Source organism: Corvus cornix, chromosome 1 (genome assembly GCF_000738735.6).
Source record: "Corvus cornix cornix isolate S_Up_H32 chromosome 1, ASM73873v5, whole genome shotgun sequence".
In the NCBI taxonomy this organism is placed as follows: Eukaryota; Metazoa; Chordata; class Aves; order Passeriformes; family Corvidae; genus Corvus; species Corvus cornix.
In genome coordinates, this window is record NC_046332.1 from 29,576,806 (window position 1) to 29,859,170 (window position 282,365).

The 282,365-nt window shown below is 46.0% G+C and overlaps 13 protein-coding genes across 22 annotated transcripts; 6 read left to right on the forward strand and 7 right to left on the reverse strand.

Moving 5' to 3' along the window:
• Positions 1 to 1,361: 1,361 nt before the first annotated feature.
• On the forward strand, positions 1,362 to 21,727 carry NRIP2 (nuclear receptor interacting protein 2). Its single transcript, XM_010400942.3, has 7 exons — positions 1,362 to 1,602; positions 1,730 to 2,273; positions 6,897 to 7,073; positions 11,906 to 11,988; positions 12,424 to 12,551; positions 14,890 to 14,942; positions 15,732 to 21,727. Exons 2-7 carry the CDS (start codon positions 2,043 to 2,045, stop codon positions 15,822 to 15,824), a joined length of 765 nt encoding a protein of 254 aa, XP_010399244.1. The 5' UTR covers positions 1,362 to 1,602; positions 1,730 to 2,042; the 3' UTR covers positions 15,825 to 21,727.
• ITFG2 (integrin alpha FG-GAP repeat containing 2) lies at positions 20,584 to 32,895 on the reverse strand. The gene is made up of 12 exons (XM_039561297.1): positions 32,760 to 32,895; positions 31,372 to 31,467; positions 30,893 to 30,934; positions 29,874 to 30,051; positions 29,446 to 29,585; positions 28,880 to 29,028; positions 27,688 to 27,782; positions 25,842 to 25,892; positions 25,296 to 25,387; positions 24,669 to 24,786; positions 23,924 to 24,097; positions 20,584 to 23,762 (listed from the first exon to the last, which is right to left on the reverse strand). The coding sequence occupies exons 1-12, from the start codon at positions 32,853 to 32,855 to the stop codon at positions 23,620 to 23,622; spliced, it is 1,374 nt and encodes a 457-aa protein (XP_039417231.1). The 5' UTR covers positions 32,856 to 32,895; the 3' UTR covers positions 20,584 to 23,619.
• A 3,868-nt stretch (positions 32,896 to 36,763) lies between these two features.
• FKBP4 (FKBP prolyl isomerase 4) lies at positions 36,764 to 53,351 on the reverse strand. Its single transcript, XM_039561328.1, is given in 11 exon segments — positions 36,764 to 37,057; positions 40,150 to 40,389; positions 40,933 to 41,118; positions 41,799 to 41,882; positions 42,229 to 42,319; positions 43,365 to 43,521; positions 44,086 to 44,206; positions 48,068 to 48,210; positions 49,416 to 49,560; positions 53,069 to 53,110; positions 53,112 to 53,351. Coding segments are annotated over 11 exon segments (1,350 nt in total). The 5' UTR covers positions 53,154 to 53,351; the 3' UTR covers positions 36,764 to 36,958.
• Positions 53,352 to 53,414: 63 nt separating this feature from the next.
• TCAF2 (TRPM8 channel associated factor 2) lies at positions 53,415 to 76,537 on the forward strand. Of its 2 annotated transcripts, XM_019286716.2 has the most exons (9): positions 53,415 to 53,713; positions 61,628 to 61,751; positions 62,500 to 63,187; positions 65,651 to 66,621; positions 68,514 to 68,608; positions 69,624 to 69,837; positions 71,293 to 71,532; positions 73,388 to 73,725; positions 75,289 to 76,537. In XM_019286716.2, the coding sequence occupies exons 3-9, from the start codon at positions 62,532 to 62,534 to the stop codon at positions 75,532 to 75,534; spliced, it is 2,760 nt and encodes a 919-aa protein (XP_019142261.2). In that variant the 5' UTR covers positions 53,415 to 53,713; positions 61,628 to 61,751; positions 62,500 to 62,531; the 3' UTR covers positions 75,535 to 76,537. The 2 variants fall into 2 exon arrangements, with proteins under 2 accessions (XP_019142261.2, XP_019142260.2); XM_019286715.2 differs by lacking the exon at positions 53,415 to 53,713 and having other exon boundaries at positions 60,590 to 61,751; positions 62,554 to 63,187.
• Positions 76,538 to 76,934: 397 nt separating this feature from the next.
• Positions 76,935 to 92,946, reverse strand: LOC104690330 (C-type lectin domain family 6 member A-like). Of its 3 annotated transcripts, none has more exons than XM_039561376.1 (7): positions 88,990 to 92,946; positions 87,986 to 88,081; positions 87,441 to 87,533; positions 86,235 to 86,386; positions 85,891 to 86,021; positions 82,295 to 82,497; positions 76,935 to 80,011 (listed from the first exon to the last, which is right to left on the reverse strand). In XM_039561376.1, exons 1-6 carry the CDS (start codon positions 89,024 to 89,026, stop codon positions 82,455 to 82,457), a joined length of 552 nt encoding a protein of 183 aa, XP_039417310.1. In that variant the 5' UTR covers positions 89,027 to 92,946; the 3' UTR covers positions 76,935 to 80,011; positions 82,295 to 82,454. The 3 variants fall into 3 exon arrangements, with proteins under 3 accessions (XP_039417310.1, XP_039417309.1, XP_039417303.1); XM_039561375.1 differs by having other exon boundaries at positions 82,295 to 83,670; XM_039561369.1 differs by having other exon boundaries at positions 82,295 to 85,637.
• A 297-nt stretch (positions 92,947 to 93,243) lies between these two features.
• Positions 93,244 to 111,507, reverse strand: LOC104690259 (C-type lectin domain family 4 member D-like). 3 transcript variants are annotated; one of them, XM_019286719.3, is made up of 6 exons: positions 101,255 to 111,507; positions 98,346 to 98,462; positions 95,376 to 95,468; positions 94,898 to 95,049; positions 94,557 to 94,660; positions 93,244 to 93,855 (listed from the first exon to the last, which is right to left on the reverse strand). In XM_019286719.3, the coding sequence occupies exons 1-6, from the start codon at positions 101,319 to 101,321 to the stop codon at positions 93,708 to 93,710; spliced, it is 681 nt and encodes a 226-aa protein (XP_019142264.2). In that variant the 5' UTR covers positions 101,322 to 111,507; the 3' UTR covers positions 93,244 to 93,707. The 3 variants fall into 3 exon arrangements, with proteins under 3 accessions (XP_019142264.2, XP_010399247.2, XP_010399249.2); XM_010400945.4 differs by having other exon boundaries at positions 94,557 to 94,678; positions 101,255 to 111,505; XM_010400947.4 differs by lacking the exon at positions 101,255 to 111,507 and adding an exon at positions 96,443 to 96,562 and having other exon boundaries at positions 94,557 to 94,678; positions 98,346 to 101,240.
• Positions 111,508 to 111,692: 185 nt separating this feature from the next.
• Positions 111,693 to 118,542, reverse strand: NECAP1 (NECAP endocytosis associated 1). The gene is made up of 8 exons (XM_039561339.1): positions 118,344 to 118,542; positions 116,869 to 116,969; positions 116,614 to 116,718; positions 116,151 to 116,232; positions 115,642 to 115,750; positions 115,370 to 115,556; positions 114,077 to 114,170; positions 111,693 to 113,961 (listed from the first exon to the last, which is right to left on the reverse strand). The coding sequence occupies exons 1-8, from the start codon at positions 118,439 to 118,441 to the stop codon at positions 113,913 to 113,915; spliced, it is 825 nt and encodes a 274-aa protein (XP_039417273.1). The 5' UTR covers positions 118,442 to 118,542; the 3' UTR covers positions 111,693 to 113,912.
• Positions 118,543 to 121,467: 2,925 nt separating this feature from the next.
• C3AR1 (complement C3a receptor 1) lies at positions 121,468 to 126,403 on the forward strand. 2 transcript variants are annotated; one of them, XM_019286695.3, is made up of 2 exons: positions 121,468 to 123,077; positions 125,001 to 126,403. In XM_019286695.3, the coding sequence occupies exon 2, from the start codon at positions 125,045 to 125,047 to the stop codon at positions 125,999 to 126,001; it is 957 nt and encodes a 318-aa protein (XP_019142240.3). In that variant the 5' UTR covers positions 121,468 to 123,077; positions 125,001 to 125,044; the 3' UTR covers positions 126,002 to 126,403. The 2 variants fall into 2 exon arrangements, with proteins under 2 accessions (XP_019142240.3, XP_010399250.3); XM_010400948.4 differs by having other exon boundaries at positions 121,469 to 123,077; positions 124,888 to 126,403.
• Positions 126,404 to 127,425: 1,022 nt separating this feature from the next.
• FOXJ2 (forkhead box J2) lies at positions 127,426 to 154,819 on the reverse strand. Of its 4 annotated transcripts, none has more exons than XM_019286767.3 (12): positions 154,675 to 154,819; positions 153,394 to 153,518; positions 138,503 to 138,855; positions 137,913 to 137,987; positions 135,941 to 136,009; positions 135,452 to 135,592; positions 134,805 to 135,003; positions 132,620 to 132,946; positions 132,118 to 132,219; positions 131,452 to 131,652; positions 130,612 to 130,710; positions 127,426 to 130,031 (listed from the first exon to the last, which is right to left on the reverse strand). In XM_019286767.3, exons 3-12 carry the CDS (start codon positions 138,833 to 138,835, stop codon positions 129,943 to 129,945), a joined length of 1,635 nt encoding a protein of 544 aa, XP_019142312.1. In that variant the 5' UTR covers positions 138,836 to 138,855; positions 153,394 to 153,518; positions 154,675 to 154,819; the 3' UTR covers positions 127,426 to 129,942. The 4 variants fall into 4 exon arrangements, with proteins under 4 accessions (XP_019142312.1, XP_019142311.1, XP_010399252.1 ...); XM_019286766.3 differs by lacking the exon at positions 154,675 to 154,819 and adding an exon at positions 154,467 to 154,640; XM_010400950.4 differs by lacking the exon at positions 154,675 to 154,819 and having other exon boundaries at positions 134,805 to 135,000; positions 153,394 to 154,640.
• A 34,892-nt stretch (positions 154,820 to 189,711) lies between these two features.
• LOC104690332 (solute carrier family 2, facilitated glucose transporter member 3) lies at positions 189,712 to 200,676 on the forward strand. Its single transcript, XM_039561414.1, has 10 exons — positions 189,712 to 189,860; positions 192,771 to 192,866; positions 194,137 to 194,297; positions 194,572 to 194,812; positions 194,986 to 195,148; positions 195,780 to 195,967; positions 196,321 to 196,425; positions 196,847 to 196,948; positions 197,182 to 197,385; positions 197,906 to 200,676. Exons 1-10 carry the CDS (start codon positions 189,846 to 189,848, stop codon positions 198,116 to 198,118), a joined length of 1,488 nt encoding a protein of 495 aa, XP_039417348.1. The 5' UTR covers positions 189,712 to 189,845; the 3' UTR covers positions 198,119 to 200,676.
• A 20,527-nt stretch (positions 200,677 to 221,203) lies between these two features.
• On the forward strand, positions 221,204 to 227,514 carry LOC104690262 (homeobox protein NANOG-like). The gene is made up of 4 exons (XM_010400951.4): positions 221,204 to 221,384; positions 224,482 to 224,756; positions 226,087 to 226,176; positions 226,543 to 227,514. Exons 1-4 carry the CDS (start codon positions 221,204 to 221,206, stop codon positions 226,903 to 226,905), a joined length of 909 nt encoding a protein of 302 aa, XP_010399253.2. The 3' UTR covers positions 226,906 to 227,514.
• Positions 227,515 to 232,970: 5,456 nt separating this feature from the next.
• LOC104690333 (homeobox protein NANOG-like) lies at positions 232,971 to 235,969 on the reverse strand. The gene is made up of 4 exons (XM_039562319.1): positions 235,771 to 235,969; positions 235,079 to 235,341; positions 234,258 to 234,347; positions 232,971 to 233,889 (listed from the first exon to the last, which is right to left on the reverse strand). Exons 1-4 carry the CDS (start codon positions 235,967 to 235,969, stop codon positions 233,467 to 233,469), a joined length of 975 nt encoding a protein of 324 aa, XP_039418253.1. The 3' UTR covers positions 232,971 to 233,466.
• A 26,335-nt stretch (positions 235,970 to 262,304) lies between these two features.
• LOC104690334 (C->U-editing enzyme APOBEC-1-like) lies at positions 262,305 to 269,849 on the forward strand. The gene is made up of 4 exons (XM_039562095.1): positions 262,305 to 262,522; positions 266,122 to 266,543; positions 267,079 to 267,191; positions 268,716 to 269,849. The coding sequence occupies exons 1-4, from the start codon at positions 262,500 to 262,502 to the stop codon at positions 268,728 to 268,730; spliced, it is 573 nt and encodes a 190-aa protein (XP_039418029.1). The 5' UTR covers positions 262,305 to 262,499; the 3' UTR covers positions 268,731 to 269,849.
• Positions 269,850 to 282,365: the final 12,516 nt, after the last annotated feature.

Below are 282,365 nucleotides of genomic sequence, written 5' to 3' on the forward strand. Positions count from 1 at the left end.
AGGGTCCCTTCTGAGGCTTTAAGGAAATTGGCAGTGCCATTGCTACCAGCAGAAGCAGACCTGCCTTGCTGTGGCTGGCCTGCTGAGGTATCCACAGTCAGCAGGAGCAGAAACACCTCTTGGCCCTGTGTGAGAGTAGAGGTGCATGATTCAGTACTGGTTTACACGGATGGTTAAAGGACCTGATGACAAGACTCAGAGGATGCTCAGTGGGGCCACAAGAGTTCAAAAGCGCATGTAAACAGAGTCATAGCAAACCACAGGCAAGAAAACAAGATGGTGGGAACACAGCTTCCCTGGGAATATCCATTATTTAAATTCTCTTCTTAATTTTACTCACAGATAGATAAGGACAGCTCAAAACACTTCTGCTAAGCCCTTGATGTCACTCTGCCCTCACTGTGGTATTGAAGGTTGGTGCCTTGGAGTGTAAGCAGTTAGAATGTATTTCTACTCCCAGTCCCGACAAATCTAGTCCTGTGATTTGGTGCTGTGGAAACCATAACACCTTGTATTGGATTTGCTTCTTAATATTGCATACTCACTTTTTTATACACTATCTAGAACTCAGAAATAATTGGTATCAGTAATATTGGAATGTTACATACTACTAAGATAGAAAACAAAAGGAGCAACAGAAAATGCCCTTTTGCTGTACCTTTCACAGCCAGTTGCAGCTATTCCCTCTATGTTGCACGTGAAAGCTCTTTCACCCCTTGCTGGCTTTCCTGGAAACATAATACTGTCCTTAGCTTCACAGCTGAGTAAAATTTGGGTTCCTCCTCTGTACATGATCTCAGGTGCTTAACAGGGCACTGCATTAACCAGAGGAAAGGGGTCAAAATGAGACAGCATCAGTTCAAGCTAAAATCTGTAGTTTCAAGCAGGAGAATACAGAGACAGAAAGTTGGAAAAGGGAGCTCTACCATGCCCTGTCTCCCCTGAGAGAAGGGAATTCTGCTCTGGTCCAGACATCCCACACTGCAGCAGTGTCAGCACTCTTTTGGTATAAACAGAGAGCCAAGTCCGCTGGTATCAACAAGCCAGTGATTTTAGGCTTCTGCAAAATTGAAGGAGATTGCTCTCGATAGAATGGGGTGAAAATGAGGGCAGAGTTGGGCCCAATACATTTGCCTTGGCTGGAAGCAGAAACCAGACCTTCAGCATTTCATTCAAGCTGCACAGAAAAATCCTTCAGTGCAGCCTATTGCAAAGGCATGAGACTCTGCAGAAATGAGACTGGGCATGCCTGCCGGGAGCCTTGAGGAGGATGCTCTCTCCCATTTACCAAGGCACTGCATCATCTTCCAGGCGGACCCGGGCTGCTGCCAGTATTTACAGAGGCACGGAGATGCGTCAAAGCCCCCTGGCAGGGGCGCGGGAGCGCGCAGGCTGCCGCCGGGAGATGCAGCGTGTCCCGGTGGAGCCGGGGACAGGCGGGCGCACACACACAGACACACAGACACACAGACAGACACACAGACACAGACACAGACACACACACACACAGACACAGACACACACACACACACAGACACACACACACACAGACACACAGACACACACACAGACACGCGCGCTGCGTGCGCGCAGCCCGCCGAGGTAAGGCCAGCCCCCAGCAGCGGGGCCATCCTTCTGCTGCTGGATTTTTCCAGCCGGAGCATCCTGCCGGCTCTGCCGTGATTTATGGAAAGCGGGTTCTGACGCGGGGCTTTTTCTATTACGACAGGGACCCACGGACTGGAGGAGGCAAAGCTGCAGTCAGGGTAGGAGAAGTGAGGGAGAGGAAGAGGCGGGAGCAGAGGGACACGGAGGAGTGGAGAGGACAGAGGGAGAAACGGGCACGGAGACTCTTCAGAGATGCGTGAGTTATAACTAAGAGAGCAGGAGGAAAGGCAGAGAAAAGAAGAGGAGAGCCGTGGGGAAGGGAAAGGGAAAGGAGATCAGAGACTGAGTCAGCTTCCAGAGGGCAAACACCAGGAGACGAGTTCAGGGAACACCCCAGCGTACCGAGAAGGACCTGTTCTGTCTGAATCTTCACCATGAGCACAAGGAAGAGCTGCCCCCTGCCACTGGGGCAAGGAGACCAGGAAGAAAAGCAGAGCGAGGGATCTCCCGACCTGGAGCGACAGGAGTGTGAGACGGAGCTGAGGAACAAAGCTATTCTGCAACAGAAGAGGCGCCTCAAACAGGCCACCCAGTTTGTGCACAAGGACTCTGCTGATCTGCTGCCCCTGGATGGCTTGACAAGGCTTGGCACCTCCAAGGATCTGGTGAGTCCAGTGGGACCCCGTGTGGGAGGGAGTCCTCCTAATAGCCTTCATTTCAGCTGGGAGCTGCTGTCAGGCTTTGTGAAAGGATCATAGGTTCAGCAAAAACGAAACTTTCCTTCAGGATCATCTAGGAGCAGGTCAGGGTGAGGGGAAAGAATTAATCACTCATTTGCTTGCATCCATCTTCTCATGCTTCCCCGTAGGAGCCAAACTCCTTGCAGAGGCAGGCAGACATGGACTGGAAGGACCATCCAAAATCCAAACTTCCATTCACCCAGTAGCAACATATGTTCATGTGACATATAAGTTTCCATGTGGGACATCTCGAGAAGGCCCCATGTATTTCTGCATGATCCAGCTCAAAGTCCAGCTCCTCAGGAGCAGGACTCAGCAGGGAGGGAAGTACAATTCATGACACTGTGAGAGACTTATGTTTGACCTTGTCACCTTTTTGCAATTTTCTCTCTCCCCCCACTCTCTGGGTTTGTGGAGGGGCAAGCAAAGGGCAGGACTTCTATCCAGGCACACAGGCAGATGCAGTGCCTGGCACTTGTGGGTGACTCCTTTGGGGAGGAGGCACGGGAGCGAGGCCTGTGGGCATCTCCTTGTGGTGACGTGGAGCAGGAAGCATCAGGGAGGGAGGTCTGTTCCAGGAGCCTTGGCAGTCTGTGGTCTGGAAGGGCTTCCCCAAGGCTGGAAGCAGATTCCCACAGGATCTATTGCCGGCTCAACTGCACACATATTCTCCTTGCTCTGGTAGTTTTGCAATCCAACTTCTCTCCACTGTAAACTATTCAAGGATGTGGAGGTATAAACCATTTTCCCAAAAGAGGGCTGAGGTCTGGTTGTGATGGGGGCACTTGTTCCATCTGTGGCAGTGGGGGTCATAAAAGATCTTGCCCCTCCCTGCAGTCTGTGCTTCCCTCTGGATCCTCAGACAATTGCAGCAACACCACAGATGCTCTCTCGTGTGTGCCTCTGACATTTCCCAGCTCCCGAGGCACACAGTGGCACAGGGCCACACGCGTGTGGGACCGGCAGGTCCCTGGCACTGAATGGGAGCTGATCCTCCTTGCTGGAACCTTGGGGTGCAGCGGCTCTGCCCTGCACAGAGGAGGGGTCAGCGCCACGTTCCCGTGCTGGCACATCCTGCTGCTCCCGCCACCCTCCCCGCAGCTGCCTCAGCTGCCTCGGCAGCCCCTGGCTCGGCAGGGCCAAGGGCGGCTCCTCCAAGTCACCCTGAGCTGCCGCCTCACGTTCTGCAGCCGCACTCATGGCTGTCAGCAGGGACGGGTGTGCAGTGTCCCTCCGACCCTGCCACAGTCACGGCTGGAGTGCGAGAGGGGCGTCATGTCAGAGCTGTCCTAGCCAGGAGCAGGGACTCTCCTCCCGCGGGGAAGGAGCTCTGGCCACAGCGGAGAGCTCCGCTCAGGCTGGCAGCACGGGCAGGCCGCTGCCGGCCCTCGGGGCCTGCAGCACTGCAGCTCAAACTCGCCTCAGGAGCACAGCCCGGCATCACCCTGGGCCCGTCCCTCGGCAGGGTATGGAGAGGAGCCACTTCTGAGTCTCTCGGTGCGCGTCCACTGACCCCAGCCGCAAAGGCCGGGAGAAACCTGTCTACCAGCTTTGCTTTGGGATTGACTCCTGTCACACCATGCCTCAAAGCGACAACTGGCACCCTGAGGCCCCAAGGGGCTCCTTGAACAAGACAGTCCTTGTCCAAATCACTTGCCACAAGCAGCTCTCTCCTGGTGGAATTAACCATTCCAGGCAGAATTCCTGGTGTGCAGGCAGCGCTTGGTCACTGCAACCCACTGCAAACTTCATGTTTGGTCCACAGCAGAACGTCTGAAACATTTTTACCATGGACCTAGGGAGCAGTGAATAAAGCATGACAGGTTTTTTTCTGACATGGACAGTTTGCTCTGGTGTTAGAGGGCACCAAATAAAGTGTGGCCCCTGTGCAAAGTTCACACACATAGTGCCATTCCTGGGGTCAAGTGTGAACATCAGTTTCTGCTTTAACTTGGAGCAAAAGAAGAACCAGACCTTAGATTTCCCAGAGGGATTCAGCAATTCCTGCAACTCAAAGGGCCACTGTGATACTGCTGTGATGTTTTGGGGGCTGCAAATCAGAGTCCAAAATATGCTCTTGGCTTACTTATCTAGGCACTTCTCCAGCCCTGTGAAAACCCCACTTCTGTTTCCCAAATTGATCTGGCTCCCTCTTGGAGGACAGGAATACAAACCAGGAATGTACTGAAAATGAAGCAGCAGTAGGAAGTGCTAGAGAGTTTGATTTGGAGAGAGTAAAACAGCCCAGACTCCTATAGCACTTACACCGGGAGGAAAGTTTAATTAATTCCCCAAAAAAAGGTCTCCATTGACAGTGCCAGAGACTTCAGCTGTGGCAGCTCCATGTCCTAAAATTAGAGCAAGGCCCCATATAATTTGAAACAAAATACCTGCTTTCTTTTACAGTCACGGGCTGTTACTTTTTGCCACTCTTTTCTGTGTATTCTGGGTGTGCATTCAGCTTATGCAATGCATCCAGCAGTGCCTAGGATTTGATGGGCCCATCATGTCTCCAATAATGAGTAATTACACATTTCCGTGGAGACATCATGTTTCCAGCTTTGCAACAAAAAGCACGATCAGTTTTGGGGTTTTTTTAATGGCAAAATAGAAAATGCTAAATGGGCTAAAATATTCTGGAAGTACCAAGAAGGTCTGAAGATCTGTCTTCCCACCTCCAAAAAATCAAGATCCCCAGCTCATACAATGTCACTAATCATAGCAAGGCCTGGAGATTTCACATTGGAGAACCTGAACCTTCCCTAAGTTGCACTGGGAATCTTCTTTGATCCCTCTAAGTGCCCTGAGATGGCATCCTTTCTAGCTCCCACAACACCCACAACATCCTCCCTCACCATCCTCTAAATCTAATGGTTTCTAACCAGTCCAAGAGCGACAACAGTCTCCACTTCTGTTTCACTGGTGAGAGAGAAGACAGGCAGGGCCCTAGGAGTCTGCTATTGAATCAGATGCCTCCAAAATCCCAAAGCTCAGCTAACCCCCACCAGCACTTGGCCTCTTCCCAGCCTGAGTGACAAGAAGGGGACAGAGGTGGCTGCTGCAAAGGGCCCGCTCGTTCTGTGGGAAAGGTTGCAGGGATAGGGAAAGGTCCTTTGCATGCCAGATGGTAAGAGGCAGGAGGGAGGATGGGAATTTGGAGACCTGCTGTTTGTTCCCTGCCCTTTTCCCATGGCCCAGATGTTAGCTGGCAGCCAAACTGGCACTGTGCTCAGAGTATTTAGGGAGCTAAGTACAACGACCAGCTGTGCTGTGGGCCAGCACAGTAGGCTGGGAAAAGACCAGGAGCAGAGGGATATTTTTACCCCACTTTTTCAACTGCTGCAGTGTTTCTCATGCAGCACGTGAATGATCTCCCACCCCTTGAGTGGCAGGAAACAAAAGGCATGAGGGACTTGGCATCTTGCAAAGAGCAATGCTGAGTGTGACCAAAGAGCCAGTGACAGCTGTCCTGCTCCAACCATTGGGCAAATCTGACAAGTCAGGGTGCTTCAAACTGCAGTTTGCACACTTCCTTGGCCTCAGCTCTTTGGCCATGCATGAAGCAAGTCCAAAACACAAGTAACCTGTGGGGTTAATGCAGCTCAGCTCATTGGCAGGTCTGGTCTAGCTCAGGTGTTTGGCCTGCCCATTGACAAGATCCTGCATCAAACTGCTGCACCACCTGGGAGATGACTTTTAATTTTTTCTGTTTTTTTTTAAAGAAAGATAAAAACAACAGTTTAAGCTGTAGCACATTAACCCCTTTAGATTATTTGCCTTTCTTCAAATAGGCAGCTGTTATTGGGAGTGCCATGGCCAGCTCAGACCAGCTGCTCTCCTGCAGAAGGGCCATGGGGCTGAGCACATGGAGAAAGGACAAAGCTACCTCCAACAGACACCTGTTTCATTGGTGTTGCCCACTGTTGATTCAGTAGCTGTGCAGGGACTGGATGGATCAATATTGGGCAAAAGCTAGAGCATCTGATGGTGGGGAGCAGAGATGGACTCCAAGAAACATTAAAAGCTTGTTTTAGTTTCCTCTTCAGGGGGAGCTTCCTGCTTCACTACAAATAATTGCTCGTACACCTGAAATATCTGCAGTCCTGCCTTCTTGCCCACATGTACATCACACACACGCTGCATTCCTCCTGCCCTCCCACATTAGAAAGTGTGAATGTGCCTGGTGGGATGCCAGCACGCCCAGCAGGCAGTGTATTGCAGTACCTGAACAGGGATGAGATGCTCCAGTGCATGTTCAGCCGAAGGAACAGATATGAGTGGGGAAAGCATGCATCAGGCATGTTCTTCTCCTCCAATAATTGCATCCCAGAGACCTGCCTGTCACAGACATCCCAACACTTTAACACCAAATTAGCGGCTACAGAAAAAAATCTTGTGATTTAAAGAAAATTGTTTTGGATAAGCATGTCTTTCATCAGGATGATCAGTTGGGTCAAGCATTTGCAACGTGCATCCCTGAGCTGGCAAATGTCCTTGTCCTTAGCTCCATACTTAGCCGGGATTTCTCTTTCTTTGTGATGGAGACAGCAGCCTCATAGCGTGGTCCAGCGGCGCCTCTTGGAAGGCAACCTGAACAAGCTGCGGGGCGAGGCCAGGGGTCAGTCTGCACGGGTTCAATCTCCGCTGGCAAAAGACCAGGATGAAAAGATGGAAAAGGGAGAGGACAGGAGAAAAGAGACTTCAGCCCTGCTAATACAGTGCCAGGTAAGGCAATGACACGGTGCTGCTGATTTCACAGTGATGGCAAGTGCTCAGAGTTCCAGCTGTGCCCCTCCCAAGGGCCATGCTGAGTTATAAATTGCAAAGCCAGCTTTCCAGCCAAAGAGAAGAGATTTCATGCATGGCCTCTCTTAGAGTTAGGGTGCAGGTTTTCCAAAAGCCAGAGGAAAGCCTTTCTGCTACATGCTTTCTAGTTGCCCATATTTGAAGATAAATTACCTTAATCACATCTCCTTCCTTTGAAGGCCAGCTTTCCCACGATATGAGGTATTTTATAATTGCCTATAGAAGCAAGGAATGTCTCCTTATCACTTGAAGACAGGTGCCTCTAGTTGATTTACACTTAACTAGCTCCAGTCTAGTCTGATTCTCTCAGGTGTCACAGGACCTCCTCAGAAAGTGTGCTCCAAATTAGCACAGCTGTGTCTCTTGATGGAAGCAGTATTTTTAGCTCCCTTTTCTTCTTCTACCCTCCTATACAGCAGAGCACACTACTCGCTAGCCCCTGCAGTTAGAGAAAGCACATCCAAAAGCGGTGGCCCATGAAAGATGGTCAGAGCTTCACAGTAATATGCAGATATGAGACTCACCAAGATACAGACCTGTTGTACAAAACCCATTTTAAAGCTGGTTTTAGTTCAGTTACCTGTCCTAAAGAACATCTCCCATATCAGAGTGTAAAGGCTACACTTCCAAGAAAAACATATATACCTTTGAAAATTCATTTGGCACAATAAATTATCATATGAATACAGCCTGGTAGCAAGCTTCTGAAAGGCTTAGATCAGCTTTCTGAGTACCAAGCAAAGCCACTCTCAGGTTTGTTTTGCAGCCTTTACTGCTGCAGTTAGCCATTGCTTACCCTGTGTTTTAGACTTTAATATAGCTGGGTTAACATAACCACACTTGGGGACAGACTGGTAGGATGAATGGCTCTCAGTGTAATTTCTCCAATTACTTGGAGCCTGGTTTTGAGCAAATAAAGGTGTTTCTTTTTCTTTAATGACCTCTCCTTATTGTTCTGCAAGAGGAAATTCAGTGATAAAGGGTGGGGGTTTTGCCAGGCATGCACACTGAACAAGGACAGGCATGTACAGGTATTGTATCCCAGGGGCAGTAGCTAAGTCAGCGTTACAGTCCACTGGTCATTCCCTTTTGTGTTTCCAGTGGACTGAACCCCAGCTGTCACCCACGTTTTATTTTCTCTCACAGAGGAAGGTTAATGAGCATTGCAAGCAAGGAAATAGGTCTAATGCTGCACGTAACATTCCCTGAATTCTGCACAGGCATTTCTCTCTTTTTCTGCTCTTCTTAGGAGCCAGTCACTGTTTGTTACATTTGATCTTCTTACATTGAAGGAAGGGAAGCTCTCCTCTCCTTCTTTTTGTCTTGCTGCTTTTGATGTTTGCATTTGTGAACTTCAAAAAGCCTCTCCTGTCAGTAACAGATCTGTGGCAGCAAACAAGACTCAGGCTGCCAGTTCATTGGAACCGGAGAGGTGAGCTGGTACCTTTTGGAGATCTGCTTGATTATGGTGCAGTTTTGATTAGAAAAGGAGCACAGCCCCAGAGAAGTCTTTTTTCCCCTGACTCCTGAGAAAAGCTAATCTACCATTTACACACAGACAAGTATGCTGAAAATCTCAAAGTGGTAACAAATGCATCACCTGACTTGTAACTGAACTTGACTAAAGAATAAAGCCAAATATATGTAGACTTCAGTGATACAGGGAGATTCAGGCAGTAAGTGTTTTCACTCTAACAGGTTTTGGTTGCCCTATGCCTAAGGCCTTTTTAAATCTCAGAGATCATAGACAGATCTAGTCTGTAATAGTTGTACTGCAGTCACTCACTCATTAATTTGCTTAGGTGGGCTGCCCAGATGGTACTTCAGCAGAATTGCCCCTTTTTGTGACAGTTTTTGAAAAGCACTTTGGAAAGCTAGTCGTGACTGGCATCTGCAACATAAAATCAAGCTGTTATTTTTTGTGGTGGGGCTTGTGTCTTGTTGACTTAGAAATAGATATTGAAAGATTTCACTACTATCAAAGGCCACTTTTCTTCTATGCCAAAGCAACCTGGAATTGATCAGCCTTTTGTTTGCTAAAGCAGCTTCTTGACTTCAGAACTGACATCATTTCAGAAAACACAGCTCTTTATAAATGGTGATCCTTACTGATTCCCCTTCCCCTCCTTCTTGGAAATCCCGATAATTGACATTTAGATAAAAGAATAATACTGACTGGTAGTAACAGACTGAAAATTCTGGACCAGAGATGAGAGTGGGTAAAGTGATGAAAAGTCTTTCTAGTCCAAGAAGCCTTGCAGTGCTTATGAGCTGCCTGCACTGTATTTGTGGTATGCTGGACCAAGGACTTTCCTCAGGCTCCTGGTGAATTCTCTAGGGAAATGGTTAGTGGCATAGGGCTGTTTACACTGAATGAGATTAAATGTTGTTTTCTACAGAATAATCACTGTCCTGTTATATCCTATCAAGTCTCTAACTTGCAGATTTCCCAGCCTGCTCTGAAACAAAATTCAATAATCTGCCTAGTGATACAGCTTAGGCTTATTATGACAGCAGCTCATGCATCTCGAGTCTGCCTGCTCCCAAGTGATTCCTTTGCCATTGCTAGCCACACTCCAGGTTGTGTTTCTGAGTAGAGAGGATGTGGAGGCAGATGTTTGGCATGCACCTGCACTCTGTGCTTTATCTTGCCTCTCTGCTTAGTCTGGCCACAGCCCTTTCAGGCAGGGCTGATGTGTCAGGGAGGACCAGGCAGCACAGACACTGCAGAGCTCCAAAATCAGAAGGCGGGGGGGGGGGTTTGGCATAGAATCCCAACATGGTTTAGGCTGAAAGGGACCCTGTTGGTATTGTGTCTGCAGCATTCCAGTATTTCCCACAGGAGTTGTTTTCTTCTCTGTCTTTATAACTACTCACAGATAGCACATTTTTGAAAATGAAATCTTGGAAATATTGGATGTAGCTCTCTGTGATGATTAATAATCATAAACAGACTTAGTTAAGAAATCATAAAATTAAGACATTTTTCTTGACCCTGCTGGTGCTGCACTGAGTCCCTCATTGCCGCGCTGATCTGCTTAAGGTGTTCAAGCATTTAAACTTGTCAGGAATGAGTATAAGAGCAGAGAAGCAGTGGCAGGTCTGTTGCTGCTTCTGAGTGGTTCATGTCACAAAGTGCCATAGTGGATGGAAGAGAAGGAATCACAGGAATACCACAAATGATCATAGGAAGACAATAAGTCTCCCAAAAAGAAAATTTTGTGGGTGGGGTTTTTTGGTGGGGTTTTTTTTGGATGGTGGTGTGTAGATACAAAAATGCTGCTAGCAAGGATTTTCTTGCTATTTTCTAAGTCCGTGAGAGACTTTTCTCTCTCACAGAAGAGGTAGCAGAGAATGTAAACAACCAAGCCACCTGCAACCTTGAAAAATCTTGTTTATGGTATAGTAGAAAAATATTTTGACAATGGACGTTTTAGGATTTTAGCCAATCACCCCCAAGGGGTGGCTGGTCCTTTGTCCAATTAGACTATGAAGAAAAAAGTCTATAAAAGAGTTTGTAAAATAATTAAATAAATCAATTTTGCTGCACAATTCCTGCCTGCTGGATCTTCTCTCCTCCTCCTCCCCATGGCTGCGGGGCACGGTGATATACCCTAGGACGCAGGCCTGCGGTAATAGTGGTGTGAGACAGAGCCTTGAAGAATTAGGCCATCAGGAATAGGTATGATTAGGCACCCTAGGTAGAGGAAAGATGTATTTTGTATATGACAGCTACTCCATATTTTTGCAGTTCCTTTACTAAGTCCTGTTCCTCCTTTTTTTTTTTTTTTTTCCCTGAGCCTAATTCTTATCGATGTCCTTGACAACCCTATGTTTTCAGACCCCCAAAATGAATGTAACCTGCTGTTACTTCATCACCTCTGGCCTGCCATTAAGGACCTCTCTGCAGAGGGGACAGAAAACAGATGGCAACCACATCTCCTTTTCCCTTTTATGTTCAAAGGGGTAAAGAAATGAAGTGAGCAAGGCACTGGGAACTATTCCAGTAAAATCATGCACAGGTGACTTGGGCACAGGGCACAGTCTCCCTCTTTGCTAAATGACACCAGCTGTGACTATTGTAGTATCATGTCTTGTATCCTTAGAGAGCTATATAGAAACATGATGTAAGCCCTACACAAAATAGTCATATCTTGATTAGGTTGTGTCTTGGATTCAGGAGTCACATGGATTTGTCAGTTATCTCGGGAACTGCCTTAAATTCAAGCTCATCTCAGGTGTGTTTGTTCTGGGGGCTCCTGTTTCTCCCTCAGACTTCTCCCTCTGGCAGCTTTTCTACTGAGAACAAATGTGTAGCCCTGGGACATTGTTCCCTGCAACACCAGAAGAAATGGAGAGATGAAACCCAGAAAAACTGTAGCACTTGCTTGTATTCCTTTACAAGCTTTTGTCATATCACTTATTGCTCTGCTAACAAAGTCCATGTGGGTTTTACGAACAAATTGTCTAATCATCTCTTGATTGGAATACTATAAAGTCACTAAAAACAAGTAAGTGTCTGGGCAATCAAATACACATGAAAGAAGACAAATTCAAAAAGAAGTGTTTGAGAGAGGCTTGCAGAGCACTGGGGAAACCACCATTGTCTGGGATGAACCTCCTGCCTTCTGACTACTGCCTAAAACACCACATCTTTGGCTATGTTGCTCAGAAAGACCAAGTCACACTGTTGGAGGAGTGAATAAGCTGATTGTGAGCTTACAGTAATTTTCTGTTGTTGTTTTTTCTAGTGCCAAGGTCAGGTATTGAAAGCGACTGTTAACACTGGGTGTCTACCAAACCTCATCTCCAAGAGGTGTTTAAACCAGCTGGGGTAAGTCTTTGCACAGTATAAAAGAAGGGATGGCTAAAAGAAAACCTATGGCAAGAACCCAGGCTCTCTGGATTGCCAGCCCCAGTGATAATTACTGGCAGTTTTGCATGTGCACATGGCTGTTCAGGAGAAGAGGCAGAGGGTGGGCTGCAGGGCAAGGCATTAGAGCACTGGCAAAGCTGTGTGCAGACCCCAGACTCTGAGGCAGAGCTCTGTGTCATTCTGTCTGTGTGTACTGCAAGGGAAAGCTGTCCAGCTGGTGGCTGGTGGTGAGGTTTTGCTTGCTGAATCTGCCTCCAGACATACTGCATGGAAGGGGTTCCCCCTCTTGTGGGCCTGTTCCCAACGAGACTATGAGGAACTGCCATCAGTGAGAAGTCCTGGTTTTCCTCCTCTTCCTCCACTTGAGGCAATAACACCTCTTGTGTCCCACAGGCTGGAAGAAGTGTCTGCCATGGACTGTGGAGACCTCTCTCTTCCCATCCCCAGCGTTGTTGGCCGAGTAGAACATATGGAATTGCAATTTGGCCAGGAGACAGTGCTGTGTTCAGCACTGGTTGTAGGTGAGAGAGCCAGCCCCTCCTCTCCCTTGTTTCTCCTGTGTCCCTCTTGCCCTGCCAAGGGCATTTAAAGGACCTTTGGAAAAAGCAGAACATGGTGGAAGGTTGGTGATGTGGCCACCTCCGCTGCAGGCCAACATCACCATACACAGTGAATGCCCTCAATGTAACCAAAGGCAAAGGGCATAGGAAGAGTACAGAGAAGACAGAAGACATTGAAAGTGGAGAGAAATTAGATGGTTTTTCCTTCTTAACAAAGGATGTGAAAAATCCTCATTTCAATTCTAAAACGGACCTTTCATAAATTCTGCAGATGACTTGATTAATCCCCTGGTGCCTTATGTTCTCCTATGAAATGGGCACTTGTATCTCTGGCTGGCTGGAAGTCATCTGAGAAAGTACCAGAGGGTACAGCTTATTTCCTAGAGTGTTTCTCTGTGTGCTCCTCTGCCTCTGCTGCAGGGAGCACCCTGAAAGAACCAGGTAGCCCCAGAGTGCTGAGTCTCCTTCAGTGTCCTGAAGCAGGACCCTTTGAAGGAAGGAGCCATAGGAGACAAGTCCACAGACACTGAGGCAGGCTCAGAAAACAGCAGAAAGGCTGCATGTTCTGCATTTACATCAAGCTGTGCATATGCTGAAAACAACCTGGTTGTCTTTCCCCCCCGCCTGTTCTTTCTCCCTATTAGTCTTCCAGCTTTACCTTCTTTGCTTTAATCTGTTTCCCCATCTTCAATGAGTCCTGTTCATCTTCCAAGGCCTCCCTTGTTCCCTCTCTTCATGTACATTCTTCCCACATTCTAAGTCATCTAGAAAGAGCTTCCTCCTCTTACACACTCTGGCTTGCTCTTCTTTCCTGGTTTCCACTCTGCTTGTTCTTGCCCTTCATGGGGAATCTGTGCTAGTACCGGCACAGGTGAGTTTACCACATAGCTACTACCCATTTTGTTGGGATGTGGAAATGGCTGCCTGGAAGGAGCAGAATTGCTACACCTGTGTCTTACATCTCCCTGTGCACACAGTGCTCTCACTTATGTGATTATGAATAAATTATAAATTACAGCCACTGGTTACAGGGCAAGCAGGCCTTCAGGAGACATGGGAAGTGTTAGTGACATTACAAGCTGCTGCTGATTCCTGAAGACTCCAGAACCTGGGAATTCCTCCTTAGCTGCCATGGAAGTCCAGATTGGTGACTCTAAGACCTCTCACAAGCATGCCCTCTCCTCTTCAGTTGCTGGCTTACAAACCTAAGGCCCTGGTGACCCCAGCCAGAGCTGGTACCCAGAGCTCTTGCATGCTGAGCTCTCCAGTACTGTCACCAAAACCCACAAGTTCTGTGACCTATACTCCCCTCCAGTTACTGGAACTCAGGCCTTGCAGCACACATCACAATCCCTCCAGTTGCTGGCACCCAAGTGTAAAAGCCCTACAGCCCGTGCTCCCTTCCCCCGTTACTGGCACCCAGATTTCTCTTGCACACTGGTGTTGTCACCCATGAGCTATGTCCCCTTCTCCAGTTGCTGGCACACACCTGTGAGCCCTGGGCCTATAGTCCCTTCAGTTCCAGGCACCTCTCTTGCCAGTCCCTCAAGTTGCTGACATCTGGAGCTATTTGCCCTTTAACCCCATGCATCTTCCATGTTTGCTGACACTGAAGACTTGCAGCAGTTACAAGCAGGATAGACAAGTTACACAGGGAAAAAAAAAACTTAATAAAATTATTCAGTAAGATTGGATAGATTGCAGCCATTAGGTGCAGGCTTTGGTCAGACAAGTGAACTGACCAACAGCCTGCTTGCATGTGACTGGCCCCCTTATCCCCTCTCCTCTCCATTTTTCCATGCTTGTTCTCTCCTGATTCACCCCGATGCTTGCCTTCTCCTGCCTTTGGCCCTTCCCTTACACAGCCCAAAGTTTTATGGGATCTCACAAGCCCCTTCTGATATCTCATATTAAGTTTTAAACAGTCACATAAACCCTCTCAAATTTCCCTCACAGTAGTCATGATAATCATGGTTTCCTTCTCTTATCAGCTGCAAAGTTCATTTTGACCATCTTCAGGACTGTGCCTAAATAGCTCCTTTAAAGGCTCATCAGTGAGTGGCAGAAGAGTGCTGATTTATTATTGTCACTGTTACCATCTGCTTGTTAATGTTCGTGTGTTTAACTCATCCTTTTCCTTGTTATTTGTTATCTGCTTTGTACTGAAGAGACCATAACCATAAAAATTTATGAATCAGATGTTCTTGTATTTCATATCCTTTTACAGGAGAAACACACTTTCTTTAATGAGGCAGTATTACATAATCTAAAGCCTGATCAGTCTCTTCTCTCTTCTCAGATGATGAAATGCTGGAGTTTTGCATTGGCCTCCAGACTCTGTGGTCTCTCAAGGTAAGGAACAGCTCCTTGCTTATTGCAAGGCTCCTCTCAGGAAGCTCTCCAAGACCTGGTTGTTGTATGCATCAGAAATACTTAATGTCCACGTCTCTCAGGGCAATTCCGCCTGACTGGATGCTGTATGCTCTGAGACACTGATTCCTTTCCAGTCCTTCTTAAAGGTTTTAAGAAAGAAAACACTCAATAGGATATTATCACATCTCCCATTCCCTGTATTCCTGACCATGGAAGTTGCAAATGGCAAGAGGAAACTGGAGACAAGAAAAGGCACGAGTTAGACCCATGTTGCCCCTTGAAGGCAGATGTGAACAAGCTCTGCCCTTGCTTTGAGACAAATGAAGCCATGTGATCACATTCAGTGTCCAACACTCACTGGCCATGAGTGTAAAGAGTCCTTTCCTTTTGTCAGCTTGGCTCAGAGTCAGTGCTCTGCTGAGCCTGCCTCCTGGGTGGCTCAGGCTACGGCTGCAGCAAGCTGGCTCCTGCCTGTCACACATTTGTGGCCACATGCCAGACTCACAAAACAGGAAAAGCAATGGGTTGAATGGCTGAGTGATGTGAGGGCATCAGCTTAGAGGGGGTCATAGGAAGAAGAGAGCCCTGTGACAGGTTTGGAGATGAATCCCATTGAAAGGAACTGGAGCAAGGAGGCAGCATGTGGGACAGGGGAGGAAAACTGTGTCTACAAACCCAAGGAGGTGTTACAGATTCTCCCCAGTCATAGACATCATGAGATTTGGTATCTGAAATGTCCAGCAAATAACTGTCTCTCTCCTTCTTTAGTGTTGCATCGACTTGGAGGAAGGAGTCCTGAGATTTAGAGCACTGAGTCAGGAGCTGCCTTTTTTACACGCCTCTGAAGAGCCTGGTCAGTGACTGGCTGCATTCCCCATGTCTGAAGACTTGCTGCCATGAGACAGAGATGAGGGTGAGGCTCCCATGCCCCTAACCTTGCTGAGTTCTAGGCTGAGGCATTCAATGGGGAGTGAGAAAAAGGGGAGCGGGTGCTGGAAGCTGTTGTCACTGGGAGTGCCTCAACTTGAGATACCCCTCCTTTCAGTGGACCCTCTTGCTTGTCCTGATGTGCCGAATGGGCATTTTGTTCTTGTTCTGCTATTTGGCCCTAGTCACTCCAACTTCTGGTTCTGTAATAAATTTATGCTACCCCTTTAATGACTTTACAATACACTCTGTTCACCAGAGAGTCTCTGTGAAGGATCTCCAGTCGTTCTGTTGACAGGAGAACCGCGTTTTCTCCGAAGACCTCCAAAGATTGCTCTGAATGTTTCCCTTCTTGTTGCCTCAATGCCAGCATACACCACTCCTGTTTCTTGGTTGGAAGGGCTCTGTTCCCCTTGCCTGCACTCTGGGAATCTGGATTTTGCTGCTTTTCTCTCGCTCAGAGCAGAACAGAAGTATTTTTTTGGAAAACTTTGCAGCAAGAACAGTTTGAGTTCTCAGTTCTAAGAAACCTTTGCAGAAATATTGAGTGTAGATGCCTAAAGCACTGACAGGGGCTTGGGCTTTGCCACTGCATTCCTGGGCACCAAGCTGTATTATATGAATGACAATGCTTACCATCTCTTGGTGTTATACCCTGTAACCAGACTTGCACACCCTGTTCTTCTGGCCAGGCCACTCCTCTCTGCACTCCAGCTGCTAGAGCTGCATCCCTGTTCCCTCAGCTGCATCCCTGTTCCCTCTTCTGCTTCATCAGAGATCCTGCCACTAAGTTTAAACATTGCAATGAACTACAGCACCAAGTCTTCTGCTCTGTCAGCTTTCTTTTAACTTGATATCCAGTGATTAAACATAGACACATCATCAGCCTCGAGTCCTGGCATCACACAGCCCATCAACTTTGCTTCTCTTGCACAAAATGAGAACTTGTAGTATCAGCTCAGGTTAGAGAACTGTGAACTCATCTGGAATGTTAAAGGTGTTTAAGTCATGTAACAATTGGGTTTATTTAATTTCTTTTTTATTTTTTTAATTTCCATCCTAAAGCTTAGCTGTATTAAAAATACCGTCTATTCTTAACTAGCTCTAGGAAAGATGCACTAGATCAGGGCTTGTTCCATGCCTCATGGCTACTGATTCACTGTCCAAACTCTGCACAATGTACCTTTATCCACCCTCAAAATGTCATGACAACCCCATTTTGCCTATTTTCCTGGATTAAACACCACTGAATCTCTTCCTTTTGTATCAAATTGCTCATTGTCTCTGTTGTGCTTCTCAAAAAATGTTTGTACACATTTTTGCCCTTTTTTTTTGTTAGTTCTTTTCTCTACAGCTGTACACTGTAGTTTAACATGTGCTAAGGACAGCAGAGTACAGCCTGGCTGATACGATTTGGGATTCACTCACCAGTGATAGTTGGTGTGACTGGCATCTGCTCCTCCTACAAGGAGCATCAGACTTTTACTGTTAGTCATCATATCTTGCAGCTTCTGATCTGTTCCTTGACTTCTTTACCACTGTTCTACTTGTGCATCTGACTACTTCTGGCTGCACAAACTGCTTTCCATGAATCTCTCGAGTGACACCAACGGCTCTCTCATTTAGTCAGGAAACACGCCTACTCGATGAGCCTGTCTTCCAAAGCACCAGTAATTCCCCCTGGGTTTGTATCACTTGCATGACTGACTGGCTTCTCAAACCCACGGGTCCGGACAGTTCACACTTGTACTAAACCATCCTGTGTTCTAGCTGCAGTCTGTGTGGTACCTGGGCCAATTCTGCAGACAAGATCTTGTTTGTGATAGATGAAACACCTGTTTCTCGGTGCACCAACTCACCCAGTTTCCAACTCTCACTGCCCTCTAAAAACAGCATGTGGAACAAGGGCAAATAATCTATACATAAAGACACCATGTCCGTTATAAACCTTATTAATCATTAACTTTTATGATCTATTAAAAAAACCTCTCTAAACCATAACCCAAAAGATGACTTTAACCCTAACCCAAACAATAAACCCTAGAAATTAACCTAAATCTAACCCGTACGGCACTAAATCCTAACTCTAAACTTAACTCCTAAAAAAAACTCTAAAATTTAATGCTAATCCTAACCCCTAAATCAAACCAACACCCTCTAACTATAAAACTTAACACTAAATATAAGCCCCTAAATTTAACCCTGTAACCCCAACACTATCTGATTCTAGACCCAAAACATAAAGACACTAACTATAAACCCTAATCCCAAAACCTAACCATAATCCCCAACTCTAAACTCTAACCATTAACCTAACCCCAGCCCCTAAACCTAAACTCCAAGGCCTAAACCTAACCCCTAACTCTAAACCCCAAACCATACAACAAAACCTAACCCCTAACCCTACACCTAACCTCAACCACCTAACCCTATCTGTGGCTTTTGTTGTTCCCACAAGGGGCCCTGCTGCCCTCCAGAGTGCCCTAGGGCTTTTGCTGAGTTTTGCCTGGCCCTGCAAGGAGCTCTGCTGCCTTCCAGTGTGTCCCAGGGCTTTTGCCAGGCTTTGTGAGACCCATATGGGGCCCTGCTTCCCTGTGGAGCACTACACGGCTTTTGCTGGGCTTTGCTGGTGCCCATAAGTGCATGGGAAGGAGAGGGCCACCAACAGCTCTAAGTCCTGGCCACTTGTGAGAGCGGTGCCTGGTGTCAGTTTTGCAGCTGGGCTGTGGCTAGGGCAAGGGTGTAGGTGAGTAGGAGCCTTCAGACTGAAACCAACAGGAATCCTTCCAATGATTTAAAAAGAATGTTGGATGGGATCCTACAGAAAACTGCCATGACTTCGAGTTGACAATTCTGTTTTGACTGCTGCCTGTCACTTGCAGCCCTGCAGACACCTGCACACTAGCTGCTGCTGGAATTCACCAGGTGCTGTCCTACCTGTCTGTCTTGGAATAACTGCTTTTGCTCACATTCAGAACATCCTCCAATCCTTCTGAAGCCTTTCTGTTGTTCACATGCCTCATATCCTAAATCACTAACAGTTCAGGCTCCTCTGTGAATTAATGTGCTACAATAGGTGAAAATCTCCAGTCCTATCTATTCCCCTCTTCTCTGCTTAACAACTCCTTCTTTGCATCCTCCTTTCCTTCTGCTCACACTGGTAAGTGACAAATTTCCTTCAAAAAGGAATTCTTCCCTTTTTAGATAATCCTTTTAACACTTGCCTGTACCCTGGTTGCTAATAACTTGGACGTTGTGCCACAATCTTGTCAGCCTTTCCTCTTTGCTGCAAACAACTGCATGTATAAATTCTCAGTCACAAAGAGGATGTTTCCAAGAAAGCATTGAATTAGTGTGAGTTCTTTTCTCAGCTCTGAAATCAGCTCCAGGGCAGAAGACATGCTCTTCACCTTCCTCCTGTCCATGTCAGTTGAACACACAGATCCACGCAGTAGAAGTCTCTTTCAACAGTTATCTTGGAATCTCCCCATCAAGCTTTGCTGCAGGTAGAGCTTCCAGAAAAAAACCCCATTTATATGACTAAATGAGAACTGCAGGTCATGATGCCACAGCAGACACCTCACTTTAACCCATTCACTAAATCACAGTCCAATCCTACAGGGTCAGTACCTGCTTTCCTCATCAACACAGCTCCTGATGAGTTCTCATCTCCCCAGGTTACTTGGCATAAAGTGACTGCACTTAACACACGTATTCTGAATTTTAGCCCAAAGACATTTTTCTTTCCCCAAAGCACTTTTGTGTCATTACATCTGAATCACAGCCTCCATTGTGAAAGAAAGAAGTCTTGGCTTTAAAACAGGTGAATGTAAAACAGGACTTAACAACATCTCAAAGAAGCCAACTCAACTCCCATCTACAAACATAGTAATTTTTAAGTCTTCCAACACTGGGGAGCACAGTAAAGAATTTTTGAGTGGCCTGGCAAGGCTGAAGACTGTCTTAATTGTAGCTTCTCTTGGAAAAGCCTGTTATACAGACAGACTTCCCTACTCCCAATTCCAGTCATCTCTATTGCTTTTGGGGGATAAAGGGAACAAAGGAATAATCTAAAAGTCTTTTTCACTGAAGATCAAAAAATGCTAACACTTTCATACAGAAAGTAGAAGTTCAGTACAGACTGCCAGCTCAGAGCAGGACACAGGCACATCCTGCATGTGTCCAACACTGGCTTCCTCATGATGAGGCCTGTCCTTTCAATATAAACAATGGCATGTTATTATTTTAGGGATAATCTCTTTGAACCACCTTGGTGGTCAGTTCCTATCAGGGCTGCTTTCTAATACAGCGGGCACAGCAGTTGTGGAAAAGCCTGCAGGGAAACATCTGCCACAGCAAACCTCCGGAATAGAGTGCAATACACCCAGGGGTAGGGAGAGGACTTTTGTCCTTCCTGAGAACATGCACTCTGCCAAAGCCATAATCAGGACCACTTCCAGGAGCTTGGGGTCACTTGGTTTTGAACAGAATGGGAGCTACAGCCATCCATATTCCCAGAGGTGTGCTCCTTCTTTCACTACCAGCAGGTGAGCTATGGAATTGAAGACCACCGAGCCGCATGCATATGTTTGCATTCAATCCTCCTTTCAAGAGATTCCACTGGCACATGCCAGGATACACCTGAAGAGTTATAGAAATAACTAAAGTATAGCAGAAAGATCACAAAAATGAGGGCAGGGATGGACAGCGGGTTTATTGTCTCAGGAAAATAAGGCAACCCTCTCCCTTAATTTTTTTGCTATTAAATTGAGCATCAGAACCAAAGCCATGAATCATTTATCTGCAAATACCCCCAGTGCCTGAGAATACTGTCAGACTCCTCATGTGCTGTGTGCTGGCACTGGGACATACAAAGGTGTCCTGCAAATCCTGCCCTGCTGAAAAGTTTCACAGCACCAGCAGGTTATGCCAATATGCCAGAGTAGGATACAGCAAACAACGTTTTCTGCTGTGTGGGAAGGAACCACTTCTAATTCCAACTCTGTGGCTTGTGTCTGCTGGCAAGGACAAACACACTATTAGTTACAAAGAAAGTAAAATGTAACTCCATCAGTCCAGAGACAGAGCCTTAAGTGGCTCCTTTCCTGAGAGGATGGACACTCACAGAAAACTTGTTGCCAGTGAAAGTAGCCTGAAGCACTGACTTGAGGAAGTATTTGGCACTAAGGAGTTCAAGGCAGGAAAAAGTAAGGAAAGCCATCTTTTGGCCAAGGAATGGTACAGATGTTCAATGAATTCTTCTGTAGACACTTTTCATTCCCTCTTGTGTGCAAGGGGCACAGGAGCAAAATGCATCTGCAAGTTATGATGTGCTGCACGCAATATAAAACTGTCAGGGGAAGCCCTCAAATGCTAGTATTTTTCCTCTCCAATGGTTTTTAAGAGCTGAAGTTTTGGGGAACAGATGTTTTTGTAGTGTCTGTATTTTCTCACCTCTGCTTTTCATAGTGTGCATTGCCTGGGCTTGCACAGCACACAACAATGTTATCCTCAGCAAAAGAGGGTTAGGGTGCACAAAGGGCCCTGCCCAACATTTGCCATGCTTTTGCCCTACTTTCTTTTAAAGATGGTTCTTAGAAAAACATCATCTCTCCCTCAGTAACCCTTTCCCATCCTTTCTCAACAATTAATAGCCCAACAGTGGATCAGTTTGACCTTCCTTTCTTGGAAATCATTTGACCTGTACAGCAAAGTTTGTTTTGCAAAAAACAGTTCCAGCCATATGCACCCATTTGTACACCCCTTGTGCTTGTGTTGCTAATAAAGGTTTATATTTGGTGTTGCTAATAAAGGTTTATATTTGGCATGGACAGACAGCACTGAGTTGTTCTGTTAAACAAGTATAGGCCATCCTGTTTCCCTGCTAGGCCCTATCTGCCAGAAGCAATGGTGATGATTCCTGTTGGGATGGGTGGCTGCACATCTCAGTATCACAAGAGCTGACAATTTGTTGAGGTTACAGTCTAGGTCTGACAAGCTTCAGGACAACTCCTTGCTTTAGCCCACAAAGAGATGGTCCCTGTGGTATTGGCCCTCCACAGCTCACAGACTCAAGCCTTGCTGCTCTTAACACCACTGTTAATAAGCTCTATTATGACTTGAAAGCTCCTGCCTGAAGGGTCCAGTTTTACATAAGCACTTAAGTATGACAGGGGAACATTTAAAAATGCTTCTCAGCAAGGCCATTAAACTGGAGAGAAACTTCCACTGCAGTTAAGAGTCAGAAGATACAGCAGCCTGAGAAGCAGGCTAGCAGGTACAGAGCAGGTCACACCATTTCACTGCTCCACGCTTCAACTTTCACTGCTACCAAACACAGAGGACAGCACTGTCCTGTGAAAAGCCTATATAAATCTACAGAGGGAAACTGCAAGTAACAGCTAAGGTTAACTATGCAAAGATCCTGCCCTTCTACCACACAGGGCTGCTTCAACAGCAGTCACTTTGACCCAAGGGCAAGACACTCCTTTTCTCTATACAAAGCACTTTCTCCCACTTAGGGCTGCCCTTGGGTATTTTGCAGAGTAAAGCACAGCAGGTTTTCAACTGCCTGCAGGATTTTCAAAAGCTGCCACTTGCTCCAGATCACTGAATTGTATCTGCTGTGACTCAGGCTGCTGTACAGGCAAAGGGACAGCTCCATCCATTACACGCATCCAATAAAACATCACACAAGCAAGAGGGGATAACTGATGCAAGCCAGCAGGTAAGCCTGCTGCCCCTTTCCTAATAAGCTGAGTTAGGTGAGGGACAAGCTAAGAGAGGGAAAAGCACAATAACAACAGCATATGGACAGGTTCATGCTTGGGCTTTTGCAAATGAGCTGCCCTTTTCCAGACTCCTCATGCCAGCCAGTGGAACATCACCTCCAGCCCACCTCTTTCAGTTGTGCAGGACTCAAAGCATGACACTCTCCACAACAAGAGGCAAGAGTGGCATGTCCACTACTTATTGTGGGATGGCCAAGCTCTCATAGCACCACAGATCCACAGTTAAGTCAGGCTGGTCTTACTGACTACTTCACAGCTGCTTTGTTAAGTCACAGCCTTCTTTGGGATCACCCTGCCCAAGAAGATGGAAACAAGCAATGACTCTTGACTAGAGCTGAGTTTGCTGGAGCTGGTACCTCTCTAAAACTTTACTAGTGCAAGTTGTACATGTCTCCAGCTCCTCAGAACAGGATTTGTGAGAAACTGCTTGGCAGAAGAGCAGCAGCAAAGCAAAGACCAACAATGCATGGCTCTAAATACACCTAAGTGGGAGAGAATGCCTGTGCCTGCTCCCTAACTCAATTCCATCTGCAATTCCTGCATTGTGATCCTGCTAAGAACTCCAAAGTATTCACTGGAGCAGTTGTAAGACTAGGTTAAAATGGAGACTTAGCTCAGCTGTTCTCTCCATCTGTGACCTCAGTGCTCCTTCACAGTGACCAGTGGAGCACTTTAGTTAGCCAGGAATACGGAAACTGGCAAAAGAAGGCCTATGTGCAGGATCCTTGGCCCTTCCTGTTCTCATAGTTCCCTCAGCTAAAGGCAAACCAGCCCACCACATTCAGGCAACCCAAGAACATCCCTTCACAGCCTGTAGACCCTTTCCTGTTGGGAAGTTTTGACAAGACAGGGAAAGAACAGTCATCTTCATCAGATGCCCAATTCCATCTGCAGAAGAGCTTGTGCTTGCATTAAAGATGGCAGCTTCATGTCACTTGTTATAAGGGATCCTGGATGCCACTGCAGTGGGCAGAAGAATCTGTTCCTGCAGGGTCCTGTGAGGGGCTGCTGAGATGGTATTTCTCAGGAAAATAGAGTGTTTTGTGAATCAGGTTTTTGACAGCAGAAACATCGCTTCTGTCTAAGGAAAAGAGAGGAAAAACAGTTGTTAGGCATTCTCATCAAGCAGTATGAAAGCCTCTTCCTTAAGAAATACCTGGAACTCTGGTTCCCAGAACTTCATCTGCCAGCAGCCCCTTCCTCTCTTTCTTTCTGTACATCCTCTGCTCTTTCTGCCCTCACCTATACCCAGCTGCTGCAGGAGATTTCCAAACTCCGGGTCACAATCCAGGATTTTCAACAGGTTGGTGGACTCCATTCTCTCCAGCTGCACATCCCAGTAGATGTAGATCTTCTGGCTGAAGCTGACATAAACAAGGCAGGGACTGTTGCTCCCCTCTTTGCATGCATAGAGGCCTGCAGAAAGCAGAAGTGTGGAGATCTGACTACTTCCAAAAGGATAGAGAAAGCAAGCAACTGACATTTCATGACAAGGTACCAAAGCTGCTAACTGAAAACAGCAAGCACCTGGGCAGAGATATGGGCTTGGTATACAAAGTCCCTTTGAGAAAATCCAAGAAGCTGCCCTGAACTGCATGAAGCTTGGGGATTTGCAAGCTGCTTCTTGCAGGTCTGAGAGAAGGGACTGAGCAGAGCCAAAGCTCGGGCTCATTATCTCCACTTTAGAACAGCTTAGAAGTCTGCATATTAAAAAAGCGGTGGGCAAGACAAGAGACCACTGCAGCACTTCCAAAAAGGACAAGAAAAAAACCCCAAACTACTAAAGACAAACCTTAGCATCACTTCCTCTCACCCTTACTTTTCCCAGATGCCACCAGAGGAAAGACTAGCTGGGCCTTCTGCAGTATGCACACAGGGAAATTATTCCCCACTGCAGGCAGACAAAGGATTCTCGGTCTCCCCGATGGGGGTAGTAGCTTTGAGGGGAAAATGCTGTGAGGGCTGCCTTTGCAGTCAGGCTTCCCACCTGCACAGAAGGCACTGACATTCTCATCTGCTTGGAATCTGGCCACAGTCCGGTTGTGGTCAATGATGTACGTCTGACCGTCCCATGCACAGGCAATCACCTCCTCGTGCCCATTGCCCTGCAGGAACCAGAAGACTGCGTATTACACAGACATCACCTACTCCCAGGGACAGCCAAGAATCTTTCTTGCTTGTTCAGAGACAGAACACTAATGTCTAAGTGTCACTTCTGGACACCTCATCCAGACATTTTGCACTTGGAGCTCATCTCTCTTCTCTGTGGCAATCCTTAGGTACTGTAAGAGCTTGTAGACAATCAGGATATTAGCAGTGAGCAAAACCATTCAGCTCTGCAGTAAGATTGAAGAACAGCTGGGGACAAAAGTTTATGAATGGATAAAAGGATGCTGTGTCTAACAGACAGACAGCTCAACCTCTTGCAGCTGGGCAGACTGACCTGAGTGCAGAATGTACTGCCACAGTCAGAACATTCTGTGTCATCCTGAGATAATCCCAGCCTTTTCCAGCTGAGTCATACTCCCTCTGCCCTTCCTAAATTCATATTCACACACACAAAGCCATGCTGAGTTTTTGTCTTCATCTCTCCTAGCCTTATTCAGATACTCACTGTAACATCCAGCTTTTCCAGAGCAAAGAGCTGGTGATCAACCTGAACAGACCAGAGCAGCTTGTCTGCTCCCTCCATGAGTTTCAGTGTTCCTGAAGAAAGAAAAAAGCAACTATCTTGAAAACAGTAAAAGGGAGCAAGATGTTTGGTAATGCTAGGCCCTACTCCTTCAACACTTAGGGTTGCTGAGAGTTGGCTCCCAATAGCACAGGCCTGGTCTTGGCCGCTAAATCCATACTGGACACTTGACCCCACCTACCACATTCCTATTACTGTGGCAGTACTGGGCAGGGGGCATTGGCCATGAGAAAGTGGAACATTAACAAGCATCTATCCTCAGAGTGCCCTCCATGCCTTCATATAAAATAGGTCAGCAGAAGGAGTCTTTGAATCAAATTCTCTTGCCTGACCCTTGAAGGGTTTCCGAAGCCTAGCTTCCCTTTCTTTTAAAAATCAAAAGCACTGAGCCCCTGGTTCCCTGCTTTGAATTGGTGATAGACCTTGGCTGCCCCACAGGTCTCCCTCCAGGACAGTGGCAGGACTTACCATCCAGAGTACAGAGGGCAAAGAGACCTGAGCCACTATTCTCACTGGAGCCTGTAAGTGCAAAAGAAAATTACTGGAGTTGATGCCATTTTATAAACATCATCCCCGCCCTCTCCTGAAAACAATTAAAAAGATCCAAAGCAAGCTGATCCATGCTGCCTCTTTTCCTTGTCCAGCTGTGTGCAGGACAACACTGACAAATGTCACTAGTTAAAGCTGAAGAGGAGAGTCCCCTGACCACTGGGCTGCTTCAGCCCTTCAGCAAACTCTCTACCTAGCTACCAAAAAAAGAAAAGACATGCAAGGCCAAGTTTTAAAAATATGACACTCAGAAAGAGAGGACTAGAGCTGTATTCAACTAAAGCTGCATTTAATCCTTTCAGTAACAATGTAGGAGAGACACTGGCTCCCTGAGGAAGAGCCCAGGAAACCTGGCAGTCAGGGGCAAGCCAGCAGAGCTGAAAGCAAGCAGGCAGTTTCCCCAGAGTAGGTTAACAATGTGAGCCTACCTCCAGTGCCCACAGACAGCTCCAAGTCACAACCCCCTGCACATTCCCGGGTTACAAATCACCCCGTTTCTGTAGATCAGCCTAAAGCAAAGTCCGCTGGTTGAGTGCTTAACTGCCCCTAGTGACATGCACCCAGACAGGCTCTGATCCAAGAGATCTGCTGTGTCCCTCTTGGAAACTGGTCAGCATGGCAGTCTTCAGCTCTTTATTGATGGTCCAACATCAGTGGGCTTTTTTACAGCCTGCTCTTCATCCCTTGTTCTGTGTGCCTCCATTTTTCACAGACATCTCTCAATACATGCAAGGCTTCATATGCAGTGAAGTAATTGATTTCATGCTCTGTTGACCATGTTGCTCACAGCAGCATCAGAGATGCTGGAAACATGACAAGCTTAGGAACTGGGCAGGAAAGGTCCTCTAAGGAAGGGGAAGAGGCTGGGGTTCAGTGGATTGCTCTTCTCCAAAAACTCTAATTACATTGGACAGGCTGAATCATTCTCCGACAGCACTGCAGGGGGCAATACTTGGGCACAGCAAATGCAAGAGAAAGTGATCGCCACTGGGAGTTTTCTGCCTTCTATTATGCCCACACACCCCAAGGGTGAGTGAAAGGTGCTTACTCTCCATAGGTACCAAAGGAGGATTCAGCAGGAGCACCAGGCACAGGTCAGAGCACAAGGAGTTACAGGAGGGAAGCAGTGGCAGCAGGCAACCAAAGTCTGGACACTAGAGCAGTGTGTCAGGGCTGACAGAAGCTGGCAGCTGTGCAGATTTTAGATACAAGAGCTGAACACAACACAGTGGAAGAAGACAGAGGACAATGATACAGATGAAATATGGAAGCAGCTCTGGAGAGGCTGGGGCCTCACAGGAGAAGGAGGAGCAGCACATAGCTACCAGGAATTGAGATTCAAATGCTGGAAACCAAGAACGAAGATGAGGCTGTGGGAGAGGAGAGATGCATCTAGGAAATGAGAAGGAGGCATCAGCTGCCGCCATGCAGAAACAAGGATCAAGGACATCTGTAGGAGCATGGCACAGCAGCCATTCAAACTGACTAAATGCAGGTCAGCAGAGGCTGCAGAGAAACTCTTGTGCTGAGTGAAGGATAAGGGCTACCTAGGAAAGGACAAAGGCTGTAAAAAGCTCATGTGCAAATATCCAACTGTCTTTCTTTGGGAGCCGGCTAAGAGAAGCCAAGATCCCTCTGTTCCTGCAGCTGCCTCTCACTGCTATTTTTCTACCACAGGAAATCTGATTTCATCCTGGACTGACATACTGAAAAACCATCAGGGGCAGCTGCTGGGCTGGAGATTCCCAAGCTGCTGATCTCTCACCTCGGGCAATGCTACCAATCAGATGAGTGGAGACATTCTTGTTGTGAATCCGTCCAGATGTTTGATGTAGAATCACATCTCGAACAGGGGCCTCACTGGGGAAAGGAGAAATACAACAGCGAAAAATTAGGGAACCACGCCTGGGACTGTCTCAGAACAATCTCAGGAGCAGAGTATTCCAAAGCTCTACAAATCCAGGCACTGATAGAGTTTGTGAACAGGTTTATCCCTTTAATGATAAAGGAAAAAAATGCATGCCAGCCCAGGTAGTAAAGAAACTAATCATCAACGTTAAAAAAAAAAAAAACAAAATGATTTGATGCATCAAAAAAAAAAAAAAAAAAAAGGAAAGAGCTCAAAAAAAACCCAGTAAGGCCTGTATTCCAGTGAAGGAAAAAAAAAAGACCATTTTGTCTTTACTGTCATATAAGCCTGGCTGCTTTTCACTCACAAAGTGTTCTGCCTAGGGTTGAACAGGTTGGTGAGAGACCACATCTGGGCCTGACTTCTGGTTAGCAGGTACCATTCCACTAAGTTCTCTAAGACATCAAGGAGACTTGCCTAGCTCCTCTCCTGCTGCAGCTTTTTGTGTCTGCCTTGAAGTCTCACAGAACACCACAGAAGCACCCAAATTCCCCACCAGGGTTCTTCCAGCACCAAGACAGTAACAAGCACCTCACTGCTCATCCTGATTGCTCTGGTTGTGATTTACAGCACTGGCTGCCAGGGGTCTCATTAGGAAAACCTCTAATTGCCTCACCTGCAGAAAACAGGTGAATGAGCCCAGTTTTATCCTGGGTTTCAGATGAATTTGGTTTGGCCCAGACTCTCAGTTGTTACCCTGCAATCTGATGACCTTCCTTTGGAGATCTAGGTCACTCATTTCCCTACCTTAGCTCCCAGAACCAGCCCCCGCAGTGAGCTGGTTTTGCCACTCTCCTTGCCCAATTCAAGAAGAGAGAGGGATACAAGGAAAGCAGCACTATTCATCTTTGCGACAGACACATGAAGAGTGTTCATGGAAGCTTGGGTACAGGCAGGCTTAAGTGATGAGCTACCAGCAGCACAGCAGGCCACTGAAGCAAGGACAGTGACAGTACCTCCCACCTCACAACAGTGGTGTGGTGGCAGTCCCCTGGAACACACAGCCACAGTGGCACCTGCTCACGTACCCCTGCAGGAACAGCCTCACCTGCTCGCGGCAGATCCATCCCTTCCCGCGGCTGCATCCCGCTGCTCCGTGTCCCAGGTGCACAGCAGGATGGCGTAGCCACAGCCGGGCTGTGACACCATCAGCTCTGGTGAGCCACCAGGGCCTGGGTTCACAGACAGGCTGTCCACCTACAGCGGCAGAGGAAAAGCAAGGATAGAGTCAAGAACTCTGAAAGGTTTACAGTGCTCCTCTAAACTAAGTCTGAATATGGCAAATCTTCTGAGAGAGCTGAGCAGCAGCTGAACAAATTCAGCTGGAAGCAAAATGTCCAAGTTCACTAAAAGGTTGGTTCCCTACCAAAAGCCACTTTAAAACACCACTGGTAATTTCCACTAACGCTCTCTTACCGGGCAAGAGCAACTGTTTCCCAGACCAACCCACCAGCTGCTCTGCATGTACAGAAAAACCACTGGGCAAATCTTTCAAGCCATCAACATGACAATAGTTTTGTTCATAGGACTGAGATTCTGTGCTTCTTCTCTTGAAAAAGCCACCTCTTGAAGACTGTGTGGCAAGTACTGCTCTGAACATCCTTTTTTCCTTACCTGACCTTCTAGAAGCCATTTCTTCAACAGGATCAATTGCCCAGAGACATGGTCTGAATTCTCTGATGAGTCCTCCCAGCGGAAGGCACGGACCACCCTGTCAGTGTAACCCACCACCAACTCACACTTCCCATCTCCATCTGTAGGGAAGAGAGAGAGACAGAGGGACTCTCTCAAGCCCTAAGAGCCCAAACATGCAGAAACCACTCTGCTGGCTTCTACAGTTAGCATCCCTGAGGATCCCAACCCTGTAATGAAAACTTGCACTTCAGAAACATTCATGAAGTGCTTGTTTCTCTCCTTCATGACTTGGCTATGGTTTGTTGGAGTATCTGTTTCAGCAAGACAGTAATTTCCTTCTGCAAGTGCCCCCAACATCACACACTAACTCCTTCACCTTGCATTCCCACACCAGCTTTGTGGCTCACCAATGTCATTGATGAGCATGACCTTGGTGTTGGCAGGAATGTGCTGCTTGAACACTGGCTTCTGCTCTTCTGCCCCTGCCATCTCATGGTGGCCTGAAGCATCTGGGTGTTTTGAATTCAGAGAGGTCAGGTCAAAAAGATGAAACCAGCCTTCTGCACTCACCGCCACCACGAAATTCTGTGAGGGAAGAGAAAAACCTTTTGATTCTTCCTCTTTTAGAAAGTGCAGAAGCTGTCCCACAGCAGGGCAAAGGAAGACACAAGGGTAGATCAATCAAGAACAATGCCTGCTACACAGGGAACAGGAGGTTTTTGGCCAGCACACAAACTACTCTGCTACTGGCAGGGTCCAAGCTTCTTGTTCATCTTTGTCAGACTGTGGTATCAAGCTGATATGTGTGCAACCCTCAAACAGTGCGTGGCTTTCTCAATGCCCACGTCAGCTCTGCTCCCCACTGAAGCAAACACAGCTACACTATTTCGGGCAGGGTGCCTAAACTGGGACCTTTGGACTCATTGGTCCTGGCTAAACCCCCAGAAACAGCAATCCAACAAAAGGAGTCATAGTAGACCCAGTGGAATTTGCTTGGGAGTCCAGACTATTCTGTGTCTCAGTCTTGTTCAGATGACCTTAAATGCACACAGCCAAGTGGCAGAAAGACCACGGCCCACAGCAGACATCAGCACAAGAAGGGCAAAAGCCACAGAGCAAAAGGAGCAACCCTCAAACCACCAAAGCCTTGTGGTGCTCTCACAAGGGCAGACAGAAATCAAAAGTGCTCTCTGAAGATAGGATGGATTTCCTTGATCTCTAAAACCCACATAAGGCTCACAGAAAGATACCAGTTACATATAAACAGAAGAACAGTTTAAAACAGTAGTGCTAAAACTCAGAGCAAAGATCCTGGAGACAAAGCACCAGCAATCTGTCCTTCTCCGCACTCAGCACATGACCTTAATCTCCTACACAGCTCCCACATGCCCTACAGACACAGCTGGGAAGGTTTGGCTCCTCTCACCTTTCCTTTATTGCACACATCTCCCACACCGACACATGTGAGCTGCAAAACAAAACAAGGCCATCCATGAGAGAAGGCAACCCAACCCAGCACCCTGGGATAAACCTCTGCCCTACCCCCTCCCCTCTCACATAAAGCATCTCTTGAACTCCAAACAGCCTTTTGAAGGACAAACAGAGCAGAGTCAAGAGACAGAAACACAACTGGTCAGAGCCCTGGGGCAAAACCCACAGTGCTCAGAGCAGGGTAAAGGTGGGACAGAAGGCCAGTTTCTATGTTTGTCCATTGATTTCCTCATCACTTACAGCCCATGGGGCTGTGGGCAAAAGCAGGGTCTTGAATAATTACATGTAAGACATCAGAACCAGTTCTGGCTGCCATTCCTCTCTAGCCTACATATTCCTAGGCAAAGGACGAGGATAGCTGGCTGCACATACACCAAAAGGCCCAACCATTTAGAAATTTTGTCAAGAACTGACCATTCCTTGGCAAGATCGCACAGCCCAGGGCTTGCTGTCATCATTCTTGTAAACATAGAGTTTTCCACCGGTGTCTCCCACCACGAGTTCATTCAGCTGTACAAGAAAAGTAGGAAGAAATCCACAATTACATTAACAGTATTCCTTCAACAGCAATAATCTCAGAATTCATATATAAAAATCACTCTCTGGGAAGAAGCAGCAAAACAAAACAAATTAAAGAGACAATCTTGAATCAAAATGGAAGGCCTGGGAAAATATACAAGCCCTAATTTTATTCTTGCAGGTAAAAGAGATGGAGAATGGCTCATTAGAGCAACATCCCATTACCCACTGCTTCTCCACTCACTGTTTCAGAGTCGTGACACTGACTGTTTTAACATCCTGCTCAGCTAATCATCATCACTCCATCTTCCATCCTTCAATCTAGATTGACTTGAATCACCTAAGGAAGATGATGGCAATGACAAAAATACAATCATCCAGGAACAGGATGACAGTGCAAGAACACTTTCAACAGATTTACACAGGATGTTCAATCTCACTGCTGAAGGGGTAAGGGGTATTTCAGAACGGTGATTATTTCTTTGAAGATTTCTAAAAATCACCAACCACCCATGCTGATGAGCCTACTCCCATCATCCCATCTCCTGCATCATGCCTCTGTATTTAAATGGTGTGCATATCATAACTCCCTGCACACCTTACCCTATACAACATAACTATTAATGGGGAAATCCCTTTAATCACCTATTGCATTGCTAGCCACTACACCCCTCAGGATAAGGCTGTAAAAAACCTTGACTGTTGAGGAGAAGAAACATTTCACATATAGCTGGTTAAGCTAACCTCTTCCTAGTTACAGGCAAATCAAAACCATCCATTTTTGGGGCTGATAGCAACACTCGCAATGCACATCCATCCATCACACGGGTCAAGAGACACCGAGAACTGGCTCTACCCTGTTTGTGATCCGCTTTGCCCAGCAAAGCACCCCTACATCCCCACCACTGTGACAGGTGAGTGTCTGTCTCCCTTTGGGAGCAGAAATTGGCTCTGCACCACCCAGGCCACACCAGGGGTGACCAGCACCCGTAATGGCGAGGGAAGCCCGAACCAGCTGCAGCCCGGCAAACATTCCCTTTGCAGGGGAACTCCGGGGAGGCTCTGACCAAAGCCCTGCGTCCCTCACACCGCTTAGGCGCCCGCCAAGCCCCGTGTGTCACCCCGGGGGCTGGAAGCCCCGCCAGCTCCTCCTGGCACCTGCCCTGAGGCCGCCCCAGCCGCTCGGTGCTTCCCCCCAGCCCCGTCTCCGAGGCGGCCCCGCGGGCACCCCCAGCCGGGCCCGCTGCCCCGCGGCCGCCCCGCCCCGGGCTCCGGGCTCGGACCGTGTCGTTGTCGGCGTCCCCCAGGCAGATGGCGTGCGGGAAGAGGCTGCCGGCGAAGTCCAGCGCCACGCACTGCACGTAGCTGACGGAGCGCATCCCGCCGGGCCCGCAGCGCAGGGAACGCCGGGAGCGCGGGGCGGCGCCGGCAGGAAGGCGGCGGCTGCCCCCGGAGCGGGCGGCTGCGGCAACAGCGCCCGCCCTAAAGGAGTCACACACGGAGAGACAGGCGGGGGCGGCTTACAGAGTCAGTACTGTAACTGTTTATTTTAAGCATTGGCTTTTTCTCTATAAGGACATACATAACGAAGTTCATAGCTGAGGTTTACATGCATGACCGCACTTATAAACACCAGTTTGCCACCTTCTGCCGGCAACCAGACCCATTTATAAAGACAGCATGGAGCATCCTTTCAGCTGCCTGAATAGGGCATGTTTAGGGTCCTTAAGAGATTTACATTCTCAAACATTTCATAGCTTATGTAGTAACAACGAGGGCACGGTGGTACTTTCAAGACCGCTCACACTTAACAACAGATGCACCATTGACTAGATTTTTTTAGATGTGCCACAGAAATCATCTCACTTTTTGCTTTCAGAAACATGTACAACTATCATGCCCGTGGGAGATTTTTGAAAACTGTTGTTCAACAATTAGGAATTTAGCATTAGGGCTTGGCCCTATGCTTTAGCAGCAAAAACAATTTCAGCCACAGAGGCTTGTATTTCCAGTAATAATTAGCAACAAATCAAGGTATTTACTCGCCGAAGAAAAAGTACTCTGGCTTGGCATTCCTGCCCCCCTCCTTAAATGTTTTTCTAGGTCTATAGATCCCTGCTTGTAACTCCAATTGACATTCACACAGTGTTGTTTCCCAACAACACTGAGAGAGGTGGTGCTTTGGTACAAGCTTTTCACATCCATGGGGCTGTTATTAGTCAGAGCTCATGAATATCACCTTCATTACCTGGCACCCCCTAAGGCTTTATTAAGCAAATGAAATCAGCGTTTCCTTAAAAGAAGTGACCTCCCTAAGTCCTTCATCCTGCCTCTCTCCTATCCCCCACCCCCCTCACCCCGTGGTGAGGTTCCGAGCACTGCTACCCTGTGCAGAGTGCTGCAGCTCGCAGCCTTCTAACCAAGCTGCAACCTAGCAGCAGGTGGTGAATTTGGTATCTGGGGCCCAGGGGCAGGGCAGCACTCCAAACAGCCCTCACACCACTTTGGTGACAGCTCCAGGGCCCAAGCTGGGGTGGCACTGCTGCAGGACAGGTACTGGCACTCCCCCAGCCTAGAAGAACCCCACGAGTAAGTGCTTACACAGTACTTCTGTTTCAGCAAAGGAGATCAGGAATTCACGTTGTATTACATGTTAAAACAGGGATACTCTCTGCAATATACACACAATTCCAGCCCATGGCATGCCATGCAAAGACATCTTTTTCACCATAAAAAAGTCCATTTATTTTGATCTGAGAGGAACAGATTTTCTACTTTCCTTCTGGAGAGCAGGCAAAACGATGCCCCTTCTGCCCCTGTCTCAGAACAGGACACTGGCAATGCTGAATTTAACACCACATGATAGGATAAACAACAGTTGAGTTTGAATACTATGTTCCATGCCTTCAGACAAACAAAAAAGCCCACCCCAACCAAAAGCCCCCACAAAATTCAAAAGCACACCCACCCCCAAACAAGACACACAAACTGCAGAAAGAAGCAGAATACTGAGTAATAGCTTTCTTGTGAGATCTGGGTAAGCAGATATTAGAATCACTCAGGAGTCTGTAGTTCATTAGAAGTATTTGCAATATGTAAGCCATTACCACTTACTTTCTCTTCAAAGCCAGTCACTTTCAGGTATATTGGGTTTTTTTCCCCGGTCCAGTTTTACAATGTGGTGGGTAAAGAGGAAGGTTGCAATATGAACATATAATAAGCCCTATGTATAGGTTACAGACTTGCTTTTTGCAGTTTCCAGCAACATGTTTTTTCCCTTTTGCAAATATATGGGTAAATACTATATCAAATATTGTGGGAATTTTCTGTGGTAACAAACAAACAACACAGAAAAATAATCAGGACACTGTGGCTATGTGGACAAGAAAACACTGAATGACCAAAGGACAGTAAATTATCTCAATTCCATGCAAATTCCAATAAAAACCCACGAAAAGTTCTGTTTTCTTGAGTTTAATTGGAGCTTTATTACTTAAGCTGTGACTTCCCAGTCTTCACCTTCAGCAATTTGCAAAGAGGAGGCATACAAGAAAGGTTACAATACTTAATGGAAGGGACTCCCTACTGAACAGGGGGGAAAGAGAGCAATCCCAGGGCAGAAGAACTGGGAGCACCAATTTGTTCTCAAGTCTCATGTGAGGACTCCTGGAAAAAGCTGATTACTTGAAGGAAATCAAGGAAATAAATTTAGAAAGCAGAACCTGGGATTAAAGTAAGCTGGAACCAGAAAGAAACAAACACCAATGACAGAATGGGAACTACCAACCTGTCAGCCTCAGCTCTGTGCCAGGGAATATCCTGGATGCTATGCTAAGGCACATGGAGGACAGGGAGGTGACTGGGGACAGCCAGCATGGCTTCACCAAGGGCAAATCCTGTCTGACCAGCCTAGCGGCCTTCAGTGATGGAGTGACTCCACCAGCGGACAAGGAAAGGGCTACAGGTGTCATTTACTGCATTTCTGAAAATTTCTGTCTTAGACACAGCTCCTCACATCCTCCTCTCTAAATTGGAGAGAGATGGATTCAGTGGGTGGACTGTTTGATGGATAAGAAATTGGTTGGATGGTCACATCTACAGGGTAATGGTCAACAGCTCAGAGTCCTGATGGACACCAGTGACAAGTGGTGTCCCTCAGGGGTCCATACTGGGACCAGGGTTACTATCATCTTCATTAATGACGCGGATGGGTGCACCCTCAGCAAAGCAGATGACACTAAGCTGAGTGGTACAGCTGACACACCTGAAGGACAGGATGCCAGCCAGAGGGACCTGGACAAACTTGAGAAGTGGGCCCATGTGAAACTCATGAGGCTTTAATAAGGCCAAGTACAAGGTGCTGCACCTGGGTTGGGACAACCCCTGGTTATCAATAAAGGCTGGGAGAGGAACAGATCCAGAGCAGCCCTGCCAAGAAGGATTTGGGGGTGCTGTTGGAGGAGAGGCTGGACATGAGCTGGTAATGTGCACTCACAGCCCAGAAGGCCAATTGTAACCTGGGCTGCATCAAAAGCAGCGTGGGCAGCGGGGAGGGATGGGATTTTGATCCTCTACTCTGCTATTGTGAGACCCCACCTGGAACACTGCACCCAGCTCTGGGGTCCCCAGCACAAGAAGGACATTGACCTGTTGCAGCAAGTCCAGAGGAGGCCCACCAAGATGATTAGAGGGATGAAGCACCTCTCCTTATGAGAAAAGGCTGAGAGAACAGGGATCGTTCAGCTTGGAAAAAAGAAGGCTTCAGAGTGACCAGTGGCCTTCCAGTACCTGAAGGGAGCCTACAAGAAACATGGAGAGATACTATTTACAAGGGCAAGTAGTGACAGCACAAGGGGGAATGGCTTCAAACTGAAAGAGGGCAGGTTAAGATTAGGTATTAGGAAGAAATTCTTTACTGTGAGGGTGGTGAGGCACTGGAACAGGCTGCCCAGAGTAGATGTAGATGCTCCATCCCTAGAAGTGTCCAAGGCCAGGCTGGATGGAACTCGGAGCAACGTGGTCTAGTGAAGGGTGTCCCGGCACTGGAACAGGCTGCCCAGAGAAGCTGTGGCTGCCCCATCCCTGGAAGTGTCCAAGGCCAGGCCGGATGGAACTCTGAGCAACCTGGTCTAGTGAAGGGTGTCCCTGTCCATGGCAGGGGGGTTGGAACTAGATCTTTGAGGTCCCTTCCAACTCAAGCCATTCTATGATTCTATGAAAATGCAAATAAACCAAGCAGAGTAAATCCAGACAGAACCCAAACAGTAACAGAGACTGAATGAATAAATAAAAGTCACTAGGATTAAACCAGATTTATGCTGCCACTCAGCTTCTTGAACAGCCACATAAAGCTGTAACTGACTGTGGCGTGGTGGCTTCAGCCTCTGCTCCCTTGAAGCCACAATCCAACCAGGTAGAAAAATAAAGGTCTAATTCACTGGAAATTCTTTCATTTACAAAACTAATGGAATAGGGTTTGTTTTTATGCTTCTGCTTCAACTTCTGATTTATCTTCAACTCCATTCTGCGCATCTTTCATTTCTGCATCTTCAGTGTGGCTTGTCTGAAGAGTAGCAGATGACTAAATGGAGAGACAAAGAAAATACATTAATTTGTTATACAAAACTGCTAGCACAAACATTGTTTGATTCGTATCATTTGCAAAGCTTCTCTACGCTGCAAGACTGAATTAAGATATTAGGATCTTCAGCCAAGAGAAACCAAAAATTTTCACGCATCTAAGTAACCAGAAGCAGTGAGGAGGCCAAAATATAATACTGGTATGAGATGGTTGTGGTTCTTAATGAGGCCTGCACAAACTTGCCACGCAACCATTTCTCAGAAGTCTTTTAACTGAAATTTATTCAGAAAACTTCTGCAAGAACTGCTTTTGCCCTGCTTCAGTATCAGTGTGATTCATTTCCAGCCATTCCCATGGCTGACCCCAACCCAACTTGTACGAGGCACACTTGCACTCAGCGTAAGAAGAAATATCTTTGTTGGACAACTAGTTTTGTGAAGAGACACTTCAACTCAACAACAGTGATTTGGACATCCTGTGCAAGAGCTTAGCTGGAAGAAAATATGATCAGGCAATGTGGCTGCTCTAAAGCCCTCTCCTTTGGGCATCTTCCTCATAAAAAGGTGTGGAAGGCAGAGGTCCAAGGTCAGCTTTTACAATAGGACATAACCAGCACATCCTGGCCTTGGAATAATTTTCAAACACAGTAAAGGAAGGTAAAAATGTCTTGGCTTGCTCATCTCAAAACCTAGTGCAATGAAATCACTATTCCACCTGTCAGCCCAGCATCTTGAATCATCTGTTCTATGATGATCTTAGATGAGAACCAGACAAAAAACAAGCAAAGTCTTAAGCATGCAATGCTGGGAAAGGGGAATAGGAGGGGCAGAATCCTTAAAAATCTTACACCAACTTGGCTGCACCACAAAACTACACTTAAAAGAATATTAATGCATCAAAGGTCAGTTTTTCATCCTTAGAAGCATTCTGTAAAGCACACAAAAGCTAAGTCTTCTCGCCACAGAAAATCTGTTAGCTAGCAATCCTGGGCTTAGGATAAGGTGACCCTGACCTTCAAAAATTCACACTTCACTTATGTGAACTTTCAAATTAATGAAATGAACTACTGATGCAAGAGTGCCTGTTGAATTTAACAGCCTGTGTCAGGAACATCAGAACTGGTCTGAGCTACCTTCTTAGCAATCAGAAGACATTTAGTAAGCAAACTCTCTTCTCCAGAACTTTGAACTTCTACTACACCACCATTAACAAATACTGCTAGAGTAAAGCAACATTATAAATGCAGTAAGAGGAAAACAAGTTTTTCTTGCAAAAAAACTACCTCAAGACTGGCCCAGAGAGTAAGCATCCTTTACAGTTAATAGTTCCATCAATCCCATTTCATATAAAACCATATCCTTTTAAAGTAGGCCAAATGGCTCAGAGAAAAAAAATCCAACACATTGCACATTCCCAAGATCATCTAACTTGTTGGGAACCATTTACCAGACCAGTGGCATTCAGGCCTGTATCAGCAATAGCATGTCCAGCAGGACCAGGGCAGTGGTTGTCCTCCTGTACTTGGCAATGGTGAGGCCACACCTCGAATCCAGTGCTAGATGCCAAACAATAACCTTTCATTTACATTTGGTTGGAGTCCAACCCAAAGAATTCTACAACTTTAAAATGATTCCCAAACAGTCTGCATGCAAAGACTACGAGTCTGTCTTTTGCTGAGAATATTACTCTACCACTTATCTGTCTTAGGAACTGAAGAAAGCATGAAAGCTTTACTTTTAGTGGGTATAGCTTTTTTCAGCAATCCACTCTTCCTCTCTTCACAAATCTTGCTGTGTCCCACACCTAGTGGAGGAAGCTGGATCCCCAGCAGCTGTGCTAGCCGAAAGGAACCTTCACAACAGAGCCTGACAGCTGGCAATTAAATCTTGCCTTTTCTAAAGTGAAGATGCCTAACAGTGAAATAATTCTAGTTTAGTTGCTGTATCTTTATCTTCCTGAGATTTTTTATTAAAGCCTACCGAAATTAAGGTACTGCATGGCTTTACATCACCATGTCTAGAAGGAGAGAATACTTTCTTTCAAGGTCCAGTACTCAAGGACTGTTGACATCAGGCTGCTTTAGCCAAAAAAATAAGAGACAGAGTAAAGTATTTCATGTAGGAAATTGTCAGCTGACAGTCTGAAATGGCTGAACTGTCAGGATACACTCTGAGGACACTGTGCCTCTGGAAAGGCTCAATGACATAGTTAACCAAAGGAGATTAATGTACCAATATCCGACAATTTTTTATATTCTCCATGCATATTCTGGAAAGGTGAAAATAACCTCACAAGATACAAGGTTCTGTACTCCCCAGCGTTACAGAGGAAATTTGAGGCTGATATAAATCCTATATTTATCTGAGAAGGTACAGGTCTATCTTGTCCTTCTAGACCATCAGATTTAAGGAAAAGAGAAGGTTTTCTTAGGATATGTGATTCTCACCAGTAACCTGGAATGTTTCTTGCTAGCCAATACAATCTTGTTATAACCTGTATTCACATACTGCCATTATTAACTGAACTAGTATTTACTAAAATTCTAGTGAAAGCTTATTAGCAAAACCATCCACACACAGCAGAATAATGACACTTCATAATCAATCTGTGGCATCTGAAACGGAGACCATCAATCACATCTTAATGTCTCCATGAGAAGCAAGATGGTGCTGAGCACCCTCTGTATGACAGACACAAGTTCTCACTAGATGGGCCCCCCAGGCACCAGAACAGCCGGTTCTTCACAACAGGTTCTAGAAGAATAGGTGCTTTTTTCAGTTCTGGAACGTTATTATGTTTGCATCTCATCACTGCAACTCTGCTTTCTGATTAACACTGCTCTGCTGCAAATTCAGTTGAAACAGGCAAAAGCTTTCTGTGCAATGGTTGGTACTGCTGGTTTTCCTGTTCAAACAAGATGGCCTAAGAATTTTGACTGTTGGCATTTTGAGTTCCATCCCTGCTCCCCAAAGCAGTCTACTTGAGTGTTCTCCAGCTATAATTATTGGTACTAAGTAAGCTGAGTACCTAAACCACTGTTCCTTGTCTAACACGACACCACCTCCTGTAATCTCTGGAGTAGTGTTTCTTACCTTTAGGTCTTTGTCTGCAAGCCTTTGGAACATGTTGGCGTACATCTTTTTCTCCTTCTCATGCTGCTCCCGTATTTTTTGCTGACAAGTCACCAGTTGCACTTTGGCAGCTTTGTTACTTGGATAAAGTTGTATCACTTTCTGGAAATCTGCTCGGGCCAGCTCAAAGTCATTGACAGCCAAGTGTGCTTCTCCACGCCGGAAGAGGCCTTTTTCATTGTTGCTATCCAATTCTAGTGCCTGCATTCAAAAAAACCCCAAAGCCAAACCACAGTCAGTAATTACTTTTCTTTTATAAAAATGATATGCAGTCAGAACACCAGAGACTGCTAGGAACTGCACCTTCTGATGTAGACCTATGAGTCTTGTCAGGGCTTACTAATAAAGTGAGTGGAATGCAGTAGAGGTAAGTACAAAGAGAAATGAATATAGTAGGCTATTTGACAAGAGAACCAGCAAGTCTGAGATTTAGTCAGGCACTAATCCTGCTCTTTGAAAGACCTCTGCAAACATGACTACCTTCACCACATCTCAAGTGTTTCTAATTTCTAAATACTTGAATATTCTCAATGTAGCAGCAAGTTAGTAAAAGATGTTCAAAGGGCACTAATTATGAAAATAATTTGTTGGATATTTTTAGCATACTAAAAATTCTGTACTACCCAAATGCCAGCTGGTAACAAAGACCAAACACCACACGGCCTGTTGTCCCTAAAATTTTTAAAGCAAGAGATAAACTGTCAGACTGCTTGTGCAGCTTAAGAATAAACAAACTCCTACTACCTTGTTGCAGTTCTCCAAAGCCTGGGAGTATTCCTTTAGCTTGAGATGGCACATAGCTAGATTAAGGTGGGCAGCGAGCCTCAAGCTTTTGGCTTTTGATTCCTCCTCCTCGGAGAGTCCAGACTCATGCTCCAGCCATGACACAATCTTCTTGTACTGTAATGCTGCCCGCTTGTACTTCCCCTCCTGCAAACAAGGCAGTTCAATTATCACACAGCTCATCACAGTACCTTTTATCTCCTTCTTGTCCCTTTCGCCTACTTTGAGCAACAGATCTAAAAAACCCATTTGATCAAAAAGTAATTTCTATCATCAAAAATATCCTATTTCTGAGAGCCATTCCTGCACAGGATCAGCAAATCTTTAGGAATACTTAACTGGTTCCCCACTAGAACTAGGGGTATATGCCAGCATTGATGCTTCACTGAACTCCTACATTATACTCAACTTCTGATGCAAAAATAAGGGAAGATGGGGCATTTTCAAAATGCAATACAAAGGTAATAGGAAACCCTTCCTTTAGCTGATTAAATTGCTTTAAACAGCTTCTCCACACATCTCTACCCAAATGAACGTTGTTCATTCACAGCACTGTCCCACAGCAGGAACTGAAATACTGTACACCCCCCAGTGTTATCTGTAGATACAGCAGACAGCTCTAACAGAGAGCTCCCTGCAGAGTTAGTTCTTCAGATAATACACCTGAATTTCTTCTTCTTTTTAAGACACATTCCCCTCCAGTTCTCCCCATAAAATCTCACAGAATACCATGACCACCGCTCAGAAATGACAGAAGCTGTAATCATCATTATCAACTCATGACATGGACTAAGAAATGCTGCTATTACTTGGGGACTATAACTTACCTTGAAGTACTGAGTGCCTCTCTCCTTCACAATGCAGCTCTGTTCCAACTTCTCATCTGTGTTCATTTCCCAAGACTCCTTAGCCTACCCAAATAGGAACAGTTCAAGTCAATTTCAATACAACTTCTAGGGAAATCAAGTGGCTATGTTATTTCCCACTAACAGTATGATAGAGGTACGCTTGGCAAAGCAGAGCTTTGCACTGCTACTGGAAACCAGCCTAGAGCACGAGAGACGGCAACAGACAGGGATACAGGAAGAATAAGGACCATTTCAGCCAAGAGCTCCCAGCATGTCACCAATACCTCTGGCAACAGTGGCCTCCCTGTTTCACGTCACCGTTCAAGGATTCCATTGTCATCATTTAAACTGCACTCCCACTACTTCCCCCACCCCCGGATCTCTTTGGGATTTCATCTCTTGTCCCCACCTTTTCAAAGCTTTTGAGCTTCACTTCATACTGCAGCTCTGCATCTGGAGGGATCTTAAACTTCTCATTCCCAGCACTTCCAAAACCATAGCTGTAAAATGGGGATGGGGAGGGAGAAACAAACATTATAAAGAATACAGTTCAAAACTATCCATTCAGCTATATTTGCTATATAGGAAGACGGAGACAAAAACCCCATGCAAATTTGGGATGTGCATAAATTATTATTACAAGACAGACTTGAAATATTCTAGGTACAATTCTAAAATTAGCAAGTAGAAGGTAGAAGAAAGTAAGAGAAACCTAGTGTTGACTTCATTAGTCTCTTAGCAGTTCCTATTTTATTATTCCTTTAGTTTACTTGAAAGAAAAGCAAGTAATCCCTCCATCAAGAAAAAAAAGCCAAACCAAAACAACCAACTTCCAAGTTATACCTATCATGTTTTATATTCATGGTCTGAAACTGTTGCCTTCCGAGCACCTGTATTTTAGTTCTATTCTTAGAAAAGCAAAGACAATAAATACCAAGATTAAAGTGAGCAGCTGCACACTTTACACACTGTTAATCAGCTGATGAACAGGAAATGCCTGCAGAAAGGTACTGCAGTGCAACTCCAGTAAGAAGCTGCATATTAGCAGGAAAACCATCTAGACCAAATTGCTTTGCTTTTCTGCTGCCACCAGGCTCAGTTCCAGTTAAAAAAAAAACTCAATAAAAACTGAAATAAATTAAAGTTTGATGAAAACAATCTGCGCAAGTCCACTTGTTTCAGATGTGTTCTCACTGTAAAGAGAAAATTCTGCCTATATCCAAGTCTACAAATGCACTATTTTACAGTAAGCAGTCATAAAGAGGGATCACAAAAATCTAAGTCAGAGAGCAACAACATTTTAAAAAAATATTCAGAGGTCAATGTTACAGAGACTTAACTAATTTTTTTCTGGAGTGCTACTGCTACATTATGAAGTGGCCAAGCAATCTTAGCTTGATACTTCTCATCTGTCAGTTTTTTGGGACTGATCCAAGTTTTTACCACAGCACTGAAAGAAGCTGAAAGGCATTATGACAAAACATTTCTTTTTTGCCAGATGATTAGAATAAACCCTTCCAGTATCGAACACCAGAAACAGCATACCTGGGTTTGAGATAGAACACAGATTCCTCTGATTTCTCCATTTTTTGAATTGCTTTCTCCAGACCATGAGGAATATCGAAGTTTTCACCTTCTCCAATCTCAAACCGCAATTCCCGCTTGTCAAAAACACGATCTCCGTATCGGCCTTCAAACTGGACTGGTAACAAAAACCAGAACAAGGGAGAGAGAAATCAGAAGGCATCAGTGGGCAGGTATCCAGGAGCACACAGGGAGTTCTATACAGGCAGGCAGCACATACGAACTGCCAAAGCCCCCCTCTAGACAGTCTTTTTCTTTTAGCAGCTACCTATGGCATGGTGGTTACAGGCAGCAAACAGAACTTCTGCTATTAAATTTAACAACCTCTCTTCTTCTGTTGTTCATTTAAGTGTTTGTTTTTTCCACTCCGACAACAAGTGCCAGAATGACTTCGCCTCTTGTTCCTCAGCACATGGAAACACTTTACGAGACTCAATCACCTTTTGTGATCAGATAAGCACTTCAACAGATTCAGTATCACCAGAAAACACAGTTCTGCTGGAAAATGTAAACCTTGCTAGAAATTTGAGAAGGAAAGCTTACTCTAGGTTTTTAAGTTACTTGGTGTAGAAAAGAGAAGCCACGTATTCCTCTCCTTCAGGACATGCAGCTGCAGATTGTGAAAAGGTTCTGCCATCCCACATGGCAAACCCATTTCCTATTTGGGTAACAACACACTTACTCTCTACAAGTGCATCCTCATTGGGCTTGGAGTAGCCCTCCCCTTTTTTACGGATTCTTCGGATGATGCCACCATCTTCTTCATCAGTGAGGTCCTCCCCCTTGAACTCAAAAAGTTCTATCTGTGGATGGAAGAAAAGCCTTGCATTTATTCTCATTACACCAATTTAGTAACTCACAGAATTTGCTCTCCAGAGATCTTTGACACTTTAATCTATACTTGCTGCTGCAATGAATTGTTTAGGATTTTTAAGAGCTAGTGTTAATGTAGGAGATAGGTATCCAGTCTGAATCTCTGAATCTTCACATGCTCTCCCAAGTAAGTGTACATCAGTTTCAAGTGCGATTACCATGATGACATAGAAAAACAGTCTCGTTTCAAAAGATATTTGTTGTTGCTGCTATGAAGTGAAGAAAAAAAAAAATTCATATCCTATGTTTGAGTAAAACAATAGTGAAAACAGCACAAAAAAGCAAGCCATTATAATCAGCACTGTTTAGACTACTTCATTTGAAAAAAAAAAAAAAAACAAAATTCAGGGCTAATGCTGTGGAGGTTCCTGACGCTGACGCTGGACTTAAGATACCTGGAATGCAAAAGGAATTTAGTATCTACCAGTACTTCCACTTTTTATTTTAATTGATACCTGGCAACAAATAATATTCTGGTCTTTCTTTTCAGTCAGTCTGAAACAAGTCATTCCTGAACAGTGATGATCATACAGGTGTGTCCTTCCCCTCTTTTTTTTTCCCCAGCCTGAACAATACTATTCTATGGAATAATCTATCTATTTATATTGCTCAGCAAAAGCAATCACGAGGAAGAAAAAAACAAAACCACCACCAGATTAAAAAAAAAAAGAACTTGCAGACCACAGGACATGCATTATTTCATGTCATAGAGAAATGCTGATGTGATGACACAGGTAGAAAATCTCTTAATGCAAGTTTTAGAGGGTCTTTTGCAAGGCAATTTGTACAAAATTTTGGTATGGTGATAAGCACTTGCAAAAGAACCCTACCGATATTGTGTTAAGTAACAAAAAGTAAACCTAGGTAAAACTAAAAAAGTGGAAACTTGGAAGGCTTTAGCTGCTTGAGAGTCATACTAGCCAGGAAGTAATTTAACCTAACAAAACTGCGGAAAATTTTCTGGATCTAAACTCTGACCCACACCCCCAAATCAGGACACACCCAGCACTGCTTACTTGTTGCAGCCAGTGAGCCCCAGGCTATTTTGTCAGTGAAGCACAAAACCATCACAGGCAGCGTTGGTGCTTTTCTTTCTCCCCTTTTCCCTTCAACATTACTGCCTAGGCAGGCATTAGGGGACATCATGAATGAAACACTACTTTTATCTAAAAACATACCCAGAAAATGGAGAGGCCAGACTGGCAGCTTTCAGAAAAGCCCAGCGGGAAGTGAATAGCCTGGGGGACTACACCGCATGGACCCAGTAGTAGCCTGATGGAACAAATCCCATCTTTCAGTTCCTGCTTTTATTTATCCCAATGCCAGGTTTTACCTCTTGTTGCAGGACAATGAAAGCTTCTCTGCTTTCTGCTGTCCACGTGCATCCTCTGTAGTAGTGCTAAGCCCTTAAGAATGCTCTCCCCTGTGCTGCCAAGGTAGAAGGCCTTGAGCTTTTAGCTTGTATTTCAATCATCAGCTCAGCCCTGATTACACCTGGTGTCACTTGCATAGGAGCACACAGCACTCCAACAAATGTAGTTTGATCCAATGTAAGTAAGCCATGAGTAATTTCAGATTTCTAGGTAAGAAAATGCTGTTTGTGAACCGCTCTAAATGATACTACTTTTCAGAAATAATGGTACTAATTTTGATGTACTCAAAGTGAGTAAGTTGTCATCCCTTAGAGGACCTGCTACCTGCTAGCAATATTTTTTTAATCCTTCCACACATAATATATCTTTAATCCTATTATTCAGAAGCCCATGGAAAAAAAAAAAAAAAAAAAAAGAAATGCAAATACACTATCCAAATGTAAAGCAAATAGAACATCCAATTATGTGAAGGCCTGGCCTGGCACCTGGCCTGTACCAGCAAGAGTGTGGCCAGCAGGACCAGAGCAGTGATTGTCCCCCATATTGGGCACTGGTGACACCATTCCTCAAATCCTGTGTTCAGTTTTGGGCCTTTCAATCCAGGAAGGACGTTGAGGTGCTGGAGCATGTCCAGAGAAGGGCAACAGAGCTGGGGAAGGTTCTGAAGCACAAGTCCTATGAGGAGCTGCTGAGGGATCTGGGGGTGTTTAGCCTGGAGAGAGAGAGGGTCTGGGGGAGAACCATCTCATTTTCTACAAATCCCTGAAAGGAGGGTGTAGCCAGATGGGGTCAGTCCCTTCTTCCAAGTAACAGGTCACAGAACAAGAAGAAATGGCCTCAAGGTGCACCAGGGGAGGTTTAGAATGGATATTAGCATTAGAAGAGGCTGCCCAGGGAAGTGGTTGAGTCATCCTCCTGGAGGTATTTAGGTGTAGATGTGGCACTTGGGTTAATGGTTTAGTGATGGACTTGGCAGCATCAGATTTATGATTGGACTCGATGGTCCTGAAAGTCTTTTCCTACTTAAATGATTCTATGTATAATTTACCCTTCTTAACAGACACTCACTGTTTCCAACAAAATCTAAACAGACTTTCAGTCTTTATTCCATGAGCTATTTTTACCTTCCTCAGATATTAGATAAAACATTCACTTTCAGAGCAATCATCAGTTTTAAAACTTTCCTTATGCCCCTAACTGTAGGATTCCAGGATTCCATTCCATTGATTAAGTGCTTTAGAGCAAAGTAATTTTAAAAATCACACTTAAAAAGAAGAGTCTGCCTTCTCCCAGGTAGAATTTATTTTGAAGCAATTGTTGGCAAATTGAACTGTTTCAACAGTAAGAAAAATATATCCTCTCCAAACACTGTTGAGACTGTCAGGGTGTGCTCCAGAAAAAGCTTTAATGTCGTCCTCCACGGAAAAATCAAACACAAGTCTCAGCATTCCGAGAAACCATTCTCACTTCTGAAATAACACACAAGAGACAGCTGCTATTTCCATCCCCTTTTGGGAAGGAGGGGGAAGATGTGGGGAGAAATGACTTTAAGATCAGTAGGAGACAAATTTTCTCCTCTCCTGGTGAGGTTGAGAGACACCAAGGATAACTGGGGCTCCATGCTCCCAAAGACATGCATCTCATCCCCAGGAGACCAGCTGGCCATGCGAGCTGTCAAACTGGGTTACCCAGCTGCCAAACTCAAGACTGCTGAGTCTGTCACAGGGACAAGGTGAGTGCACAGGACTTCAGCTATGGTGGCAAGATTGATCAGTGTAGCCTGGATGCACAGAGAGGCTTTGGTAATGAACCAGCAACCTGAATCCAAACTGGTTTCGTGGTGCTTTAAGGCTGACTAAAACACTCAGCCCTAAAGAAAAGAGTTCATAATTGCAGGGCTGCTGAAACATTGTATTCCAGCAGTTTACATGGGGCAATTACCTCTTTCCTCCCTGAAATAGCTTGTAAGAGATTACATTAATGTTGTAGAGAAAACACAAGTAAGTATGAAAAACTTATTGCTGAGGGCATTAATTGCTCTTTCTGTTGTTGAAAACTTCACAACATTTAACGTATCATTACTCTGTGTTATGAAGTGAAATAAAGATTTTGTTTTCTTAACTACTTCAGTGTGTCACTGAAATAGTCTGCCCTCCCAACCTGCGCTTTCCCACTGCAAATCACTCCGTAACTGCAAAATTACAACTGAATACTGAAGATCATTCAAGTGTTTTAGAAACTCAAAAAGAAGGGAACCCAAGCCATTACAGAGCAGTAGCAGCCAGACTAAAACTTTGTCCACACTACTCAAAACTGACCATATCATCTTCCTTAAAAAACCTAACAATCCTGTTTTGAAGGGATATTGCATTACACATTTTTTCAAGCATACAGTTTTAGTGACCATCTCTCACTTACCTCAAATATCAGTGTAGCATTGGGAGGTATCTTTGGGGGGCTCCCAGCTGAGCCATAGGCATATTCTGGCTTACACGTAATCCGACAGATTTCACCAATCTTCATAGTGGCCACAGCAATGTCCCATGCTTTGATCACCTCACCTGTACAAGCCAAACGCAATCACACATGAAAAGCATGCTCAGCTGAAACTAAGCATCATCACTTTTGGTATACAAAAGCTAAGGCAGCAGAAATACTGAAGACCTTGTGCTCACTCTCATTTATGTAAATCAGTTTTAAGTCTAATCAAGTTCTAGAGTTTCCCAGGGACCCACATTTGGCACAAACATTTCTTCATTCTAGATGTAACAACCCTTTTCGCAGAATAACAGAACAGAGACACGGGCTGAAGTGCTTGGCACAGTTTCAAGTGTGAGGAAATAACAATAAACTCTTCCGAGAGGAAGGCCTTAGGGTGAGAGATTGCCTGCTCCTGTTTTGAAAACAATCCAAAACGGCCTTTTCTGTCTGTACTTTATCAGCTGGCAAAAACCAGCACCAGTGGTAACTAAAAGTTACACACTTTTGTAACAGAAAAGGGGAGGGAAGTAGCAGTATTCCTTCTAAAGGGAAGAAAAGTTGTAACAAAATCCTCTCTCTATTGCTGTTCCTTTCCACTCACCAAGCAGCCTTTCTATTAGTCTTGTATTAATACTTAATATCATCTCAAATTGCAGTACAATTAATTTACCTCTTTTTAAAAAATGAGGTATTATCTATTTTTTTAAAAAGCAGAAGGTAAGGAACTGCCAGGGAAGAATACAAGATTGAGTAATAAGATTTGCTGGAACAATTATGCTTAGATTTTTGCATTCAAAAAATGAAAGATTTTGGCAATGAAGAAATGCACTGCTCAAAGATTAATATTTGGGTTAATTTGACAACTTTGTGGAAAAGAGAGTATGTTTCATCACAAGACAGCTGACAGCTGCCTCTTTGCACCCTGTCCCAGTATTCAGTCACAATTAAGGCTTTCCCAAACCAAGGTCTGCCCCCAGAAAAGCCCCAACCAACAAAATGCATATTCTGGCTATTTAACTACTCTTTATCTCTACATTTCAGGGGAGATTTGCTCCCCTGGAGTGCTTTGTCTGAAGCCTGTGAATTCTTCAGCAGTCCTCTCAAGCAGCTACACAGTTTTCTCATTCAGAAAAATCTCCAAGACGTTCTGACTGGGTCATTCTAAGAGAATAAACTCTGAAAACAAGATTAAGCAGCAACTCTGAAAAGCAAAGGAGCCACACACACAAGGAAATACCATCTTAATTATCACCAAAACTGATCAACACCAAACACAAGATATTACCTTTCCCCAAGTCAAAAGAGAATTTGTCTCTTCTGTCCAGACTGGAGTCAAATTTTGTGCCATCGAGAAGCCATCCTGTGTAATGGACAGTCACTTTATCACCTATCATCGGATACTCTGTCCCACTGCCTTCTCTCTTGACAACCTGAGAAAAACAGCAATCAGCATTAAGATCACGGAAATAAAGTCTGCCCATTGGACACAAATTGCAGATACCTAGATGCTATGTGTTATCATTTGCAGTAGATGAAGGATTTGCAGGTTTCCTTCAGTCACCTGGAAATGGACTGGCTGTTCTTTCTGCAGATTAGCAGTGCTGCAAATGCAGAACCTCAAGATGGCTGTGCTGTGATACAGGAGTTAAACAGGCAACAGTTGGCACCAGCTTACAGATCTCTGCATCCATCCTCAGCCGTGTCACTTACCTTGCCTCCACAAGATTTTAAATGTTCTTGAAACTTATACTGGCTAAGTATTAGGCAGGTTTTTTTTTTTCTTTATTCAAGTATTTGCCTCATCATCTACCGTCACACCCGAGCTTCGTGTTCTAGGCAAAGCACTTAAACAAGAGAACAAGGTGGTACTTTCCATGCAAAGTCGATTCCAATATGTAACCAGGCATCATTCAAACTAAACCAGGCAGTTTAATGAAGGTTAGCAGAGTCTCACCCCAAGCAGGTTAGTTCTATCAGCCTAGAGAGTAACACTTGAAAATTATTGTACCACAATAATTTTGTCTCCCCACAATTCTGACATGGATGGACAGCACCCCACCTCACATACAGTTGCAAGGATTTGATTTTCTTCTCAGGGGGTTTCCCAGCCTGCCCAGCAAGACAAGTATTAAATAAACCTACACTATTCAGAAAGCAAGATGGGACAATCTCTCTGGTGTTCATTTGAAGTTTCTATAGAGAATAATAGTGACATATCTCATAGGCAAGGATGTAAGGCCTTGCCCATAACAAGAATTCTGAAGTTCACATTTGAATTTTCCCAAATACAGGTTGAAACTACCTAGCTCGGAGCCAAAGTTCTGCATTACCTTAGCCAGGCAAAAGGAGAGCAGTGCAGGACCCTATTTGCTTGCATCATGGAGACCTGGGAAACATTCTGTTATACAAGATAAACATCTCTTCAAGGGCACTTACAAGGCATCCCTCCTTTAAATGTCGTGTTTCTATATCAATCATGTTTTTCACTGAAGGACGCAGACCTTTGGGAGTCTCCTTCACAAATTCCAGTTTCCTGCAACCCACCACTGTCAATCTCCCACCTGGCCTCCCACCATCCCTGCAACTGACTATACAACTGGAATGCCAGTACCCTCCATCCAAAGCCAAAGCTTCATCATCAACAGCTTCTGTCAGACTCTTAACAAGCTGAAAGCACCTCACTGAAAGCATAAAACACCAGAAAAAACCAACAAACAAACCAAACCTAGAAAAAATCCTGCTTGCTGTTTCCTAAGGAGAGGATGCTCAGCATGGAAAGGGATGCCTGACCTCACACAGCACACCATCCCTTTACCCCAACCAGCACCACAGCAGTTATTAGCATTACAAAACTCATCTACTGATGTCTCCCCAAGAAGGCAAAAGTTCAAGCAACCACTTATAGAGATAAGGAAACAGAAGTATGAGAAAAACACATGAATCAGGTAAGCAACCTAACCTACACCATACTTAGATATATATCCATATAAAGCAGACACAAACTAGCACTTTAAAGGAGCCAGTCTGATGTAATTTTGAGAAATTAACTGCATTTAATGGAAATTTACTAAAGTTCAGCAAATGCCATATTCTCGAGGTGTCATACCAAGGTATTCTAGGTAATAAATACCTCATTTTCATTATTTATACCGTTTATTCTTTTGCATTTGTTCTGTTTTGAAGAGACAAGTTTCACTTCTGAATATGGTAATCCTATTTTCTGTAAGGTTTACATTTTCTTTTCAGATGGAGAAGTAGAATCTTTCAGTTCATATAGGATTTCAAATGGTTTATTTCTAAACTTAAATACTTGCTCTAGGAATTGTGCAAGCACATTCAGCAATATCAGGTAAAAAACTGTGGATACTATTCTAATATAATGCTAACAAGCAAATAAACACACTCCTGGAATCACTGCAACAATACTAGTACAAAATTGGTGTAGGTTAGTTCAGAGCTAGACCCTGATTTCAATAGATGCATTTCAGACTCCAGCAATTTCAAGAAAAATAAATCCATGAAGGCTGGACTTCACAACCTCTACAGTATTTTGCTTATCAAGTCACAGTCTCAATTTTTGTGATTTTCACAAACTCTGTTCGTTTGCTAGTATTTTCTACTCCCCTCCTTTAAAAAAAATTAAGTAAAAAAAAAAACCACCTCAAAAAACACCTGCTGATTCTCTATCCTCAAAAAGTAGGTACTGCATGAATTAGGCAGACCCTCACTGCCTTCTACCACGCTCAAGGGATCTGGGCAGCCATGCACATGAGAATTCTGACCTGATACTGTACTATGTGCAAAACCCAGAAATTCTCACCTAAGCATGCTAGCAGGAAACACGGGAAAGCAGGAATACAGAAGGCAACATCTTCAATCTGCTCCCTGATAACCCTCCTGAACGGGAGACAGCGCCTCCGTAGTGAACCCAGAATGCACAACCAGAAGGCTCTGAAGGTTAAACCCAGAATTTTGCCTTTTCTATGGCTCCCCTTTCTCCTTCTGAACACCGTAACTCCGAATTTTTACTGCGGCTGAATAATGATTCTAAATAATCAAGTTTTTAGCAGAGCCCACGGAAGTTTCTAGAGATATGGAAATAGGCAACGTCTGACAGAGGAAGTTCGCGCAACTCCCCCTCACGGTATAAATCCTGCTGCTGCCCTTATCGCCTGCCTTCCCAGTACAAAGGAAGAGCAGCCGCGCCGCCTCGGCCGCGCCAGGGACCTGCCGGGCCCGCCCGCCAAGCGGCACCGAGGGGCGGCCACGCCGCTCCGGCCGCCGGACCGCGCACCCCCGGGGCCGCCCGCGCTCGGAGCCTGAGGGGCGGCGCGGCCGGGCACAGCGGGCACGGACACCGAGCGCACGTGCGCTGCCGGGGCTCCATCCTTTAATTCCCGGCCCCCGGACACGTGCTGGGGGGCGGGGATGGATCTCGGACCCCAAAACCCGCGCTTGCGAGCCAGACCGAGAGCGCCGGCCCGCCTCGCCCCCCCGCAATCCATTCCCCCCCCCCCCCCCCCCCCCCAAACCGCGGGAAAAGCCGAACGCCAGTCGAGAAGCGCCTTTCCCCTACGCAGCCCCCCCCCCCATGACCCCGCGCTCTCCCGGCGGGCAGCCCGGGCTCTGGCTCGCCTCAGGCGGGAGGAGCGGGGGAGCCCCCCGGGCGGCCGGGCAGCGCTTGCGCAGCCGGGGCGCGCTCCCGCGCTCCCCGCTGCTTGTTGTTCAATCGCCCGCCGCTGCGCCAGCCCTGCCTGCATGCCCGGGGACCGCCTCGTCCCCTTTCCCCGCGGGGGGCACACAATGGGGCCGGTGGGGCTAGGGGCGCCCGGGGAGCTAAGAGGAATGTTCCCCTTCTTTCCGTCCCCGCTCCCCCCCGGCGCGGGGACCCCTCCGAGCTAGCGCGGAGGCTGGGGATGGGGAGCAGTCGCTCGGTACCTTGAGGACGCCTTCATCCTGCTTGGGAGTGATGTCCACCCCCTTCCAGGGGAGCCCCGTCCGCTTTCATCTCCTCCGCCGTCATGCCGCCTGTCGCTGCCACCTCTGCGCAGGGAAGGGCCGCCTCGCGGGTCGTGCTGCGGTGGGCACCGGGATGGGGCTGGGATAGCGCCTGGCTGCGCCTCCGGCTCCGGGCAGCGCGGGTGGGGGCGGGCGCCGCACGCCTCCTTCCCTGCTGCTCTCGCCGCAGCACCGGCCCCTGGTCGCCGAGGGAGGAGGAGGAGGAAGGGGAGGGGAGAGGGAGGGACCGAGAAGTTTCTAGAGCGGCCGCCGGGCTGCCGCAAAGCGCCCGGCCGTGCCAGGGGCCGGGGTGAAAGTGTGCGTCGCCCCCGGGGGCGGAGAGGCCGGCGGGGCGGGGGTGAGGCAATCGCCTGGCCGCGTTACGCTTCCGGGGCGGTGGGGACGAAGGAAAATAAGAGGAGGCGGAAGAGGAAGAAGAGCTTATTTCTGACAGGAGGGGAGGGCGCGCTTTTACAGCGCTGAGCTTGCAGGGCAGGTGCGCCCACCTCTCGCTGGTGATGCAGGGGAGCCCGGCCCGGCAGCGAGGAGGAGCTGCTGCGTCCTGCCCTGAGGAAGCTTTACATTGTAAGCTGCATTTAAAATAAAACTAACCCTCCTGCCCCCTCAGTTTTAGCAGCCCTGTGCAGATGCATGGCTTGTATTCTTTTTGCCCACCACGCGATACTGGGTGGTCCCAGGAAAGGTGGTACAAGTGGGCACAGTAGCATCGTGCCGGCAGAGAGCATGCAGCCCGGGGAGCTCGGGCATCCCTTGGTTGGGGTCTCATTAGGAGCCATGTCCTTGAAAACGATTTGTTACCCAGGACCAGGAAAGGTAAAGACGTGGTTAGGGCACGGAGTTTAAGCTCTGTGGCTTGCCTGTCTGTATCCGTCCGGATAAAGTAGCACCGTTTTGTGCATCAACCTGCTGCTGGAGTATTTAGGAATGCATAAAGAAAAGTAGGTGCTCTCTCTGAATATGAAGAACATTGGTGCAAATATGTAGGAATTAGCAGACCAGTCTAATTCTGGGCTACTCAACATCTGTACATGCTTCACAGGTGGTATGACACTTCCGCAAAATCCAGCGATGTAAAATCAGACTAGAACCTTATCCATCCTCTTCGCCATAAATAACGAAAGCAGGAGTGTTAAAAGGGCTCAACTTTCCACTGCAAGCCTTTAAGATCCGCCCCCCGGCCACGCAGCGTTCCCCCCTCCTCGCACAGCGCGGCACCTTTCCCGGCCCTTCTTGAACTTTCCTCTCCAACCCGCTCCCTCGGCTTTTCCCGGTAGGTACTGGGCTCGGGGCTGGAGCAGCGCAGCCCCGCCCGCCGCTCCTGAGCGGCGCCGGGGCTGCGCAGCCGCGGCCGTGCCGCGCACCCGCGGAGCGCCGGGCAATGGGAGCAGCGCGGAGCCGCCCGCTTCTGGTGCGCCCGCCGCGCTTGCATATCCAGCGTGATGCTTGAGCCGTCAGTCACCAAAGCGGTGACGGAAGGTGAAAGGCAGCAGGCTCGCAGTGCCCCGGAGCTGCCGTTCCAAGCCGCGTTGCCGTCTCGCGGCACCGGGCAATGCAAATCCCTGGAGTGTGAGCTTGCTCTCTGAGGATACAGGTTGCGTCTGACCTGACTGTGCAACCCAGAGCTGCTCTGTGCCGGCATAAAGCTGTGTCTGTGCCTGATGCACAACGACTCCAGCAGCCTGAGGTGGGCTCTGCCGGTGCCACAAGAAAGTAGTAGCAAAAGAGACTAGAAGAACCTGTAGTTACTCTAGCAGGAGGGGGTAAACGGCAAAATCTACAGGTTTCCCCTGAGAAAAAACATGCTTTTCAACCCTACGCAAACCTACACTTTAGTATACTTTCAAACTGACTCAGAGGGAGAAGGCAGAGAAGGAAAGGATTGTGGTTTCTGTGTGCATTTGGTCTAGAAGCTTCTTGCTGCTCTCGATTTGCAGTTTAACATGGATGAGTTATTTGGCTGCAGATTAGATCTGTAGGAGGTACAAAGCTGGTTCTGTGCATAGACTGTAGACCCTGATACACTGAGGAACACAGAGAGAAGCATCTGAGTTGGTTCTGGTCCAGCAGGTCTAGCAGGTCTTGTTGGGGGAGGCACAGCAAAAATATAGAAGATAATTCTTCATGTAATGAATTTGTACAGTGCTAAATTTACAATCTCCAGTCAGCATTAGCACACAAGTTCTCTTATGCTCTCAATTCATCTGACATCTTTTTTTCATCTGCATTTTCTAATAATAAACCAACTATATGTTGGTTTAAAATAAACATTTGCAGGTCATTCTGTCTTACGTTTGGCAATGAAGTTTCTGTTTGGGACTGGTACCTTTCCAGCCGCACGTTTTCTACTTCATAATCTAGCATTTAAAAATTGCAGTGTGTGTAACTGGTCTCAAATTATCTACAACTGCCAAGCATGCTAGAACCAAGTCTAATAAAGTAATAAGTAGTAGAAAGGAAAGGAGATCTTTTAGTGGAGATCATTTACAGATGTTACACAGCTCATATTTCCAGCCATCACACTGTTTTCAACACAGCAGTGCAAGCCCTTACGTAAGTAATTTAAATACTGCAAGCAATGTTCCTTAGTAACTTTTCAAAGACTGCTTAGATACTGTTTGAGGGCCTCCCTGAAGGGCTGTATGTGCAGGGCTTTATGGAAAAGGGGACAGAGACAGCAGCAAAAAGACAGTGAGTGTTTGGGGTGATATCGATGCCATAGTGCTTTCAGTAGGGTGTGGATGGAGGGAAGGCAGGTCGGAACGGTCTCTTTTCTAAGCCCCTTTTAAGGCCTGCTTGTAGTACCACAGCATTGTAAAGGAGCCTCATGTCAGGCGTGTTCTCAGAAGATACATTGCAGACACAAAGGAAAGATTTCAGATGGGTACGCTTAGGTGAAGAGAAAATGAAAATTTTGGCAATAGTGCTCAGGCACAGTGAAAGACAAGTGAGATGATTGCCTAAGGCAGCAGAGAACATCCTGAGCAGTAAAATGTCCTGAAAAAACAACAAGTTCCAGCAAGAGTCTAGAACCACCTCCCAGGACATGAAGCCAACCTAAAGCTGGTCATCGACATGCTAGATTTAGGAATAGGTTTATGTATAGACTTGCTAAAGATAACAAGGCTTGAACTTAAAACGTAAAAGATAGTATAGGGCAACACAGCTCAACTTTATCGACAGATCCTACACAGGCAAGGGCAGGACTCGAGGTGGCCTAAAGCCCATCAAGATGGGAGAACCTTTGGGGTGCTGTCAGAGGGTTGACGCCATGGCTGGAGTCAGTGTGATGTATGGGATGACCAAAGCCTCACCATGACACGCTGTGGCCTGGAAGTTCACTTGCCCAGCTGTGTTGATCGTGCTGGCACCGCAGACTCCCTGGAACTGGGAAAAGAAGTGAGGAATGCATGTCTGTACAAGCTCAAAGATGACATTTCAAGATAACAGCAAACAGAATAACCAAAAAAGGAACAACCCTGACTATTCATTTGTGATTGGAACAGGAACTGAAACCACGCTCATCAAGAGCCCTGGGTTCACGCTTGATTGGCTTGAAAAGGCTGAGCACAGGGTGTAAGAAAGGAATAAAGGCAGAGGCCACACACTGTGTGTTGGCTGGGATTGGCCACCAGCTGGCAGGTGGACTGACAGCCAGACATCAGCAGGGACACCCCTGATGCCAGCTGCCACGGAATACAAAATTCAACCCAGCGTGGCTTGAGTGTGGTGAAAACCTTCCTGGGGAAACTGATACTGAAAAGATAGCTCAAACACCATGGGCAAGAGTGATCATTTATGCACCCATGTTATTTGAAGTAAGGCTTTAAAACACTGATTGATTGCAACAAAGGGCCAAGTAAACTAGTTTGTTTGGTTTTTTCACTTGGCATACATTTCTTCTGAGAGACTGTTTGGTTACTGTCAAAATCCCAAGGAAACCCCAGGCTCATCTGCTGGTGTGTCACACTTATACTGAGCTGGAAAAATACATGGCTCAATAGATCAGGGATAGCTTTAATGATTTCTCCTTGCTGCATTATAAAAAATAACAGTGAAAAGAAGGAAGCAATGCTCAGTTGATGGAATTGCACATTTTTTTGTTGCAATAAGCAGCGCTACCATTGAAGTCCGCAGTAGGGCACAAACCTTCATCAGTCTAACCCTACACTCTTATTTTGTGTGACATGTCAGTGATAGATTTTTAAGCTGCCCATCACCTGAGTTATGCCCTGCCTGTTCTTCAGTCTCAGCTTCACTGAGCTATCCCAGTATCCCTGCTTTCCCTTGCTCCCCAACAGGATATAGCAAATTAAGTTCTGTGCCATCCTTTTAGTTTAGGAGGGATAAAGCTGTTGTTTTTCCATATTCATTACCACATCACTGCAGGCTGCAGTAGATTGGCATGGCCCACACACATTTTCTGCTCCTTTTCGAATGAAAGCAGTGGCGTTACACTCATCCCCTGCTTTAAAACCGAGCAACATTTACAGTGGAGTGATCTGAGCTGTTACATAGCAGGCATGCAAATGAGACTCAACCCTTCCAGCGCCGGGCTGGAAAAGGGCTCTGTGTCTGCATTTCCCGGGGATTTCCGAGATGCTCTGCTCCCTGTTCACCAACAGATGTCAACACTTTCCTAAAACTACGGGCCGTAGGACTTGCAATTAGGCAAGGTCTAATTTTTAAAAAATTATTAGCTAGTAAGGTTATGATTTCTTCCGTGCTTCTGTACATGGATTTCTGTTATTTGGTGATTTCATTTATGTGATATGTGCTGTCCTTTTTAGATCCCAGGTATAGATTTTCAAAAATAGTAAAATTAATTATAATTCAGATGTTATTTACCTTTCAAAATGCAAAATTAATTTTAAAATACCTGGTCATGTTTCATCAGCTGCTTTCATTTTTTTCTTTCCTTGCCTTGAAAGCAATTAAGATTACTGGTCTTGTAATGTATGTTTAGACATTAAGATTTTCTATTTCTTTGCATCCCATTAGCCAGTGAGTGTACCCTAATGTGTCCATGGTAACACCACCAGAAAGGATGGGCAATTCATGTTGGTTTTTTCCTTTTAAAACACAAAAACATTTTACTAGGCTTGAAAATTGTAATGTTTTGAAACCTATTGCTGTGAAGTGCCACATGAAAATAATGCCAATAACAGTAATTACACGTGGCAATTGCCTGATTGATTCTGCTGCACTTTTACTAAAAAAACCCCTTTTTTTTTAAGGCTTTATCAATTTTCTGTCTATTTCCTAATAACTCTTAGGACTGTCATTGTTAAAAATAAATAAATACCTAGAATAGCTTCCTTTGGTAATTGCTATCTTGATCTAATTTTGGAGTTCTCATTAATTTGCAACCTAATCTACTTTTTCTTTGGCTCTATTTCCCTTAGACATATTTAACTTTGTTTTTTTTACTTCTATTATGTAACTCTGGAAAGGTTTTCATAATGTATTTTCCCCTAATTTTGTATTTCCCATGCAAGCTTTCTTGCTTGGCTTCCCCCCACCTCTCCATCCCTTTTCTCCTGCTGTGTCAGAGGAAGTTCAGATTGGATGTTAGGACCATTACAGTGTCGCACTACTGTCACCATAAAAAATGTCTTCCTTATAGCCAAATCTACGAAATCCAAATCTACCCTCTTTCAGTTTAAAACCTTGTTGCTGATGAACAGACATAATGAAAATAAGTATTTTTGTCTCTTCAGCAAATGCCAAACATCAGCATTCCTCTCCTTGCTCAATTTGTTGATAAACATGGGAAGAAGCAAGAGTCCACCAATTCCTTACTGCCTACAGACTTTGCGGCATTCTTGATTCTTAGTTACTGTGCAGACAGCTAGATTGCAAATCTGAAAGAGAGGAAACACTGGGAAACCCATGGGCCCACCCTAATGAGGAAGAACAGCCAAATCCCTAGAAATGGTGTGTCTCACTCACTTAGGCTGCCTGTGTTCCTAACAGATGAGACACCTCAGTGCCTCTTTTGTCCTGTCCCTCACAGATACTGCACTGTCCCATAATTTTTACTCATGGAGGTCCTCCCATGTTTTATAGAGACCTTAAAGACTCACCTGAAAGTGACTGACCACTTAACACACAAAATCTATTCCTATATTCACCCTTAGAGCTCCCCCAGCTCATCTGTCTCACAGATATTCTTCCTGAGTGAACCAAGGGGTATTCCTTCCTTTGTATCGTATCTCTTTTGCCTGTGTGTGATGTCTTTTGGACAGCAGATGATGGAATCTTAAGTCTGCATTTAATGAAACCAAATTACCTTCCCATCACATTTTTGTCCCTTTTCCAGAGACAGAAGAAAGGCTAGGAGAGTACTAGTCATCTGGCAGGGTTTATAAATGTTTGCTCCAATACCTACTCTCAGTATTCTCAGCTCTGCAGGGAGTGGGAATCCTCTGGAGGTGAGAGGTGAAAGGGGTAGGAGGGAAGACGAGGAATTGAGAATCTTTGTCTTGAGACACTGTCATGGAGAATTTTTACTTCCACATTAAGAGGGAAGGCAGCTAGGAGCAAGATCTTCCTCTTCCTTCTGTGTGTGCCCAGGTCTAGTGGTTGTTTCCTCCTAATTGATGTGAGAGACAGCAAGCTCAGTCTTCTGCAGCTTCCTTCAATTCTTGTTAGACAGGTATGTTCTCTGTCCCTGCTGTTTTCTCCATTCTCTCTCTAGAAAGAGGAGATAATCTGTAGTTGTGTCTGGTCTGGGTCTGATGTGTGCACTTCTTTCCTTTTCTCCACTCTGAAATGCTTAATACAGTTGAAATGGAGAAATTGTGATTACATAGGAATTGGGTATTCTGTTACATGGCCGCAGTTGCTTTCAGCCAAGAGAGTTAAAATCCTTTCCAAAACAGCCACACCTTGTTCTGGATAAATGCCAGGGTGCAGCAGTGCTCCTAGGCTGAGAGCATAGGATGTTAGCTTTCAGATCCTGTGATAAGAAGAAAGGTGGGGGCTAAGAACTTTGCTGAGCTTACATCAAACCTCATCCTGTGGGTCGTCCCCATGTAGAATAACTGAGCATCCCAAGCACAAATACAGGCTGGGTGGAGAATTGAGAGCAGCCCTGCCAAGGAGGACTTGAGGGTGTTGGTTTGACCAGAAGTTCAGCATGGCCCAGCAATGTGTGCTGGCAGAGCAGAAGGCCAACTGTGCCCTGGGCTGCATCCAAAGCAGCGTGGTCAGCAGGACAAGGGAGGGGATTCTGCCCCTCTGCTCTTGTGAGGTCCCACCTGGGGTAATGCATCCAGCTCTGGGGTTCCTAGTACAAAGAAAACACAGACCTCTTGGAACAAGTCCGAAGGAGGCCATCGAGATGATCAGAGGGCTGCAGCACCTCTCCTATGGAGACAGACTCAGAGAGTTGGGGTTGTTCAGCCTGGAGAAGGCTCCAGGGACACCTTAGAGGGACACCTCAGTAGAGAATTTCTTCCTAACGTCTAACCTAAACCTGCCCTCTTTCAAGCCATTCCCCTTTGTCCTGTGATTACATGCCCTCACAAAAACTCCCTTTCCAGCTCTCTTGTAGCCCCTTTTAGGTACTGAGGATGGTAAGACACTGGCACGAGTTGCCCAGAGGAGCTGTGGATGTCCCATCCCTGGAGGAATTCAAGGCCAGGTTTGATGGGGCTTTGAGCACCTGTTCTAGTGGAAGGTATCCCTGCCCATGGCAAAAGGTTTGAAACTGTATGTTCTTTGAAGTCCCTTCCAACCCAAACCATTCAGTAGTTCTGTGATTCTATCATTTAATATGAGCTGCTGAAACTATCCACCTGCTTTTCCTCTCCCCTGCACCATGATCAGTGTGTCAGTGTAGGTACATCGGTATCGAATCCACAGAAGCCACCAAAAAACCTTCCGTATTTTCTGAGGCTGTGTTACTTTGCTGCGTGATTCATAGTAAAACACCCTAAAGCACTTAGACCTGTAGGGCTTCTGCAAACCCAGGGACACAAAGCTGGGACTCAGACTAAGCCAGCAATCAAGCACTAGGTTACTGGGCAGTGTAGTTTTTATCCTATGTTAATCAGCAGCTTTGACTCATCAATCATATGCAAAACAATAGTGGACTCCCGTGACAGTTTTGGTGAAAAACAGAGCTTCTGGGCATATCCAGAGGATGAGCAATATTGTCATTCTTGATCAGGTTGCCGTTTCTAAGCACCCTGAGGCTTGTGACAAATCCAGATCAAGGATGCAGCTTCTCCAGGACTTGCCATTTTCGTGTGTTTGTATGACAAAGATTTGCTTTCAGGGTAGCCAAACATGAAGTGTGCGTGAAGCCTGGTGCTGGCACGGGATGCTGCCAGGGAAAGGTCCACGCCCCTTCAGAGCAGTTCCTTCCCTTGCCGTGGGTGTTGTGCTCAAAGTCACTCTTCTAAATCCTGAATGACACAAACTGGGTGGGACTGGGTCATACTGCCATACCTCAAAGCCTTCCTGTTTGCACAGCCACAGCCGCCCCAGCTCAGCAGAAGACAGGTTTGGGAAAAAGCTGAGCCAAACTTTCAAACTGAAGGAGCCTTAACAACAGAGTACGTGTCACTCACAGACCTCAAAGGGCTTGGCAATCAAGGTCAGTACACTCTCCTTACTTCACAGGTGGGAAAACAGATGAAACAAAGCTATGGGACAGGGAAATTATTTTCTTGAGATTGTGAAGCAGTTTGGATCAGGGAACTAGGGCATGAATCTCCTGGGCCCGGACCTGCTCTCCCGGGTACTGTGCACCTTAAACTCACAGTTATTGCAGGGGAGCTGGTAATCTCCATCATTTTTGCTGACTCTCCTCCCTCTCACAGCACCTCCTAATACGAAGCACAGGCTTATAGTGCCTAAATAGAGGTAGAAAAGTGCAACTTTGGGATACAATGTTGCAGCAACAGCATGTAGCTCTGTATGTATCCAATTAGGAGCTAAAATGTGAACTTCGTGTTTGAATTATGTTGTGCATTGTGTTGATACAGTCTTTTTATTTTCTCGCTGTTCCTGCGTAAACCACCTCTGCCATACAAGTTCCTAGTAGACTTCCTGGAGCCTCTGGCACTTCCCCTGTTCAAATAAATTGCTAATGGGAAAGTGAATACCTTTATTTCCCTGTTTTCCTCCATGGTGCATAGCAGAATTCGTTGAAACAGTCACTTTGTCTCCGTAATTGTGGTATACTTGTCGCTTCTATTTAAATGTGTAAACAGTGTGATAAAGCTAAACAAGCAAACAAACAAACCAAATCCCTGAAAAAATTGTATCCACAAATCTGACTCCTGTTTGTTTTGAGTTCCTACTTGACAACAAAAAAAAATTGCTCTATGGGGTTGTTACAGCTGTTCCTTGTTGCTGAGCTTTACTGGAATGGATGTTGGCCTTCTCTCCACCAGGCAGGAGTGTCCTGGAGATGAATCCCTGTGCCACCTATGAGCGGTTAGTGGATGGTGTCGGGCCGTGGGACTTCACTGGAGGTTTTGTTCCCTGTGAGCTGCTCCTTGTTGGAGAGGATGCCTACCCTGTGCTCCTGAGCGCTAAGAAGCAGGTCCTGATTGCTGTTTCGCACTATGGGAAGGGCCACATGGTGGTCGTTTCCCACGAAGGAATCCTGAAGGACCCTAAGTTCTCCCAGTTCCTCAGAAATGCTGTGGAGTGGCTCAAGCCTTGCCCAGAGGCCCTGGTTGGGGTTCATCCTAAGCTGGATTCCCTGTCCCAGGTGCTGCTCGGGGCTGGCACCCGAGTGCAGGCAGGGGCAGAGCCCAGCCCCTCCATGGGGGTGTTCTGTATGGATGCCTATGACAGCTCCCAAGCCAAAGGCATTGTGGAATTTGTAAAAGGGGGTGGAGGGCTGCTCGTTGGAGGCCAAGCCTGGTACTGGGCGAGTCGACACGGCAAGGAGAAGGTGCTGTTCGAATTCCCTGGGAACCAGGTGACCAGTGTGGCTGGCGTGTACTTCACAGGGAACGCTGTGGAAAAAGGTGTCTTCAAAGTCGCCAAGAAGATTCCCAAGATCCCATTAGTTGTCCCGTGAGTATCTGAATTGCCCTCTCTTTAAACCTCTGATCAGGTTATGCAGGTGAGTTGTTTGTACAAGATTTGGGAGGTGAGAGGTGAGGGTGATGGTGAGTGCTGCTTCTTTAATAGCCAGGATGGAATTGTTGCCTTCCAGGCTAAAGGGGACCTTCCCATTCTTTGCAACTGGAAAGAATGCTGTCTTCAGCTGCTTCCAGGTCAGCTGGGCCAGGCCCAGGGAAACCATTCAAGGGGAAGGAAATGAGGGGAGCCATCTTTTAGAGCAGCCTGCCTGATCAAATGTACCTGAGTGAAATGCAGCAAAACAGGAACAGGAGGAGAAACTCCTCTCCTGCTCCCCACACATCTCTACATTTAGAGCAACTTTCCCACAGCTGAAAACCAGGTTGGAGATGAAGCAGCAGGCCAGCTCTTGGGGCCAGGCTCTGGCTGACAGCTGCTAAACCTGTTTAGCCTGTTCCTTGCAGGTAAGACCCTGGAGCTGGTCAGAGCTGAGGCTGGGTGCCTCCTCCCTTCTCAGCTTCTGACATAGGCTGTGGGCAGGAAATCTCAGTGTCCTGGTTTGTTTGGGATTCCAGCCTGGCCCTTTGGGTCCAAGATTATCAGGTGTAAAACTCAGGGCTGTTACAACTCATATTGTACAGCTGACCAGACACTGGAGTCCTGGATGTTGCCCTGGCTACATTCCTCCCCTTGCCAATGGCTATGCCAGGCTCTTTCTCCTGCCACTTTCTGCTGAGTTACACAAGACACAGCAGGTTCTCCAAGGAGCCTTAGTGCTGCTGCACTTCCTCTATGTGGCAGCTTCATTTCACTGCAGTGAAAGCCACAGCAATTACAGTAAATCTCCCTACCAGTCTTTCCTTCACAGCCTTTTCCTTGTGGATATAGAGCACTAAATTTCTAGTATTTTCAAACAATTAATGGAATTTGATACTTTTTGTTGTTCACCAGTAAAGGTCATAGAGATCTCTGCTGTTGAATTCAGTGAAATGCTTAGGACACAGCTAACAAATCAGGTTGCTTAATTAAAATTTGCTGGTTGCTTCTTGTTACCACCTGCACTGCACAGGCATGTTCCCACTGCTTCACGCACAGGGCATGGAAGAGGGAGAGGGGAGACGAGTTCAGAAGAGAAAAATTACATCACAATTAACAAGACTGCAAATGATAACTAAGGGTGAATTACAACCTTGTTTGATTGTTTTTGTGGGGATTTTGTTTGAATCTGAAACAACAGAGAAATTTAGATTTCAGATTTCTGTGTAACACAACAGCTCTGTACATCTGGGTCTTCCTGCCAGATTTGTGTGCAGAGAATCAGACTTCAGTCTGAGGCAGGGGCTGTGCCATATGCCTGGGCACATGCTCTGTGTGACAAAAGGTCTCAATAAAGTAATAATCAAAGAAGAGCTGCAGATTTAATTCCTGTCCTGCGGGCATGAAGAAGGGCAGCATCATTTATTCTCACTGAGTTGGCTGCAATGGCCGTGTAACAACAGATACTTCACAGGTGCTGAGGGAAAAGTGTTTGGCAGAACCAAGCGAAAATGTATACAGAGCAAATAAGAGTAATTCAGCATGTCTTTCTCCACAGTGACATATAGGAGTTATATGGAAATAGCAGAGATAAGAGAGCCTTGCACAGCCTAATTTCTTTTTATTGTGGAGACCAACAATGTGAGCTAACTGAGGTGTATGTGTTAAGGCTCTAATTCAACTTCTAGTCACTCACTCTTTGTGTAGCCGTGTGTCTGCCTGTCCGTGTAGCCCATCTGTCCTAGCACTCCTTTCTTCGGTTCTCAACAGTGGCAGAGCTTGGGAAAAGACACAGAAATGTTTTGGGCTTGCCTAGCTTGTAAAGGCTAGGGTGGGGCAAGTAGAGAAAGTTTCTCTTAAAGGAGGTAAGCCAATTCCCACATTATGTCCAGTTTAAACCTGCAGTTTTAAAAATATGAAGGGTCTGATTTTTGAGTTTCTACAGTGTGTTTAGATTTTCAAGTGGCTCTTCAAAGTCAGAGGTCTAGAAGCTTCCTTTTGACCTATTCATTCCTTTTTTTAAATGAGGGCTGAAATACCTACAGATTTGCTTGGCTGTAAAAACTGAGGCTTTAAAAGGAGAAAAATGAGGTATTGATGAATATTTTTTTTTTTTAATGGAAGAACTGACAGCATGATGTACTGGGATGGAGGAGAAAGAAGAGGCAAGGATGGCCACTGAGAATAGCTCAGTTGGTTAGAGCACAGTGCTAATAATGTCAAGGAGGTGGCTTTGATCCCTGTATGGGGCACTCGTTTAAGAGTTGGACTCAGTGATCCTTCTAGAATCTAGATCCTTCACTCAGAATATTCTGTGAAATCAAGAAAAGAGCTCCTTAAGTTTCAGCTATGACACCAATTATTTTGTGCCAAGGATTCTGGGCAGGGGGCTAACCTGGACCTCTCTTGGTTCTGCAGGCACCAGGCCAACCTGTGCCTTGATGCCGAGTCTCTCCTGCGCGGTGTGTCGGAGCTGGATTTGACGACGGGGGGCATCCCCTCCACCTTGCTGGTGCACGGAGCCCTCTCCTTCCCGCTGTGCCTGGACAGGTCCCACCGCTGCCTCTTGGCTGCCGCACACTACGGCCGCGGCCGCGTGCTGCTGGCGACCCACGAGAGCCAACTCTTCTCCCCAAAGCTGGCCAGATTCCTGCTCAATGCTGTCTCCTGGCTGGATGCCGGGAGGAAGGGGCTGGTGGGGGTGGATCCCCGCCTGAAGACGCTGTGCGGCCTCCTGTCTCAGGCAGAGGTGAAGTCGCAGGTGTCCCAGCTGGCAGGCGGCTTCAGCGTGTACTGCTGCTCTTCTTACAGCGACGGAGATGCCGAGAGGATCCACGCGTTCGTGGCAGAGGGAGGTGGCCTGCTCATGGGGGGCCAGGCCTGGTACTGGGCTTCCCAGAACTGTGGCAAAGCCGCTGTGGCAAAATATCCTGGCAACAGGATCCTGAACCGCTTTGGGCTGAGCATCCTGGGGCAGAGAGGCCAGGCAGCCAAGTACCCGCCCGTGGGCCCGGGGGAGCACTACCATTTCCGCAGGGCGCTCCTGCTCTTCAGCACGCAGCTGCAGGAGCGCCGGGAGCTCACGGAGCCCCTGAAGGGCTGGCTGCCCCGGCTGGCACAGGACTGCGCTGCCTTCCTGCACATCCCAGCCCACGACTGCCCGGCGTATGCTTCGCTCCACCGCATCCTGACCAAAGTGCTCAAGAGGAGTGGGATCCCGCAGGTCAGCAGGCACTGCCCGGTCAAGAGCAACTCCAAAGAGGCAGTGCTTCTCTGCATGGCGACCGAGCTGTCCCTCACCATGACAGACTGCGGGGTCCTGCTGCAGAAATCTGCTGCTGGGGTCTGTGCCCTCCCTGTCACTGTGGAAATTGATGGCACAAACCCAGGTGAGGAGTTATCTCTCTTCCTATCAAGGCATCCTGTTGCTGGGAGCAAGCAGTGGGGTGCCTGCCCTCAGTGTGCCTGTGTCTGTGGACGCCTGAACGTGGGCACAGATGTGCAATTTCATCGTGGGCTTGAGAGGAGGCTGACCTCAGTGCAGTGGCAAACAGGCTCCTTTTGTGGCCAGCCCTGATGTCAGCACCCTGAAACATCCCATGGAAGTCCTGCTTCCTCCCTGTTGGTGCACAGGCACTGGCTGGAGAACCCCTAACAAGTGCCACAGGGCACCTGCACAGCACAATGGCTTTGGCAGGAAAGCTTCTCTGAGAAACCTTGGACTCCACACTGCAGGTTGCTGTTCCTGTAGTTGCGCTGATACAGCTGTCTATGGAGCCATCCTACAAAGAGGTGGGAGTTAGAAACAAAAGGTTTATTTGTTATCTAGGTAATTTCAGCCTGAGTTATAGCACAGTCCCACAGCTCAGTGTATTAGCACAACAGAAGGAAGATTTGGTTTTGAGGGTGAAAGACGCTGGAAGTATGGTGGGAATTTCTTGGGTTGACACCATCACTGAAGCCAAGGTATTGAGTAAATACACCATTAATGATTTATCTAAGCTTAGGCCTTGCACCTGTATCAGCTTGCTGAGATTCCTGCTCACAACTGATATGTTTAAACTCTGGGTTAAATTCCACTAGTAAGGTTTATCCCCTGGACAGATTTTTTTGGTATTAGAATATGATTTAGAGGAGTTGTTTCCGAATTGTTCTAATGAGCTAAAGGAGGCTGTTCTGGAATGGCAATGTCTGAGTGCAGTGGCGGTGCAGAGAGAAAAGTTGTAGAATAACTTCTCACTGGTTTTAACACTAATGAGTCAGGACAAAAGCAGAAAATACTCAGAATTTGTGTCATTTCACATAAACAAAAAAGAAAGAAAAGCTAGCAAACCCTGCACACCATTTCAAAACTCCCTTTCATGCAAATTCAGCAAAACTGAGATGAACTGGTAAAACACTGTGATATAGTCTAACTTGCATTTTTCCTTGGATTGGGTTGGGCTTGACAAAACTGGTCCTGCTTTCTTGGATGACAGGAAAGGTTGTAAGCTGGGTGCTTAATGACAGTTCAGCTTTTTAGGACTTCTGGTGTTTGGTTTGAAATACGCCTAAGTAAACTTTGTGTCAGAACTAGGGAGTGGAATCTGCCTGATCAGTACAATAGAGATGGATCCATTTTGCACTGTAAATTCTGTAAATTGCAAGTGTTTAAAGACATTCATGCTGAGGAGACTTGCATTTCTGTGGGAAGACTGTTTAGAAACATGCTGAATTCTAGTGGCACCCTTCTTACAGGTACACCTAGCACAGAATCATCTTTTGAGGCTTTCTCATCACTTCAGTCAGCTAGAAATGACAATTCTTGTGGGCTCCAGTTTGTGCTGGACTAGTCACTAAGGAAAAATGTGATGCCACTGTTAGTCTGTTATTTGGGAAATGTTTTATGACCATTACAACTTCAGCCATGTTTAATACCACCACAGTTGGCACCTCTCAAGAGGGCTTTAGGATAAGAGGATCTGAGTGTAGGAGGTGTTGAGGTTTTCGCTTCTTTTTTTCCCCTTATTTTTGAAGGATAGTAGTAAACACATTTAAGCTTTGCATTTCCAGAAGTTTAAATCTGGGTGGGCTTGCTTGCTAATGGTGTGATGATTTTGTTCATTTCTTTGAAACTGTTTTTGATAGGTTGGGTAAATGCGAGATGGTTCTGTGAGTGCAGAGCAAGGGAAAAGGAAAGGATGGAAGATTATTCTTCTGTTGCAACTTGAAATCTCCAGGATCACTGATGGTCTGGACAAGGAAGTGCTTGACCGTTCAGGACTGTTCTCTTACGTTTTAGGAAAGACAGCCTGGAGGAGCACAGGACTCTACCTCCCCGAAGGGCACACAGCAGTTATAACCTGCCCTTGCCTGGTGGTCGGTGCTGGTCTGAAGGTAAGCTCGCTCTGCCTGGCATTGCTTTACACCCTGTGTATTTGTTGGTTGAGCGCTCAAATATAGCACGGGGGAGGGTTTTCTCCTTAATGGCTTTCTCCTTAATACCTTTCCCGCCCTCTCCTACTGCTGCCACCCTGTGGCACTTTAAATGCTTTGGCATCATTTTTTCACCTTGTGTCCTCACACTTTGCTTTTGCATTCCTCCTGTTCTGTGTGCTGGTGGGATAATTGAGTGTGGCTGCTGCTTGAGGGCTGCTGTTTTTTGTTCTGTTACAGTACAAAAAAACCTGATCAAGGTGATTTTCAGGTCCGAAATAAGTACTTGTGCCCTTCTATGAACCAAACTTGATTCCATCTCTCCAGATCTCTCATAAATTCCTTTGATGGTGCTGTCACTACTGCTCATGTAGATGTATCCAGATGAGATAGGCACTATTACTTGGGATCCTGTTCTCTGCAGAATACAGCAGAGGTAAATGTTTATCTGCTTGGATATTTTTTGCAGCGACCTTTCTGCAGCTGAAATGCAAAGTTAACTCAGGTGCTTCTGTCTGATCCTGAAGCCATATGCAGTCTGTTTCACTGTGAGAGCTCTAAGGAAGAGGCACGATAAAAGAAGCCAGTTGTGACCACATCTCTCCAACTCGTGTTATAGGAAGTGACTTTGATGCTGGTGAAGGGTGGAGGAATGATCAATGCAAGTGCTGTGCAGTGGAAGAAGTCACTGCAGTACCCTGACCTGCTGGTGAAGGATGTAGTTGAGCCAGGAATACTAGAAGTACAGATGTAAGACTGTCTGAGACAGGGCTAGCATTAACTTCTTTTTTACTGTGTTTACTGCTTCTGGTCACCACAGGCTGAAAACTTGAACTAGGCTGGAGTCAGAAGGCTGCTTCTGTGTGCATGCTCTGTAGGGACAGTGCTGCAGTGGAGAGCTCAGGGTGCTGAGGTCAGCCTGCCAGGCCACACTGGCACACCTTTGACCAGCTGTTCCTACACTTCTGCTTGCCAGGTGCAGGTTGGGTGTCACACAGATGACCTCTCTCAAGCCAAGGAGCTGAAACGGGCACCAGTGGTAATACGAACCTGTGATATTGCCTGCCAGAAACAATCCATTTCCTGCCTCTGGGGTGGCCTCATTTACATCGTGGTACCAGCAAAGAGTGTCCTGGGGAATGTGCCCATCACGGTGGAAGGGGCAGTCAGAGCTCCTTTCTTCAAGCTTGGTAGGTTTGTTTACCTTGGTGCTTTTTGCCCGAGGGCTGCTCACAGATGCCATTGTCCCAGTGACTGAAAGTAAAGATTGTGCTGTGCTTAGGAAGGTCTTAGAAATACTTGGATTTAGGAATACCCAGATTTATTTTCCTTGCTATGTTGTCCTCTGGGATTCCCATTTTTCTACTCATTTTTAAGAAGGGTAGAAGGGAGGTCCCCAGGAGCCACCAACCTGTCAGCCCCAGCTCTGTGCCTGGGAAGATCATGGAACAGATCCTCCTAGATTATATGCTAAGGCACATAAGGACAGGGAGGTGATTTGGGACAACCAGCATGGCTTCACCAAGGGCAAGAAAGATGGGGACAAACCCTTTAGCAGGACCTGTTGCAACAGGACAAGGGGCAGTGGTTTTAAACTAAAAGAGGATCAATTCAGACTACGTATAAATAAGAAGCTTTTCCACCATGAGGATGGTGGAACACTGAAACAACTTGCCCAAAGAGGTGATGGATGCTTCATTCCTGGAAACATTCAAGGTCAAATTGGGCAAGACTCTGAGCAACTTGATCTAGTTGAAGATGTCCCTGCTCATAGCAAGTGGGTTGAAGCAGGTGACCTTTAAGATCTCTTCCATCCAAACTATTGTACAGTTCTATGAATCTCTGCTTCTGGGTAAGTCACTTAGTCACTCTGAGCCTGCTATGTGGCTGGGAGTAGGTGAAAGAGCTTTCACAAAATGGGCATGGTTTGTCCACACCAACATTTCTTGGAGGCTGGAGTTGTTATTTGTGATGGAAACCGTTGTGCTTGGGAGAGGGAGACTGATCTCTGCCCCGGCAAAGCATTCTTTGTGCTTTGCCTGCACTACTGTGCCCCCGTATGGACATTTCTAGGCCCTACAAGACATCTCTGCTGAATGTCCCGTGTTTCCAGCAGTCTTCTCTCTTCTCTTCTCTTTTCTTTTCTCTTCTCTTCTCTTCTCTTCTCTTCTCTTCTCTTCTCTTCTCTTCTCTTCTCTTCTCTTCTCTTCTCTTCTCTTCTCTTCTCTTCTCTTCTCTTCTCTTCTCTTCTCTTCTCTTCTCTTCTCTTCTCTTCTCTTCCAAACTGAACAGAACCAGGGTTGTTATGTGAAACAGCGAATCTCTGCTGGACAAAAAGAAATTAGATACTGGAGAAACTTGATGCTTCTTGTTCTCTGATACAAACCAGGGATCTGTTCTCGCTATGCTGTTCTGTTATATGCCACTCCTTTTCTATTTCCTACCTATTAAAGAGCCTGAAGAGGCTTCCCAAGAACAGATTGAGGAATGGCTGTTTAACAGCCACCACCCTCAGTCACGCAACTACCACATATTGTTTTCCAAGAAATTTTCATGGCCATGGTCTCTTTCTCCGACCTTGACCTCTGTGAGCATACTCCAAAGTCAGAATCGTGCTTAACTCGTTTTCTGTTTTGTTGCTGTAGGGGAGACCTGTGAAAGGCAGTGGGAGGCCTGTATCCGGCACTACCCTGCTCCCTGGGCAGAGCTGGCTGTGGAGAATCTCATCCTGACAGTGCCATCTGACAGCATCCACCACATGGAGGACCCACGGCCGCTGCTGACCCTGTGGAACGAGATCATGGTGGCGATAAGCAAGTTGGCAGCCATACCAGCAAAATTCCCAAGGCCAGAGAGGATTGTAACAGATGTCCAGATCTCATGTGGTAGGTACATTGCCATATGGCCTTCTCCAGGGCTAAGAGGCAAGTGGCCTCTAGCAGCAGTGTCTGTTCCTTCAAGGTTATTTTGCTAAAACCAGACTTGGAACATATGTGAGGTGTTAAATGACTGTGACCCTTGCATAATTGTGAGCTACTCCATCAGGGTGGAAACGTGGTAAGGCAGGGCTTGAAAAACATACTGACCTTTCTGTATGCTGCTCTCAAAATTGGTGCTGTCTCCTCAGCTGTTCTCCTGTCGGGGTGTGTTATGATGCAGAGCTGCTGACTGCAGTGGCTTTAGCTCACATGTAGTTACTCATTCTCCCTCCTGAATGCACTGCAGAGCCAGTACAGCTGGGAAGCAGTGACCCGATTTCTATTTTTTCTCTGGCTCAGCCGCAGGACTGTTCACAGGACAGTTAAACCTCTGGGTGCCAACTTGCTGGAGGTGGGCTCACAAAGGCTATTGTGGGCAAAGCTTAGCCTGAAAAGATGTGTGCCTGAGATGACAGCAGTGGGGAAGTAGATATGGTATTGCTGTCAAAGGCCAGGAGTGTGTATTTTTGCAGCTGACGTTCCCCCACTCCAGCTTTTCCAGTTATGAACTGAATGCCTTCGATCTAGAATCAAATTATATGGTAAACATGGAGCTTTGCAATAAAAATTTTGCTCAGTTTTTTTCCAAAATAAACAATTTAAATTCTTCATCCCACAATGAGACAAGGGCTTGGCATGAGCCCTGATGCCCTAAACTTTTGCTAAGCAACAATGGAAAGAATTTGTGGCACATCTTGGGAGTGTTAGGTTCTGCTATGCTGAGCAAATGCCAGTTAAAAATATCATTGTCTACAGACATAAAATTTCTTCTGGCTTGGGTGGACTAAATGGTTTCACTCACATTTCTGGATCTGAACTTTTTGGGTGCTAGTGATTGCTAATTGCATATATCCCTCTTATTAAAAAAGAGGAAGCTCAAGATCTTCACTAGTTCCTGCAGAAAACAGTTCCAGGCCGTTCATGTTCATGTTCACTAGTTCCTGCAGGAAGAGGATTGCCATTCCTGTTCACTCACGAGGCTGCCTCTGTGTGAAGGGCTGCTTATCCCCTGCTGCAACAGGTGTTGAATTTGGGGGCATTGCTCTTGCATGAAGTTCTTGGAATCTTCAAGAAGGAGGACCAATTAGGGAAGAAGACACCAAGGAGACATAAGTAAAAGCCCTTTCAGTGCAAGTTTCTTGCCTAGCAACCTGCTGGGAAGTTGTTTATGGAATAGCTATCCTGCAAGGTTACAAACAGGCTTAGGTATGATGGGCTTTGCAGCTGTTAGGCATGACAAACTGTGTTTTCCATGTGTCTCATTCACACCACTGCCACTGGAGTGCAGGCCTGCAGTATTCCCACTCTGCACAGGAGCACTCAAGGACTGCCATGGTGCTGAATCACATTATTGCATGGTTGTGTTGGTGTCAACTATACTCAGCCTGTGAGAGTCCAGGTGTGTTCTGGGCAATGGCCAGGCTTTTTTCCTCATCCTAAAACCTCAACTTCAGTCCAACCATGAGTGTACATTTATGTATATAAAGGGAAAGCAGGTGAAGCTGTGCTTAACTGATGGTTCAGTCCTGCCTTTACTTGTTGGACTGTTGTTAGGGTGACTATTTGTTAGGGTGAAATTTGATATGTTTCCTTATGTCACACTAGGAAAAGTTGGTCATTCATGGTAGTAAAAAAAGTGTTATTTGTGAGAGGGAGGAAAGGCACTAGAGAAATGAAAAAAATAGGAAATAAATAATAACTTATGTCTCAGAAGCACTGAGGTGAGCACTTACTGGCACGTGTTGTTACCTGTCTCCTGCAGGCTGGATGCATTCTGGCTACCCCATCATGGGCCACCTGGATTCAACGAAGGAGATGTTAGATGTGAAGCATATGAAAACTACTGGTCTTTGGGGTCCCATCCATGAGCTGGGACACAATCAACAGCAGCAGGCATGGGAGTTTCCTCCTCACACCACAGAGGCCACATGCAACCTCTGGTCTGTCTATGTTCATGAGGAGGTGCTGGGCATTCCCAGGCATCAGGCCCACCAGGCACTCAGGCCACAGTGTCGGAAGGAAAGGATAAAAGACTATCTGAAGAAAGGTGCTCAGCTGAAGGACTGGAATGTGTGGACTGCTCTGGAGACATACCTGCAGGTAACAGGGAAAAGTGTGTGTGTGTTCTCAGTGCAGTCACTGAAGCCTGTGTCAGAGGGATGTCTGCAGCCTGGTGGCTGTAGCTGTGAAGCCTTGTAAGTGTTTCATTACTGTCAGGGTTTATCTTGGGCCCAGAAAGCACCTGAGAGGTAAACAGGCAGAGTGCCTAAAGCTGATGTCTCCTGAAAACCTTCCTTTGCCAGACTTGGGCTTAGCCACTCAGGGAGATAGCTTAGTGCTATGTGCTAATCTTGCTCCCTGGAAGAGAAACAGGAACTGCTGCTTGTTATGCAACATGGGAAAAGGAGGATCAAACTTGAGCACAGCTCTTTAATCCAGGGCAGATTTCCTGTGGGATAGCGGGCTAGTTGTCAAAAAACCTTGGCACTGTAAAGTGTCTAGAAGAGCCAGGCTTTGAACAGTCTCCTGGTGAGTTACATGGCCTTTTACAAAACACACGAAGAGGAGGGTGTTCATATTGTTCAGTGCACTGGGTGGAGCCAGTGTAGTCCATCAAGTGACAAGAGGATGGGCTCAGCTTATCCTCCTGCACAAGGAACTGGATCCCTCACTATGGTCGAGACTCTAAAACATGAACCCTGTCCTAGATTAAAGTGCATTCTCTCGGGAAGCATGCAAGAGAGATTTCCCGCTTTCCCTTAATCCTCCTAGAAACGATTAGCCTAATGGAGAGAGCACTCAACCTGATTTTAACTGGGACTGCAAAGCAGATGTCCATTATGATAGCTTGAGCTACTGACTGTTGTGAGGTGAGTATCCCTCAGCTCCCTTGTCTGAGAGCTCTCACACTTCATATGAGCAAAAGAGTATTTACCGGAGGAGTATTGATCCTGCTTTTTCCACATCCTGGAGAGGCACCTGGATCATCAAGCTGAAGAGTCAACCTCTGGGGGTTTTTTTGGTGAAATGAGTAACAAAATATTTATACAGAGTGAAACAGTTTTAAGAGGAGAATTTTTCCCACAATACCTTACCAGTTTGGCCACTGCCTCACTGCCTCACCCACACTTATAGGCTGGGATCTCCCATCTCCTATCTGGTTCCTAACAGGACTGCTGGAATAAATGTGACATGAAAGAACAATTCTAATTCTGCAACAGCAGTTTTTCTGTAAGAATTCCTTTTGTTCTTATTCTTAGCCAAAGCATGCCCTGTTCATAATCTCTCCTTCCTGTTTTCTCAATACTCTTTGTTCTCCTGTGCTCCTTCTTTCTAGCTATTCTGTCAGTGCCCCCTCTGATGCTTTTTCACTGTCCCCAGAGCAGCAGCTTATATAATAGGTTGCTGACACTTCTGGCTACTCCCAATGTATCTTTGATCTCTGTTTGTTTTGGGAGGCCAGTGTAATGGGGAGGTATTTTTCTGTACTTTAGTACTGTTAGTTATGTTCTGAAGCCTGAAAGTTGGATGCTTTCATCTAAATTTACATTCGTTCTAAAAGACACTGCAGAGGCCTGTGGAATTTTCTACTGTGTGTAACACAGGAATAATGCCAGTGAAATGATAACTTAATTGTTTTTACACTGCATTCTTTTCCATCAGTTGCAGGAAGGGTTTGGTTGGGACCCCTTCACCCACCTCTTCTCAGACTACCAGAAAATGTCCTCCATCCCAAAAGACAACACTTCTAAGATGAACTTGTGGGCACAGAAGTTTTCTCAGCAGGTGAATAAGAATTTGGCTCCATTCTTTACAGCCTGGGGATGGCCTATCAAGAAAGAGTTGTCTGTGGAACTGTCCTCTCTACCGAGCTGGGAACAGGACCCAATGAGATCCTATAGACCATAAAGGAAAACTACCTAAATCTTGGTTCTCATACTAGCTATGGCCTATCTTTTTCTCCTTGTGTGCTACATGATAGCTCACTATGTGCTTGGATTTATGCTGGATTCTTCAGCTTCCTGCTGCCAGTGGAGGCCAACCCCAACAGAAATTCAACAGGGATCAGCAGATCAGCAACCACCTAAGCTATATTCTGAAGGGTTAAATAATCAATGAGCTTTGTTCTGGGTTCTTCACCTCAGGAGGAATGTAATTCTGAGTCAATTCAGTTCCTACAGAACCTTTCTCTGATGTAATGGAAGTTTTCACGGTGGACCAGTCACTGGACCAGTTTCAAGGACTTTACCATGAGAGTATAGATCTTTAAAGCAAATAGGAGCCTCCACAATGTTGTATTCTTAAGTTATAATCTCAGTAGCATGAGATTTTCACTATTATAATAATAGTGAAATATAATAAAATCTCAAATTTTTAATTCCTCTAATTATGCAGAACTTCCACACCTATCGTGAAAGTGGCCTTATAATGCTTATATACAGGTTATATAATGCATAGTTGATGCTGAAATGCTGTAGGTTTCTTCCTACATTCTATGTCTGTGTGACCCAACAACTGTATTTATGTGAACAAGTCAGTTTTAAGTTGTAGCTGTCCCTCAACCATAGCCTGACATCCAGATATATGCTGATGAAGGTGGGAGAGCGGAAACAGGGAGGGGATTTGATTATAGTCAGTAATGGTTTAACTTGTGGACTCATCAAAGGTTAAAATACAGGCACTGACCTGACAGCCTGAGGGAGCAGAGGGAAGGGAGGCAACAGTTCATCAAGACAGAGGACCAGCCTTTTCCAAGGTGCAACAGAAGTTCATGTTACTCCCATCTCTTTCATAATTGCACAGCTATTATGGAGTGTGGAAAGCACATTAACACTTAGCCTAAGAGCTCACTAGTCCCAGCCTATTCCTTATGTATCATTAATAAATTTTAAAAGTCACTGTAGACTTGCAACTTTTGTATGTGGTCTTATTTTCATGTCTCCGTGCCCAGTAAAAAAAGGCCTAAATAGAACTGACCTGAATAGAAGTGGCCTTGGTGGTAAAGTTGGTCAAAGTTGAAAAAAACCACCATGGAAGTCTCTAGTCTGTGGTGTGGCCTCATATATGTCATAGTGCCAAAGGACGGCACATTAGGCCAAATATCAGTCACAATTAAAGAGTCTGTGCAGCCTCCGTTCTTCAGGCTTGGTAAGTGGTCCCAAAATCCAGCTGAGAATAGCAGGAGGATGAAGAGGCATGTCCGTATTTATGACTTACCCATATTTTCCTGGGTTTTTGTGGGTTTTCTTTTTGTGGTCATGTGTGTAGAAAATGTCAAAATATGTAATGTCCTGGGAAAGTCTTTGCATTAAGCTTCACATTTCTTAGCTCAGAAAGTATTTTGATAAGACCTTCAATTAGGAATTAATCTCTTTCCATGTTCCCAGTATAAGCATGTCTGAGACACCTTTAAAGTGGGTTGATATTAAAAACTGAATATCATCAACATGCAGCAACAGCAGATGTGGGGTCACCAAAGATGACTGGAGCACTTGCCAGCATCCCAGGATCTCCCTGTGATTCAGTTAAAACACAGTTACATCCAGATTAATTTATTATTTCTGAGGCCATGCAAAGGGGTTTACCTGTGGTGATTCTCCTCTTTCTTCACATTTAAAAGTTCTCTTTGAGTTGGCTGCCTTTTTTCACCTGAATGCTGAATTAGGGGGAACTGACATCTCTGCCTGGTGCTGAGCCATCTGTCAGTACAGCCCCCTGGGCTGAGCTGGCCACAGGAACGTCATCCTGACAGTACCAGCTGCTGATGTACACCACACTGGCAACCCAGAGTCTGCTTCCCATCTGCAACAAGATGATCAATGCAATTGCCAGGCCAGCAGCCATCCCAGCAACTTTTCTAAGACCAGAAAGGATGGTGGCAGATGTCCAGATATCTCATGGCAAGTAGAATAACTGGGACATTTTGTCTTTATCTGTGATGGATATTTGTAAGGGAAATACACAAGGCAGTAACGTTATCACGAGACCACGCAGATCCTCAAATCAGCAGATAATTCCAACATATTCAAGCAGACTTCTGGAGAGAGTAAGGATCTTCTGAGAGTGTCAAGACCTTGTATGTGAAAGTAACATATTCTGCTGCTGAATTTGTCACTGTAAAATCCAGTGGAGGGAGGCTGGCCATCAAATGACGTGTGTACCGTATCATGTTCATCTCATTACTGTGGGAGTGAATTTATGCTAATTGCAGCAGAAAGAAGGGAAACACAGGTAGTTGGTTTAGGCAGGACAAAGGAGACTTTGAAACTTGAATTAAGGCATGCAACAGACACATGGGCAGCCTACTATGTAATAAGACCCTGATGTCAGCAGGCATAAGATTGCTTCCATCAGTGGGTGTCGGCGACTGAAGCATGGACCCAGACGGGCAGGGAATCTGAATGGTTTATTCAAAGGAGTGAGCTGGTTTTATACACTTTTCTAAGGCACTGTATTTCCTTGTATGGTGTGACCTATCCCGTGTTACCACATCAGCAACACACTTTCTCAATGTTCTTCTATGGGATCATCACTCACTGTTCACCTGTGTATCAGCTCCTGGCAGGCTCCTCTCCATAAGGGTCTGCTGTGTGACTCCTCCTTCCCCCAGGGTCCGGCAGAGACAGGCCTCTCTGTGCCACCATGTGCTCCTTTGTGCTGCCATGTGCCTCTGCAGGCAGGTTTTACAGCTCACAACCCAATTCTATCTTATAATTCCCCATAAGTGGAGAAGTGAGGGCAGTGGTAGGGGGAAGAGTTGGTTGTAAGCAGCATTTTGCTGTCTGTCATTTAGGAAACGTGCTGTTTAAAGACAATTCACTAAGCCAGTGGAACTGAAGTTTGTTATGAGTGATAAGGAAGCTCCTAAAGGCCAAGTCTCAGAATTATTTTCAATTAATCTTTGTTGAAGTATTGCACTTTTGTCAGTAGGATTAGCAGGTACTTTCAGCTCTACTTGACTGCAGCACTAGAGGTGTTTTCTACCACTTGAATTGATAAATTCGTCAGCTGCCCAGGCTACCACTCAATAATTCACAGCTCCAGCAGCTTGACTCACGTGGTGTATCTGCTGTCAGTCAGGCAGAGCTGATTCAAGAGAGGCTGGCTCACGTGTAAACACTGGCACGGGTTGCCCGGAGCCAGAGGTAGCAACATTCAAGATCGGGTTGGATGGCACTCTGAGCAACCTGATCTGACGAAGATGTCCCTGCTCAATGTAGGGGAGTTGAACTCGATGACACTGAAGGTCCCTTTCAACCCAAATCATTCCATGATTCCATGAAAGATGGGTGCTGTGTTTCCATGCTGCATTTGCTCCTCCAAGCATGTCTTTATGACAGAAGGATTTTATTAATCAATCACTACATCTGGCCTTGTATGGCTCTGAAACTAACAGGGAAGTTGTAATCTGTCAGTGGCTCTGCAACAGTTGTGTTGAGATTACATATCAGTTGCTTCTGGATTGATTTATGTGGCTCCTTCTCTTAAGGTAAGCAGCCCTCTGCACAAACACAGCTGATCCTCTGCACAGATCCAGGCAGCACTGTCCACCAGAGGCCACGCTGGAACCCAACATATAAAGCTCTCCCAGATTCTGTCAGACCTGCTGAAGTAAGTGGAGTGTAGCACCATTTCAAAGATGTGAATGGCTCTGTATCCCCCTTGCACTCCTTTGGAGCTATAAGGAACCAGTTCAGCCTGTTTAATTGTCACTGAAGGAAAAAGAACCAAAGATATCAAAATCCTATTAAAAGCTACTGGAACATGACTTTTAAAGCTGGTTGTGGTTGTCAGCAGTGCTGAGGAAGATATTTAGGAGTATAGTAAGTTTGTTTGTCATTGCTGAAAAAAGAGATTTTTTGCAAACAGCATGAAAACCAGCAGAATTGGGACTGAAGAGATGACAATTACAGTGAAGAAGTAGTGGTGGCTATCAGCAGCAAATTCTACCCAAATCTGAAGTGAACTGTGGAATAATATGCAATAGTAAAGAGCTACTTTACTAAAACAAACTGACAAGAATCTGCCTTCTCAAAAACCAACAAAATAAAAGAAATCCCAGTTCAAGATTTGCTTTGTGGTGCAGCAGACACTGTCAGGGCACAGTGGAGGCAGCTGCTCCCCACGGGTCAGGTGGCCAGGAGCCAGCTGCCCTAACACAGCCAGCAGGACAGCTGGGGACCAGCCACAACACCTGAGTGAGGCAAGCAGGGCACACGTGGCACAACAGCCAGGGTCCAGATTGCTAGACAAGTCTCCAGGGATGAGGAAGGTCTGAGGTCAAGCATGGAAATCGATCCTCGGGTCAGGGTTGGGTCTGGTGATGGTAACCAAGGTCAGGCATAGTCCAGTGGTTGCCAGGCAGGCCTATTGTGATGAGGCACATCTGAAATCAATTGAGGAAGTCAGACCATGAATCTGCAGGCAAATTAAGCTTGCAACACATTTACAAATTTATTATTTTAATCCAGGGAAGCTTCTTTCCTTTCCTCACTTTCTGCAGCCCCTGGATCCCTACCCCAGATTATCTCACTCCGTTGACTATTAGTCTCCAGCAACTGTGTACATGTACCAGCTCACAGGATTCCACAACTCAACATGAGTCAGTCCTGATCTGTCTCCAAGTAGCACACTTCAGCAGGAGAACCAGAGCTGCAGGGAAAAGTTTTTGAAGCAGTCCTCAGAAAATGTGCTTGTTTTGAGTAATAGGTGATCTCAGCACAGTGCAAGGCTCATTGGTCTGTGGAATGTACTGGTTTGGGATGTAATAGTGAACCACAGCCTTTGGACAGTACCAAAGATGACTTCTGATCACTGAAAATTGTTATTTTTCTTTTTCTTTCTGGTTTTTTTTTTCCTAATAATACATTTAAGCCAGTCTTTCAGTTTTGTGGTGCAATACTTCATTCAGTAGCAACCAGTGTTCATTGACAGTACAAACATCACCTGTGCAGAGTCTCTAGGCAGGGATCCTGCAGTTTGTGCTGTGAGAAGAGAGTCTTATGTATTGTAAGTATGCTGAGATATTTTAAATATGCATACTTATGATCATGGAGAGGTGGGTTGATATTTTTTATCAATCTTATTTTGAACAATTGCAACAACTGGGAAAAAAAAGTAGGGATCAAGCCTTTGAGCACAGCCCTCCCCTTTGGGATGAAGAGTACTTATGTAACTATTTGATGTTTGGTTTTCTGTAAATATTAGACAGATGAGCTTCTTTAATAATCTGATGTTGTTAAAGGGCTACTTTGGTTCTTCAGTATGGTTTTAAAATTTTTGGGATAGCTACACTTCACAAAAAAAAAAAAAAAGAAAAATGCCCTGTAAAAAGATCAGTAATTGAATTGAATAAAAGATTTTAAGAATGCAGGTAGAATAATTCTAAACTTGCATACATGTATTTTGTACTGTGATGCTTACGATTCATAGTTGCGAGAGGCCTTTGGATAGAAAGCCTGCACTGAGATATTTTCTAAAAACCAAAATGTGCCTGAGCTCCCAGATGATGATGACTCAAAAAAGAATCTGTGGGCAGAAACCTTTTCTCATCTGGTCAGGAGGAATTTGACTCCTTTCTTTAAGGCCTGGGGATATCCAGTCCAGGAGAACCCTTCCCAGCAGCTGGCTGTGATTTTTTTTCCCAGCTGGTCAGATAGTCCCATGAAGCAATGTATCTCCTAAGCAGGTCTTGACTCATGAAAATGTGATTGTCTGTCATAAAGCCAGTGCTCTGCAGTAGTTTTAAATGGTGTCTGAATGGTGTGGTGTCCTAATGAATCTGAGAAGTACCTCTGCATTGTACACGTGATAGAAGAGCTCATTCTTGGCTCCCTCCCAAGACTGCCTTTTTCTGTGTGGGTTCTACTACTTCCTTTCCAAAAGGAGTAGTTTTAACCACAGAAGGGGAAGCATTCTCTCTCTTATTACCAATGAAACCAAGCAACCCCTTCCCATTTTTTACTTTGTTTCTTTATCTCCAAAACATTCTCTGTTCCAGACCTACTCTGATTTCAGGTATGCAAAGTTTGTTAATTATAATCATTAGGAGAAGAGTTGGAAAGGGGGGGAAATGTCACTTTAAAAACAGAGATGTTAGGACATAATAAAGCTGGAAATAAATGGAAGAACTCAGGTCAAATTATGGCTACATCATCATTTAAAGGAAAACCTTGATGGACAGCACAGGAAAGGCCTTGATCTGTGTTTAATGCTCTGAAAGAGGTTGCCTTCATGCTCTGATTTCAGAGTTGGCAACTGTGTAGTGAGAAACAGCTGCTTTAGCTCATGTCAGAAGTAAGAGTGTTCAGGCAGCGAACTTACCTTCTTGATCCTTAGCTAGAGTAAATTTGCAGGCATCTCATGAGTGTAAAATTGTGGCAACTCAGTCTGCATGAGAATCTAGGACAGCAGGTGCCTCACCTTACAGGATTGAATGTCATGGCAGAAAAGCAGCACTGGAGTGTGTTTACAGTGGTCTGTTTTGATCTCCAATCTAAATAACCAGATCAATGTCCTGTTCTTAAATGCTACACTGAATTTCCCCTATGTTAAAACACGGACTATAGCACAAGCCAGTTTTTATGGTGCATTTCAAGATCCTGAGAGGAGAAATTCCTTGTCTTATGGCTGTGTTTTCTTTTTCTAGTGAATGTTGCAGAATTCTTACCTTGTTGTAAGGCCACTGATGCACCACAAGGGACTGCAGTGACAGTCACAGGCTCTCTGCATCTCCTCCTGGTCATATGAATGTAGATCACAGGGACACTGAGAGAGTGCAAGTGACTTGCTGTGAGCAGGAGATAGTGCTGAAGTGCTGGACCTCATGATCAGCTGAGGCCTTTCCAGGAAACCAGCAGATTGTCCAAAAGCCTGTCAAGATAAATGATTTATAATTAAGCAGCAGGATGTGAAAAAGTTTGTTCAGGTATGTAAACTGATTGCATATAAAATAAAAAAGTGTTTATATTTCCTTGTAACCAGGTACAGACATAAAGGCTAAAATCATAGGATTTGTCTTAGACCATGTGAGATAAACAATGGATAACCAGAATGAACAGGACAACTGAAGTGGGGGTTGTGGATCCTTTGGATAAAAAGAACCTTTCAAGGCCAGCAGTACCTGTTAGTTTTCCCAGTTAGTATTAATACCTTACACAAGACTGCTTAGGAAATAATTTCAGAAACACTAAATTTTAAAAGGCAGAACATGATGTGTGTCCAGTGCCAGAACTTCTTTAAATGCCATTTCTCTCTTTTATTTCTCCCAGACAACATTGTATGCTCTTCATCTGTGGTCTACAAGAAAAGGTAAAAGGAAACAAAATTTAAAAGGAAAAAAAAAAGAAGTAAAGGGGGAATCAGTATGAGGGACAGCAGGCATGCAAAGAAAATAAAGAAGTGGAGAAATGGATGTTGTAAGGGAACATGAAAGAATCTGAGGTGGGATAAAACAGAAAAAGACAAAGAGTAGGGGAGTAATTCTCTGCTTTGTCTGAAAAAAGAACAGACACCTTGGAGGAAAACTTCATATGAAAGTCCTTATAAAAAGACAGTGGGTGTCATGAAAAGCACATACATTTCACTTTATTTCATCTCTTGGCTTGGCAAGGGTCATCATTTATTAGAGAAAGTCAGGTATATCCTATAAGGGAAGATTCAGCTGTCAGAGCTCAACACAAAGAGAGCAGCATGCTCAGCGTACAGATGTAATTAATAGGTCTGGCCATAAGTATCAACACTGGATGTCCTTCTGACATGGCTCTAATGATGTTTTTCCAGCTGAAGACAGCATCTCAAAGACTGGGCATCATGAGCTTTCTGGAGAAAACCAGGAGCTAGCTCAGGTTTGAACCACAAGATAATTTTGTTGCAGCAGTCAGAGTACCTGCACTCTATGGTGTGTGTACTCTCAGAAATGAATGTCACTGTGGCTGCTTTCGTCAGGCCCGAGTTCCTTTCCAAAGCAGAATTTAATGTGCCAAGGAGTGGTGAACATCCAGGTCTTGTTCTGAGAGGCAGCTGGGATGTGGCCAATATGTCCACCTGAAAACAAGGACTGCAGGAGTCATCATGAGGAATGCCATTCTGATAAACTTTTTGTGCTTCCCACCCAACCTCTGGGTTCAGTACACAGGATTGTCCTTCTGAAGCTTTCTGAAAGTGCTGTACCTGACTGTCTGTCTTCACCTCTGCCTCTTGCTATAACATCTACTGCCTCCTGAATCAAAACAGACTTGAGGGGTAAAGACTGATTCTTATCTGTTGGAGATAGGCACCTCCTTCAGCCAAATCCATACTGAAGAGGGGGTCAGGAACCTCCCTTCAGCAATTCTGCAGGCAAACCCAGCATCATCTCCCAAGATCCCGCTTTTGTCATGACACCTCAAGAAACTCTTTGTCTTCCAAATTTGGGGCATGGAGATTGTTTCTAACAAGTTGTATTTTCTTGCAAACCAATCTCTTGGTATGAGTTTTGCTCTGCCCCATACAACCTTCCAGGAGCCAGAACTGCATCTGCCTCTAAAATCTCTTGTAAAACATTGGTCATTCTCTGTGTGTCTTATCTGCCTCTTTTTCTTCCTCAAAACCCTGTTGCTGTAATTTCCAGAACTGATCTGAGGGAAATAAAAAAGAGAAGTCTATTGCAATGTTTGGGTTTGCTGTCGTGTTGGACAAGACAAAATAGTTTTCTGCATTGTGAAAGTATGCAGCAACTTTGGAAACTAGGAGGCAACGATTTGCAACAGCCAAGCTTTTGGTCCAATGGCTAAACCAGAAACCTGAAAAACACATTTCTTCAGGTAGAAGTGACAAAAATTTATACTCAGATTTTTTATGGAAAAAAAATCACCCAGAACTGGTTTTTCAGGCTGTATTTTTAGTCCCAAACTGGAAACGCCCAGCTCTTCAAAGAGTATGGATATCATTGACGAAAGGGAGCAACATGCAGACTAGAGTTTGGGAAATTTTAGGGAAGCAGAGCATTGCTCAAGACTTCTGTGTATCTGATTTGCAGTGGTGCCTCTGATAGGGGTCTTCCACCCTTTTCTCACATTAGAAATTTCTCCGTGGGGGACTCTGGTTTTTATCCTTCTGGCTACATTTAATTGCTTTCTCTCTTTTTCATTGCCATGCCTCATCCTGTCATATCTCAGCAGAATCTCCAAAATCTTCTTTCTGCTGCATCGTGGGCAAACAGTGGCTGGCACTGAATACTACACAGCCTGCTCTGTTTCTGTCTTCACAAGTAATTCTCCAAAGTGTTCAGGGCCTTCTTCCTCCCATGCTCTACAGATGAACACTACGTTGTTCCTGCTCCTGGCCAGTCCAGCACACTCAGAAATATTCTCATCTACAGATGCCAAACACACAGAAAAGTTAAAACCTCTGTGTTGAGAGGCTGGGTTGTGGGAATGTGGGACACGTCACTCAGAAGACATCCTCATGCAAAGAGCAGAATTAACATTTATTACATTTAAAAAAAAAAACTTATCAACACACAGTGTGCTGAAGGAGAAGGAAACATTAAAACCATTAATAATTTTTCCATTCAGAGGAGGAACAAGGGCACTCCAGTGAATGCTGTTCTTTCAAATTCTGCTCTGGTGATTTGAAGGATGAGTATCCTTTCATGAAACAGTGATGGCTTTTTCCACATCATTGAGATATTGACTGGACCAGGAGTCAAGGAAAGTGCTGAAGAATTAGCTCTGAAGGAGGAGAGTGGACCAGCAGGACCTTGACATCAGCCTGAGCTATTTCACCCAGGACTGATCTCCAGCTTGTAAAGGGATGCAGGGGCACAAGCTGGGAACTGAGGTCCTTTGGAGCTCAGATTTTATGTCCTTCCTCAGAGAAGTTCGACTGCCCGTTCACAAATTCGATAGCAATTTGTGAAGCAAAGGACGTTATTCCAGTTACTGAAAGTGTTGGGGTCCATGTTTCCCTTGACATGAATTGCAGCACATTTTTCTGCAAAGAGTAAATTGGGCTCCCCAGGCTTCCAAAACCTGTAAAAGAAAGTTCCTTGATTGGAAATGCCCTAGCATGCATGACAGTGGATGTGGAGTCACCTCAAACAGTTGTGGAAAAGGAACGTTACTGCGACAGAAATCAGGAGCCATAGTTTTGACTAGAAAACTAGTTAAGCTTTCTGACTTGCAAAGCAGTTGAAGACAGAAATACCTGCCTTACACAATGTATTGGTCACTTGGACTGCAGGCATGAATTACAGGGCCCTCCTCACTCCACCAGGATACTCACGTGGCTGTCTTTTCATACGGAGTCTGATCCACCCACTGCCACTGCCCATTTTTGTGAGCAGATAAGCCTATGTAGTATTTTGTTTCATAGACGTTAGTAACTGTTTCTTTTGCCAAGTTGAAGAGGAAATCCTGGAAAAAAGCACAGTGTCCATGAGGGGCAGGACTGAGCACAGGGAGGCATCAGGAGTCCACCCTGCTGGTGGCAGAGGGGAGCTGGTGCTGCAGGGGTGCAGCCAGGACCTTCCCCCTCCCCTGCAGGACAAGGAGGGGCTCCGAGTGCCCTCCAGGGCCCAGCACGGTGTCTCTGGCTGCTGGGTCCCTCTCTCAGCCCTGTGCACCCACCTGCTCTGCCTTGCTGTTGATCACCACCAGCTGGGAGCCCATCCCAGTGCAGTTCTGCTCACTCTCAGCCCATGACGTCTTATCAGCGGACAGGAAATAGCAGCTTCTTTGAAACCTTCTCCAGCCCTTTGGGCAGCACATCCAGCCTTCCACTGTTGGGCAAAAAAATCCTGCTTTTGAACAAAATGTGCTGTCCTTTATGACTGTGAGTTCAATGTAGGGTCCCAGGTGTTAGGAGTGGGGTTTGAACCCCATCTTTAGTCTGGACAGAGATAAATGCTCTCTTCTGCACCCCACAAGTAAAGCTGCCAGCAGTCTGGCAGGCTCCTGTCACAAGGCCCCTGCCTGAAGGGGCCCCTTCCCTTTCTCTGTCTCTCCTGCCATTTCCATGCAACATCTCTTTGTTGAGAGATGTGGCTTCTGCCTTGCCCTTCTTGAGGAAGCAAGATGGGAAGTAGTTGGCTTGGAAATGCTTCCATCAGAGAAGTGTGGTCCAAGCTCTCAGCTCATGCAGACTGAGAGACTTACAGCAAACTGCTCTGACAGCCTTGCTGCCACCACAGGCAGTTCCTTACACAGCCAGGTTATCCAAGAGATCTGCCTTATGGCCAGGAAGTCACGTGGTGGAATAAAAAGCCGCCACAGATATATCCTCACAAAACATGAAGTTGCATGTGGGCAGATCTCTGACCTGAGTTTGGGAACTTGCACTACAGGCATTCCAGCACTCCACATTACCCTAACTTCATGTGTGATTGCAGCTCAGTTCTCCAGCTATTCCTAACTACTTAACATCATCCTCCCTCCTCTGTCCCTCACACTGAGCATGGTGCTTGTGTGAACAGGCAGTGAGCCGGCACAGGGAGTGGAGCTGGATTGAACCAGCCTGTATAAAAACACTTTTATCTAGATCAGTAGACCAGACTTGCATTAGAGGGGTTGTGTGAGGGGAAGAGTAGGAAGGTTGGTCAAATGCAGGTGTGGAACGACCCACCCTCTTCCACTGGCCTGGAATATGTTTCCATAGCATCCTAAGTAAAAATGTACAATACAGTGTCTTCTTCCCTCAATTCCCCAGATTCCTTCCTTAAAACAATCCACTTGTGACTGACAATGATATTCCCAACCTCAAAGGTTGAGGGGAAAACCAGACTAAATTTTGGTGAAGTTCTTTGCATTGCTTATGAGGCTCTCAGCATCACTCACTTTTGTCTGCAGAACTGCTGGGGACACAGTACCACTCTGTAGAGTTCTGGAGGAGAGTCTTGTACCGGCCGTAGCTTCCATCAAGTAAAGCCACTGAGAACAGAGGAAAGAGAAGGAAAGAGCTATTATCATCATTTCCACCTCATGCATGAGCAACAAGTGCTATCCATCACCTTCTGCTTATAGCCCCTAGAGAGACTCTGTGACGTTAACAAGCGATGAAATCTGGATTGAACAAGGATGTGAGGAGAGCAGACCATTTCTCCCACTACCAGTCACTCCTTCCCTTGGATGAGCTTCTCTCACCTCTGCTGGTGAGAGAATCACTTTCTCAGCTGACAAAGCTGGATTAGAAATCCTCTGAGGATGGGATAAGGAAAGGGACAAAGAAGTCGTGGGAAAAGCTAATGATAGTGGAGAGACCTGGGTTTTGGTGAAGGCCATTTGCCTGCTGGCAGAGGGACTAGGAAATGGGTTTTCCACCTGACAAAAGGCAGTCACCTGAGCCCTTCATCCCGAGGGAATTAAGAGACCCTGGAACCCACCAAGGCAGATGGTCACCAAGGCAGCTTTGATGACAAGGGCAAAAGTAAGGAAGACCCAGATGTTCAGCCAGGAGCAGCTTCTCTCTTCTGCTGGGGCTGAAAAACACAAAGCAGGAGTGGGAATATCCCAGCCCAGAGTCAGGGGCAGGATAACCCAGGTGGCTCCGTAGCCCAACACCCTGCTGGTCCCTTGTTCCAAGGACAGGGGAGCCCCACAGGTGCTGGAAGCAGGTGCTGCTGCCTGTCACTAGCAGTGGGTCAGACCCACAGAGCAGAGAAACACAGGGGTTGCCCTGAGGCTGCTTTTTATTTCCCTGTTTATCACAAGCCCTGTCTGTATTCTGCCCAAACCTCACTCCCCCTTTGTCCTGTCAGACCTCCTTTCTCCTCAACGCATCTTCCTCCTTGCCCTCTGTTACCCCTGTCTGTCACTGATTGCTCTTTCTGGACCTCCCTCCTCTTCCTCTCTCTTTAGAGCTTCTTTCTCTCACTACCTGTATTTTGGCTCTGTACCGGGAGCCCCTTTCTGCAGTGGCACACTGCCCCAAAGGAGTGAGTGCCCAGCTCAGCGTGGGCACAGCCAGACACACAGAAGGCATTGTTTCCACAGGGGGGAAAGGCACTTGGGAACTCTTGGGAGAGCCTTGGCTGGGTTGTCCTTCAGAGATGGGAGCACGGATTGTGCTCAGCTTGATGCAGACAGCTTTACCAGGGGAATCAGAGAAGGATTGCACCCTTCAGTCCCATTGTTTACAGACAAACCACTGAAGGGAGTAGCAGACCATGGTCTGCCTGGACTTCCATTCCCCCTGGCTCTAGGAAAAAGGCCATTCTGCCAGCCTGGGCACTGCCCAGTTCCCTCATCTGCTGCTTTGCTCTTGTCCTAAGCCCCATCTCCTGGTAGGAGGCCGGCCACCGTACCATGCCCAGCATCCACCCCAGCCCTGCCTTTCCCCCAATTCCTTTGACAGGAGGACAGAAAGGAAGGAAGGTTTGGGGGTTACCTGCAGTTCCAGGACTGACTCTCCCTTGGTGATTCATCCTCTCTACCACAGGATCACTCTTCTCCAAGGGTGCTCATTACCACTTTGGCTGCAAACACAGCCTTCCTCCTGCACAGAGCACCTCCCACACTGCTGAGGAGCCTTCGTGGGCTCTAATCTGGTGTGGAGAAAAAGCCATATCCTGGGTGTACCCCAGAGCACATGGAAAGTGGGGAACTTCCGTCATTTCTCTGCCAGGATATTTCAAAATATGCTGGTTGCAACACAGAAACTGACCAAGGAAAAGGAAAACAGATGAAGGGGAGCATCACTGCAGCTCAAACCATCTCCCTTTGCACAGCCTCAGGCAGTTTCACAGGACATGCATGGCCTTCCCTCTCTGGTGCTTGCTCTTTCCTGCTGAGGGACCCTGGGTGTGAAAACACATACCCTGGCAGGTACATTTGGCATTTGCTAGCAAAGGGCTAAACCCACTGAGCACAGCCTGCCAAAGGGAGCCAAAAATGACAGGAAAGCATATCTGTGACTCAGTCTGGGCAGTGCCCATGTGCATCCTGAGCCCAGAAATCCAGAGCACAACAAAGAACTTGCCAACGCTGTCTTTAACTAATTCCTCTGGAAGGGAGGACGGAGCTTGGGGCAGAAGGGTTCCTTATGACCTGGCATTGTGGGGCAGGAGGATCACTAGGCAGTGCCAGACTCCCTGTGCATGACAGATCATGAAGTTTTCCTCAGCTGTGACTGCACAAGCTGCAGACACACGTGGAATGGACTGAGATGGGAACACAGCCTTTGCTCTAGTTCCATCAGCTGGTTTCTCCCTGTGCAGAGGCATGCAAGGGTGCAGAGACATGGGAATGGGAGAGCTCATGGCAATAGCACAGGCATTTTGGCTGAAGCATCAGCAGATCAGGGCACAGAACTGCTTACAAGTGAGGACAAGGCTGAACTCTCTGGAGAAGAAATCCTCTGATTCTGTTGTTCTGAGCACCACAGGCTGCAGGCAGGGTCAGACCCTACATTTCTAAACACGGTCATGTAACCAATGTTCACAAGCTCTCACCCCACATAAAAACACATGCACATGACTTGTGCAACCTCCAGTCTCCCACCACCAGCCCGGGAAGTGCAGCTGCAAGAACACATCCCCTTTGTGGAAGCAGGGGTTCCCCAGTCCCACACGCTTCCCGCTGCAGATGGAGGGTTCGTGTGTAGCCACACCTCTTGCAGCAGCCTGTGAAGCACAGCTGAAAGCACAAGGTCCCGCTGTGCCACTGTTGGACCGTGGCTCTGTGCCTGCTGCAGCCCTCACTGCCATGAGCGAGGTCACCCACGGCACTCAGCTGCCAGGGAGCTTCTTACACACAGAGGTGGCCAAGGTGCAGAGCACCCTGAGCTCGATGGCCACTTCCTTCCCACTTCTCTGTCCTCTCTCTCTTACAATGTTCTTGCTTCTTCTCAACTTTGTTTTCAGCCTGTTTCCTCTCTGTCTCAGAAGCCTGGCCCTCATGTCCTGGTTACTGTTATGCTGGTCATCATGGTCTCTAACAGCCAGAATTTTGGGCCAAATGCCTCCTCAAATAGTTGCAGGTATTCAATTCACACAGCTCTTTGCATTCACACTCCTATTTTATTGCTTGCTGCTGTCCAGGCCACCTGACCACCATGAAGTGGGATGGGTAAGGCTCAAGAGGGTTCCAAGTATGAAGGACAGCAAGTGTGCTCGTGTTCAGAAATGAACGTGGTGGAGGAAGTTCTCTCTTTCTCAGTGGTTGGTGGCAGTTTCTCCACCAATGTGAATCCCCTGGGCAGTCCTGTTTCCAGTTTTCTTGAATTCCAAATGATTTGAAGGAAAAGGCTGACCTGAAACAGGGACCTAAGGGCAAGCAGCCTGGGAGGAAATGCTAACAAAGCAAAAGGCAGAAAACATGGGAGAAGTGCTTCCAGCAGGGACAATGGAGGAAGAGAGGATTAATCCCAGGGGGAGTTGTTCCCACTGTGCCTGCTTGCTTTGCCCTCTCACAGGCTGAAAAGCAGCCCCACAGCCCTGAGCCCCAGCCGGGTGGGAGCGGGGCAGCTCACAGAGCGGCTGTCAGCCTCAGCAGCTTGTGCTGCTGTTTTGGAGCTTTGTTCTCAGCAGTAAAGTACAAGCAGTCCCAGAGGACTCTGCAGCATCCTTATCACGCAGCTTCCTGAGACAGCTTATGGGGAACCCAAGGATGAGATGGGCTCTGCTGGATCTCACACTCACCAATGAGGCTGAACTGTTGGGGATGTAGAGGCTGAGGTCCAGCTTGTCTGCGGTGATTCTGACATGTTGGTGAGTCAATCCTTGCAGGGAACATGAGGTCCAGGACATGGCCTCTCAGATGGACAGAGAGGTGGACTCTCAGAGGTGGACTCTTCCAGATCTTGATTCATCCCAAACTCCCAGGATGAATCACCCTTGTTTTCCTCCTGCTCTGTACCCACAGGCATCACTCCTACATGGAATCCTGCCTTCTTCCTACAGCCGAGGTGAGAGGGCCTCATCCAGACCTGACAGCGGCTGCTGCTCACTGCAGGCTGACCCCAGGAGTGGACACCCAGCCGAGGGACCTGCTGGTCAGCTCTGTCCTTCAAGGGCTGTGCACCTTCAGCTGGCTTCACCACTGCAGGCCTAACCCTCCTGTTCTGGGATGGCTCTTGTCTGGAGGAGGGACAACAGGAAATCTGCTCCTTGTCCTGCTCGTGGGCTAGGAGTTATCACAGAGGGAGGCCTAAAGGGGAGTCCTGCATGGCAAAAGCCAGAAGCTCGTGGGAATGGTGCTAAAGACCCCAGACAAGGCAGGCCTTTGCAGCCAGTGCCAAGCCCAGCAGTCCAGGCTGGTGTTGGGAGGAGCTGTGCCACTGCAGAGCATGGTTTCTGGGCTGCAGATGGAGAGGCCCTCACTTGCAGGGCTACACTGGATATGTGTAAACAGGCATTTTTTCTGCTAGCAGGCTTTCATCCTGCTGCAGCCAGGCAGGGCAACAGGACAAGGCAGCTGTTTGAGCTGGGGTCAGTGCTTTCTGCCTGGCCTGATTTGTGTGGGGTTTTTTTATGTATACATCCTGTTTCTTCCCTATGTCCCTAGATAAGTACATACTGTCCCTACACGTTGTGTCTCACTGCTGCCTGGAGCTGTGCATGTGGACCTGCAGCCACCATGCACTGCTGTTCATACAACTGCTCCCACTGGATTAGGAAGCCAAATCTCCTGGGCACCTTGTCTCCAGGGCGAATTCCCCTCTCTCTCTGGGACACAGAGAAAGGATTCACTTTCATGGGTAGGACTGAGGCGCACAGACAGGAGCTGCACATCCAGTTGCACTCCCTGTGGGGAGCTGGCACTGTTTGGTTAGGGAGGCTTAGGCACAGGATGTTTCCTGAGGAAAGAGAAGTGAGGACACAGGAGGCAGGAAGTGGGAAGGGGTGGAGTAAAGGGAGATCCATGGTGTCCAGCAGGACACGAAGGCAATTCAATAAGCAATGAAGTTCTGGATGGGATGTCATGTGCAGCAGGAGCCCTGCCTCTTCAGCCTCTTCTGCAGCATGATCTGGCCTGGGCAGGCATGCCCTTACAGGCACCACTGAGGATTTGGCTGTCCAGGAATGCTGCTGCCTCAGGTGAGCCTGGAATCAGCTCTGAGTCAGGAAGAGGACTTCTTCCTCCAGGTGGCTCTGAAGGCCCAGTGTGGATTGTTTCTCCCATGGCAGCAAGTCCAAAGGGAGGGCCACAAAGATGAAGGCAATGAGGACAGAGACAGAGGGCTGGAGCACAAGCTAAAAGAATTGGGATTGTTCAGCCTGGGAAAGAGAAGATTCCAAAGTGGTCTTATAGCAGCCTTCCAGGAGGCTTCCAAGAAGGCCGGAGAGGGACTTTTTACAAGGGCATGTAGTGATAAAGCCAGGGGGAATGGCTTTAAACTGAAAGGGGGCAGGTTTACAGCAGGTATGAGGAAGAAATTCTTTTCTGTAAGGGTTGTGAGGAATTGGCACAGGTTGCCCAGAGAAGCTGTGCATATCCCATCCCTGGAAGTGCTCAAGGCCAGGCTGGATGGGGCTTTGAGAAACCTGCTCTAGGGGAAGGGGTCCCTGATCAAAACCTAGAGGTTGAAAACTGATGTTCCTTAAAGGCTCCATCCAACCCAAACCATTCCATGATTCTAGGACTATACCCCCACAGCTTAGAGATGGGGGGAAAAAGAGATTCAGAGACATGGCACAGAGCATTTTTCCATTGGTCTGATATTGTATTTCCTCTTGTACAAGAATTCAGAATTTGTTCAGCAAAACCAGGACAACTGGAGTAAATTCTGTGTGACTCAACAAAAGCAAACACCTCTGCTCAAGGAGACAAAGGAAATTGCATCTCTGGACATCTGCCTTCCATTCCTGTGGCTTCCTCCTGGAGAAGTCCATCTCTTTCCAGCCAGTGGCTGCTGGACCCACTCAGAGAGAAGAGGACACAAGAACACAGGACCTGCTTTGATGAGCCTGAGCCTTCCTGTGTTCCCTGAGCCACTACGTGCACTGGGGATGCTGGACAAAGCTCATTTCACTTCCACACATGTGGTCCCACCCAGCACAGTGTAGATGTTTCAGGGCTCCCCACCCCTCCCAGCACAGCCCAGTGCTCTTCCCAGCTCGCTGCTCAGCTCCCAGATTTACTCAGGACAGGGATAGGATATTTCAATCACACAGTTACTGCTGCAGCTTCGCAAATTCGATGATGCAAAAAATCTGATCTGACATCATTCCAGTTGTTGGGAGATAGTCCAGGAACATGCATTACAGTGCAGTTCTCATCTGTGGCGTTACTTGGTTCTCCTTCCCGCCAGAACCTGGGACAGAGACAGGCTTGTTACTGCCAGCATCCACTGTAAAGCACTGTGGAAAAGGCCACAGCACAATGCAGGACTTGAAGGGAAGAGACAGAAGTTGCCTGTGCTGATTCATGGACAGAAGCAGTGCCCTTCCTCCCACTCCATATCCCACTGGCACCAGTGTCATGAGGAAACCTGCCTCCTTCCTACAGCCTTCCAGCACAACAGGGCCCTGCCCCACCCTGCTGCTGGGGAACTGCCCACCACCACTCACCCCATGCACTTCCTACCCAGCAGAGGCCCATGTTGGCCTCCAGGACAAGTTTGTTCTCCAGAAGACACAGCAAGGATAGTCCCAATGCTCTCTCGCTGTGCCCCATCTCTCCCTGCATTTCAGCACAGGCCATTCCTGTGCATGTAAACGCAGTGCAGCTCAGGCAAGCCTGGTCATCTCTGAAGGGTTCTTGCTGCTGGCAAGATGCAGCTTTTTCTATGCCTAATGCATTGATTTCCAGGTCACAGGCAGTTCATTCATAACCAATAACCAGCACAGACGAGCCCATGTGAACCTGGTGTCCTCTTCTGCTGCACCTTTGATCTCTCACAAGGAAGCATGGTGAGAACCCCTCTCTCATGCACCAGCAAAACCTCTCACATCTCCCCTGCTTTCTTTCCCTACCAGGAGTCACACCAAACACTCTTCATCCAGAGATACTCACGCTGCTGTCACATTATATGGAGTCTTGTCCACCCACTGCCACTGTCCCACCTTCTCCGCAAACAGACCGATGTGGAAATTCTCTCTTTTTGGATTTCGTTTTATCTGCTCAGAGAGGAAATCCTGGCAATCAGAGAGAGTGCAATGTCCATGAGGGGCAGGACTGAGCACAGGGAGGCATCAGGAGTCCACCCTGCTGGTGGCAGAGGGGAGCTGGTGCTGCAGGGGTGCAGCCAGGACCTTCCCCCTCCCCTGCAGGACAAGGAGGGGCTCCGAGTGCCCTCCAGGGCCCAGCACGGTGTCTCTGGCTGCTGGGTCCCTCTCGCAGCTCTGTGCACCCACCTGCTCTGCCTTGCTGTTGATCACCACCAGCTGGGAGCCCATCCCAGTGCAGTTCTGCTCACTCTCAGCCCATGTCATCTTATCAGTGGACAGGAAATAGCAGCTTCTTTGAAACCTTCTCCAGCCCTTTGGGCAGCACATCCAGCCTCGGTCTGCACAGGGAGAGGACACAGAGATGAAGGCTACTAACAAGAGATGGTGATTGCAAAGATCCAAGTCTTCCAGGCACAGTGCTCATGTACTCCTTGCTGACTTTTCCTGAGAGAAAGAGCTTGAAAAAACAGGGATCGTACAGACATTTCTTCCCATTGCTTTGGGGTATGACCAGTGAGCTTTGTGTACCCAAAGCCGTTGGTGGTCCTTGTAAGGGGATCTCAGGTCTCGACAAAGTTCTTCTGGTGATGTGCTTTGACCTGTCCTGCTACAGCCTCCTTTAGGCCTTTAGCCCCAAGGAACAGGGGACATTGCAAGTACTGACCTGTGCCTTGTGGCAGCGCTGAGTTGCACTCCCACTCTGAGAACTGCTGCTGCAGGGCTGTGGGCTGGTCACTGCTGTGGCAGAAGGGAACCACTGCAAAGGGAGAGGAAAGGCAGCAGGATTATCCCTTCCTCCCAGCTCCTCACACAGCATCTCTGGCCTTCGCTCTCCTTCCATCATTTCCCCACCAAGCATTGTCCCACCTGTCACCTCTTCAGGCCCAAACAAGTGCCACAGCTGCTTTCCCAGCCAGAAAGACACCTTCTTCCAAGTCAGACAGCAGAAGGACCCCTGGAAGCACATCTCCCAGAGGACGTGCCACACACAGCAGCACTGATCCCACCCAACCACAGCCACTCTACCATGCACATACCTACAGCCCAGCTGCCAGTCTACCAAGCAGCCCTTCAGTGTCACACTTTGTCTCTTCCCAAACTACACATCAACAGTCATTTGGAGGAGTGACCCATCAGCTGGGCCTGTTCCATCAGCAACAGACAGTCCAGCTGAAGGTAATCACATACAGCTGGAGCTGCTGAAACCGGGCTGGAGCAAAAACTCCTAGCATTTACTAACCCCCAGTGTGTGGGGAATAATGCACTGTTGGTGACAGGCCACATCCACAAGCCCAAGGACTCATTAGTAACTCAAACACTCAGGAGTATTGATTAGGAGCTGATCAGGGTGTGCTTAGCAATACAGATGTCTGTTTTTATCAATCATTTCATTTAGAAATATTTTTACTTGTGAGCAGGACAATCATCGTGGTCCCAGTGCCTGCTTAGTGAATTGCTGTAATGGAAGAAGGCTCAGAGGAGATGGGCAAGGGCGATGCCTGGCTGAGCACCCCCGTTGCCAATAAAGGTGACATTATTGCTACACAAGGAGACTGAGAGGAGAGTTGGCTTTTGGTTTAGTGCAGCTGATGGAATTGAGCAGCTGTGGAACTGTTCATCCCTGCAGGGACCAACAAGGAGCAGTGTCTTCCTCAGCCAAACCAGCACAGGGCCAGTGTATACCTTAAGTCCAAAATAGTGTAAGAAACTGAATGACTAACAAAAACATACCTGAAGAAAGCAATGGGCCCTGAGCTGGCCTTAACTCCCCTATTTTGTCTTGGTATTTGGGGACACTCAGTGTCTTGATGTCCAGCATACTCCAGAACTATGTCCAGTTTTTGGCCCATCCTAATAAGAAGGATATTGAGTTGTTGGAGCATGTCCAGAGAAGGGTAATCGAGGTGGGGAAGGGTCTGGAGCTGAGGGAGCTGGGGGTGTTTATCCTGAAGAAAAGGAGGCTCAGGTGTGACCTTATCACTCTCTATAACTCCCTGAAAGGAGGTTGAAGCCACGTGAGGGTCAGCCTCTTCTCCCAGGTAACAACCAACAGGATGAGATGAAATGGTCTGAAGTTGTGCCAGGGAAGATTTGGATATTAGTAAAAGCTTCTTCACTGAAAGGTGGCCAGGCATTGGAACAGGCTGCTCAGAGAAGTGGTGGAGTCACCATTCCTGGTAGTGTTCAAAAGACGTGTAGATATGGTGCTTGGAGACATGGTTTAGTGGTGGGCTTGGCAGTGGTTGGTTAACGGTTTAACTACATGATCCAAGCTGTCTTTTCCAAAATTAATGGTTCTATGATCCCATGCTTGTATGACCAGCAATTAAAATCATGTTTGTATTGTGATCCATCTGTGCATTGCAATGGCCACTCTCTGCTACGTGCAATTTGTACTGGTGTTTCATTTAAATGCTCTATCGCTCTGCTAAACCAAAATCCTACGTAGCATCAATTAACTTGGATAAGTAAATTTTCATTAAAAAAATTAAACCTTCCATGTGTATCAGAAGGTACGAGATTCTAACATCCCAGCCTAAAACTCCCCAACCATTTAGCTGAGTACTGTGAAAGGTTATACATTTGGGAACAAAGCAATACAAACTTCTGGGACGCAGACCCTAATGGCAGCAAAAGGAAAAGCAGTGATTTATTGTAAATAGATGCCTCTTCCAGAATCCATCATGGTTACTGGCAATTTGTGCAAACATGCCACGAATTATCTTTAATAGAAAATGTGTATTGAAACAGTGATCACAATCTGCACAAACAGCATGTCCAGGAATAACTTCCATTGAATTATTCTGCAATCAATCCTAAAAAGTTGTGAGAGTTAATTAACTGCACTGTGCAGTTAATCCTGGAGATGCCAGGACTGTGAGAAAACATTTTTTCCACTAGAACACAAAGCATATCCGAGCACTTAGAGAGCCTAAGTGCAGATTCAGCTGCCTGTATAGACACTTGTGCTTCTGTCTCCACTTTTTCCCATCTGCCAAATGTAACTGAGTTCTTGTTGTGGGGAATGAAGGTAGAGAATTGTTCCACAGTTCCAAAAAGGCCATGCAAGATTGGAACGCACAATCTGGGCACACTGACAAGCCCTCAGGGTAAACAGTGGAAGATCTGGGGGACGTACGCAGACATACAAAGTTAGGGCAGGAAAACCTGAGACCTTACACAAAGCCCAGACAGCCATTCTGAAGTTCTGAAAACTGTCAAGCTTTAAGTAGAGCAATAGACCAGAGACTTCCAGAAGCCCCCTCCCACCTAACTCTTTCTGTCATTCTAAGAAAGAGGATGGGTGTAGCAGAACCACCTGGCACAGTGCTGGGGTAGCCCTAGCTCCCACATACCAGCTGGCCATAACATCTGGTTTGGCTGGCCTGCAAGAGAGAGGTTTGTGTCATGTTGCAGCCGTGCCCTTAAATTCCCAATGTTTAAGTAGTCAGGAAAGATTTTGTTCCTAAACAGACCTTACAAATATTCAACATTTGGGTTTTCCGCGCCCAGGTGTTGGTGCTAGTAAAAGGCCCCTCTGGTTGGAAGATATTCCCCTCTGGGCTCAGATTTCTCTGCTTTTCTCCCAGCACTCCCCCAGACCTCTCCCTTGTAACCTCCTGCACATACTCACCGAAGAGGATGACAACAAGGGCAATGCACACCAAGAAGAGCAGCAGTGAGATCAGCCATGGCAGCCAGAGTGGGTATTTCTGAGGATGGTGCTCAGGCTTCTTCGTCTCAGGAGGTACTAAAAGTGAAGGAACACACCAAACAAAACACCACAGTCAACTATGGGTCCGTCAGTCCACACCCCAAGGATATACTACTCAAGGGAGAGCTCCTCAAAAGAAAGCAAAAGAAGTTTCACTTCTGATGTGTGAAGTTACATGGTTTGGGAGAAGGGCAGACTGGGACAGAGCAGGGAATGTCTGTGGTTTCTGGAGAAAGTCAGATTCAGTGATGTGTTCCCAACCCAGCCAGTGAGCCAACAAGGCTAATTGTTGGTGTTTGGGGGTGAGCCTTTCACAGAGCCTCAAAATCTGCAGTGAAACAATGTCTTTCTAGATTGAGCCCAAAGCTGCCAAATGCATCATTGCTCAAACCATGATACTTGAGACATACATGGGAAGATTTCATCTCCACAGACTTCTTCCCAGAAAACTTTTTCTGCCTGCTTCAGTTCCTTCTTAGTTTTTTTACTTCCTATGCAGAAGGCTGGTGTAATCTGAGTGAGGATGGGAGACAAAAAATGTGCAAGGCTATGATGGCACATCATCATTGGGAGATTAAAAGATGTATTTTTCCCTTCCATCTCTGCTTTCCAAGTCAGGCTTCAGAGATTTGCTGGAATAAAACTAGGTTGTGCTAGGCTGGATATTTGGGGAGAACAGAGGGCTGTATCCAGCAGCTTGAGTAAAGTACTCAGATTACGACTTGCCAGGACCTGTCTTTTGTCTAGAGGGTTTTTGCCAGTACTGAGGAGGTTTGGGAGCAGGCAGGAGAGCGGATCACAGGGAAGGAGAAGCAAACACGAGTTAGGGGATTGTTCTAGCTTGTGGCAGGTACACAAGCCAGGGCAAACAGGAGGATAAAGAGACACCAGCACTCACTTCAGGACAGGAGTAAAGAAGTTTTGAGAGAGACTGATATTAACAATAAGATTTAGAGAGCCTTCATTCGTTGTTCAGTATGAAACTCCCAGGTCTGTCAGCAGCAGTTTGTACCTGCCAGACATGCCTAGTAAGCAAGACTGTCAGAAACCTGCTCTTTGTGGAAGCCTTCTGACTACTTCCCAAAGGCTTGAGAGAGACTGCTACAGCAGGGCAAAAGGCATCATCTTTCATTATCTGGAGAGAAAACAAGAGTAGATAGACAAGATCCAGGTTTCCCTGGTCAAATCATGTTTTTCTAGCCAGAGCTTTTGCCTTGGGGAAAACAAGGAACTGGCTCATGATCCGGAGTCCAGCCACCTACTGCAGACAATAGCTCTAACCAGTCCAAACGATTTTTTTGATATGCAGCACATCCAGAGATTGACTCTTCAACCCGTGCCCAGTCAGACCTGAGCATCCCACACTCACAGCCAGGTGGCACAGGGAGCACTGCCTGCTGTGCACCTCAGCAACACAACTGAAGTGCAGTAATCTTGTGCACACTCAGTGGTTTGAGCTCCCTGCAAAATGCTTTCCACAGCTGGTCTGTGCTCTGTAATGTGTCCAGCATGATCCCAGCACAACAGACTTGATGTCTTTGGAATAATCATTTGGAACACAATGGGGAACTTCCACCACCCCCACCTCACCACAGCGGAAATGCTGACTACATCCAGAACCAACTAATCTTGGTGCACTGAAAACAGTGAGCTTTCAAGTCAGACAGGACTATGTACACTCTTTATTTCCATGATTCATGCCTCAGAGCAAGCAAGGAATAACCTGGAGCTGCTGCCTGCTCTGTTTGGGATTGTAGAACTGAGGTAAAGCTGTAAATAGGCAAGCTAATACCCTTAGGCAGCAGTAATTATTTATTTCATTTTTAACAAATTGTTATTCATTGATTTATGCACACATACTTTTACTGTCCTGGAACCTGCTGTTGTGTAGGGTCCTGTATGTCAGGGCAGAAGTGGCAGAAGCAGTGAGTCTTACATAGAACATCTCTGTGGGTTCCTACTTGTGGCATAATGACTACAGAGTACATACTAATCAGAATATGCCTTAAATTTGCACAAAATCTAGTAAAAGAACCATTTTACCACTGTGGTTTTTAATAGGAAAAAAAATTGTTTGCTTGCTGTGTTAACTGTTTTTCAGGAGTGGAAGACATCAATTAGAGAGTTGGATCTCCCTCCAGATCTTAAATAATTCTTCTTCTATGTATACAACAGTGTTCAAGTTTTGGGTCTCTCTTCCCCAAGGACCATTTCTCAATCAGCCATGGACAATGGGGTTATGTTTCTGCAGCCAGTACCACTTGTCATGAAGCTGCAGAGTACAACTGACTTTACTGTAAGCAGGCATGTCAATTCTCTGCTCCTACGCTCTCCACAAGCAGCAATCTGCAGTCTCACTCAGAGGCAAGAGCAGCCAGGGCTTGGGCTTATTTGCTGCCATTTGCTGCTTTGGAAGTCCTTCCACCTTTATGACAGACCAGATTGTTTGTAATAAACCAGTCTCTACTGTTGGTACTCAGCATGGTCCAAAAACGTCTCTTTCAAGACTACATAACATGTAGGGGACTGAGGGAGCCCAAATACATTCCTTAATGAATGCCCACTTGAACATTCTGCTCTACTGTTTGTGCTCCTGGTAGTCATCCTTGTTCATGTTGCAACTACAATTCACCTTTCCTCTTGGAGACGTTTCTCAAGACTCCTATTTCAAAACTCCTTCAGTCTCCTGATCATTTAGCTCCTTTTTCTCACCAATCCACCAAGATCAGGTAGGAACCAGAGTCATAGAAGGAAAAATCTCCATTCCCTTGTCTTCAACCCCACTCCCTCCAGCTCCCTTTCTCCCAAATAACCCATTCATTCCTTACCTTTGACCACTGGAGCTGGTGATTCATTTCTGAACTTCACCTCGGCATAGGTGATTTCTGATGCCATTTAATCACAGTGTGACCCTTTCCTTAGTTTTGCCACATAAAAGGTGGTCCTTTTAGGTCCTTGTTTCCAGAGGGTGACACCAATAGGTTACTGAGCCTTTCCCATCTGTTTCCTCACCCTCTGCCCATCAAAGAAGGCTCTGATGAACACTGGAAGCACTGGCGATAACCTGAGAATTTCTGGGAGCTCAGAAATGCTCCAAAGAGACTTTCAGTTTCTTAGCCCACGAAATCAGTCCTGGCACTATGGAAGCTCTCGAGACATAAAAGAAAAATGAGAACCAACTAAAAAGGAAGTTGTACTCCTTCCCCATATCAGATTCTCAGCTGATAGGCTTCCTTTTCAAGACATTTATAGGGTTGGGTTTTTTTCCTCTTTTTAACTTTTTACTTAATTATCTCCCCTTCCCATATTTTCATGCCTTTCTTTGTCTGTTAGTAAGTCTACCACTGCTCTCATGCTTGCAGCTATCATGGGTCCTAGCCCAGTTTAACCTACAGTCCAGTACAAAATGCATTCTGCCCTACTTGTCCCTTGTGGTTAAGCTGGATTTGCTACGTCAAATGTCGCAGCTAGGTCTCACTCTTCCAAGTCAGTCCCAGTTGGAACCTAGCACTAGACCAAATCTCAGACTGGGAAATGTTCCTGTAGAAGTGAGACTGGGGAGTTGCAGCCTTAGACAGAGCAATAAAAATAATCAGAAGGTTGATATATCCAAGAAGAAACAGAAGGATCAGGCTGGGGTCAGGGAGGAGAACAAAGAAAGTGGAACTTTTAAAAAAAATTATGTTGATGGTCCGAGAGATTATTGGGAAGAGTACACACAGAAAGTTTTCTATTAAAACCTGATTCACAGCCTGTGGAAGTTCAGAGCAGTGCTTGCTTCAGGCTCCACTTCAGAGGCTGAAAAGGGATAGTTTACATTTTTCTTCTGCTTTTCCAACACTGTTTTTTATTTATCTCCCTTATCTACTTTCTGGTAAAGACCTCTGATATTACCTTGGCGAAAGTGTCAGTGTTTAGTCTGATTTCAAGCTGAAGCAGATCTTGAAAGGAGACAAGGGAAATGGCTGCTGAGGTACATTCTAAATCAGACTTCTGAGAACAGATGCCTATAAGTCAGGCAGGGTAAGAAGGGTTCAATCAGCAGATAGGACTCAGGTTTGGGTAGAAGGGACCTTCAAAGACTATCTTCTCCAGCCCACCTGCCATGGGCAAGGACATCTTTCACTACATCAGGCCACTCAAAGCCCCTTCCAACCTGGCCCTAAACATTTTCAATTAAGGGGAATCTGCAACTTCTCTGGGCAACCTGTTCCAGTGTCTCAGCGCCGTCATTGTAAAGAATTTCTGCCTTATATCTAATCCAGATCTGTTTTTTTCAGTTTAAACCCATTACCCCTTATCCTACCACTACAGGTGCTGTTAAAAGGCCTCTCTCCATCTTTCTTATAAGCCCCCTCTAAGTACCAAAAAGCCACAATGAGGTCTGCAAAACAACCAGAAGGATGAAGCTGGTTAGTTTGGGTAGCTGGAATTCCCTTAAGGCAGAGCAGAATGAGCTGCTCACAGGACATCCACAGAGCACAGAGGGTACACAGGGCAGAGCTGGAGTTGAGATAGGGCACTAGAAGGAAGAAGGTGCACCAGACAACAGAGGAGAACAGCATGGCAGAAGATAAAGGGAATCTGAACACAGATTATGGAGAACTGCCCCTATACAGAGTGGGGCATATGGAACTTTACCAAGGACCCTCCTCGTGTCTTATGTGTCCTGAGCTAACTTCTCCTTTATGTATTGTGTGCAAAGAGGGAGACTTTTACACAAGAATAACAACAGCTGCAGGAGAGAAGCCTGCCTCAAGAGGATGCATGCTGCCTGCTTCTTTTTCCAACATCCTTCCAGCACTATCCTTTGTCTTCAGGCTTGGCCCTCTCACTGGAATTAAGCCTCCCTAAGTATCTGCTGAAATCTACTTAAGCCCTCAAATTTCTTGTTGAGAATTTAGAGCAATCCTCTGCATGCTTCCTCCTGTCCCCACCCAACCAAGCCACAGCAGACTGAGTCTCATGGGGAAAAAGCTTATTTCCTGGCAGGGTTTCAAGACTTCCACTGTGAAGAAACAGGAAACACCATCAGCAGACAGAGAAGGAAGTTACAGAGCTTCATGAGTTTTTTCCATTGAAACACATCTCCAAACATAGCTGAGGTATTTCAAATGCAAATTCAGGCTCTAGCTGCTCCTTTTATTAGATTACATTAGGCTGCACTCAAACATCAGGAGACAGCTCAATTCTTCTTTCTCAGCCATCAGAGCTGTTGCTTGCTGTCAAAATTCAACCCTGAATCATACTTCCATAGGATGCAGTGCTGAGCCAATGTGTAATAACAGCCAGGTGATATTCCTGAGTGAAAAATTTGTCCTTTGAACTTTGTATGCACTGATGGCATGTAAAAGAGTGGGAGATATGAACAATTGGACCCTGCAGTTAGTTGTGGTGCTGAAAAAATAATTAAAAAAAAAATCTTGCCTGAAAACCCCCAAAACTCACACTTTGCTGCCTTGCAGTCCCACTGCTGTTCCTCAGTTACTCCCTTCCCCCTCCTCCTGTGTTCTGCTCACTCCCTTGTCCTTCCACAATAGCTGTGTTTCCCCACAGATGTCTTCCAGCTCAGCCCTACCCCACACTGCCAGGTGCCTCCCATGCTCTCAGCTCCCACGTGCCTCACAAGCCCCAGCTCCTTCCTGGGACTCCCACAGTCCTGCTTTCCCTCCTTACTTGTGCTCCAGCTGCTGGTTGCTCTGCAAGCTCCATGGGCACCATTTGTCCCAAAGAAAAGGCAGCAGAGGCACCAACGCTCTTTCTCCCCTACGTGTCAATGAGGTTGGAATAAGGTAGTATCTGCAAGCCTCTCACCCCACAGCCAGCATCATCCTATTTAGCAAGCAGGTCCATGTAAGCAGAGGAAACAGTGCCATTGCACACGCATTACTTCTTTTGAAAATCCAGCTGAACCGTTTGAGTTAAATTCAAATTTATCAGCAAAGAGTAGAACTCAAATCCTAAGGCTGTGACCCCACACATTCCAAAAGAAATCCCATTTTTAAATTGAGCACAGCTGTGGTGGAAGCTGCAGGGAAGTGAGACACTTCTTACAAGCCAGTTTGAATAGAGAGGGGCAGCTGAAGGAATTGAGCTGAAGGCTTGTGAGTCATCACAAGTGACATGGAGGTTACACAGGGACATCACATTGGCCCCCCAAATACCTAGACCCTGTTTAGAAGATTTGACAAGAGGCAACATGAAGCTGACATGACTAAAACGTCTACCCAAAGAGATTATCAGTATGCATTTTTCAACAAGCTGACCTTGCATCCAAATGAGGAAAATTGAAAAGAGCGTGACCTCCAGTAAGTGCAAAACCATAACAAAGCAAAGGTGTCAGAACTTCCTTGAACCCTTTACATTTGATATATTGCCTTGAGGGCAACTGAAGAGCAGGGTATAAAATAAGCAGTCAGAGAGAACAAGGATATCAAAACAAAGCTAAATTAATTGTTTGTCACAATGGAATAAATTGGTGAAATTCACACACGAGAACCCTTGTTTTGTAGGGGACTAAACCAAAGGATCTGTCCAAAATAAAAGTGATTGTGCAAAAGGTATGGAATTAGCAGGTCTGGGCAAGATGGTCCCAGGGATTCTCAGGAAATTCAAAGGTGAAACAGTTGCTGATAGCAGAGGGTGGCCTTTTGCCTTAACCTATCTTTTAATCAACAAATCCCAGGCAGGCAGGGAACATATCAAAGAAGGGGAAGGGGAGAAGTCTGAGGGAGATTTAGGAGATTAAAAGTTTGACATCTCTAGTGGCCAGGTTAATATAACAAAAGAATGAATTAATGGACGTGTATTAGTATGATGTACTTTGGGGAGAGTCCATATAACTCTTGTAAGGAAATGCCTGCCTCTTGCCGGTCTTTGCCTACAGTCCTGGCACCACCTGCTCTTATGGCCCTTCTAGCTAGCACAGTCTTCCAAGTCACTTAGATAAAAGCCTAAACCAAATCCAGGCTTTATGTCCCTGCACCCAGGTGAGAAGAGCATTAGAAGTGAATATATGCCACCTTCTTGGTCTTCCCTCTCCATACCACCTTGCTCCTCCTCAGGGATTAAGGCTATGGAGCAGAGCAGCAAAGGGAAGAGCATAAAAAGGCACTGGAACACAGAGAGTGGGAACCCAAGGCAGTTGATAAGGGGTGTCAGATACCACATCAAAGGGATTCAGGCAGCAAGAGCTTCTTGAGAGCTCCTGAGGGATTTGGCTGGTTAGAGAGCACCTAGCCGTAAGTGATCCCGTTGTGTACCCTGCTGCATGGAACTGCTTAGGGCAGGGAGGGGCAGGATGCTGCAGTTTGTACTGCTCCAGGGGACAGCGCGGGAGCACAGCAGCCTTCCGGGATCTGAGAGAAAGGCACCCTATGCCCTTCTCAGCCAAGGCTGACACTGGCCAGAGCTGCAGGGAGAAGACACCCCTTCTAGAAGGCAGTAAACCCCTCTAATGATAGAAGGCGAACCAGGGTTCCATACAGGTTGCTAGGAGACCAAGGAAAAAATGGCTTATATGGAGATGTGAAAGCACAGGAAGAAGGCATTTGAGCATCCAGGCATGAAGAGGAAACAGGAAAGCAGTGAATGGACAATGGGAAATGGGAGTGAGAGCAATGAGTGGGGTGGATTAAACAGAAGGCAGTACTGTGAAGCCACACAAGTTTCTGGCAGGTGGCAGCACTTCACCACAGGCAGGCCTGAGTCAGCAGAAACACACGGAATCCTGAGCAGAACCACCCAGAGCATCACGAATACATTGCCAGAGATCAGCAGCTCCCCAAAATGCTGTGGTTACAGTTCCATGCAGAACACAGGGGAACGAAAGAAAAGTAGGAGAGATGAAAAGAAATGTTCCTCCCCAAAACGGTTTGTGCATTTCTCCCCTGGCCACATCCCTGCCAAGTTTTAGTGAGGGCTGAGGGTTTCAAGCAGAAGAGATCATGTCCTGAAGTTACCTGAGCTGAGAGAGCTCAAACTCAGTGAGAATCGGGAAGGGAAAGTCGTGTGCTCACTGTAGTGTGATGACAGGTTACCAAAATCCTTCGGGTATAAGGGAAGGAATAAGAGAAGGAAGAATGTGATCCAGAGAATCTTTAAAGAGACAAGAAACCCCAACTTGCCTCTTAACATACGTAGCATTAACAGAGGATTTTCTTCAGAAGAGCAAAGACATGTTTTATTTATTTCCCCTAATTAACAGATTACCAAATCAAAGCCGACAGAGGGCACATTCAGATGCAATTACCTCAGAGCTTTGGTTTATGCCATTACTGGGAACATTGCACCTTTGCCTCCTTCCTTTTTTGGATCTGAGTCACAAGTCTCAAGGCTATAAATTGTTGGAGATCAGATCCAGATACTGCAGTTGCTTGCCACAGTACCACATCTGACTTCAAACCTGGGCCAGATCCAAGTCCTGGTCAGACCCTAGTGGGCTGTTTACAGAGGTGGGGCTGTGAAGTTTATCTTCTTAGAGTGAGCACATGGAAGTCACATGAACAAGTTGTCGCCACATAACACCTCCCCACAGAAGCAATTCTTCATGCTTCATTTCCAGTTCTGTCTAAGGATCACACAGATCTCCACAGCCTTGTATTCAGTTTGGCTACTCTCTGCCCTTGAACTCCCTCTCTTGAAGGGGGAATGGGGGGAGTGGAAAGAAAAGCACAGAAATAGAAAACAACTACAGTCACCACCCAAGTATGGGGGCTGTCACATAAGGTCACCCAGACCCATACTGTAACCTCAGGACCACTCTCATTGGAACTTAAACTGTTTCCCTCCACATCCCCTCATCCTCTCCATGTATGCGAAGGGAATGCAGTAAAAGGTGTTGGGGAGAGCCACACTGATTAGGGTGTCCCAGCAGGTGATACTGGAATAGCAGCACAAACCTCCCTGGCACTGCAGAGCTCCCTCACCCCCTCCCGTCCTGAAGGACGGATTTATCAGGAAGACTGCAAGCGGCCTGTGCTGCCCCTTACCTTGTAGCCAAGGTGGCCCTGCAGGCCATTTGCAGCCTCCCAGCCTCATGATGGCCAGCAGTGAGGTGAGGGGACACCACCTGCCTCCAGAGCAGCCATCCCATGTGTCCAGTCAGGATAGGACAAAGCAAAATCCATCTGTAAACAGCCATGGAAAGCTGAACTAAACCCAGGGAGTACAGTCAGCTCAACCAAACACTCCTTGGCACCTCATTAATGAAACATGATGGAGAAGTTTTAATTCCAAGGCAGGGAGGCCTCAAGCTTTGGGGTTCAACTGAATGCAGGAGCCTCCTCATGACACAGATGTCAACACAGTCAGATGGGGAAGGGTAAATTTTTCTTTTGAAGAGCACACTGTCCAGGTGCCTGTGTCACCCATTTTTACCAACCCAGGACACTGAAGTCAGCACAGCAAAGCAAAGGGTGGGCAAATGGCATTCCAGATGCCAGCCTCCAGCACAGAGCTGGCACTGACCCAGAGGGCAAAGGGCCCCTGCTGCTGACTCCCTGCCAGCTGGGACTGACGAAGAGGGCAAAGTGCTTCTCAATGACTCACGCTGGCCTGCAGCACCACAGCCCACAACTCTTTGACTCTGCCTCCAGATCACAGTTATTTGCCTATTTAGTATTTTAAGACTGGACAGGACAGTCTCAGCACACCATCCTGGTCCTCGCAGAGCCTCTGCCCTTTCTGAGGTGAAGGATGACTGTCAGATCTCAGCATTCCTCTTCACTGACCAATCCCCCATGTCAGACAACTCACCACACTGCTGGCCCAGCAAGAGACCCACCTCACCACAGGTGAGCACAAAAGCTGTGCTAGGAAATACTTCAGACTGGAGGTATCTCATTCAAACCTTGCTCAAATCAGAACTACTTCTGGAGCTAGACTGGGCTACCCAGGGCAGGTTATCTGCTCATAGTAACCCTGTTTCTGCATGGGATGTATGCTTAAGGGCTTTTCCTGGTTTTCTACCCAAAAAGGGTCATTTCCATGGTAGTGACTTCAGCTTTAGGTACTGGTGACAGCAGCCCCTAACTCTGGGCCAGACATACAGCTGTATCTATAGCCACTTAGCATATATTCTCCAAAGAAATTGCTCTACTACCCCTTATCTCTCACTGGAATCCAGCTCCTTGTCCCTGCCAGCTAACCAAAAGGATTGTTTGTGTAGCACTACTGACATAGCATCTCACACATCTTTGAACAGTTTGCTTAACATCATAAACACGGACTCATGGAAAAGTGCTTAGCCATCACTTTTAAAAAGACTAGGAGGAGTTCCATTCCTTTGGGCCAGACTTTAAAGACAGCAGACATCCATACCTGTATGCACACCGACCACAAGAGGGGATGTGTGCCTGCCCTGGGTCAGCTCAGTTCCAAGCCCTACATTACGGTGTCTGTGCATAAGGGCACTGAAGCACAGAGGGCAGTAGGACAGCACGACACGGCTACATTTGGAAGCATCACTGCCATCATTGCCAAGCTATCAAACTACAAATCGCCAGCTGCGATTTCATTTCAGAGAGCACCCCACCAGTGCTAGCCAGGTCTCAGGTTATGTCTGCCTGCATCCCACCTGCCACCCTCTCGACTGCTGGGCACCCAGCCGGCCCCTGGAGACGGCGGCTGAGCCCAGGGATTGCGGGAAAGCCCGCAACAAAGGGTTTCGGCAGCAGATGGCAGCACACGGTCACGGGTGAGACTGAGTTTAACACTGGTCCCGGGCGTCACCAGCCTAGCCAGACTCGCGGATCAGGCTTGGGAGGGCAGGGAGCGCCACACCTCTGTACATGCCTAACACACTAGGCTCAACACAAAGGCTGCAAGTTACAGGCGGCTCCCTCCTTTAGGCAGTGTCTCTTCAGACTGCTTCAAGGCTTGAAAAGCCAGTCGACTAAGCAAGGCAGCTGCCTCTGCCTCAACACGCAGGAGCTGCCATCCTGCAATGCCTGGGAAAGAAAAGGGAGAGCAGGCCACTGGAAGTTACCTGTCTGGCCTGCCCCAAACAAAAGTGATGCAAGAAATCCACCACAGGATCCCAGCAGTGACTGGAAAACATAGCTCTGGTCAGGAGCCACTACACGGTCCAGCTGTTGCTCTCTGATCTTCCTATGCTCAGCTTCAAGGAACGTCCATCAGAGCCCCAGCTCTGGGTGGGGACATACAGCTATAGGTAATGGCAGGTGGCAAAATTAAGCTATCATCCTGCAATGTGCTTTCCCTGACCATTACCACGGACAGAGCTATTACCTTGGAAGAAAGAGACCAGTAACAGTCTCCAGAGTGAGAATCTATTGTTCACATAATGTAACGAGCACTCAACAGACTACCTAGACCTTGAGGCATTACAATCTGTGTTAACCACTTGGGCCACGGTGCTCTGCTTACCTACGTTAACAGCCCAGTTGCTCTTCCTCCTAGAACCTTGTAGGTTTATGCTGATTTAACAGGATGAGTTCAGATTCAGATCTTTTTACCTCATGATCAAAGGTCAGGAAGACCTTGGGGCTTTTGGTTTCCTGTTTGGTTTTTTTTTTATTTCCTCCAATGTACAACCCTTCCTCTCCATTTCTTCAGGAGTCCACACACAGCATCAAGGTTTTGTGAAATCTGGCAGGTTTGTGTCTGCAATCTGCACTGTGTGGCTGTGGCAAGAGCAGTTGCTGCATGGCTGTGAGACATGAAGTCACAGAATGTAGAATACAATTAATGGGAGAAGGGGTGGAGAAACACATCCCACCTCAACTACAGCTCCCACAGAAGAACTGACAACCAAAAACCAGATAAAACTGGGATCTTCCCTTTGACATTAGTTTCCTGATTCTATGTGCTACAGTCTGTCTCCCAATTGGAAGAAAGGGAAGAAGACTTGCACAAGACCCACTAAGCTGTGCATTCTAGCAGGCCTTGCTGTGAGGAAAGGTATGATCTCCACACAGGACTAAGCTCTCCCTCATGAACTATTTCCCAGTCTTCTGTGCTTCTTTATGCACAAACAGAAGTATATCCCAGCACTTCCCTTAGGTGAACCTCATCTGAAAATCCTCCTGCTCTGGAGAAAGACTTTTTTAGGTTTTTCAACTCTTTTTGCTGCAAGTACCTACTGAAAGGTCTGAGAAGCTCCACCATAGCTTATGGGTAAAATGCTTCATCTTCTCCTTGCCAGGACTTATACAACATACCCATCCTATTCATCAAAATAGGGTCTTGCTCCTAAAGCTGAAAAAATGTCTTTTTTTTCCCAGCCACTACAGATACTAGAATGGTTTACAATTCAAACAGCTGATTTAAAAGGTTAAGACTTCTCATCTTTACCCAGGCCACAAGACTTCTGCTGTACTTTCAACACAGCCATATGCACAGCTTTGCTGTCTGGCAGAGGAACATGGAGCAAGCATGCTGTGCAAGATGGCTGCAAGCAGCTTGACAGAACAATGTCAGATCCCTGAGCATATTCTCCACTTCCTGGGGGATTGGCTGCCTGGACCGAGGTCCAGCTTAAGTAATAGAGGTCTTTGGCTTTGAGAAACCTCAGCAACATTGTCCTTATCATAGCCAAGTCTCTCACCTTTGGTCCCTGCCTGAGCTAGCACAGCCATGCCTGGCCATGTCCCTGTCTGGCCACATACCCTGCTGATCTAAATCCTAATCCTGACCTGCTCTGATCTTTGTGCTTAGGTACATCAGGACTACTCCTTTGCTGGTGAGGCCACTGCCCCTGCCTGCCCTGCTATGACTCAGCTTCCTGCTTCCTCTCTTTCCAAGCAGCCTCTCCTTGCTGCCCCTAACAAAGGGCCCACTCAGCTCACCTTGCCCATCTCTGCAGTAGGCAGAGACTGTTTCCCATCTACCAGCACGGAAAGAATTGTTTCTGAAAATATCCACAGGCTGTAAAAGCCTTTAATGTCTGAAATGCTAAATATCAGGGCAACCAAGTTTTCTCACTTGCTTGTTTTATCCATACTCTTATCAAGGCCCCACAGTCAGGCCTGTTTCCATGTTGTTGATTCATGTTTGCTATTGTGTGAGTTTTTTTATCCCATTTGGAACAGCCATGTCATTTTTGTGTCCTTCTTCCACACTCCTACCTCTTTGCCCAGACAGAGCCTGAACCCATCACTCCTGAAGTTGCTCTTGTCCAGTCTGCACGCCACAACACAAATGCAGGGTAAGTACGCTGTGAGGATCTTGCTGGAGACATGAAGACCTTCAACCTAGAGGCTTCCAAAGCAAAAACAATTTTGACAACTTAGAAGACTCATGACATTCTTTTCCCCAGTATTACTTGTTTAATTACCATTTGCACCAGTACATCTTATGCTTTATATACATATATCTTTAATTTTTGCTTCTTCAGCTTTTCAAATACATAATATATTATCTCCAGAATACTAAGACAATACAGAAGAGGCTCCTAGTTAGTTGTTAATTGGTGCCATGAACTTCCTTGGTTGGGGAATTGATACATAGTTGAAATGACAGGACCTCACAAGGATGTGAGCAAACAAAAAGACAAAGAAAACAAAATGCCAACCCAGCAGAGTCTGTGACTTCGCTTGCAGACTACAGCCATCCACAAATTCAGGAGGCAGGGAGCTGAAGTACAGTGAGACCGCAGGAGTGACTATGAAGGCAGGGGAGGGCTGGCAGGGGGAAACACCAAGAGAGCCAGGGAATCAGGGTTAAATGACTACTTAAAATACATCCAAGAGCAGTTTGGTCCCCACTTCTGCAAGTGGAACTGCAGCAGCTTTAGAGCTATTTCAAGAATGTTGCTCCCCAGAGGGATGATCTAAGTGAAACTGTCTCCAAAATGCCCTCAAGTGTAGCCAGACAAAAATGACAAGAGACCTTTGTCAGTACAAGGTGCATATGTCTAACTACTCTTTTAAAAAAAAGCCTCACCAGAAAATTTTTGCCCAAACGGAAAAATTTCCTTGCTAAGGTGTGCTAGAGACACAGAAGTGTTGCTGTGTTGAGTGTTCAGAACAGGAAGAAGCCTTCCAGCAAAGCACCAAAGCCCTAGTGTTCCAGTAAGTGGGTACAGCTGTCCAAGAGTCACTGAGACCACCTTCCCAGCTAGTGTTTTGGCTTCTGAGCCAGCATGAAGGGTAGCAATTCAGCATTGTGAGGTTTCTGGCCTGCCCTGTGAGTTCGCCCAGAGTAATCAACACTTACACCCCAGATCACATCCACAGCTGCTGAAGTACTGTCCACACTGAAGGGCCTCAGAAAACTCTCCCAAAGAAAAAGGTAGAAAGTCATGGCCTTTTACCTCTAACTCCCTTAACCACATAAGAAATAGAGGGGGCTTGGACACATTAAAAAAAAAAAAAAATCTAAGTCCCAATAACCAGCTCACATCCCTGAAAGTTGGATTGAAAGAAAAGTCATAATAAGGAACACAGGTGGGAGAATTTTGCTCCCACAGATCTCAGGATTGAGCCTACTATGTATTTCTTGAGTTGAAAAGGGGAAGGAGACTGTCCCTTCATCAGAGAATAATCTGTTTTCCCACCATAATTCTTACTGTGGATATGCAATACTTGTAACACAGTGCCAAGTCACAAAACAAGGCCAGGGCTCAGGATAGTGATGCAGGAACATGAAATGCTGAGTGGTGGCAATCACCTGGTTGTCATCTAGTGCAAGTAACTACCAAATTGTAAAACCACGCTTTTTTTTTCTTAAAGCTATTTCCAGTTAAAACAGCTCAGTGACAGTGAGGCCTTTGCTTGGGGAGAAAGGAGTTAAAATGAGTGAAGTTCCTCCAGTGAACCTGCAAGCCAAATCAGGAGCCTCGAGGTGGGGTGCCCACCTGAACTACAGCGCAAAGGCAGCAGGTCTACTCAAGGACTTGCATGACTCCTCCCACAGGAGCATGAGGAAATCCAGCACTACCAAGGATTGCACCAAGGACAGAAGAGTAGTGTGTGCATTGGGGAGGGTCACTCCTCACCACAAATGTCAATAATCCAAGAGGGTTTTGTGTTGAGGCAAGACCTATCTCCTTAGAGGTTCCATTTAGCAGGTGTAGCCAAATGCAGCTGTCCTCAGCACCGCAAGCTGCAGGGACTGCAGTCACTACTGAAAGCAGCCACAAAAAGCAACAGCCTAGCCATAGAAAATTTAAAGGACAAGGAACCCAGAGGCACCTACCCAGCCTCCTCCTGTACCCACTTTCTTCAAGATTGTTGCTTTCCCTGTATGGAAACACAGGGAAAAAGAGCTAGGATGTACCATATATATAATGGCCAAGTGGATGGAGGAGATAATGCTACCTCTTTCCTCCCTGCCCATCTTGGGAGGAGTCAGTATGTTCTCTTTAGGTTCAGTGGGATCAAAAATACTAAGTTTAAGTGAAGGTCTGATCTAAAAATGAAGGATTGTCCCAATTTGATTGAAGACTAGAGAGGTTTGTGCCCCCTCTGATCCCATTTGGTGCCTCTAGGTCATCAGTTTGTCCCATTCCACTGCTTTGATCATTCAGAACTGGACCCAGTTGGACTGCTGAGGAGCCTGATTGGGAACAGCACTGAAATAAAAAAAGGAGAATGAAATGAGCAGATCCAGTAAGACTTCTTGACTTACGGTTCTTCCCACGCCCATCAGGACACTACCCTTCTTGTGTTCCATTCATCACAGTTTACCTGGATGCAGTGCTGAAGTCTCCCCAGAGGTCTGTAGTAGCTGATACTGGTGCCTTGGATGCAGCTGCAGGAGCATCTAAGTCTAAAAGAATATCTAAGGCAGAAGAGAGAGAGAAAAAAATACATCAGGCTTATCAAGAAAACCCCACAGGCATTTAAACTGTCACCTTAAACAAACTCCTGGATGCAGGGGCAGAAAATCTTTGAAGGGACTCCAGTTTTCCCTCCAGGAGTTAGACTTTCTGAGGGGTTTGTTGTAACAGCTTGTCCTTTTGCTCAATGTGTACAGAACCTCCAGCTGACACTCCAAGGGTACGTTGTCTTCAGGAACTTTTCAGTCTCCACTCAGCACACCACATGACAGATTTTTCACTTTATTTATATGTCTCTCCCAGCAGACATAAGGCTCAGACTCAACCCAAGCTCAGCAGTCGTAACAGCTGCCAAACAGGCACCACCTTAACAGTACAAACCATGCACTGGGACCACATGAGCCTACTCAGAAGCTCGTGGTTTCTTCTCACTCAAACCTGTGGACAGCACTGCTGAAGTCTCTGCCTTCACAAAGGCATCATCAGCTCTCCAGACACCTCTGCATGGTCACACTTTTAGCACAGCATCCAGAAGATTGAAGCAACCTCTTTGTTACAGAATCACAGGATGACTTAAGTTGGAAGGGACCTTCAAAGATCATCTCATCTAATCCCACTGCCATGCCATGAGCAGGGACATCTTGCACTAAATCAGGTTTCTCAAAGCCCCATCCAAACTGGTCTTCAACACTTTCAGTGAAGGGGTACCCACAGCTTCTCTGGACAACCTGTTCCAGGGTTTCACCACCCTCATGGTAAATAACTTTTTCTTTATATCCAATCTAAATTTACCCTCTTTCAGTTTAAGCCTTTACCCCTTGCCCTGTCACTACAGGCCCTGGTAAAAAGTCTTTCTTCATCTTTCTTACAAGCTCCCTTCATACAGTGAAAGGTCTCCCCAGAGCCTTGTCCTCTCCAGGCTAAACAACCTCAACACTCTCAGCCTTTCTTCAAAGGAGAGGTGTTCCAGCCTTCTGACCATTCCCATGGCCCTCCTCTGAATTCCCATGGCCCTCCTCTGGACCCAGTATAACAGGTCCACATCCTTCTTGCACTGGGGACACCGCAGCTGCCAAAGAGAGAAAAACCCTTGGCACACACCATGTCTCAGAGGGCACTGCTGGCACTCGGTTGAACACGGGCTTGCTGAAGCAGCACCTGCCAGTGTCTGAGAGACTGCTGGCTCAGGGCTAAGGTTTACCTGCACTGCTTGCATTACTGGATTTCTGCACAGGTGGTGGTGTGACGTGGTTGGCAATGGCTGTGGAAGAAGGGGGAGGTATAGGAGGGGCTGCTATTTTGCCTCCCGGTGGGGGTGGCAGCAGACTTAGGCCCCCTGATCCAGACACACGGGGCTTGGCTGCTCCTCCTTTCTTTGACATCATGTTCTGTATTAAAAATAAAAAAGAAGTATAAAGAAGAGTTTCCATTGGCATATCCAAAGAAAGAAGCAGGGTAAACTGGTCTGCTTACCCCAATGTTTAGTTTGATGGTCTGCCCTTCCTTAAACCCTAAGTCTAATTTGGGACGTGTGTCAGCTTCCTGGGACTCCTTGGAGATTTCAGTCTCCTGCTTCACCCACCTAAAAAGAAAAGAGGAAGACATGAGACCCTGTGGCAAAAATGAACAGTGTTTTAGAAAAATGTGTGGTTTCTCTCTCCATCCCACCAAAACACCTTGCCCTGTCAAACCAGCTACCTCCCTACCCTGGTGTAGCACAGCACAAAGCTGGGAGCGCCACAAACCCATGAGGCTGTTTAACACTGCTCCTGGAGCATCACAGGACCTAAGCTTAAGACTTACAGCAGAACCCTGCAGGGGCTCTCAGTTTGCATGACAGCTGGCAGCACACTCAAGTGTCCCTTGCCAGAGTAGGGCTTCAGGGCCACCGCAAGGAAACCTCTGCTAAATGAGCATGCACCACCACCCACCATGTTCTACAGACGAGAGGAAAAACAGCATTCCAGAAAAGCAAAACTCACTTGAAGTGATCCTGCAAAGAGACGTTGAAGTCAAAGGCATCACCCCGATCCGTGAAGCCAATGCCTATAAAAGCACTTCGTCCTAGCAAGGAGACAGGAGGAGTCACTCGAGGTACCCTGCAACTGGGCTACAAATCATTCTGCTTGTCCGCTCTACCTCTCTCTGACACACCTGCAGCTGGAAGCCAGCAGCTCACAGCAGTTCATTGTCCCTAGCTTTCAGGATGCACCCTTCTCCACATGGGGCATGCTTGGAAACCAAATGCTCCTTCCCAGCCCAGCCCCCAGACTCTGTGCAATGCAGAGAACCTCCTCTGTTTACCTTGCCCTCACACCCCTCCACACACACCACCTGGCCCTTTCAGCACTCCCAGCACCATTTCCATCCTCCTGGCACACTCCCAGCTCCACCTGGATATCCTCCACCCATAGCACTTGGCAAATACATTGGCCCCCAACTCACCAGTCCCATCCTGAATTCGAATGACAAAGTAGCGGCTGGAATCTGCCACGGTCTCCACTGCAATGCCAGGGTATTGATCTATAGGAGCCTGGGCAAAAAGTTCTCCTGCAGACAAAGAATCAGGTGTTAAGGAGAGCAACTGCTTGCTAAAGCGTGGCCAGGGCTGCCATGCACAGCTCTGGGCAGGCTTAGAAACACCGGCTCACGGGCAGCAATCACAGTCACAGCCTTGCCAAGGCACAGCCTTTCCCTTACCTGAAACTTTATCCTCCAGTTTTATGTAAGCAGTTTTGCCTTTGGAGGTGACACGAAGCCGCCCTGTCCAGTCTGGATGGTCCAGTTTCCAGTCAGATGCCCTGAGAAGAAGAGCAGCTGATCACTGACCGTAATCGGCCTCTCCAATTCTGCCCAGCCATCTCAGCAGAAGTCTCTGCTCCCAAACCCTCAACACCTTGAGTTGCCTCATTCCACTTCCAAAACAAGACATGGGGTCTCAGCTCCTCTCTTGTTGCTGCCAGTTGACACACGACTGTGACTGGCATCTCTGGGTAAAGGGAAAGAGACACAGCCCAGAGAACATCAATTCCTCACCTTTATAAGCTTGCAAAAGAGGGAAGACAGAAGCCCAGAAGGTCACTTGAACAGGAAATCCACAAGCAACTAATAAGTGACTTGTGAGCACCAGGAGGACCCCAAAAATTAGTTAGTAACACGCTGAAAAGCCACTCCATTATTCTACCCTATTGTTGTAAAAAACCACTGAGTACTTCTGAACCCAGAGGCAGCTGACTTACACCAGGTAAAACGCACACACAGACATTTTGACTGACCCATCCCACTCTTTGCCACAGAGTCTTGTGAAGGAAAAAAAAGAAAAAAAAGGAAAGAGAGAAAAAACCCAACCTACAGAATCACAGAATATTCTGAGTTGGAAGGGACCCACAAGGATCACTGAGTTCAACTCCTGGCCCTGAACAGAACACCCCATAAATGACATCATGTGCCTGAGAGCATTGTCCAAACGCTTCTTGAACTGTGGCAGGCTTGGTCCTGTAAAATCTACAGGATTTTACAACTGGAAACAAATATCCCCGGCCAGGTACAACATCCGCCTACAGTCTGTCAGGTTCAGGGAGTACACAAACCCCCTTCTCCGGCAGGCCTGTGGGCACAGCTTACACAGTCACACTCTGCTGCTTTTGGCTGACCAGAGAAGGCATTTCTAACTGCTGGTCCTGCAGCCTCTTCTTAAAAATCACCTCTAATTCCTCCTGCCTTCCTCCCCGCCACTGCGAGAGCTACCAAGCCAAATCCAACGTGCCGTTATATCACATCAGCGTCACATTCCAGGGAACCCAGCAAACCGGGAGCAGACGTCAGCTCTGCCTGGAAGAGCAGGTTGCACCCTCACCTCCTGCCCCTGATTAACAGGGCAGCCCCTGCTCCTCCACAGCACGCAGCGGAGGTTCCTCTACTTTCAGGCGCTGACCACCTGCCCACAGGAGGCAATTCCCGCCGGCGGCTCCCCCAAAGCTCGGCTGGAGGGGGCTCAGGGCATGGCCAGACCTGCTCGCGGTCACAGGACACGGCTTTGCCAAGGAGCGAGGCCGGGGCACGGCACGGCACAGCCCGGCCCCCGGCTGCACTACCCGTCCTGCCAGCCCTGCGGGCAAGGGCTGGGCCAGGCCGGGCCGAACCGGGGCGATCGCGGGCGCCGCACGCTCCCTCACCTGTACCCGCGGTTGGAGGTGCGCGGCGGGATGCGGTAGACGTTGACATCGGGCTTGACGCAGAGAACGGACTCATACTCCAGCTCGGCCGCCGCCATGTCGGCCGCGAAGCCCTTCGAGGAGCGAGCGGCGGGAGCCTAGTGACCAGGGGCGCTACCCACGCCCATCTTTGATGAGGGCAGACACCGCCTGAGGGCGCCGGCGCGGCCGGGCGAGACGCGGGCCACGTCGGGGAAGCGGAGGAAGCCATCTTGGATCCTGGCAGCGCGGAGCGGGGGCGGGAGGGCGCCATCTTGGAGCCGCCTCTGACACAGCAGCGGCGTCCGGCGCCATCTTGGGGCCTGGCAGGTCCCGCGGCGGGGCGGGCGCGGCCATGTTTGTGTGGGGCAGCGGGAGGTGCCGGGCGGGATGGCGGGAGGAGCGCGGCTGGCGGTGCCGCCACACGGTACCGACCTGCTCGTCTGGAGCCCCCGGGGGCTGCTCCCCTGCCGCCCTGGGCCAAACCTGGGGGTTTAAGTAACAATGTTTTTTCTGTAGTGCGGGGATTAGGTGGCTTTTTGGTAAAAGAGCAAACCAAAAAGGAAATGCGACACAAAGCACGACAGGTTTTGCTGCTGGAAGTGACGGAAATGCCAGCTATGCAAAGCTTAATTTCAGGAGTGGGTCTTCCCCCAAAATGTGGCCAAAGTCAGGGTGTAGATATTAGTTTATTTATCAAGAATGATAAGGCTGGCAGCATCTGAACCACTCTTTTAATGGTGCTTCTCAGTGGAGACTGGTGTTGAAGTTTACAGCTGTGCAGCATCCTGTGACTGAGTCTCTAAAAGTATCAATGTTTACTCTGAAAAGTGGAAGAAAAGGCATAAGAAAAGTTACAAAATTACATAGAGCCGTGTCTGAGCATTCCGTGTCAAGCACTGGAAGGGGCTGCCTAGGGGGGTGGTGGAGTCACCATCTTTGGAGGTGTCAAGGCAAAAATAATCACTGAAACATCACTAAGTTTGAGGAATTACTCTTTTTTTTTTTCTTTCTTTTTCTTTTTTTCTTTCTTTTTTTTCCCCCCTCCCAATAGGGAATAGCATTAGTTAATGCAGAGAGAGCCATTTCCATCCATGGCTGTCTAATCATCATTCTCTATATTTTTTCTTGTTCTATAACTTTGAGATCAAGGACCAGTACAGCATTCAGAATCCAAGAAGCAGCTTACATTTACCTTTTGAATAGAGTTGCTTGTTGACCTAATTTTTCATTAGAACTTCCTACAGTGACTGCTAAGTTCTTTCATTGAGCACTAATAACTTACCGGGAGTACACCCCTCCATGTGCATAGTTACGGTTGCTTTTCCAAATTCAATGATTCACAATCAGCGGTATTAAATTTCACCTACCTCTTTACAGTGCTGTCATTCAGCGTGCCACAGTCCTCCTACAGTCGCTCTAGAAGGAGAGCATCTCGGATGAGGGAGTGGCAAAGGGCCAACTATTATAAGGAATGTGAGGAAAGACTCACAAGCAGCACCAGAATGCTAGGAATACATCTCCCATTCAATTCCATTGAGACTTAACCAGCAGAGGACATAACATTCTTCTGCCTGGTTCAAACAAGCATCTCTGGACCAAAAAAATACAAAACACTGCCAATAACCACTGAAGTTTAAATTTTTATTTATTTATTACTTTTTTTTTTTTTTTTAAGGATTCAGCAGAGGGGTTGAAATCTTGAAATAGAACATCCTTAAAATCAGATTATGAAAGCAATGAAGGATCCATATTCTTCCCACACAGAAATCTTCAATTAAGGAAAACCAAAGAACAGCAGAAGTCTTGGATGGAACTTCCACTGTGTGAAAGATCATAGCTAGCTAGACATGCCTCTGCAGAGAAACAAATGGAAGATTGGAGAGGGGCTGCAAAGCTTTTGAGAACTGCAAAAGTAGAAGAAATATAAAATACAAGTGAAATTCTCAGTTCTTACCAAAGTGTTTCAGAGACAACCTGCTTACTCTTGCAGGGGGGAGGCTTTTTTAAACCCGCTGGTCATGTTTGTAGAGTTGCACATGGGTGTAACTGTTTAGTAGCTGACAGACTGGTGCGGTTTTGTAGTAACAAACCTGGAATGGCAATACACATGGCAACTTGCATTACGGCTTTACTTGCACTGGCCAGTTGAGCCTGGACATCAAGATAAACTTCAGTCTGAACATCCTCATAGACAAGCTGATGGCATGTGGGCTAGATAAGGGGATAGTGAGGTGGGTGGAGTAGTGGCTGAACTGCTGGGCTCAGGGGGTGGCAGTCAGAACTAAATGCATCTGGAGACCAGTCACTAGTGGTGTCTGGCTGCAGCTGACACTGGTTCCATAATAACTCTTCATTTATGACCTGGATGATGAAGTAACATGCACCCTCAACAAGTCTGCAGATGATACAAAGCTGGTAGGAGTGTGGCTGATGCACCAGGTGTCTGCGCTACCATTTAGAGGAACTTGGACATCCTGGAGAGCTAGGCAGTCAGGAACCTCATGAAGTTCAAGGAGAAGAGAAGAGTTCTGGGGAGGAGCAACCCCATGCACTAATAAATGCTGGGGGCTGGAAAAGCACCTGGAAAGCAGCTTTGCAGAGAATGATGATGTTGTGGTCCTGGTGGACAAAAAGTTGAACATAAGCCAGCAATGTGCCCCTTGTAGAAAAGAATGCTGGTATCTGCCAGGGCTGGATTAGGAGGAGTGTTGCCAGCATGTCAAGGGAGGGGATCTGCCCCTCTACTCAGCGCTGGTGAGGCCACGTCTAGAGTGCTGGGTCCAGTTCTGGGCTCTCCACTAGAAGAGAGATGTGGACATACTGAAGTGAAATATGTGGAGAACCACTATGGTAATTAAGGGACTGGTACAGCTGTTATGCAAGGAGAGGCTGGGAGAGCTGGAACTGCTCAGCCTGGAGAATTATAGGATGATTTGGTTTGGAAGGGACATCAGAGATTATCTAGTTCCAACCTCCCTACAATGGGCAGGGACACCTCCCACTAGACCAGGTTGCTCCGAGCCGCATCCAACCAGGGGAGAAGAGAGAAGGCTTAGGGGGATTTTTTTATCTGTCTGATGGGAGCACTAATGGAGATGGAAATCGACTCTTCTCAATGGAGCCTGGTGACAGGAAAAGTGGCCAGGTGGACACTCTGAAACATGGGAAGTTCCATCTGAACTCAATAAATCACTTTTTTACTGAGGGTGGTTGAACATTGGAACAGATTGCCCCGGAGAGTTTGTGCTATCTCTGTGGAGATACCCAGACATAACTGAACACAGTCCTGGTCAATCTTCTCTAGATAACCCTGTTTTGAACAGTGGGGTCGGGCTAGACAGTCTCCAGACAGTCTTCCAACTTCAACTAATCAGTGATACTGTGAATTAGAGCCTTTCTCAGCTAACTCAGTCTGTTTATCATGAAGGAAACAGGGAGAGCCAGAGTAAAATACAATGTGATGGTTTGGAATTGACATCAAAGCTTAGAGAAGTTTTAACCTGGAGGATAGAACTGGTGAAGGACCTTCCAGCAAACTAGGGCTTGACTGGCAGGTCCCATGGTGGTGACTAGGCTATGTGTCCCTCAGCCAAGAGGAGCCCATAGGAGTAACCTCCTATCAGCGCTGCCTGTCTGGGCCCGAGGAGTCCCCCCAGAAGCATGGCAGCTGAGAAAAAGATGAAGCTAGAGGAATCTTCCTGGCAGGCTGCTGGCTGCCTATCTATCTTTGTGGGTACAGCTCAGCCCTGGCCTGTCTTTCTTTTTCTGGTTTTGTGTTGGAGGCAGCATCTGTGTCTTTCACAGACACACTCAGGAACAGAACTCTGCTCTGTCATGTTTCATTTTCCAGACCAAAACCAAAATACTGAGGCCGATTCTTGTATGTCTGGGCTTTGTTATTTCTGCTAGCAGTCTTGATTTCCCAAATTGTGAGGGGTGAGGGGGAACCCCCTTGTTAAGCATTACAAATGCCTTGCCCTGGAAGTCTTCTGTTTTTATTGTCTTGCCACATTTTGTGCAAATCAGCATTTCAGTTAACCACTTCTAACTTTTTGTCAGTCAAGTTCCTTTTTAAAAATAGACTTTTAATACCCTGAAAAGTAAAAGGCAGGAGAAAATCCTTTTGTCACGACCGGTCGTGTTTTGCGGAGTACAGTGTTCCGTATTTGATGAAGTAAACTGTCTCAAGCTGGGACAGAAGCTGATCTGGATTGATAAGAATCCTAGAAATGGGATTAGCTAGGAGAATGTGCTGACCTGGTAAGATGTAGAAGTGGCTACAAGACAGTAACAGATCAGACATTTGACAGCAACATGGCAGGGTTTGGACTTACGAATTACTTCCAGCAAAGGTCAGCACTGTGCCAGCAGGAAAGATGTCATTCAGTTTTCTTACAGAATGTAGTAACGTATATGTCTGTGATTATCATTCCTGTGTTTTCTATTAGTGCTTTATTTAGGGCACTATTTTGTTTTGACAGTTTTGAGAAACTTCCTGTGGTTTGACTCTTTATGAGCAGATGATATCTAAATCTTCAAATGACATTCAAATGAGTCATTTTATCAGGGTGGAAGAACACACTTGGCACACACATGCGCATGCAGGAAAAGAAAATGCAGTTCCTAAAATGTCATGTGAGTTTTTTCAGTCGCTCCAGAGACAGGACTGATGGTACTTGCTCCCTGACACACTGAAATAACTGCTTCACTCAGGTAGGTATCATAAGCTGGAGAATTTTTCTCTTCTACTTGCCATTTATTATTCTTCACTCCTGAAAACCTCTCTCCCTCCTCCAGTTTCCCCTTCCATTTTCAAACCACATTTCAGCCCTTCTAGCACTCTTGAAAAACTAGTGTGGGCAGTATCTTCCAATTGATTCATCCCTCAGTTTACTTTGGAGTAGGACTTGTGTTACTATCTTTACAGCATTCCCTGTTTCCCTATCCCCTTCATACCATTTTCTGTAGCTATATGGAGAGGCAGCAGGGTTCAACTCTTGCAGCACTGTTCGCCAGTTGTCCCTCTAAAAGTTGCTTCTACATGGATCAGCAAGACCACAGGAAATGGAAGAAACTTGGGAGAATTTTAAATTAAGCCTCCAGCTTTAAGTTAAGCCTTCCAGTAACTTCCTTCATAGCCTTCCTTGCAGGTCACCCTTACCTACCTACAAGTCTCTTAGCAGATATTACCAAAAAATGGATAAATCACGATGTTTATTGCAATTGTTTATCTCATTTTCTTCTTAGTGAAGGAGTTCTAACACTTACGCATTGCTCCACATTCAGACTGTATGTTATGCAAGAATGAGATTGATGATTTGAATTTTTTTTTTAAATAATATTTATATTTAGCCCTGCATACAACAGTCTCTAGTATTTAAGTACTGGCATGATAGAGGTTAAAAGAGGGTCAGTTGTCTTACTGATGTCTTCTCAGTTGCTTCTGCAGGCTGTATTCAGCTCTTCCCTCTTCAGTTTCCTTGCATTTTGGTAACAGTTTTAGGGACCTTTCAGCAGCACAACTGCCTTCATCAATTCAGCAAGGGTTTACTTAACAGGAGTTTTATAGACAATTATCTTAATGCCTAAAGGATGAAGATCAGGTTCTTTTTATCTGTTCTGTCTTGGCTTTGCTGATTTTCTTTTCCTTTCTAAATTTACTAAGTCCAAGAATAATTGAGCAATTAATATTTTTCCTCTATTAAGATCATAGTTTTAAAATGTCACTTAAGTGTGCTGTAGGTCAGCTTCATTGTCTTGCAATAAGACACCTCATATCTAAAATGGCTCAAGGACATTACTCTGTGTTTTCATTTTTATTTCAACAACTAAATATCTATCTGTTCTTCTTAAACATTCATTTCTTGTCTTTCATAGAATCTTAAACCATTAGTGTCTTGCCTTTCTCCTCATCAAGATAAGCTTTCCAAGGAACCAGCTGACAGCTCAAAACACAAGCAAAGGAAAAGGAAGTGGTCATTGACACTTCCCTAAAATACCCCTTAGCCAACAGAGTTTATGTCCTGTCTATTCTATTTGTAATACCCAGAAAGTGAAGCAGGGTTATTTCAGCAAGACAGGCATTGCTTTCTTAACTTAAACATATTTTGCCAGTTATGACAGAAGAAATTGCTCATTTTAAAGGAAACAGGAACTAAAAATGCTGATCTGCCTTTCTGAAGACGGAAGTCAATCAGGAAACACACCAGGGGACAGCATGGCCATGTGAATAGAGAGGTGCACTTTGCAGACTAAAAAGAACCAGACAGAAATCAAAGGGGGTGACAGAGATAGGAGAACATAAGTGTATAGAGCCCCCTGCTTGAATAGTGGCCTTACATAACTTAGCCACGAGAATGATGAAGGTGTACAATGGGCTTATTAGTAACAAACTTGTATAGACCAATGCCTTTGTACCCTGACAGCTCTGTACTGTCACCTGACTCAGGGATGCTTCAGTAAAGGTTAAGACAGGAACTTGGGGAGAAGGATGTGAATTGCTAATTTGCTTTCTGTTTTATAGCTGCAGAATGCCTCAAGCCCTGGGCAATAGCAGTTCACAGGAACAGGCTGCTGTATATTATGCACCAGAATCAATTGTCTCCATTGCTATCTTCATCATCGTTTTCATCATAGGTATCCCAGGCAATGGGTTGGTGATCTGGGTAGCTGGTCTGAAAATGAAAAGGTCTGTGAACACTGTCTGGTTCCTAAACCTTGCTGTGGCTGACATCATGTGCTGCCTGTCCTTGCCGTTTTCCATTGTTCACCTGGCCCTTCATGAACACTGGCCCTATGGCTGGTTCCTCTGCAAAGTCATTCCATCAGTCATAATCTTCACCATGTTTGCTAGTGTCTTCCTACTTGTGGCCATCAGCATTGACCGGTGCCTCCTGGTGATGAAACCTGTCTGGTGCCAGAACCACCGAACAGTGAAATTTATGTTGCTAATATGCGGCGGCATTTGGATCCTGGCCTTCATTTTCTGCTGCCCTGTCTTCTACTACCGTGAGACAAGCATTTACGATGGCAAAACGGAGTGTCGGTACAATTTCGGAGTTGATGATTATATAGATGATCCTGTAAATGTGTCTCTAAATGAGTTAGGGGAAGAATACTCAACCTACAATGATAGTGACTTGTGGGGAAATACCAGTGAAGGTAATTATTCAGTACCCCTTGCCTATGTGATAATAAACATCACTAGGGTTATCTTTGGCTTTGTGCTCCCCTTTGGCATAATGGCAGTTTGCTACGCCCTCATTGTTTTCAGAACACGTGCAAATCAGTTTCACAAGCCACACAACAGGATGCTGCGAACAATTGTGTTCGTGGTAGCTGCATTCTTCATCTGCTGGGCTCCATACCATATAGTTGGGGTTCTCTGCATTGTACCTAGTCTTGGAACAGGACTGATGGAGTCACTGATCCTTTGGGATCACCTCTCTACAGCACTTGCATATGCCAACAGCTGCATCAACCCCCCACTTTATGTTTTTGTGGGACGGGACTTCAGGGCAAAGGTACGGCAATCAGTGCAAAGAATCTTGGAGGGTGCCTTTAGTGAGGAACTCACATCTTCAACCCTTCACAGAAGCCAGACTTCAGCAGAGAAGAACCTTAGCAGCACCTTGTAATGCAGGACTTCCTATCACCAGTGTAGAAAGAGCAAGCTGTGGCGCTGCACATCAATCACTCTCCACTTAGCAGGTGATTTTGCTCCAGCATGTTTGACTAATCTACAGCTCCAACCCAGGACACTGCAATCATTCCGATCATGACAGATAACCCCCTCACTATCCTACACTAGAGAGATGGGAAATTGGAAGTACCGAGTAAAAATCTGAGGGATGACTGTGGTGAAGCAGAAGACACAGTATTTTAAACCTACACAGAGTATTTTGAGAAAGCAAGGCTGGCTACAGATTTGTGGTGGGAATCATGTAGTTGAACCTCTCAACTGAGATGAGAATGTTATTTTATTTGCATATGTCTATGTTCTACAGCTCCTGTCTCTGATAAAGTGCAGATAAAACTAACTCCGATGCTGCTCCTCAGAAGGTCATCACATCTTCTCCCTGTGACTCTACTAGGGGTCTGAGGTGGGTGTGGGAATATCTGAAGATTTCCCTAGAGGGTACTGCTACATTTCCTTACAGCCATGCACTAGAACAGCACTTGCCCCAGTCAGCTGCATTGAACTGACTTTTGTGCCCTGGTACACGCCCAATATATTTCTTTGTTCTGGCAAATACATCACTGTAGGGTAGTAACTGGTCAATACACATGCTGTACCTATGTTCATTAGCATGTGCACACTCGCTGTTTCCCCAACACTCCCTCCACCACCAGAGTGCCAAATCTTCCTTAGGAAGTAGTTTGAGATTATCCAAATGTACCTACTGCATTCTGAGATGGCACACAAGCAGAATTTGAGCAACTGCAGTCATTAATGACCCAGATTAGGTGACTGCTGGAATATCAGCCATTTGGCAAAACCCTGGAACTGAGAAGTGATAACCCTGGAACTGAGAAGTGATTTTGACCCCGAGAAGGTGGGGAATGACCATGTTGTGGCTCAGTCACATCAGGCTCTATTTACAAGAGAGATCTGCTTCTTATGCCCTTCCAGCAAAGAAAAAGTTTCATCCAGTCAGGTTGTTTGGGGTGGTCCCAAGACTGAATGTTCCCTGCTCCTGAAAAGCAGAAATATATTTACTACATACTCTATGGAAGCAGTTTAAAATCTGCTTTTTGTTCTAGTCCTTCCTCACAAGAGAAAGGTCAGGAAATAGTACGACAAACAGACATTATGCATTGGTAGAGTTTTCACTCTGCCTTTCTGGTAAGCATGAGTTGAAAGACTCTTAGACCTCAGTGCCCTGAGAACAGCCAGCTGGGAGAACCTTCAGCTCTTAACATCCTAAAAAGTCTGTGTCTAAAGTACATCCAGGTGTGGGCTGTCCATTTGGCCATGTCCACACCCAAATTCTAAGGTGGGAACCGAGCCATCATGACAGGCGCCGCTGAAAGAAAAAAATCAATACGAGCACCAAAAGAGTTAAACCATAAACATTCACTTTTTCTTTTTATTAAGAAAGCATGCACAAAAATAAACTCGTGAGACCACGCCCCTCTCTCCCTGACACGAAGCACTGAGGGCCACATTGGGCTGGAGGGGCCTGCAAGACCCCTCTGTGGGCCAGGCTGGCCCCCCTGCCCTCCCTGCAGGCCGGTACCAGCGCACCCGCAGAGCTCCACACCCACCCATCGATGTCTTCCCACGCACTGACAACGCACATTGATTTCAGGGGCAGAGGAACGAGGCTAATTTGCACACTGACCGGCATGTATTTACATATGCAAATGAGGCACAACTTAATATGCAAATGAGGCAAATATGCAAATGAGGAGCACTTGGATACGCAGAAGGAGCCATCTTGGTTTGTTTTTCTTCCGGTGGTGTTTTCAGACTTCCACAGGGCTGGCTCTCAGTAATGTCCTCTGCAAAACACTAACTGGGCACCTGCCGGAAGTTGTCTCTCATTGTTGTCTCTGGTGCCACTTTCCACAGAAACCTATCACACAAGCTGTATCATTCCCATCCTGAGGCAGCAGAGGTAACAGCTGACTCCACGTTGAAGCTGTCTGGGATTCCTCATTTCTCTTGGAAATGCTCAGTGATGAACTCCCCCCCCCAAACACACACTTAAAACAAAACAAAAAAAAAGGGGGAAAAAAAAAGAAAAAAAAGAAAAAAAAAAAGAAAAAAAGTGTTGTTCCCCCCTTCCAATGCAATGAGACTCTGTCCACTTCCCTGACAACAATCCAATTTCCAATTGGTTTATTCCTACAGCAAATTTAAAAGCAGTGCTAGTTCCCCACCTTCCTGCAGTCAGAATAGAGGTTATTACTTTACTCCTGTGCTCCAGGTCTGTCAAGCAGCCATGATAGTCTATTTCCATGTTTGTTCCCTTCACTGGTAAACAGGAAATAAGGGCTGCGGGGAGGCCTAAGAACCATTAAGAGGAAACAAGAGGTTTGACATAACAGAGCCATACCAGAAAAAAAGGGGAACACAGGACACAACTTTGGGGAGGAAGCATCTCAATGCTCACTCCTGCTCCTGCACCTTTTCCACCTTCCTGATTTGCACGTGTTGACAAAGCTTATCCTTCAGGATTTACACTAGATTACATCATCTCCCCCAGCTGAACTGCAAGGGGTCTGACACACCCTCCTCCCTTTTATACTGCACTCTTTGGCTAGTCGGTTCAAAACCCTGCCCCGCTTCACCCTCTTTCCCCTTACGCCCCTCTTACAAAATTGGCTCGCGAGGGCCGCCCAGTCCCTGACCAGAGGGTCCAGCCCTCAACCAGCAGCCCCCGAGTTCAGCCCCACTCTGCACAGCAGCTTCCTCTGCCCACCATGAGCCCATTCACCAAGTGGGAACCACTGACGGAGGATGTGTGCCTACACAGCCAGACTCCTGTTGCTGGCACTCTCAACCACAGGCAAGGACAGCCTCCAAAGAAATATGAGGGGCGGACGGCCAAATAACAACCGGACATATACTGATGGGAGAAAACTTCCTAATTTGCATATGAAAGGAAGAGCCTCACTACATATTTTGAAAAAGGGGTTGAAGGGGTGTGGGGTGAAATGAAAGGCTCTGGGGAATAGAACTTGCTGAATCACATGTGACACCCCTGACTGCTTCTTTCACCTGATGGGTATGTAGGCTTCACCTAGAGACTGCAAAAGGCAGTGTAGGAAATGGGTCAGGATTCCCTCAAAATCTCTCTCAGTCTTCACAGATGGCACCACATTCTGAAACCCAACTTCTCTGCTGAAATACCATCTCTGCTACATTCTCCTTTCTCCAAACTCAGGTCTGCCCTCCCAGCTCAGCTCAGCTCTCCCTACCTCAGGGATCACCCTCTCTTGTACTTGGGAACACCACTTCTTTTCTTGCTGTTCCCGCTGGTGCGACGAAGTTCACAGAGCTAAGATCACCCCTCCAGTGTCCCTTCAGCCCCCTGACCTTTACAACATTTACGAAACAACATAACTACAGGCTCCCAGGGTCCACTAGGCTCTCTCACTCCAGTAGCCAATACAACAGATTCACCGGCCACCTTGAAGGGAAAGAGGGATTGTTAAACGCAAAATGATGGAGGCAGAGAAAGATGCACTCGAGGATTCAGCCTTCCAAGGTCTTTTCATGGCACCAAGGACCCATCTTCCTGCCCTCCACAGGGCACTGCGCAACACGAAAGAGCCGATCCGATGCGTCCGAGGCCACCGGAGGAGGGGGAGGGCTGTGTTCAATTATTGGTAATAATAATAATAACAATAATAATAATAAACAAAAGAAGAAAAGAAGATAAAACAGGACGCAAGGAAGGATTATCTTCGGCAGCATCTTGCGGTGGCTTCTCTGGCGGAGATAGAGAATATATATCTATATACAGGCAAGGCAGGGAGGCTGGGGAGGGCGGTGCTGACACCATTGACCCCATGTCCCCCTCCCCTCCCACGTCCTTCATAAAGGACGGGCTATCAAGTCTGTAACTCGCTAGGTGATCAAGTCCCAGTCGAAATCATCGGGGATTTCCTCATTGGCGCCTGGAGGAGGCCCTGGAGGCCGAGGGACCAGATGATGAGCTGAGCCAAAGACAAGAAAAAAGAAGAAAAAGGAAAGAGAACAATTAGAATCAAAAACTACATCCTTTTTCACAGTGGGCCCTTGGGCAAAAGAAACCAGAAATGATCTGGGCCTTCTCCTTTCCAACTGTCTAACAAACAAGAACACTACTGGCATCAATCCCTCTCTCAGACAGCATCTACCAATGTCTGGGAGTGTTCTGCTGTGAAATTCTCCACAGCAGGTTCTACAGAAGTTAAGTTTCAGCCTCCTTTACTTACCTCATAGCTGACTGCTGAGAGAGTACAAAGAACTTAGTCAACAGAAGCTTCTCATGTACAGTTGTCTTCAAACAACTAACTGAGGGTGAGGCTAAGCTAGAAGACTTTACGTGAAGTGAAAAAAATCATGCCTTTGAAATCCTAATCCTTCCCAGAGCTATGACAGAGCCCTAAATGGAGGGTCCCTTGCAGTCCCTGCTCCCTCTCTACCCACAGTGCTCCATTTGATTACTAAGTGCTTTGGGAGAAATGCACAAAGGGGTTTGGAACAAGTTCTTTAATATTGATTGGTATAATAGGCCTTAATGTCACCCCTTACCTGGGCGATTATATCCTGGAGAGTCCTGGGTGGAAATCTGGTACATAGGAGATGGCCCGGAGAAGAGATGGGGAGGCTGGGGCTGACCATAGGAGTTCACTGTGAAAGGAAATGAATTAAGAAAACAAAAAAACAGCTGTTAATGTTCAGGTCAGAAGCCTTGGCCCTGACTGGGTAGCAGCTCAGCCACAGAGCAACTCACTCAGACCCACAGGATACTGAGGAGATGTTCAGCTGTTGGGTCCTAACTGCAAGCTATAGCTTGGTCAGGGATCTTGTTCTTGAAACCAGCAGGAGTTTCTCTATTTTTGTAAAAGAAGAAAATTTTCATCCAGAAACACCGCAAGGTGGCTCAGTATCATCCATTTAGTTCAGTACTAGATGACACACACCATTACAGTTCTATCAAGACCATCATATCCCCTCCTCAGAATGCATCTTCTACTCCTTGTACAGTATTTCTCCAACAAGGGTGCAAGAACTTTCTCCTTTACTGTTCCTGCCATCTGGAATAGCAATCTCTCTACCTTGCCATTCCTCTCTGTGGGTCACCTAAAAAAGCACCATCCCCTTCTCCTCTTCCAGGTTTGCCTTTTAAATATATTCCTGCCTGGAGGTTGCCTGTCAGTAGCATGCATCACATAACAGCAGTCTGTCCAGGCCACAGGTATAGGACATCCCAGTTCTTTAAAGCCAGAGGAAGCTGAGTTGCTATGAACATCTCTGACAGCCTAGCTCTGATTTGCTCCGTGCTGCATTGCCTGGTAAGGCTGCAGGTAGTTTAGGATACTCACAGAACTGGGCCTTCATTTACACGTCATTTTAGTCTCCCCTAATTACCTTGGTTCATGGATTGCTCCTGTTTGCCACTGTTCAGGGCACAAGAATCAGAGATTCGAGGGGGCTGCTGTGGGCCAACCAGATGAGGGAGCTGACCAGTCTGGGTAAGGAAGTGATTAAGGGAGTCACAGAGGTTGGCAATATGGTGTTGATCCAGCGTCCAGTTCTTCCGCTCAGCCTGGCGCAAACTCTCCATGAGCTCTGCAGGGGACGAAGGACAGTGTCAAAGACAGTAGTCACACTGTGATCTTTCCTGCTAAGAGTTTCTGTCTCCTGCCCCTAAATCCTACCTCCTCCTCACAAACCGAACTTTATTGTTTCAAATCTGTCACCAGACTCCTGGAGAGCTCCACATCTAGGATACTGTCACACTGACTCAGGTAAGGCAAGAAAGAGTTGGAAGGAAAAATCTCAGTTAGCTTTCTGACATACTTTTATGATTAATTCTCCCTGTCCCAAATCCTGCAGTGTTCATTCAAGTGCTTCAGGATCTTTAACAGAACCCATGAAGTAGGACACCTCTTTTTAAAAATGAGGTGAATCACTGAGAAATGCAGGCACTTGCCACGGTTACATTGAAAAAAGATCCCTGCACAGCACTTGCATGTTCTAGACTCCAGCCCTAGTCATTGAGTCACTAGCCCTAGTCACTAGGCCAACACTGACCTGAGAATTGGGAGTGCTCAATGCTAGACCAGTTCAGCCGGTTTACCATCTTGAAGCTTTCCTTCAGGGAATCGATGTTGGAGCACCAATCAGGGGGAAACGCTGGAATGAAAGAGGGACAAGATTAATACAATACAGATCACCCTTTCCCTCCACCCCTTAATATAAAAAGATTGGCCCCTCTTCACCAAAGAGCCTGATGCTACAACAGCTAGAAATCCTTTCTCCCTTGGAAAACCAGGGATGGTATCTCCTTCTTCACTAAGGCCCTGACTTTATGCTGCATCCCTTAACAGAATCCCAAACCCAGGGTGGATATATCTATCCTCCATTCTCCAGTAAGGAAGCAATTTCCTTCTCAGATTTCAACCATATCCAGTTTTCCCCCATTTTCTACACACAAGTAGATACTACTTAGGGAAAGCTCACTTGTGGAATTTCTGTCTGGGAGCTCCTTAATGCTCCCTTTCCACCATCAGTGCTTTCCAGCACCCCGACTCACCAAAGCCAGCATTGTTGATTGAGGCCTGTGACTGCTGCTGCTGCTGGTGCTGGTGTGGCTGCTGCTGTGGGTGGGAGTGCGGGTGATGCTGTTGATGCTGGTGGTAACCTCCATGCTGCATTGGGGGCGGGTGCATGGACATCACTGGTGGAGGGCCATAACCTTCACCACCCTGCTGCTTTCCTCCTTGGGATGGGCAGCCCTCTGGGGTTGGAGTGTGGAGTGGGGGAGCAGCACCCACTGAGGAGGGGCCTTGCTGCTGCTGCTGCTGGTACATATAGTAATTGTGGTTGGAGGGCTGCATGTCACCAAGGAGAGAAGAGAAACCTGCCGAGTAAATGAAAGAGGAGGGAGCTTTAAGACAGCCTGGATCAGACCTCTGCTTACATGATCCAGCTCTAATTTCACACTGCTCATCCCGCTATTTATGAAGCTTTCGGAGTGCCCTCTACAGGCTACCAACAACCATCACCTGTGCAGTTAGGCCCTTGCTGTGCTCCAGACTGTTGAAAACAAAAAGCTCTACGACAAAGACCCAGAAGGATTTTAGTACAGCGTTAGGCACTTAAGTTCCTCCCTGGATTTTCTCCTAGACTTACCAAAGTAATCCAACCTCTCCTGAAATGCCAAGCACGTGTTGTTTTCCTATAAATGACCATTAAGCAAACTTAAACAGCAGAACATTTAGAAAATGGGTAACTTAATACTTAATCTGACTTGCTGTTTCCAAAGGCTCCCTGGAGTTCCCTTCTTACAAGCAGCTTGGTCAGGAATCTTCACAATTTTTCTCACACTGATCATAAGAGGTCATAAAAGACTCTGCTTTTGTACAAAGAGCACACTGTACACATCAGGGCTCCTTTATTACTTTCATTCCTCCTGACTCACTGGGTGTGTCATTTCCATCCTCCTGTATTTCAGGCAACCCCTACATGCGAGAGCATCAGGTATTTTCCATACTTCCCCAACACCAGGAGCTCAGCATATCTCTTATGGCTGCTTCCCCTGTTCATTCTCCCCATACAGTGGGGAACCTCTGTGGAAAACCAGTCAGGGGCACTACACGCCATTAACCTGAGCTACTCACTTCTTACTTTGAGTACCCTTACTTGCCCATCTGCAAGCAAACCTCACATTTTCATCAACCCTTAGAGTATCCTACTACTGTCATGGGGCGAAAGGATGAATACTGCCATCTGACTCAAAAGTTGCCTACAAAATTTTTTCAAAACCTGCAAGTTTTCCTACGCTGCCTTGCAGCCTAAGATTTGGAAGGAAAAAAACAGCAGACAACTGCTAAGTTTGTAAAATCAGAGGAACACATCAAATCAAGGTTCTTCTCTACATTTTTGTAACTTGCTCACTCATACTACAACACCTCACACAACGGGCTCCCACTCGGAGTGCCAGCATGATGAAAGCAGTAAAGGTGTATATACGTTTTTATTTCACTGAAGCTTCAAGTTCAGGAGGCCCCTTCTAGAGTAGCAAACTGCCTGCACTGTGTGATGGCTGATAGCACAGGTGAGAAGCTCATGTAATAACACACTCCTTTTTTACACCAGATTAATATTTACAAGAGTGTTTTAAGGCAGAAAGAGATGTAAGTTTTTCTGAAATATTTTCCGTGGACATTTCATCCCTGCAGTGATTCTGCCCTCTTCTGGCTGCTTACTCAATCCCAGAAATGCAAGATACGAATGGAGCTGGAGGCTCTCTCTTCCCTGCTCTCAATCCACAAAGCTTAATTCTCCAAGGCCTTGTACAATCCTAGTTTCAACAGATCTGAGCAATGATGATTTTCCACTCTCCTTCTGAGAAACTCCAGATGCAACAATCCCCTCCCTCTTATGGTTTCTAGCCTGACAGACTGTGAATATTTCTGACATGCTTTTCTTCAGGACTTCATTTTTCTCAGTTTCTGCCATTTTAGTATTTGCATTTGTATCAACACAAGGCATTTTTAAATCATTGTGCTTTTTTATTCTGAGAGAACTAGGGGGAGCAATGCATAAAGGACGTGCAGATTTCTTATCAGTTTCTGGCAGAAGTAATTACAGCATGCCAAAGAAGGAAAGTCTGTTTGCACAGGCTCCTGAATGAGGAAAGATCTGAGAGATGCCAAATGGACAAGACTGTGTGGGCAGATACCTGCCCACCCCACATGACGCATATAGTTACTCACCGTGCTGAGAGGAAGATGATTTCTCCAGCATGGATTTGTAGAGATTTCGGAAGGACCAGCTAAGATCCTGGAAGTTGATCTCAGAGTAGGAGAACTTGAAATCATGGTTGGCACTGTACAGCGGGGGCGGCACATCGGCCCCTTCACGGCCCTGCCCCCCGGCTACAGTAGAGGCAACATCCACAGGCCCTGCACCCTGCTAAGGGAGGGAAGAATATGGCCTTTAGCCTCTACTAGGTTTTGCAGCTTGAGACAGAGATCAGAGACCAGATATGCATAGAACATGCACTGATATCCTGCATCACTTCGCTCATCTTCCAACAAATCTTCCCAAATTTTTTTTGGAATTGCCATTTTCCTTGGAGAACACCAACCACAACCGTTCCTCTGCAGCACAGTGGCTGCAGCCTTTTCTTCAGCTATCTAATACCATTATGCCTTTATCCTTTATCCCCATCCAACCCTTTGCTAAAATTCACTTCCTCCTTATTTTCTATCTCTGCAATTTCAGCTCCTTCCCTTCTTTTTATTTTTGCCTCCATATCACAATTTTCACAATTCCCTCTCCTCACCACTTCGCTTTTCCATTCATACACTCCTCCCACTCTCCTTTTCCTCCCACTTCTATCCTTTTCCCTGCAGCTCACCTGACTGAAGTTGGCAATGGGGGTGGTGCTCTGGATCGACATTTGAGGGGTGGCCTCAGGTGGCAAAGAGGCTTCTGTGCTGACTGGAACAGCCCCTCGGGGGCTTTTACTTGCCTCTTGCTCTGGGGAGTCTTGTGGTATCTGTGGATGGGGAAGAAAGAGAAAAGGAAAGGAGCAGAAATCAAAAACAGATGGAGAAGTGAAACTGCAGATGGGAAGCCAGCTCCCCCGCTGTAGAAGTTCATGGCTTAAAAAAGAGGAGGACTGGGCCTTAGTCACTGAAAAGTCAGGATAAAGGACTTTAAACAAGATTAACTTTCCTACTGAATAGCAGCAACAACAGGCAATCAGCAGGACACACACACTAGTTTGTTCAGTCCTGGCCTTTGTCTCTCCATCTATACACCCTGACCCCAAAACATTATCATGGTCTGGTGCTGAAGGGAATTCCCAGCCCACTCCGTGCTGTGTGGAAAGAAAAACACTCACGTCATCATCTGGAGGATGCCGCCTCTTGCGAGATATATCTGGACATGTATCTATTGTCCAATAAGAGCCCTGGAAAGAAGATCCATTGGTGAATGCATGATGAAATCACAGAGCTTCCTGAAGTAGGGGGCTGCTGACTCAAGGAATGCAGCACCAACTAAACATTAGGACCACAAGGACCACCCTCTAGAACCTCAGACAGCCGAGACTTGGGTATTGGCAAGAGATTCCTCTCTTGCACTGGGTTGCATTGAACAATGAGGTACAATGCTACTGATGGAAGGCAGAATCCTCTACTTTCCATCACTCTGAGACAGGACACCAAAAGGATGGTTTGATCCAAGCTAAGTGAACTCTTTTGGGCCTGCACACTCTGTTCAGTAGCTTCCTCACAACTTGCATTTATTATTAACTGATGAGAACCAACTCAATGCTGGGATTTGGCAGAGACAGCTAGAAGGATTGCTCTTTTTCCATGGTTGTGGGACTCCCCTTAGAGCATCCACAGAGGGGCCATGATGGCTAAGAAATAAACCACGGTTAAGAACTAAAACACATGATGTACAGAGAGGTCTGTTTAGCTTGGACAAGAAAAAGCTAAGGAGATCAAACCACTGCCTTCAACTGCGTAAGGGTATTATAAAAGACAACAGCATCACACAAGAAAAGGCAACAAAACACAAGTTACAGCAAGGGAAAGTACAGTCAGATATAAACAAAATTTTCTTCACAATGATGGTGGTGCAGCACTGGAACAAGTGCCCAGTTTTGCTATCTCCATCTCTGGAGATACTCAAAATCTGACAGATCTCATCAACCTAATGTGATTGTTCCTGTCTGGGAGAGGATAGAGGTACATGTCGACCTCCAGAGGTCTCTTTCAACATAAAATAGTCTGTAATTATGTGTGTTGTCTTCTGAACAAATACAAAAAGAACTCTAGAGTGTGATTTAGCTTGTTTTACCCTCCAATCAACATCCGAATAAGTAACAAGCACAGAACAGGTTTTCATTATAAACCCAGCCCAACATGCCAATGAACACCTGCAAACATATACCCTTAACTCTGTTAGGACTTCCTGGAATAAGCCACATAATTAATGGTAATTTTGAGCAGTGATCTTCAGAGATCTACTACTTCCATTTATAGATCCCAACTGAGTACCACACAGTCCCTTAAATATAACCTGAAATAAAAGGCTTGAGCAAATGGTCTTTTCTTTTAACTTTAGGATGAGGGGGAGGAGACAATCTTTCTGTCTAAATACATAGCTTCTTGCCCCTACCATCTCCTCTTGCTTGTTTGGTTGTGGATTTTTTTAAACAATAATATCTGCATGCCAAGATGTCAAATCTTGGTTTTGCTAGCAATTCCCCTTTACAATCTGTATATACTATCAGAGCCTTATCAGTCCTCAGTAAGCCAACAAATTCCTAAATTCTTGAGTTTTACTCGTAAATTATTTCTACATATTTAAACTATGTGGTGATGACATTTTTTTTTCAACACCAAGTATTTTGCAGTCTATACAGGTAGTAATTCTGCTCTCATTTCCATGGATCTTGCCTCCATGAAATCCATGATGTCACATCACAGTCCTGCTGTTCACCAGCAGCCACTATGCTCTCTCATAACAGAACTGGTTGGGCTACACTCACATTTTACAGACAAAGATCAAGAAAAAGAAACAAAACTAATAAAGTACATTCAATCACACTTTTGACTTCTGCCAGTATCTTTAAAGTCAACTGAAGATCACAGATAAGAAAAATAATTACTAAAACCTTTAAAGCTCCTTTACAGGTTCCCTTTAAGTAAATGCTTCTGTAGCCAAAGGACTGCAGTAAATCTTACTACTGCTTCCATTTTTGCCTACACTTTAGGTTTCAAATTCCAACCATGAGTTAGAAAGGGCGACCCCAGCTTATTCCTTGCAGTTTTAAATTGCTTGCCCAGGAGCAGATTTCTTACCTTCCCAGGATCATCTCTTGGTCGAGGCACCTTTCGAAAACATTTATTCAGAGAGAGGTTATGACGAATAGAGTTCTGATGAGAGAGTAAGAGATACAGGTAAGTGCTGCAACAAAAACATACAGTCTTCTGAGTATGCCCAGGAGCAGGTAGAGAAAATAGGATGGTACATACTCAAAAGCCAAAGGTCACTACATATTCCTGGAATGGGGCAGAACAGAAGCTGTGGAAAGGGATGGATTAAGATGACAATATGGGGCTGAACCAGCTCTACACCTACAGAAGGTGCAATGAAAATAGCATCAGTGTGATGCAGAGGATGGTAGTGATGTGGGTTTTGTGGGGGCTTTTTTTTTGTTTTTCTTGGTTGGTGTTGGTGGGTTTTGGGCAAACTCCTTCTTAATGGTCCACCACATACATTCAACAAAATACTCAGAGAAAATGGGACTTCTGGCTCTGCATTTTCTCCAGTTGGTCAACTCAGTTTTACATCAGCCTTATTTTAATCAGTGCGGCTATTTTGCATAGAATTTAAAAAGTAAGTCTTATAATTGGGCAAAAAAGGGTACTTCAGTGATGCAAGCCCTCACCTTCCAACCGATACCAGCATTTTTGTAGTAGGGAAAGTTGTCACAGATCCAACGGTAGATCTCGCTAAGCGTCATCTTCTTGGCAGGTGATGAGTTGATGGCATATGTGATCAAAGTGGCATAGCTGTAACGTGGCTTCCCATCTTGGTGCACTGCAGCCTCATCCTTACTCAGTGTGGCATTGGGATCTGTTGGTGAGCCTGGGGGACACTTTCGGGCAGACCCTGGAGGTCCTGCTTGTGAGGACCCCCCTAATTTTTCAATAGTAGCCCTTAAAGTAAGCTGTGGGAGCCAGTCTATGGAAGTGAGGCTACTTTCCAGGTCAGAGGCCATGGTGCTGGAAGCAGGAATATCTGTGAGGAGAAAGGAGAGGAAAAGAAACACTTGAGACCCAAACAAGGTAAAGCATAAGAACAGAAACATCCATTTGCATTCTTCTTCGGCTTCTCCCCCTATCACAAATACCTGTATGAAGATCATCCTACTTCATGCATCTTATTCACAGCCAGCCAGAACCATCCCAAAAGGCCTAGGACTGTGCCTCAGGGAGGATCATCCGTACTGAGAGCAGCTGGGACAGTGCTTTGTAACAGTGATGGTAACATTGCTAGGGCAGTCTTACCCAGAGCACTGATCCCAGGTAAAAAACCAAGATCTGCTTAGGGGAAGTGGAGCCCTTTCAGTAGGTATATCACATTCACTCCTTTACTACATAATCCATGTAACCTTGGTACCCTTCGCCAAGATCATCTGTAAGCCAGCAGGTTTGTGGTGTCAGGTAAGAGGAAAATCATAGCTAAAAGGAAATACTCATTCATGCCATATACAAACTAGAATTTAATTAGATCATCTGCAAAGTCAGGACTATCTCAATTTGAGGGGAAATTAATTTCTCTCTGAGGTCTAGCCTCTCTTTTTGCATTAGGTGACATTATAATGAATCCTATTCCTTAGAGCTAGGATTACATATCTCATTTTAAAACACCAAGATCATGCATAATACTATATATAGATAATTACATCTACCATGTCGAGTTGGAACAGACTATATTAAGCTCATAATAGTTAAAGCTTTGCCTACCATAACCAGTTTTCCCTAAATATATATATATAATTTCATTGAATTAAATCCCGCTGAATTCACAGTATCACAGGCAAGAATTTTCTCCAATTCTGAGGCACAGAAAAAGTCACATGTCTGAAGTCACATAAGTTTGCTACAGGAAGAGACTCAGGATCTTTTATCTCATAAATGTTATATACTTCCCCTCATAAAAATAAAACACACCCGGCTAGCAGTTATATACAGGAATTTCTACTTAACAATTATTTTATAAGAAGAAAACATTTAGCAGCAAGAACTTGTATGAACTTGTACACTTAGCACACTAACTTTTATGCAGTCTGTTGCAGTAGGTAAGGCAGCAGAAAGTTCATCATTCCTACTCACAAGTGGCTGCATTACTCTAACTAGGAGCAATCCCTTGAAGTCCTTCCCTAAGGTAGCTAGGTTTTCAAGGCCATGACTTGCACTGCTCTTTGCATAAAGAGAAGAATCATGTCTTGAAGGGATGCAAGTTCTACACCTTTCATTTCTGAAATTAGTTTTTCCAGAAGATTAGATGGCACTGTCTTTGAGCATGCTGGAGCATACACAAGACAAACACACAAACACACTTAGGTATGTATAGCAAATTAAACACTTGCATACGTGTAAGAGAGAAGAGACTGACACGAACACACTCTGCTTAGAAAAGATTCATCAGCAGACACCTCCCACTGAGTGCATCACTCAGATGAGTGGATCAGATGAGACAGGGAGACACCCATCTGCATGAATACCAATTAGATACTTGATCTAAAAATAGGCATTTGACAATAACACAGTGTGGATGCACAGATCCAGAGACAGATGCACCCAGCATTTTGACACTGAAGCTACCCATTCTTCCCCCACAACCATATGCATTATACCTTTCACTTCTGCACTCCAGTGCTCTCACAGCACTAAAGCACTGAAGTCCATACTCCAACGCGTTCACATGCACTAAACCTTTCATTTCCATGCATGTGCTCACCACACCTCTTAGGGCTCAAACACCTACACAATACCCCGACAAAATCCATCCCTCAGCCCCCACAGGCAGCGGCTCCACAGCCAGGGCCTCAGGAGACACCTCCGAATTGCAGCACCACAGTGTCTATGGCGAGTGGAAACACTTTTATGTCTTGGGGAGGAAAGCAAAATCCCAACTGCTACTAACTTACTTATCTACTCATCTGCCACACTATCACTTAGCATAGGGATGACTACTTGCTACATAGCTAACTAGATGATCTAAGCTGCTAAACACTTTCCATTATCCAGCCCCCTCAAGTTGTGCTTTATTTAATAACTCTTTGACTGATTTAATCTAATATCAAACATTTGAAATTTACACAAATTAAAAAAAAAAATAGTAGGACTATTCCTTCATGAATAATACAAGAAAAAAGCAACAATCTATTTTTATCCAGTGGGGATGGACAGACCACCATGTAATCAAAACACAGCTACATTTACATGGTAACTTCACAAGGCAAAGCCCTCACTAGAAGTAGCATCCCACTTGGAAGAAAACAAACATGAACTAAATATAAGTTGAATGCTTCATTTTGTAAATGTGTCTCATATAAATTTTAATTTCTGTGGTGCAATCAGAAAACAAATTGCTGCTTCTTGTTAAACCATTATGAAATATCAGTTGCATTAACAATACAACTCCCAAGTAAAATAAATACAAATTTCTCTGTTCCACCTCCTCCCTTTTGTTTTTTTAAGACAAGCATAGAAATCAAGAAAATTAGGTTATAAAAGCCTATGGCAGGTTAAGATACCAATCTGAAACACCAGAAATTCAAGAAACAGAAGAAAGCACTGTTGTTTTCACAGAGCTTCAGAATTGCCCAGGTTATGTCAGTAGATCATCTGGGATGATTGGCTATGCAGTAAAATGTCAGGCTGATATGCAACATCCCCGTCATCCAGTACACAAGATTTTGTGCATTTGTATAAAATACACTTGTCAGGGAGACAAGCAAAATTAGAATTGGGTCAGATTACACCCACACTAAGAATTTTAATATTTTCATTCCTTGGCTTATAAAAATCTTCGACAAGAAAACAAAATCCCAAAATCTTAAAAAACCCCCCCGTGTATATATATATATGCACTTGTCACCCAGTACTGAAACAACCACTTTTCAGTGAAACGCAGCAGCCTTTTAAGAACAGATACGCTAGACAGTAATTTAGGACAGAAAGTGAAGACTCAGACCAAATAGCAATCACGTGGGAAATTTCAAAGCAGTGGAATAAGACCTTTTTTTCCAAGTTTGCACTTGATCATGTTACTGGATTTGCTGGCAATATAGGATCTGTAATAATCAGGCATAGTCAAACATTAGGTAAGGTGGCAATTCCAGAACACTTTCAGGGCAACAATAATTCAGTGTAATTGGCTACTAAATTATTTAAAACAATACTTGCTCTGCAGTAAATATTACTGTTAATTTATGTTGCATATCTCATTCACCTGACCCAAGTGTTCGGTGCATCAGCTTGACACTACTTAATAGTATGATAAAACAAGGCTGCAGCCAAACCAGAGCAGCTGATAATTCTTCCAACTTTCCTTTCCCAGCTTATTGCCTGGCAAGTGTTTTGAACTCTTCTCTTATGATCCCACTCAAACAGAGAAAAAATTAGTAATAACTAATAAACACACTGAACTGAAATCAAGGGTGCTTCAAAAAATCCTACCACATTAGCAAGTCAGAATTAATTTCAAAGAAGTAAAAAGAAAGTCAAAGACCAGACTTCATAATCTCCCACAAGGTAAATGCTATCTGTTTATGTACTTGGCTGAATTTGAAAAGCAAGGGTAGGGTAGCCGAGGTCATAACCACCATCAACAGCTGGAAGGTGACTGCAGAGTCTTCATTTCACAAGCACTAAATAGTTACAGTACAATCCCAAGTCAGACAGGTCAGAGAGATGCAAAAAGTCCAGCCAAGCACTGACCCCAAACTACAGTTAAACAGACAAGAATCTGTCCAATTTGTAAGAACAATGTATTAAAGAAAATCCTTGCACTGAATACCTTTTAATAACCACTAATTCGCTTGGGACTAGTAATACTTCCCTACAGCTTTCCAGGAAAACTAGTGCCTTACTTTGAATCTTTGCAACTAGCAAATGGAAGCTCCTGCTGCAAAGGTAAGCCAGGCTTCTGTCTGTGCGACAATAAGCACCATCCCTTAGCAGCACTGAGAAACCTGTACTTTGCTACTTTGCAAATGCTCACCCTAAGCCAGCCAGATCTTATCCAGGATCACTGGTACTTGCATATCAGGACAGAAAAACATATGAAATGTGGGGAACAACACTCTAAGGGTCACATTGAATGCAGTTAATAAGCATTAACAGCCTGAAACATTCTCTAAAGCTGGACTCAAAGGCCGGTCAGGCAGAATCAGTTAGGACTGAAGTAGGGAGCCATACAATGAATGGCACCATGCTGTGCACTGCCTACAGAAGATGCCTGTTCTAGAATAAATCTCTGCATTTACATTCCCCTGTGTTTACTTTCACTGTTGCCTTATTTGCTGCTATTCTGATCCAATGAAACACTATGGCAAAAGATTTAAAGGAGACTCAAGTTTCTCAACATGAACTTTGAGAGAAGAAATGCGCAACAGACTACCAAGAAATGACAGACACTGCTGTAGAACACCTATGAATATACAACCACTTCTATTTAGGTGCATGAAACACAGATCCAGTGATCTAACAATATCCATCTAATATACTCAGAGATACCTCTAGACTCTAAGGTATTTAGCAAATAAAAAAACTGGCAAAAACGGACTATTTGACTGTAACCTTTCTGAAACAGTGCCACAAAGTAAGGAGGAAAAGTAAAACAAGAATACCACATGCATGAAGAAATGGAGAGCCTCTACTTTGGTGAAAAAAAGGCAGTTCTGATGTACTTGTATAAATTACACAAAAAATCCTCTGTCCTCATCCAATACAAAAAGGGGAAAATAATCCATTTTGCTGAGTCTAGAAGGAAGAGAAATTTGCCATTTTAAGATACGTGCTTTCCCTCAAAAAGAACGTGGTGTGAACTAAGATGGCAGGAATAAAACACTGAAAAATCTGATCTTCTCTAAGCAAACATTCTCACAGAAATACTTGTTTCTTGTAAGAAATAAGAAAAGTGGATACTGATTATCTGCCCAGTCTGAAATTGCTATCCATCATTTTGGTAACTGCTTGTGAGAAGCCTTCAGGAAATGTTTATATTTCTGGAATCAAATGCAGAAGTAAAAGAGGCTGCTGGGTATTGTTCATAACATGAAACTTAACCTGGAAGGAATGATAGGTGTCATGTTAGTGACAAAATAAAGACATTACAGTCTGACAGCACTCTTCTGTCTGCAGTGCCATATGAAAGGAGGAAAACCCATCCCTGGGGCAAGAAGGTAAGAAATATTCTCATACCCTAGAACCATGCTTCCCTTTTTGGGGAGCAGCAGAATAAGCCAAAAAATGTTTTCCTGATTAACTGTAGGCTTGCAGATGTGGTAACAGGGGGCACGTGGTTCTCACTAGTCATGAGCCACAGAGGGAAAAGGGATCCAACCAAAGGAAGCTACTGTCACCTAAGAGCACACGGCGTGGTGTTGCCTACACGAGCATGAACCGTCACAGCGTGCACCTGTCCACGTGTCAGGGTCTGACTCTACAGCCCTGCTCAGAACGACTTCGTGTGCGGGACAGAATGGCTTTGAATGCTCAGTGCTGTTTTGTGTAAAAGAACACAGGTGGTACTGTGATTACTGTATCCTGAATGGAAAATTTGCTCAAAGTTGCACGAAACACTGAGATGGTACTGAAAATTACCAGTTAGATGAAGATAAAAATTTTTAGGCCACGTATAGCTTAATATAAATCACTGGACTGATTGTTTTGCGATAATTAAACTGACATACAGATACGATTGTCCTTTAATAAACAGAAATCTCAACAAAATGACGTTCATATTAAGTCTCAAAGAAACACAAAAAGAAAAGAAATTTGTTTTCACTGTTATTACAGATTAAATAAATATCGTGATAGCACATTTTAACATAGGACCTTTCGATTCCCTCCATTTTGTGAAATGTGCACTAGCAGGCAATAATTTTGTATTTTGAATTTAGTAAATGAACGACACTGACTGTGCAGGCATTTTTGGTACTAATGAAGCATGAAGTCTTGTGAGAACTATAAAGTCACCCAAACCCTCATGTTGGAAGTGCATCAGGATTCAATTCCAAAGGCAATTACGTCCTAGCTTTGTATGAAACTGACAAATGGTATAGTTTACAAAACCTGACCTGCTTATTTAAACTTATCAACAGATGGCATTATAGCCAAAGTCTGAAATATGCTCATGTCAAGGGAGGCAGTATCTTTGTGGGCATAACAGGCTAGGATTGAGCATAGCTAGTGCTTTGCCAGATTTTAATAAGACCAACGAATCAAATGTTTTTGTTGTCTGCTATATAAACATATAGGAAAAAAAAAAGCATTGAGAAATACTATGCAAACACTGCAGACACCCCTTAGACAGTCTGAAAATGTGTTCGAAGTTAGGACCAGTTTGTTTATTTATGATGCTGTGTAAGGTAAAGTGGGGAATATGTAACACCTGTCAAAAGAAACAGTAAATGATACTGAGAATACTGGTATACATAAAATACTTTTGAGCTGGAAATTATTTCCTTTGTAATAAGACTACTAGAAAAGATTTATTCTAATAATAAGCCAAATGTCCCATGACAACCCTCCCAATAACAGATTTGAAGTAAAAAGTAAACCAAGCACTTTGAAGAAGTGCAATGAAAATACATCACCACAGCAGAAGCGTCTCTGCAGCACCCCTCCACCCTCAGTACCACTATGCAATATTTCACCGTTGGAACTAGGAGCTGTAATTCCAATCATATGCCATGGCAGGAGAGAAATCTTTGACATTTGCTTTAAGAATATTAAAAGAACAATTACTCTTACACTGAGAAAGGTATAGGGTACTTGGTTTTGGAATAAGTCAAATTTATGAGCACATATCTGGAATGAAATTTTCCCTTGGAAACTGGGAAGTCAGTAGTAGAGAAACAGTATGTAAGAGCAGGTATTTCCCACAGCCCCATGAGAGGTTGAAGGATTTCCATTTTACCTGCCTATCAGAATCACATCCAGTAATAAACCTTCAGCACAAGATATGCAAACACTGATATAATACCCAGATTGTCTCTGAAATTAAGAGACAACATCAGAAGTAGATCAGCATGCAGACTATCTTGCTTAGATGATCTGCACAGCATTGCAAAGGCATATACAGAAACCCAGGCTGAAAGAATGCAACATGCTTATAAATGAAAACTGTATTATTATTCACATTAAAAAAATGGGTCTCTCAGTGAAAAATTACTATTAGCCTTGCATTTCAATGACAGCAATAGTGAAAAGCTTCTATGGTAGAGAAAGGAACGTCAGCCACGTATAGGGAAAATGAAAATTTGACTGCAAGTGGTCAGAACTTGTTCACCAAAGGCTGAACCACTGAAAACAGATTAGTCAATATGAACTCTGTAATAGTTGCTGAACAAACCACAACCCACTTGTGGAAACGGGTATCAAGCACTAGCAAGAACTCTGTACTGAATTCATAGGAAAAAAGGAAATTGGTATCAAGTGCAGATTAGTTGTATACCACGTGCCCAAAATGTACATAGAGCACATGCTCCCAGAGTTGAGTTTACCAAAGCACTGCAGAGAAGCCTGTTAAAGAGGAGTCTGAGAGCAAAGCACAGCTGAAACTGAAGTTGGAGAATGATCAGAAGAATCAAATAATACTGTGTGAGGCTCATAAATTAAGTTTCAACCACTGTTTTAACATAATTCCTTTTTATTATTCTTTTAGCTGTTATTCTCAAACTGACAGAACTCTCTTCCAGTAGACAAAACATCTGACAATCCCTGGCCTGGCTCACAACTCGCAAAGATTTGTACCACGCTTGAAGGTCAAGAGGATTCAGAACCACACTGCCACAGAACACACACCCATTAATGGTTTCTCCTTGCTTAAAACACTAGTACTGCTGCTAGGCTTTCTGCAACCTACTCACAAAATGCTCCATTTTGTGTATCATCCTGAAACTAAATCTTCTGTTCATCTCCTTACAAACACTGGAAGAAGTCCCTTTCTTCCACACACATGCTTGCCACAGTTGTCACCTTGCAGCTTCAGGTAAATATCATTCTGCTCTAACCTCGAACATTCCAGTCTTCAAGATGCTGTGTCTTTGCTTATGACAATCTGTATTCCTTTTGCAATCATCCTTCTTCACAAAAGGAGCCAGGGAGAGTGGGGTACATATAGTAAGATGACTACCTTTGAGTATCAGTTAGACCTTTGGATAATTTTCAAAAATGCAAATAATGGCTATTTGTATATTTGAAAACAGCTAATTGCAAATATGCAATTAACAGTGCGACTCAATGATCTCAAAGGTCTTTTCCAACCTTAATAATCCTAGGATTCCATGAAATAAGTACTTTCCAGTATGTCTGGCCTCTATTGGCTGGCAATATTCCTGTGTGTATCAAGGTATGAGTCAGCTGAGGAAGAATGCAAAGAGATGTTCATGCAAAAAATGGAAAAGCACAATGTCATGCTAGTGTTGCTGGCAGAGCAAAGGACAATGCAGTAAGAGACAGTGACAGATAGGGGAGAAACAGAAATGTGAAGGCCCCTTAGAGTGAGCACAACAAGCTGGAACCTTATGTGGTGGACGATAGCCAAAGCACAGGCTTGTCAAGGAGGAGATGGCAACGTGTTGAGAAAGCATGCCAGGAGGACAGCTTCAGCAATCATGTTTTTTAAGAAGACGAGAAGGTAACACGGTTGTCACAGGCCAGCAAGAACAGCTCACAGTAACAGAGATGGTAAATGAAGGAGGAAGCATAAGGGTTACCCAAAGAGACTGAAAAAGAAGCAGCAAAAGATTCAGGCCATGAACAGGAAGATGAGTCCCTACACTGTATGTTCAGAGCAAGAACGTATTATAGAGGCCCAACTGTGGAAGCTTGCAGCAGAGGAAAGCAGGAAACAAAGGCAAATCTCAAAGGAGCTTTCTCGAGTTCCATAGTGGCCTCAGGGGTCTTAAACTTGCAGCAATTAATTTTAAAAATATGTTAAGGTAGTATGCAAAGTTGCATAATTTAATATCCCTGGCATGAAGGAGGTAAAGAAAAGCAAAGAGAGGATACTAGAAGTGGGTCATTGTGTCTAACTTATGAAAAAAAATAAACGGAGGGAGGTAAATAACTTAGTGCAGAAGTTACTGAATGAATGACTAGAGTAGTTAGGAGGGAAACCAGGAAAATACTGTCACAAAAGTCAAGGGAGGACAAGATTTCAAGACTGGGCACGATCAAGTGTCAAAAACAGCAGGGAAGCCAAGAAGGATGAAGATGGAATAGAGACCCTGAGACCTGGCCAAGAAAAGGTCATTAGAGATCTCAGGAGAAGCTCCAAGGGAATGAGAATATCTATACTGAAGTCAACTTACAAAACAGTTCTAGACTGCACACAATCATACAGGATCTTTCAATTTTGGAGTGACTGGTCCCTCAATGAAACAGAAATGTATTGGGGCATCATGCTTTCACTGTTTCCTAACAGCACAAAACCCAGCATATATAAGTTCTGAGTTCAATATCACATTGTAATTAGGGCAATCAGCAGCAAGAACAGGCAGCCATTATAAAGTGGTTTTCATCCTTATACTTTGGAACCCTTATAAAGGATCAATAACCTATTCCAGGATAAATGGGGAGCCATGCATGGAGAAGCATGCAGCCCAAGGTCAGCCAGGAAAGGAGTAGCAGAACCATGCAGACAACATTGCTCTCCCAAAATCCAGACCAGTTCTCTACATTCAAACCTTGTCTGCTCTGTTCAGGTGGAGATAAAAAGAATTTCAGATATAACTATTTTAGCAGCTTGTTTATTTTTCTCTGCAAGTTCCTGATGGGGAGGGAGAATTTGTCTTGGTTTTACTTAACAATAGTTTTTTTAGGGGAAACGGAGAATTCAGAAACTTTGCTCCTTTAATTTGTGACCACAAAGTGTTCAGATTCTTTCCCAATTATTCAGATTTGAACTTTTAACAGTAATTACATATTTCTGCTATAATCAGCCACAGTCTTTATAGAGCAGAGAGCATAAACAAAATTTGAATTGCTAATGGTAAAAAACAAAAAAGCAAATATTTTTTTTCCTCAAGGTATAAAAGCTCTCACTCATCATCTCACCCTGTCCCTCATTACTCACTCTCTCTTATACATAAAAAAGGCCAAAAAAGAACACACATTCCCTTAGTTCTTGATTTCACATCAAATAAACTGACCAGCTCAGAAAGATGAGGAATAAGGTACAGGGCCTTGCACAAAGTGTTCAGCCCAGTTCTGAAAACCAAGATCCTCAAGTGCTAGAGGGAACCAGAGAATGTAACGGAAGGGTTTTTCATTCTAACCAACTAAAATCTAGCTATTCCTGAGGAAGGAAAGGGGCCAGAAGAGAAGGGAGGGTGGGAGACTTAAATGAGTTGGACTATGGAGACCAAGTGCCATTTCCCAGCCAAGCAGAACTGGGTATTATCAGTGATAAAGAAAGAAGTTTCTTGAGATAACCTCAGACAAAAAATCCTATGTGCCCACAGGCATATAATCTAACAAAAGGCAAGCCAGGAACAGGTCAAAATGCAGATGTGGAAGTAAGAACAGAGCCTGTGAGATGCAGTAAAAGACTCCTGCCAGTGAAGAATCCTAGAGAGGAGATGAGGGATGCTTGCTTGATGAAGAGAAAAGCAGCATTTTAGGCTTCTAGGACCACAGGACAGAATGCCACACGAGAAAAGAGATGCAAAGAGCAGGAACAACTGAGAGGAGGAGTGGGTGCAGGAGGAAATGCGAGTCAAGAAGTAGGCAGGCTGGAAACCTGCCGGGCCTTAAAGGTGCAGGAGAGGAACATGAGTGCCACATGATGCTATGGAGCCCAGGGATTCAGGAAAGGTCGGGTACTACCAAAATCTCTGCTGCCTACCTTTAAATCTGTGCTGCCTACCTAAGTAAGTATCAGGTTCATAACAGGATGGGGTGGAAGACTGGGCAGGTCAAAGACAGATGGATAAAACGACAATCTAGTCCGAATCTTGGCAAAGCATCACAGGATACAGCATTAGATTGGTCTTAAAGCTGGTTGTGAGATCTCCAAATTTTGAAACATTCACAGTATTTTGCATTTCACTTCAAACTTAAGATGAAAATTTGCAATTAATTAATTGTGAAAACATACTGCAGCATGCTTGCTCTCTCTCAGTAACACACATACACAGATGGCCTTTAAAAGTGAAAAACATCAGTACAGGGCAGAAATATGTTACAGAGTTTTTACATTCATCACATATCCCTTAGAAGGAAGAAGGAAACAAAACCAGCAGAACAGATAGCAAGTAGCAATACTGCCTCCTACAAAGACAATAAGCATTTGGAGGTTGAACACATCAACTGGATACTCTTGTTAAAATAACATGTGCAACTGCCAACAATACAGCAAATTAAAGACTTTTCTTTAGGCTTCAGAGTTAACACAACTGGAGAGCTCAAACATGTTAGCTATCACATTAGGCTGCCCATTAATCTAGGGACTATTCATCTTCTCTAAGATGCCTTCCAGACCAAAAACAGTATCCTTCAAAGTTTCAGTTCTGAAGCATCACTCAGAAACAGGTTTGGCAAATGGAGTACTACAAAACATAGAAGGTTCTGTGTGAAAGTCACTGATTACTATTCTACCCAAGGTTGGGAGAAGCAAATGGAAAAATGTGTCCAGAACCATTTTTCATCTTTTGGTTGCTAATGACTGAGATCCAATTCCTGCCTAACAGCTGTGTAAAATGAGATAATCAGCTCAGTCCTGCTCTTGAGGGACAGCTGTCCATATCACAGTTGCCATTAACCACACCTCCTTTCTGACATTTGAAGTAAAGGGCCAAAGATCCAAACTGGGATTCAGACAATCTCCCACTATATGAAGGTCAGCTGAAGTTTAAGGGAAGAGGTAGTAACCTGTACCTATGTGATAAGAATAAACTTCTTCAGAGACACCAGCATTCAGCTGTATTTTTAGAGGGAGGAGAGAAAAAAAACCCAACAAAAAAACCAAACCAGAAGTATTACACTTCCCTTGGACTGAAAAACTAGATCCCAACTCCTCAAACTGTTTCATTCTTTCATTCCAACTTCTTGGACTCCTTATTCTATCCTAGAAGCTTGCCTACAAAACCACATTTCAAGATGAAACCCAAGAACTTATAGAACACATACTTAAACAGTATTATAACTTCATGATCTCTCAGGAATCCTTTTCCCATAACTCTTTAGACCATCTCATTTCATTTTGCTTAAGGGCTTGACCTGAGAAATGCCACACCATCAGTTCTCAGATGGGAGCTGACTGCCCACAGGACAGGATCAGACTGCTTCAACTTAAAAAGTCAACTTTTGGAAGCATGAATGTCCAAATTTAAATTTACAGAGCCATATACACACAACTAAGTGTCTCTTTCCTCAAATGTAGGAGGCTTCATTGCTTCTGTTGAAGCCAGGTCTGTGTTCCTGGGCATTTACAAGAAACGGGCTATTTACTTGGATTCATTAATGTGGTTTTTAAAGTCTAATTTTAGGTGGTCAGGTTTAACATTCTTAATGTAAACTCTTATAACACTTGCATTTTATTGTGCCTATAAAGTATTCTGCACTTCCATGAAAATAAATAATACTCTCCTTTTTTCTTGCATAGATACTTTTGTATAAAATAAATGGTGCAGAACAGCTGCAGTATTCTACCTCAGAGGAAGCTGCATTTTCACCTGTGATAAACATTTGATGTGAATACCATGATCACACTGAAGAGCTGTGCTCTCGAAAAATTATTCCCTAAAATTTATGAGTATGTCCCAGCTTTTGTATAGCTGGGTTTTAGATTATGAGATCTTCAGAGCAGAGATTGTCTTAATTTTGTGTCCAAGTCAGTACTGAATGCCTTGTCAGCAATTAACAAATAAATAACAATTAGTCTATGGCACACCACTTCCAGCTTTTTATGTCTGTAATGAACATCTAAAAGCTCAGGCAGCAAATACAGAATCTTTATCATTAATGGAAGAAAAAAAAAAATGTTTCATGTGCACAAAGGTAATTTGTTGTGGAAGAGCAGAATTTTTTTAAGGCTGGCATACATATCCTGTAAAGTGCCCAGGCATCCATCAGAAGCAAAAGCACTTGAAAAATGTCAAGTCATTACTGTGAGGAAGGGGGCAGCGTGAGGTAAATTAACCTCAAGAGCATGAAAAGTCAGTTTATCCCCTTGAATGTACAAAGGCCAAAATGCCTCAGTTATCTCTTCCCTTGTGCTAGATAACACAGCTCTACTCAAAACAGGCTGATTGCATAACTATAGGGCAACAGGTAGGAGGGCATCTAACAGTACCCCCAGAACACAGGTATGCTTGGTGGTTCAGCCTTCCCTGAGAAAGAGCCACCTTCTGAAGCTATGGCTAACTGACAAAATTCTCTGCCAAAATGGGGAATCACTTTGGCATCTTTTGTCTGATCTTGCTAGCACATTACACCAAGGAGTTCCTTCTTCAGGGACTCCCTGTTTAACCACTGCTCTCCCAAATGGCTTCCAAAAGGGCTCCCTGTCCTGACCCTTTGATCTTGGGATTTCCTCACTGCTATCTCACTAGAAACAGTAATACCTCAGGTGAGATATCCTTAAGCATGATTCTTCTGCTACTGGAATCTGCTTTGGCTTTATTTGAGATGAAGTCTCCCTCAGACTTGATTTCTCAGGAAACCACTACGTTGGTGTCAGAACACTGATTTGTGGCTGGGAATTAACTGCCTCATTTACAAAAAGCACCAGCGTGCCTCACTCACACAGCACCAGCATCAGGATTCACATTCCTAGCCCCTGAACGCAGCATAAGACACAGATGAAGACTGGTGGCAACTGAACGGCTTCTTTTGGCTTTCAGGGCAGGTTCCACCAGCATAGCTTTCATTCCCAGGCCCCTGAGCACCACAGGACCCACTCTCAAGGGCACTCATTCCAGAATTCATCCCACAGTCCCTTAGGTCCATTAGGACACGCATCTCAGAGTACCTGCATGGGGATCTGTACATTCGGACCCCAAGCACAGCGAGGTCTGCACCGCACAATGGTTTTATTCCCACAGTTACAACCATAGTAGGACCCACATGGAGATCTGACACTCCACCCCACAGGTGCATCCTTGGACACTGGCACTACAAATCACTGCTCCTGTCTCCTCAAAGCTTTTTTTGGCCAGTATTATCGTTCTCAATGACCCCTAAATGACAGAAATCAAGTCACACCAGTGATGATTAAGGCTGAGCCTAGGACGAATAAACCAGGGAAAGAAAGTAGAAGGGAAAGGGCAGAGAGGTTTCTTACAATTAAACAGAGCTAAGGTCTCCCATAAGCTAAACAGTGAGGGAAAGAATCAGGTCAATTCCATATAGCATATAACGGAGCTAAACGACTGAGAAAGAGACACAGAAAAGAAGGTGGGGAGAGGTTCAGAAACAGAAACACCTAAAAGATTAAAAGCAAGCAGATACAGTGAGAGAAGAGACATATAAAACAAGGACAGAAGGCGAGAGAGGACAGCTAGGAATAGAGAGGTGATATAATGTGGTCACTCACTCTGTCTGGAAGATTTTCTGGAGGGAGGTGGATTATCTTCAGTGCTGGTTGCTGGGGTGCTGCCCTTCACACTCCTTCTCTGAGACCCATACTCAGACCGTTGCTGTCAGCTATTCCAAGGGCTTCTTCGAAAAATATTTCGAGGGCGAAAGGATTGTGGATGAAATCAGGATCTTGAGTATTAAAACAATCTGTTTGGGACTGTCAGTCCCCTAAAACTGCTGGTTTTATCCCGGGATGGAGATCCTCTCTCTCTTTTGGCAGCTAACTACTAAAGGGGTGTTCCCCTGGGAAACAGCCTTTTCACTAATGGTCGGATTATTTCAGAAATCAATTTCCCCAACCTGCCTACCAAGAAATCTCTTTTCTCTAGATACACCTTGTCCTTAAGGGGGGAGAAAATCTCTTACTCTAAAAAAATTCTTGCTATGTCTGTGGATATTATCAGCGAAATCTGCCTTTTCCTCTCCCTGTAACTAGGAGGTGTGTCTTCTCTCCTTGCACGGGGTATTTGAAGAAAACCCTCTCGGGATTAGGGGATGAGGGATCTTCCTTGGGATGAAGGAGGATGAGATCAGTATTGGAAATTACCTTTATCTCCAGTAACCAGCAACTGGAAAAGGAAAGAATAGCTAAATCTCTCTCTGCTTTCTCTCCCTTGTTTTGCTCTATCACCAGCTGAGCAGATGTAAATAATTAAAATTACTAGGTAAGTATCTGCAGCTCCTGCTTATTTCTGTCTTGGGAACTGCCTCTCCTGGGCATACAGGATTTCTTCTGTAAAGACTCCCGTTACTACCTGGTCTGGGGAAGGGCTGTCTGCTCTGCTTGAGAGAGGACTTCCCTCAGTAGCAGGAGAGAGTAGGCAGTAAGGGTTATTCTCACAATCCTCAGAAACTGGGCTCGGAGGACACCGCTCCCCTTAACAAGTATTGAGGGAGCTTCAGAAGGCTCTATTCCACAGCGAGGAAGAGCAGCCCTGCTTCTAGGTAGTTACTAGGGCTGGGTGCCGGAGGCCTCTGCACACCCTTGGCTCGTTAGTGGGGAAGGGGGCAAGTGTTAAGCTCCCTCACCAGCTGCGGGGAAGGGGCCTGGCGGGGGGGGCCGCCGGGGTGTCCGCACACCGGGCGCGGGGCTGCCTAACGGGGCTGCGGACGGGGCGGGGGGCGGCGGACACGGTCTCTCCCCCACCCCGGCAGGCTACGGGGGTGTCCCCCCCACCCCGGCCACTGTCCCTGGCTTCCCCCCAGGCCCCAGCTCCTCCTGCCCGGGCTCGGCTACCCCGGGAGGCCGCGGCGGCTCACGGGCCTGCGCGGCGCCTCCGCCGCCTTCCGCCGGGCCGCGGCTTCGTCCCCGGGGGGCTCCCCGGACTCCGGTGCGGGGGGCCCGGCCCGGGCGGCGCTGAGTCTCTCCAGGCCCCGCCGCTCCCGCGGCTGCTGCTCCGGGCTGCGGCTCCACTGCAGGCCCCAGCTCCTCCCCGGCCGCCGCTCCGCCTCCCCCGGCTCCCCCCGGCCGCGGCCGCCCCCGCCTCCCCGGGTTAAGGAGGCGCCGGTGCGGGGAGCTGTAGGTGCCTGCTCGCTCTGCCAGGTGGAGGGGAGGAGCTGCCTGCCCGCCGGGACCGGCCAAGGCCATCCCCGGCACCGGGGCTCGAGTCACCGCGGCGGTGGCCGTGGGGCCCCCGCCCCCCGTCCGCTGCCGGCAGCCGCCTCTCGCCGCTTTCAGCGGGGGCAGCGGCTGCGGGATCACTCCTGCGACAGCCGGTCATCGCCCGGCACGGGGGCTCGCAAATGGCCACCCTGGGCCGGGGTCTCCGCCCTGGGTGACCCGCCCTGCTCACACCGCCCACGCAGTGGTGGTGCTCTGCTTCAGCCCTGGGTGCTCTGAGGCAACTCCCACCCCAAAACAATGCAGCTCTCCGTCCCTAGTAATCTTCCCTCAAGCCTTGTGTGCGTCAATAACTTACTGCAGGGACATCACCAGATCTTAAAAGGTGTTTCCACCACAACCCTTTTAAAAGTCTCATTGCTATCTCTCCTGTGTGTTACAGTCAGCTAGAACCATATAGGAAACCCCATTAATTCACCTCATTAATATGTATAAATATCTAAAATGGGGGTGCCAAGAGGATGCAACAAGGCTTTTCTCGGTGGTGCCAACCACTAGGATGAAGAGACAGAAGCTGAGGTACAGGAAGTTCACCTGAACACGGGGAAGAACTTCTTTACTGTGCAGGTAAACTGCACTGTACAGGTTGTCAACTGGAACAGGCTGCCCAGAGAGGTTGTGGAGTCTCCCTCACTGGAGATACTCAAGAACCATCCGATTGCAATCCTGCACAATGTGCTCTGGGATGACCCTGCTAAAACATGGAGGTTGGACCAGATGACCCACTGTGGTCCCTTCCAACCTAACTCATTCTGTGACTCTCTGAATTACACTCAGTGCTGTCCCACTTTCACCCAGCTGGCCAAAAACTAGGAGTCTCCTGCTGATGTGTCTCAGGGATGCAGACCAAGGAAACAGTTCATTATCTTATGACATTAAAGGGGACTGTGCAGTGAAGCACGCTTGCTAAATAAGAGCAAATACTCCAAAATGAGTGTGTAACAAGGAGCAGGTGCTGCCTGCCACCCCGTACACCTGCGGCCAGTGTCGTAGGCAGATCATTTTGATGTGTCAATCTGAAAAACACGACTGAAACAGCCTCTCCTGGGGCCCCTACCCCAGATATCTGAAAGTCGTCCTGTATTTCATAATCTCATCTTTTTGCGTGTGGTTTCACATCTGCATCCTTCCAAATGGTAGCACTGCTGTAAGGCTTGAAGTAGAGGACAGCACACATACTGGGAGGAAATGGCATTTTCTGAGTAAATCTTTTTTTTTCCTTCTGGAAACTGTAATATGGAAATTGAGATAGTAGAGGGGGTGTTGTAAAACTTGCTGCTTTTGCAGGGCTGAGTTTACCATTGCACCTGCAGTGACTCCTTGCATTCCTTCAACAGGTCAAAACCTGTGCCAAAGTTCCACGTCTTCGTTTCAGGAAGTCAGTCATCATCCTCCATCCTCTCAGGATTCTCTGTGTCCTCCTTCTCCCACACTATCCCTTTCTTCTGCACCTATGCCAGCAGCTCTAGTCACACTTTTCTTCCCTATGCTACTAGCTGTTCACTCAAGAAGGGTTTCCTGCCATTCTCCCCATACTGTTTGCATTCTCTCACTACAGATCCCCATTATGGTGTTCCTGATCATTACCAAGGGCCAACGACATCTCTTTCCCTCCCACCTCCACAGCAGAGCTCTGTCCTATTCTGTCCTTTCTCCCAGCTCACTCCCAGGCCTGTGTGGACAGCTTAGTTTCAGTTCTTTTTTTCTTCCACCTCTCTTTTGACTTCTGTTTGGGCTAGGTGGTCTTTGGGTGTGTCTGCTACTCCTAGTCCAAGTTCCCCAGTCCCCCTCTAGCTAGGATTTGTGTCCATACAGAGCTCAGACTTCTCTTTACTAAGAGACAAGGCAGGAGCATCGTTGTGCTGGGAGGCAGACGGGTGGTATCTGCAAGTTGTTTGATCTGTAGCCAACTGCAGAGGTGTTAAAAAGCTGTGGTTGGACTCGACGTGTGCCAGGCATCCGATGTGTGTTCCCTACTTATTTTTCCTTTTGGTTTTCAGGATCCTCTCCCTCAAATGAATATCTGAAGTACTGCCTGCTTTTTATAGACAATTAAAAGGTATGCTGTAAGTAACTTGTTCCACTTCTTCAAAGAATGTAAATTCAAAAACTGCCATCCGACACAAAATGTGCCCTAGGGAGGCAGGGCAAAGGATCAGTGTGGCAGAAATGCAGAGATAAATGTATTGTGATCCATCATCATATTCAGCATTCAGAGAACAAAGACACATCCCAAAGCTTTTCACAGCTAAGCAGAAGACAGAGGAGAGCAGATGGAGACATGGGGAAAAAGAGTAAACTAGTCACCACATAGCTTATTTTTACATTACATTTAATGTATTTTATCCTTCTCCCAATTTTTTCAATATGCCACAGGCTTTGCGCATGACTGAATTGTTAATATTTGTCTAAGGAGATCTATAAATTTTGACAGATGGGTAGCGGGCAGTTGGGGCTTCTGGCATCCAGGAAGGTGTAGGAGGTGGCTTTGGTTTTTGGCAGTTGGGACACTGAAAGTCTCAGTATTTGGGAAGGAATTCTCTTCCACATCCTGGCTGAAGGACTGTTCCTTCCATTTGCAACTAGTAATAAACAGGCATCTCAGCAATCCTGTGTAATATGCAGGTATCCTAATGTTTGTCTCCCTGGGCAGGGTTGGGTGTTTGGCTTGGGTTTCTTTTTAAAATCTCTTCTTAGCCAGGAAAATCTTTGTTTATGTACTTGCACACAAGTACAAGAACGACTGAGGGAGCGGGGGTTGTTTAGCCTGTAGAAGAGGCTCAGAGGTAACCCTCTCATCTTTACAGCCACCTGAAAGGAGAGTGTGGGGCTGTCTTTTCTCCCAGGTAACAAGTGAGAGGACAAGAGGACATAGCCTCAGGCTGTGCTAAGGGAAGTTTAGGGTGGACTTCAGGAGGAACTTCTTCACAGTAACAGTGATTAGACGTTGAAATGGGCTGCCCAGGGAGGTGGTGGAGCCAATGTCACTGGAAGTGTTTAAGGAAAGCCTGGATGTGGCACTCAGTGCCATAGTTTAATTGCTATGGTGGTCAGTCAGAGGTTGGACTCGATGTTCTCAGATGTCTTTTCCAATCTCATAGATTGTGATTCTGTAGATATGTATGTAAAAATGTACTGGTTGCTCAAGTTGTGTATCTTGAATAATTTCTTAGTGTACTCTACGGAAATGACATTATCTGTGCGTGTAATGATGCATCTTACACAATCAAAAGGCCAAAACTGGTGGTTTAAAACTCTGTGCTTCAATTACATTTGGATTTTTCACGCCATTACTAGCGTTTAGGATCCTAACTACAAGAAAGCCACAGTGTACCTGATATCTCCACCAGTGCCAACCGCACCTGCCGGGAGTTCCGAAGTTTCAAAGGCTGGACAATCGTCGAGGGACGTGTTTGCTGGCCCAGCCTCGGACACACAGGAAGGCACACACTGTCTCCAGCCGCCGCTCCCCGTCTCTGCAGCACGAATCCTCATCTGACAGGCTCTTATCTCCCGCTACAAACCTCCACCCGGCTCCCTCACCCTGACGGCGAAGCGGGAATTCTCCAGCAGCCGGCCCCACACACCGCCCTCGCACCAGGCAGCTCCCGCCGCCGCTGCCACGCCCCTCCTCCGCCCCACCGGGGACACCCCGGGCTGTCCCGGTCCCTCTCCCGTCGGGCTCTCGGGCCACCTTAAGAGCGCGCAGAGCCCCCGCAGGCAGCGGCCGGGCGGCTCCTCCCCGCCCCGTGTCGCATCCAGCCAGGGAACGTGTGGCGGGCGGCGGGGCTGCCCGGGGCCGGGAGCGGCCGGAGCCCCTCACGGTGGTGGCGGGGAGGGCGGCGAGGGGGCGGCGGCTGCCCCCGGAGCAGGAGAGCGGCCGGCGGCGGCGGCAGCGGCGACTCCACCGGGGCGGGGGCGTCCCGCCAGGCCCTCCCTGCCTGCCCGCGGGCGCCGCATTGCGCGGCGGCCATTGGCGGGAGGCGGGGGCGGGGCTAGCGGTCTCATTGGCTTTCGCACCCATCCATCAAGGAGGAGATGGCGACGGAGGCGAATTTGCCCTCCCGATTGGCCGTGAGGCCCGAAGGGAGGCGGGGCCAGGCGGGCGCGGGCGGAGCCGGTGCCATTGGTCACCGCCGCGCGTGTCAGTCACATGAGTCACAAAGGGCCGCGCGGGCGGCCGCAGCCGGGGCCGCTGGTCGCGGCGTGCGCGCGGGGGCCACTTCCTGCGCGGGGCTCGGCGGCTTCCGGCTGACCCGCCCCGCCGCTTCGGGCGGTGGCGCCCCCTCCCGCCTCCGTTCGGCGCATGCGTGCCATGCGTGACGTCACGGCGTGGGCGGGGCCGCCCCCCGTGTCTGGGGCACGTGGGGAGCAGCGCTCGCAAAATGGCAGCGGGGGGTCCATGTTGTGTGTGAGGGCAGCGGCCCCGCGCCGCCGATGTCACGGCATCAGCTGGGTTGGAAAAGACCTTAGAGATCACCGAGTCCAAGCTGTGACCGAACACCACCATGGCAATAGACCGTGGCACTGGGTGCCGCGTCCAGCGTTCTTTAAACACCCCCAGGGATGGTGACTCCACCATCTTTAAGGGCAGCCTATCTCAATGTCTAATCACCCTTTCTGTGAAGAAATTCCTCCTAATGCCCAACCTAAATTTCCCCTGGCTCAGCTCAAGCCTATGTCCTCTTATCCTGGAAGCGTTTAAATTCAATTTAGTCACTTGAACAGTGGGTATGACAGAATTCTCAGGTCTGATGTGTGTCCCTTTCCCCCACACTGCACTCGGGCGTCCAGCAGTGGGGTGTGTTTTGTCTCTTACAACCATTCCCTGCCCAAGGAGTGCCAGCGCAAACCAAACTAGCCGTGCTCCAGTGGTTTTAGGCACTGGGAAAGACAGTAAAATGTTTTGGGTGGACAGAAGCCCCTCTGTCTCTCACTACCCACAAAAGTGGTTTCCACATGGACTGTCCTGTCTCTTCCATGGGCCCACCGCTGCTTTCAAATAGGACCTGCAACAGTACAGACTCTCCCTGAAATCCTCAGAAGTCCAAGACAGGGGCAATGGCTGTACTTCCGATACAGAGAGGCTTTGTTGAAAGTCCCTGCGTTCATTCCTTAGGGACTGCAGGTTGGGTCTTTGTTTCCTCCAAGACTCAGTGCAGGCTCCATGCCATCCCACGGAGCTGTGATAGTCACTTTTCAGGCTGCAGCTGCACTTTAATGTGCTTTGAAGCAGGTAGTTCTGTGAATTGCAGAACTAACAAAGCCTGGTTTTGGTCTCGTAATTGGATTCTTTGATGAGTGACAAGGCACAAGTTCTAGCTGAAGCTTTTCCCCTAATTGGTGCATTTGTAATGTCTCTTTTCATTCTGGTTCTCTTAAGCCTTTTAAATCTCTAGTTTGTACTGTGACCTTTCCCTCTGTAAGGACAAAAATAAAGTCTGTCTCCTGTATTTGGTCTCTTATTTTCACGAACCCAACATGAATTCTTGATTTTTTAGATCTCTGCAAGGGACCTTCATTCTTCTCGTGGCTTTTTAGCAGAGGTTTAAACCTGGCTCACCCGCTTTTCCCTTGATCTTTCAGACAGTCATAGTGGCTGTAGGTAGGCACAGGAACAGAGTAGGGCTCGTTCCCAAGGATCATGAGCAGAGAGAGGCTGCTCTTTCTGTGTCCTAAGGTCAAACCCCCTGTTTGAAAAAGAGATGTGCCAGCATATCCTAGGCAAATGCTCTTGTTATCCAGCTTTGGATAATTGGAGGTAATTGCTTTTTAATGCTTGTTTTTCCCCCTTGAAGCTTATCCTCTTTGTGTGAATGATTTATTAAATAATTCACGGAGACAAAAATAGGTAGATTATAAACTCCAGTCTTTAGGACATTCAGGCAGTATATGGGAGATACAAAATGACAAATACTTGCTGCACGATGCTTAACTGCGTGTTCAGATTGTGGTATCTCTGACAGAAAGCAGTGCAGTGAGGCAGGAGTCTGGATACAGATCTGCCACAAAATGGGGAAAATATTTTAACCACGATGTTCTTGGTCTGCCCCAGCCCTTCCTATGGGTTGCCTGTGGCCGAGTTGTGCTGTGAATGGGCCTCTGGGAACAATGTCTTCTGGAAAGGTTGGTGGGGAAAGATCATATGGAGGAGTCCTGTTCTGGAGCTTCCACTCAGACGGAAAAACCTGGAGGGTGAAGTTGGAGCTGTCAGAGTCTGCAAGTGCCTGCGTGATTCTAAGTAGTACTTAAATGCAAACTCCTGTGTGATCTTGGTGCTTGTAAGGATAGAGAGCAGGGAACCCCTGGGGAGGGGACTCCTGGCCATCATGATCTGGCAGACCAGGGTGTTGAGGTCTTCACAAGAGTTTCCAGTGGCTTAGGGTCTGCTGTGCCCTATTCTAGCAGACTTGGGTGAGACAAAGGTGCTTTTTTAAAAAGAGAAAGGAGAGTCAGTGGACGAATTTGTTCTGCATACATTTTCAAGTCATTTTTCCTTCAGTGTAAAACATCTAAAGAGTTTTCCATGAAAAAATTATTTCCACGATAATTGCACTTTCCTGACGCAAAAGGTTTGCACAGTGTTACTGCGTTAAGGATTGTGAAGTACTCACAAGGGAAACATTTCAGTCATTGGACAGACAGACAAATTGGTATCAAAGATCGGATTCTAGGGCTCCAAAGCTCACAGAGATACTGGTAGACGTTGTATTACCACAGGCTCAATGAATACAAAGTACAGCAAAGTTATAAAGGGATTCTCTAAAATGCCTACATGAAAAGGTACCTTCTTACACAGCAGTTAAGATGCTTACATGCATTTTGGCTAATTTGACTTGATAGGCTGAAGTAGTTTTTACTGGTTTTCTTGCTTGTTAGCCCAGCAGAATAAAAATAGCTCTGAGAGAGGAAGCTGGATACTGCTCCTTCCTTTTGAATTGACAAAATTGTGTTCTAATTTTGGATGCTCATAGCAAACAAACCAAAAGATCAATTGGTAGCTGTCCTTAAAGGAAAACCCTGTTTTGTGCATCAAAGTTTGGGTCTTCATACTGGGCAATGGTGCCAGGGAAGGAAAGCTGTGGACACATTCCCAGGACTGGCAGCTAGGAAAGCTCTGGCTGCATGTAAGTGTGGACAGAAGTTGCTTGAAACAGTAAATGAAGAAATTAAGAACCACCTGAAGTCACTTTTCAAAGAGCCAGTACACTTCACAGGCACTGAAGCACAGTGAGTCTGATTAACAGCCTGTCTGCCACTTCAAAAGCAGATGGTGTGAAAATGCAGACAGGATATAAAGTTTGATCGCAATAACTCAAACTAATGAGCAGTTCATGCCGTTGCATTCTGACTGAGAAGCAGACATCAGAGTTAATAGTAAAAGATTAAAATCCTCAGAAGTGCTGGCAGATACCTATGATATCAGCAATAATAATAGTCTTGGATGACAAGCATTCCCATGGATCAAAAGGAAAATAGGATACCTGTGTGACTTAACTTATAATTTCAGAGTCATGCGAGAGGTTCTTCAAAATTTACAGTAGGGAGAAGCTTGAATTTGCAGCATTTAATAATTAGGAGGGAAGATAGAAGAGAGATTTGCAGAGCAAACAATGGAATGAATGAAAAGGATAACTGAGAATCTTCCTGGGTCTGAGAACTGGGAAGGCTGTGAAACAATTCGTGGATGTGTTGGATCAAGGGAGGTTAAAGAGAACAATTGAGAAAAACCTTGTTTTTTCACAAACTTTCAGTTTTGAGGCTTTTGTATCCCTGTCCTGTGTGCATTCTGTTTTTTTTACAATGAGGCAGCTTTCAAGGATTGAGAGTTCATAATGAGAAATGTTGGACCAACCTAATAATTTTAAAACTTAATATGGTATACCTCCAAGAATTGTAGCGGACTTCAAGTGAAAAGTAGTGGGGCATTTTGACTTCTTGGGTTAGAAAAATATGTGGTCTCTCATAGAAAGCTGCCATGGTACCAGGGCTTCAGGGAACACAACACAGACTGTACCCACAATTTTAAAAAAGGTGGTAGGGATGAATCAGGGAAGTAGAATAGTGAAGCTTTTATCTGTTTCTTGAAAGCTGGTCAGAATGGTAATTAAAAATATGTCAAAACACCTGGAAGGTCCTGATAACTGAGATTAATTCTTTAAGCAAAGAGTATCTCATAAATCCTCTTCTCGGTTTTCGGGATGTGTCAACAAAGAAGTTAATAAAAGAGAAACATTTAATCTGATATGTTTAGATTTTTTAAAGGCCTTTGAGACTGCTCCATAAAGGCAGAATCTTGATAGGGAAAAGGGATTACTAATGGAGGTCACTTTGGGGCCTTATCTTGTTTCATATTTGAATTCATGGCCTTGGCATAAATAAAAAGAGCATTTGGATGAAATTTGCTGATGGCACAAGGACAGAATGATCGGGATGTTATAAATGAATACTGAAAGATGGATGAAATGAAATCTTGGATGAGGTTCGAGTATGCAAAATTTACTACCATGGATATAGGGATTAATAACTTTTGTTCCTGGGAACTCACCAACTGGAAATGAGAGAGAAGGAGAAAAAGGATCTTTGAGTATTAGCTGGTCACACACCATGAACTGCTAAAAGGTAAACAGTATACAGAAAAGTATCAAGAGGATATTCTATGTAAAAAGTAATGTAAAAAGAGAATATTGTGAATAATTCTGATCATTCCTTCTCAATAAAGATTCATTCAAACGGAAACAGGTGTAAGAATGGCTTTTAGGAGCTTCTGGAGAATGAAGATCCTACCACCAGAAATTTGATTTAAAAACTTTGCCTAGTAAAATGAAGGCTGGAAAAGGATCTGATGGCTGTCCAGAGACACACTTGATGGTAATTAACAGATAGGGCAAGAAACTTTTAATTGGGAGGATGCTACAAATTTAAGAACAAATGCATTGCCCAAGTGAGGATGAACAGTAGGGAAAAAATCCAGAGTTAATTAAGGACTTTCTAAAATGTCCTTCCCTAAAATCACCCATAGAGGGAAGGTGGCTGGGCAGCACAGCAGTATTTCAAATTCAGTCTCAACAGTGCAACTGCAAGGGTTGATGTTACCCTCGTGGGGTTTAAATTAACTCTATAATAATCATAGGCATGAGATTTCTTCACCATTGAGGACAATGTTGTAAGAATGCTCTGCAGACGACACAGAAGTCTGTCCTCAAATAGGAGACTGCAGGAAATGGTGACATGAGCGACTAAGGCATGTAAAAACTGTGAGACACTGGAAAAACTGAGATTGCGATTTTGAAAAGGAGAGATATAAAAGTGGACAGATAGTTTAAAAAATAATTGCTGTGGTGGGAAAAGTAGACTTAGCTTCTGTTCTGCCTGTATCATATATATGAGAACAAAAGGACCATTCAATGAAGCTAGGAAATGAAAATTGGGAATTCCATATCATTTTTCATTGAAATTCCATATCATGAGGTTACACTGGAGAATTCATCGCTGAAGGAAGTGGTTGAGCCAAATGCTTCACTAGCTTGCAGAAGGGCCTGGAAATTTGTATAGCTCTCACGGGTGTGTAGTGCTGTCATCAGTGGCAATACAATTGGGGCAGGAGTATTTGTTAGGGTTATGTCCCCACAAGCTGTTGAAAGGCTCTGAGGGGGAACATCCTGGCTACAGATGCCGAGTTATCTGTTGGGCGACTGATGCCCAGGAGAGACAATCGCAAAGACTGTCCCAAGGATGTGTGAGTCACACTGAAATATAACTGAATTTAAAATGAAGATACAGAGCTTGAGAAGGGGACTTACTAATGTGGCCTTTCATGGACAGTCATCTGCTGTCCTACTCTTTCACTCAGCCCGAGGTGGAAATAGGAAAAGGAAACAGCCTTTTAACTCTAACTTAATTAACTTTCTTGTCTGAACTAGTCAAGCTTTCTGATCAGTCCACATTTGAAAGCATAACGTATTCCTTCAAGTGGTGTTTACCATTGGCCGGACATGATCCTAATTAGTTGCAGGGGTTTTTGACAGTATTGCTAATTATGTTCTAAAGTTGTTGGTTTATAGTAATAGCCAGGATCAGATGCCCTTCTGTCTAAGGACAGAGGGATGGGGACAACTGTGTTCTTGTGCATAATCAGAAGATTTTTGTCTCAAATGTTTGAGGAAACACAGGATGAATAGAAGGGGGGAAGTATTTTTAAAGGCTTTTTGAGGTTTTCAGTGCATTTCTGAATGGTTGCTGTCCCAATAATACTGTGCCCTTCTTAAGGAGTGAGTCTGTGTCAGGAAGAGAGATTCCTTGATACCTGGTAACAGATTGGTAAGAAACATTTGCAGAGTCCCGAAACACCAGTAGTCTTGGTTCAGTCTGTGAGCTTTGAAATCTTAATGTGATTCATTCTTAGTCCTTCTTAAAAATTAGTATGAGCCAGTAGTTCTGTTCTAGGTTGCTTAAAATGGCTTTGCTGGGGTTGTGGCATACAGTCGGGGATGATGTAAAATATTCAGAGGTAAGTTAGTCTGCAGCCATTGGAAAACTTACTGTCAGCAAGATGAGTAGCCATATACCCAAAATGACCAGTTCTGGCCTGGAAGACGAGTTTACCATTTGTATCCTACTGGATTTAGAACAACTATTCTTTCCCAACTCCATCTTTGTAGTGATTTTTGCCATATGCAAGCCGGTAGGTCAGGGATGCAATGCAAGAGGTATTTCCCAGTATTTCCTCTGCAATTCTTGGTAGGCAGCACAAGATTTAAGGAAGCTCTCCTTTCCAGCTGTGAAAGAACATGGAGATCTGTAGGTGAAGCTCTGGGAATAAGGAACCCTATGTTAAGCACTCAGAGTAACCTGGCTTTGTTTCAAATCAGCATTGGCTTTGGTTCTTTTAGGGAGACTTCATGTCTGGGATCAAATCAATGGGAGCTGAGGAGAAGAGCACAAATGTGGTAGAGCAATGCACTTGACCTATTAACCAGTGTTTCCAGTGACCCAGATCCTCAAAACCAGCAACAAGCTCTAATTTTCTAAAGGCAAATAAAAAAAGAATAAATAAACCTGGCTCTGTCATCATAGTGAATCAAACATTACGTGTAGAGACACGTTAGTGAGAGATTACTTTGAACCCAAACTGCATTAGTCTCTTGACCCAAATTATTTTGGTACCATGCAGTGAGCCTGAAGTAATTGGGCCACATGAAAAGTGAATAAAGTGTCGATAAATTGGCTCAATGCCCACTCAGAGAGTAAGGCTCACTCTGGCAGTAGATTAAACTTTGGTTTTGAGGCTATTGAGCATGTAGTGGCCATACTGTTAAACTCTTACCTTCTGTAACAGTCTGACTGCAGGCAGACTTCCTTCTGGAACATTCCTTCCCATGTGCTGACTTCTAAACTGTGTACAGAACTGTAAGGACAATTTCTAGTGGGCTGCTAACTAAACTTTAAACATCAAATTTTAGTGGGGAACACTCACAGCCACCATTTCAACTAGTGCTGTTGTGTAACCAACTAATCTCTTTCACAAAATAGTGCACAGTGACTGAGGATCTGTTCCTGGCCTAAATTATAAAAAACCGTTAACATTCTCAATAAAATCCTGTCTTTATGAAGTTTGTGGAGGCTCCTGTGTCTTTTAGACCTATGTGATTCACTGCCACCCTACAGTGGTGGGTTGAGGTTTCCTCATTTTGGAGCAGAGTGGTGGACTGACAGGTCGGTTGGGCTGCCTGTGTTTGTGGTGTGACTCTCTAGTGCCTGCCTCTGCTCTGTGGCCTGAGGTAACAGTTGTGAATGCACTGAACATGAAGATGAAGCATGAAGCTGTAGAGAACTGGATGAGAAGATCACTGCCAGTTACGAGCCCTTCAGACGCTCAGCTTTCCTGTCTTGAAAGTGGGTGTCAGAACTGATGTAGAGAATAAAATAATGAATTAACTAAAGTGAAGGATGTTTACAGCTGCACCAGGGCTTTTCCAATCAGGCCCTGTTGGAACTGGGGCTGCTGCATTGCAGAATTCCTTTCTGGGACCACGCTGAGGGTCACAGTACTGCCGGATACTACAGAATCCTTCTGCTTTTGGTTTAATGTTGTGAGTGCAGCTTCTGCTCACTGCTGTCTCCTGGGATCTAAATAAAGGATTAAAAGCAATGCCTCACCTTCTGCAGGGGAGGGCTTATTTGGGCCCTCACCCACACCCTGTGTCTGGTGAGCAAGAGCACATACAGAAGACTGGGTCAGAACCAACCTACAAGAAAGATGAATAGCACCGAAACAACATCAGTGGCCATCATTACTTTTGTGTGGCAAGGGAGGGTTCAGCTCTGAGCTGGGGCTAGTGAAGGAGCTGCTGCACTTCCTCGGATTATTTCACATGGAGCAGAAGCTGATACTGGAGCACCAACATGGATCTGGAGTGTGGCTGGCTGCTCCTGGGATTTCATCAGCTAAGTTACTTGTGACAAGATGTCATGAGTCATCCTTGCCTGTGGGAACAACAGAGTGGAAAACTGTGGGCTCTCTGCCTGACTGGTAAAGGCAGTTTGTTGGAGTTTAGGCAACACGGTCATGAAGGAGATTGGGTGGTTCCAGCAGGCAGATGTCGCTGGGCTGGAGCAGGGAACAGGGGCAAGAGCAAGACTGGCATGAGGGAAGGTACAAAGACAGCTAAGCATGAGTGAGAGCAACAACCAAAGCAGGATTACAATCAAGTGCCATTAGGATGTCCTGCTTCTGCACTGTCTATGCAATCCAATGGTTTGGTGCCCTCCTTAAAGGGGAAGGGAATTATTCTGTACCAGAGAGCAGTGAATTGACAAGAGGGTGAATTTATGGCTATCTTCAGAAATGCTGGTGCTGCAGTGTAAGCCAGGCTCCGGCAGAAGCTGCCATAGTGCCCACAAAAGGAATGTGTCAGGGCAAACCATCTGATGAGAGAACTCTGCCTTTCATGAGCCTCTGCCCCTAAGCCAGAGATGGGATGGGGCCCTGGGCTAGACACAGAGGGAGTCTGAGGCTGGCTTCTGGTTCATATGTTCCTCGATAAGCAGGGATGCAATCCTTTAAGGAGATTTCTGCAACAGCCAGGTGGGGTTGGTAATTGTACATTCATTAACTGACCAACTGTGGATGATTCATTCAACAACTCTCAGAGGCAGAGGGAAGATTTCTAATTTAGGGTGAGCTGAACTGCAGGTTTTGGGGGTTAGGAGAGTCCTCACTACAGCACGTGGAGTAGTCAAGAAAATTGCTAGTGTTTAATTAAAAACTGTGGAGAACACTTGCAATGGCAGGTATAGTCTGAAATCTAGATATCAAATCTAATCTAATATAATCTAATCACATTAACATTCTCCCCTGTTCCCTTTTAAAGTGAGGAAATTTTGATGTGGCCCGAGTAAAGACCTGTGGAATAAACAGAGTCGCACACTCATTTAGGTTGGAAAGGATCTCCAAAACCATCTGGTCCAGCCTTTGACCGATCACCAGCTTGTCAACTAGACCATGGCACTAAGTGCCAAGTCCAGCCGTTTCTTTAACACCTCCAGGGATGGTGACTCCACCACCTGCCTGGGCAGCCCATTCCAATGGAGGAGAACAAGCCCCTCTCAGAGAATAGCGGGGCGTGGATCTCTGTAATTTGTCTATATTTCCAAGTGCTCTTCACTTGCCACCAGATGGCAACAGAAATCCGTTTCAGCGCGGCAGGATCCTGCAGAGACTGCTCAGTTCCAGCTGCTTTCCAAAAAAGATAGAAGCTGACGTGATCTTGTCGTCACTAGGCGCGTACGCGATGACTTTCGATGAAGTCGGACTCCTGAGGACAGCGAAGCAGTGGTGACTGGCGAGCTGAGGCTCTGCTGGCCGGTGGTGGGCTGGTGGCCTGAGCCTCACAGCTGTGGGCAGCCCCTGCTCACGGTTCAAGAGGAGCGAGGATGTGCCAGCCCACACTGCCATCAGCCTCTGGTGGCTGTGCAGATGTGATCTCGGTGACCCAGAAACAGAAATAGCTGGGGGTGAATTCAGGGCAGGCACTGAGAGAGATGATCAGGCTTTGAGAGGGCCCCGAGAAGCACCATAGCGGGGAGCAGTGCGGTCCAGTTTGGGGGGGGAAGGGGGGTGGCAGATGAAGGGGGGGTGCCGGGCTGCTCAGGCACCCAGAGCTGGCAGACTGAGTCATGCGGCCACTGATGTGGGATTTATCCTCACATCAAAATTCGTTTTCTCCGGCAGCCTCGGTCATCATTTTGACCTCAGATGACTTGAGCGTGGTTGCCGTGGGAACGGGATTGCTCTTCCCTCCATCCCCTCCACTTACCGTCTCTGAGAAGCAGCTAAATGTTCGTCAAACACTACAATAAATCAGCCATCCCCGCATGCCCTCTGCCGCTGAGCAGCGGGTGGTCCTGCCTGTCTCTGCCCTCCTGTTCTGCAGCAGGTGAGGGAAGCGCTTCCAGATCTTAGCTCTGCTTGCCCCTGCCCCCAGGCATGAGCACACACCGCTCAGCAAACGCTGCCTGGGTGACGGCTGAGCCGGTTTCCAGGGGCAGCAGGCACATTTATTTTATCCTATAAATAACTGTCAGGGTGCATCACTGCACACCTCACAGCCTCGGCTCGGAAGCAAACAGCGTCAGACAGCTAAGATAAATGGAATCCCTAAAAACGGCCCTCTGGTGTCCAGGATCGGCAGGGCTGAGCTTGCGAAAGAGGGATTTCCCCGTCACGCACACAGCTAATGGAGCTAATAGAGCTAATTTAGCTAATTCTGAGACAGGGGCTGGCTCATCTGCCAAGTCCTGGCAGCATTACAGCCATTCAGAGAAAGCAAAAAGGAAGAGAATGGGAAGAAGGAAGAAGGAGGGGGAAGGAGGGGAGACTGGTGAGGGAAACAGGGAAGAAGAAAAAGGGAGTGGGTGGAAGAACTGTGGCCAGGAGAGGCAGCAGGGTGGATTGACTGGGAGGGCAGCTGGAAGGCTTTGTGATGGGCACCAGAGAGGAGGGTGGAGCACAGCCAGAGGTGGGAGGTTTCAGGGATGAACATGTTGAAATGAATGCTTACCAAGATTTAAGTACCCCATAAAAACCATCTGAAACTTGTAGCTAAAAAAAAGATAAAGGAAATTTGAAGTTACAAAAGGATCTAGAGATGGGAACCTTAGAAAAAAAATGGGACTTGGCTGTAAGCCTGTGGTCTTACAGCACAGGAAGGAAACCCAGAAACTCTCTTCAATACGCATAGAACTGACATGACGTACATTGCAGAACCGCTGCAACAAAACAGCAAGAGCTCTGCTGTTGCCAAATAGTGCCTTCTATATTGCAATGTCAATAGAAAGGCTCTAGGAAATTTTACAGATCTGTGCACATCTGGGGAGCAGGCCAAGAAGCTCCTGCTGCCTGCTAAGCTGAGATCATACATCACTATTTAAGTACAAAAGGATACAGCAAAACAAATAACTCTTTTCCATGCTATTTAGTGTTATCCACAATACATTATGGATACATGTGCCTACGTGTTGTTCTGTAAATGGTCTGGCCTTTTGGGGCTTCCTGTTTATCGTTTTCTTGTTGCTTCTGCCCTCTTTCAACAGCAATGAGGCAAGAAAATCTAAGCCACTGGAGGAAATGGTTAGGTGCCATAAGGAGACAGGAGTGTTGCAGTAGATTTGTGTGTATTTCAAGACATAAAAGGCCTACTAATTGACCTTAAAGTTGAATGAGAACACAAAATAGATACCTAGAATTGAGCTAAATTTCCCCAATAATTCAGCCATCCTTAGTCTCTGAAGAACGCTGCAGTTCAGCAAACAGGTGGTTCAGGTGCTCACCCAGGTCCCTCACATGGTTTGTGTCCCAGGACAAAGCGGGGCAATCCTGAGCCCCCTTTCCCCTGCACTCGGTGCCCTGCCTGGGGCTCTGCACACCGGCCAGCAGAGGGAAGTGCTGGAGTGAGCTGGATCCTGTTGTGCAGTCCGGTTTTTGCCAGCACCTTCCCGTTCCTGGGTACCAAAGGCACCAGTGGGAAGGTGGACTCGGGCCTCCTCCTTGTTCTTGATATTAGCTTTTACTCAGCCCTATCTGTAACCTTTTGCCTTCATGCTTTCACTGCAGCCTTATTTTCTAGTCTCACTTTTGTTCCCTCTTTGCCTCCCTGTATGATTAGCCACAGCCTTCCTGGATCATGGCCTCGCCTTACCCATATCTAAGACGGAAAAGAAGTTCTTTGTTCTTCTTAAAAAAAAAAAAAAATTGTCTTTGACTTTGAGGCAGGAGCGATAAACTTGGAATAAGAAGGAAGCACGTTAACGTAAACACGTGTGAAAGGGAAGCAGCTTGTATCCTGTTTAGGGTGATGATCAAGTTGTAAAATACAGCCTTTTTTTTGGTGAGAAAGGGAGGAAAAAGAGATACGTTTCAAAAGATAATGACCAGAACAAAACCGAGGAGAGACTCTTGGAAAGGATATCAGAAACTGATAAAACCTAATAAATATGCAAAGTGGTAAATCAGTGTTTCACTGATTTCTTGCCTCAATTAGGATTGTTAACATCACTTAAAGCCAGTCTACTGAGTCCATATCAGGCTGGTTAAATGACCACATTATCCTTTGTGGCTAACGTCACACCTTAAACTCAGTCTAGATTAACTCAGAGAAAGAGAGAGAGAGACAGGAGGAGGTAGGCATTGGAAAAAATGAGGCTGGAGAGAAGAAGGATGATGGAGAAGAGATGATGCATAAAATTAACTTTTATGTTGCAAAAGCGAGGGAGATGGGTAATGTACAGGTGATGGGCAGTGCTGGGTACAGAGCAGGGCACAAAAGTTTGGGGTGAAAGGGGACAGGAGAGCAAATACACTGCAGATGTAAGAGCATGAGGTAAGGAAGGGAGGCTGGGGAATCCAGCTGAACACTTCCGTCATGTTACCTGTCTTGGAGCTTTCGCTGCAGAGGTGCTAAGTTGAAAGAGAACAGAAGAAGTGCCAGGAGGTGGGGAGCAGGGGATAATGGGATTATAAAATTAGAAGGCTTGAAGTCTATTTCCAGGTCTGGCATGACTGATCCATGTCATATGGCAAGGGCATTAAATAACTCTGACCTTTGTTGGGAATATTTGTTGCTGCTGCTGTGGACGTTTCTCTGTGTAATCCTTAACACGCTGTTCTTAGAAAAGGACTTAATGATAAATCAAGGCTGACTTTATCTGGAGTGATATTAATATGTCCAAGAAGGTCCCCTTGTTCTAAGGCCTTTCTGGCTACAATGGCTCATGTTGTCATTGAACCTAGCCGTACCTAACTTACGAGGGGAAGTAAACTGGTGTACATCTCAGTGGGATAATTATTCTGTAATGATTATCCTTACATCTCTTTCTATACAAAATAAAACCTACCTCAATCTGTAGTAAGTACACACTTTCAAAGCCATTTTTAGTCTGGAAAAAAAATTTTAGAATTTCGAAACAACATGCACACCAAAACCAGATCATATAGCTATCAAAATAATCATCACTGTGGAACAGTCTGATAAAAGATTTTTACAACAGATCTGAGACAACATGACTCCCATGAAAAACTACAAGAGGAATTTGTTTACCCTTGTCAAAAGCTGCCCATTTGTGACCCATACTTCAACAAATTCACATAAAAACCCTAAAATTATCCAGTGCACAACAGAGGAGTCATATTTTCTGTGCTTGTTTGTCCCATGGTGGGGTGAAAGGAAGTGTTGCCAGGAGAACTCATCATGCTTTAGCATGTTCACAGACACCAACACTCCTTGTCTGAGAGAAGGAAAACTGTCAGCCTTTTACAAAGTTCATGAGCCAGAGTAATGCCAAAGTAGTCACATTTGTTGTATACACATAGAGGCAGAGTCCTTGTCCCAGGTGGAGCAGGTCAGGAGACCTGGATTGCTTGGGCTGTGAACAAAGACAACTGGATAGCTTTAAAGAGCAGGAAGTGCTCTATGGTGCTTCCAGGTTTTCCTACATGCATTTCACCATGCCCTTTGGAAATCCCAGAGGCACTGGGGAACCTCTGCAGCCTACTTGTGTTTAAAGAGTCAGCCTAACCCTGCGGGGTCAGTGTTTCTGTCCCTCCAGCCCCTCTGGGGAACAGGGAAAGGACAGCAAACCAAGGAACCTTGCAGACGCTGCATCTGTCCAGGATTTCTAGTCTCAGGTTAGTGCTGGCATGTTGGCTCTGTCCCTGTGACAGTGAGATCCCCTCAGCAGCACCTCTGCCCCAGCCTCTTGGGAGTGAGTGGGGGAGAGGGAGAGCATAGGTGAGGGAAAAGGAGAAGAGGTCCTGATGGTCTGATCTTGGATTGGATCTGAGACCCAGCAGTACTAGAGTCTGGGTTGCTGTCTTCAGTGTAGCCACATTCCAGTTTCCTTGGCCTTCTTTTCTCAGGATGTTTGGTCAGTGCTTGTGGAAGAGCAGCAAACAGAAGCTTTCTCAAGGGACAGATATAAAGAGATCAGCCCCTCTGTTCCTCCCAATGGGAGAAGATCTGGAAACAGGGTGAGATGGCATAGCTGATGTGCTGATCCAGATGTAGCTCTTCCTTTTGCTGTGCTACCTTTCACCTTTTCCTCAGTGAGGTGAGGCTAGCAGGTTACGTGGAGGTTGGAGATCAAGCCAGGTCAGCTGAGACTGGAAGCCTGGGGGGTGTCACAGTCTTCAGAGCAGAGCGGGAGGTGTTGCCCTGAGGAAAGTGCTTAGAAAATGGGAGGGTAATTGCATGAGAGGGAGTTAGGAAGGTAGCGGAAGAAAATGTCATAGGGCAAGTGGTGAGGGCAAAGATTTCAAATGGTAACAGAGCTCCTCCATGAGGATTACCTGAGTGCATAACAGAGAGATGCTGCAGGCAGAGGGGGCCCCAAGGGAAAGAGGCTTGTGGGAGAGCTGTTGTAAGGTAGGAATGACAGAATTGGTATCTGGGGTGAGCAGATGCAACCTTGTCTGTGTTGGATTGCTGTGTTTAATCTCCAGCCAATTTTTCAGGTTGTGATAACTTTTGTTTGCAGGATTTATGCATTGAGTGGGATAGGTGACATCTCCTGTTCTCATTGAAAGGGAGTTTAATTTATTGTTCACCTAAACTGCTGTGGGTCTGTCTTAATTTCACATCGGTGGAAGCTGGCAGATTCCCAGTCACGAAGTGGGGCAGCTCTGGTAGGACTCCTATAGGCAAGATGGGGATACAGGGAGCACGGAGTGAGTGGAACACAGTACTTGAATGCCTTTCATTTCTGCCAGATGTGGCAGCACCTTTCCATCTGGGAAAGAGCCAGAGTGAAGTCAGGGCTATTGTAAGATCCTCCCTATGTGGATAGAATCCATATCTGCTCCACGTGTCCTGTCAGCGTCTTCTCACACCTAAAATCCTTTCCACTTTTTGTGCTTCCCCACAGTGTCCTACTCCCACTGTTTAACGTGCCCCCAAGTCTGGTGCACGTATGCACTTACTCCTGTTCTGATTGTGCCTTCCTGCTTGAAGGGTGACAGAAAGGAGTGCAGAGACAACAGAAGAGGAGGATAGGCTATTTCATTATGCAAAGCATAGGGAATAAGTTACCTGCCTTACATAATGGAAATCAGCCTCAAATGGAAATTTGAAAGAGAAAATGTTCCTATCAGAGATTCTGCCTGGACAGTTCCCCACAGAGGTATCTTGGACACCTTCATTGGTTTGGGGGAAGTTGAAATATAACTGCCCAGCAGCTGAGCCTGTGATGGGAGGGAAAACAGAGTGGAACTGGAGAAGTTGGTACCTGCTGGGGATAGTGGCCACTGCTTATTGCATGAGACCCACGTGTGTTTGTCATCTGCATCTCTCTGGAACTTTGTAGCCTCTCTGTAAGAAAACAGAGGACCCAAAATGACCTCTCTGCTGTCTTCTGGGCACCTTGAAAACTAATGGATGGAAGGGGCTGGGCAGGTTTAATGTTCACACCTGCTGCCTGGCAGGAGGAGACAGTTGATCTCCACAGAGCACACTGAACTCATATAAACCTGCTTCGCCATGGCAGTTTACATCAGGTCCAGATATTAGGTGATTAGGGAGCCAAAATTAGAGACTGAAAAGGTTGTACAGTATTCAAGCATGTCATGTTGTGTCCCTGTGACTGGCAGGCCTTTTACTTGCCCTTCAAGCCACTGAGGTTTGGTTTAGCCTTTTGAATGTCCCAGGAGGGAGAACAGGCCATAGGGCTGCAAGAGTAGGTTGCCTTTTTGGTGTTTTCTTCAGTGGTAGTGTGGTCCTCTCTTAGTTGTTGGGAGGAGGCAATCTGTCTGTTTAGGAACAATGTCAGAGTACTCAGCAGCTCTTGTTCTTCTCAGTAAAAAGTAAGAATGTTCTTAGGCTCACATAGGCTGTCTCAACAATACTTCCATGCTCTGTGCAGCAATTTCCCAAGGGCTGCGTCCTAACTTCTTTTGGTGTACAACACCAGCCAGTGAGTGGCTTTGTTTTTCTTCCTAGTTTAGGAAGTGTCCTACTGCAACATAAGTTTCTCAGTCATCTAACCACAAAAATTTGGAGAATGACTCTGAAGGTCATTTTCTTGTTTCTGGTCTGGGCTAGATGGACAGAATCTGACATGTGTATGTTCCCCCGATAGCATCAGCTGTGCACATTCCCAGCAGGCAAGTGAGGGTTTATGATCCATAACTACACTTTCTTACATCCCAGAAAATTTTTTGTTGGTGCCAGAGGCTTCAAGTAAGTAAAGGAGCATGAAATCAAGAATGAAGACAAACAACACTGAACATGCAGCACTTGTAGTGGCTCTGTTCAGCAGACCTAGCAGCTGCCTGTGTCATGTTTTCTGCTTTTAGTCCAGAGAGAAACTGTGGATTGCCTACCTGGTGAAGCACTGGTCTGGGTCTCTGGATATTGGGGTTTGATTTATGGCTCCATCACAGGTCTTCTCTTGGGCCAAACAATGTAATCACTACATATCAGGTTTCCGTATCAGCAAAGCAGAACTAATACTACTTCTTTTCCCTTATGTATGTAGGCCTTGAGATAAGTCTTCAGGATATAGCTCTCTCTTACTCTCTTTTTATACATACAGTGCTTTCTACAGTGTCAGCCTGATTTAAGTTGGACCCTTTAGGAGGACTAATTAATCCTATTAATAATGCAACTCTAGCTGGCTCCAAGCTCTGAAAATCATGTCATCAGTAGTTTCATTTGTTGGTTTCTGCAATATTCTAAGCTCTGTGGGGTGAACTCTGGAAGAATCAGAGGAGTGGCTGCCATGGGAAAATAATTCCAGATTCTTTCACTGAGCCTGGCACAGAATGGGGTGGAATTCAGGGAGGCTTGGGTCTGCTGTATGAACGTCAGTTAATGGCAACAGTGGTCAGACATTTATTTCACTTCACAGTTTAAGGTGTTCCCAGAAATCTTGCATCAATTCTTGATCAAGAATCAGTTGCAGATAAATATGTTATTCAGAGAGTTTTGAGCTTCACTGCATTTTTAGGTCAGTTCAGGATTTAGGGTCCCATGTGACTAGCACATTGTCTTCTCTGTCTGATCCAGTGATTCTTCTGAAAGGCTAAAGAATGTGTTATCTGATAAGTCTTTGGACCTGGTAAAGGTGGTTTGGCTCAGGGTCCCAAATTCCCAGGGAAACCTGAACTCTTGGCATAGGGTAGCTGAATGGTTGTGGTGCCCTGTGCCTTTGTGACAGGAAGAGCTGCACAGTCTGCACTTAACATCGGGGATAGTGCAGGAGATATTTCTCAACCAAGAGACTCTTCGAAGATCTGAAAATTACCGACTTGCTGAAGTAGTGGTCTTTCACCCACCAAGAAAATCCTTCTGCAGGCAGTGGAGGAATCCTGCACATGTTCTGTTCCTGTCACTCAGTGCTGCGCTAATTGCTTCACTGGACACAACAGTGCTGCAAGAACATACTTCCCTTACACTGTCACGCAACCTTCTGAGAATTAGAAGAATATCTATCACCTACTAGAAAGAGATGTGTTTCTATATCAGCCATTTTTTTTCTATTTCTCCTCTTCTTAATTTTTATTACATCCTTGTACTTTCTTTCACAAATATATTTATTTTACCCAGCTGTTCCTTTCTTACATTGTCTTAACCTTGCACCTTGGTTTTCTCTTTCTTTTTCTGTCCATTTTCTGTAAGACATATTTCCTTCCCCCTCTTTTTTTTTGCTTCAATTCTTCTTAATCCCTTTTTCTGTTTTATTATCTCAGTCACTGTGCTGCCACAAGATCTAGAAAAACAGATGAGAGTTAAAGTTGCAGAAAAGAAGTGTTACAGTGGCTGTAGTGCCAGGACACTGGCTGGAGCTGAAAATTAGGTTTAAACAGGCTGGACTCCACTGCTGCTTGTTGTTTGGACAGGTACTGCAGTGCTTGTTAGTTAAGGCAGGCTTCAGTACAGTGGCTTATGGATCTGAAGGGGGATAAAGGCAGCGTTTAGGCAAGCACACCTAAAACAACATGTTCCAAAAAAAACTACACTCAGTAACTATCATGTGCTGGAGGCAAATTTTTGTCATTGCTTTATTTCTGAAAATACTGTTTGCTTCCCTACCAGAGATCAGACATGACATGAAATGCAAAGGTGATTAGTGTGTTTTCATTTCAAAAAAGCCTCCATAGGAAGCCTGGAGGCGGCTGGAATGGTGGAGACCCTGAGAACTGGGTCACACAGGGGGACACATCCCCATACAAAGGATAATTAAGGATGCATTGGCTATGAGGCAGCCTGATTCCTGCCTTACCTGGCATAGGTACAGAAAGCAGGTGATCTTGGCTCCTAGTCTTTTTTCACTGAGAGCATGTTCAGATTTATTAGGCAGAGCATATGTATATTCCAAGGACTACAACAGGTGGTTTTGAGACTTAATCAGGCATTCAGAGCAGCATGGTGAGTGGGTTTGTCCTTCCGTAGCAACTTGTGGATCCATGAACACCACGTCTAGGAATGTAGAAAATGGGTCCCTTAATGGAGAAACTGAACACTGGTCTCTTGTTCTGCTCTAACCATAGAGCTACCTTGTTAGTGGAAAGAAAGCAACTACTAAAGAACTGCTCTTTTTTTCAGAAGTAAAGAGAGGGGTGAGAAGGTTCATGAAAGCAGAGGTTGCAGGCTCCCCCTCTGAAGGAAGGCACCTCTCAGAAGTTCTGATTGCTGCAGTATAACCTGGAGAGTGCTGGGATTTACTATTTTCTTCTGTATCATTTTGTATTATGGCTCCCCAGGGGATTTTTTTTCTCCTTCTGGGCTCTTGGTTTCCATTTAAGGGACTGAGAAAGTCCCAATGCTGCAGTGCTCAGCATTGTGGCATCTCAGACTGGCATCTGCTTTTTCTTTCTCTTTGTCTTGGTTCTTTATTAGTTCTACATCTGATAAAGGCTCTTTTCTCCTTGCAGTGGGGTGCTGTGAAAAATCAAGACTGTCAGATGTCCAGATCCTACAGTGCTCCAGGAGTGGTGTAATGTGTATGTGCCTTGTGGATGGGAGAGGCTGTGCAATTAGTGACACATTTTGAAGCACTTGACATATTGTTCTGTGATCCCCCGAAGACTGAGAATCTGGCAAGATGCTGCCCTATCCCATATCAGGTCCCAGCTGGCTGTACCAGGAGTAACACAGCAGTCCTTCAGTTGGGGGACTTTAGCTCAAAGGCATAGTCTCTGATACCACACCTAAATTCCAATGCTTAGTCTCACTCAGCCAGGTGGCCTTTGTTTTTAGCATGTTTTATTCCTACCCCCTAAATTCTCCTGCTGTGTTTCTGAGTGGAGGGTATGTGGATGTCTCGACAGGAGATGCCTGCTCCATGCTCTTACTCCCGAAAAATCTAGTTCTGTTTTGCCTGTCTCTTCACACTCCCATTGCCAGGGAGATTCGGTTTTCCAGGGCGGATGTGTGTCAGACTGGCTGCTGTGAGGTATTCATTTCTTTAGAAATTCAGCTGCTTGGAGATCTGAGTTATGCACATACAACTGTGTGAATAGGTGAGTGAGAATGAGGATTACTAGGAGGGACTCCGTGATATAATGTGGGAAGGCCTCGAAGAGCCTCACTGCAGCCCAGAGGAACACACAAACAGCACGGGGGACCAAGGGGCCTCCGCAGAAAATGACACTTAATATCCTCCAGCTGCATAAAGTACAGTCACTCATCATATCAAGCCTCTTCAATCCTCGTGTGTTTGAGGTTTCTGCATGTGGCACTGGCTGTGTCTGCCAAAAAGTCTGCTTTACATGGCCTCCCTCCTTCCCTCCAGCCTGGCACTGGCACAGCTGATAGCAGGGCTGCTGCACTCCCCTGAGTGCTGAGGACGTGAGAGACTGCATGAGGATGCAGCCCAGCTCCCTCGGGACACCTGCTGCCTCCCGAAAGGCTGATGGCATTAATCAAGGACAGAGGAGGGCAGCTCCCCACCCCCACTCGTGCTTTTAACCCTGTGGGAACCATGACGTCCTTTCACAAGGGACCTTGGGATGCAAGTGAAGGATCACAGCAGCAGAGGCTGGAGGAGGAATAGGGATGCACACACAATGAAAAATGATGGGGGGAATGATGAGGGGGAGTGTGGCTGCGAAAGGAGGAGCCACTGATATGAAGGGCAAAGAAGAGATACGTGCTGAGGGGAGAGTGTATAGAAAGATGTACCCTGCTTGGAAACAGACACAGCAGTAGGGAAAAGATGGAGAAACCACAGAGATGGAAGCAGACTTGAAGGAAGAGAAAGAAGGGAAAAAGAAGACAGTCAGCCTGCGAGGGTGAAGGCATAAATGCAGGAGGTGCCAAGAGCTGGCTAAAGGAGGGTCATGTGACATACTGAAACTAAGGCACTTGGCCAGTGGGTACAAACGTGACATCTGGGCCTGCCTGGGGCAGAGTTTTGTAGAAGGGGAACTATGGATGTTTAAAATGGGTGCTTAGTGGGGAGAAGACCACTGGCTAAAACCACAAAGTTTAAAGGCTGGGTGGATTCCCCAGTCTTTCCACATGGGTGGTTTCCCCCATATGTCCCCTGATTACCATTCTTGTAGCTCTGTCAGTAGCCAGGAATATGGGACTGGCCAGTGCGTAGTCCCTGCCTTATGGCTCCTTGCTGTTCTAGACCTGCCATTTAATTTCTTTATTTCAATTGCTGACCTGGGGAATGGCCAGTTCTACTTATCTGTGTCATCAACAGAGGAATCTACACTCTTCCTCATGCATCTAGTCTCTGCTTTCCCAGGTGCATTTCCCCATACTCACATTGTTTGTAGAGCGATAATGCACTTGGCAGGAGAGCTAATTCAGCAGTATAATGTCTTTCAAACAAAGTGCACCCTGTTCCCACCTGGTCAATTAAACTGGAACAAATCTGTGCAGAAGCACTGACCTGAGGCCAAGCACTTTGCCTCCTGGAAAGATGTGTGGTGACTTCCCCTGTGAACACTGCCTCAGCCCTACCTGGAGCTGTGGGATGGGCAGCTCATCCCTGCTGTCCTGTCCACTGCTGGTCTGCTCAGGCAAATTGCAGCAGGGTCAGAACCAACTGTGATGGTGTTTTCCATGCAGCACACACCTGTAGTCTGCCCCAACCCCTTGAAGGAGTGACTCCAAGAGTGAAGCCCCTACTGGAACAAGTGGTATCAATGCCTTCTCTCATAGAGCAAAAGCCATGGAGTGGTGCTGAGCCTGTTTCCTACAAGCTGTCTTGTCTCTGGGGAACTTGAATCCAAAGCTTCTCAGTACTAGAGATGTTTGTCAAAGCTTATTCTTGGTCCCTGACCTCTGAGCAGGTGGCCTGTACCTTGCTGAGAAACAGGGCCACAGTGAGAGCTGTTTCAGAGCAAACAAAAGTATTACGGGAAGAGGACTTGCTGGAGTGACGTGGATTGGAAGGAGGAGGCCATGCAGCCAGGCCTGTGACCTCTCCAGCTTCCAGGGCTTTCTCTGGAGAGGCCTGGGCCAGAGCAGCCACAGCTCCTGTGTGAGTCTCCCAGGAACCTCTCCAGGGTGTTGCCAATGGAGAGTACAGAGAAGCTCTCCTTACACTTCACTGTAAAGCTGTGCAGAGCAGCACTTGTGGCCTACCCTGTTGCAAATGGTCATGTAAAATATTAAAAGTATTGCCCTTCACATCTGGTTGGAAAGGTACAGATTTCTTTTGAGGATTTAGTCAATAGCATTAACTTTCTTAATGCTTTCAGCAAAATCTTTACTGTTCAAGCTCTCCTTTTTTCTGGGTTTGAGACCTTATCACTATAAGGAGTGATATTTTTTGCACAACAAAATACAAAGGAAAAAACCCCTTCTTCCTTACCTACAGAAGTTCCCCTGTAGGATTTTGTTTTTATTTTTATGAATGTGAAAATTGAAGTTTGGGTAAACTTTGCCCAGTAGCAATAAACAATAAAAATAAAGGCTTTCAAAGAGGGAACACGTGCCTACTGGTACACAGAAATGCATATATATAAACAAATATAGTAGCTCTATGAATGTGAGCAAGCAGAGATATGCAAGCAGAAACAAAGATAGAGCTATATGTTATGTGTACATTCATGTGATCACATGTGTATCTACATGCCTTTGTATGTACAAATTAGCATGTGTGCAAATATCTTCAGGTATTTAAAACTCAGAAATAAAAGTGCGTGCATAAATATATATGTGGACATAAGTAATATGTACACATTTTAATATTATGATACCATTAATATTATGAATTCATGCACTGGTAATCTCAGGCACGCCAATGTTTGTACAGGTGCACAACATCACACATTATGTGTCTGTTTATGTATCAGAACATAAAGTTACTCAGATGTGAACATTTTATATAGAAATACAACTGTAATGCAACAGGCCCCAAAGAATCCTCCACGTGCCCACCAAAACACACCTGGGCAGCTGTGCACAGCATCCTTGCACAGCTAGGCTGGCTGAATGCAGCCGCTCTGGTTTTCAAAGGGGTGAGGAGGGCCACGGGCAAGCAGGTACATGCATGTGTAGGAGTGCAAGTGAGCCATGAAAGGGTGCAGGAATGATCCTGGGGTAGCACAAAGGGTGTGTGGAGCACCCAGAAGGAGCAATACAAAAGCCAGATGGGTTTACATGAGCAGGGCAGCATCACTGGAGGGTGAGAAAGGAGGCTGGGGAAGAGGCAAGAGAGCACGAATCAGGAAACGTGGTATTCCCCTGAAAAGGAAGAAGTATGAGGGGACAATATAGGGGAGATACCGCCCTTTGCTGGCACCTGTTTCTGAGGGGGAATTGGGCAGAACTGCCGGGATGGGATGGGATGATGAGGTTGCAGGCTGGAATTCCTCCTGCCCCGTTCTGGTGGTTGACCCTGCTGGCACTAGAGAGCAGGACAGGCTGCAAAAGGCAGCTCTTCCTGAAGATTGGTTTAATGCCTGGATCTCAGTACAGGAGCAGCGTGCAGGGGTTTGGAGCACCCTTCCCATCGCCACTTTTTTGACCTGCATGGGCTGCTCCTTGTGCTCCTGCTGACTGAGCAGCAAGCACGGGCTGCTGTGCTTGGGAGGAGAGGGGAGCACTGCCCCGGGGCAGCTCAGAGCATCCCGTGCTGGGAGAGGAATGATAAACCCCGGTGCCCTAGATCGGTTTAGCCATTGTTAGCCCGCATAGGGACAGGGGGAGGCTCAGGTCCCGCTGAGTGTTTACAGCTAACTTTAGATTACAGGGGTGAGGGGAGTGGAGAAGGGTTGGCCAGGGGCTTTGTTCCTTTCCTAGGAATCCTGCTGCTATAATTACTTGTGATCTCAGCCATTTTCACAGTCTCTGTTCCCCTCCGCCCCAGGCTACAATCCTTCACTCTGTTGCTGGAAAATGTAGTGTGATTCGGGTCAGGCACCTGGGAGCAGAACATGGCTTGGAGAGAAATGCCTTGAGAAGTGGTGTTTGCGAATCCGCAGCTCTGCTCGTGCCCGGTGTGTCTGTGTGTTTGTGTCAATGTATTTGTGTTAATGTGTGTGTTTGCTGGGGCGTGTGTAGGTCTAGTGGGTGGGTTCAGCTCTGCACACTCTGTATGTGTGTATGCTGGCCCTGCTGTAGTTTTCTCTTACTAATGCTGGGGCGTGAGGAGTATGCCTAAATGGGGACGTGAGATAAGGCAGCTCACACTGATGAAACACCTCCACTCCGTGCCATGGGTGCAGGCCCGGACTGGCTCTGCGTGCCAGCAGGCAGCATTCCCCAGCACCTATTCCACTGGTGCTGGATTGACCAGGCTGGGCATAAAATGTGAGGAAGCTTATGCTTTCTGATCGGTATCTGTGTGACTGAAACACTGCAGCTGGTTAAGCAGCCTGAGCACATTGTCGAGCTGCATTTGTCAAATTTCCCATCATCCTTTCCGCAGGCTGGCACACTGCCCTGCACGTACCAAAGAGAGTTTCTTCTTATGTCTTCCAGAGAAAAATTGTTTCCCACCCTCCTTAAGAAATAACGTTTTACCATCGGAATATAGTAATCTCTTGGGCAATATAAAGTAAAGATTAGTTTTGTGAAGATTTGTCAAAAACAACCCAGTCCTTATGCATGTACTGTTCAGCCCTCGGGAAAAGGAATAAGAAGGAAGGGGGGCTCAGATGACTGGCAACCCTAATTCCCTCTATCCCATACCTTCTATTCTTCTCCAGACCTCCTCATGAACCAACCCCTAGTCCAACCACTCTCCTGAACTGGGTGTATCTTCCTATAGCTATGCTGCTGCCCAGGACTTTGCTAGGGAATTCTCTTTGTAATTTTGCAGGTTGGTACAATTTTTTTTCTCTGCTTATGCTGACTGGCTTTAATTGAACTTCATGAGCCAGGCTGTTTTCTTACATTGCCTTTAATTTAGTTTCTTGCTCAGGGTGGAGAAAAACACAGTGACATTCCTCCTGCCCCTGTTCTGGTGGTTGACCCTGCTGGCACTAGAGAGCAGGACAGGCTGCATAAGGCAGGTCTTCCTGAAGATTGGTTTAATGCCTGGATCTCAGTACAGGAGCAGTGTGCAGGGTTTTGGAGCACTCTTCCCATGGCCCCTTTTTTGACCTGATATAGAAAAAGCCCACACCACATATGTTTTGGCCAAAGTGTCTCGCTCCTGCAGCCCTGCAGCCTCCTGTTAGCTCAGCCCTGAGCTCCCATCACAGCTCTGCTGCTGCCTCCACCACCCCAGATGCTGCAGCATCCCAGTTCACGACTGGGACATGGGCTTTGGGGCAGTTTCAGTTGTAGTTTACTTCCACATTCCAGAGAAAAGGAGGGAAACACTGAAAGAGATCATAAGAAGGGCAGTTGCTTGTGGTAAAAAAATACATGCATTTATAACATTCTCTGTGAGTCACATGCACATACTTAATTATTGCTGTTCTGAGATATGTACCAGTGTTAGAATAAAATAAGATAAATAAATAGTGCAAGAAAAGGGAAATGTACAGGTATATTGCTCCTCTCTTTGCTAGAAAGCCTGGTTTCACAAGGCAACATCAATCAGGAGAAAAAACAGGCTTGTGGCCTAGATGCTGGTCAGGAGTCTTTTTCAGGTCGGAGCAAAAGAAGAGGACAAGGCTTGAAGCGTTATAGGAGATGGGACTAGGAAACCTTACATGACTTTCAGGGGGCTGTCACGTTTCTCACATAGCACCACGACAGAATTTTCAAGGGGATGCTGGCTTCCTCTCCAGCACGTGGGTTTCTGCAGAACTATTCATTCTTTTAATAAGGTTAGTTCCTCTTTGTGAATCATTGTTAAAGCATTAAATATTGGTTTCCGCTGATTTTTTTTTTTTACAACACATACTTCCCCTTTTGAAAGCAACGGTGAAAGTAATAAAACTTTTAACTTCAGTTTACTTCAGATTAACCAGCCAGCTTAATCACCAAAGTTTTCAGATAGTAGCTTCAGCCTACACTGCACCGAGGTTGAGGGTACAATTGCAGAATTTAAAGGTGTCTTAGGTTTACTGCCGTGATCTCTCCAGTGCTATGTCCGTGCTCTTTTAGTTGGGTAATTTTGCAGCTTCCTCCTCTACCTTTCTGTCTGTTCATCTTTTCTGACTATTCACAAGTTATCCTTTTTCCTCTGGTATTTTGCTGCTGCCTTTTCCTTCCTTTTCTCTTCTATTCCTCTGCCTTGCACTTTTAATCTGCTTTAGTATTTTCTTTCTTCACCTCATTATGTCCTTTTGTTTTTGCCTTCTGTCTTTCCATTGGTTCTTTTCTCACTAGCTTAACCTCCTGTTGTTTACAGGCCAACCTACATCCCACCCATCATCTTGTTTCTCTCTTTTATCTTTCCTCCTTTTCTTCCCCCCCTCCTACTAACCTCCTCTCAACAATAAAAGTTACTCATGGCTTGAGGGGGAAGCTTCTGGCCCATGCTGGCTCTCATTCTCTCTCTTTTGTTCTGAATGCTCTTTTGTTATAAACACAACAAACAGAAAAGCACAAAATCAGCTCTCAAGGCAAACACTGCATAATAATCCTCCTTGTCCCTGCTCCTCTTATCTCTGAAGAATTTGTTCTCCAGGCAAAATAAGAAGAAACACGAGATAGGATTCCCTAAATGTGGAGGCGAAAGAGATGGATAGAGCTTCATCATATGGGGCAGCACCACTGAACTGCAGCTTGGGCAGATTCAGTAAAGCAGGTGAAATACAGCTTGCCAGGAGCTTGGACAGCAGTGTTATGATCCTGTGGTTGATCAATCTCTGTTGATCAGTCTGTGTTCCCATTAGGTTGTAGAGGCATGGACAGGATCAAAAAAGTTAGGTTTTTTATTTTTGTAGCACGGTGCCTTCTCCTCATTCGTGCCTTGAGCCAAGACCTTTTGTATATGAAATGTGTTTGCCAGAGAACTGTACCTGGACCTCCACTGACATTCTCAAAAAGTCATAGCAAGGTGCTTCTGTGGGGTCACATGCCAGCTCCAGTCCCTGAGATAAATTAAAATAAGAGCAGGCTTGCCCATTACTGGGGCTCTTGCTTAATGTTAGGGATTCTCTGATAAAACCAGCTTTTCTCAGAAAATGGAAGCTCCCTGGAAATGAAATGCTAGTTGGCATGCACTAGTTTAGACATGCAAGTGTTCTCAAAGCCAAAAAGAAAAAAGCTTGTCAAGCAAAAGACAAGCCTTTCCCAATCCCCATAGTTCTGTGGTTAGGACACCGGTGTTTCATGTGGGGCAGCCAGCATCAAGTTCTACCTGGGACCGGTTCTGCCTGGCCCTTCCCCCAGCAACCTTAGGTCTGGCTGCCCACATGCAGTGGGCCTCCATCCTAGTGCAGTAACTGCACTTTGCATAATACACGGGTATTATTCACAAAAAGATTGGGTGAATAGTTTCACTTGGTGCAGTACCAGATAGCTCTGCTAAGGAGGTGTTAAGGTACTTCCCCCAACAGCCGATCTTCAGAAGAATTAGCCATGATGTGGGAGGTAGGTGTGTGTCCCAGGACAGAAACAAAACTGGTATTTAGGAGGAACGGGCTGTGATGCAAACTTCAAATCTAAATATTTGATCACATAGGGGCAAAACTCACTGAAATGGGTATTTCCCCCCACATTCCTTAGGGAAACTGGGGGTTCAGTTGATGCATTTTGAGCTTGAGAAAGAAACAGTCTTTTATATTACTGTTTACTTCTCCAGCTCTGTAAAATAAAGACGTACTACCCACGATGTTCTGCATTATTTGTTAGAAATTTAATTTTTAGCTAAACTTTTATTGCTTCTAAATTGGACCGGTAGCTATGTATGTATTTAATCTAATCTTAAAGTTTGGATTGCTCAGCACTTGCAACAGACTTATGTGGGTTAAGAATAAACAACGAATGAGGACATTTCAGAAGAATGCAGTCCAAAGATTGTCTCTGAAATGTGAATATGCTTAAAGCCTCCACAAATATGGCAAATTCTCACACTAACCAGTAAATGAATATTTCCAGAGCTAATGCCAGAGTTTGGGACAGAGGGGTGATCAGATTCAATGTGGAGTTTGCCATGCTTGCAAACAAATGGAAAATAACCTAGGAAAAAGAAAAATGCGAGCCAGAATTACTCAAACAAAGTGTTAGGGAATTAGGCTGGACCCATCAGCCTGGCAGAGGTGAGGCTGACACAGCTCCTTGCTCCCAGTAGCAAGAATGACCCTGTATTCCCCGTAGGCACGTGCATGAACCCACACATACACGCTGTGTTATACACGGCCGCCTCACAGAGCTACACAGACACACATTCAGCACCAGTCACCTCACAGAAGGAGCAGGATGGAGCTCCAGCAGTGGGGAGTATACATGTTTATGTGCACATGTAAATAGGATGAGGTGGATCCTTCCAAGGAGCTGGGCTCACACAGTCTGACCACAGACACCAGTCTCTGATGCTGGCACAAGGCTGCAGCCCCACTCCTGCTGCTGGTACGCACACGCAGAGGTGTCTGCATGGATGGCCAGGATACTCCTGATTCCCCACGGGAGCCAACCTGGCATGGCCTCACCCTTAGAGACAAGCAGCTATCACTGGTACTCACCCCTACAGAGAGCACCTCAGAGCCAAAAGCAGAATTTAATAACGAGATAGGGCAAACTGTGCTAACCAAGTGCAGGACAAGGCTGGACACTTGTGCTGGTCAGCCAAGAGTTTTCATGCAACTGTCCCTTTTTTCCCCCTATCTCTCCCTTTCCCCTCTTTGTTACCTCCTCTAAGCATCCCATAGTAAGTCCTGTGCAATCCCAAAATGCTCTTCCCCTGCATCCTGCAAGGTGTCCGTGCCCCCGTGCACAGCACTGCCTCTTTCACAGTTTGAAAGATGCTCCAGCTTTGGCTTTGTGATGAATTTCGCACCTGGGCTGATGGCTCTCCTGAGCTGCTGGCCCAGGCAGGGTGTCCTTAATCCGGGTTGTCACCTGGCATTGTGTCCCTGTTTTCCTCCGGGTGTATGAAAATGCCACCTTTGATGTGCTAATGGCTCTTGTGAGGGGCCTGGAAGTAGCTGGGGCAGAGTGTTAGCTGGGGGCCTCCTTCTGCCATTGTCTCTCCGTGCTCCTTTTTGGGTATGAGGAGGAGCTTTTGTCACACAGCTGAAGAAAGAGGACTGTGCATGCATCCCTTGCCCTTCCACATTGGTTTTTTTTCTGGCAATAATATTTTAACAGCACACGGAATACCCATGAGATATTTATCAAAGAAATATAACACATAAATACCCCATGAGGTTGTTTATCACTCACCCTCATAAATGCCATAAAATAAATGGGTGTTTCTGAGAGTGAGTGAGGGACCTGTTAATTTCCAGTTATGTGTGGGCAGGTGACAACACCAAATAAACAGCAGAATCGAATTCAAAATGGGATTGTTCCAGTTCCCCAGAATTTGATGGCAAAAGTGTCCGGTCTCAAGGTATTTTTCCTAACAATAAAAACCAGGGTAAGTCAGTTTTTTCCTCACTGTTCTTGTCCCCAGCCCTAGCTCTCAACCATAGCTGTTTTCTGAAGTCAAAGTCCTTGACAGATTCTTAATTCAGGGAAGACTTTTATTGTTTGACAGCACTTTTGCTTGATTCAAAGCACAGCTCTTCATTATTCTCCTGGAAGAGTTTGGCAATTGTTTGACCTGAAGGATGGACGGTAAATGTGGAGCACAGTAGTGTTTGATTGAACTATAGACTCATCAAACAGTTTGAGTTGGGGAGGACCTTAAAAATCATCTTGTTTCAATCTCCCTGCCATGGGCGGTGACACTTTTTACTTTTTTTGCTCAAAACCCCATCCAACCTGGCCTCATGCACTTCCAGGGATGTGGCATCCACAGTTTCTCTGGGCAGTCTCTGCCAGTGCCTTACCACCCTCGCAGAAAATAATTTCTTCCTCTTATCTGATCTAAACCTGCCCTCTGTCATTTTGAAGCCATTCCCCCGTGTCCTGTCATTACCTGCCCTTGTAAGGAAGGGTATAAGTCTGGGACTAGATCCAGCTTCAGCTTTGCCCCCGTAGATTCTATCATCATATGAAAAATGTATTTTTGGCAACCAGACAAACAATCCCCGAAACGCAGCCATCCAGAGCTGTATTTCATCCGCAGCTTTGCGAGGTGGGAGGACCACCCGCAGAGCACAGCATTTGACTTCAGGCTCCTGCCCCTGCTGTTTGTGTGGCTGCCTCTGCACCGTCACTGCCGGCCTTGCTGCTTTGGCTCACAGACCGAAGAAAAGATATTTATTTCTAAATACAACGAAAAATAAATAAAGACGTCGCTTCACGTCACGCAGCTGCTGTCGGTGCAAAGCGCTGGTTGTGCCATGAGCCAGCGTTTCGCGCGTGGCATCCGAGGTGTGCTGGCTCCTTGTGCGGTCCCTGCGGCGCGGGAAAGCGGGGCCGCCGCTCCACGGCCGCCCGGCCCGCTGCCCCCGCCCGGCCCGCTCCATCACGGCCCGGCCGCCCCGCACGCAGATTCCCGTCACAGAGGGGCGTGAGCTCCGGGAGGGGGGGGGGGGGGGGGTGTTTCGTGATTGCTGCGTTTTTGGTGTTTTTTTTTTTTTTTCCTTCTCGCGGCGATGGGTTGCCCGGCGGCAGCTCAGCCGCGCCCCCCTCCCCGCCCTCTGCCCTGCGCCTCCCCTCCCATGGCTGTGCCCATAAATCCGCGGGTGTGCAGGCGGGAGGTGTGCGCGGGGCGGGTTCGCGGCAGTCTCGGGCGCGGGCGGGCGCGGAGCCTCTCGCGCGTTCCGTTAGGTGCGGGCGGGCGGCCGTTCGCCGGCAGTCGTGCTCCGGGGGCCTCCGACCATGGATGCCAAAAAGGTACGGGGGGCGAACGCGGGCTCCTTTTCGCCCTCTTTTCCGTCGCTCGGGTCGCCGGGCGCTTCGGCGGAGGGCTGGGGGTGGTGAGATGCAGTCGCGACCGGCGTGCGGCCGGGGATCGTCGCCGTCTCCCGGTGTCTGCGGGCCGCAGTGGGGATGGATGCGGTGGTGGTCCCGGCAGGGCCGCTGCTCGGCCCTTCGGCGGCTGCCTGCGGGAGTGGGGGAGGACCGCACAGTTCGGGAGAGGTTGTCGGAGGTCGCTGGATCGATTTGGTTTCGTGCGCGTGGCCTGATGATGCGCATGATGCTGTCCGTGCTGTAGGGTATTGATCACGAGGTTTGTTTCGCTGGCGGCGCCGCACTCGGTTTGTCCCAGGGTTTAGGATGCTAAAAGGGGGATTGCTCTTAAAGGCACTTTTTGGGTGGTGGTGGTATGAGTTATAAAGGCATTTTTAAATTTGAAGAAGGTGGCAGAGCATGGGCTTCCCCTCTTTCTCATATGGAGAGCAGGGGACATCTGCTCATCTGCAGCTGCGAGTGAGGTGTGCAGCAGTGGAGTGAGCTCATGGCTGCGTGTGTTTGAATGTGCTAAGGGAGACAGCAAATACCCAGCTGGACCTGGTGCGGGATGCCGGGGAATTACACGGGAGCAGCCAGAATTGGAGAAGGCCCGGGCTCTCATCGCCATGTTGTTGGGAGGGTGATGAGGACAGCGTGAGAGGATGAGGCAGAGGAAGGGAGAGCGTCTGGTCAAGGTCGCTCGGAGAAGCGCGGAGAGGCCGCTCCTGCCGGGCTCAACAAGTTGTACAACTCTGGGGTTGCAGTCAGTGAAGGAGGGGAGCTGGTGAGGAGCATCTCCTGGGAAATGAATGCAGCCGATGCCTGTGGTCGGAGGGAGGGGTGGTGGTTCGAATTCCGTGCTGGTGTACAGACCTCAGTCTTGAGCCTTTAGATAGAGTGGGTGTAGCTGTGCTATTTCCGAGCTGCCCGCTTGCCTTTCGGGAAGCGAGGCACTTGCAGCATTAACAAATGATCCATACATTAGATCACAGTCTGGCTCACTGGAGGGGATGGGTCATGCCTTGTGATGTCTAGGTGGTGGGAGGCTGGGTAGGAGATGAATAGCAACAGCCAGGAGAAGAAGTAGGAAAGAGGGTAGAACAACTAACCTCCTTACAGTTTATTTATGTACCACCGCAGTGAGGGGTACCCACAAAGCAGGGACCTTGTGGTCCCTGCAGCACCCAGAAGAAAAAGGCCAGCTGAGATCACTGCAAGCCATGACAAAGCAGAGTCCTGGGGGAAAGGTGCTTTTGTGTAAACCATGTGGAGAGCTGGGGTTTGCCTGCAGCTTTGCCATACTTGCTGGCTAGAGATGGCCTGGCCTGGAGTCCTAAAACTGCTTAGATATTATAATGCACTTCTACAGGCATCCAGATGCTTTGAAAGTTCTGTGTCCTTGTGGTTCTCTGCCAAATTTCCTTGAGATAAAGAGGGGAGCGGTCACAGGGTGCCTGTGAGAATGCCTGGACTGCCTATGGTGTGTTCAGGTGTGAATGCTACCTCTGTGCTCATCTGCTCCTTGTCCACTTTGTCTCCACCACTGACCGGGGCAGGAGGACATTTACATGATGTAGATGCAGGAAACCATGGCTGAGAGTAATTTCCTCAATTTCTGTTTATTCAGGCTGAACTGGTTGTGTCTGAGGGTTGTGCAGGCCAGAAGCACAGACGTGCTTGCCTTGAAAAGATTGGTGAAGGTGTCATGAGCACTGACAGAAGGTTATTGTCAAAAACTTTGGGCAGTTTGAGAACCACTACTCCTGGAGCTGAGCTAGAAAGTGAGAGACTGGAAGAGCTGTGACAGTAGGCCTCAACAAGTAGTTTACTCTGCCAGGCTTAAGTACAATAATAGGAAAGTCTTGGAAAAGGAACTGTTGATATTTTTGGAAAAGCTTTCATACCTCCTGAGATGGGAAGGAACACAATTTTTCCAAATTATGCCAACTCAAGCACTGGCTGCCTAAGTGCCAACTCCTGAGTCACCTGCTCCCCCACACCTCCCTCACTCAGAGCTGGCTTAAATGCCACGAGCTTTAAAAATGAACAAAATGTCAGATGCTTTTCGCTGACACTTAAATTTCTCGGTCTGTGGGGCTTCTGAGGCTGGACCTTCAGGCTTTCCCTATGGCTCTGAGGGCTCAGCAGTTTTTTATTTAAATAGAGATTCAGGTACACTGAAATTCCAGGCAGTGTACATCATTTAAAATACCAGCTATTGCCCCAGCTTAAAGAAAAATAGATGGGGAGCTTGGTAGCAGCTGCTGCCACCTCTTGAGGCACGCTGCTCTGCCAGGTGCCCTGGGGCAGGGTTGGGAAGCTCTCGCCTGGGAAAAACACTGTTGCCGCTGAAGAGTGCGTGTTGTAACTGTTATGAGTGACTGCCAGTGTAGCTCATGGGCAGATCGGTGACTCAATTTGTGGGAACTTGTCAGCTGGCGCAGGAAAGAGTTAGACCCTTCTTTCATGACATGCCAGAGATCAGCAAAAGCTTCTGTAAAGCAGATCAACCCAAAATAACAGCCACTAATGCAGCCAGTGTATTCATTACTAATGAGCTGTGAAAAGTTGCTGAAGGTCAGGAGATAATAAAGGGGTGGCCCCGACAAGCCCTCCTACTTGTAGTCACAGAACTTTCCCTGCTGTACAGTTGCATCCCCCTTTCCTGGGAAGGGGATCCAAGGGATGCTACTGGTACCCACCCACCCTTGCTGGATAAAAGCCCATTCCCTGCCCTCAGAGCCCTTGCACATGGCACCTATGAGCGGCAGCTGCTGTTTATGCTGAAGAGAAACTCAAGTTGTGTAGAAAGCCAAATTAACTAAATAATTGTTCCCTCTCTTTCCACAGAAAATCACAGCGCCTCTTGTCTATGCTGTTTGCATTGCTGCCATTGGATCTCTCCAGTTTGGGTACAACACTGGTGTAATTAATGCACCTGAGAAGGTGAGACAAGGAATGAGCTGGGGAGGTGGGATGAGTGAGGGGCTGATGGGAAGACAGTGGTGTAGAAAGGAGAGGGACTGTCTCCCCAGCAGCCAATAATTTGGTTCTGGTTTATGTAGTCAATAAGGCATTTAAAGCCCCCTTTCAAATATAACATTGAACAGGAAGGGCAAACTTTTGGGGAGGAGAGAGAGCAAACAGAGATTAATTCTCCTAATTAGGAGCGCAGGAAGGGCAGGGGGGCTCCATCTGCCATATGTGGTGTGTGGAGGAATGTGAGCCACTTTGGTTTTGAGTCAGAATAAACCAACCATGGCAGAAGGAATGCAGAGAGCAGCAGGCAGAAAACAGTTAAGGGCTGGTAGGAATTACAGCTGCCCTAATTTAGTTTATTTCAAGTTTCTTTATTTTACTTGTTTATTCATTCCTTGTGTTAAGTATAGATTCAGTACTTGCAAAAGGGTTGTGACTTGGCCATTCTGACCGAATCATCTCATGACTGTAGCCTAAGAACCAAGACGTGAAGAAAATGAGATGTGGTTTTCATGTAACTTTAAGATGGTTCCTCTGTCAAGAACTGAGTCATGAATACCACATCCACCCTGTCTCCGGGAAGCGATGTTCGTGACAGGATGGGGGATGGGGTTGGTCCCTCCCTAGCTAATGTCCTGCTGCCATCTGCTGGGGGAGACACTCTGTCCCCCCCCCCCCCAGCCCATGCCAGAATTTACCTCACTAGCTTAGAGAGATGCCTGGGAAATCAGCAGCGTGGCCCTGTCACATCCCCATGGGGAGGAATTATGTTAAAAATAAACAATTTTTCAGGTTTACTTCAGTGAAGCCTTGTGTCTCCAACTATTTCTATCCCAGAAATCCTAACCCTGCTGCCAGTGTTTTGACATTGCCAGAAATGTTCCCATCCTCTCACTGGTCATGTTTTCTTGTTCCCTTTCACTCCCAGCTGTCTCATGCCTCTTCCCAAGAGCCACCAGTGACTCACATCATCTGAAATATTCAGAAGATAAGCCTGTTTTCCTTAATAGACACTGCTGTCCTGTGGGTACCCCGCCTGCCCCCCCCATTGAGTGAAGCACTCTCCCTCATCATACTGCTACTTCAGTGCAAGCTCCTCCTTCTGCACCCTCATTTTCCCTTGTATAACTTACTGCTGCGTTTTTGGGTCTATCTCTGTTTTCATGGCAGCAGGAAGCAGAAGGAAGACAGCAGTCTCCCCTCTGGATTGTGACTCTCTACCTGATTCCTGTTGCAGATCATCCGGACGTTTTTCAACAAAACTCTGTCAGAAAGGAGTGGGAAGGCTGTCTCCCAAGAACTCCTCACCTCTCTGTGGTCTCTTTCTGTGGCCATCTTCTCCGTAGGAGGCATGATTGGCTCCTTCTCAGTCAGTCTGTTTGTAAACAGATTTGGCAGGTAAGTTGGGAAGAGGGATGCAATCTGTTGGAGAACTTTTCCCTTCTGCAAAGGAGCATTGGGAGGAAGAGGGCAGAGGTGGGAAGAGATGTCTCAGGAGGAAGCAAGAATGTGTGGGCTGCAAAAAGGATTGCAGACCAAGGCAGGAGCTGAATGGGAATTATTCCATTCTCTTCCCACCCCTGAGATGGGAGATCATGGGCAGGTTTACCTTTACCAATATTCCCGCTGTATTGCCAGTTTAAGCTCATTCTTGACATCTTTACCCTGGCAGGAGGAACTCCATGCTTCTGGTGAACATCTTGGCCTTTGCTGGTGGCCTTCTCATGGCCTTCTCTAAGGCAGCAAAGGCAGTGGAGATGTTGATTCTTGGCCGCTTCATTATTGGTGTCTTCTGTGGCCTCTGCACCGGCTTTGTGCCCATGTACATCAGTGAGGTCTCACCCACCAGTGTCCGTGGCGCCTTTGGCACCCTCAACCAGCTGGGCATTGTTGTGGGCATCCTGGTGGCTCAGGTAGGCGTGGTACAACCTGATCCTACCCTCGGGTGGGGGAAGGAGGGCTGGGAGAGGGCGAGGAGGGCTTTAATTGCCACCAGGTGCAGTATGTGGATCCTGTCATACTGGAGTGGGGGTGAGGAACTGAAGTGTTTAAAATCACTCTTGTTTCTCTCCTATTCTTGGTGTAGATCTTTGGACTAGAGGCAATCATGGGCACTGAAGGGCTTTGGCCAATGCTTTTGGGGTTCACGGTCCTCCCGGCAATCCTGCAGTGTGTAGGTCTTCTGTTCTGCCCTGAAAGCCCCCGTTTCCTATTGATCAACAAGATGGAGGAGGAGAAAGCCCAAGCAGGTAAGGACTCATCTCAAAGGGGCAGGGCAGTGTTCTGGCTCTCAGCCTGCACTGCACTTGAGTGGGAGGCAAGGACTGATTCTGGAGCCTGTGGTGGATTAGGGTGTGACTCCCGGAGGGCACCAGGCCTGGCCTACCTTTCCCATCCTTTAGGTTGCACCAGTGCCAGGAAGCATGAGAAACCTGGCAACCCAACAGAGACTCCAGGTGGGATTAAGATGTGAGGAGTGGCACCTGGCCTGGTGGGATGTAGCAGCACCAGCTGCTGCTACTCCACCAGCTCCTCCTGAAAGGCACGAAATAGGTGGCATGTAACAGGGAGCTTGGAGGGCTGGGGTTGGCTCTGGCAAGAGTGTGAATGGAATTTCAGGATCAAACATAAGCTTGTAGATCAATCAACATGAGCAGGATCTGTTTCTGTGCTGATCACAGCACCCTGACCTCTGGGTTGAAAAGAAGAGCAAGGCTGCCTGCAGAGGCTTGGTCTTTCCCAGGCAGCAGGCCTTAACACCAACTGGAGGTGTTCAGTCTTCCTGCTGTGCCCTCCCTGCAATAGCAGGATGGGACACACACCCCCCACAGCCAGCAGGTGTGTGTCTCATACCTGACACCTTTGGCTTCCTCCCTCCAGTTCTCCAGAAGCTCCGTGGTGATCGAGATGTGTCTCAAGACATCCAGGAGATGAAAGAAGAGAGTGCTAAAATGTCCCAGGAAAAGAAAGCAACTGTGCCAGAGCTCTTCCGTTCTCCAAACTACCGTCAAGCCATTATCATCGCCATCATGCTGCAGCTCTCCCAGCAGCTCTCAGGCATCAATGCTGTGAGTTACCTTCCTGTCCCATCTTCTGGGCCTCCCTTATCTCTGGCTAAACTTGCACTTGCCACTGGTGTGGAAAGATCTATGAGTCCCAAAACCTCTTTGTGCCTTGACTGGAGGGTCACTGTTTTGTCATCTGGCTAAGATGGAAAGTGGATATTATGGCTTTTGCTTTTCCCACAAGACACTGCAGCCTTGCACCAAGTGAATGAACCTTGACTGGAAGCATGGTGTTTTATAGTGTGGAGTGTTGCTTAGAAACTCCCTGCTGGGTGTGCAAGCTATTAGGCAGAGGATGAGGGACATGCTCTCAAACATGGAATCATGACTGTGTCCAACCTTCTCTTCTCTTCCAGGTATTCTATTATTCCACGGGGATTTTTGAAAGAGCTGGTATCACACAGCCTGTCTATGCCACCATTGGAGCTGGTGTGGTAAACACAGTCTTCACTGTGGTGTCGGTGAGTGGAATAGGGCTGTGTGTCTGCCTGGGTCTGTTCCTGGCAGATGGAACTACAGACAAGTAACCAGGCAAAGCACTGGGCTATGCACTGACCTGTAGGAGCAAAGACAAGAGTGCATCCAAGGCATGGTGGGAGGAGAGATAGGCAGAAAGAGGTGTTGTTGCCTTAGATGAAAGAGAAGGTGGAAAAGGAGTGCATGTGGGGAAAAGAGTGATGAGAGAAAGCAGTAGCAAGAACCAGAGTGGAAGAACTTGTGCTGAGGATGGAGCAGCCTGGTGACCTGCACTGAGATCACCATGGTCACTGAGGTTTACAGGCAGATAAGCAAGAGGTGCAGGATACTGAGCAAGGGAACCTGTCCTGCTTTTGCTGCCAAAGTAATGGATTTCTTTTTTTCTTTCTGCCTTCTCCTTTCCAGCTGTTCCTGGTGGAGCGTGCGGGGCGCCGGACCCTCCACTTAATTGGTTTGGCTGGCATGGCTGTGTGTGCTGCTGTTATGACTGTAGCTTTAGCTCTGAAGGTGAGTGATCAATGTTACTGTCCAGGCTGACCCCAGCAGGAACCTATAAGACTATACATCTGCTTTGCTCTGCAATGCTGCCCTGTAGGCAGGTAGAACTGGGGCTAGAGCCAAGCGTGCAGTGGAAAGAGCAATTTTATAACTCTGGGAACTGCTACAGTGTTCGCAGTGCAGCTGAGAAAGTTGTGACACTGGAGATGGCGTTGTGCTGATCATATCTTGTTCCCTTGCAGGACATCGTGGACTGGATCAGGTACATCAGCATTGTTGCCACTTTTGGCTTTGTGGCTCTTTTTGAGATTGGCCCTGGCCCTATCCCCTGGTTCATTGTGGCAGAACTCTTCAGCCAGGGCCCACGACCTGCAGCCATGGCAGTGGCCGGTTGTTCCAACTGGACCTCCAATTTCTTGGTGGGAATGCTCTTCCCCTATGCAGAGGTAAGTCTCAGCTAATAAAGCACTGTAAGAGCACTGCAGTATTGGAATAGGTGTCCAGAAGGGTAGCAGAACCTGCATCTCTGAGACATGACTATATGACCTTTAATAACCTGGCCTCTCCTGGAAGTTGTCCCTGCTTTGAGAAGTGGGCTGGTGAGTCTTCCAGAGTCCCTGAGTCTCCCAGAGGTCCCTGAGTCAGTGTTAAGATTGTTACTGAAGGCTGTTGCTCACCTTATATTCTGCTGTCTTAACTAGTTGTAGCTTACAAATATTTGGAAGAACCATCTTAGTTAGGACATCAAAGCTTTTGCTTTAAAAGCCTCAATTTTGGTCACCCTCAGGAAGATTAAAGACCTTTAGAAGCCCATGGGAACCTGATTTCAATTTTAAAAATGCTGTGATGACAAAAAAGTCAGTAAGGGCACTGTTGGAGAAAGGTGTTGGAATTTTAACCTGTCGACAGCAAATGACCTTACATGTAATTTCAAAATGAAACCTTTTTCATTTGTCCTCCCTGCAGAAACTATGTGGCTCCTATGTCTTCCTCATCTTCCTTGTTTTCCTGGTCATCTTCTTTGTCTTCACATTCTTCAAAGTGCCAGAGACCAAGGGCAGGACTTTTGAAGACATCTCGAGGGGCTTTGAAGGACGAGGAGCAAACGCCCCCATGTCACCCCAGAAGAGCCCCATGGTGGAGCTGAACAGCATACAAGCTGACAAAGCAGCTGCCTAAGATCCATGACACACCCATTCTTCAACTCTTACATGCTTAAAGAGTCATTAAAGGAATGAGTAAAGAAAACCATGAGAACTGGGACATTTTTCCCCTCCTCAATTGCTGCTATTTTCTTCTTTTCACCCACATGCTCGCCCATTCTGCCAGGCTTGCCAGCGTTAAGCAAATCTGATATGGGTGGTCTGCCATACTGGGAAGCACCTGGCACTTGCAAAAATAATCTCATCTTTCCTGCCACAAACATCAGGAGAACAGAGAAGAGCTGGCAATATTTTTACTTTTCTCACGTAAAATGGCCGTTTGGGGTTAACATACTTATGCACACAGTGACCATTATGTATTTGAATCTAATCACTATTTTTGTAGTGAGTTGAAGTGACCCGCTAAACGAGTCCCCAGCCCTTTGAGTCTACTCTGTGTGTGTGTATGGTGTTACACTGGAAGTTAGCAAGCTTACCAAAAAACCATCTTGCTTTTTCCTATCCAGTGTGCACTTTTTTTAGCCTCAGGAAAAAGGGGACCAAGTCACATGCATATTTTTTTCCTGCCCTTTAATATTTTTTTTGTATAGACAGACTGAAAGCATACTTTTACTTCAGTTTATTTATTTGTATGTCACTTTGTAAATATTTATTTTTTTAATGGTGTACAAAAATGTACAGATAATGAAATTGGAGAAGTTTAAGAGAAATAGCTATTCTAACAAAAGATGCTGTAGACTTGAGGTGCAATAAGACTGTAAAGGAGAAATGTGGTACTAAAAAGGAGGTTGAGCATTTAATGTGGTATGTACAGCAGAGCCAATTATGCACATCACCTCGAAGTTATTGGTGCCCTCTGGAAAGAAATTCAAAGAATTGTGTACTTGTGGGAAGAGGTATGTTTCTGCACTAAAATCTCTGTTATTAGGGATTTTTGGTGGCTATTTTAAATAATTGTTCTCAAGTGTTGATGAGAGTGTGATATTGCATCTTAAAATGGATGTTGTTGGATTATATTTTCAGACATGGTTTTAAGCATTCTATGGATGATTGAGGGTGGTGATTGCAAACCAGAAGGTAATTATTCCTGCCTTCTCTTAATTTTATTTCTTTTTGGCTTCTCTATTTGTAGTCTAGTACGTCATAAAGTCTGAAATTTGCAGATTGTCATTTAAAGGAGTGTGAGGATAAAAATTATTTTTCCAAGCTGTATTTTCTTAGCAATTGTTCCTATAAATATTACAGAGGCATGTAGCATGACCCTTCTGGACACAGGCATGGTCAGTTGTGGTACATGTAAGTTCATAAGGGTAGAGATGCAGGACTAGACACCAGAGCTACTGGAATTTGCTAGTTCAGCAGTGTGAAAGGTCTGTAGTGCTCAGTCCCCTGCTTGGTTGAAGGCCAGATGTTTTTTGCCCCATATATCCTCTCTGAAAGGTCTGCATGATGTTGTGGTGCTCACCAGTGTGCTTTGTAGACGTGTACAGCTCTGTAATAGTGCCTCTGTTCAGAGGGATGTGGCAGGCGGTAATTGTTCATCAGTAAGTGTCCGTCTCCTCGCTTGTCATTCCGCCAGGCAGTTGAGTTTGTGTATCCCCCACCCTTGCTGCTGAGCTAGCACAGCTCAGGTCAGGCAGGCAAAAAGTAGCACATAGGGTACACTTGCAGTCAAGGAGGGGCAGCTTTACTTCACTGCAGCGTTCTGAGACAGGGTCCAGGCCTGTGCCTGTCCAGACCTGCACAGAACAGGTAGCACAGAGGTGGGTCTGATTTAAACTCCTGCTCTTCTGACATCAAGCTGCAGTTTTTGGACTTGGTCAAACTCAGGGTGACCTGCTGGAATTCATTACTGGATATCCCAGAAGAGAGGCAGGCCCACAGATTCTGAGGTGGTAAAAGGAAGAAAGGCTTAGAAAGGATGGAATGACAGCAAGACTTTTGTAGTGTGGATAGCCCAAGCTTTCTTGCCAACACAATGCTTCACAGCAGGTTAGAGAAATTCCCATTGATGTATATTCTGATGGGGCCTGTCCGACATTTTCAGTAACTAGTGATGACATTTCTACCTTCCCTAATGAGAAACAGTTGCAAAGATCAGTTAAATTTGCTGCTGTTAAATGCTTCCTGTGAATTAATTTAAAATGCCCCAGCTTTGCACAATACAATCATATTACATCCAGTTTTCCCAAGCTTTTTATCAGGCTTACATGCCAGATAATTATTCTCAGAAGTATTATGTAAGACTTCTCTCCCAATTTTGATATTTTGGCTCAGTTATGTAGATTTCTGTGCCCTTCCTTTGACCCTCCAGCACATCCAGACATGATATTTATGGGTATGTATGTTAAGAAATTCTCCCCACAGCTGTGCATAAGAGCATTCCATACTTTGCATCAGATGTGTGTTGGCTTGGACCGAAATGTGTTGGCCTTTCTCACATGGTATTTTTGTTATTTTCTTTTTCTGTAACAGCATTGTGAATATTTTGGATGGATTTTATATGCTTATTAATGTGGTTGTTTCCTGGTTTTGAAATAAAAAATATGAAATAAATACCTGATTTGGATTTTACCTTTATCCTGTAGGTCTTCTCTTACTCTTTTATCACAGCCTGAGACTGCACCCTGAAATGTCACCAGCATCTACCCTGCAACCTTTTTGGGTAGCTCAGCACTCTGGATTTGCTGTTTTATCCTACTGGAAGTGGTAATTTTTGTCAGCCTCTATGCAAATCACCTTTAATTCCCTCACCATTATTTGTTAGCAATTTTTAAACTAAAAAGATATGCTTCTCTGGTTCTTGTTTGCCCAAATCCTTTTGGTTTGTGTGCAAATACTTTCCCAGTGTAACAGGAAGGGAGAGGAAAAGTGGCTGGAGGTTATGAGTCCTGCACAGAGCTAAAGAACCTGAGACAGCCCCTGCTCTGTTCCCAGTGCAGTCCTCAACTCCTCTGCCAGGAGGAGGAAGGAGCCCTTTGCAGTGTAGCTGGTGCTTTACCTCCCTCTGTCTGGGATGTGACCTTCGTGTCCTGCTCTGAGATCGTGCCTATGTATGCTCAGTAGTGGATACTGGAAAGGAGCAGGGTGGTGGAGAGAGAATCCCATTGCCCCAGGAGCTGATCCCATAGCTCAGGGAGCACTCTCAGGGCTCTGGGCTGCTCTCAAAAACTGTGTGAACAAAATCTCCTTCAGCAGAAGAGGATGAAATGAAGTGAAAGGAAGGAAAAGATGGCAGACCCCAGAGTACCTTAGAGCAGGAATATGGCTAATATAACTCCAGAGTCAGCAGGCTGCTCCAAGCCTAAAACAAGGAAAGAGTAGGGAACAATATAAAGCCTGAAAAAGCTCAGCATAGCAGAGCTCCCATGAAGACTTTCTGAAAGCTGCTGCTGCTGGCTGCTGCGTGTTCCTAGCTCGCGCCAGTGTTTTGCTAAGCTTGGTATGCAACCAGCCTTGGAGCAGGGGAGTGCCCTGGGCTAATCTGTCTAGGATTGTTTTTCAATTCTAGCTCAACTATAAAAATAAAGCCCAGCCATCCAAACTCATAAGCATATCCAGCTCAAACTTAACTCTTAACATTTCAGTTTTCTTTGTCAAAAGTGGAATCAGAGAACAAAATCATTTGGGACCAAAGCATGTGATTTGCTGAACCCTAAATTAATCTGTTGTGTAGTTTCTTGTGATAAACTTTGGGTAGGGAACAAGGCTTTGGTTTAGATCTGGTTAGTCCTCAAAATTGTAAGGAAGCTTGAAGAGGAAAACCTGTTAGCAATTAACTGGTTTGAATGCAATTAAATGGTTTGAGGATGGGTTGTTTTCAGCTGAAACTGTTCACATCCAAGTGAGCATGCAGGCAGTTCTTGTAGCCACCACAATACCCCACAGAAATGAATCCCTGGAGAATTCTTGGAGTGAAACTACTGCTGAGTGGACAGGGCACGAAACCCAAGGGTCCCAAGTGATATCAGCCACATCAAAGGTTTCAGTGCTGTTTTACAGGCAGGAGCACAATAGAGTATCACAGCATCACTGCCAACATTTGGCACTTTCTGCTTGTGTTATTTCTGATCAATGTCTTTGTGTACCGGGCCAGAAAATCAGTTTATTTCTGTGAGAAGAAACATGGAAAAAAAACCTCCAGCAAACCACATTTTATTGGAGGTAGATTTCACTGGTGCATGTCCAGTGTGCAAATCTTTTTATTTGGTTTTGTGTTCTGAAACGAGGACACAAATTCTAGACACCTCAGTAGCTGGGAGATATGGGGCAGCTTCTCCCTTGGGAAGGTGAGAGCACAGGCAGGACTGCAGTCTTACCTCCAAGCAAAGCTGCTAACCCCTTCTTTGAGGGTTGCTCCAAGAAGGAACATTTGCTAGTTTGGTGGGGGATTGTGCCATCACTGCTTTCATTTGAGAGGAAGTAAGGTGTGGACACACTGCCAATGTCATTGTGATGGGCCCCGATGGAGCAGCATCAGGAGGTGACTCATCACTACCTTTTCTCCCACCGTACACATCGTGAGAAAGGCCCTGCCAGCAGGTAAATCAAATGCACATTTTGTTGCACAGAAAATTTATGTCTGGCTTTTTTTTCAGACTTTCTGTGTCCCCACCGAGGACACAATTCTAACATTTTCTTCACTCTCAGAGGGACTCTTTGAAGACATGTGAGATGCTTGCTGGAAAACCTGGGGTCCATGGCTCTGGTCTGTCACTTGTGCTTTAGCCTGGCTCTCTCTTTACAGTGTGAGTTACCAAATGAGAGACAGTTGTCTTCATAAAACGCTGCGGGGAAAAGGCAGCACTCAGGCTGTCTTAGACAAGGAAAGAAAATGGTTTTCTTTCCTAAAATATATATTGCTACAACAATTTAATTGGTGTTACTTGAAAGTATTCCATTTCTAGTGGAGGCAGGCTGTAACTTTTAAAACAATTCACTTGCTGTGATAAACCTTGTTTCTATGCTATACCTCACTAAATTACACAGTATTTACACGAACTGTCTCTTCCTCTTCCATAAGTTTCAGCAGGCCTGATAGCCACATGACTGACCTGCTAAGTCTGTTTTCTGCCTGTGTTGCACAACCATTCTCTGTTTAGCAAGTGGTCACATGGGTTTGTGTAAGGCAGTCATACTGGTGCACCAGTCACTGTGACATGCATTGAGGGTCCGCTGCAGATCCTGTTCTGAACCAGCAACTGGTCATCCATGTAGTGATCAGCCTGGTCAGACACCACCCTGTTTTTCCATCCCTGGTCTCTGTTTCATCCTGTTTTTTAGTCTTTTCCATCATGAACAAATTTGCTTTCCATTAACAAATTTGATTCTCCATCACAAACATACTCCTATGTTTATTGCTTCCTTTATATTCCTGTCACCAAGTGCTATTGTCACTCAGACTGCATAGTATCTAGTTACATTGAATTCTTTGGGGTCTGGACTAGATTTATCTCTCCTTTGCTCTGCTTATTTCTTGCAAAGTGCTCTCTCTGGTATGGATCAAATCTCACAGTGACAGTCTTAACCTAATAACTCTGCTTTGAGTCTAGTATATGATCGAAAGAGTCCTCAAGGTTTAGGGCAAAGTCACCAGAATAATTTTCCACTGTGGAAGGCATAAGGATGCAGAACCAGGAGAGGATGAAAGCTAGGAGCAGTGGTGAACATGTGGAGGGATGCAGCAGTGTAGCAGGAGAATGAGGAAAGAGAAAAAAGCAACCATACCCAAGACCTGGAAGGAAGATAAGACGTTTATAAGTATGAAAAGGTGGAACAGGATCTAAAAGAGAGGAATATGAACTTTAAAAGAAGCAGGTAAGAGACTGAGGAAGTGAAAGATTGAAGACAACCAAAGTACGGGCCCTTGACCTGCACACAAAATAAAATGAAGCCCAGTAGCACTCCAGTAGCTTATGAATCACAGGGAAGAGCTCAGCGGTTCTTCAGGGTAAGAGAAACAGAGGTGTCACCACCATGTGTCTGCAATTATCTCTGCTGCTGAAGCAAATAGCTATGTCAGAGTCACAGTGTTCCTTGCAGTACAACTTCACTCTTGATCCACAACGATTGGGTTCTACTTGCTTGAAAGATGGCAGTAAAAATGCCTCTTAAGAGCCACAGGCAGGTAAAACTGATGAGCATGCAAGATACAGCTGGCTCAGCTGGACTGAAGGGATCACAGTGGCAAAACAGAAGCAGCCTGGTCATAAGCACAAAGCAGAGGCATCTTCCTACCTGTGCTAGGTAGTGCCAGACAAGATCCAAACAGAACCGGCCAAGGCCAATGTCAGCAAAGCCCGGTGTGGACAGACACCACCACTGCTGAAACCTGCAGGGGCTGGTCCAGCTCAGAAAAAATATCCAGGCAGAAATGCTGAGAGGAATACTTTTCTTTATTTCATGCCTGGCATAGGGGAGATGATAGGGAATGCAGTATCATACAGTCACCCCAGGACAATGCAAGAGACAAAATTTTTGTGGAGCGATGGAGCAGCATCACCCCACCTCTGTGCCCCTTCTTTTTCTCACTCTGACACAAGAGTGACATTCACAATGGTCATTTGTAGTTCATAGGTAATGGTGCATATTGTAATGCTCTGGTCACATACACACAGAGACACAAAAAGTTAAAAGTGTTGTATTAGTGTAAGGTTTTGGTGTTTCGAAACACACACAAAAACGAAAACCTAACAAAACTGAAAAAAGGGGAAAAAAAAGTAGAAGTGAAGGGAGGGAAATATTTTTCCTTGTGACTGGAAAGTCCACTTCCTGACTGGCTGTGTGTGTGAGAACAGAGCAGCCAAAGCAACAAACACCAGGGCTGACTAGAAGTTAAGGTGTAGCAAAGATTTAGTGCACAGTGTTGGCTTTTGAAAAGATAGTTTCAGGTTTTTTTCCTTGACTGGGACTTAATTTTTAGTCACAGGTTTTGTTCTGCTGAAGGCAGGGTCAAAACAAATTAGTGGCACTTTAAAAACAGAGACTGAGGAAATCTAAAGCTCATAGGAAGTCTTAAAGGAGTGAATTCTGCAACGAGGGTTGAGAGGGAGGGAAGGATGGGACTCATGCCTGGAAATGCTGACAGCTTTTAGGAGCCAGAACCAGCCACTGCAACTTGAACTGGGCAGGCTGGACACACCTCAGTTCCCTGGCAGCCTTCTCTGGCCTGGAGGCCAAAAAGGACACAGGAATGGTCCGAAATGCACTCACTTGGCCCTGGATATGCAGTCACTGGGTGCATTTTCTTGTGCAGGGCCCTGACGTGAGGGAAACTGCAGAGGCATAGCATGGCTCATCATGTCCTTGTCTTACCTGACCTGGAAGGGCAAGGTGATGAAAGAGGAGCACAAAGGAATGGGTTGATCTCTCCCTGACAGTAATACTAAGGACTGCAGGACTGGAAGATCCGGATGGGTCCAAAGGGGTTATACTGCCCCTGCTCCTGGACTCTCTGAACTGGGTGCTCCCAGGAAGGTTTTTGGAGCACAGCCATGAAAACCATATTTGAAGTGGCTTCCCACCAACACTGCAAACCCCAGCTGAGATTCATATTAGAGTCCAGGTCTTTCTTCTGAGATAAAAATGTATCTAATGTGTGGTTTGTGGGTGCGAACACCTTGGTTGCACAGATACCTTTGCTTGCTCAAGGTAGTACGGTGTTAAAAGTGCAGTTGGATACAAGATATTTCTGTGATTAAGCCAGACTTCCTATCACTCCCGTTTTTTAAAATAACATCATCTGAAATTATCTCCCCCATGTCTGCCCCCTTGGTTCACATTGAAACCTTGACAGACAGACGTGAAACCCGCAGAACAATTTTTATCTCCTTTCTTACAGAACTCCAGAGTCTGAGAGGTGATGAGGCACTGAACATGAGTACTCAGCAGCTAGGTCTGTGCTTATTGTGGAGAGAAGCGGTGTCTCTGTAAGGGAAGCTTAGGAGGGGCAGGTGGTGGGTTTTTATGAGTGAACTGTGAGGAGGTGTCAACACTATCTCCAGTTTCTCATGACCCTACCCTGTCACCTTCTCTCTATTTGCCTATTAAAATCAACTGTTCCTCCAAAATAGTCCTGCTACCTGGGGTTTCCCATTCTAGCTGGATCACTCTAGAACCGGGAGCCATAAGCTTCCTCCTTTCCATCTTTCCTCTCTGTGCCCTTAATGCCAGCTCCTGGTTCCCAGTGGACTGGGATAGAAATCTGAATGTGGTGCTTCTCTGCAGTAAAGAAACAACAATACCTTGTTCTCTGAAGCACCCTGTCACATGGGGCAGAAAATGGACCAGTAGCTACTGTGGAGTCTCATCTCCAGTCATTCCAGATCTGTATTAATCTGCAGATATTGGCATGCTGCACTTTGCCGTTCTACTTCACAGTGTCTGACCCAGCTCTCCCAGTATCTCTCTAGCCTGTCCCACACCCCAGTGCACAGGAAAATGCTAGTCAACCTGTATGGGCTGCTCTCTCAGCTCTTGCCCTCAGCACTGAAGCATCCTGTTGGCTGTGCCGGCATGGCCAGAACAGTGGCCATGTGGGCCAGCAGCTTCTGCTTAGATAGATGCGCTGTTGGATATTTTGTAAGGAATAGCTCATAACCATTGCACATAAGCTGAAACCAGTGTGAAGACTTTCTTCCTCACTCTGTCTCCCTGGTTATGAATTTTCCATTGACATCTCCTCCGGCCTCATGGAGGTGCCAAATATTTCATGGGCAAGTGCATCTCTAAAAATTACATGCTCAGATAAAGCAACATTTAGTGGATGAACATCAGCAGAACATCAGAAGTATGTGGAAGTAATAGATGGGAGAATACTTCTTCTGTTTCCAGATATTGCTTAGGGGAAGGTTGGGGGAAATCTGCTAAAATTTCGTCAGTTGATTATGACTTTGTATAGTTTGTTGAGCTTTGTCTCCAGAGCAATGTTCAGTGCTGCAGAATATTTTGTTGGGCAATCAGTCGGTGTAGGTGCAACACCTACTCTTTCTGATGTGTTCTACCATGTGTCAGGGTGTGAAGAGCGTGATGGGTTGCTCAGGACAGTCTTTGGGCAATGTCAGAGTACCAACCTGGGGTTTAGAGGAGCTACAGATGCTGTCATTCACAATCACTGGGATATTTTACATCTTCCCAGTATACTGAGTAGTGGTTTGCTGCCATACCTCCCCCTCCTTCCAAAGCAGTGTGCTGTGCCTGTGGTGTTAACTCCTGTCAAAGTGTATCACATCAGTCACTCTCCCCTAATCCATACAGCCAGTCCTTCCATTTTAAAAGGCAGTCAGTTTGTCCTTGGTAAACCAGCATCACCCTTTCCTGACTGCATTCTTGTCCTTGGTGCATGGGATGCTGGGTGCCAGGAGGACACAGCACTGAGGTAAGGACGGTTGGTCTGGGGTTCACCGAGTTGTCCTGGCTGCTCTCTGCACAGTTGAGTGTAACATTAGCATTTTTCCAGCTGCCAGGGATGAGAGATGGAAGACTCTTGTCTCATAATCACATCAGGTAATTCTTTCAGCAGCTTCAGAAATGTCCTAGCACCCTTGAAGTGTATTCTATTCAGTCTCATGCACTGTAATATATTCAACCTCCCCAAGCAGTATCAAGCCTGCTGCTGCCCCACTCCTGGCTGTCCCTCAGTTTTACAAAGCGTTACGATATCTCTGGAAATCTGGGAGCAGGCTTTGCTTCTACAGACTATAGCAAAGAAGGCTTTGAGTACTTCAGCCTCATCTAAGGCTGAGGCATTCATAACTACTTTGTCCCCCCCATTCTTCCACAGACCTGTATTTTGCCTGGACTGGTTACTAGGATAGTTGCACAATCCCTTTGTCACCCATCCTAATCCATGCAGGTTTCTCCTCTAGCTGGGCTCTAAGGCCTTTCTGACTTTGTCCTTCTGTTCCCAAGCAATGCTTCCATCTCCTTCTCCATAGCCTTTTTTGCCAGATCTTATGCACATGCTTTCTGCATTTGAATCAGTTGTGAAGCTCCTTCCTTAGCCAGGATAGGTTTCATCCAATATTACCAGACTCCCTGCACAAAAGAATGATTTTAAGATGCACAAAATCACTTCCTGAACAACAAAAAAATGAGGTTTGAGGATGCTTTCACAGCGTTGGCCAGGGCAAACAGTTGTGCTGGGTCACTGTCTTTTTACAACTCTCTCATGCTGCAAATCACTGGAAGAGTGACTGGTGGCACAACTGGAACTGCAGATTTCTGGCACTCAAGCGGTTTTCTACCTTCCTTCCCTGGTGTTACATGAGTGTGGACACAATGGAGGCTGTCCATATGGAAGGACATTGCACTCCCAAAGCCCAGTGAGCACTTTCCACCATCTCATAGCAGTCATCATGGCACTGGTGGATCGGGGCAAGGTTGATTTGAAATTGAAGATGGTGTTTAGGGAACTGAGTAAGAGGAAGACAAGGAAGGTTGGAATGGAGTGAAGCACTGAGAGATGATTGCAGCAGAAGACCTGGCAGAGACATTGAGTGGCTCTGGAATGGAGTCCTAGAGCTGTGAGGAAGTGGTCCTGTAGTGAGCAAGCCAGAAGGATTATCATATACCCAGAGCATTGGGACACTTGCTGGCAGCGTGTCTAGCATGTAAAGCAGGAGACAGGAGGGAGCTGTGTGTGATAAGGAGAGAGAAGTGTGCAGTGAAGAGGGGTCAGATCTCTGAAGGCAAAGGTGGTTGAAAAGATTTTATAGAATTCTTGAAAGTGGTGTAGCTATGAGTGGAGCCGTTTGAAGCAAGGTGGAGTGGCCATCAGGTAGTTTTAGCTAACTATTTCAGTGTCTTGGTGTGAGACCCCACTTTTCAGTCGTGGGATCATGACTATAAGGTGGGCTGGGAGCAGGCAGCCACGAGGCAGAGGAGGTAAATAAACTCTAGCCTATATCCACCAAGAATGTGCAGCTCAGCACTTGCTGTCACCCAGCAGCCTTTGTCTTTTTGTCACCATGCTCTCTCCAAAACAGTTCTTTCATGTCCATCCAAGAGTGTTCTGTGAGTACAGAGATGGCTGCTGAGGTGGTGGGAATGAACAAAAAATGCTGACAGCTTTGGAATAAGTGGCATGCTGAAGGCTAATCTTGTTTCAGCAGCTAGAAATGGGACTTGGTGTGCTCTGGGCCTCTCTGTCCTGTGGATAAAGCAGAGCTTGATAGCCACTGATGAGAAGGCTGCGAAAACACCAGTGAGCTTGCAAAAATTTTGGATATGCAAGTTAATAGCAGACAGCGATACTAGAACACACACCACTTGTTTGGAGCATTTATGCAATTCTGACAGATCAGAGCTGAGAGGTAGGGAAAGACAGGAAAGGGAGGGGAATGGCAAGATAAGGAAAGAAACGGTGGCAGGGCATTTTGGGTGCAGCAAGAAGTGGTGCCAGTGTGCAATGTCTTCTCTGGTCTTTTGACCTGAGCAGTCTTGTTGGAAGAAGGGATAATCAGGGTGAAAGTTTAGCAAACAGAACAGGGTAGGTGATTAAGGTTTTATCATGGGGTGGTGCTTGGCAGGCGGGGTTCAAACGGGAGCTGCTGGCCGGGCTGTGTTAGCGCAAGAAGCGCAAGCTCCGGGCAGCAAAGCTGGCAGTGCCACCTCCTGGGCAGAGCAGGGGCTTGGAGCAGCTCGCATCTCACTCTCCTGGCTGATCTTGAGCAAAACACTGCCCTTCCTTGCACCTGGATATTTTCATTAGCAAACGGATGGCCCTAGGGAAGTCGGTGAGCAAAGTTCATGCCCATGTAAGTGAGATCTTCACAGTGTCAAATAAAAGTGCAGAGCTACACTCGGGTTGACAGTCACTGCTGGAGGAGAGCAGGAAGGACAAATGTTGCCTCAGTATTTCTTACTGAGTTTCTACACCCACGTGTGACATACTTATTAGCTGTGGGGTTTTTTTTAGTGGGCACCTGTCCTGGTGCTATCTCCAGCTGCATCACAGCAGTTTTTCAGCCATGTAGTTGCATCATATTGGCACAGAGATTGCACTTGATTTGGTAAATCCAGCACTGTCAAGTTGTAACAGCCACCACAATAAGGGAGCTGGGTGTGGTGGGAGATGATGGGTGGCCTTTTAAAAATTTCAGTTAAGCACACCATAGATATATTTCCTGTGGGTTGAGAGAGCAACACCTTTAAGTCTGTATCTTAGATCCATGTAGACTAGATTGCAACTGCCCCACAGGATGTGAGCAATCAGTGTCTCCAGAAAGTTACTCACATCCTGCAAAACAGAAAATAGGATGCACAATTGTGTGCAGAATAAGATTTTTTCACATGAACCCAAAGAGAAACATGACAAAAACACACATTTTACACAGAGTATCAGCTGCTGGAATTTATTGTCAGCTGCCATTCAGAGCAACCTGCATAAAGGGCTCAGTGTAAACTGATAAAATGCACCTTTTAAGAGCCCCAGGCAGGTAAAACTGATGAGCATGCAAGATACAGCTGGCTCAGCTGGACTGAAGGGATCACAGTGGCAAATCAGAAGCAGCCTGGCCATAAGCACAAAGCAGAGGCATCTTCCTACCTGTGCTAGGTAGTGCCAGACAAGATCCAAACAGAACCGGCCAAGGCCAATGTCAGCAAAGCCTGGTGTGGACAGACACCACCACTGCTGAAACCTGCAGGGGCTGGTCCAGCTCAGAAAAAATATCCAGGCAGAAATGCTGAGAGGAATACTCACCAGTGTATTTCCTTGTTTTGTGCCAGAGACAAAACTTCCATGGAGCAGCATCGCACCACCTTTGTGCTCCTTCTTTTTCTCATTCTGATGCAGGAGTGACATTCACACTGGTCATTTGTAGTTCATAGATAATGGTGCGTGTTGTAATGCTCTGGTCACACACACAAAAAAAGTTAGAAGTGTCATAGTAGTGTAAGGTTTTGGTTTCCAAACACATTGTTTAGAGCAATTTTTTTTCTATGAGAAAGTCTGATTTCTTTTTCCAAATGTAATTGGAAAAAATAAGAGAAAATGGGAAAAAAAGTAGAAGTAAAGAGAAAGAAGCATTTTTCCTTGTGAATGGAAAGTCTACTTCCTGACTAACTGTGTGTTTGAGGACAGAGCAGCCAAAGCACAAACACCAGGGCTGACTAGAAATCAGGCTTCTGCAAAGATTTAGTGCACAGTGTTGGCCTCTTGAAAAGATAGTTTCAGTTTTTTTCCTTGACTGGAACTTAACTTTTTTATTAACTAAACTGAGCTGAGAGAGCATTCTTTGTCCTGCTGAAGGCAGGGTCAGGACACATTAGTGACACTTTAAAAATAGAGACCGTGGAAATGTAAAGCTGCTGGGAAGTTGTGATGCACGCAGGATGCGCAGATCCTGGGTGCCTTTGCCTGTGCAGTGCCCTGACATGAAGGACACTGCAGAGGCATAACACAGACTGTGGCTCCTCATCTCCTTATCATGCCTGACATGAAAGGGAAAGAAGGTGAAAGAGGGACACAAGGGAAAGGGGTTGCCATCTCCCTGGTACCAGTGCAAAGGACTGCAGGACTGGAAGTGCTGGGCAGCTGCAGTGCCAGCTGACTGGAAGATCTGGGAGCCAAAGCAATTGTACTGCCCCTGCTCCCAATCCCTCTGAACTGGGTGCTTCCAGGAAGGTTTTGGAGCACAGCCATGCTGAGCACACATGTGTTGTGTGAGCTGTGGGTGTGAGCACTCTGGTTGCACACACACTGCTTGGCTCTTGCCAGTAGTGTAATGAAAAGTTACAGTGTCCACACACCCAGCCTCGTCCAGGGAGGCCTTCTGACAGCCTTGATCACAGCTTGCAGACCTGCAAATTCCTTTCTTCTGCAGGGAAAATAAAGGCAAAAGCTGAATTACTCTAATCATATAGCCATGCACACAAGCCCAGCTTTGCAAGAGTCAAGGTTTCCACCCAGATCCCCTGAATGACCCAGTCCCCACACAAAACTCTCAGTGGTCTCTGTGGTAAAGGGGACACAAAATTCCTGCTGAGCCTGTGGTTTGCTTCTGATGTACTTGGTGCCTTGCAGGAAGAGTGCAATGCAGCGCCAAGGTCTCTTCCTGCAGCAGCCAGAGACCTGAGACTCTGTGTTTGCACAAGGAAGCCTCTATTACTAGAGCTGAAAAGACTGAATGCTCCTTGCTAACACTGTCTTTGGATGATTTGTCTACATCAGAGGCCCAGCTACCACAAAAAAGGGGCCAAAACAGCACAGAGATGGGTAAACTGAAAGTGTGGATGAAGACGAGCTCACACTACCCAGCCATCTCTGGATCCTCTCTCGTACCTCAACAATTTTCTTGTGCCCCTGAACACACCTGGTCCTTCCTTCTACTACGTTACTTTCCCAAAAGAATACACAATCTTACAAAAAATCTTCCCTGCTTATTTCATGCTGAGATTTTCACAGGCCACCACCCCATGCCCCCCCACCCCATGTTGTCTTCCCAATGAGTTTAACATTACATCCCCACAAGCTGATTACCTTTGGGCCATGAATTTCTTCCCTGCTCCTGAGGTGCCTCATTCCTGCTACAGCACAGTGCCCTGGGGGAAACACAAACTACTGAGTGCAGACTCACCGGAGTGTGCTGGCTCTGTGTTACCCTGTTTCCAGCCATGGAAATGTGCCTGATTATGTGGCAACACACCGGCAGCATGTCTTTCCCAGGTGCCTCATAGTTGCAAAGAGACCATGTATGTGTATATATATATATATATATATATATATATATATATATATATATGTATATATATATATATGTAGATGTAGATGGCTGACGTTCACTCCCATACCCACAATTCTTGCAAAGCTTAGATTCATCTGCAATGTAATTATCAGTAAACATCTTTTAGGGCAGCTGACAACTCAGGGGTAAATCTTGACATGCCAAAGCACAGGGCACTCTGAAATATGAATGCCATGCCACCACCCCACAAAACATGAAATCCCTTCCCTCCCACCCAAACCCCCAAACACCGAACCAGAGCCCAAGCCAGACTACAGCTCAGCAGCAATTCTGTGGCTCCAGGTGTGCACCTGAGTTACAGGCTTCAGAGATAAATTATCTTCCTGTGGAGTCAATGGTCTCGCTTCTCTTTTCCCTGCAGAGCTAATTCAGTTTCATGGGGGAAGCAGACCCATTGACAACATAGTTTATTAGGATCCAGCAATGATGTGACTGATGTCCCAGGAAAGCCTGCTGAAAGATCAGCTGACATAGCCAACACTGATGAGGCAGAGGACCAGATCTGGCTTGGCCCTCCAGCTCATCTCTGTACCGGTGAGATGATTGTGAATAACTGGTGGTGCTGAAGTGACACACAACCTTATTTACTTTCATCGGAGTTCCCAGAATTGTGCCTTCCAGTTCAGCCCTTTCCACCTGTCCTCACCTGCTTTGTAGGAGGTAGGGCAACTTGAGTGGAACTGGCAGTGGGAATGCCTTCAGACAAGACAGATCTCCCCCTGTGTGTAAACAGAGATTAGATCCACAGATTGCTGAGAAGCAGAGAGGCTGAGGCACTGCAATTCTGGTTTGATACTTGCTAGGCAGAGAGAAGCTGGTTTATAACACTCCTGTGCCTGCTGCTCTTCCCTGGGGGTTCTCTTTCCTCCTCATCCCCACATTTTGCAGGGCATACAAAACAGGATGTGGCCTTCTTTGTGTAATCTCACCATAACTGTGGGCAGTATTAGTGCTGCCCTTTAGCTTTATGACAAAGGTTTTCTGTAATGACAAGCTGGTTCTGCTTAACCAAGGAGTGGCCAGTGCTGTACAATTACAGGCCCTTTCCTGAGCCCACATGCAGCCTCAGTCTGCCCATTCAGGAAAATAAGATTATAAGGATTTTTGCCAAGTGCTTGCTGGCAAACGTGCATTTCTTCTGCCTACCTTTTTTTTTTTTTCCCCTCCCATGCTGTGCTTTCTAGACATCTCCCTTTGAATACTTAACCTTTGGGATCCTTTCTCCTCAGGTGCATGACTAGCCCCCATCTTTTCTTCTTTCTCCCTGCCCGAGCAAGATAGGTTCCTTGCATCACTTCTTTGTTCTCTGTGGTATTTGCAACACCCTCCCAGGCTTGTATCACCTGTGAATTCCATTCCTCCTGGTTGTGTTTTCCCTGTCTTTTCAGCACCTAGAATGACGAAGCCTTTTGTGCTGCTGTTGCTGCAATTGAACCTGATACTTGAAAGGAGGAGAAAAGGTTGGAATAAACTGCCCTGATGATTCATCCCTGGGGCTGAAAGATTTGCTCCTTTGGTATCAGTCCCTTGATCAGAGCTCTGCTATGTTATCTCTGTCTGGGGAGACTTAATTCCTGGCACATTTGGGCTAGTGGAATCCCAGATACCAGAGCCGGTGACTGGAAAAGGAGCACACTACATTCTTCTTCCAGTCTTAGATATGTCAAAGAGTCTTCAAGGTTTGATATTCAAGGGCCTATAACCCCCTTAAGGCAGCCTTTGTCTGCATTTAATGCAACTGAGAAACCTCTAACTTTCTTCCCCCCTGCCCAAATCCATCACCTGCTCTCTCTGTAACTTACACCCTTGCACAGGTGTCCCAACAGCTTATTTATGCTTTGTTCTGTGGGCAGCTTTCCCTACCAGCTCACCCTCAACTTGTCTGCCACATCCTCACAAAATATTGAAGACCCCTTCACCATTGCCTTATGAGACTGTGCACTGATCCACTGGTCATGGAGCAAGATGAGTGAAAACTGTGGAAGGAACATGGAAAGTGTATCTTGATCCTAGTCCAATTCAAATGTTGTGGTGAAAACCTAATAATCAAAGTGCTGGCTGAGTGGGATGTACTCACAGGTACTGACAACTGAACTGGCAGAGGAGCCATGGGGACCTGCAGTTTTCTAAATTAGGTTTAAGTGGGAATTCCTTGGAAAATTTGCCTAGGAGCAAGTCTGGGGGATGTCACACAGGGACCACATCTCTGAAGGACCAGGTGAGTTTTCCAGTGGTGGGAGAGTGTTTTCTCTATATGCACACTTAGATTAAAAAGCTGTGCATGGCACAAAATGGTTAAACATGATCTGAGATTCCAAGGCTTCAGACAGCTTGGTGCCATGGCAATAACCACCAATAAAAATCCTCATAGCTTTTATTAAAGAGAAGGGGAAACAGTTCAAGTACTACAAAAAATGTAAGCATTAGAAAAACCCTCCCCTCCTTTCCTTTCGGGGAGAAAATATACCACAGATGACTTTAACAGCAATTAAGATCCATTATTCCAGGGAAGTTAGACATGGTGGATCTGGAGTGGAGCCTTGCTGTAACTTAATATGCAAACTTATTTCTTCCAAGTGAAAATTCATATTGAATAGGGAGGAAACTCCACCTTCCATTTCTGATGCTGGACTCTCACATCTCTTTCAGTTGGTGGCACACACCTGGCACAGACAGACACTTTGGGAAGTGGGAAACACACAGCAGCATCAGAGTGGATGAGAATTTGCTGTATTTGCCATAACTTGTAGCCATACATCCAGAGAAATTGCTTTGGAGAGTAACCACAGATGCCTTTTAAACTTGAAGAGAGAAGGTAGACTGGGCTTCGTGAAGGATGTGTGAGAGCAGAGGAGTCTACTACATTCCAAGAGATGTTGGAACAAGATTAAAAGTGGTTGATATGGTAATATTGTCCAGGCCTTCTCCTCTGCCTACAGGGATCACATCTTTTTTTGGCAAAATGGGAAGTAAAATCCTACAAGTTAGACCCAGGAGACCATGGGAGTGCTGGCAACACTGGCAGATCATTTTTTCCAGTTTCATCTTCCTCTTGGCATCAGCGTCAAACTACAGTTCTCTTTGAAGGCCTGACTGTGTGAAGGACTCCAGGAAGGATGTGTGAGCAGAAAAATCCATCTTATGGTAATGATCAACAGTCCTAAACTGCTTTGTTGGAAACAAAGCCCATTCATTCCTTGGCCTGTATATTTTTTCTCACTACACAGATTTTACAAAAAAGAGGAGAGGAGAGGAGAGGAGAGGAGAGGAGAGGAGAGGAGAGGAGAGGAGAGGAGAGGAGAGGAGAGGAGAGGAGAGGAGAGGAGAGGAGAGGAGAGGAGAGGAGAGGAGAGGAGAGGAGAGGAGAGGAGAGGAGAGGAGAGGAAAGGAGAGGAAAGGAGAGGAAAGGAGAGGAAAGGAGAGGAAAGGAGAGGAAAGGAGAGGAAAGGAGAGGAGAGGAGAGGATTTAAATGTGTATGTATACATATATGTATGGGTCTGGCACAGATTTTAATTTTTACCTTTCACTGATTTTACTGAAAAATTTTGCACAGCAAAATAAGTTGGGCTTTTATTACTCTGAGTAATTTAAGAGAAGGGGCCCTCTGCAGACTGTTCCCTTCCTTCATGAGCTAAAACCGCTTAACGTGTGAAGTTGTGTCCTAAATTACATTTACAGAAGGAAAAAATGAAGGCAGCTAGGAAATACTTATGAATGTTATTTAAGGTTTGCAGACTTCCTAGACCCTCCCCCAGTCTTTTTAGGTAGGTGTTACCGTAGATCCCCTTACATCTTTCTGCCCTGAGGGGTCTTAACTTACTTTTTTTGTGGCTCTGGATGGCTGCTACGAACAGCAAAGTAGCAGTTCTGACCAGCCTTAGGCTGAGAACAGTGGAAAAAGAGAAAAGGAATAGTTTTCCTTCTCTTTCTTTTTATGATCACCCAAATGAAATTTGGCTATATTCCCTCAGTGGGAAGTTATTCTACCCCTTTCAGAATTTTCCAGCCCAGTATGACAAACCTAAAAACCCCAAAAAGTAGCAGCACATTTATGATTTTTTGGAATAAAATCTCCTTTCCCCTGTCTAGTCTCAGTTCAGGAAGGCCACGTGTGTTAGTGGGGGAAAAAAAACCCTTTTCTGGTGCAGACTCATTAACAATATTTATAAAGAGCACAAGATCATTGTGACACCAGGCAAGCACATGGATCTGACTAGATTACAGCACAGTCTCACAGAAAGCAAAGAAAAAATGTAGAAAATCATCAGTCACCAAAAGAAAAGTCTTCTGAGAGAAATATTGCGCTTTAAGAGAAGCAAATTCAACTTCAAGTTACAATTAAAGAATTAACATGTGTAACAAAGTGGTTAAAAGGGCAACAGAGTGGTAATGCTGCAATGTGGAAATGTTTCAACTACTTTGCTTCTTCTCCTTCAAACTGCATTACTTTTCCAATTTTTTGCTCTTAAAATGTCTTTTGATTAAGCCATTACTATCAATAGTGATCACAACAACCCTACAAACGTTTAAACAAAGCAGGACATTTGTTTGGGGCTTCAAAAAAAAAAAAAAAAGGAGAAATATTAGAAAACAATACTATCAAAGCCTTTTTCTTAAAACAACTGTAGTAACACTCTTTGAATAATTTACCAAAACCACATTCAGCAAGTTCAATGAGTGAAAAGCACACTTTTTAAAAAAGCCAACTTGGACAGAATAAAGTATTTGTTTGCCAATATTGGTAGTTGTGGAAAGAGACTGTATGGCCCAAAAGGACTCTGGAGGTTTGCCAGGTTCTCACCTGCAGTGCAGGCATCTCTGGGGAGAGGTGCTCCTCTTGCACTCCCCGAGTGGGCTCTGGGGAGGCCAAGCTTCCAAGGAACTTGGTGTTTTCCTGGTACAGTGGTAGCAAGAAGGGCACCTAAACCGCAGGAGCCTAAACTGCCACAGCTCTGCCAGGCAAACAGAAATGCACAAGCAGTGAGACTGCTCCTGGTGGCATCGGCTGCATTGTCACTGAGGAGGCTGTGGGGCAGAGCTGCACCAAGAAGTGGTGAATCACAAGGGCTCAAACTGTGACTAAATAGCCAAGTCTTTTCAGGTTGCTGTCCGATTTAACTTTCAGTTCTTGTTCTACCTATGTCCATGCCATAGATGCCAAGCCTTGTTTGCATGTTAGCTGCCATGGGACACTGCCAGAACACAGACATCTCAGAATCAGTGTCTTTATTCAGACCTGAGCTCTTTCATTTTACTCCCTCTGAGTCCTTCTTCAGGAGAAACTAATATCCCTGAGCTACTCTGACCTGCTCTGCAGGCTCACCTGGCAATTGACAGGCTACTGTTTCATTGCTGTGACTGCTAGAGAGCTCAGTGCCATCTCTGAGGAAGCAAAGGGCTTAGATGTTAATGAAAGATTCTGGTACTGCCACGCTGTGAAGAATTTACCCTCTTTTTGGTAAAGAAGTGTGCTTACAGCTTCATGGTACAGAAGAGTAGACAAAGGTTGTTTAAGATATCAAAAAGCCCTCTGAGCCACGAGCCTGAGCCTGGGAATGCCTTCATGGAGATCATTGTCAGATAACAGTGAGTATTTGGGCTCAGCCTGGAATAGAACAGTACCAAACCAACCAGGCTTGGTTTGATGCCAAGCCACATCTGTGTCACATGTTTTGTGGGGGACAAAGCTGCTCCCTCAGAGATGCTGCTGCTCTGAAACCACAGGCAGTGAGGCCCTGAGGTTCCCTCAGCTCCTCTGCCCCTTGGTCCCCCTCCTGCCCCCAGGGAGGTGACTCCCTCTGTACTGCCCCACTCACTGGTCCAGCTGGGCAGGTGGCTCTGCTCCCAGGAGTGACACCACCCTGCTCCCAGGCTGCTGCCCGGAGGGACTTTGTAGTGCAAGTGACTACTTTGGTTTATTATGGCCTCTGGGCACTTTGTAGGAAAGATCCCAGACACCTTCAGAAGAAGCTGAAATCATTGAGATCAAGTGTGAAGTGCTCAGGCAGGGAAACTCCCAACAGCTACACAGACCCACTGCCACCCACACCAGCACCCACACTATGTTTTCTGCCAGGTCTTCAGGTTCAACAATCCTAAAACAGATGTTGATACCTCGCAGGTCTTCTACCTTGGTTTCATATTCTTACTGCACCTAAGGCCATGAAAACTTGAACGCCAACATATGGTAACAGGCCAGGCTTGAGTAAGAAGGAGAGCATAACATTCTCCTTGACTGGTGGCAGTGGAGCTGCCCAGTGGGGTCCCAAGCTCTGTACAGCTCATGTAACTTGTGCTTAATCAGCTAGGGCCTGAGGGCAGATGTGAGGGACAGTGATCTCAGCTCTTGTGGCGCTGCAGCTCTGAAATGTAGAATGATTCAGAAGGGAGGCATGAGCCAAAGCCAAATTGTAGAGGCTGTTGCAGCATAATTGACATATTCAGGATGTTTTGGGGTTTCTGTTGAGGCAGATGTGCTCAAAAGCCCTTTTTCGTTTTAAGTTTTTCACATAAAGTGAACATTAAAACCTGCCATTCTTGTGCAGAGATATGTCAGTCCCTGCAGTTTGTAAAGTAAAAAAGTGTTTAATGCAAACGGAAAACACAAAACTCCGTGTCAATTTAAAGAGTGTCTAGCCAGGTCCTTGGCTCCCTCCAGTCTGCACCTCATGGGAAAGTGTCTCTACAGACAGGGAAGCCAGGACTAGTGACCTGCCATGGGGCACAGAACAGCACAAGTCCTGGCAGAAGTGCTGTTCTACATCCTTTTTCACTGATCTAAATTCTACTTCCTATTTCTGTTGCTTTCACCCACCTGTGTGTATCTTCTCCCTGCTGATATTTGAACACTCACAGCAAGCAGGTGTCCCTCTCTGGCCTGCTGGACAGGTACTGGGATGCTAGCCCAGGCTTGGGATGAAAGCAGCAACAAGCATTTGTGAAGTAATGAGGTACAGGGGGGTGAGTGGACTGTCCATTTGAAATCATTTTACACTTCTGTGGATCAACACCTTCAGTGCTGAGCTTCTGACAGGAAGCATGCACATGTCCTGGTGCCAAAACAGGGCTGGTTGTAGCAACAAGTATTTTAATTAACTCTGGGACTTCTGTCTTTCTATTGAGAAACAGACATTAGTGAGAGACTCATAATGTCTTTTGAGACTAAACTAATAAAATTTTCCTAAATACAGGCAGAGCAAAACCTGCTGATGAGAGGGGACCAAAACAAGCCCAATCTGCAGGCCTGTAGCTGAATTCTGTAGCTCACTCACTTACCTTTAGTTATTTAATGAACAGCTCTGCATGTGCCTGTTCCCCTTGGGTAGGCCATATGTCAGGAAACATCAGCTAACCCTGTCTTAAAGGAAACCAACCTGCAGCAACCTGGCAAAGGCCACAGCCAAGGCTACACAAATGAAAGGATGTGCTTTTGAAAGGCCATGGGCAAGCAAATCTGTTAGCTGTGAACCTTACGTACACTCGATTTTTTCCTACCTCTCCAGTGAAAATGTCTCTGCTGGTTGTCTCCCTGGAGACAAGCCAGTTCAGATTTCTGAGCCTGCTCTGAAAAGTGAGATCTCGTGTTGGATGTGATTTGCCCAGTGTTTCTGACTTTGCTCTGGCACAGGTTTGTTGAAGATGGGCCAAACACATTTTCAGCTGGCTCCCTCGAAGGCCTGTATGAAGGAAATTCCTTTACAGTTAAAAAAAAAAAAGGTATGTTCTAGCCCTCAGATCTAATTCTTACTCATTTCCCCCCTGTTCCATCTCTGACATCTGCAGCTAGAGCGTGGGAAGTGCTGCCAGGTCAGTAGGGGGTGTTTGTGGGTAACTCAGGCCAGGGTGTGGGTTTGGCTGGCACGGTATGGAGCAGCTCAGCGCCAGATTTCCCTCCTGTCCTCTCCCCCTTGGTGGAGACTGGCTGGGATGTGTTCTCCCAAAGCTGTCTTGTACAAAATCCCTTGTACAGGGATTTTGAGGCAGGACAAGCTCAGCAGAGCCCAAAGAAGCAAGCAGGAGGAGTCGTCCTGGGGCTCTGGATCAGACCCTGCTCAGGTGTGACTGAGGAACCTGCAGAATGGGAAGAATTCAGAGGGGACATATTTCAGCCCTGATGCTGTGCGCGACTTTCCCTCCCCCCTGCTCTGTCCCCACCCCACCGATCAGCTTCTTTAACATGACAAAGAGCCCGGAGGAGCGGGCCACGGTGAATATTGCGGTCCCAGGCAGGGAATGGCCGGCTATAAAGGCCTGTCTGCGCTTCGGGGCTACCTCAGCTGGGTGGTGAGACCTGCCCCCAGGTGAGGGTGACATCTGCTCTGAGGTGGGGGACCCGCCCCTTCAGCTGCTCCCCATGTGCGCGCACCTGGCGCTGCCCCCGTACCAGGCGCACCCCGGCGGGGCTGGCATGGGGTACCTGGAGTTTTACTGGAACTCGGCGGGGGAGGCCGGACAAGCCCCCACGGCGGCCGGGCCTGCGGGAGCCGCCGGGGTTAGGCAGTCTCCGGAGGCAGGAGGGAGGAGGCACGAAGCAGGTAAGGCCTTTCAGCTAAATCCTGGAGCTGATCCCCAGGATACCTCTGGTCCCAGGTCAGGCTCAAATGACTTGGAGTGAATTTTTCTCTCTCCCTGCCTTGGTTTCCTAGTGTGTGACCTAGGCAAACTGCGGTGTGGTAGGCAAGGAGGAGGGGTGACCTTGGCCAGTCACGCCACTTTTCCGTGCTGCTTTTCTTGGGTGACTGTGGACCGGTTTCCTAAACCTCACCAGAGCCTGCAAGAGTTGAGGCACTGTCAGATCTGTGCTCCAGGCCGAAGGGCAGTGTGACTACTTGGTCTTATGGAAGTTCATGGTTCTTGGGGCAGGAATGTCTGAGCATCCTTTTAGTTAAGTGCTGTCGTGCATGCTGTCGAGAGAAACAGATCCTGGAGATACTTCTTGTGGGCATCCCTTATCCCCTTACAAACTCCTTGCACCTTTTATGGGCTTATTAAATATGAGCCAAGGCCTGCTCTGAATTACTGGGTGCTGGGAGATCTGCTCTGTTAAATCTAGCATTGTTACTCACTGGTTCTTTCATTTTGCCATTTTCCTCTATTTCCCTCTCCTCTCTGTGCTCTTGTTGCTTTGTCTTGTCCTTTTTTACCAAAAAGTCCCAGGCCTCACGGCAGTGACATTTTCTGTTCCTGCCATTCCTCTCCCACTCCAGTGAGTGGCAATAGAAGAGCTGATAAAAGCAGGTTTTCACCCAGCCCCACATTGTGGTCAGCAGGGCAACACTCCAGCAAGGTAAATTGGTGGGAGGAGAACCAGGTTTTGGGGTGCCACTTTCAAGCTGTCAATTGCTGTAGAAAGCTACACGCTCAGGCAGAGTGACTATGGCTACTTGGCACGTGGCTACCTGCCATGTAGCTTGGAGAAAGGCTTGGGTTCTCTGCGTGCTGCCTGCCCGACAAAGGCAGCAGGCAGATGGACTCCTTTATGCCCCTGGTGGGCCTGGTACACAGACTTAAACCCCATCTTCAAACACTCTCCTCTGTACTTCTCTCAGAGAGAGCCCAGTTGTGGAAGTCAAAGGGCTTGTGGGAGTGGGTCTGTCACAGGCTTGCATGTTCTGCCTGTTGCACTGTTTGTGTTTCTTGCTTCCTCTCTCCTTTACTCTCTTCTCATGGGCGAGGGAGAATTTTTGTCCTGAGCTCGAGCTGCGCATGGGGGTTTCATGGGGGTTTGGGATGATAAGTCGAGCAGGAACCTGGGGGAGCTTTAGTTTTACAGGGTCTTGCTGTGGGTTCCCACCTAACAGGAGACTTTCCTGTTTTCCAAGCCCATGTTCCCAGCATACTCATTTTCTGCCTACAAGGTTTTTACTGCACAGACTGCAGGAGCCAAGCATCCTGTGACCCCACACAAAGTTTTAGCTTCCCATGCTGCCAGGTCACGGATGTTCAGCTTCCTCAAGGCTGTGCAATCTAGCCCCATGCACATAACACCACAGGCCCTTGCACCTCTTCTGCTGACAGCCTCTTCCTGCTTGTAGACAGAATCCCTTTGCAGTCCTCATGGCCCTGCTCCCCAGCACTAGAAACCTGCCCCACTACACCCCTAGCTGCTCACCCAGCCCCTGCTCTGGGTTGTGTCCTCTCCTAGGGATAGCAAATGGCCCCGAGTGGCAGGCACCACAGAGACAGGCATGGCTCTGTAAGGAGAGTAACAAGGGGAACACTACCACAGATGTGGACACCTTTCTGAGGTCCAACAGCACCCCAAGGCTTTTGAGTGATTGCTTAGTAGGCTCTCAGCTTAGGATAGAAGAGGGAAAGGTTTTGTAGGGTGTGTGGGAAGCCCATTCCTCCAGAGGACATTAGTAACTTTGCACTGGATATATGTTCTGGAGGTTGAGGAGGGTGTCTCAGTGCCACAGCTCTCAGGGTGGCTGGTAAGGAGGTTGGGAGACATTTGGGCTCAGTAGTCAGAAGGTAGGTACTGAAATGGCACTGCCCCATTCACTACACTTCCAATAGGAGGAGAGGGGATGGATTATGCAGCACAGTTTGCCAAGGAGTAGCTGGAGGAGGGAGGGATGGGCAGATTCATCACTGTAGTTAGGGGAAAGAGGAGTGACTGGTATCACAGCCCTTCAGTCAGGGTTGGCCTGAGAAGATCTCAGGCTCTCTCAAACCCCGGTAATCTGGCATCTGACACATTTTCTTATTCCTTCAGGCTGAATGACTTTGCATCTTGGCAGCTTTTGGCTTCACTAGTAGCCCAGATTGTTCAGGAAGCTTTTCCTTTAGGTCTTGATCTCAACTTTGCCATCAACAGAGACCCCTTAAGACATGTACCGAGACAAATGGGAAGGGGCTTGAATGCCTTCCTCTGCACTCTTGAATTCTGTCCCGTATGTCCCTGGTACAGAACTACTGGCTCCTTTCACCTGTTTCACACATCCACATTTCCTCTCCCTCTCCTTCTCCATGTGAAATTTCTCTCCTTCATTCTTCTCTCACCAAAAGCCCCTCTTAGACAAATAGGTCCCCCCACCTACATGTGTTTCCAGTAGTGGCACAGTCTGTGGTGGGAGACAAAGGCAAACAGGACTGAGCCAATATCCAATGCCTGATGCTCTCCACCAGCTGCCCTCACTGTGAGCACTGGCTGCTCTGCCCCACCATGCACCCTGGTTAGAGTTTGTTTTGTCTCTATTGAGTGCCTTGGTATTGCTGGGCAGGCAGTTTTGGGGAGCCCAGCCACCAACCCAGAGCTGTGCTTGCAGTCATGACGAGGCCTTTTTACACCACACTCAGACTGAAATATTGATGAGGCCTTCTGGAGGAGGATAGTTCACTGTGAACCAATGTGCACCACTCTTGCACCACTCCCTGCCCTGACTTTTCTTCCTGGCAAAGGGGAGCCATGAGCATCCCAGACGGGACTGACCTGGGAAGCTGCTCACTGTCAGTGCGCTTGTCTGTGCTCACAGATCCATGAAGAGAGGAGGGTCACACAAACCTTTGCTTCAGGAAAGCTCCTGTCTTGTAGGCAAAGAGCTCTACAGCAGGCAGGGTGCATGCTCATACCCTTACAGCTAAACATTTTGTCTCTCATACCTTTTCTCATTGTCTTTTTATTTATAGAAGTATCCCCACCTTCATCCAGTTCTGGGAATTTCAGCCAATTCACACCAGATTCAGCCACCAGTCCACATTCATCATCCTCGTCCCCACAACCTACAGCTAAGTCTCAGAAGGGCAGAGAAAATGGCATGGAGGGGCTGAGGAAGACCAAGAGCCGTACAGCTTTCTCCAAGGAGCAGCTGCAAACCCTGCACCAGCGCTTCCAGAGCCAGAAGTACCTCAGTCCCCAGCAGATCCGGGAGCTGGCTGTTGCCCTGGGGCTCACCTACAAGCAGGTGAACACAGAGACTTTGACCCACAGTATATTGATCTCACAGTGGCTGAGTGGTCACATAAGGAAGTGACAGGATGGGAAGATGAGCCCCCAGCAGGGACTGAGGCAAAGGTGCCAGCTAACAGTCGCTCCCCTGCTTATTCATGCCCAGAGATCAGAAGTACTTTTGCGGATAGAGGGGTCAGTGGCACCTCATTTGGGCCTCCCAAGTCAGGGGTCAGTTAAGGGTTCTGTTGCCAACACCTGTAGTAGAATTGCAAACCCAGTGATGAATATGTTGTTCGCCACAAACAGTCTCTACCCTGGGCTTGACAGCACTTCACAGATTTTTCCATGCACTGTGAACTTCACAGAAACCCTGGCATGCATCAGTTCTCTGAATCGTGGGGCTGTGACATGCTGAAAGCTCTTGCTAGTGTCTCCCAGGACTTATCTTGTCCAATATCTAATAATGTTCCACACTCAGCACTGCCTGGCTGCTTGACACCTGCTCCCCACTCCATGTGGGTGCTGCTAGGTTCACACATCACTGCCCTTTGGGGTCTCTGCTGATCTCCAGGTAGGTTGCATGTAGTGAAATGATGCTGCCTCAAATTATGCCTTCATAAAGCAGGGGAGGCTGGGCAGTGGGGCACAAGGTCTCACAGTTACAAGTCCAAAATCTGCCTGGAATATGGATCTCAGAGCTGGGCATGATGGCCTGAATGCCCTGGGACTAAAAATGTTATACGTGCATTGTAAGTGCACACGTACAGCGCACACTGAACTGGTTCTGTCAGGAACAAGACAGGTGGGACAGTCTGCTCTTTCCCTCAATCCACATCCCTGCAAAGGCTGCTTTCACAGCCCAGACACAGCCCGGGGGGAAATGGCCCTGGAATTCGCCCCAGCAAAGGAGCTTTGAATTTGGGAACTGCTGGGTACAAGGAGCAAGTCTGTCCCTTCTCTCTTCACAAGTATGCAGAAACAGTGTCTTAGAAGTTTGCCTGTAGTGCAGGGGGCTTGTAGAGGTGTCAGTGGATCTGATTTAGACCAGTCATTCACCTCCATGATTGGAACGAGTCGATTTTTCACAACTATCACCGTCTCTTGACACAGATCCACCCCCTCCCCCATCACACAGTTGCACTAGCCACCTGCTGAGGCTGCTAGACAGACCTCTCCCCGTGGCAACAACCCCCAGGAGTTCTTAAAGGCTTTTATCTGCTGCTACCCATGTATCTCTGCCATCTGGTCACTCTCCCTCTGGTTCTTCCGGCTTGTGAATTTGGTAACATTTGTTCTTCCTTCGCCTTTGCTGACATTTTCTCTGCTCTCCCTTCCCCACCCAGGTGAAGACTTGGTTCCAGAACCGGAGGATGAAGCTGAAGAGGTGCCAGAAGCACAGCCTGTGGAGTGAACGGGCTCAGTGCCTCACGCAAGTAAGAACATAGCACATGGCTCATCATGGCTCTTCTGTCTAGGCAGTTCAGTCCTGTATTTCCTCCTTGGGGGCAATTTAAGCATAAAAGTGTCAGTGTACCCGGCCTCCTGGTTTGCTCAGTGGGCTGGGTATGCCACAGAAATGTTTCCAGGGAAAAGCTCTTTCCCTCCTATGTATATATAAATATATATGATTGTGCATCCACCCCTGAGCTATGGGAATGGACATAGTTCTTGCCCTTCATGCCACTGCTGCTGGTGAGGAGACAATATGAAATGTGAAGGGCCAGAGCCCTGGTACGTGTCAGGTCTGTGGACACCGGTGGAGAAGCTATGTGTTCTGACCCGCTGCCTTTTCCTTTCAGAGTGGCTTCCAGACCAGTACCTACCTGGATGTGCACCCCAAATTCCACCAGGGCTACCCCATCACTGCAGCTGGCAACATCCAAACCATGCCTGCCCCCCGTCAGCACTATGGAGCAGGGCAGAATGCTTACACAATTGTGACCGGCGAGGATGGAGGAGTCTTTGGCAAAGGCGGGGGGACCTGCAGTGTCCAGCAGACAGTGGGCTTCATTGCCCAGCACAAAGTAGACTTTTACCACAGCTGTCCTGGCAGTGTGGAATATCCAGCCTCAAAGACAGGTGATGGCTGTAATTTTCACCACTCAGCCACAATGGGGGCTCCTTTCCCAACCACTGCCAGCCATCATCTTTATCACTCCTAAGCACTGTGGATGTGGGGTACTTGGGCAAATCTTGTTCTCGTTTCTCCCTTTGTTATTTGTGTGCAGTCCACCTCAGGGACACCTTGTAGCTAGAACCTGTTTTGGCATCCAAATCTGTGCCTGCAGACACACAGCCGTGCAGATACCCGTTTGCCCCGGTACGCACACACAGCCCTTCCTTTCTGTGCCCGTACACGTGCACACACACACGCCTTCCTTGACTGGCACAGGCAAACAAGCTCCCTTATAGCAAAACCCAAGATCTGGCTACCCAGCTTGTGCCCTCAATCTTCTTAATGATGGATCTTGTAACTTGTCTTAGAGGAAGCACAGATTCCTTTGGGGATCTCATTTCTATGTATCACTGTACAGTTTATGTGTACATAACACATGAAGCCAGGGGCTGTACGGAGAGGTGCTGGTCATGTACCTTTAACTGAAGTTGGAGAAATTATTGCCATGTGCCAGTTATCCATCTGAAGTGTAGGCCATCAGTTCTGTATGTCAGCCATGAGGTGAAGTGATGACGTGTTTAATGGAGATGTGACAAGCAGCTTGCAGAAAGGCTGGTAAGATGATCTTTTAAGCCCTTTCTTCTAGTCTGTATCTTGCTGTGCCTCTCCTTGAGAAAACCTAACAGTGCATTCAATTTGGCAAATAAAAAAAAAAGTATTTTTTAAGATGCAGTATGTATTTTTCTGTATCTCTTTTTTCCCACTGCAATAGAGCATTGCAATATAAAAGCCAGATGGAACATAAATAGCTACAGCAACCACATGCCATTGTTATTTGATGCTGAAACCATAAACAGAGATTTTTCTCTTATAAGTGGATCAGCTTCATAACTCTTGGCAATGCCAGGTATCTCAAGTCAAAGAAACAGGTGAGTAACTATCACCCACCTTAAGAATTTTCCTGATCCAGCAATATTGAATATGGGGACTTTCATGGAGGTACTATAATTTCTAAACTTAAAACTATGTAACTATCTAAGCACCTAAAACCAGGTATGTGTAACAAAGTAATAACAGGCCTCCAGTTCCCAGAGTCACAGGTTTTCTATCACTCTTTTTCTGTCACTCTTGGATGATGACAATGAATTTCTCTTAATGCAATGAATTAGCTTCCATGGTTAAAAAAAATGAGCATAAAATGAAGGCAGTGATTTCTGTGGCTGGAGTAATAAGAGGCATGGTCTTCTATTGGCAAAGCCGATTTCTGTCTCTCTGCCTCACAGCTGTTTGTTCCCACTCCCTCATGCAGACACTCTGACCCTACTGTAAACTGCATGGTGTGCTGACTTTGGTTGTTTTAGTTAATCTTCTTCACACTATCTAGGATGGGGCTGTGTTTTGGTTTTGTGCTGAGAAGGGGATTGATAATACAGAGATGTTTTCATTATTGCTGAGCAGGGCTTGCACAGTGTCAAGGCCTTTTCCGCTTCTTATTATCTCCCTGACAGCGAGAAGGCTGGGGGTGCACAAGGAGTTAGGAGGAGACACAGCTGGGACAGCTGACCCCGACTGACCAAATGGATATTTCATCCCATATAATATTGGGCTCAGTGTAGAAAGCTGGGGGAAGGAAGAGGGGGACATCCAGAGTGATGGCGTTTTTCTTTCCAGGTAACCATTACATGAGATGGGGCCCTGTTGTCGTGGAGGTGGCCTGCCCATGGGAAGGGGTGAATTAATTCCTTGTTTTGCTTGTTTTGTGTGTGAGGCTTTTGCTTTACCTATTAAACAGTTTTTATTTCAACCCACGAGTTTTCTCACTTTTACTCTAATGATTCTCTCGCCCATCCCAGTGGTGGGGAGTGATCAAGTGAGTGACTGCATGGTGTTTATTTGCTGCCTGGCATTGAACCTCAAGACATGGCCAGTATGATTTGGGGCAAGATAAGGCCTTTTGGATGGTGAGTCATATAATCTTGGCACAGCCCCCACCCCTTCCCCCTACAACCAGCAAGTGGCTTACATTGGGAAAGACTGTTACTGGAACAATTGGAGGCGTGGGAACAATTAAGCCAATTGAAAAGGGGCTGGTTAACATCGGAGGGTGGACTACAAAAGCAGCACTTATCAGGACTCTCACACCATTATGAGGATATTTTTCAGTTCTTCTCGAGCCAATAATGGTGTTTACTTACCTGAATATCATCTGAAGCTTTTCCATGCCAACCCATCAAAAGGCTGCTGTAGGTGAAAAAAGTTGAGCTTGCGACTGGTTCTCACTAATAATTCTCTGGAAAAGGCATCACGTGTCATGCCCTGCTCCTTCAGAGATGATTTAGGACAAGGCAGGATTTTGCTGCAGAGGCTCGGGGACTGGCTTGCAGAAAGCTGCTGTCTGAAAGAGCATCAGTTGTGACCTCCCCGCTATTGACCTTCAGCAAAGTAGTGCTAACAAACACTACCAAATCTTGCAGTTTCCTCAGAGACACAAAATTTTTCAGAGGTCATCATTCAAAGACAGACCTTATTGCCACAGGTGGTTATGGAGATCCAAAAGCCCGCGGCAATTCCAACAGGCAAATAAGCAGCTTCCAGGAAGGGAGGTCATTGATGTCTGCTGTATCAGGAGCTGCATTCCCAATGTCCTGTGTAAAAACAGCAGGAATGAAGCTTCTGTTAGAGGGAGTCCCTCAGCCCCAGCCAGCCAGAGGGACGCTGGGGGTTTGGATTATTTTCTGGTCGTGGGGCTCACTCAAAGCAGAAGTCCCAATGTTGTAATTTGAAAAAGATTCAAGAGTTTGGACACTGCCCAGCTGCTAGAGAGCAGAGGGACCTTGGTCAAATATGAGAATTTAATTCTAGCCTGGTTCTGAAAGAGATTCACAGATATGACCTGAGGGTGCTCCTCAAAATTTTGGATAGCATGAAGATAAAGTGGCCCTCACAAGTAGGAAAAAACTTGGCGTTGAGGTTTCTCGGGGGGTTTTTTGGGTTTTGGTTTTTCGGTTTTTTTTTTGGTTTTTTTTTAAATGTCTAAGTGTCATGCTTTAGAGTCCTTCATGCCTCATGACTATTCAGTATCAGCCAATATGCTGCTGCCCTCTGATGACAGGCCTGGCAAGAGACGTGTGGCAACGCTTGACTGAAAATTTCCGAAACCCTGTTAGCTCAGCCTTGGGGCATGCGCTGTAGTTAGATAACTAAATATGTTTACACATGCCTGTAGGGAAGAGCCTATTAAAGCAAAGATCACGACTTTTATCTGCACTGGAGAGACAACTGGGGCTGTGAGCCCTTGCTCATGGGTCACTCAGAAGAAACACATAGCTTGTAAAAAACATTGCTGCAGGCCACATTGACACTGAGAGCAAGGTCGCTTGCACCACTCTACCTGCTTGGTATTTTGCCTGTGGGACAGCTGGAACCCAGTGAACTACAGAATAAAACCCTGGTCTACGTAATCTGTACTAGATCAAATTTCTTCTGCTTAGGTGGGATTCTCTGCATCACTGGAACTACATCTGCAGCTTTGGTAATGGAGTTGTCATTGACAGCTGGAGTTTTGTCACTGCAGAAATACTGTGAATGTGCAGTCCCACAAGCTGTAATGCATATGAAGAGCTCCAAATCATCTTACAGCTTGATCCTAAAAAGATTTGCTGGCAAGGCAAATCATGTTTGCAGTGTGCAGAAATCACTGTTACACAGCACAATCTCGAGAAGCAGCAGTCCTAACAGAGGTGTAATGTATCCTAGCAGAAAGAGCTTTTGCTGGCATGCACCTACTTCCTCTGAGGAACTGACACAAACTCTTCTGCAAGTATAGGCTGGAGGCACCTGCACCTCCACCATTTTTGGTAGTAGTGCCCAATTACCTGTGCAGTTGTTTCACATGGTGATGTGATTCAGGCATGTGAAGATAACAGAAGAGAGCACCAGCTCTGTGGAAAGGCAGACTCCTGCTTAAGTCCACAATCTCTAGAAACACTTTATGAACTACTAGGAGGCCTTTCCAGCCTACCTTCCAAAACTCCAACAACAGCTGCTCCACATGTTCCCTCCAGCTACATGTACTTGCCAAACCTGCACCAACCCAGGCTGAGCAACCAGGGGAATAACACAGCCACGAGGGAACATTCAATTTCCACAGAGCCCTCCCATAGTACATGGAGTAACACAAACCACAACATGCAGAGCAATCATTCTCAGCCCCAGGGCTGTTTTAGCAACAATATCTGTTCCTGCAGGACATCTGGCTAGCTCCTTAGCCTTGCAGCAGACACATGAAAAAAAACATACCAAGCAACACAGGTACACTGCAGCAGGCATCCTCTGCAATTATTCTACAAATATCTCTATACCTTATTTCTTTAGAACTAAAGATTGCATCTTAAAAGAACCGTAAAAACATAAGCTGCTAATTTTAAAGCTGAAAGACAAGGCATAGTGCCAGGAAAATCCACAAACACCAGAGGTTTATGTCCAAAAAGGAGATAGAGGAGTCCTGTAACTTTATTCAAATAAAGGGAGAGGTCATGGGCATTTCCCATGGGTCTCTCAAATGGTTAGGAGGAAACAGCCTCATTTTCACCTTAATTTCCCGACTGCATTTTCCTCTCTCTTTCACCATTGGCTGAGGGACCTGAGAGGTACAGACTTCCTGAATCGCTTAATACAAACCCCCTTTCTAATGTACAACCCCCCTCTATTCTTTTCTGTGTCTGCTCTTTTTCTCTAAATCCATGGATTAGCACAGAGTGAGTAACAGTCTGTGTTAATTTAGTGGAATTCCTATGGAATTTATGGTTCCTCCCATTGCTTCTTTCACCTCTCAGTATCTGGGTTTATCTACCAGTAGGACCACAGATTGTTTGTAAAGACACCTCCCTCTTATTCCTTCCAATAGGATGTATGACTTTTACAGGTGTATGGTTCAGCTTTATTTTTTCAAGGCAAGTGTTGAAATTAATACTATTGGCCACAGAATTACCCAGAATTCATACACACTGATATTGGGATATGAATCTCCCACCCAGATGAGAAAGGATCTCTGTTCTATAATGCAGAAAACCACATGAACCTGACATTCCCCCTCTTCCGGACCAGATTTACCTTTTTGTGCTGTTTTGAGGTTGGCAGCCCACGCGTATGAGTGACTAATTCTTTTGTCCGCCTCTACACAGGCTCATGCCTCCGCTCTTCTCTCCTTCCTGTACCTATTGTACCTTGCCTCAGGAGCAGAGGATTGCAGCATTGCAAAAGGAAAGAGGGGATATGCTTTTGCATCCACACAGGCAGGTTCTGTTCAGCAAAGGACCTGTAGCAGTTTGAGCCCGAGCAGTCAGCTGCCAGTTTAGCTAATTGTGCTCGGTGGGAGTATGCGCTGAATTGCCCCTTTCAGACAGATGAAGGGCTTCAGTGGTGTAGTGTAAGTTCAAAGAACCTGGGATTAAACACAAACACAACTTCTGCTAGTTTAGAGGATGAGTCAATAGCAGCTTGGTTCTGGTTTCGTTTCCATGCTAGAGGCAGGAGATTCTGTTACTTACTCGCAGACTTCTGTTGCCATTTGAGATCAGCACAAGAACCTCAAGAAAACCGCAGATTTAATTAAGAAGGATTCCAGGCCTCCAGTTGTGACCTTCTGGAGCAGCAGCAGGAGGCCACACCATCTCTAGCACACTTTCTTTTGCTCCATCCCCCTTCTTCAATAATTTTTTTGAAGCATTGCTGTTCAAGGGCTAATATAAGCATGTTACAGGGCTGCACATCCCTTCAAGCAAGCAGCTTGTTCAGTTGCCTAGCCCTGGAGCCTCCCCCTGCCCTCCTTGCACTTGGCAACACACCTGCATACTAAAAACAGGCTGATAAGACTTCTGTGACTTGCTCCTTTTGAACAATTGCCTGATCCCACCCGTGGGAGAAAACACAGTAGGGTTAGTTATTTCCTCCCTTTCCTCAGTACTGCAGGTCTAGGTCTGTGTAGAATAACCACTCTCACAGCAGGCTGTTTCAATGCAAGCTGGTGACATCATTACAACATTAAAATAAAGTAATTTATTTCAATTCAAACAACTTTGTAAGAATATATAACATTAAGAACACTGAACATTAAGCAGAAATAGTAATAACAGACAGGATGCACATAACATAAAACATGCCTGGTAACACTGCAAAAAAACCACACTTTATGAAAAATTATTCTGCAACAACAAATATTCACCTCCTTTGCAGTGGAAGCTCTGCTGCAAGACGCACAGGGCAAGGATCAGAGATCACCTTCTAGAGAGGCAGCAAAGAAGGTGAGACCTTAACAACAAACAGACTGTAACAACCTCTGCTGCTCACAGCTGTGACATTGCACACTGGCCTCAATAAATGAGGTTCAATCTCATCAATACCCAAAGCATCTCTGCCAAGGGTTAGCTACGAACAGACAGGCACACTTAAACAGAAAACTAGCCCCAGGCAACAGGGTGCTGAGCCCCTCCTATAGTTAAAACAGGAGTAGTGGAGGAGGGACAAGAAAAACGAATAGAATCTGTATCCCGAGTCAAGAGCCTGGAAATCCCATGGGTGAACACAAAAGATGGGAGAAAAAAACCACTCAGACCTGAGACTCATACCAACTCTGGGTCCCCATGGGATGCCAAGGTACCTGGCATTGATTCTGTATAGGAGAGCTCGAAAATGGTGTGACAGTGTCAGAGGTGTTCTGGAAGTTGAAGGCATCTTCTACCTCCACACTGACATAATCTATATTGTCAAAGCAGCTGTGATAGAAGTTCATTTGCTGGCTTAATAAACCCATGGTTTGCTGGGTATTGCAGCCTGTCCCACCTTTTCCAAAGGGCCCCTCATCCTCCACAGACACGAGTGAGTACAGGTTCTGCCCATTCCCATAAGTCTGTCCGCTGCTGTAAGCCTGGTGCACGTTGGGCACAGCCTGAAGGTTTCTGCTGGTGCCGACAGGGAAGACCTGGTGGAACGTGGGGGCTATATCCAGGTAAGCAGCCTGATGAACCCCATTCTAGGAGACAGAGAAAGTCGGTCAGTAGTGCAGAACCACAACAACGGCCCATTTTTTTGGATAGGTCCTCCTTTCTCCCCCAGCTCCTCCTCCAGGCTGAACAATAGCGCCTTTTTCATGCCCATTGTCCTCCCAATAGACCAGTAAGAGCAGAGATGACCGGCTCTTCTCTTGGTAATCTCCAGCTCAACGTGTCTAGGAACGCCACGCTGGGGGGGAAACCAGTTTAAAAGACATGCCACTGTAAGCTCTGTTAGGAGAAATACAACTGGCTTGGTAATATTGAGTCCTGTGCATTGTTTGAATTAGCAGGTTGGACATGCAGACTGGAGGAGCCGTGACTGGTGGTGGTGAGGAAGTTTACTCACCTGTGGTAGATACATCCCTTTTTCCACCCACTGGCTCTCCTTTTGGCAACGCTTAAATTTCATCCGTTGATTCTGAAACCATGTTTTCACCTAAAAGTGATGCGGAAAGGACATAAGAAATTAGAAATTGACTTTCAGAGCTTACTACACGTCCTCCTTTCTGCTACAATCCAGTTTCTGCTTGACTACTAGTACAGTAAATAATTTCAGCAGCTAACAACATGCAGCAGATACAGGTAGCTGTGAAATCACAGAGCTGAGACATGAAAACTAATATTCCTACTCTTCCAATCACTACGGGATCTTCTTTCCCGACTTCAAAAACCCTACCTAGAACACTGGCCAAGGCAACTGCAGCAGTCAGCTTGAGCAGCACCATCTCACTGCTGTGCCAAGATCAGGGCTCAGGACCCCAGGAGTGAGTCGTTCTTTTAGTCAGACACAAGCAGCTGGTGCAGCAAGGACACTCTCTCTAGGGAGAGACCAAGGTACCACTCCGACTAGGAAAGGCCACTTGCATTGCAGCGCAAGTATCTTTCTACACTCAGAGACAACACATGTCCATACAGAATAGTTACTGGACTCTGCATAGCCCTGCTTTGCTGCTCTCTGCAGGCCCTTTGAAACACCTGCACGGAGTGGGTGGAGAGTGCTGGAACCAAACATAAGAAGACTGAGTCACATTTTCACACCCTCTGCTGTCTCACACAAGCAGCAGCACGGACAAGATAATGAAAAGAAACTTATCTCTAGGGTCTAAGAAAACAGAAAATCACAAAAAGAGACCCCAACTTAGCTGCCGCTCAGAGCAAGATGTTCACCTGTTTGTAGGTGAGCTCAAGGGCAGCAGCCAGCTCCCGGATCTGCTGGGGGCTAAGGTACTTCTGGCTCTGGAAGCGCTGGTGTAGGGCTTTCAGCTGGTCCTGGGAGAAGGCTGTGCGGCTCTTGCCAGCCTTCACCACACCCTTGCCTTGCGCCTTGACCTTCTGCAAAGAGGAGTGGGGAGACGGGCTGCCTGCTGCGGTGGGGCTAGTGGCAGAGTCAGGGGTGTAGTACTGGGTGAGTGTCCCAGAGCTGGAGGAAGCTGGGGAGAGAAGAGAGAACCGAGGTGAGCAAAATAAGGCAGGGAAGACTCAAAAACTTCTAAACTCCAGCTTCTCCGGAGAATTTAAGATTGCTGGTGCCCTGGGGACTCGCAGGGGCTCCGTAGCCGTGGGCAGCGCAGCGAGATGGGCACAGGCCGCCTCGCGGCTGCGGGACCGAGACGCCTCGCTGGTCGCCCCTTTGGCGCGTCCCGTCTGGGCAGAGTGGCCCCGCTGGCGCCGCCGCAGCCGCGCCCGGCTCCCGCCGCCCTTCCCCGCGGGGCCGCGACCACCGCAGCTTCGCCGGGACCGGGGCCGGGGCCGCCCGCAGCACCGGCATCGCCTCCCGGCCCCGGGGCAGGAGGCACACGGGCCACACGGGCGCTCCCAGCCCAGGGTAGCCCGATTGCTCGGCCGGGCCGGCCGCGTACCTGAGGGACTGGGCGTCTTGGCCGCGGGCAAGGGGGGGGCGTCCGGCGCCGGAGCCTCCTCGGCGGGCACGCTGTCCATGCTGCCTGCGGAGAACCAGTAGTAGTCTCCATACCTGGCCGCGCCGGGGTAGGGCACGTAGGACGGCGGCGTGGCCAGGTGGGCGCTCATGGCCGGGCCGGGCCCTCCAGCCCCGAGCATGAGGCGATGTGGCGGTCGAGGCTGCAGGCAACCCACGAGCAGGCACCCCATTGAGGGGAGGATGCTTTAAGTCCTCCCCAAGGCCCTCCTGGCCTTGGCTGGAAGGTATTGTCATGGCCATTATCATGTTAAAAGTTGGTTGATTGGGGGGAGGGACTTCGAGGGTGTTCAGGGACTGGGGGAGGGCTGGGACTACGGGCCACTCTTACCAACTTGGCTCCCAGGTGCCACGGTGGGGATCAGTACATCCCTCCCTGCTGGGGCGTGGGAGGGAGATGCTTGCTGGCCCCTCGGGGCAGCAGGCATGAGCAGAGTCGCCTGGTGAGTTGGACAGACCTTGGCAGACATCCCCCACCCCCACATTTCACACTCTTCCTTCTCCCAGGTCCCCACCCAAACAGAAAGAATGGACCCGGAGCCCGCCGCGGGGCATGCGGAGACTTTGTGCGTCTGCATTGCAGATCGCAACCATCATTGCAAACAGATAAGCCCTCCACGTCCCCGCACGTGAATCCGGACGGGGGCAGGGGGGGATGGCTCTACAGAGCGGTGTCTGTACGGCGGGGAGGACGGCTTAAAGAAAGCTAGGCTGCTTCTCCCAGCGGCTCGCCCAAGGCTGAGTCAGGTAGTCCTGTTCTACGTATTTTCCAAGCTTCTTTGCCCCGCCAGTTAAGACTTTTTAAAAAGTGATCTCTTAAAACAAAAATTTAAAAAAAAAGTTTTTGCTACACAGCAGGGAGAGATGGAAGTCACTGGGTCAGATCCAAAAGGAGACAAGAGCACTGCAGCTGTAAAAGAGCTTTACAGATCCTTAAGGATTTGAAGTTAGGGCCTACAGCCTTCTTGGGGAGAATGAACTGTTTCCCTTGCCACCCTTCCCCCCCCCCCCCCCCCCCCCTGCAGCTATTACTGCTTACTTTAAGGAAATTAAAAACTTATCGGGAGGATCACACAGCCCGGGAGTTACAAAACCTGGAAAACCACTTGGAAGAAGTACAAATGAGGGTATGTGACGTATCAAGCAAATTCCCCACCTCCACCAGCGCAGGGAAACAGTCAGGGGAGTCGCTACTAACCTGTTATACTGCTAAACGCCTTTAGGACCTGACAGGGAAAGGCCGCCCTTGATTTCAATTTATCTCCGCCTCCCATCTTGAGTCATAATAAGAAATGAGCCCCAGCTGGTGCCCTGAGCCAGCAAGGAAGGGTCCTTACCGGGCCTACTTTTGATCACCTTCTAATTAATGAAGATTTAGTTTCTCAGAATCCGGACAAGATCCAGTCGGGGAGACTACTAGGAATGTGGGAGGAAGTGATTATAATCGGGCGAAAGGGATGAAATGCCGAGCTAGAGCCAGTGCCTGCTTCTGGCCCCAAAGCAAGCAGAGCCAGCCGGGCTGTGGGTTTTGGGCAGGTCGCTTGCTCGGTGCTCGCAGCGCAGATGCACGAACGGAAAGGGATTGTCCCTGGGAGGCGAAGCCATCCTGCTGCCCTTTGTGGGGCAGAGAGCCGCCGGTCCCCATGTTCCCTGCTGGCAGGGCTACCCCGGGACACGCGTGATCCCTGCGGGGGCTCTCCGAGTTCCCCAAAACCAGCCCTTTGGGAAGACGGAGAAAAACGCAGGGTCTCGACAAGCCGCAGCCCTGGTGTTCGGCCGTCCCAGAGGCTGCGGGAACCCCCGAGTCGTCCGAGGACACACGGCTGGTGAGGATCAGCCGCGGCAGAGGGATTAGAGTTGTACAGACGGAGTAATACCACCTCTGCCAGCAAATCCTCCCTCGGAGAGCTCTGTGTGTGTTTGGAAAGGCAGCAGGACTGCTCGTAGTTTGCGATTTTCATACATAGATCAGTTTTTGCCTATGTATCAGCTTCCGTCTCAGAGTCAGACCTGCTTTCTAGTGAGCATGGAGCTGATTTAACGTCCTTTTTTTTTTTTTCTTTAAGTCTTTGTTCATATTTTTGTTTTCTCATCCCATTTGTCCTCCATTCCTTTTGTTTTATGCTTTAACCACAAAAACTCTTTTCCACACATTCCCTTCCAGTGAGGATAATTTGCTCCCTCTCCCCAACCATACCTCTAATCAGGTCACCAAACATATCTTTTTTAATGTCATTGTGAGAGAAATAAGACTTATGTAAGTGTATAAAACCATACCATCTAAAGTCAGAATTTATTAAGGAAAAGAAATCCAGTTATTTTCCCCCAAATAAATGACACATATAGAAACATACTGGGAAGGTAAATCCAGAAGTCATACAGACACAGGGAATGCTATGGGAAACATGATGTGGACATTTGGGAAGCTCACAGGGTGATCAGGTTTGGAACATCTGACTGTGGCACCCTCAGCCTTCAGACTGGATATGCTGCCCATGAATCTCTAGAGCTGATGTGCTTTTAAAAAATACCTGTTGGGAATGACTCACAGAGCAGATGAAAGTATCCACTCATGTTTCTTTTGGAACTGTTTTGAGCTGAAACAGCAACACAGGTCAGATCTAGTCTAATCCTGTTTTTCTCGACAGGGCCAAATAGCAGGAATAGTTTGGTTTTTGACCCTGGGTTGTGTCCTCCTCTCCCTTCATTCTGTAGCTACCCCCTTCTTTTTCAGTTCTTAGCTCATTATTTGCCTAATACTGTGGAGCATTAGTCAGGTAAGTAAGTTGGCTTGTTCTTGACACCCATACCCTCACCCATGAAATTGTTTGCAAAGACATTAGCACACATCTTTCCTATCAAGTATATGGGACTGAATGCAGCCACTCACTGGGCTGCAGCATGCTCTAAAAAACCCTTTCTGTAGTGCTTCAGCAGCAGAGACAGAAGCTCAGGTCCAAAAGCAGCCTTGGCCTCTTAGTCTAAGCACAGTGAGACAGGACCGTTGCTGGAACATGTTTCATCCAGGAAGTTCCCCCTACAAGGATCTCCCATCATTCTCACTAGGGTCACTACCTTCAGAGGGCTGGAGCCCAAGCTTGCTCTAAAGTGATGCAAAACCACCAGTTTACACAGATGGAGGCTGGGGGAGCACCAGCTGTCTAATGCTGTAAATCCAGCTCTGGAGCTCACACCACCGAGTCAGAAATGCTGGGGATTTCCTACCTCAGAGCATCGCTAAACCCATTTTGATCAAGAGGATAATGTTAGAGTGGTAGAGATTGTCTCAAATTTTACATAGATTAGGTGCTCTCCTGCCTCCTGTAGCTGGCTGTAATGTGGGTCACCTGTGCTTTGGTAAATACTGTGAAGAGTCACTGCGTGTCGCTGTGTCATTCTGCTCGTGTTGGTGGTGCTCAGCGAGGCACCAGGGTGCTGGCTCGGTATTAGTGAGCAGGGAACCATGGCCAGAGCCCCACTGCCCCTCGGAGGTTTTCCTGGGAACCACCATCCTCTGACAGGGGTGTGTGTGCTTGGGGAAGGCAACTAGAAGTCCTTGCCTTGTGTTCTGTTGAGCTTGTCTGAGCTTTTGTCCAAAGCAGGCACCTTTAATTTTGTTGTTTTATTTTTGTTGTAATTGAACACTCCCCAGGTTAGCTGTATGAAAACACTCCTGCCCTGCAGCCCTCTGTGCTTGCCCAGCCCTTGGCTCTGGACAGCCTGTCCCCTGTAGCATGGTCATAGCCTGCACTCTGCACTCAAGATGACAGCCTGTAGAAGGAAGGGAATCAAGAAAGAATAACAAAAATTAGGCCCTCATTCATATTAAAATACAGTTTTTCTTTCTCTTGACTCTTTAGGGGAGCAGGTAGAGCAGAGGACAAAGCTTCTCCCTCCCCCTGACAGCCCAGTCTCTCAATGCCCCGACGATTACTGGGTGATATGGCCCTTTGTTAGCCGTGCAGGGGCAGACTGGCACAGGGCAACCGTGGCAAAAAGCCAAGTGGCTCCCTGAAAATGCAAGAAAGCTGGGTTTCAAAAACCAGGTGGGAAGCAGGCTAGTGAGAACACGAATTTCTAGGGTTTGATGGGTCTGTTCTTTCTTTACCAATGCTTCATCCATGCCTGCCATGCACGTGATGCCAGAGTGCTGTAGCTGTAAGCACTCACCTCAGGAAGCATTTCCTACCGGTGCCCATCAGCTGGAATATGGAGCAGTCTCGCAAGCGGCTTGGAGCCAGGGTTATGTGAAGTCCTGGGGCACATGGAGAGATGTGCATATGAGGCAAAAACTTTCCAAGCATCCTCTCTGCTCGAATCCTCCCCTCTCCCCACTATCCCTGCCGTGGTTGTTCCCACAGGCTCAGTTAGGAGTGTTCTTACTAAAAGCAAACAGCACAGACAGACCTGTGCTCAAATGCTTTCTGCCGTTTCCACCTTAAGGGGGAATGACAAATCCTGTGTTTCTCACTGTACCAAGGCCCTATGCATGGCATGAGCCACTTCCCCCACTCTCCTCCAAAGGCTGCTCTTCATCAAGCACTTTGCCTTTTGTTCTCCAAACACACACCACTTATGAACTTTGAAATTACACAGAAGCTTTTTTCCCCCCTCCCCTGAGACTTCTTTGTTTGTCTTCCTCAGTCTCATAGGGATAGCTTCCTACAGAATCCAGTGCTGCCAGAGCCTTCAGTTCAAGTGGGACCCTGAAGGGGTAGCTAACTCTCATCCTCTCCCGAGTTCACTGTGTATTGTGGCACCTGCTTTCTTCCACATATCTCATCTGAGGATGATCCCGTGTATGTCCCCATTGTAAATGAATATCAGAACAGAACTAATGGGGATTATGTGCCAAGTGGGTGACTGTAATCACACTCATGCAGGCCATAAGTGGGCACACAGTCTGGAAGTGCTTCTAACACATCCCACAACCAAATTCTTCCAAGTTTGCACGTACTTTTCATGCAGCTCACTGTGCCAAATCTGTGCTATCAGGATTTTTGTAAGTCCCCGAAAGTCCCCAAAGGAGCAGATCACCTGCGATGCAAGTGTTCAATTGCAGGGAAGGCTAGGATTAGGAAAAATAGTGCTCAGTTTTCAAATCTGTCAGGGGTTGAGACAGGGATCCCCCCCATTGCCTGGCCCTTGCCCCCACCTATACGCCCTCTCCTTTTCTCGAAGACTGGCTCTTGCAGATGCATTCATGAGCGATTAGCAAGTGTTAGAGCCTGAGGCTCCCTAGCTGGCACCTGCTCTACATCTGAATGGCAGAGCCGGGTAAGCCCAGGGCTGTGGAATGGGATCTGCAAGTGGATGTTGTCTGGGCCTGACGGAAGAAAAAGATTTACCTGCTTTTGTCTGACAATATTTAGATGGCCGACTTGGCTGAGATGGAAAGAGAATGAAGAGTGGAACAGTGAGAGGCTGGAGCTTTTTAAACTGGGTGTCATTTGTCTAGGAATTAAATCCAGTGAAGGGTGGAAAGTGGGTAGGGGAACATAGCACTGCCATCAGTTATTGGTGTAAAGATTAAAATTACCTGTACTTCATCTCTAAATTCCATGGAGCTCAAATGAGGCTGTGAAAGCACATTGCCTGGGGGCAGCAACAAATACCAAAGAGACCGACCGTAGTGTGGACTGCATCTCTCCCCAGGTGCAAGGTCAGAAGCCAGAGAATCATACAGTGAAAGAACTCCAGACCCCCAGACTACTGTGACAAAATAAAAATGCTTCTCCAGCACAGCTTAGTCATGATGAAGCCATGACTGTGTGTGTTGAGAAAAACATTTTGCTAAAAATTCCTTGTCTAGCCCCAGTTGTGTCTTTCATGCAAACTCTGGGGCTAAGACAGGCCTGAGAACACCTTCTCTTAACCCCACTCATGACTATATTGCTTTACTGTAGTTGTAAACAGCCTAATAATAGTGTCAGAGTGCTTGCAGATGCAAAGTACCCTTGCAGAGAATTTAATGGCTTTGGTGCAGAGATACAGGTGTCGAGTTGTGATCCAGCAAGGCCCTCTGACATGGTAGCACCTCAGGTGTCTCTCTTCACTCAGTGCACCCATCAAACTTCACCAACTCTCCAGCAGAAATGGTCAAGTCAGGTGTAATTCATCTCTCCTCAGCCACTGCAATGCACAGACAGCACATTGATGCAAACCACTGAAGATTTCAGTTTCTATCAGTATCCACCTGCTCTGTGAACCAACGTGCTGGCACTCTTTCTCTGTGATTTGATCCCCAGAGAATAGATGCACGCCCCTGGTCATGGGATTCAATACTTGTCCCCTTTGTGTACTGACCTTCTTGTGGCTTGAGAGAGCTGCTTGGAGCACCTGAACCTGTCCTTGAGGCACTGAATGACGCAGTTATGGAAGTGCCAAGGGCTGCTGACAGCCTGCTTAACAGCAATCTGCTATGGCACCAGGGAACAGGAGGAAAAGCAAATTCTCAGAATCAGGCTGCTCTATGTAACATCCTCTTCCTAGCTTTCAAAATTCCCTTGTGGGGAAACACATGAACATCTAGTTTCAGTCTCATGAAATCAAGGCCAAAAGAGAGGGAGTTAGTCCAGTGGGACAGGTGCTGATTTCTGTTCTCTCTGTGTAACCACGAGCAGGGAGGGATTCCTGTCCCATGGCAGTCAAAGACACACATCGACTTGGGTAGCAGTGAAGTTTGAGATTTTTTCTGTGCTTGTAAAAGTGCACCTGAGTGCACACTCTGACCCTTTGTTTATATGTGGCAATACATGCATTCCAGGACAAAGAAATAAAGCTAGACACAATGAGAAAAAGCTGAGCCACAATAAGTAGAGGGGAGGTAAGAGAAAAAGAGAACAGAAAACAATTTTATTAGGTCCAGGTTCCTAGATTGCCTTCATCGTTATGGTGTCTGAGCATTTTCCGGTGGAGTATTCAATGGCCTGACTCAGATCTGCCACATGTGGTTCTTTGTCTCTTTCTCATCCTCTCCTCAGGGAGACAGCTGCACACTTTGTGGAAGATTTAACTTTGGCTTAGCAGGCTTGGGTTTGGGGCTTGTTCATAACGTGCTCGCAGCTGTCTGTATTTGAGCTGTGTGTTGGAGATGTGCACCTTTTACTCGAAAGCAAAAACCAGGCCATGTTGTAGCACAGGCTTATTGTGACCCCTAAGACACCTCTGCTTCCTGCTTAGACTAGGTTTTCATAGGGTTAGAGAGCTCCCTGCTATCAGTACAGTGGAACTGCTGAGACCAGTAGATGTCAGCTGTCAACTTCAGAGCCATAAAGGAACTTCTACATACTGGCCTGAGGCCACTGGGTTCATCAAGATGTTGAACTTGGTAAGTAGGGACCAGCCTCACTCAGAAAACACAGCTCAGATACAGGAAAAAGCAGGCCAGCAGGGATGGGTGAAACACTCCCCAGTCCTGTCCTTGTGCTGTCCGAAGTCTACTAACTTAGGAGGTTGCCCACACTGTTTGCTAGTTGATGTTGGGAGTGGAGGAGAGTTTCACTTTACATGAGTTGTCAGCAGAAGTGTAACTGGCCAGCTGGTCTGATCCAGTATTTTGGGATGTAGAGCGCTTAGAATACAGTAAATGTCCAAGCTAAGTGAGGGAGGTCCACTGTTGCACTGTGCTGCATCCATCACAAGCCCATGTTCACCAGCAGAGAGCTCCAGGCAACTTTCCATGTCAGAGAAAGACCTTACCATACCAAAGGGACCACTGTTCTAGGGTCCACCTCCGAGCCAGCACTTAACTCTATGGTTTGGTTATGGATAATGATGGAGTTTGGACAGTTTGAAGCTAAAAAATACCAGCTGAGATGCTGGTTAAATACTCTGGCAGTGATCTGGAAGAGTGGTGTCAAAACTAAAAGAAAATGCCGTGTGATGACATTGGGTAGTTCTGTGGCAAAATGATCTACCCATGACCTGGTCTGGTGTGAACTAAGTTATCAAATTATCAGGTATGGGGAAGGACTAAAAATAACACATCAGCTCTTCAGTAGAACTGACAAAAGAATAATACAGCCTTAATTAATTACTTCCCAGAAACAGGTCACTGCCTACCTCCCCACCCTCAGCAGTACACATAGCAGTGGGTGATTGCAAATACTTCTGTTTGTTTCCCCCACAAGCCAGGAAACGGAGGCACAAGGCTGTGTGGTGGCTCGGCAGTCCTGCCAGGCCTGGAGCAAGCATCAGGTGATTCACAAGTCTTTGACAGCCTGCATTCTTAGGCTGAGCAGAAGTGAAGATCCGTGTTCTATTTAAAGTCAGGTTTTGCGCTGGCATCACAGAATCGCAGAACCAGTTAGGTTGGAAAAGACCTGTGAGATCATCAAGTCCAACCTTTGACCGAACACCTCCACATCAACTAAACCATGGCACTGACTGCCATGTCCAGTCTTTTTTTAAACACGTCCAGGGACGGTGACTCCACCACCTCCCTGGGCAGATTCCAGTGCCCAATCACTCTTTCACTTCCTGCCCAGACTGCCGTTTGTATTTAGGGAAGTAGTGTACAGGCTTGTGACACTGCTGCTTTCTGTGCCCCAGCCCTGGGCACTGCACAGAGCCTGGCAGGAAGCTGTCTGGGTTTGTCACAGACATGCTATGACAGCGTGTCCCACAGACACTTGCTGGGACAAATATGCCCTGCCAGGAGGGCAATGTGGAAGCTGGCTAGTCCGTATCCCAAAACACAGCTGCACGGAGCTGTGGAGCTTCCATGGTGTGCTCCTGCCTTGTGCTGCTGCCAAGGGAGAGGGGCATCCTGGCATTACCCTCAAATCCCTCCAAACCTCAGAGGGAATGCCATTTCAGGCAGAGAATGAGTCACTTCACATCAGCCCAAGCAAACTCAGTGACCCGAGTACGCAGCTCCTCAGGGGGTTCTGCGTTATGCAATCAGCTCCATCCCACACCCGAAAAGAAGAAAAAGGGGTAACCCTGTCTGCGTCCCAAACCTATGGCGGGGAGCCCGTCCAGGTTCGGTGACTGTGACCCTGGCATGAGGGAGAGCCGGTCCTGGGACACAGCAACAGGTGGAGAAGGACCCCTGAAGAAGGTCAGCCTTTCACAGACGGGTCACTTCTGGGAAACCCGAGCCTCCTCCGGCACGGCACAGCACGGCCGCTTTCTGGTGGGAAGGCTGAACTCGAGGGGCCGGGGATCATGCCCCCACCGCGGCTCTGCTGTGCTTTACCGTGCGGCGGCCACCGAGCGGCAGCAGACAGCCGCGCCGGGAGCGGCGGGAGGCTCCCGCATCGCGCATCCCGCCTCCCTCCTCCCGCCTCCCGTCTCCCGCCCCTCCGGCGCCGCCGGGCAGCGGACCACGAGTGATGCCTGCCCGCCGCGCCGCCTCCGCGGGCCCCGAGCGGCTTCGGCGCCATCATCATCGTCGCTGAGGACGTGTCACACGACATCCAGGGAGCGTGGTGAACCCCACCAAGATGTGCAGTGATATCAGCCACGACAGCACCTAAATCTAGGAATTTGTATTTACACAGTTTTGCACCCGAAATAAAAGCTTGGAAACACGGCTTCTCCCCCAGCACAACGTTTTTGTGCCTTTCTGTCCTTGCCCTGCTTGATTTCCCTTCTTTAGGCTCACAGCTCGCCCCTGTGCTGTCGACAGGATTTCCTGTTGCTGGCAGCAAACCCCAGACAGGGCCTCTGTAAATCGGCGTTTAAACTGGCATCAATGTAACTGGCTGCAAGCTGGCCCAGCTTAATTGCTGAGAAATGCACATCTTCGCCTGCTTGCACAGAGGGAGGGACCAGCATCCTTTCTAGCGTGACATGCCAGACTGTAACTGTCTTTTTGCAAAGGGAAGACTGGATGTGACACCAGGAATCTTGTAGAGGTGTTGTCTTGGCTCTTCTGTTCTCCTTGGCAGCTGATACTCACTACTCTTGTGTTTCTTTCAGTATGACACCGTCACCAGCTCCTGGCTTTGCCGCAGGCCGCTCAGATTCTCCGTGGGTGCTTTTTTTTTTTTTGCTACCTGTGCTGCAGGCAAGTGACTCATGCGCTAGAGTTTCCACTAGACAGATACCCATACAATAAAGGCTCCAACTGGGAGAAATTTCCTGTGCAAATAAGCACTTCAGCTAAAATAGTTTCTGAAGGTGTCAATCTGAAGGGTGTAAACCCTGGGGGGCTGTGGCCTGAGGTCCTGGAGGGCTCATTAGCTTGAGAATCAAGCAGGCTAAATGAAAGGAGGCTGAACTTCCCCTGCTTTAGGATGATGTTGCTAACAGTTCCCAGCAGGGCTGGAGCATATGCCAGAATCCACTCTGGCAAAGATTAAGGGCTTCAGTCGCACTAGGAGAAGGATTTCTTTTCCTTCCACCAGCTGTCACGATCTTCTGGTCTGTCTCCCCTGTGCATGGACTGAGTAAACTTTGTAGTGTGGACTATCCAGCATTTTCTTCCCCTTGCACAGTTAGGATGGAAGTGTGGCTGTCTCTGGCCCATCACTGATCCCCCCTCAGGATTTTTCACTTGTTTTTATTCTCACTCTTATTCGCTTTCACTTCTCTCCTGCATTTTTTTCCTGTTCATTTTCTTCTCCAGATGGCCTGTCATTTTAAATTCACATCTCCCTGTATTTTTTTCCTTCATGACTGTATCTCCTTGTTATATTTCCTTGATTCTGTGTGATGTGCAGCAGTCTTCGACCAGTAACCAAAGCAAGCTTCATTTGCAGACAAACATAACCGCTGAGAGAGCTGATTTTGGAGCACCAGTTGCTTGCAGCTGCAACTGTAGTTGCCATCAGCTATAAGGATGCAGGCACCATTTTTTTTCATGGAGAAGGACAATTGTCATGATTTTATGGTCCTCCTTCACTGTTGTCCATTTATATTGTGGAGATAGGTGCTCTCAGCATGCATGGTACTGGCACCACTAAGGACATCAGTGCTGAGAATTTTCCACCAGCCATGCTGCTGTGCCAGCCTCTCTGACATGGTGACAATCTGAGCAATCAAACCAGGAAATGGTATCAACCTGGCAGCTTCATCTGCTTTCCAACTCTGCCTCCTAGATCACAGTCAGATTGCATCAGGCTTCTCTGCATGCTCAGAGGAGCCAAATTAACAATAGTTTTTTTAATCTCCAACTGTCAGCTGTTTCTATGCTCTCCTGTGTGCTGATGCTCTTTTTTGGTTTTTTGTGTCAAAATATGTTGTGTCTTACAAGAAAGCCTCACAGGTAGTCCTTTCCTGCCCAACAGTAAGGATGACAGGATCCCAGGAACGTTCTGTGGCTGTAGCACAGTGAGATTTAGGAGCTCATAGCCAGGGGGCTGGAGGACTTTCCCACACTATAATGTTGAATATCCATACTGTTTTCAGCGTGTTGTGGACACTAATTGGCTCAGCAGTCCCTTCAGCTATGACAGTGCTCACCTCTTATTTAAAACTCAGAGATTCCCCTCGGGGAACTGTCCTGCCCCGGTGGCAGTAACAGACAGTAGGTGTGGGGGACAGCATGAGAAGAAAAGATGTGAGCTGTACTTGCTACAGTATCAGTGTCTGTAAGTTTATGATAAGCCTCAGCCTTGCGATGCAGCTGTCAAAAGGTAAATTCCACCCATGTGTGCTTAGTCCTAGCTTTTGTTCTCCTCAGATAAAGGTTTCTGTGGAAAGGAGGAGATTAGCTGGGTAGCCTCTCTTGGGTGAGACTTGGGTTCATACCTCCTTTTAAAACTGGCTCTGTGGCATCCCTGCTACATGCCACAGACTATCAGCTGTTTTATAGGACAACACAGGATGTGGGGTAGAAGCCAGTGAGAGTGGGAGGGAAGTGATGCCTTTTCCTGGTCTTAAAATCAAGAGTCAGACACGGTTAGAAGGGAAAAAGGGATTTTACCTTGGTATTTATTTTAAGGATCCTTGGGTGCACACGTCCAGGTCGAATGCACCTCAATGCACACAGCAATGCACACCCACCCACAATAGATCTGTATAACATTATAGGTCTTACTAGTTACTAATCTATCAAAAATTCCCCAATGAGAGGCTCAAATTGAGCCCCCCTCCCCAAGGAACCTTCCCTTGGATGGTTCTATCTTAGTTTACAGAATGTGTTCTGGAGAGGACCTTGGGGTCTGGGGCACACTGATCCCTAACTATGAAGCTTCTAAAATGTTTAGTCTCCTAGTTTGACAAACAAGTCCAAGAATGCAGGCAAAAAGCACTAAGAATACAGAAGTTATAAAGAGGTATAAAAGGGGTATAAAGGAAAAGGCAAAAATCATCATGGCATCAGAAGGAGGGACCCTGTTTGTGCTGTGAGTCAGAATAAAAGTATCTCATTAGAGTGAGGATTTTCAGGAAACAGAACTGCTGATTTATGGCCAGCTGTCTTTGAGCTTGGCTGAAGTCAGTCACGGAAGGTATTTCTGGGAAAACGGAACTTCCCAGGTTTGTGATACTTTGTTTCATAGCACATTTTGGTTTGCTTGTGTGCCGGGTTATTTTTTGCCAAAATCCATCTGTTACTTTGCAGAGCTGCTCTCCAAACTTTTGCTACCTTCTGCAGAACTGACTGGATTAGAATGAAACATTATAAAAACTTATGAAGGTGACCATTTATCCTGTCCTTCCTGGTAACAGAACTTCGAGGGTGGCAACTGGCAGCAGAACAGCAATGACAAATCGCCGAGGGTAGCCCTGCCGCAGTCCTACGAATAATTTGTGCGGTAGTAAGTGGAGCTATCCTGCTTCAAAACATCTGCAAAGCTATGATGCAAGCCCAATAACTTGGACTGTTGTTTTGGGGTTTGAACTTGAGCCCATTTCACAGCTCACCCTGTTCCTTCTTCTTTAGGTATTGCTACAGAATCCCAGTACAGACAGACTGTTGCCTGAAGTAAATATAAAGCTGTCGTGGCTCATGTTTTATCTTTCTAAGGTTAGAGATCAGGACAAACTGGGGCCAGAGAGAAGAAAATGAGGTTTCCTCCTTCCTTGTCTCACAGTAGACTTTTCTTGAATTGGTATTTTTTCCCCTTGCCTCATGCTTTTGCCCAAACCCTTTGCCCTACCATCCCCTGCACAAACACCATGCCCTAAGAGAAACTCTTTATCCCTGGCTCTCCTTTCACTCACCACTACCCACTGCTGCAGCTTGGATTTTCCTTATGGAGATGCACAGATTCAAGAGGGGAGATGACACAGGGTGACTTGGGGACAGAGATCGGAGGCAAATTCCACTGCCTAGATACATTGCCTCTGTGATGCTCATGCTCATGCATTCGTATTTGAAAAGAAGCCTGCACTCATTAGGGTCTAACCACAGGGCAGGCAGGGGTTTCCCCAGAGCTGTTGGAGCTGCTGCAGCAAGGGGCTGTCTGTGGGCTGGAGCGGGGTGGGGCATTTTCAGGCTGGGGATAGGAGCAGTGGTGGCCTCAGCACGCTGAGACAGGTGCCCCACTGCCTGTGCCTGCTGTGGGCTGTGCCAAAGGCAACAGCAGCAGCCAATCCTGCCCAAGTTTCCCCAGCTCTGCCGGCTCATTCCTCTTACTGCTGTGCCGAAGATGTGTAGGCAGCTGCCTGCTGCCTCTGGGGCAGCATGGAAGCTGTGTAGTGCTGAGAGGTGGACTGGCTTCTGTTATCGCTCCAAGAAATTCCTCTAGTAACGGAAGGGCCCTGCAAATGGGCAAGTAGAATTGCATGGAGGTGTGTTGTATCCCAGCCTGGCTTTCTTTGCCTGTGTGGCTCACGTTCCCTCTTTATGGGAAGAGTTTCTTTGATGAGCTGGAGTAACCAAGGGGAAGTATCACTGTTTAGGGCAGTCTCTCGGCAGTGAGAAGTGTCTGGTTAGCACAGGAATGATGCAGAAAAGAGAGACCTCCTTTAAAGAGTGAGGGGAAATACTTTACGCTATTGTTCTGCTCAGGCAGACTTTCCCCATCTTCCTTTTTTCAAACACCAGCTTTCAAAACAGAAGCTATTTCGCTGTCTTCCCCCATCATCAAAACTCTTTGAAAATCTTCAGGGAAGCATATGCTTCATAAAATGATGAAACAAGATTAAAAACAGGGATCAGTAATTTTTTCTCGGGTATTTATTTGCCTTTTGTTTTTTGAGCTCTGAACTGTCCTTCCTGTTCTTTGTCCCACGGGTCTGCACAAATATGTAATGTCAGATGAGTGGCTGTGACGCAGGTCTGAGGCTAGAGAGGCTGAGATGTAGGAAAAACCTTCAGAATCTGACAGCAAAGGTCAACAATATCCAAGAGGCTACAGAGGGATGTGCTGGGGAGTGCTGTAGTTTTTTAATACACTGATTTTGGTGACAATTGTCTTCTACAAAGCTCCTGGCTTGTAAAGATTCTCCTGTCCTATTCAACTCTGTGAGTTGATAAAGCCTCCTTAACAGGACTTGTAACAGATATGGGGTCAGAAAGGCCCAGCTGTTGAGGGACCAACATGTAATATGTGCATAGGAAATATTCCCTGGTATTCTGCAAGTTTTAAAAGAAGAAAATAAAGTACGAAAATGCAGTTGTGTTTTGGTTTCTGTTTCATCAAGCAATGAAGAACAGCACATTGAATGAGATAAATTGAACTGAAACATTATGACTCATCTGTCCCATGACTGAACTGTCAGAACAAGATATTTTGTATTTCTGGTTGAGTTGCCTACATGCTGATGATCTCACATCATGTTTTTTGTTGCCATATTCGAGTTTTCACTGAAATAACAAATATGACCAGAGCACTTAAGATGCAAAGTGACTGTTGACCACTCAACAGTTTTTGTCTTTTCTTTGTTGTCCACAAATCTAGTTACCTAACCTGCTTTATTTATAGCCCCATCAGACCCCTGTAATTAATAATGTTTATTATTTACCCAGCAGACTCCTGAGCCAGACCTGAGCCAGTCTCTCCTTAATGCCAGGCCCTTGCAGTGCTGTTGGTTCCTGGTAGATGCCGTGGATTTGTTCTAGTTCAGGTGTAGCCCACAGCCACATTCTGACAGGGCTCTGCTGACTCCTCCCAGCTGTGATTTTGTGCCAGCCCATTTTTGTGCCATGCCCTGCATGTGGGGAGCTGGTGCTGCAGGTGGTACTGAGCATGGCTCGTGCTGTGCATTGCAATGATCCACTCCCGTTGCACAGAGCAGATATCTGGGCAGTTTCCCAGGAAGGGATGGGCTCTTTCTGAGGGCAGCCACCATCCCATGACATGACCTTAAGTAAAGACATCCCACTCTGTGGTGGGAGGGCTAAAGTGTTATCTCAGCAGCCCAGCATGTAATTTTCATCCAGTCCCAGGACACTGCAGTGGCAGAAGGAGGCAGTTCCAGCCCCAGGTGTTTGGAAACTGAAAACCCTCAACATCCAGCCTTTTGTTGCCAGCTCACTCAGAGAATGTTAGCCTGTGGCTTGACAATATGATATGAAGCTGTCACAGCACAGCAAAAGCATCCCTTTCCCTATGATGTGGGAAATCCAGGTCAGCATGTCATGCTGCTGTTGCAGTACACAGGAGATGATGAAGTCTGAAAGACTGAAAGAGAACCTGACCTAGGAAATGCTATGTTCTTGTGTCTCAGGCTGTGTTAATTTTACACCCTTGTGTCATTCACTCACGTTGTTTGCATGATGGAGAGCATGTGAGTGAGAATCAATGAGGCAAATTTACTAATCTAAGAAATTATAGCTGTTGCATACTATATTGTCACCAAATGGATGAAAGAAACTTATCCAGCACCAGTTTGATATGAATAAGTGGACACTTATTTATTCAGGCACTGGGAACATGGGGGAGAGCTCCTCTGAAAATGTGCTCCACTTAACCAACCAAACCCATCCATTTTATATACTTCTGCTGTTGAATCATTGGTACATAAGTTCTTTTACATACTATGCATACTATGCCCACTCTTAAATTTAACCTTTGCATTGGTTGGTTCCAATTGTTAATAACTTCATCAATGTTCTTAGCCCAAAACAATCATTAGTGATCTCTCCTGAGGTGTACTGATTGGAATCCTTAATATTAAAATCAGAGTGGGAAGGGAAGTGGGTTTCCAAGCAGCGTAACCGGTGAGCTTGACTGACTCCATAGCTTCTTGACTGAAATATAAAGGTCCATTCTTGGTGAGGTTTGTACGACTACACATTCCAAACAGAGACTTGTGATATTTCTATGCCTTATACTTGGCAATTCTCTACTTATAATCATAGCTAACCCTGTAATATGATTTAATCAATCATTTGCTCAAAATATTAATGACATTTCCCCCCTTTGAAAATTTTGAAATTTATTTCAGTATTTTCATCCTAGTCTTATTCACTACATGCTGGTGGGAGACTTGGAAGTGATTCCTTTGCGTCTTTCTGTCTAGCTGCTCCTTGGATAATCTTCCAATTCCCTGCAGCCTTGTTGTCAATTTGCTTCTTAAACAATAGTAGATCAACATAATTGCTAGGAAGACTATTAATAAAATTGTGTTAATCAGTGATTTTACCCATTAACTCAGATTCCATCCCAATCCACTAAAAGTTTAACTATCTAATTTTCTTACATGTTTTGTTGAAGCTTATGAATATTTTCTTCTACATTTTCTAATAAGTCCAGGTCATGCTCTGCATCTTGTGTCACATTGGGAATGTGTATGCAGCAATGATCAATTCAATCTTTTAGGCATCCACAAACCCCATGTTCTTTGAACAGGAGCATATTTAAAGCCACTCTGTTTTATAAAGTCGTCCTGGAGGTTGCTTGTAACTGCATGTTTAAATCTGTAAATCCTTTCCTGGTCACATATGCAAGCCTTCCTCTGTGTCCTGTGAGTTGATATCCATTTTTAATTTGTGTATATTAGTGAAGGAGTCAATAAACACTCTAAGGCCCGAGTAACTTTCACTCCAGGTGAAGGTTCATTCCATCCTTCATCCATTTCTGACCTTTTCACCCATTCTAACTGCAGGTTTTCTACTGTTCCCCTTAAAGGAGATTTCTTCCCAATTGGACATAACTTTGGCATACCTAATGTAATTTGCTTTACCATCTACAGGTAAAGGAGTTGTCCAAGTCCCATCACTCTTTGCCCATAGTAAATGTCTGAGGCTCCTGACTGTAGCTGTACTGCAACTGAAACAAAAAGGTTCCCCTCCTATCAGTCAATTGGAGGTTATTTCTGAGGCCTCTACAAAAACATCCATACTTTAAAGCCGCAGTTAAAGGAGGAATAGTCTACATTACCCCATCAACAGGACTGCAATTATATATCCTCTCACATTTCCACCATGACACTGGGTTTTGCTTTACTGGATATGAGGTTCCCCTTTCTTGCACAAATGGTCAATTTGCAAAAACCAAGCTGTCCCAAGTAAAACACCAAGGGGCCTGCCTTAGTCATATACTGAAATTGAGAAAATATTGTCATGGACCAGGTGGAGTCCCAGTCTGCCTCCTTTTCTTTTGTTTGAATAATTTTGCCACATGGCCATTCCACAAACATTTGGCTCACATTTTTCTTTATTTGTTCATCATAAGAACACCATCCTACTGTCTGAAATCTACCTATTTTGGTGAAAATATAATTTGGTAATTTCTCACAATCAGCTCTATTCCCTGGAGACTTCCACTGTTTCCTAATTTTCTCTACCTGTTCCTTCCATCCAATTACAGATTTTTGTTCACAACGTGTGGTTTCATTTTTATGTTCTTCAGTAGTCAAATCCATGGCTAAAATTCCCCATGGAATGGCCTCACCTACTGCTCTTGGTGTTGGTGAACAAGCGGTAAGCTGTGATACATTCTGCAAATTGGCAAACTCCTTGGTTAATCCTAACATCAAATTCTCCTCTGGAGATTTTCTCAGGAAGAAGATTAATTGCTCTGTTTCTGTTTGACTTTTAATTCTCATTTTCTCTTCCTTCTTGATCTGGGTGAGTGCACTTCTTTCCGAATGACTGAGTTGGCAAATCAAATTTCCTTGATCTCTTTCCAATTCTAAACAACATCCCTGCTTTGAAGTTTGGTATTCCCTACAAACCAATTATTGTTTGGGACTTTGTAACACTATGTCATATCTTGGGCCCATTTGTTCCTTATTTTCAATGGGTTGGCAACAAAAAGCACCTTCACTCAACAAATGATTGACAGCCATCCTTCAGGATGATAAGGTGTGCCACTGTGCCATTTACCTATGCACCTAATTTTAAAACCAATTCTTTTCTATCTCTTTGTCCCAGCTCACTTACAATTTACCAGGATTGAAGTTTGGAATCCGAGTAAAATTGCACTTCAATTTCAATGGCTCTCCATATCTTATTGATACTTCTTGTTGTTCCCTTTTTACTTTGCCCCACGCTCCCACTAATATTAGTTTCCAAATTTTTGTCAAATTGATGACTAAAGCTCCCCAAAGAACTGGATTTTCTGCAGACATTTGTGTTGGCAAAATATTATAGAAGTTACATTCTATAATCTGCCAAAATTTTGCACTAACTTGAAAACCACATTGCCCTTCCCAAAAGTTAAAAATATAGTCTCCATCATTATTATTAGTAGTAGTAGAGGTAGTAGTAGTAGTAATACGCAATTATTTATCATCTTAATATAAATCCAATAAATAGTATCCCCCTAGAAAATCATATTCCATACCTAAAACAATAGGATTTATATATATATACATATATAAACTCCATGGTGTTAGTCAGTCTTGTCTCTGCTGCGTTTCATGTGTGGTTGCTGGTTTTACCTGTGTGTGATGAACCCAGTGTTCGATTCCTTCCAGCTTGAGTGCAGTGTAGGTTACCAGGAGAACTTGATCTGGTCCCTTCCACTTCTCCTGGATTGGTGCAAAATTCCAGGTTCTGATGCACACCGGATCTCCTGGTCAGAAAGGATGTACAGGCAAGTCTAGTCCTAATGAGCTGTTGATAATGATGTACCTTTTAAAACTTAAAAGAGTTCCTTTCAGTGCTACTAAATACTAATTTCACAAAACCTTTGAGACTTCTCTTGCCTTGTTGGTGAGACATGGAGAAGGTTTCTGGCCATCCAAAAAAATATATCTACCAATACCAAAATGTACCACTCCCCATTCTGCCCGGGCAATTCTGCAAAAAAAATTTGCCAATAATCCCCTGGTAAATTCCCATGTTTTGCTAGCCCTGGAGGTAGTCTTCTTCCTTCCTTGGGATTATTTTACAAAACAAATCACATATTTTTCAACACATATTTTTCAACAACTGATATATTAATTGTATGTATTTGTGCTTACTCTATTCCTTTATAAACTAGTTACTTACTATTCTTTTTTTCCTAATATGTTTCCTGATGTTTTAGTTCTGTTATCTTAGTTATCTCATACATTAATTGTGGAGGTACAATTACCTGCCCACGTGAGCTTACCAATCACTTGCTGGGATTTTCCATAGCTTCTAATGGTAGGGCTATCTGTCTGTCCTGATTACTATAATTTGGTTTTTGTTCCCAGACATTCAAATTTTTTTCTAGGTATTAGTGCAAGCATACCTTTTTCAGCAACCTCCTTAGCTGTTTTGTCAGCGAATTGATCCTCTGTATTAACTGGGGAGTCTCCAAACTGATGGGCTTTACAAGGGCATCACAGCCACTTCTTTCAGCTTTTGCACACTCTGTAGTAGTTGACTAATTTCTTCTTTGTATTTAATAGGAGCACTCTATGCCGATAACAGTTCTCCTTTTTTCCATATGGTTTCATGTGTGTGTATTATTCCAAACCCATATTTTAAATCAGTCCATAGGTTTACCCTTTCTCCTTCAGTGATTTCTAGCACTTGGTGTAAGGTCATTAACTCTGCTTTTTGTGCTGATGTGTTAAAAGCTAAAGCCTGGGCTTCTATTACCTGACTTAAAGTTCCCACTGCATAACCAGCTGCCCATTTTCCATTCTGTACCATGCTGCTCCCACTGGAGTGCAGGTCCAGTTCTGGGTCTGGGATGGGATCGCTCTTGGGATCCGATCTGCCAGAACACACTTGTTCAGTGATTACCAGTGTTAGGTAAATTAATCCAAGATGCCAGAGGTTTATGTTCAAAAAGAAGACAGAGGATTCCTATAACTTTATTCAAATAATGGTAGAGCCCATAGGGCATTTCCCATGGGGTCTCTCAAATTGCTGGAGGGCACAGCTTCCTTTTTATCCTAATTTCCCAGCTGCATTTCCCTGTCTCTTTCCTCATTGGCTGAGGTACTTGAGAGGTATAGACTTCCTGAATCACTTAATACAGACCCCCTTCTAACCTGCACCCCCCTGTCCCTCCTTTTTCTTTGTATCTCTGTTCTTTTTCTCTAAGTCCAGGAATTTAGCATGGCCTTGGATGAGTAACAGTCTGTGTCAATTTAGTGGAATTCCTATGGAATTTATGGTTCCTCCCATTGCTTCTTTCACCTCTCAGTATCTGGCTTTATGTACCAGCAGGCCCACAGTTTGTTTGTAAAGACACCTCCCTCTCATTCCTGTCACCAGGCAGTCACACAAAAATCTCTGGGCTTCTTTTGAAGCCTGGAGAAACATGGCTGGGTTTAAAGTAGTGTGTACCTTAAGTTCAGCAACATCCTCCTCCAATAGATCAACCTGTATTTCAGCATTCTGCCGGCAATATCCAATGTCCTTGTTTTTGTCCCAAACTAGCTGTGCCCATGTGGGGTACATAACAGCTTTTGTGCTTCTCTGTGGCTACCACCACTCTCAGGTATCCACCTTGACTTCCATTGTCCACCTGTTTGGACAGGCTACTTCCATGACCCCAAACGCTGCACCAGTATCCCTAGTGCCGGGTGCATCCTTTTGTGCACACATAACTCAGGTGGTTTGGATTAAGTGTGGGGGTCCCAATGCAGGGGTTGGAATTAAGGTTCTTTTAGGTCTTCAAAGACCCTCTGACTCTCAGGAGTCTATACCAAATATTTTCAGTGGAGGACCATGCAAGGGTTTTGCCAGTACCCCATAATTGCAATCCATGACCGTCACCATCTGGCTGTATCTAAGAAGGCTCATAGTCCTTGGCTCTGGAGTCTGCAAACAGCTTCTTTGCAGCTGCTTCCCAAGCTTCTTTTTTCCTGTGAGATCTCCAAAATATATTAGTGCTTCTTTGTCTATTTATGCAATTTCCTTTGGCACCCTGTATCCAAATAGTCCCAAGAAATTTAATAGACTTACACTAGCCCCGAGGCACTTACTTTCAGTCTTGATTGCTGGTAAAACATCATCCACACATTGTAGTGAAGTTCTGTCCAGATTTTCTTTTTCCAGCTCTCCAATTTTTTTCTCTTTTTTTTTCTTTTTATATTGTGAGCACAATCCATGCCAGTTGCACCTTCCACCTGGTGTTCGGACTCCGCCACTCAAAAGCAAACAATTTCTAACTATCTGAGTCAAGAGGAATTACAGAAAAACGCCTCCTTAAGATCAAGCACCATAAACCATTTATATTCCTCTTTCAGTGCTGTCTGGAGTGTGTACAGACTAGCTACTGCTACATAAATACCAGGTACTTTTTATTAATAGCCCTTAAACCTCATACTAATCTGTAATTGATAATCCTGGTGTGTTATATTTTAATTCATGCTCTTTCAATAACCCATATTCTAAAAATTTCAATAAGCTTCTCCAACTTTTTCCTTGCCTCCCACTTCATGGGATATTATTTTTGCCTTACCAGTTTGCCTTCAGGTTTGAAAGTAATCCTTACTGGTTTGACCACCTTTGATCATCCAGGCATCTCAGCTGCCTATACCAATGGGGTTAATTCTCTACCTCCTCTGGGATTTCTTCCAACTCTTTTTTTATTCCTGTAACATAAAAATCTTTGCCTCAACAGCTTTTGATTCTGATATTTGAATTTATATTTCTTCATCACAGAAAGTTATTTAAGCATCCAATTTCCCCAATGATTCTCTTTCCAACGAGGGGATGGTTCATTCAGGCATATACAAATTGGTGTGTCTCCCACTGTTTTCTTAACTTAAACAGTAATGTTTGTAAAAAAGAAACCTGTTCTCCTTCCCCCAATTGCATCCACAACACTTACAGGTTCCAAGCTAAGTTTTTCTCTACACATATTGAATACCAAATAAGTTGCTCCTATACTGAGTAAAATTTACTTTTTCATTCCCAACAATAATATAACCAATTATTACAGTGCAAGTTGTCAAAATATACTTCAGCCACCAATTATTAAAATATTCAACCATTTTCCACTTAATTAATTCACCTGCTGCTTTGCCCAATGTTTCAATAAACACCCCAATGGCGAGGTTTTAAAAATCTGATCATCATCAGTCAAATCACCAACACTCTTACTCTTAAACATATCCTTAATGCCCACACCAAGTTTCTTAGCCATGTATTTGAATGGCAAACAATACACAAACTCTGACAGATATTAAGCAATACACAGACACCAACAGAAACTTACAGGCATATAAGTATAACCCGTCCATTTTATATACTTTTTCTGCTGAATCATTGGTATATAAGTTCTTTTACATACTATGCATACCATGCCCGCTCTTAAATTTAACCTTTGCATTGGTTGGTTCCAATTGTTAATAACTTCATCAATGTTCTTAGCCCAAAACAATCATTGGTTATCTCTCCTGAGGTGTACTGATTGGAAGCCTTAATATTAAAGGTGGGAAGGGGACTGGCTTTCCAAGCAGTATAATTGGTGGGCATGATCATCTCCATAGCTTCTGGACTGAAATATAAGGGTCCAGTAACTTCTTGGTGAGGTTTGTAAGGTTACACATTCCAGACACAAGACTCCTGATATTTCTATACCTTATACTTTGCAATTTTCTACTTATAATCATAGCTAACCCTTTAATATGATTTAATCAATCATTTGATCAAAATATTAATAACGATATGAGTGTGTGTCTGTCCACTTAGGACTTGCAGGGGTCACAGACAAAAGCCATATGATTTGTGGAGCTAGAGGTGAAGAATGGGAAATGGCTTCTGGAGAAGGGATACAGGCATTGCTTAGTGCCAGCCAATCACACCCTGCTTAGATCTTTGGAGAAAGCTGTTGACAGCACATTCTAGGGAACAGAGCTTTTGCAGTTTAGGAAAGTACTTATGCCATCTCTTGACTTCATCTCAGGTGATGTCTATTTCTGTCAGAGCAGAGTCACTGGAATGGATCATGTAAACAAACTCATTTTGCACATTATCCTGCAAGAAGATTTCCCGTCAAATCTCTGCTGAACCCATTCAGGCTGAGTGCCACCATCTTATTTTAAAGGTGTAAGACACCTCAATCTGCAAGCTGCAAAGAGGCCCATTCCTTAGTAATATAAGTTTTTCATTCCAAGTTAGGTGAGTTTATTGCAATCTTGAAATTCATTAATTTCCACCATGAACTTCCATTTGTGTTCTGCTTTTTATGATAGAAGTGCATTCCTAGCAGACCTTATCTGGTAGTATCTATGATCCTTTTCAGCTTTCAGAAAGTTGCATTGTTGCCACAGGTACTCACAATGCATTTACAAACCGACATGTCAACATGAAGACACTGGCTGTGCATGCCTTTGCATCCTCTTCCAAGCCACACAAGATTTCCCATTGGGTTAGGGTGGCATACACTGGTTAGCCAACAGCCCACAGTGCTCACTTTGTCCTTCCCACCTGGAGACAGGCACTTTCTGTGGCAGCCAGCATTCAAGCAGAGAGGGTTAAACAAGCTGCTGTCAACATCTGGAAGTAGCTTTGGCATCAGTCCTGAAATCACTGGAGCTCCTTGTCCCTCAGAAGAGACAGGGCTCGGCAATTTTCTTCAGGTATTCCATAAAAAGAGAAATGGAAGCTAAAATCCTCATACTGTCAACTCATGCCATTTTGGGATATCCCAGGTAATAGAAAAAACCCCAAGGCCAGTTGCTGGAGGGACAAATAGCCCTGTAACTGTTCCAGGCCAAGGCTGGCTCTGTGCATCCAGGCAGTGTTGAGTCTGAGGTAACCTGCTCTCCTGGCGAGCTGCTGACATGCAGAGTGTGCCATAGCTCACCCTGAGGCAGAGCTGGTGCCTTCATGGTCTATGAGGAGTCACTTGGGTCCTGTTGCCTGCTGCTCCCCTGGGCTCCTCATCTGAGGAACACACCTGCAGAGCCTCTGCAGCACTCTCTAGGCACATCTAGTCCTTCTTAGAGCAGGCTTGGTGTCCCATGAAAGCGTTTGTAATGTTTCCAGACCTGATCAGGCAGTGCTGTGCCTCAGCTGATGAACCCAGCCAGACTCTGCACAGAGCCAGCTGAGCTGTCTGCACCCACAGTGCAGGTAATCTGCAAGCAGAACCCTGCTGAGTGGCTGGCTGGTATCTGTAGCTATTCCTTGGTGTCTTCCTAGGATTGTGAGTCTTGCCAGGTTTGCCTTGGCTGTGGTTTTGAAAGGCTGCATTGTGTTCTTCCAGCACAGTGGTTAGGTGAACAGCAGGAACTTTGTGGGACTTGGGAGCTACTATCTTTCCTAAATACTTCCACAGAAAATTCCTATAACAACACTCAAAAAACCCATAAATAAAGGGAATGTGAGGGTTTTTTTAACAAATCTCAAAATAAATGGATTTTGCCCCTTTGCACTCTTATCCATGTACTCATCAGCATCAAAGAATATCCTGATTTGGAGGGGACCCACAAGGATCAAATCAAAGTCCAATTTCAAGATGTGTGCATCTTAGTGGCCTGGCCAGGATCACTCATGTGCAAGAGAAATGGTGCAGGGTAGGTACTGGTTCTCAGAAAGTAATGGCTGACAATATTGGCTAGAAATAAAACCCCATAGACTGGTGTCTATACTGTCAGGTATTTGTTTACTGCAGTGCTGGAGGTGACAGAGATTTCTTCACCTAACTCACCCACCCTTGTCAAGTGCTGTGGTTTATTTACACAGTAAGTATTGATTAATATTGCTATGTCATTATAACATCATCACATATGCACTAGAACTAATTTACATAATGTTATAGTTATTAATAGTTCTTCTGTGATGCACTTGCGCTTCCCCAATTTAGGTGGTCTTGGAGGTCTTCTTCGATGAAGGCTCAAGGTCTTCCTCACATCTGAACTTTTCAATTATGTCTTCGGAGCAAGCGCAGTTATGGTATTCCTTGGTCTTTCTGGATCCCACTGGTTTAAATTCTTCATTTTGTAGCTAATTGACATTACAATTGCCAATTTCTCATTAGTACATCCTGCTGCTTGCCAATACAGCTATACTTGTCTATTTTTGAAACTATTCACCTAGCGAGTTTCTGTTTATTTTAGCATTAAGCAACTAGCTAACCATATACCAGCTCTTACATTGTATAGAAAGTTTGATTCAGGTTATATGGGTAAAGAAAGTTATGATTCAGGTTGTACTGGTATTTTATAACTCAAGCCACATAAGCATCTTGTAACTTTTACCCAAGTTATACAGGCATCATAAGAAAGGCCTGACAACACACGACTTAAAGTGATGCCTTTTCCTGGTCTTAAAATCAGGAATCAAACACGGTTAGAAGGGAAAAGGGATTTTGCCTTGGTATTTATTTTAAGGATCCTTAGGTGCACTATGTCCAGGTCGAATGCACCTCAATGCACACAGCAATGCACACCCTCCCAAAGATCAGGTATAATATTATAGGTCTTACTAATTAGCATATCTATCAAAGATTGCCCAATGAGAGGCTCAAACGAGCCCCTCTCCCCAAGGAACCTTCCCCTGGATGGTTCTATCTTAGTTTACAAATGTGTTCTGGAGAGGACCTTGGGGTCTGAGGCACGCTGATCCCTGACTACGAAGCTCCTAAGATGTTTAGTCTCCTAGTTTGACAAAAAGTCCAAAAATGAAGGCAAAAAGCACTAAGAATACAGAAGTTGTAAAAAGGTATAACAGGGGTATAAAAGAAAAGGCAACAAATCATCAAGGCATCAAAAGAACAGCTGTTTTAATAAAACAGAATAGGAAGAGTATTGACAGCTAGTAAATCTAAGACTCCTTGAGATGCTGGGCACCCTGTGTTCAGGCAGCATTGTTCAAGACCAGAGGGGAAACCCTGCTGGGTTTGGTAGGGAAGGTGAGTAAGCTTTGCTGACACTTTGTGAGTGAAGCCTCTCATGAGCGGTGTTTGTGAGCACTTCATATTTGACAAAGTTGTGACAGCATGGAAAGATCCGGTGATGCGCAAGGCAGAACCACCATGCTTTCCACAGAGCTGAGCTTCGGGTGCTCCAGGGAAGGTCTGTTCTGCCACACAGAACAGCTGCGACCCTGGGAGGAACGTCCTACACAGAAGAATAAATCACATTTTTCTGCCAAGGACGCATTACCATCCCTTTGAAACTTAGAAGCAGGCTTCAAAGAGATGGTTCAATTATTATGGTTTTTTTAAACTGGAAAAATGTATCCGCCCCTCGCAGCTGAGATAAGGGGTGAAGAAAGAGGTGAGAGCACTGCTAGGGGCAGGCATGCATGGATACGTCATTAAGAGGCAGAAACAGAGGTGAAGCGAAGTTTTCCGGTTTCCTCTCTCGTGACCCTGCGCCAGCGGAGCCTGGGGGTGTGCTTTGTGTTCGGGCGTGCCCCGTGGAGCCCCGTCTGCAGGGACAGAAAGGAGGACAGCACCACGAGGGTCCACCGGCAAAGGAGAAGCCATGTCCAGGAGAAAGCCGAGAGGGTAAAAGAAATTGCTGACCAAAAAAAAAGCATCCCAGCTTCAGCTCTGTGTTGTTGCTACTGCTTCAAGCCAAGGGGATCCCTCGCTTTGCTGCCCCGGGGGAGGGCTCTCTGTCTGTGCAGAGTCTCTGCCTTGCTTGGAGAAGGGCGAGGGCAGCACTGGTGGCAGGGTACCTAAGTGGGACCTTTGTCCCCAGTGTCACTGCAGTGGACGAGGGGCTGCACTGAAGTCTGAGCCTGTTGGGGAAGCTCCCACTGGTTTAGAAGCTCTCCCGGGAGCCGTAAACCACCGAGGAACAAAAGGCACTGACAGAAGCACAGGAAAGATGGGGATGTGTTGGGGAAGGGCTAACGCAGGAAATGACTCGCCCCAACGCTGGGGCTGCAAGAGAAGCTGAAAATCCCTCCTCCTTGCTCGGCAGTTTCGAGGTCTTGAGACAGCTGTTGTCACCCAAAATAAAGTGTCTCAGACCATCTTCGGTTCAATGGAGGAGGGAGGGAGGGAGGGGGAAGTTTTAATGCAAAGTTTAGTAAAGAAGTGCCTTGGTTGTGCAAAGCATTAGCAAGGGACAAAAAATGCAGATTAAAGAAGTTTTGTCAAACTTATGCTCATGTATTTTTAGACATTATCATTACTACTATTATTATCTTGCAATGAGCAGAGTTTTAAATAGTTTCTAATAAAAAGTGTTAGAGGAAGGAAGGAAAATTATTAAATATCTATAATGATGCAGTTTATTACACCGTTTTAATAAAAGAGATATTAGGTTTAGGAGCTGTTTTTGTAAAATTAGTACATTTTAAAATAATCTCATTGCATTCTTGTTCAAGTTATGGATGATGGGACAATACAGCAAAAATATCTAACACATTTTAAAATCTGCTTTGTAATCAGTCAATACATTTTCAAGGTTTCATGTACATGTACATAGCAGCTGCATATTAATCAAAAAGAAAATAAAGCCTAGGAGATGGTTACATTGGCTGTCATCCCTCTGCCATTTTCTGCCCTGATTTCTCTAAACATTTTGGGGTACAATCCACCTTTCAAATTATTGGTCACACTTTACAGTGTGTTTCTCTGCAGCTCTCAAATTCCGAAGGGATTGCAAGTTCACCTCTATGAGATTGATGAACCAAATTTATAAAGAAAAATAATTGTTTTCTTTTTTATATCTTTTATTGTTTGCTAACTGTGAATTTTGTCTCATACTTATATTGACAACTGTTATGTGCTCAATTTTTTTGAGTAGGGCTCTATGTCTATATGTGTACCACACACCAACATATAACAATGCTGAGCAGCAAGGACTGCTGGTGATAACTGCAAAAATGAAAAAAGAAATTGAAGTGATTGCATAGCTTTGGGCAATTTGTCTGTAAACTCACGATTACTTTAAGTGTTCTCTTATTTGGCTTGGAGAGAAAAATGAACGCTGCCTTTCTGTATATATTCTATAGTGTGTGAATGTTTTATCACAGTTTTAAAATTTCTCATCTGTCCTTCAGGTAGAGATGTTTAAGTTTTCATTAATCTACTATTTAAAATAGCAAGTTATAGCCGTAGCAAATATTTATAAGAATGCAGACTTTTGGTCATGTTGCATTAAGTTGATTACACTGTAAGTTTCACTCGACATCCCTAAGGTGTCTATATCTTGAAGTTTAGTGCATTTCAAGATTGTTCTAAAGAAATAGCTTTATGTCCCTGAAAACATGCACAGGACACCTATTGCAATAGCTTATCCAAAGTGCAATATTTTATGGTCAAAACACAGGCAAGAGGGTGCTTAAGACCTGTTTAAGTAAGACTTGGAAGTTTTAACTTGTTTGTGTGTTATAATCAGATGGGAACCTCTACATATACGTTTGAACAAATCAGATCTCTGTAACCTGTTGTGACATTGTTTTCCAAAACCTTAAAGGTGCCTTCTGTAAAAATTAGATGAACTGATTGGCTTGAGTATTGGGAGTTAGATGAATTTTTTTTGGTGAACTTCGACCAGTCACATATTTTATGTATTTACTGTGAACATATGATATAATTGTATTATGTATATATGTTCCCTAAAAACTGAGTTTTAAGGAAATTTAAGCTAATAGACATTAACTTCCAAATAACATACTATAAATTGAAAGAATGCATCTCTTTTAACACCTCAAATGAGAAAGCATAAAAATTGAATCTGTGCTTCACTTTTGTCTCTCTTAGTTTTTTTTTAACAACTTACTAAAGGAATTACGTATAATAAAAAAGTTATTCCTGTACCAGAATTAAACATTTGTTGACATTTACATTTGTAATTACATTTACATAAATTCAACAGAAAGTCTGATAAAGAAATCAGCACGCATGGTTTCTTTGGTTTATATAAACGGACTTTACATGGAGGAGATAAGGAGAGATACACTCTATGGTTCATAAACTTGTTTGTGTGCATATGTATTTTAATGTGTAGGAGGCTGGGATGAGGAGGAAGGCAGGGTAAGAAGACAAAGCCTTCTGACTGACTTCTGACTTTCCAGATAAATGAGATGCTTTTTTACATAAGTGATAAGTCCTGCAGATAGAGAATATGTGACAGTTACTTCTGCAAGATTTCATTTTTCCCTAGTTCGCACTGGGGATTTTTGTGACTTTTTTGTTTTGTTTTCGGTATTTTGCTGTGTTTTTTTGTTGGTTTGGTTGGTTGGTTTGGTTTTTTTGTTTGTTTGTTTGTTGGGTTTTGTTACTAATGAGTACTAATCTATAAAACAATTTGCAGGCTTATTGCTTCTGTCTTCAGAATCTGATCAGTTGTCTACTAGATTTACTCTGAATTATTTTAATGTGGAAAAACATGTATCTGAAGTGCATTCTCATATAAATCTCTATATAAGACAATTGTACAAAGGCCACAAAGTGCCTCTGGAGACTTCATTATTTATGTATTACAGATAATTACTGAGTGTAAATGATACATTTACAACCAACACTGGCAGTCTTTGTATATATCCTTAACTGACAATATTTAGACGTCCTTTCTGAACTCAAAAAATATCCATCCTGGGAGCTGCATCTTTTTGTATAGAGCATTTCTTTCTTCTTCTGTCATGTAGGATTGTGCTGACTGTACTAATTCTTATGAAAATACAAACAGCAAGAGAATCCAATAAGGAGAAATATTCAGCTTCATAGTTTATCAGTACATTTATTTTCTTTTTTGTTTTTCAGTTTTTACAAAATTCACAACAGCTCCCTACGTTGAAAAGGGCTACATAGGAGCCTTGTAAAAATGTCTGACATGTAAAAAAATATAGACAGCTTTTAGAAATACTCCCACTGATGAGGAAGAGGACAGGCATAGGGAGGGGGGAGGTGGTGAAAGTTCCGCATGCAGCTGTAGATGAAGGGAGGATTAGCGGTTCAGGGTTTGGTTCCTTTAGTTCCTCTGCCCAGCCTGGTGCCTGCCTCTCCATTTTCCTTGTGTTGCTCTCTCCTGCTTTGCCCTTCTCAGTTCTCCTCTGATTTCTGCCACCCTCCCCCTTTTTAATGTACTGGAGTACTACTGAAGACAAAGTTGTAACCAGTGATTCCTTGAAGCTTCTCTTCTGTTGCAGCATGTATGTATCTGAGATGGCATTAAGAGAACATTTTGATCCCTGTAATTATCCAAAGAAGACATACCTACTGTGCAAGCTGCAGTGGGCTAATAGTGGCACGTTTTGGATACACTGGGTCAGAAATGACAATGATAAGGATAATGATAATGATAATGATAGCCATGCAGAAGAGTACTTCCTGGAGGAAGTCTTTGAGCTGAGAAGTTCCAGTATCTGTTACATCACCTGGTACCTGTCCTGGAGCCCCTGCATGACGTGCTGCTATATAATCCGGAATTTCCTGGCGAGGCACCCCAATGTGAACATAGAAATACACGTGGCACGGCTCTACAAAACACGCTGGGCAGGAACACGCAGAGGCCTGAGGGAACTTGCCCGCTTGCGAGGCAGAGTAACCATTGATGTCATGGAAATCAAAGGCAAGGTTCCCCATGCTTTCTGGGACTGGGGAGGCGTGAGCTGGTGAACTTTGTGCATGGGTGAATCGGGTATGGGCTTGCTTCTATGGTGTCCCATGTCCTACCCAGCTTCTTCGTGGGCACAATCATCATCATGCATGGAATGAGTGTCGCATTCAAAAAAAGGTGTTTAAATAGTGCAGGAGAAGAGGGACAGGACCCTTAGAAACCAGATCTGTATGAAAATTCTCCTTTTTTTAGAGATACCACCATCCTTATGTCACTCCAGAGGGAATGGGAGATATGGTCCTTCTCCCCTGTCTAAGGGAATAAATGCAGTTGCTGGGATAAGGCTGGCTGAAGAGCTCCTCTGCAGTTAAGGGAGGGAATGGCATTGGTTCCAAATATGGAGGGGACAGCATCCATCAGCTGACCTATCCAAGGCCAAGCTGTCTCTGTGACGTGGACACAAGGAAGAGCTTAAAAAGTCTTGTTCCCTGAGCTTCTCTGGTATCTGAATAAGCACAGGTTAATCATTTTGCTTCTATTTCTCCAGACTATAGGTACTGTTGGAAGACCTTTACACAAAAAGGTGATGATAATTTCTTGCCTGTGAACTTTCAACCAGCCATAAATAGAAATCGTCAGATGCTCAAAAATATCCTTAAGGTCAGTACACTCTGAGAGATAGAGGGAATCCCATGAAATTATTTGCAGTCTAGGGCAACTGAGCTGTAAAGAGCAGGAAAGAAGCCCCTGTTCGCATGTAGCTCTGATTTGCACCTAGTTGGACCCTAAAGAGTACTGCAGCAGGCTTTTGAAAAAAGTGATATACTAAAATGATGGGAACTATCCTGTCCCACTGGGAGAGAAGCACTGTGGATATTTTTCCATCAGATTGATGCCATCTTGGTTTTTGCCTTATTTTCTTTTACATGTTCTTTGTATTCTTCGCATATATATTTGGAGATCTGTAGCTTATTATTGTATTCTACCTAGCTTTCCCGGTACTCTTCTGTGCCCTTTCCCTAGGCAGGAAGACAAAACAAATTCCAGAGCTCCAAGCCCCAGGGGGTACAAGACCCCTATCCTATCTTGGTTCTTCCTGGGAACCAATGTTGAGAACAAGGTCTTTGAGACACATTTCCATAAAGTACAACTAGTACCAAGGAGGGAGGGCTCCAGAGAAGGAGCTTGCCCTGGGGGGGTAATTGCATCACCACTTGTCCTCCTAATTGGTGCTTTTTATCAATTATGCTAATTTCCTAAAAGCTATAAGAACTATATTCACCCTGTGTATGGGGGCTTTTGTGGACATTCTCCATAACTGCCCCTGGAGGCCTCCAAATAAAAATCTACTTTCGTATTATCTCCTGTACTAAAATTATCTCAAGTTTAATTTTTAGGTTGAAAAAGGCAACAATATTATGAAGGAAAAGCTAAGAGTGCAATTTTTCTCCTTTGGGTTCCAGCGTGAGAAATTCATTGATTTTTACCTGGAACTCCAGTCTCATCTCAGAAACCCTCCACCAGATTCCTTTTTAACCTGGATCTGAGCATGGGTTTCAGTTCACCAAGTGGTGCTACTCAGCCCCTTTCTGCAGTGTTCTGACACCCCCCAGTCACTGGGCCCCTGCAGGCATCATTAAAGTGCCTTCCAGATTCCATTCAGTAACTTCTGTGACTGGTTGGAAAGGTACAGTTTCTGTGAGATGAGAAAAGCTGTTCAAAACAGAATGTCTGTACCCTGGGAAAATTCAACCTTTGGGGTTTTTTTGTGCCAGACCTCCTGAAAGGCAGGAGAGAGAAGAGAGAGTGTGTTCAACAACAGTGCTGAAAGTTTGTGTCCCTGGAGACAAGAGACCCTGCTTGAATGAATAGATCCACATCCTTGGCCTGGAAGGACTGTATTTTTAAAAATCTAGCAAAACTAATATAAGTGCTGCAGCATTTTGATTTCAATGTATTAGAACTTTCTGACAAAAGCTATTTTTAGTGAATGAGAGTGAAAGAAATCTATGGTTGCATGGGTCATTGGTTATTTGGGAAATCCATTTTATATGGCATATGTGGAAAAGTAACATCCTGGGCTATTACAACTAATAGACTGCTTCTGCTATGCCCCTTTCAAATCACAGAAGGTTCAAAGTGCACTTGGAGGATCTAAATGTCATATTTCTACTTCCATTTCAGGGGCTTCATTTATAGAATCAGAGAATCACAGAATATCTCAAGTTGAAAGAGACCCAAAAGGATCGTCAAATCCAACTCCCTTCTCCTCGCAGGACTACCTAAAACTAAACATGACTAGAAGCATCTTCCAGATGCTCCTTACCTCTGACAGGCCTGATGGTGTGACTGCATTCCTGGGGAGCCTGTTCCTGTGACTGACCACCTTCTCAGTGAGGAGCCTTTTCCTAATGTCCAAGCTGAACACCACTAATGCAGCTTCATTCCATTTACACTGTCCTATCACCGGTCATGGGTTTCAGGATTACTTAAATTTCAGGATTGCCCTGTCCCAAGTGGAGAATCTGGCACTTGCTCTTGTAATATTTCATACAGTTGGTGGCTGCTCAGCTCTTCAGTATCCAGATCTCTCTGCAGGGCCTCTTTACTCTCAAGGGGATCCACAGATCCTCCTAGTTCAGTATCATTCGCAAAATTACTTAATTTTTGGTTCCTGCATTTGATTCCTCCACATCGATGATTTATAAGAACATTGAAGATCAGTGGCTGTGAAAATGAGCCCTAAGGAACCCCAGTGGTGACTGGTCACCAGCCTGATGTAATCCCATTCACTGTAACTTTTTGAGCCACTTGCTCACCCAAAGGCCTATGGACTTATCTAGCTGTGTGCTGGACATTTTATCCTGAAGGTGAAGTACCGAGGCCTGAGCAACAGGCCCTGACTGAGGCCTGAAAAATGGGCCTTGAGCCAAAGTTGACCTCTAGATGAACCTTCCAACCAAAGGTTCTATTTGTATCTGCTCACTGACAAAGTGTTATTAGCAGCATGATATAGGTATCCTCTCTTTGGCAAAAGATGGGAATGATTTACCTTTCTGTATTTAAAAACTGGACAAGGCCAGATCTTCTTTTCTCTACCTCTATTTTCCTGTATTTCTTTCTTCCTTTCTTCCTCTGCTTAAAAGTTTAACTCACTGCTGCTGCAGGCTGTTCAAAGGTGGCTGTTGCCACACGTTGTTCAGAAAGATTTAACCTGCAGGCTGTTCAGAAATGTTTAAATTGTTGCTGCTAGAGGCTGTTGAATCTATCATATGGTTTAAATTGCTGCAACCTGTATAAATAAAACTTTCTGATTGATCACGTGGTATTTTTTGCCTTAATTTAGTCCAAAGCTATCCCAAATGTTGGCTACCTCAGAGTAGGTGGTCCAGGACATCTCTCCCAGGACCTGATAACTGTCTCTCAGAATAACCTTCTTCATTGTTTTACCAGGTACTGAAGTGAGACTGGCAGGTCTGTAATTACCAGGATCTTCCTTCTTACCCTTCTTGAAAATTGGAACAACGTTGCCATCTTCCACTTGACCTGGAACATAACCAGACCCCCAAGACCATTGAAAAATAGTGCAAGGTCCTGCGATAATATTGGTCAGCTCCTTCAGCAGCTTGGAACAAATCCCATCAGGCCCCATAAATTTATGTGCATCCATCTGGAGCAGCCACTCCTGAACCAGTTCAGGGTTGTCTCTGGGTTTATCATCCCCTCATTCATGGTCTTCCAGCACAGGGCTCCTGGGGTGCCAGGACCCATCCTCTGGCAAGAGATGATCAGGATGCCAAAAGGAACATCTCTGGAGACTTGCTGTCCTCTCAGCTAGCCTTGTTTCCTACCTCATGATGCAAGAGGAACAGAAGTGGACGACTTAAAACCACAAAAAATGCCCCATCAGGGCAGAAAGCAGAGTCCAGACTCTCTACCTAGCAGTGACCGAGAGGGTGTTTTTACAGAGAGCAGACAATCCTGGCCACTAGCTGTGGTTTGTCATGATCCTGTCCCACTACCTCAATACCCACAATGACTGCATTTGGGAACCCTGCGTCTTACCTTTAGTGTCTCTATATGGACTTATTTTTACCCTGTCCTGCCATCTGCATCCACAGTTTACTGGAGCAGAAAATTCCAGAAGCTTGTAGTTAGCCATGTAAATAAGCACTTGTCTGTGTATTAAGTGGATCAACTAATCACAGTAAGTGTCAGTTCTTGGTATGGTAATGTCTCATCATTAATCACTGAAACACTAGTCTGCATTTGAAAGACTCTGCTAACCTAGAGGATTTTCCACTGTCTCAGTGGGAGCTATAACATGTAACTGACAGCAGTACTTGGTCTTAAAAAGCAACTTCAAAAATCCACAGATGCTCTGTTCAAGAGAAGCAAATCCTCCATCCACCAAGAGGTGTGACTGTGGAATGATAATTACAGTATCCATGGTCATTGCATTTCAGCATCTCCACTCAGATAGCTAGAAGAAGTAAGTAAGTATTTTTATTTGCAGGTCCATCCTGGAACTGGGCCACTGGATGTATCCACTGGAAACCCCTTGTGCTTTTAAGGTGTATTTAAGGAGGCAGAGAAGACTGATCACACGAGTTGTTACAGCGGGGCTGGGAAAGAGAAACACAGACGATGTGAAACTGCTGAGCAAAACTTTTAAAATGGACCCAGTGTTCCCTGTTCAGTCTCCATTGTAACTAGTTGTTGGTACAGGCTGCCAAACAAATGATATCACGGCAATTCCCAGCAACTTTGGGGGTGGTTCTGTAGCTTTGAATCGTTAAAAACCCCAGTATTCAGGGACAAAACTCTCTAACTAATTAAAGTTAGAAAGTGGCATGTTTATTACGCCGGCAGGCAGCACGGGAGTCGCCTCCTAGAGACGTGCCAGCCGCTTACACAGTTATTTGCCCTCTATTTATTTCACCAAGTGGTACATATGAATCATGTACATATCTCCAGCACCTCCCATTCCTGCTTCCTATTAAAATGAAGTCACTGGTCCTTTGCACGTGCACAATTCTTTTCTTGATTTAGGTCAATGGTCTTGATTTGGGTCAGTAGTCTTGAAAGATGAAGTCAGGGATCTCTTCATCACCATGAACTTTCTACCTTCTATTCTGGGCAAGCCTTCTAGAGACGGTCCATACTTCCTGCCTATATTTGATCATGCAATATAGGTGCTAGCTATAATTCTATCAGCTTCTTTTGCCTTTATGACAGTTCATTTACTGCAAGCAAAGTTTCAGACAGGTACATAATAGTGAATAGCACTGTACTTCTTAGCTAAATTTCTAACTCTTCATTAACTTATCTTTTAGTTCAATCAGTACAAATTGTTTCTAACTCCTAGCTGAAGTTTAACTCTTCATAATCTTGACTCAGTTTGTTGATCCCCTGTCTGTGCCAAGGCTCATTTTCCTTAGTTCTTGTTTACACGATCCTGTTGGCCTTGTCCTATTGGCCTTGCCACACTCAGCTCCTGTTTGCATCATAACCAGCTTTTGGCTGAAGCAAGCTTGTGACATTCCAAGGTCATGAACAAGGAAGAACCCCAAATTTTTTTGACAATAAAAACCAAAGACAATTACTATGGTCCGTGCCTCTCGGGGCCCTGAGGACTTAAAAAACCCAAAACCTGGTTATCTTGACTACCCTCACTTGTGGCTTCCACTGACACACTGTGGGCTTTGCTGCCCACAGATGGCTCAGGATCTAATGTGTTTAGTATGAACTGCTATGAAGAAAATGAACTCCATCCTTGATGGTGCCCAGTGGTTGTAATGCCTGATCCTGATAGATGTTTTCTGCTTGTGATGGCGGTTTTGCCTCCCATGACAGTTACAGCTTCCAGGTGAATTCTGGGGAGAGTTTAACCATATATTGTTGTCACTGAGCAATCCCTGAGTGCTTGGAAAAGAAAATCTCAGAGCTGAAAGTTTCTAGAGCTGCTCTGAACACTCTACTTGATACAACCTACAGAAAATCACTGCTTTCTCTCAAATGAAGTCCACCTGGTTATGTGGTCCCCCTCATATTTAAAACTCTGCCAGTTGTGTGATGACTGACTCAGGCTCTCAAGCAGAACATGGACACAAATCCCCACTGGGTTCGGGGTACTTATTGCTCTGCTTAGTGCTTTGACAAAGCATGTGCATTGAAACAAACACATAAAAATGAGGCAAAATCAGAAAGATCAATATATAGAACTTCTGTGACTCAAAATAGTGTGAGAAAACGTAGAAGGACTGCTTAGAGTAGAAAAATATATTCCAAAATACAGATATGTTCACTTGCAGCTTGTTTTTTTTCCACACTGACTCCTCATGAACTATCTTTGATGATCTGGGAAATTCTTTGATTTCTACAACCTCACCAGTTAATGTGAAAGAATTATATTACAAGGATATCAGGAGGTTTCATTACTGCAGCAAGCACGCAGGTAAGTCCTTCCCACTAGCCAAGTATTTTTCACTTTGCCTGGGTCAGAGCTCTGCCTGCACATCCTTGTGGCTGGCTGCCATTGCATATCGTTGTTCAGAGTCAGCCTCATAAAGCTCACTCAGCAGTGGCAGGGTGCCACCAGTTATCTTAATCTCTTAGGTTTCGGTTTCCACATATGGAGGCTGAACAAGAGTCTCAGGAAAGTATGGTGACGCTGTGCAGCCTGTGGGGGAAGTGAAAGCAAAGGTACTGGGAGAAAGAAACGAGCCATGGGTGGGTGTGCTTATCAGAGTTGCAAAGTAATATGCTGCCAAGGAGATGTATTTGTGTGTCTACAAGCTTGTTTTTATATTCATTATTGCATTATTGTGCATACACATAGGTAAATATCCGCAAATACCTTCATGAGTGCGAGTTCATACGTACAGGTTCATACATAAACACATTTTAGCCTTTTTTTAAATGTGGAGGTCACAGAATAAATCTCAAAAGGCTCTGTGGTTTTTCTTTCTATAAAAAATACAGATACCTGCTGAGAAAACTCCATTAAATCCACGTAAACATACAATGGATTTTCCTTTTACCGTCAAATGTGTCAGCAGCAGAATACTTGAACTAATACAGGATTTACCATTTCAAATTAATTCCAGGAGGCAGCCTCTAAGTGGAGGTTGAGACTTAAGCCTCTTGTGGCATAAGCCCGAGGCTTTTGTCACATTTAAATTTAACCTTTCTCTTTGCTTCCAGACTTCCACTTGGTGATTCTCACCTCTTTCCAATAGATCATTCAGCCAGAGAATAAAAAGCTCAGTACCTGTAAAATCTTCAGAGATTTGCAAATTGGGATCTTAGCTGATTCAAAACTTGTCCCTTTTTGTCTTCTTTGACGTCTGATTTAACTTTCCTTCTGTGCTGCTCTTTCTTCTCTAACCTGTCCATCTTCCCTAATTTCTTCCACGTGTTTCCATTTCTAGGAGTCTGTCTCAGTCCAAATTTGTTACCAGATGCACATCTTGGGCTTCGAGTGTCAGATAAGCTAAAAGACGCTTGAGAAAAAGGAGTGGTACATGAACGGACAACACCTCTGTAGTAGTCATGCTGCAGACCTGTTTTGCTGCAATCTCTTTCCTGGGAGCCATCTGCAGGAACCTAACTCCCTGATGCTCTGTCCACCTCTCTATCACTTAGTGTGCATCCTGGAGGCCCTTTGTGAAATGTTCTGAAGAAACCGTGAAGCTTCTTGATTATTTTCCCTAGTGAATCTGGTCATATGTGTACAGCATGGCTCTACTACCACCAAAGGAAATATTCTCATGAAGGTCTAAGGAACCTGGTGTTTAAAGGAGGCACGAGTGAGTGTATGTCCACCATTCTATGTACCCTTTGCTGTGTATGTTCCTCCAAAACACATTCAGGTTCATGAGGCATGCATATGAGGGTGGTGGTTATTAAAAAAATTCCCTTTGCTGGAGTGGTTGAGATATATTCAGATGTTACCAATAGCTCAACATCACGAACCACCTCCACATTTATCTCTTATGGTAACTTAAGCAGCTTCTATAAGGGGGCATAATTGACTGCATGAGAAGTAGAATAAAAATTTTTGCCACAGTTAAACGTTTGAGTAACATGAGACTCCACCTATAGAGATAACCCTTGCTACTGGCACATAGCAGTTTAAAGGGATACTGGATTACTGCTGGTTGCTCATAAAAACTGGGAAATGGGTTTCCCACCTAGTTGTATGATCCTTCTGGAGGTCAACATCCTCCTCTTGACTCACTGAAGCATGGTCCTCATAAACAGAGTGTGTAAATTCTTTTAGAAGTATGACAATTCACTTGTGTGGCAACCTTGTCTTTCTGATGTTTTTAGGTTAAAGCAACTATTGAATTTGGAAGGGATTCTTCTCCTCCTCACATTAGGCTGACAGGACTAACGGAGCAGTATTTCCAGTTTTCTTTTATTTTTCCCTTTTGGCTTTCCACCATCTTGTACAGCACATTCAACTTCCTGGAGACACCTGAAAATGTTGCATTGCTAATTCCCTGCTGCTCCGACTCATTTTTCTCTCTCCACTTTCTGTGGCACGTTGCTGGTTTTCTATCAGGAACTACTGCTTCTAATCAAACCATTCCTTGCAGATCAGACTAATCATCTCTAAGCCTAATTCACACCTGCTTATTTGTAAATATGCACTGTAAGGACAGGGCAGTGAAGGGATTGCTACAGCACCAAAGCATTCCTGGTCTTACTGAGGATCATGGCGGCGAACTCAAAACCACATCAGCCAATCACGTTTTTGTTTCAACAATCTCTGAGTGTTTGAGTTGCTCCCCTTCACTCTTCTGTGTCGGGAAAGAATCCAGCCACTGGGGAACAATTATGTGCTGAGAAGTGAGGAGTGACCTTGCAGCAGAAGAGGCCTTGAGGGCAGACTCTGTGCTGGCTCTGCCTGATGACCTGCCACAACCAGTCTTCTCCTTGACAGAGAGACCTGCCAGTGCCCGAATCCCTACTCCCTCTGAACTCCACCATTCATGTACACTTCTGGGTTTTTTCTGTCCTGGCAGGAAACTGAATACTTTTTGACAATGGAATACTGAGAGCTTGCTGCAGAGAATACAAATAAATCCCTCCCTTAGCTTTACAATCCCACATCAAGTTTGGCACCGAGGAAGGCAGTGGCTTTGTCCAGGGATCTCTACAGCTTGCATCAGACCACAAAATAATTGTGTCACAAAACCAGAAAAAACTGTAAGTGACAGAGACTCGTTCTACCTGAACCATATGAAGAATTCTTTTGTAATCCCTTTCCTCTGCAAGCCAGTTTTGGGTATGTCAGTCAGAGGAAAGCTTCTCACTAGAAACTAGCATTGTTTCAGTCATTTTTTAGATTAAATGGGAAATATTCTTTTGCTGCATCTTGTGAGAGTTGCAGAACTGATCACAGGAAGGTGATGCCCAGTTCGTAATCCTGAGCAGGTTTCTCAGGGCACTGGAAAATGTCTGTTCTATTTACATCAGCGAACTGATATCATGACCAATAACTTCTGCAGATACTCCACAGGTGGCTCAGGTCTTGCTCTCAGAGTGTCCATGTGAGTACAGATATCTTCTCAGCCGTGAAATGTCAAAAATATCTGGATGTTCCCTCATAACAAGGTGTCCACTGCCAAAGCTCTCCTGGATGCTGGGCAGCTTGCTTAGAGTTAGCTTGAGAGTGGCTACCCAGCCACTGAACACAGCTCAGTGGTCACACACATGGAGTGTCTTCCTTGATTGCGTGAGGACCCAGGCTCAGGGGGTTATGAGTGGTCCTTGGAACGCCACAGGAGCAGTCCCATGAAGGGAAATGGCAGTAACCACCACCACCTGCTGGAGTTCCACAGACTCACAGGCTTTTGCACATGATGTCTTCTGTTTCCCTCTTTCCACTGGGTTCTGTCCGACTTCCTCGTGGCATCTGGGTGTCAGAAAAGTGACATGCCATGCCACAGCTGGGTGGTTTGACGCCATTTGTGTAGACGCTTTTCTTTCTTGTTGCATTGGGGTGACTAGAGAAGATTTGCTTTTCTGTTCTGGAGCTAGAGTTAATAAAGAAATGTAATTTCTGCCTGCACTGCAAAAGGTGGCTCACCTGTTAATTCCAGCTTCTGGAAGGTAACCTTGTACTTTCAAGGCCGGAGCAATTTCTGAGTGGGATCTCCCCCATTTGCAGTTCTTCGCTGCCAGGAACTTTCTTTCATCTTCGGCCGGTGGGGCAGTGCAAGCAGGCATGAATAAAGTCAGCATAAGGAAATAGTCAGCTGAGCAGCATTAATAAGGCCCAAAGATCAGTATTCTGGTCCAGGAATAGAAACCGAAACTAGTGTAAGACTACTAAAGGCACACCAGTCTCCCAGGACGAGACACACAAATCCAGAAGTACCCATGGCTGCTGTCAGTGGCAGAGGTAAGCACATTTATGTGGAAGGCAGGCCTGTTTCTCCATATTCAAGTGTAGATACTTACTGTAGTTGTATCTAAAGGACTGGAGTGTAGACACAAATGTGGTTTGTTGGGACATGAGGATATACAGCAGACAGATGTGGATTTGAGTTTTATGTCTTTGAACCCATTACCGTATCTTGAGTCTTAGGTCCAGCTTCAAAATACTAATAAAATTTTGTTAACCTTGGAATGGCAGGAAGAATTCAAAATCCCAGAGAACTTTTACTGTGGAAAGAGATCTTGAAGGCATTTAAGAATGGAGCAATTTAGTTAGCTTATTTATTCATATATTTTATTTTCATTGTGATAAATAACTAGAATATTCTTTCTAAAGAATCAGGGCAATAAGGCCGTGAAAGGAGTTGATTATGTCTCTGTTGATGTGGAAAACTATTTTCTTCCTGTTGAAATGTAATTTCACTCTGTATAATTCATATTTTCTCGTCTTAAAGAGCTAAGGTGCGGAAAAATGCCTTTAGTATCTTAATTCTAAGTAAATTTTAAAAGAAATCTTTATTGTATCATGTATAATATATAAAAACTAAAAATAAAATTAATTCTTTTCATTTTATATGCACTTAAAAATTTTAAAAATGAAATTAATTATTTTATCAAATAATATGGCAGTTCCTAGATCCTTAAGTTTTCTATGGGTGGATTTTTACAAAAGAAATGAGTGGCTTTGATCACCTGCAATTGTTTTCCTCTAGACCCTCAGCTGGGAAGGGATGAATGAATCATGGGGTCAAAGTTGCTTGCCACCATGGGAGATAAAATGTGTATAATCAGGCAGGTCAGCGTTGCCACCATGTATGTATTTGCTAGTCAGAAATCACCCTCCTTTCTTTACAGGTATTTTTTCCTTGGCACTGATACTTTTTTTTAGTTTTTGAAAAGGTTACAGATTAAGTGAAGATGGGAAGTTGGTTGTGAAAATGTTGCTGTCTAGTTTGCCAAAATGATGAGTACCGATGGGAAAATGGCTCAAGTTTTGCCTGTCTCATAGAAGTGGTTTGGAATATTTAAGGGATAAGAGATTTGATTCTGCTCTTTGATTAGTCAGGGAAAAACAGATGCAGTACTGCTGAAATCAGGGAATTTAAACTTGAGTGTTTACACAATCAACCATAAAGTGCTAAACTGAGCAAGGGTTCATGTACAACATAGCTTAAACAACCATCAAGTTCAACTTCCAGGTAGGAATCCACACCTCCTGCAGCCCAGCGTGCCTATCCTGCTGCGCAGTGATTACTTATTAAGGCCTTTTAGAGAAAAGAGATTTGGCAGGGAGTGTATAGGCTGAAAGGTGTCTGGACAGAAAGTGTAGAGGAAATTTTGGTTTCTCTTTTTTGCTATCCTCGATGACTCACAAATATTTTCTGTACAGATCTCCTGTCCAGCGGCAACAACCAAGGGTAAGAGATGTAGCTCTGTCACTGACTGCTGCCTGAGCTCCATAGCAGTTTCTAGGGACAGCCTTGTGCCTTGTTTTATTCTTACTATCCTTTTCCTCAATCTTCCTTTCCAGTTGCCTTACTGCTTTGACTGGTACTGATCTCTGTGTGGTGATGGGCTTGCTTACCCACCCAACAGTTCTCAAGGAGGTGTTGGGGGTGTTCTGAAGTCTTCATCAAATTCCAGATTTCAGTTGCTAAATTGCAACATTCTTCAAGCTGCTCATTTCTGATGGGAAAAGCTGGGAGTGGGAGGCCTGGCTGATATTTAGAGTAGGCAATGCACAATGGGACCAAACATCATTGAAATCTTGGGATCACAGTACTGCCGGTACTCTTATTCAGGTGGAAGATAGAGCCGGGAGACTTCCAAATAAATTATTCGCCTAGCCAACATCGACGGGGGGTGTACCTGCTGTATGAAATCAGGTGGAGAAGAGGTTCCATCTGGAGGAACTGGTGCTCAAACACTCATAGACAACATGCTGAAGTCAACTTCTTAGAAAATTGTTTCAAAGACAGGCCACAAGTTCCTTGCTCCATCACCTGGTTCCTTTCAGCTAGTCCCTGTGGAAAGTGCTCCAAAAGGATTCTGGAGTTCCTGAAGTCACGCCCTTATGTGACCTTGAAAATATATGCAGCCAAGCTGTTCAGGCACCACGATATCCGTAACAGAGAAGGTCTCTGCAACCTGGGAATGCATGGAGTCACTATACATATAATGAATCTTGAAGGTAACCCAGCTACTCTTTGTCTAAGTGTGGATTGAAAGTTCTGGGATTATGTGCGCTCTTAGTTTGTAATAGAGGTGATGACTTGCTTTGGGGAGGACTAGTGAGTGAAAAAATGTCACTCTCTTCTGCCTTATTTCTTCCCCAGTCCTGTACAGCAGCAGGACCAGCATGGTCATTTCTTCTTGCCAAATACAAACATGGAGAGTGAGAGGCTTCTCTAGCCATCCACACCTCCTTAATATGCAGTGAAAAATCCTGGGTGTAAGACAGAACCCGTCCTTCCTAGAAAACACATGCAGATCAGCTTGCCATCTGCATCAAGTAATTGGTTTCCCTTGGTAGCTGGAGAAGAGAAGGAAACTGTTTAAAGGAGACTTTCAGATGATGCATGTGTCTTGCACATGTGCCTTTTTGTGCCTCTATCTTTCTTGCCTGGTGATGTTTGGCTGTAAAAATAGTCCAGACAAGCAGCTCACAAAAAGAAATGTGTATTTGAAGAGATGAACCTCACACACCTGTGTGGATATTTACCACTGGAGTGAGTAGCTATAAAACCCACCAGGTCAAATGTAATCTTAAAGGACATTGCTTATCTTGGGGATACTGTCTCTGGGATTATACCACCAGAGCATTGACAGAAGATCTGCCCACCCTATCAACACTTGGATCAATATGAAACTGCTAAATGTTAGAGTCTTCACTCCAGGTTTTCCCTGATCATTGGGGTAAGTCAGACAGATTCATGATTGAAGCAACTTGTCTGACCAAAGCTGTGCTCTCAAGCACAAGGCTGCCAAAAAGGGAGCTTGATCAGCTCTGACTGCATGTGCCACTTCCCTTTTCACTCCTGCCACTCACTGATTCCTTCACTGTTGGCAAATGTGCTCTGGCTTTATGCCAGAGTGTGCTATTTGTCATAAAGGTTGCCCAAGCCACCACAATGATCAATTTCTCTCTCTGGCAATTTTTTTTTAGACATATTGCTACCTGCAGAGTTTTGGTTCCCCTTTCCACTAACTTGTTTGTGTAGTTATTTGTGTATCCCTTGTATGAATATCTTTGTCCTTTACTGTATTCTTACTGAGAAACAAATGACTCACTGACATGTTAATGAAGAAAGAACGGGGCATCCTTTCATCAAGAGTGACTGGGTATCTCTCTTCTTAGATTACAGTTACTGCTGGAGAAACTTTGTTGTCTACCAACCTGGAGATCATTATTGGACCCAGGACTTCAATGCACACTACTTTCTGAATTGCAGAGAACTCCTTCGTATCTATTTGGTTAGTAGACACCCGAAGAAAACACCAGGAGAGAAAATAAATGCAAAAAATCCAAGGAAAAGGAGATTTGGATGACCCCAGCAGTGGTGTTAGCAGAAGCGATTGTAGGGAAAAGAAAGAGAAGGTGGTCTACTGGACAGGAGAGGAGACCAGGTCTGGACTAACTGTGGGGCTCAGCCACTCTTTGTGGAGCAAGCCAGTTCTTGCTTGGAATGGTCCCTCTGTGCAGAATGGATGGCAGGAGGTGGAGGAAGGGATGCACAAAGCTGCTGGCAGGAGCTTAGATTCACAGACACAAAACTAACCTGTTTGTAGGATGCTATAAATGCCTTGTTTTATTTCTGGCTGAGGGAAAAGTACACATTACCCTTCATTTCAGTTCCATCCATCCCAAATATTCCATAGGACTTTTTGTACCTCAAGACCTGACCTTTCCATTTCTTTTCTGAGTAAGACATTCAGGTGACAGGATACACAGTCAGTAGCAATACCCAGTCAATCAGCTGACCTAACAAAGTACTTTATGCAATGTAATGGTTTAGGAGACATTTTCCCCTTGGCTTTCAGTCTTTCTGAGTCTCCTAATGCCTGAGATGATTAAATAATTTAGCAGCTTACACACAATCAAGTGCATGGTGCGATGCTTGCCAGGAGCTGAGCAGAGCTGTCTGCTAAATGCTTGTGAGTGCTGACAAACTGCTGCTGACTCAGCATGGTTCCCTGTGCAGCAGTACAAGGGGAATCTGCCCTTCAGGTCTTGGTTTTAAAGAGCCAGCTAACAAATTGCCTGTCCCAACCAGGCAACCTTGACGATTTCTGCAGAGTCCTGCTGGCTAGGAAGCCTGCTGGAAGTCAGGCACTTGCTCAGCTGCTCTGCTGTCTCAGCTAAACATAAGCCATCCCTCAAATGAAGGTGAATAGGGCCCATCATCAACAGTTCTAACTACCAACCCTCTGCAGAGGGAATGGGAATGTCTTTGTGCTCAGCCCTTTTGAACATCCTGCCCCGTTGTACTAATTATGCAGAGGTGTAATGGGGTGAGTGAGTTCCAGGCATGTGCTCCAGAGAAATACACACTGTTGCATCAAGCTCTGGCCTTCCTGGCAGGAGAAAGACACTGAGGAACCAGAGGGGATTTGGTGGAGTACCACTGCAAAGGGCAGGGGACTGGAGTACTTGCCCTATGAGGAGAGGCTGAGGGAATGGGATTTCCTAGACCTATAGAGAAGGTGGCTAAGTGGGATCTAACTGCAGTTTTCCACTACATAAAGGCAGTAAAGACATAGCCAAACTCTCCTTGATGATGCACAGAGGAAAAATGAGGTAACACACACAAGCTGCATTGAGGGAAATTCTGACAGGATAGAAGGAAAAAGTCTCCCCTGACAACGGTGTGGTACTGGAACCCGGAGAGTCTGTCACTTCCATCCCTGGAGACACTGAGAACTTTGCTCTGAGCTGCCAGATCCAGCCTTGGAGTTAGCCATGCTGCAAACATGGTGTGGTACTAGAAACCCCTGGGCGAGCCTTTCTAACCCCCCAAAAAATCTGCCTTTCCACAGGATCCAACTCCACTTCCCCTGCATTCAGCTGTGCAAGTTGCCACCTTTTAAATGCTTCTGTTTCTGAATGGTTTGTATTTCTAGCAGTGGTGTACATGGCACAGTATATTGTGAGGTGCTACCCTGTTGTCTGGAAAAACATATCCCGAGGGAGATTATCTAACACACTGAAGGAGGATCAGTGATCTCTTGGACCAGATGCTTTATTTTCAAATTCTCTATCATGCTGAAGAGATAGCTTAAGCTTTTTGTATCTAATTTTTAATGGTTGTTTTTCTTCCTCCTAGGGGCTTCCTCCATTTCTGACAAACTGAACACTAACAAGCATCACCACCATGTTTCTAAGCT

Coding starts and splice junctions, on each gene's coding strand:
- NRIP2 (XM_010400942.3), top strand. CDS start 2,043: ATGAGCACAAGGAAGAGCTGCCCCCTGCCACTGGGGCAAGGAGACCAG. Junction 7,074..11,905: donor CCCTGCTAATACAGTGCCAG/GTAAGGCAATGA, acceptor TGTTTTTTCTAG/TGCCAAGGTCAGGTATTGAA. Junction 14,943..15,731: donor AGACTCTGTGGTCTCTCAAG/GTAAGGAACAGC, acceptor CTCCTTCTTTAG/TGTTGCATCGACTTGGAGGA.
- ITFG2 (XM_039561297.1), bottom strand. CDS start 32,855: ATGCGCTCCGTCAGCTACGTGCAGTGCGTGGCGCTGGACTTCGCCGGC. Junction 30,052..30,892: donor ATGTGTGCAATAAAGGAAAG/GTGAGAGGAGCC, acceptor CTTCCCTCACAG/AATTTCGTGGTGGCGGTGAG. Junction 23,763..23,923: donor CCTGCAGCAGCTGGGTATAG/GTGAGGGCAGAA, acceptor TCTTTTCCTTAG/ACAGAAGCGATGTTTCTGCT.
- TCAF2 (XM_019286715.2), top strand. CDS start 61,565: ATGACACAAACTGGGTGGGACTGGGTCATACTGCCATACCTCAAAGCC. Junction 66,622..68,513: donor AATTGATGGCACAAACCCAG/GTGAGGAGTTAT, acceptor CTTACGTTTTAG/GAAAGACAGCCTGGAGGAGC. Junction 68,609..69,623: donor TGGTCGGTGCTGGTCTGAAG/GTAAGCTCGCTC, acceptor TCTGCTTGCCAG/GTGCAGGTTGGGTGTCACAC.
- LOC104690330 (XM_039561369.1), bottom strand. CDS start 89,026: ATGAATCACCAAGGGAGAGTCAGTCCTGGAACTGCAG. Junction 88,082..88,989: donor AGTCAGTCCTGGAACTGCAG/GTAACCCCCAAA, acceptor TGTGTTTTTCAG/CCCCAGCAGAAGAGAGAAGC. Junction 85,638..85,890: donor CCGTATGAAAAGACAGCCAC/GTGAGTATCCTG, acceptor TTTCTTTTACAG/GTTTTGGAAGCCTGGGGAGC.
- LOC104690259 (XM_010400945.4), bottom strand. CDS start 101,321: ATGGCATCAGAAATCACCTATGCCGAGGTGAAGTTCAGAAATGAATCA. Junction 95,469..98,345: donor CCTTGTTGTCATCCTCTTCG/GTGAGTATGTGC, acceptor CTCCCTTTGCAG/TGGTTCCCTTCTGCCACAGC. Junction 95,050..95,375: donor AGCGCTGCCACAAGGCACAG/GTCAGTACTTGC, acceptor CTCCCTGTGCAG/ACCGAGGCTGGATGTGCTGC.
- NECAP1 (XM_039561339.1), bottom strand. CDS start 118,441: ATGGCGGCGGCCGAGCTGGAGTATGAGTCCGTTCTCTGCGTCAAGCCC. Junction 115,751..116,150: donor TCTTTGCAGGATCACTTCAA/GTGAGTTTTGCT, acceptor TTTTCTTTTTAG/GTGGGTGAAGCAGGAGACTG. Junction 114,171..115,369: donor CAGTAATGCAAGCAGTGCAG/GTAAACCTTAGC, acceptor CTTCTGCCTTAG/ATATTCTTTTAGACTTAGAT.
- C3AR1 (XM_010400948.4), top strand. CDS start 124,895: ATGCCTCAAGCCCTGGGCAATAGCAGTTCACAGGAACAGGCTGCTGTA.
- FOXJ2 (XM_019286767.3), bottom strand. CDS start 138,835: ATGGCCTCTGACCTGGAAAGTAGCCTCACTTCCATAGACTGGCTCCCA. Junction 132,947..134,804: donor ATCATCTTCCTCTCAGCACG/GTGAGTAACTAT, acceptor TTTACTCGGCAG/GTTTCTCTTCTCTCCTTGGT. Junction 130,711..131,451: donor GGAGCAATCCATGAACCAAG/GTAATTAGGGGA, acceptor TTCCTTTCACAG/TGAACTCCTATGGTCAGCCC.
- LOC104690332 (XM_039561414.1), top strand. Junction 195,149..195,779: donor GGAGGAGAAAGCCCAAGCAG/GTAAGGACTCAT, acceptor TCCTCCCTCCAG/TTCTCCAGAAGCTCCGTGGT. Junction 197,386..197,905: donor TGCTCTTCCCCTATGCAGAG/GTAAGTCTCAGC, acceptor TCCTCCCTGCAG/AAACTATGTGGCTCCTATGT.
- LOC104690262 (XM_010400951.4), top strand. CDS start 221,204: ATGTGCGCGCACCTGGCGCTGCCCCCGTACCAGGCGCACCCCGGCGGG. Junction 221,385..224,481: donor AGGGAGGAGGCACGAAGCAG/GTAAGGCCTTTC, acceptor TTTTATTTATAG/AAGTATCCCCACCTTCATCC. Junction 224,757..226,086: donor TGGGGCTCACCTACAAGCAG/GTGAACACAGAG, acceptor TTCCCCACCCAG/GTGAAGACTTGGTTCCAGAA.
- LOC104690333 (XM_039562319.1), bottom strand. CDS start 235,969: ATGCTCGGGGCTGGAGGGCCCGGCCCGGCCATGAGCGCCCACCTGGCC. Junction 235,342..235,770: donor CAAGACGCCCAGTCCCTCAG/GTACGCGGCCGG, acceptor TTCTCTCCCCAG/CTTCCTCCAGCTCTGGGACA. Junction 234,348..235,078: donor TTGAGCTCACCTACAAACAG/GTGAACATCTTG, acceptor CATCACTTTTAG/GTGAAAACATGGTTTCAGAA.
- LOC104690334 (XM_039562095.1), top strand. CDS start 262,500: ATGTCCAGGAGAAAGCCGAGAGG. Junction 262,523..266,121: donor TCCAGGAGAAAGCCGAGAGG/GTAAAAGAAATT, acceptor CTTCTGTTGCAG/CATGTATGTATCTGAGATGG. Junction 266,544..267,078: donor TGATGTCATGGAAATCAAAG/GCAAGGTTCCCC, acceptor CTATTTCTCCAG/ACTATAGGTACTGTTGGAAG.